Source organism: Eschrichtius robustus, chromosome 3, assembly GCF_028021215.1.
Source record: "Eschrichtius robustus isolate mEscRob2 chromosome 3, mEscRob2.pri, whole genome shotgun sequence".
Taxonomy (NCBI): domain Eukaryota; kingdom Metazoa; phylum Chordata; class Mammalia; order Artiodactyla; family Eschrichtiidae; genus Eschrichtius; species Eschrichtius robustus.
In genome coordinates, this window is record NC_090826.1 from 73,917,024 (window position 1) to 74,179,641 (window position 262,618).

At 36.7% G+C, this 262,618-nt stretch overlaps 1 protein-coding gene and 1 pseudogene across 4 annotated transcripts; both read left to right on the top strand.

Annotated features, from left to right (window-relative positions):
* The first annotated feature begins 48,083 nt into the window (after window positions 1-48,083).
* PRKACB (protein kinase cAMP-activated catalytic subunit beta) lies at window positions 48,084-196,048 on the top strand. 4 transcript variants are annotated; one of them, XM_068540186.1, is made up of 11 exons: window positions 48,084-48,380; window positions 111,526-111,676; window positions 141,680-141,741; window positions 143,804-143,932; window positions 155,294-155,392; window positions 156,420-156,502; window positions 159,223-159,349; window positions 160,267-160,362; window positions 163,341-163,463; window positions 186,847-187,011; window positions 192,809-196,048. In XM_068540186.1, coding segments are annotated over exons 2-11 (1,011 nt in total). In that variant the 5' UTR covers window positions 48,084-48,380; window positions 111,526-111,675; the 3' UTR covers window positions 192,935-196,048. The 4 variants fall into 4 exon arrangements, with proteins under 4 accessions (XP_068396287.1, XP_068396285.1, XP_068396284.1 ...); XM_068540184.1 differs by lacking the exon at window positions 111,526-111,676; XM_068540183.1 differs by lacking the exon at window positions 48,084-48,380 and having other exon boundaries at window positions 111,493-111,676.
* Window positions 196,049-240,709: 44,661 nt separating this feature from the next.
* LOC137761135 (large ribosomal subunit protein uL6 pseudogene) lies at window positions 240,710-241,283 on the top strand (annotated as a pseudogene).
* Window positions 241,284-262,618: the final 21,335 nt, after the last annotated feature.

Here is a 262,618-nt window from a genome sequence, read left to right on the forward strand (position 1 = left end):
GAGATGGAGATCTCTGAGAGATTTTTGCCGTTTGGTATTACGTGGAGCTGGGAGGTCTCTTGTGGACCAGTGTCCTGAAGTTGGCTCTCCCACCTCAGAGGCACGGCCCTGATGCCTGGCTGGAGCACGAAGAGCCTTTCGTCCACACGGCTCAGAGTAAAAGGGAGAAAAAATAGAAAGAAAGAAAGAAAGAGGCTATAATATAGTGAAGTAAAATAAAGCTATTGTAAAGCAAAGCTATACAGACAAAATCTCACCCAGAAGCATATACATATACACTCACAAAAAAAAAAGGGAAAGGGGAAAAATTAATATATCCTGCTCCCAAAGTCCACCTCCTGAATTTGGGATGATTCGTTGTCTATTCTGGTATTCAACAGATGCAGGCACATCTAGTTGTTTGTGGAGTTTTAATCCGCTGCTTCTGAGGCTGCTGGGAGAGATTTCCCCTTCTCTTCCCTGTTCGCACAGCTCCTGGGGTTCAGCTTTGGATTTGGACCCGCCTCTGCGTGTAGGTCGCCTGAGGGCGTCTATTCCCCGCCCAGACAGAACGGGGTTAAAGGAGCAGCTGCTTCGGGGGCGCTGGCTCACTCAGGCCGCGGGGAGGGAGGGGCACAGAGGAGGCGGGGCGAGCCTACGGCTTCAGAGGCCGGCGTGACGTTGCACCAGCCTGAGGCGCGCAGTGCGTTCTCCCGGGGAATTTGTCCCTGGATCATGGGACCCTGGCAGTGGCGGGCTGCACCGGCTCCCGGGAGGGGCGGTGTGGAGAGTGACCTGTGCTCACACACAGGCTTTTTGGAGGCGGCAGCAGCAGCCCCAGCGTCTCACGCCCGTCTCTGGGGTCCGCGCTGATCGCCGCGGCTCGCGCCCTTCTCTGGAGTTCGTTTAGGCGGTGCTCTGAATCCCCTCTCCTTGCGCGCAGCGAAACAAAGAGGCAAGAAAAAGTCTCTTGCTTCTTCGGCAGCTGCAGACCTTTTCCCGGTCTCCCTCCCAGCCAGCTGTGGTGCGCTAACCCCTTCAGGCTGTGTTCACGCCGCCAACCCCAGTCCTCTCCCTGCGATCCGACCAAAGCCGGAGCCTCAGCTCCCAGCCCCGCCTGCCCCGGCGGGGGAGCAGACAAGCCTCTCGGGCTGGTGAGCGCTGCTCGGCGCCGAGCCTCTGTGCGGGAGTCTCTCCGCTTTTTCCTCTGCGCCCCTGTTGCTGTGGGATCCGCGCTGTTAGCTGCGGCTCGCGCCCGTCTCTGAAGTTCGTTTAGGCGGCGCTCTGAATCCCCTCTCCTCGCGCACCAGGAAACAAAGAGGGAAGAAAAAGTCTCTTGCCTCTTTGGCAGCTGCAGACTTTTTCCCGGGCTCCCTCCCGGCTAGCTGTGGTGCACTAACCCCTTCAGGCTGTGTTCACGCCACCAACCCCAGTCCTCTCCCTGCGATCCGACCAAAGCCGGAGCCTCAGCTCCCAGCCCCGCCCGCCCTGGCGGGGGAGCAGAGAAGCCTCTCGGGCTGGAGAGTGCTGGTCGGCACCGCTCCTCCGTGCGGGAACCTCTCCGCTTTGCCCTCCGCACCCCTGTGGCTGCGCTCTCCTCCGTGGCTCCGAAGCTTCCCCCCTCTGCCACCCGCAGTCTCTGCCCGCGAAGGGGCTTCCTAGTGCGTGGACATCTTTCCTCCTTCACAGCTCCCTCCCACTGGTGCAGGTGCCGTCCCTATTCTTTTGTCTCTGTTGTTTCTTTTTTCTTTTGCCCTACCCAAGTACGGGGGGAGTTTCTTGCCTTTTTGGAGGTCGGACGTTTTCTGCCAGCGTTCAGTGGGTGTTCTGTAGGAGCAGTTCCACGTGTAGATGTATTTCTACTGTATCTGTGGGAAGGAAGGTGATCTCCGCGTCTTACTCTTCCGCCATCTTCTCTCCAAAACATAAATCTTTAATTAAAATAATATTTTATTCGAGACTAAATTTCCACATCTATAATATTTACCACAAAGGATTGTTGACAGCTTATTTCTTCTTCTTCTGGTATGCGCATAAGTGTGTGTAGGCAGCACAGGTAGAGGGTAGGGAACGGTGGGGTTGGGAGAGAAAGGAGTATGGTCAGGTAAATTAAAATAAGCAGGACTGGGCTTCCCTGGTGGCGCAGTGGTTGAGAATCTGCCTGCCAATGCAGGGGACACGGGTTCGAGCCCTGGTCTGGGAAGATCCTACATGCCGCGGAGCAGCTGGGCCCCTGAGCCACAATTACTGAGCCCGCGCGTCTGGAGCCTGTGCTCCGCAACAAGAAAGGCCACGATAATGAGAGGCCCGCGCACCGCGATGAAGAGTGGCCCCCACTTGCCGCAACTAGAGAAAGCCCTCGCACAGAAACGAAGACCCAACACAGCCATAAATAAATAAATAAATAAATAATTTTAAAAAATAATAATAAGCAGGACTACTAGTGACTTCCTTATTATTCAGTTTTCTGAGGCAGGTAAGAAGACTAGGCACGTCCCCACCTCCTCTCCCCCGATAATCTAGTGTTAATAACTTTGAAAAAAATTGGTGTTTTAAGAATCTATGCTAGTGAATTAAAGTTCTATTTTACGCCTTTCCACTGAAATATGCCATGCTCTGATAGTGGTTGACAAAATATCAAATGAAATTAAAAGGAATAACTTACCAGCATTTATAACAATTTTGGTTAAAAGCTTTTAAATAAACTGAGGAATAATGAAAAAATGGAGAGGAATACTTTGCTTGATTTGAATGGCTAGCTTAGAAAAGAAATGGTCATAACCAAGCAAATATAGGGACTTCCCAGGGCAAAGGAAGTAATCCAGGTGAAACTGGAGCAACAGGCAGGGATGTGGACTATCATGGACTAAATATCCACGTGTCCCTCAAAATTCATATACTGATGCCATAACTCCCGGTCCCCCAGTGTGTCTGTGGGGCCTCTAAGGAAGTAATTAAGGTAAAATGAGGTTGTAAGGGTAGGGCCCTGATCCAATAGAATTAGTGTCTTTATAAGAAAAGATAGAAGAGCTCGCTCTCATGCACTCTCTCCCTCTGCCTCTCCCTCTCTCTCTCTCTCTCTCTCTCTGCACCAAGGAAAAGCCATGTGAAGACATAGTGAGAAGTTGGCTATCTGCCAGCGAGGAAGAGGGCCTTTTTACCAGACACCAAATTGGCATTAACCTTGATTTTGGACTTCTAGCCTCCAGAACTGTGAGAAAATATATTTTTGTTGTTTAAGTCACCCAGACTCTTGAATTTTGTTATGGCAGCCCAAGCAGACTAATACACCAGGTAGTAGGCAAGTGGTAGCAGCAAGGGCCAAAAGTATACATTATAAGGCAAGCAACCAATATCAGAAAACTACAGCACCACTTTAAAAATTCAGTGCCAGGAGTGACCATTGGGATAAAGCAGACACCTGGAATTTTGGTATAAGACTCCTGGGTAGAGAACCATGAAAATCTGCATGGTGGGAGGGATATTGTTTTTATTGTATTATTAAGTATTCTATAAATTTACAACAAAAACAATTGTAAATATTTATAGAACGCTTACTATGTGCCAGAGGTTTATATGTGTAGCAGTGTCATACGTGTACAAATGAGCAGCAGTGTAACCACTTTTATTCCTTTGTAACTGAGATTAACTCACTCATGTCTCCCCTGCAACTCCCGCTTATGTCAGTCCAGAGGAAAACACTCAATCTTGCCACTAAGTATCATAACACATTGGTTCCCTGACTTGTAGAGTGAGAGACATTATGGTAGGAAATGCCAAGTAGCAGCTACTAGAACTGCCTCTACCTAGGAAAATAGTAAACCAAAAGCAATAATATATTCTTGGAGTAATTGCAGAGATTAGTGCCGCCATCGAGGACTTGAAGGATGCAGGGGTGGTGATTCCCACCACGTCTGTATTCAACTTGCCTATTTGGCCTGTGAGGGGACAGACAGATCTCAGAGAATGAGAGTGGATTATTGCAAGCTTAACCAGGTAGTGACTCCAATGGCAGCTGCTGTACCAGATGTGGTTTTATTGCTTGAGCAAACTAACACACCCCCTGGTAACTGATATGCGGTTATTGATCTGGCAAATGCTTTTTCTCCACCCCTGTCAATAAGGCCCACCAGAAACAGTTTGCTTTCGCTTGTCAAGGCCAGCAATACACCTTCATTGTCCTACCTCAGAGGTATATCAACTCTCTGGCAGTATGTCATCCTTTAGTTCACTGGGATCTTGATAGCTTTTCCCTTCCAAATGATATCACATGGGTCCACGACATTGATGACATTATGCTGATCAAACCTAGCAAGCAAGAAGTAGCAATTACTCTAGAATTATTGGTAAGACATTAGTATGCCAGAGGGTAGGAAACAAATTTGATAAAAATTCAGGAGTCTCCGATCTCACTGAAATTTCTAAGGGTTCAGTGGCGTAGGGCATGTGAAGACATTCTCTTCTAAGAGGAAGAAAAACTTGTTACATCTGGTTCTTCCCACAACCAAAAAAGAGTCACAATGCCTAGTGGGCCTCTGGTTTTTGGAAGCAATATATTCCTCATTTGAATGTGTTACTCTGGCCCATTTACTGTGCGACCCAAAAAGCTGCTGGATTAGAGTTCTCTGAATGGGAAAAATATGGGGAGGTATTTGTGTATTTGTGTCCCATGTGAATGCTCGCTATAGGATGACTTCAGCAGAGGAGGATTTTAGTAATCAGGTGAATAGGATGACTCATTCTGTGGCTATCAGTCAGCCTGTTTCCCCAGCCACCCCTGCATCATCCAACGGGCTTATGAACAAGGTGGCCATGATGGCAGGGATAAAGGTTATGCATGGGATCAGCAACATGGACTTCCACTCACTAAGGCTCACCTGGCTACATCCATTGCTGACTGCTCAATCTACCAGCAGCAGAGTCTAACACTGAGCCCTCAATATGGCACCATTCCCCAGGGTGATCAGTCAGCTCCCTGGTGGCAGGTTGATTACGTTGGACTGCATCCATCATTTTGTTTTTATTGGCATAGACACTTACTCTGGATACAGATCTGCCTTCCCTGCACATAACACGTCTGCCAAAACTACCATCCATAGACTTACAGAATGCCTTACCCACACAGCATTGCTTCTACTCAAGGAACTTACTTCATAGCAAAAGAAGAGTGGCAATGGGCCCATTCTCATGGAATTCACTGGTTTTATCATGATCCCCACCATCCTGAAGCAGCTAGTTTGATGGAACAGTGGAAAGGCCTTTTGAAAAATCAGTTATGGCACAAGCTAGGTGGCAATACCTTCCAAGGTTGGGGCAAGGTTCTCCAGAAGACTGTGTATGCTCTGAATCAGCATCCAATATATGGTACCGTTTCTCCCATAGCTAGGAGTTATAGATCCAGGAATCAAGGGACAGAAGTGGGAGTAATAATGGCACCACTCATTATTACCCCTAGTGACCCACTAGACAAAATTTGTGCCTCCTGTTCCCAGGACCTTATGTTTTGCTGGCCTAGAGGTCTTAATTCCAAAGAAAGGAATGTTTTCACCAAGAGACACACAATAATTCCATTGAACTGAAAGCTAAGACTGCTGCCCAACATCTTTGGACTCCTCATGCTGCTGAATCAACAAGCAAAGAAGGGAGTTACTGTGCTGGCTGGTGTAACTGATCCTGACTACCAAGGGGAAATTCGACTGTAACTCCACAGTATAGGCAAGGAAGAGTATGTCTGGAATACAAGGGATCTCTTAACATGTCTTTTAGTATTACCATGTCCTGTGATTAAGGTCAATGGATAACTACAACAATCCAATCCAGGTAAGACTACTAACGGTCCAGACCCTTCAGGAAGGAAAGTTTAGGTCACTCCACTGGGTAAAGAACCATGAAATGCTGAGGTGCTTTCTGAAGACAACGGGAATACAGAATAGATAGTAGAAGAAAGTAGACATAACTACCAACTATGACCATGTGACCAGTTAAAGAAATGAGGACTGTAATTATTACAAGTATTCCTCCTTATTTTGTTATAAATATGTTTGTGCAAGTATGTATTTATCTATATATATACATATATATAAAGTAACTATCTGTTTTTTTCCCTCTCTTATTCCCTTATCATGTAACATAAGATGCACTGACTTATTATCACAGTGTTTAAGTATTATTAACCTTACATCATAGTATTTAAGTTATGGGATATCAAGGATGAAAGTAAATATCACTTAAAGACATTAGCTCCTTTTCTGAGAAAGGGTTAGTGCATTTTCAATTGTATGCAGAATAGTTGTGTCATGTTAGGCGAAATTATGACCTTGAATTGTCTTTACTTGGAGATTAAGTATAATTTAAGGAGGTGTGTATGGATGCCAAGTTGACAAAGGATGGACCTGTGATGCTTAATTTTATGTGTCAACTTGACTGGGCTAAGGATTCTCAGGTAGTTGTTAAAACGTGATTTCTGGGGCTTCCCTGGTGGCACAGTGGTTAAGAATCTGCCTGCCAATGCAGGGGACACGGGTTCGATCCCTGGTCTGGGAAGATCCCACATGCCACAGAGCAACTAAGCCAGTGCGTCACAACTACTGAGCCTGTGCTGTAGAGCCCGTGTGCCAAAACTACGGAAGCCCGTGTGCCTAGAGCCCGTGCTCCGAAACAAGAGAAGCCACCACAATGAGAAGCCTGTGCACCTCATCAAAAAGTAGCCCCCTCTCGCCACAACTAGAGAAAGCCCGCGTCCAGCAACGAAAACCCAACAGAGACAAAAATAAATACAATTTTTTTTAAAAAAGTGATTTCTGGGTATGTATGTGAAGGTGTTTCTAGATGAGATTAACAATTAAATTGGTAGACAGTAAGGAGATTGCCTTCCCATACGTGGGTGGGCCTCATCCAATCTGTTGGAGGCCTGAATACAACAAAGGCAGGGTATGGGAAAATTTGCTCTCTGTACCTAACTGTATGAACTAGGACATCGGTCTTCCCCTGCTTTTGAACTGGGACCTATACCATGGCTGTCCAGGTATCAGGCCTTTGAACTCAGAATGGAATGATAACACCAGCTTTCCTGTGTTTCCAGCTTGTAGACAGCAGATTGAGGGACTTCTCAGCCTCCATAATTATGTGAGCCAATATCTTATAGTAAATCTTTTTATTGAAAAATGTATATATGTGTGTGTGTTATGCGCATGCTCAGTTTCTCTGGAGAATCTTGAATATCTGGGGCAATTTACTTCAGGATGTAAATTGAGTTTTCTTTTTTTCTTTTTAACATCTTTATTGGAGTATAATTGCTTGACAGTGTTAAGTTAGTTTCTGCTGTATAACAAAGTAAATCAGCTATTTGCATACATATATCCCCATATCCCCTCCCTCTCGCTTCTCCCTCCCACCCTCTTTATCCCACCCCTCTAGGTGGTCACAAAGCACAGAGCTGATCTCCCTGTGTCATGCAGCTGCTTCCCACTAGCTATCTATTTTACATTTGGTAGTGTATATATGTCAATGCTACTCTCTCACTTCGTCACAGTTTACCCATCCCCCTTCCCGTGTCCTCAAGTCCATCCTCTACGTCTGTGTCTTTTTTTTTTTTCTTTTTAAATTTATTTATTTATTTTCAGCTGTGTTGGGTCTTCGTTTCTCTGTGAGGGCTTTCTCTAGTTGCAGCAAGCAGGGGCCACTCTTCATCGCGGTGCGCGGGCCTCTCACTGTCTTGGCCTCTCCCGTTGCGGAGCACAGGCTCCAGACGCGCAGGCTCAGTAGTTGTGGCTCACGGGCCTAGCCGCTCCATGGCATGTGGGATCTTCCCAGACCAGGGCTCGAACCCGTGTCCCCTGCATTGGCAGGCAGATTCTTAACCACTGTACCACCAGGGAAGCCCTACGACTGTGTCTTTATTCCTGTCCTGCCCTTAGGTTCGTCAGAACCGTTTTTTGGTTTTTTTTTTTAGATTCCATATATATGTGTTAGCATATGGTATTTATTTTTCTCTTTCTGACTTACTTCACTCAGTATGACAGACTCTAGGTCCATCCACTTCACTACAAATAACTCAATTTCGTTTCTTTTCATGGCTGAGTAATATTCCATTGTATATATGTGCCACATTTTCTTTATCTTCTTTATCCATTCATCTGTCAATGGACACTTAGGTTGCCTCCATGTCCTGGCTATTGTAAATAGTGCTGCAATGAACATTGTGGTATATGACTCTTTTTGAATTATGGTTTTATCAGGGTATATGCCCAGTAGTGGGCTTGCTGTGTCATATGGTAGTTCTATTTTTAGTTTATTAAAGACACTCCATACTGTTCTCCATAGTGGCTGTATCAATTTACATTCCCACAAACAGTGCAAGAGGGTTCCCTTTTCCCCACACCCTCTCCAGCATTTATTGTTTGTAGATTTTTTGATGATGGCTATTCTGACCGGTGTGAGGTGATACCTCACTGTGGTTTTATTTGCATATCTCTAATGATTAGTGATGTTGAGCCTCCTTTCATGTGTTTGTTGGCAATCTGTATATCTTCTTTGGAGAAATGTCTATTTATGTCTTCTGCCCATTTTTGGATTGGGTTGTTAGATTCTTTGATATTGAGCTGCATGAGCTGCTTGTATATTTTGGAGATTAATCCTTTGTCAGCTGCTTCATTTGCAAATATTTTCTCCCATTCTGAGGGTTGTCTTTTCGCCTTTTGTGTCATTTTCTTTGCTAAGCAAAAGCTCTTAAGTTTCATTAGGTCCCATTTGTTTATTTGTGTTTTTATTTCCATTTCTCTAGGAGCTGGGTCAAAAAGGATCTTGCTGTGATTTATGTCATAGACTGTTCTGCCTGCGTCTTCCTCTAAGAGTTTTATAGTGTCTGGCCTTATATTTAGGTCTTTAATCCATTTTGAGTTTTTTTTGTGTATGGTGTTAGGGAGTGTTCTAATTTCATACTTTTACATGTACCTGTCCAGTTTTCCCAGCACCACTTATTTAAGAGTCTTTCTTTTTTTCCAGTGTATATTCTTGCCTCCATTATCAAAGATAAGGTGACCATAGGTGCGTGGGTTTATCTCTGGCCTTTCTATCCCATTCCATTGATCTATATTTCTGTTTTTGTGCCAGTATCATACTGTCTTGATTACTGTAGCTTTGTAGTATAGTCTGAAGTCAGGGAGCCTGATTCCTCCAGCTCCGTTTTTCTTTCTCAAGATTGCTTTGGCTATTCGGTGCTTTTATGTTTCCATACAAATTGTGAAATTTTTTGTTCTAGTTCTGTGAAAAATGCCACTGGTAGTTTGATAGGGATTGCATTGAATCTGTAGATCGCTTTGGGTAGTATAGTCATTTTCACAATGTTGATTCTTCCAATCCAAGAACATGGTATATCTCTCCATCTATTTGTATCATCTTTAATTTCTTTCATCAGTGTCTTATAATTTTCTGCATACAGGTCTTTTGTCTCCTTAGGCAGGTTTATTCCTAGATATTTTATTTTTTTTGTTGCAATGGTAAATGGGAGTGTTTTCTTAATTTCACTTTCAGATTTTCCGTCATTAGTGTATAGAAATGCAAGAGATTTCTGTGCATTAATTTTGTATCCTGCTATATTACCAAATTCATTGATTAGCTCTAGTAGTTTTCTGGTAGCATCTTTAGGGTTCTCTATGTATAGTATCATGTCATCTGCAAACAGTGACAGCGTTACTTCTTCTTTTCCGATGTGGATTCCTTTTACTTCCTTTTCTTCTGATTGCTGTGGCTAACACTTCCAAAACTATGTTGAATAATAGTGGTGAGAGTTGGCAACCTTGTCTTGCTCCTGATCTTAGTGGAAATGGTTTCAATTTTTCACCATTAAGGACGACTTTGGCTGTGGGTTTGTCATATGTGGCCTTTATTATGTTGAGGGAAGTTCCTTCTATGCCTACTTTCTGGAGGGTTTTTATCATAAATGGGTGTTGAATTTTGTCAAAAGCTTTCTCTGCATCTATTGAGATGATCATATGGTTTTTATCCTTCACATTGTTAATATGGTGTATCACATTGATTGATTTGTGTATATTGAAGAATCCTTGAATTCCTGGGATAAACCCCACTTGATCATGGTGTATGATCCTTTTAATGTGCTGTTGGATTCTGTTTGCTAGTATTTTGTTGAGGATTTTTGCATCTATGTTTATCAGTGATATTGATCTTTGTGACATCTTTGTCTGGTTTTGGTATCAGGGTGATGGTGGCCTCATAGAATGAGTTTGGGATGGTTCCTCCGTGTGCTATATTTTGGAAGAGTTTGAGAAGGATAGGTATTAGCTCTTCTCCAAATGTTTGATAGAATTTACCTGTGAAGCCATCTGGTCCTGGGCTTTTGTTTGTCGGAAGATTTTTTTTTTTAACATCTTTATTGAAGTATAATTGCTTTACAATGGTGTGTTAGTTTCTGCTTTAAAACAAAGTGAATCAGTTATACACATACATATGTTCCCATATCTCTTCCCTCTTGCATCTCCCTCCCTCCCTCCCTCCCTATCCCACCCCTCTAGGTGGTCACAAAGCACCGAGCTGATCCCCCTGTGCTATGCGGCTGCTTCCCACTAGCTATCTATTTTACATTTGGTAGTGTGTATATGTCCATGACACTCTCTCACCCTGTCACATCTCACCCCTCCCCCTCCCCATATCCTCAAGTCCATTCTTTAGTAGGTCTGTGTCTTTATTCCCATCTTGCCACTAGGTTCTTCATGTCCTTTTTTTTTTTTTTCCTTAGATTCCATATATATGTGTTAGCATACTGTATTTGTTTTTCTCTTTCTGACTTACTTCACTCTGTATGACAGACTCTAACTCCATCCACCTCATTACAAATACCTCCATTTCATTTCTTTTTATGGCTGAGTAATATTCCATTGTATATATGTGCCACATCTTCTTTATCCATTCATCCGATGATGGACACTTTGGTTGCTTCCATGTCCTGGCTATTGTAAATAGAGCTGCAATGAACATTTTGGTACATGACTCTTTTTGAATTATGGTTTTCTCAGGGTATATGCCCAGTAGTGGGATTGCTGGGTCGTATGGTAGTTCTATTTTTAGTTTTTTAAGGAACCTCCATACTGTTCTCCATAGTGGCTGTATCAATTTACATTCCCACCAACAGTGCAAGAGGGTTCCCTTTTCTCCACACCCTCTCCAGCATTTATTGTTTGTAGATTTTTTGATGATGGCCATTCTGACCGGTGTGAGATGATACCTCATTGTACTTTTGATTTGCATTTCTCTAATGATTAATGATGTTGATCATTCTTTCATGTGTCTGTTGCCAATCTGTATATCTTCTTTGGAGAAATGTCTATTTAGGTCTTCTGCCCATTTTTGGATTGGGTTGTTTGTTTTTTTGTTATTGAGCTGCATGAGCTGCTTGTAAATCTTGGAGATTAATCCTTTGTCAGTTGCTTCATTTGCAAATATTTTCTCCCATTCTGAGGGTTGGCTTTTCGTCATGTTTATGGTTTCCTTTGCTGTGCAAAAGCTTTTAAGTTTCATTAGGTCCCATTTGTTTATTTGTGTTTTTATTTCCATTTCTCTAGGAGCTGGGTCAAAAAGGATCTTGCTGCGATTTATGTCATAGAGTGTTCTGCCTATGTTTTCCTCTAAGAGTTTGATAGTGTCTGGCTTAACATTTAGGTGTTTAATCCATTTTGAGTTTATTTTTGTGTATGGTGTTACGGAGTGTTCTAGTTTCATACTTTTACATGTACCTGTCCAATTTTCCCAGCACCACTTATTGAAGAGACTGTCTTTTCTCCACTGTATATGCTTGCCTCCTTTATCAAAGATAAGGTGACCATATGTGCGTGGGTTTATCTCTGGGCTTTCTATCCTGTTCCATTGATCTATATTTCTGTTTTTGTGCCAGTACCAAACTGTCTTGATTACTGTAGCTTTGTAATATAGTCTGAAGTCAGGGAGCCTGATTCCTCCAGCTCCATTTTTCATTCTCAAGATTGCTTTGGCTATTCGGGGTCTTTTGTGTCTCCATACAAATTGTGAAATTTTTTGTTCTAGTTCTGTGAAAAATGCCTGTGGTAGTTTGATAGGGATTGCATTGAATCTGTAGATTGCTTTGGGTAATAGAGTCATTTTCACAATGTTGATTCTTCCAATCCAAGAACATGGTATATCTCTCCATCTATTTGTATCATCTTTAATTTCTTTCATCAGTGTCCTATAATTTTCTGCATACAGGTCTTTTGTCTCCTTAGGTAGGTTTATTCCTAGATATTTTATTCTTTTTGTTGCAATGGTAAACGGGAGTGTTTTCGTAATTTCACTTTCAGATTTTTCATCATTAGTATATAGGAATGCAAGAGATTTCTGTGCATTAATTTTGTATCCTGCTACTTTACCAAATTCATGGATTAGCTCTAGTAGTTTTCTAGTGGCAGTTTTAGGATTCTCTATGTATAGTATCATGTCATCTGCAAATAGTGACAGCTTTACTTCTTCTTTTCCGATTTGGATTCCTTTTATTTCTTTTTCTTCTCTGATTGCTGTGGCTAACACTTCCAAAACTATGTTGAATAATAGTGGTGAGAGTGGGCAACCTTGTCTTGTTCCTGATCTTAGTGGAAATGGTTTCAGTTTTTCACCATTGAGGACAATGTTGGCTGTGGGTTGTTGGAAGATTTTTAATCACAGCTTCAATTTCAGTGCTTGTGATTGGTCTGTTCATATTTTCCATTTCTGCCTAGTTCAGTCTCTGAAGGTTGTGCAATTCTAAGAATTTTTCCATTTCTTCCAGGTTGTCCATTTTATTGGCATAGAGTTGCTTGTAGTAATCTCTCATGATCCTTTGTATTTCTGCAGTGTCAGTTGTTACTTCTCCTTTTTCACTTCCAATTCTATTGATTTGAGTCATCTCCCTTTTTTTCTTGATGAGTCTGGCTAATGGTTTATCAATTTTGTTTATCTTCTCAAAGAACCAGCTTTTAGTTTTAAGAACTTTGCTATCATTTCCTTCATTTTTTTCCATTTATTTCTGCTCTGATCTTTATGATTTCTTTCCTTCTGCTAACTTTGGGTTTTATTATTCATCTTTCTCTAATTGCTTTAGGTGTAAGTTTAGGTTGTTTATTTGAGATCCTTCTTGTTTCTTAAGGAAGGATTGTATTGCTATAAACTTCCCTCTTAGAACTCCTTTTGCTGCATCCCATAGGTTTTGGGTCGTTGTGTTTTCATTGTCATTTGTTTCTAGGTATTTTTTTATTTCCTCTTTGATTTATTCACTGATCTCTTGGTTATTAAGTAGTGTATGGTTTAGCCTCCATGTGTTTGTATTTTTTACAGATTTTTTCCTGTAATTGATAGCTAGTCTCATAGTGCTGTGGTTGGAAAAGATATTTGACATGATTTCAGTTTTCTTAAATTTACCGAGGCTTGATTTGGGACCCAAGATATGATCTATCCTGGAGAATGTTCCATGAGCACTTGAGAAGAAGGTGTATTCTGTTGTTTTTGGATGGAATGTCCTATAAATTTCAATTAAGTCCATCTTGTTTAATGTATCATTTAAAGCTGTGTTTCCTTATTTATTTTCATTTTGGATGATCTGTCCATTGGTGAAAGTGGGGTGTTAAAGTCCCCTACTATGATTGTGTTACTGTCGATTTCCCCTTTTATAGCTGTTAGTATTTGCCTTATGTATTGAGGTGCTCCTATGTTGGTTGAATAAATATTTACAATTTTTATATCTTCTTCTTGGATCGATCCCTTGATCATTATGTAGTGTCCTTCTTTGTCTCTTGTAACAGTCTTTATTTTAAAGTTTATTTTGTCTGATATGAGAATTGCTACTCCAGCTTTCTTTTGATATCCATTTGCAGGGAATATCTTTTTCCATCCCCTCACTTTCAGTCTGTATGTGTCCATAGGTCTGAAGTGGGTCTCTTGTAGACAGCATATATATGGGTCTTGTTTTTGTATCCATTTAGCCAGTCTATGTCTTTTGGTTGGAGCATTTAATCCATTTACATTCAAGGTAATTATTGATATGTATGTACCTATTACCATTTTCTTAAATGTTTTGGGTTTGTTATTGTAGGTCTTTTCCTTCTCTGGTGTTTCCTGCCTAGGGAAGTTCCTTTAGCATTTGTTGTAAAGCTGTTTTGGTGGTGCTGAATTCTCTTAACTTTTGCTTGTCTGTAAAGGTTTTAATTTCTCCATCGAATCTGAATGAGATCCTTGCTGGGTATAGAAATGTTGGTTGTAGGTTTTTCCCTTTCATCACTTTAAATATGTCCTGCCACCCCCTTCTGGCTTGCAGAGTTTCTGCTGAAAGATCAGCTGTTAACATTATGGGGATTTCCTTGTGTGTTATTTGTTGTTTTTCCCTTGTTGCTTTTTATATTTTTTCTTTGTATTTAATTTTTGATAGTTTGATTAATATGTGTCTTGGCGTGTTTCTCCTTGGATTTATCCTGTATGGGACTCTCTGTGCTTCCTGGACTTGATTAACTATTTCATTTCCCATATTAGGGAAGTTTTCAAGTATAATCTCTTCAAATATTTTCTCAGTACCTTTCTTTTTCTCTTCTTCTTCTGGGACCTCTATAATTCAAATGTTAGTGTGTTTAATGTTGTCCCAGAGGTCTCTGAGACTGTCCTCAATTCTTTTCATTCTTTTTTCTTTATTCTGCTCTGCAGTAGTTATTTACACTATTTTATCTTCCAGGTCACTTATCCGTTCTTCTGCCTCAGTTATTCTGCTATTGATCCCTTCTAGAGAATTTTTAATTTCATTTATTGTGTTGTTCATCATTGTTTGTTTGCTCTTTAGTTCTTCTAGGTCCTTGTTAAACGTTTCTTGTATTTTCTCTATTCTCTTTCCAAGATTTTCGATCATCTTTACTATCATTATTCTGAATTCTTTTTCAGGTAGACTGCCTATTTCCTCTTCATTTGTTAGGTGGGATGTGTTTTTGCCTTGCTCCTTCATCTGCTGTGTGTTTTTCTGTCTTCTCATTTTGCTTAACGTACTGTGTTTGGGGTCTCCTTTTCGCAGGCCACCGGTTCGTAGTTCCCATTGTTTTTGGTGTCTGTCCCCAGTGGCTAAGGTTGGTTCAGTGGGTTGTGTAGGCTTCCTGGTGGAGGGGACTAGTGCCTGTGTTCTGGTAGATGAGGCTGGATCTTGTCTTTCTGGTGGGCAGGTCCACGTCTGGTGGTGTGTTTTGGGGTGTCTGTGGCCTTATTATGATTTTAGGCAGCCTTTCTGCTAATGGATGGGGTTGTGTTCCTGTCTTGCTAGTTGTTTGGCATACGGTGTCCAGCACTGGAGCTTACTAGTCGTTGAGTGAAGCTGGGTCTTGGCGTTGAGATGGAGATCTCTGTGAGATTTTCATCATTTGATATTACGTGGAGCTGGGAGGTCTTTTGTGGACCAGTGTCCTGAACTTGGGTCTCCCACCACAGAGGCACAGCCCTGACACCTGGCTGGAGCACCAAGAGCCTTTCATCCAGATGGCTCAGAATAAAAGGGAGAAAAGAAAGAAAGAAAGATGATAAAATAAAATAAAATAAAGTAGAGTAAAGTAAAATAAAATAAAATAAAGTTATTAAAATAAAAAATAATTACTTAGTAAAAAATTTTTTAAAGTAATAAAAAAAATTTTTTAAAAATGGACAGACAGAACCCTAGAACAAGTGGTAAAATCAAAGCTATACAGACAAAATCACACACAGAAGCATACACATACACACTCACAAAAAGAGAAAAAGGGAAAAATATATATATATCTTTGCTCCCAAAGTCCACCTCCTCAGTTTGGAATGATTCCTTGTCTATTCAGGTGTTCCACAGAGGCAGGGTACATCAAGTTGATTGTGGAGATTTAATCCACTGCTCCTGAGGCTGCTGGGAGAAATTTCCCTTTCTCTTCTTTTTTCACACAGCTCCCAGGGTTCAGCTTTGGATTTGGACCCGCCTCTGGGTGTAGGTCGCCTGAGGGCGTCTGTTCTTTGCTCAGACAGGACAGGGTTAAAGGAGCAGCTGATTCGGGAGCTCTGGCTCAGTCAGGTGGGGGGGGGGGGGGCGGGGAGGGAGGGGCGAGCCTGCGGCGGCAGAGGCCGGCATGACCTTGCACCAGCCTGAGGCGCGCTGTGTGTTCTCCCGGGGAAGTTGTCCGTGGATCACGGGACCCAGGCAGTGGCGGGCTGTACAAGCTCCTGGGAGGGGCAGTGTGGATAGTGACCTGTGCTTGCACACAGGCTTCTTGGTGGTGGCAGCAGCAGCCTTAGCGTCCCATGCCCGTCTCTGGGGTCCGCGCTGATAGCCACGGCTCGCGCCTGTCTCTGGAGCTCCTTTAAGCAGCGCTGTTAATCTCCTCCCCTCGCCCACCAGGAAGCAAAGAGGCAAGAAAAAGTCTCTTGCGTCTTCGGCAGCTCCAGACCTTTTCCCGGGCTCCCTCCCGGCTAGCTGTGGTGCACTAGCCCCTTCAGGCTGTGTTCACGCCGCCAACCCCAGTCCTCTCCTTGCGATCCGACCGAAGCCTGAGCCTCAGCTCCCAGCCCCGCCCGCCCCGGCGGGGGAGCAGACAAGCCTCTCCTCTCGGGCTGGTGAGTGCTGCTCGGCGCTGAGCCTCTGTGCAGGAATCTCTCCGCTTTGCTCTCTGCACCCCTGTGGCTGTGCTCTCCTCCATGGCTCCGAAGCTTCCCCCCTCTGCCACCCGCAGTCTCTGCCCGCGAAGGGGCTTCCTAACGTGTGGAAACCTTTCCTCCTTCACAGCTCCCTCCCACTGGTGCAGGTCCCGTCCCTATTCTTTTGTCTCTGTTTTTTCTTTTTTCTTTTGCCCTACCCAGGTACGTGGGGAGTTTCTTGCCTTTTGGGAGGTCTGAGGTCTTCTGCCAGTGTTCAGTAGGTGTTCTGTAGGAGCTGTTCCACCTGTAGATGTATTTCTGATGTATTTGGGGAGAGGAAGGTCATCTCCGTGTCTTTTGAAGCTCCTCCCCCCTAGTTTGCCATCTTGACTCTGCCCCCCAAATCATTTTCAAATTCAAACTCCCATCTTGCTTTTCATTCCTCTAAAGGATTTTCTCCTTATTTCTCCCTTTAGTAGGGTCTGGATACATAGGGATTTAAACCCTGAATCTACCAAATTCTAGCCATATGACCATAAATTTTCTGCATTTTATTGCCTCATCTTTAAAATAGAGATAATAACACCACCAATCTCATAGGTTGTTACTAGAATTAAATTAAATAGGCATGTGAATGCTAAAAACAGGTTCTAACACATAGTAAATTCTCAGTAAATATTATCCATTATCACTGTAGTGGAAGAGGGGCTTCTGGTTCTCTTGATGCCCTCTGGTCCTTACTCGTCTCCCCCACTAATAAAGTAGCTTGTTGTTTGATGTCTGGGATTGAGTAGGACTGGATGATTACCCCAGGCATCACTCTGGCTCTCACAGGCTTGCTGATTCTTTGAGACTCAGCTGAATCCTCCCTCTGGACCCCTTTTGGGGTGGTCTACCTGTAGCTTCTGCTACAGGGTTCCCTTACCTCCTGCTGTAGTGACTCCCTTTAGCTATACTGACTTTTTGATTGTCATTTATTTTCTGTGCTTCCTCTAAGGGGCTAATATTGTACTCTGTATTTTGCCCTACTCAACATTTATCTTTTATAATATCTGTGCTCTAGTCCTGCAGGCTCTAGCTTTGATGATCCAAGCCAAATCTTTTTAGAAATCAAAACAAACAACTTTCCTCTGAAGTCCCAGCCCTTGCAAATCAAAAGCTCTTTGGTTTCAGACTGTGTGCCTGCTGAGTGTTTAAAAAATTCCACTTAACATCTCTACAAACGTCTTTGTTGTAGAAATTTATCTGCTTTACCCTGAGGCAATGAATATTAGTCGAGTGGGTGGAGAATTTAGGAACAAAGAAAATAATTTCAAGGAAAGAAGAAAAACTCCCAAATAATAGAAATATGGTAAATATGATGAACTGATCCGACATGGAACATACACCATGTACATGTTTTAAACACATAGAAACAGTGCAAAAAATATATTTTTAAATTTTTTAGTGAACTCAAAATTAAGAAAAGGAAAACCCAAAGTGCCAGAAATAAGCAGGAAATCAAAGTTAGCATGGTGAGTAATAGCTTATAAGCTTATCAGAACTGAATATAGTCCTTAAAGGCAGAGAGCTGGAATTTTAATGTTTGTGTGAGGAAGCAAATCCAGGTCATGGGTGTCATGCATGGGTGACAACAGAGTTGAGGGAGCTACATAAAGCTGGGGGAAACTATATACTGTCTTCTCTAAGGACTTCCCAGTGGTTTAGGGTAAAACAAAACAAGCATTCATATGGAACAGACATATGGAACCAAGTGAAAAACTCAGAAACAGATGCATGAATATATGGAACCGTGGTAAGTGACAAGGGGGGAATAAGAAATCATTGGTGAAATGATGGATGTTTAAATAAATGTTGCTGAAAAAAATTGCTACTCACATGAAAAAATTCTATATTTACTTACTCCATATATTCAAAATAGAGTAAATTCACTAAGGGAGAAAAACCCTTAAAATACTTGAAAGAAAACATGAAAATAACACGAGGTGTTTCTTAGGCTGAACACCAAAGGCTGAGGCTGAAGATTTTCGATTTTGTCCTGTAGGCTGAGGGAGACATTGGAGTGTTTCAAGCAAAGGAATGACATGACGCATACAGAAGATTGATGGACCTCGGAGAATGACAGTGGATTATTGTGAACTTAATCAGATGTTAGCTTCAACGGCAGCTCCTATTCCATACGAAGTTTGTTGCTGGTGCAAATCGACATATCCCTGATGCCTTGCATGCAAGCTGTTCATCCAGCTTATGTTTTTATTCTCTAAACCTACTAGGAAAATTATCAGAAATAGTTTCTTTTTAACTACTAGGGCCAACAATTCTCCTACCTCAAGGTTATAGTAATTCTTCAACCCATGCCAAGATCTGGTCCTCAAGGACCTTGACTGCCCCTGCATTCCATAGGATGTTACTATGGTCAATTTCGTTGATGATATCATGATGATTGGCCTGGTATGCAGGAAGTAGAAATTCTTCTAGACATTTTGGTAAGATGCATGAATGTCTGGTGGTAAGAAATAAAGTCACAAGGGACTTCCCTGGTGGCGCAGTGGTTAAGAATCAGCCTGCCAATGCAGGGGACATGGGTTTGAGCCCTGGTCCGGGAAGATCCCACGTGCCATGGAGCAGTTAAGCCCGTGCACCAGAACTACTGAGCCTGCGCTCTAGAGCCCACAAGCCACAACTACTGAGCCTGCAAGCCACAACTACTGAAGCCCACACGCCTGGAGCCTGTGCTCTGCAACAAGAGAAGCCACCACAATGAAAGCCCATGCATCGCAACGAAGAGTAGCCCCCGCTTTCTGCAACTAAAGAAAGCCTGAGCAGCAACGAAGACCCAATGCGGCCAAAAATAAATAAAATAAATAAATTTATAAAAAGAAAAAAAGAAATAAAGTCACAAAAACTCAGAGGCCTGATACCTCAGTAAATTTCTAGGGTTCCAATGTTCAAGGCACATTAAGCTACCCCTTCCAAAGGGGTAAAGGACAAATTGCTGTATCTGGCCCCTTTACTACTAAGAAAGAAGCATAACAATTAGTGGGTCTCTTTGGATTTTGGAGGTAATACATATATTCATTTGGGTATACTATTCTGAAGTATTTACTGTGTAATTGGAAAAGTTGCCAGTTTTGATGAAGTGTAGAAGAAATAAAGGCTCTGACATGGGCCAGGCTGCCATGCAAGCTGCTCTGCCACTTGGTTCATATGACCCAGCAGACGTGATACTTAAAGTGTATGTGGCAGACAGGGATGCTGCATGGAGCCTTTGACAGGTGTCTATAAATGAGTTACAGGGCAGACATTTAAGATTTTTGAGCAAAGCTATGCCACTCTCAGCACATAACTATACTTCTTCTAAGAAAGAACATCCAGTTTGTTACTGAGCCCTAGTAAAGACAGAATACTGACTTACCCTGGACCATAAAGTAACATGCAACCTGAGCTGCCCATCATGAACTGAGTGTTGTCTAATCCACTAAATCATAATATTGGGTGTGCACAGTTTTGCTCTATTGTAAAATAGAAGTGGTGTATATGAAGCTGGACTTGAGAAGGTCCTGTAGGTACAAATAAGTTGCGTGAGCAAGTAGCCCAGGTTTCCAAGGCCCCTCTTGTTGCTACAGTTCCTCCTTCTTATGGAGTGTTTTCCATTGCCAGTTAACTTAGGGAAAAAAGAGTTTAATTTTACATTCGGTTCTGCGTGATATCTGACACCGCAAAAGTGAACTGTGGATGACTTAGCACTACAGTCCCACTCTGGAATGGTCTTGAAGGGAAATCCTTCCAGTGGGCAGGACTTCAACCAATCTATCTGTTTTTTTTATTTTTCCTGGAATACCAAAGGTAGAAATCTACTCTAAGTCATGGACAAAAGCTAATAATTTGGCTGGATTGTCAGAGAATTGGTAGGAACACAGCTGGAAAACTGGTGACAAAGAGATCTGGAGAAAGGGTCCATGGATAGTTGTTTCTGGAAGCAAAGATATTTGTGTCCCAGACAGATGCTTACCAAAGAACAAGCTCAACAGAAAGAGCTATTAATTATCAAGTGAACAAGATGACCAATTCTACAGACATCAGTCAACCTCTTTCCCTAGCTACCTCATCCTTGCCCAATGCAATCATGACAAACTGTCCAAATGGAGGTTATGTATTTGCTTAGCAATACAGACTTCTAATCACTAAGGCTGAGCTGGCTACGTAATCTACTAAACATATGGGACCATTCCGCAGGGAAATCAGAGAACCTCCTGACTAATTACATTGCCTATTTCTGTCATGGAAGATAGATCACTTTGTTCTTATTGTGGTAGACACTTACTCTGGCTGTGGATTTGCTTTCCCTGCTTACAGTGCATCTGCCAAAACCATCACCTGTGAACTTAGAAAACGTCTTATTCACCATCATTATATTCCACACAACATTGCTTCTCACCGAGGAGTTCACTTTATAGCAAATGAAATGTGTCAGTGGGCCACATCAAATCACCCTGAAGTAGCAAGCCTGATAGAATGGTGGGATAGCTTTTGAAGACTCAGTTAAAATGACAACACCTTGCGAGGCTGGGGTAATGATCTGTAGGATGCAGTGTATATTCTAAATCAGTGACCAGTATATGATGCTCCTCCTCCCATTTCCAAGAATTTATACATCTGGGAATAACTGGTTGAAATGGGAATGCTTCTTCTCAGTATTGCCTCTAATCAGGGCCAGAATTAAGATGAGATGAGTGAAGCACTCACTGATGGTGCAAAATTTAACTAGGTGCCAAAAATGTAGTAATCAGGGTCAACAATATTTTAATGTAATATTTTAAAATGAAAATTAATACAAAAATCATGATAAATGATAACACAAAAAATTTTTAAATAACATCTTTGTTTGCCTTGTGACTGTTATTATGCAAAGGGAGCAGTCATTTCCCATCAGATCAGAGTTCCTAGTCCATATGGTCATCACACCCCTACCAGGCAGATTTACAAGGTTGAGAAGGGCATCCAAACAGATTAGACAAGCTGGGGCTATGTATATAGTCATGTTTTTAAATTATTTTAATTGTTGCATATTTTTCTTTTGTACACAGGCACTTCCCTTTGTGATACTCTATGAAAAGTTTTGCTTCCTGTGTCCATGACTTTGGGCTCTGCTGGTCTAGCGTTCCTAGTTCTTAAGGATGGCATATTTCCATCCAGACACAGCAATAGTTCCATTAAAGTAGAAGCTGAGATTGCTACCTGCCTGCTTGGGGTTTATTAAACCTGTGAATCAACAAAGAAGAGAGTTAAATGTATTACTGGAGTGATTGATCCTGACTATCAAGGGGACACTGATACTATACAATGAGGTAAGGAAGAGCATGTCTGGAATGCAGGAGATCACTGTGAGCAACTCAAAAAACTTTCATGTACTGTGATATAAGTCAAAGGAAAAAAATACTGATATATACTACAATATGGATGATCCTCAAAAATATTATGCTACTTAAAAGAAGCCAAATGCAAAAGATCACATACTGTACAATTTCATTTATATGAAATGTCCAGAAAAGGCAAATCTACAGAGTCAGAAAGTAGATTAGTTGTTTCCTGGCTCTGAGGGTGGGAATGGGGATTACTTTCCAAGGAACACAAGGGATCTCTTTGGGATTATGGAAATGTTCTAAAACTGAAGAGTGATGATGATTAAACAAATCTGAAAATTTACTAAAAATCACTGAACTGTGTTAAATGAGTGAAAATTATAGACATGTAAATTAAACTTCAACAAAGCTTTTTAAAAATAAGTCAGTGGAAAACTACAACAACCCAATATAGGCAGGGCTCCTAATGACTCACACCCCTCAGGAATGAAAATTTGAGTCACCCACAAAAGAAGTAACCATGAGCTTCCAAACTACTTGCTGAGGGCAAATAGGTAGCAAAAGGAGATGCTACACAGCTACAACTACATGACTAGTTGTAGAAAGAAACAGTATAACAATTATAAGTATCTGGTCCTTGAGTTTGATATGAATATGTTTGTGTATACAGTAACCAATCTTTCCCCCTCATCCATTTCTCTCTTATCTAATATAGGATGTGTTAATAATAGTCTATCTTAGAATTTAAGTTATCGACTATCAAAAGTATATGTGATTCAGCTAGAAGAGAAATGTACATGATCTATCAAAATATATATGGGGAATTTGTATCCTCTTTGGAGAGAGGGTTTGCATGATTTTGGTTATGTAAGAGATAGTTGCATCATGTTAGATGGATGCTTGATTTTGCTGTCATCTGTACTTGACCATTAAGTAGAGTTCAAGTAGAGTTTTAAAGAAGTGTGTACAAATACCAAGTTGACAGGAGGTGAACTGTGATGGCTTTTTACTGTTTCAGCTTGGTCAAGCTGGGTTGTTTCCCGTAATTCCCTTTCCTGTGTAGTCCCATGTTAGGGTTGGTCACAAAGAAATTTGCTCAAAATTTATATGGCAGAAACATTTTAAAGCTGCCATTTTTGTGTTCTAAAATTTGGTGTAGGGTGCCAGGCCGTATGGCAGCTCACACTTGTTGCTGATTTTCTAGTTAACCTTGTTGTGTGGGATACCACCGGGGCTCACAGCTTCTCCAGCTCCCCCCAAATTTCTTCTTAGTGTCCGGGGCTAGGTATATATGAAACTTCATGGTAAAGAATACCAGCTTCTCCAGTAGGTCCCTCACACCACTGAGGTTCCAGGTATCCTAATGGAATCCAGTTTGTTATCATGGGTTCCCTTCATCATTGCAAGATGTAGCTTGTCCTTGCTCCCCTCTTCCCCCTACCGCACCCCCAACATTCTCATCCAGCTCTCTCAACTGCCAGCCCACCTAACCTATAGTGAGCTTAGCCCCAACACCAGGTAAAAAGGCCACCTAATCTGGCATAGATTTCTTGACTAGCTTCTGCATTTGTGTAAGGTCCATATGATCCACATAATAAATTCCTTATTCTATGTAACTCATAGTGGCTTTTCTTCTCTGAATGAACCTGGCTGATACAGAAACTATAGCAACAATGCTGGCAAAATGTAACCAACATTTTTATTTAGCATTTACTTTGCATCATATGCTATGCTAAGTACTTTGCATGGTTTATCCTATTTAAATCTTTTCAGCAATATCATAAAATAGGCACTAATTTCTCCCATTTTATGATGAGGGAAATGAGGGTTAGACAGTTGATGGAATAGAAATGCAGAGCATCTGATCCAGCACAAAGACTGGCCTTGAAAGCAGTGTCTGTGTCTTTGTCTCCAGAGTTCCAGCTCTAAACCTATGCTCCACTCATCTGCACGTTTCTCTCGTCATTTTCTCCTTTTTAGTAAACTTGAATTACTTCTGAAATTTCCAGAACTAGACATAGCCTATGATTGTGTGCCTTTAAAGACTTATTTTGAAGAATACTTTACCTAGCCTTCCAGATATTATCAAGCTTCTTTAGGTCCTGGCCCACGGGCTACCCCATGGTCATCCCATCTGCTACCCCAGAAATGTAGTTGTTCCAAAATACCATCTTAAAAGGATGCATGAACTAAAAATTCATGAACCTGACCTCATTCTCTTTATTTCATAAAATGTTTTTATACAGTTACTGAGTCTGTATGGAGAAAATTACACATAATGCCCTTTCTAAAGACAGAATGCTTTTCTCTAATTGAATTATAATGTTCCAGATATGTTGGTATATTCACATTTTTCCTTGCCTTGGTATTTCTAGAGAAACAGATTTATTCAGATCCTCTTATTTAAAGTCTAGAAAATGTTATTTTTCTATTTTTCCCAATTATTTCGGCCACTTTCATTCTCTAAAGATAAAAATGGAAACTTTTGGTAGTTTTAGAAGAACAAGAAAAACTATACAAGGTACTTACATGCTCTGCCAACTTATTTCTCTAAAACTAGAAAAAAATGAACTTAGAATTCAGAAATTAGACCTAGAGAGTCCAAGAAATCACAAAACTCCCACTGTGGATCATCTTTCTTATAAATATTATGTGTCTTTAATTGAAGAGAACTCTTGAGCTTGTTAAGCCCAAAGAATATATAAATTTTATTTCATTCAGAAACTATTTTTCATCATTAAAGCAAAGCCTTTGAGAGTATTATGAAAATGCATGTTGTTATAAATTAGCTAATGTGATACTGCAATGGGAACTTCAAATGTATTTTGTCCTAGTTAACTTTAACCAGTATCTACATTAACTAAAGCCAAAACCCAAAACTTTCTTGCCCTTGTAACTGTCCTCAAAACCTAGTATCACACATACACGCGCACATACACACACACATTCCGTGGAGGATGACTAAATCAATCTTCATTCTTAGTTTTAAGCTTCGGAGAAAATGTTATTTAAAAAGTACCCCAGGGCATAAGTCCAGGAAAGACATTATATTGATTGTTCACTATCATATTCTGTGTGTTCCCTCACTGAGACTATATACGAGGCTTCTCAGTTCATCAGAACTGCAGTACTAATCAAAAGAAATAGATATATGGGATTAAACCAACTACAAATGTTTCTTGGTGTTTCTGATTTACTTTACTAAATTGGAAGCCTCAGAAAGATAGTACAGTCTCTGGACCAACCTAACCTGCAAATTATAGTATGAATCATATTCCTAAAGGAGTAGTTTTATCATTGTATTCCCCTTTTCAGATGCCATAAAAAGCTCTCCGAATACCAGTTCAAGTCAATTAAAATACCTAATAAAAGCCTTATAGGCCCTCTAGAATTGAATCCCACACAACTTACTTTCTTCTGTATTCTAGCCTATGTTTTGCACTCCAGTCCCAGATAGGTTTGCTTATCAACTGTTCAGGCTGTTCCCACCGCTGAAAGTTCTCCCCTAACCTCGCCCACTTATATAACCATGTCCCCAGTCATTTCAAAAACATTACTCTTGAATCTTCTTCTCTGTGGTGCACCAAACACTAATATTCCTGTGCAGGCTGAAATGAGGCTATGGAGTTTGAAGTTGTTTTTATAATCAGTGAGAAAAATAGTAGAGGTAATTAAGCAAGGGAGTAACATAATATGCTTATAAATTTCTGTCTTTACTGTAGTGGCGTGACAAGTAAAAGGAGACATTTTTGAGAAAAGTGATTTAAATTCTGAGCTAAAGTAAATAAATAAGAATTTGGTCTAGATAATGATTTAGACCATAAGAAAAGGTCGTTTAAGCAATCTTATTGGGAATGTAAGGCAAACTCTGTATTTAACTATATTACCAATTTTCTTATTATGACTGGTTATTTCTTAATATAATATCTACTAACATTCTAGCAGTATTTATCAAAGTAAAGTTTTGACTGAATCACAATGAAAGTATTGAAAGAGGAATCAGTGGAATAGTATTGGCATGAGAATTTAATCTTAGTAATTTCCCTGGACAAGTAATATATATCAAGGTTAGATGTAGGTCTTTGGAAGGTTTATATTCTTCTAAAAAATTTACTATTTGCCTTTTCTTGTCCCTATTCTACTTGGTAGGTGTCATGCTGGTTCTGATCCAGCCTCTTTTGCGGAAGTATTGTTCAACGAAAAAGACATTACTCCATTGTTAGGGTCAGTACTTGCCTCCTCTTGAGGAATCAGGAAGCAGGACGCAAACCTTCTTTTTATTTCCTAGGGAGTACATCAGATGGTGAAGGAAAAAAAAGAGGAGAGAGGAAAGAGAGAGATAGAAGGAGGGAGAAATTTTGGTCTGTTGACAGAATTTGAGGGTGAGATATTAATTTTGGGTGCAGCATGGACTGAGATATCTCCCGAACTATCTTCTAGACAAGTGTTTCAGGGAACTCGTGCCAGGTTCTTAGGTGTAATGATAAAGTCCTGTAAGAGACCTGTACATTAGGGACAATTATAGCTCTAACCTTTCACCTGAGCTCCAGACTCCCATACCCAGTTGTCTCCTTGACAACTTGACATAGGGTGTTTAATGGTCATTTCTAAACTTAATGTGTCCAAAACCAAACTCTTGATTTCCGCTCTCCTCAATGCCCTCCAGCACTTCCCCCTCCCCCTCACTTCCCTTGCCTTAACACATTTCAAATTTTATTCTTTTGAGTAGCACTGTCTAAAAAAGCTATGTGTCTTCCTTGGTTCCATCCTTCCTCTCACATCATACAACCAATTCGTCAGCAAATCCTATCATTGATTTCTTGTTTCATACTATCGTGATCGGAAGAGATACTTGGTATAAATTGACTCTGCTTAAATTTGTTAAGACTTGTTTTGTGATCAACTATATGATCTGTCCTGGAGACTGTTCCATGCGTACTTGAGAAGAATGTGCATCTGCTGCTGTTGGATGGAATGTTCTGTTTTGTCTGTCAGGACCATTTGGTCTTACATACGGTTCAATTTCACCATTTCATTGTTGATTTTCTGTCTGGATGAGCTATCCATTGTTTAAAGTGGCGTATTAAAGTCCCTTATAATTAGTGTATTGTTGTCTATTTCTCCCTTCAAATCTGTTAGTATTTGCTTAATATATTTAAGTATTCCTATGTTGGGTGCATATATGTTTACAATTGTTTTATCTTTTTGATAAATTGACCCTGTTATCATTATGTAATGACCTTTTTTGTCTCTAGTTACTGTTTTTGGCTTAAAGTCTGTTTTGTCTGATAAAATTATAGCTTCCCCTGCTTTCTTTTGGTTTTACTTCCATGGAATACCTTATTCTATCCCTTCACTTTCTTAAATTAATTAATTAATTTATTTATTTTTGGCTGTGTTGGGTCTTCGTTTCTGTGCGAGGGCTTTCTCTAGTTGCGGCAAGTGGGGGCCACTCTTCATCGCGGTGCGTAGGCCTCTCACTGTTGCGGCCTCTCGTTGCGGAGCACAGGCTCCAGACGTGCAGGATCAGTAGTTGTGGCTCACAGGCCTAGTTGCTCCGCGGCATGTGGGATCTTCCCAGACCAGGGCTCGAACCTGTGTACCCTGTATTGGCAGGCAGATTCTCAGCCACTGCACCACCAGGGAAGCCCTATCCCTTCACTTTTAACCTATGTGTGTCCTTAAAGCTGAAGTGAGTCTCTTGTAGGCAGCATATAGTTGGGTCTTGGTTTTTTTAATCCATCCATCCACTCTATGCCTTCTGATTGGAGAATTCAATCCACTTACATTTAGAGTAATTATTGGTAGGTAGAACTTCTTAATGCCATCTTATTAATTATTTTTTGGCTGTTTTCTAGTTTCCTTGTTCCTTTTTTTCCTCTCTTGCTGCCTTTGTGAATTGATGATTGTCCATAGTGGTATGCTCTGGTTCTCTTCTCTTTAACTTTTGTGAATTTACTGTAAGTTTTTTGCTTTGTGGTTACCACGAAGCTTACATAAAACATCTTATATATATAACAGCTTATTTTACACTGATAACAACTTAATTTCAATCACATACAAAAGCTGGACCTTTTTACCCCCTCCTTTTCTGTTTTTGATGTCACAATTAACCACATTTTATATTGTATATTGATTAACAAATTGTGTAGCTATAGTTATTTTTAATCCTCTTGTCTTTAACCTTACACTAGAGTTGACACACCACCATATTACATTACATTATTCTGAATTTGACTATATACTTACCTTTATGAGTGTGTTGCATACTTTCAAATGTTTTATGTTATTAATAAGCAACCTTTCATTTCAGCTTGAAAAACTCCTTTCACCATTTTTTACCTCTTCCTTCTCAGTTGCCAGCTTTATTTGTCTTTCTTTTTTTAATTTTTAAAAATTGAACTATAGTTGATTCACAATATTTTATTAGTTTCAGGTGTACAGCATAGTGATTCAGTATTTTTATAGATTATGCTCCATTTAAAGTTATTGTATAATATTGGCTATATTCCCTGTGCTGTATATTATATCCTTGTAGTTTATTTATTTTATACATAGTGGTTTGTGTCTGTTAACCCCTCACCCTTATCTTGTCCCTCCTCCCTACCTTCTCCCTACTGGTATCCACTAGTTTGTTCTCTATATCTGTCAGTCTATTTCTGCTTTGATATATCCATTCATCTGTTTGTATTTTAGATTCCCCACATAAGTGATAACACAGTATTTGTCTTTTTCTGTCTGACTTATTTCACTTAGCATTATACCCTCCAGGTCTATCCACGTTGTTGCAAATGGCAAAAATTTATTCTTTTTTACAGCTGAGTAATATTCCATAATATATATATATATATATATGTATATAAAATTGAATATATATATGTATATACACACACCACATCTTCTTTATCCATTCGTCTGTTGATGGACACCTAGTTTGCTTCAGTATCTTGGCAATTGTAAATAATGTTTCTATGAACATTGAGGTGCATGTATGTATTTGGGTGACTGTGTAAGGTACTGGCACAAAAACAGACACATACATCAATGGATCAGAATAGAGAGGCCAGAAATAAATCTATAGACTTATGGTAAAGTAATCTATGACAAAGGAAGCAAGAATCTATGACAAAGGAAGCAAAGGTCAGACAGAAAAAGACAAATGCTGTATGTTATCACTTATGCGTGGGATCTAAAAAATAAACAGATGAATGGATATAACAAAACAGAAAGACACTGACAGATATAGAGAACAAATCAGTGGATACCAGTGTGGACAGGATAGCGGTAGAGGCAGAATAGGGATGAGGGGTTAAAAAGCACAAACTACTATGTATAAAATAAATAAGCAACAGGATATACTGTACAGCACAGGGAATATAGTCAATATTTTATAATAGATTTAAATGGAGTATAATCTATTGAAATATTGAACCACTATGCTCTACATCTGAAACTAATGTAATATTGTAAATCAACTATACTTCAATTTTTAACAATTAAAAATTAAAAAATAAATAAACTTTCTGCCCCTTTTTTCTCTTCTCCCTCTGGAAGTCCAATGATTTGAAAATTGGCCATTTTGATGGTATACTATAGATTACACAGACTTTCATTATTTTTTTTTTCCCCTCTTACTAAACAATTTAAAAAATCTTATCTTCAATTTCAATGATTCTTTCTTCTGCTTGATCAAGTCTGTTGTTGATGCTGTCTATTGCATTTTTTATTTCATTCACTGAATTTTTCAGCTCCAGAATTTCTGTTTGGTTCCCTTTTTATGACTTACATCTCTTTGTTAAATTTCTCATTTTGTTGATGTACTGTTTTCGTGATTTTGTTGAGTTGTCTTTCTGTGTTTTCTTGTAGCTCATTGAGTTTCCCTCAGACTATTTTGAATTTTTTATTGGGTAAATCATAGATCTACGTGTCTTTGGGTTCAGTTACTGGAAGACTACTGTGATCCTTTTGTGGTTATGTTTTCTTGATTTTTCATGTTCCTTAGAATTTTGTGTTGCTGTCTTTGCATATGGATAGCAGTCACCTCTTCCAGTCTTTACTAACTGCTTTTGGGTGAGAATTACCTTCCATCAGCCCTGCTAGAAATTTTGAGGCTTTCTCAGACCTTCTATGGTTACACCTGCTCCCTCTTGTGGCAGAATTCTTAACCTGTATGCCTTCTCTCAACCCTGCAGTGCACCAGGTGGAGTGCCTGACAGCCTCTCTTTTGTTTTTCCAAAGCTGGTGCTACAGCTTAAGTTTGTGGTCTCTTCCTGACCCAAAGATTCGGGCCTGCTTTCTGTGCATGCTCACTAGCCATCCTCTAAAGCTTGTTTTTGCTCACCACCTTTGGGATCATGTATAGTGTGCTGGCTGCATAGTGGAGAGGGTGTGTGGGTAAAGCACAGGATGTGCTGGGGTTGCCCGTGGCCCAGTCAGGGGTATCCACAAGTGGGGCTTCCTCAGTATTTTGTGGGCAGGCTTCTTGATGGAGTCTATATTTAGTTAATAGGATCAGTGTCAGTTTAATGCTCTCCAAACATTCTATGTGTAACTTTCCCAGACTCTTCCTGTCCCCCAGCCATGGAGCTCTTCATTTAGTTTTGTAGACGGGGTGAGGGAGAAGTGAGCCTCTTTGGAAGAATCCACACAGCTGGGGAAGCTGGGTTCTCACTCACATGCTCTCCTTTTCCCCCATGGGAGAAACCATGGACCAAGGAAGAATTCTCTTAATCCTAAATTGTGCCTCCCTTGGGGGAGGAGTGACTTGGGTAAAATCAAACTGTTCCTCTTACCCACACCAATGCATCCAAACTCAAAACTCATATTTTTTTCTCCAGTGGCATGTTGGATCTTCTCCTCTGGAAACCTGGACTTCAGCAAAGTCTCTCTCATCCATGGGTAATTGCCTAAGTCAGTGTTCCCCTGGGGCTTCCAGACTGCTTGAGAGGGGCTAGAGCTAGTATGTGGGTCACATCAGTGTCCACAGCTGGAACCAAGGTCCCTCTGCCTATATTACCTGATGCATGGGTGGGTGAGATTCCTCCTGTGTGCGTTGGTCCAGGACTGTGGTGCTGGACCCCCAGCTCCCACAAAGTCACTTTTATTCAACAAATTCAAAGAATATTTGTTGTTGGTCGGGGGGTGGGCACGTTGAACTCTCAGCCAACTGCTCTATACCTTATGCCTGAATGAAGCTTATCTAATACACATTTTCTCAGTAAAGCCCATCACACCTTTCTTGCACTTAGGAACACTTTTTTCCCCCTAAGAGCTGAAGAGAATTCTCCCCACCCTACTTTTTAACAGCATTATGGGTGGGGAGGGGAAGCAGGCTCTCAGGAGATTTTCCTATCCTGAGTGAATCACCTACCCCCAGGGTCAAGCATGACTCAGCTTATCCTGACTAAGACACTATCACCAGTACTGAAGTCTGAAACAATAACAACTTCAAATTTTGTACCAATTCCATTCTCCAATCCAACACTCTTCCCATTGAAGGGACTGGAGGGTGGAATATCAGGAAACCTCATTAAGAGAGATGGATAAAGAAGAAAATGACTTTAAATGGTACCAATATTTTTTAAGCTCAAATCATACCACTGCCCCCAAACTGGGACAAATTAAATAACCCAAAAAAGTGGTCATGGTGCAGGTCAAAGGGAACTGATGCTGTCCCCTTTGTTGTTTGTGTGTGGGGGGGGAAGAAATGACCACGGTGGTCTTATGCTGTCATGATGCTGACATAACTCTGCCTTGGCTTTAAAATATATTTTAACATCTGATAAAGAAAGCTAGTTCTCTCTCAGTTACTTTTCATTTTTAGAATTTTTCTGGTTATTCTCTCTTATCTGTGGTGGATTGTGATTGGGAAAGGGTGGAAATGAAAGACAGCATTGGGTTATAGGATAGACATGACATTTGAAAATTATGGGACCAGCGATAATTATAAGGATTGTGGAGTTGCTGCAGGCTTTCGTTAACTCTTTTAAAAGCTTGAAGAAGAAAAAGACAAGCTCAGGTCATCCAATTCTTAATCCACATATTTATAACTTAATAGTAGTGTTTAAGGTAATCCTTATTTTCTGCAGGCTATATAAGAATTAGACTCAAGATCTGTTTGTAAGAGTGTCAGTGCTATGATTAAGATGGAATGCCCAGCCTTTCCAGGTCTCCAGCATCAAAGACAGGGACCTGATAGTAAAAGGATGGAATCTTAAGACCCATAGGCAAGCCTGAGACTAATACCACCAGAATATGCTGAACAGCAGAACAGACTCCTGCCTCTTATTAGAAAGAAGCAGTCTCCCCTTAGGTAAAAATCTTGCAAGAACCTCAATTGAGACATGTTCCTCAAAGACAATGCTTGTCATCTTCAGGATCTACTTTCTCCACTCCTCATTGCCTTGAACAGGGAGACGTAATCCCTGCTCGAGGGGAAAATACAGTTGATCCTGATTATTCATGAACTCCATATTTGTGAATTTGTCTACTTGTTAAAATTTATTTGTTACCCTAAAATCAATATTCACAGCACTTTTGTGGTCATATACAGAGCTCAAAAGATTTGAGCCACTTGTTGCATGCATACTCACTTGAGGTCCAACAAAGCCACACTCAGCTCTCACGTGATAAACAAGTGCTCTTTTTCCAGTCTATTTAGTGCCATATTTTTCACAGCTTTGTGGGGGGTTTTTTGGGCAATTTTGCTATTTAAAATGGCCCCCAAGGGTAGTTCTGAAATTCTGTCTAGTGTTCTTAAGTTCAGGAAAGCTGTAATGTGCCTTATGGAGAAAATATATATGTTAAATATGCATCATTCAGGCATGAGTTATAGTGCTGTTGGCTGTGAGTTCAATGTTAATTAATCAATGATATATATTAAATAAGGTGTCTTTAAACAGAACCACACATAAAACAAGGTTGTGTATTGATCAGTTGAGGAAAATGTTGTGACCCAAGGCTAGCAGAAACCTAACCCTGCATTTACCCTAGGAGTAAGGGTTCAGTGTCTTTATAGAACATAACTACCTCAAAGTTGACTGCACTTTACACACAAAAGGAATTTCAGATCCTGGCTAAGAAGTACTTGAAGGAACTAGGAGTACACCTGTGGGAGTAGATTGGTGGAAGTGAAGGTGGAGAAATATAAGACTGGATAAGGGAAATTTTATTGGCATGGGGAACATCCTCCCATTACCTTGTGATTCAACATTCTGGCGAGGACTACTGGAGCCAGTCTTAATATGGTTTGAGGCGGCATTTTTGAAGCATGGACCTGATGATGCCTACATAAAGGAAGCAAGGATACTAGAAATGTTTTGGAATAGTATTAAAGAAAGGCTCAGACGGCTCCAGATGTGAGAATTTTGAATAGATATTTAATGTGAGACTAGAGAACCCACCACCTGACTCTTTTTCCTGGGAGAGCCTAGAGAATATTCTCTTCATTAAGGCAAATGAAGAATCTACAAATGAGTGATCTCAATAGCTCAGGGATGACAGGAGGAAATACTGCTGTGGAACTGATTTTCCTACTAATTAGTGGAAAAGCTCTTTTCATGCGGACTTTTAACATGTACAACATTTGACCACGTAACTGTCCATAAAGCCCCTCTAAACAAATTCATAGAGTGAAATAATGCAGAGAATGTACTCTGACAACAATGCAACAATCTAGAAATCAATAAAATTTAACTAAAGAATCTCTTATAGTTTTAGGTTTTACACTTGTATATATGATATATTTTGAGTTATTTTTTCTATATAGTGTGACATATGTATCAAAATTCTTTTTTAATATGGATGTCTAATTGCTGAGGAACCATTTTGTTTAAAGACTATCTTTATCCACTGAATATGCAACTTATCTTTTTTGTCTTTGTTAAGAATCAATTGAAAAAAAAATATATATATATATACACACACACATAGGTCTCTTTCTGGATTCTCTATTCTGTTCCATTAACCTACTTGTCTATCTTTATACCAATAGAACATTCTGTTGATTACTGTATATGATGGTTAATTTCATGTTTCAGGTTTACTGGACTAAGGGATGCCCAAATAGCTGGTGAAACATTATTTCTGAATGTGTCTGTGAGAGCGTTTCCAAAAGACATTAGCAACTGAATCAATAGACTGAGTAGAGAATATCCACCCTCACCCATGCAGGTAGGCATCAGCCAATCTGTTAAAGGCCCGAGTAGCAGAGCTCTTGGTTCTCAGGCCTTGGGTCTCTGTACTTAACACCAGCTGCACTCCCCACCTCCCCAGGCCTTCATACTGAGACTTACACCATTGACTCCCCTGGTCCTCATGCCTTCAGACTCAGACTGAGTTATACCACCAGCTTTTCTTCTCCTGCTTGCAGATGCCCATTGTAGGACTTCTTGCCTTCAGCCTGTATGAGCCATTTCTTATAACAAATTTCCATATATTTATATATATCTATATGTCTCCTGTTAGTTCTGTTTCTCTGGAGAACCCTAGTATACCATAGTTTTATCATCTTTAAGCCAGGTAGGGTAAGCCTCCCAAATTAGTTCTTCTTTTTCAAAGTTGTTTTAGCTATTACAAGTCCCTATGAATTTTAGAATCAGCTGGTTAATTTTATAAAAGACTTACAGTAATTTTGCTTGGGAGTCTATTGACTCTGTAGATGAATTTGGGGGAGAACTGACATCTTAACAAAACTGAGTCTTCTGCTCCATGTACATGCAATATCTCTCCGTTTATTTAGTTCTTTAACTTATGCAGCAATTTAATAGGTTTCAGTTTGTTGGTCTTGTACATTTTTGGTCAGATTTATTCCTAAGTATTTAACATACTTGATGCTACCGTAAATTGTAATTTTAAAATTTCATTTTCTAAAATCTAAAAATACAGTTGATTTAAAAATTGTGACCTATTATTATGCAACCTTGTTAAATTCATTTAGTAGTTCTAAAAGTTTATATACATATGTATATAAGTTCTGTTGTATTTTCTGCATAGACAATCTTCTGCAAATAAACAAAATATTACTTCTTCCTTTCCAGTCTGGATGGCTTTTTATTTTCTTAATTGTATAAAGTGTTGAAAAGAAGTGGTGAGATCAGCCATCTTTGCCAAATTTCTGACCTTAAGGAAAAAGCATTTGATTTTTCACCATTGAGTGTGATGTTAGCTGTAGGATTTTTGTAGATGGCATTTTATCTGGTTGAAGGAATGCCCTTGTCCTAGATTGCTGAGAGGGTTTTTGTTTTTTTCCCAATCAGAAATGGAAGTTGGATTTTGGCAAGTGATTTTCTGCATCTACTGAGATGATTGTATGTATTTTTAATTTTTTACTCTGTTAATATGGTGAATTACATTGATTGATTTTCAAATGGTAAGACAAACTTGCATTTCTGGGATAAGCCCCACTTGGCCATGATGTATTATCCCTTTTATATATCATTGGATTTGATTTTTTAAATTTTCATTTAGAATTTTTGTGTATATGTTTACTATTGATATTGGTCTGTAGTTTTTTTTTTTTCCTTATAATGTCTTTGCCTGTTTTTGGTATCAGAGTAATGCTGGCCACATAGAGTGAGTTGGAAAGTGTTTTCTCCTCTTCAATTTTTGGAAAAATTTTGTGTAGAATTGGCATTATTCTTTTTTTCTTGTATGTTCTGTAGAATTCAGGAAAAACTGGAAACAATTTAAATGTGGATCAATAGGTGTAAACATAACCATATTTTAAAATACTATTAAACAATTAAATTAACTGTTAATACATGAAACAACATGGATTAATCTAAAAACTATTATTCTAAGTGAAAAAAGTCAGACAAAAAGAGTACATACTGCATGAGAACATTGCATAAAATACTATGAAATGCAAACTAATCTATGGTGACAGAAATAACATAAGTCATGACTGGGAATGGGCAAGGAGGGGCAGGAGATAAGGATTACAAAGGGGCATGCCAAAACTTTTGAAGGTGATATCTATGTTCATTATAATGATTGTGATGATTTTTTCTTGAGTGTGTGTTTATGTATTATATTTTTAAAATTTTATTGTACATTAAATATGTGCAGTTTATTATATGTCAATTATTCTTCAATAGATCTAAAAATTAAATACATAAAAATACTGTAAAGAAAGTAAAAAGTAAAACTATAAGTGGAGAGAAGATAATTGCCACATATTCAGATTACAGAGGATTAGGATTCAGTAAATATGAAAAGCCCCTAAAAATCAATAAGAAAAAGGTTAACAATGCAATATAAAAGTGGGTTAAAGTAATGAATGGAAATTTCATGTAAGAGGATGAATAAGTGGCTTTCAAACATATGAAATTATTCAATTTATTTGGTATGAAAATTAAAAGCATTTTCCAGATTGATTAAAATTGAAAAGTTAGATGAAATAAGTATATATAAGGATGTGGAACAATAGGAATTGGATATAAATCGGTACAACCACTTTTGAAAACAGTTTTCTGTTACCCAGGAAAATTTAACATGCTTAAATTCTACAAGCCCCGCAGTTCCACTATGAGCTATATACCTAAATAAATTGTCAAATGTGTGTTTATAAGCAAGAATAAGAAACATTGTTCAAAAAATTATAGAAGCAGTTGAAATATCCATTAACTGCATAATGGGTATATAATTTATGGTATATTCACACAACAGTATGAACAGACCCTTGAACAACACAGGTTTGAACTGCATGGGTACACTTATATGTGGATTTTTTTCAACAGTATATACTGCAGTACTACATTGTCTGAAGTTGGTTGAATCTGTGGATGCAAAACCACAGATACTGAGGAAGTGCTTTATGGAGAGCTGACTATAAGTAATACACAGATTTTCCACTATATGGATGGTTTGTGCCCCTAAGCCATATGTTGTTCAAGGGTTAACAGTGTTCCTAAGATATTACAAACATGTAAAATGAATGAATTATAGTACATACATCAACATGATTATATCTCAAAAAAATGTTGAGTGAAAGAAGCAAGTTACAGAAGAATTCTTATGAATTCTTAAGGCAGGCAAAACTAAAAACTGTATTTTAAGAGCTATATACTTAGGTAGCAAAATAAGAACAAGAACAGAAAGCCCCACAATAACTATAAAGGGAAGCAAGAGAATCATTAATTCAGGGTACTGCTTATCTTTGGATGGGGAAAATGAATGAGAGGGTCTCAGGATGCATCTGAGGTGGTAATATTCTGTTTCTGGTCTGGATATGGATACATGGATTTTGGTTTATTATTATTACTATTATTATTGAATTTGCACTTTGTATTTTACACACTATTTGTTAGATATGATCTCTTTAACAGTTGAAGAATATTTAATAGAAGAGATGGGAGAAAGAGGGGAGACAGGGTTAAGAGACTGGTTATAATAGCAACCAGGGTTCTTGGCCTTCCCCAATCAATAGAAATTGACTAGAGGACAGACAAGAAATTCAGGCAAATCTTTACTGGGGTCTCTGCTGCAGCAGGGGGTAGTGAGAACAAGTAATAGGTTGCCTTGCTTGCTTGCTCGCTCCCTGAGGGGGGGCAAGCTTGTTCCTTATATGTGGTGAGGGTAGGGGTGGGTCCAGGGGTCAGGCTGGAGGGGTGGCTTAGGTGATTGGCCCACCCCTTTGTGGTGTTGAGTGCAGGGGGCATGTGCAATACCCCGGTTTTGCTCCCCCCACCCAGTTTTTGCTCCCAGCTCTTCAGAAGTGACAGCTGGGCCTTTTTGGTCTTTTTGTATCTTTTGTCCAGAATTTGCCCTAACTGCGCATGCACGTAGTTATTTTTAGTCCCTTATAGTTTCTTTGTATTTTGTTGTTCAAGGAGAGGTTTGTCCGCGTGTAAGCATTGCAGCACTGCAGCAAAGGGTCCCAGGTCCCAACCTGCCTCAATTATAAGACTAATGAAGTTATTTACACAAAAGAAATCTGAAGACCTGATGTTCTGTATTATCTGGAAGTTGGGGTGGTAGGTAGCTTGGATAATTATTTGGCATTAAATGAGTTTATGTAAGTGTTTTGCACAGTATAGGGCCCAAAGTAAGACTCAATAATTGTTAGTTTTCTATCTTCAACCCTTTTCTCACTGATTCCCCATACTGTGTACATGTATAAATAGATAGCAAAGAATGAGTACACTAGATAAATTTTCAGTACCAATACTAGAAGTTCAGTACTATCCTAAGTATTCTCAAGGGTGTTGAACAACCTGTGTTAGGACTGTTAATCTAGGGCAGTTAAGACTTTGAATGCAACACAGTAGGGTAGGGTAGTGGTTCTCAAACCTAAGTATGCATAAGTCTCACACTTAAACACATCAGGATTACACATACACACACACACACACACACACACACACACAAGGATTACACTTTGTTAAGAAGTAGACTAATTAGAACCCACACAAATGATTCATATTTAATAGGCTTGGATTGGGTCCAGAAATCTGCATTTTTAAAACAAGCACTCCCCAATCATAGTAATGCAGATGGTCTGGACCAGACTTTTAGAAATGCTGAGTTTACTGGTTAAAGTTCTGGGATGAGACCAATCTGGATTCAAATGAAGTACATCTAGTTCTTCATTTCCTAGGTGTAAAATCTTGGGCCAGTTACTTTATCTCTCTATGTCTTGTGTTCATCTCGTGAAATGGGAATATAATAGTTTCTACTTCATGGGATTGCTATGTGAATTACATGACGTAATGTATTTTCAGGGTTTAGTGCAGAGCCTGGTACATAGAGAACCTTCTATACTTTTTAGTTACAATTACAAATGTCATCGTTGTTGTTGGTGGTGGTGGTGATGGTGGTTGTGTAGCCCATCCAGCTACTTAATTCTCTACCAAACATTGATTCAAATCCATTACATGGATTCTAGTATCCAAAGCCCTCCTTATAATATTGTACAGACTTCACATTGGCTTATGTTTTCACGGACCTGTCTGGCTTCGATTTCCTGCCTCTGAGGAATTTTTGTTCTTTGCTCTACAATAGCTTATGGCTATTCACTTTTCCACCATAATTTAAAGTCAAAGACAAAATTTTCCTTTGTACTTTATCATTTCCTTCAGAGCAACCACAAATACAAAGCTATTTCATGTAGCAGAAATTTAGTTTAAGATCTGGGGACTACCTTAAGTGCTACATAGGAAACAACTTAGAGTCACGTTAGAGCTTTTAGCTGCCATTGTCTGCACCATTCCATATAAAAACCCCAGTCTCCTGACATCTTGCTAATTCTTCCTTTCCTATCTCTCCTCTTCACTCCCTTCCTCCTGGATTACTCTGGAATTTTGAATTCTCCCTTAATTAGACTGAGCAATTCACTTTCCCTAGCCACTCATAAACTTGCATAATTATTCTTAAAAAAAAAATAGCACCCTTTATTTAGCAAGAGTCAACATTTCTTAGAGATTAATTGTGGTTATAAGTAGTACACAGTATAAGCTAAAACATTTGGAAGTGAATATTGAGAAGGGTGGTTGCCAGATTTAAAGTAATAAATAAATAGATAAATAAATAAAAATCACCTTAATTTCCAACCATGGTTCTGCCACATTTCACAGATGTTATTTAAATAACCCCTTAAACTTCCAGATCAGAGAAACTAAGTTTTATTTAAACTTCATTCTCTTTAATTAGACACTCAATAGTTATTTAACAGAATAATTTAGAAGGCAATTAAACTTCCTTTTCCTTCTTTATCCTGTTTCCAGGAAATCAGTGTTTCCAAATAATGACTTTCAGTGGTAAGAATTTCTAACACCTCTGTGTGAAGTGCAATGAACACTGGCTAGAATCTAGAGCCTGGGTTTCAGTCTTGACCATTTAGCAAATTATTTAACCTAACTCTCTGTCTACTCTATTTTTAAAATGGTGTGGGGTGTCTTAATTTTCTATTGCTGCTGTAACAAATTACCATAAACTTAGTGGCTTAAAACAACACAAAATTATTATCTCACAGTTCAATAAGTCAGAAATCTGACCCAGGTCTCACTGGGCTCAAGATGTCAGCAGGGCTGGATTCCTTTCTGGAGATTCCAGGAGAGAATCTGTTTCCTTGCTCTTTCTAACTTCTATTGGCTGCCCACATGCCTTGACTTTTGGCCCCCTTCCTCCGTCTTCAAAGTCAGCAATGGCACTGAGTCCTTATAACATCATTCTGACTTCTTCTTCCCTCTTCCACTTTTTACCTTTGTGACCACATTGGGCCCACAGGGATAGTCCAAGATAATGAGTTTTAGTGGAAGAATTTTTTCCAGCTAATTAGCAACCTTAATTCCATCTGCAACCTTAATTTCCCTTTGTCATTCGAGGTGACATATTCAGATTCTGGGAATTAGGACATGGACATTTCTGGGAAGGGCATTATTCTGCCTACCATATCAGGAAACAAAATATTTCTGGTATATTTAAACAAAAAAAAATCTACGATTTTATGATAAAGTCCAGCACATTTTTTGGAGGAGAGAAAGGGTAGTCCATTATAACTCCATTGAGGGGAAATATTTGTCTTTACGAACACTTTAATAAATCCTCTGCAGGGGACACTGTTGTCTTATTGAGTGCTCAGCTTCTATTCCGTCTTGTTTTGGTTCTGGGAAATTTCTGCTTCCCCACTGATGAGTTCCATGGGACTGCTAATCAGTTGCCTTGTTCTGAGGAAGAAGCAGAAACTTAACCCAAGGTAGCAACGGAATTCGCTCCTTAGAAACTAAATTGTGGGAAAGGAACAAGACTGAAAACAGTATATTTTTTGTTGTTGTTCCGTTGGCTATTTCAGGGGAAAATGTCAAGCAGCAACTGCTATTTGATTCTGTGGGGCTGCCTGTTTCTTGAGTGTGCCAAGCCTGGTTCTTTAGCTTTCTTTTCCTTCCTACAAGCAACTGCATATTCTTTCAATAAATTTGTTTGCTTACATTAGTTAGATTTCTAGTATGCAGAAAGTCGATTTCTAGTATGCAGTCAATCAAATTGATAGCCCACTTTCTTTCTTCACTTGTGTGACTGCATTTCCTGGTTCTCTTTCAGCTTGTCTGTCCACTCCAGGCTCCTACCACACCAGGATTCTTTTAGCATTCCTCTTTCTTCTTTTTCTATAACTGTCCATTCCTAGCTGCCTTTTTCTCCCCTTTATATTTTCCCTCTATGAGATTTCATTCAGAGCTGTGGCTTTGACTCTCATTTTTACACTGAATTTACGACTCCTGCATTGATCTAACGCTACATTTGCCCGCTATTCGTTATCCCCATATAGATGTTACACGACCAACTCAGACTCAGTATGACCCGAATCACACATCTCTCATTAATTTAAAAACTAGTTTCCTCTCCTTCATTCCTGATGTCTGTTATCCAGTCACCCAGGATGGAAGATTGACTGAGAGTTTTAACTCTTTCTTCTTTTCACTGTATTGAGCATCTGTTGTTTTTGTCTACTCTATATGACAATTTCTTCTAGAAAATTGCACTTCTCTCATTCTATGTCAATCATGGTACCCTTCCTCCTTTCTTCACAGGAATGGTCATGTGATCTATACAGAACAAATATGTATAATATATTTATAATAGATCAATATTGGGAAAGAGAAGGCATTGTTCTTTAAGCTGCTAAGCTGGGAGAATGTAAACCTGTCATGTGGAGACAGCCTATTTAGCAGAATACACTCAATATATAAATAGAATAGGATGAATAAGTGGAGTACATAGCCTTGAACCTAAGCCTAAAACTATGTCCAATCTAGACTTTCCAGTTCTTTGACCCAATAAATTTTGCTGACTTTTTCTTAAGGTAGTTTGAATTGGGCTTCTATCATTTCTATTATGCTAAAGAGCCCTAATATTGGGTTGGCCAAAAAGTGTCTTTGGTTTTTAAATAAAAATAAAAGGAACATTTTTCCTTTTCACCAAGAACTTTATGGAACAACGTATTCACACTTTTGTTCCACTACCTTTTGCCATTTTTCAGGCAACTTCAAAATTTCATCTTCCCAAAACTTTTTATCTTTTTGAGAAAAGAACTCTTCCAGGTGCCTTTTACAGTCTTGCAGGTAATTGAAATTTTTTTGCGTTAAGAGAATTTTGTAAAGATCTAAATAAATGGAAATCCGAAGGTGCAAAATCTGGTGAATATGGCAGATGAATCAGAACTTCCTAGCCAAACTGTAACAGTTTTTGCCTGGTCAACAAAGAAACGTGTGGTCTTGCAGTATCCTGATGGAAGATTATGCGTTTTCTGTTGACTAATTCCGGATGCTTTTCATCAAGTGAGGCTTTCAGTTGATCTAATCGGAAGCAATACTTGGTGGAATTAATCGTTTGGTTTTCCGAAAGGAGCTCATCATAGAGGACTCCCTTCCAATCCCACCATATACATAACATCACCTTCTTTGGATGAAGACCAGCCTGTGGTGTCGTTGGTGGTGGTTCATTTCGCTTGTCCCACAATCTCTTCCGTTCCACATTATTGTACAGTATCCACTTTTCATGGCCCGTCACAATTTGTTTTTGAAACGGAACATTTTCATTACGTTTAAGTAGAGAATCATATGTGGAAATATGGTCAAGAAGGGTTTTTTTGCTTAACTTACGTGGAACCTAAACATCAAAGTTATTCACATAACCAAGCTGGTGCAAATGATTTTCAGCGCTTGATTTGGATATTTTGAGTATGTCGGCTATCTCCCACGTGGTATAACGTAGATTGTTCTCAGTTAATGTCTTGATTCGATCACTATCAACTTCAACTGGTCTACCCAGTTGAGCATCGTCCAGAGAGAGATCTCCAGCACGAAACTTCGCAAACCACTTTTGACATGTTCGATTAGTCACAGCACCTCCTCCATACACTGCACAAGTCTTTTTTTTGCATCTCAGTTGCATTTTTACCTTTTTTGAAATAATAAAGCAGAATGTGCTGAAAATCTTGCTTTTTTTCTTCCATCTTCAATATTAAAATGGCTATACAAAAATTCACCAGTTTTGTTGAGTCTTTTTTTAAATGCATGCTGATATGACAGCTGTCACATACAATCTAACAAAATTATTTTGAATGAAGTTAAAGACAACTAAGTGCTACTAGAGCCATCTTATGGAAAAAAACGAACGAAGCTTTTGGCCAACCCAATAGTTTTTTAATCCTGTTACTCTTACATTCAAATGTCTCACATGCATCCTTTCTTTTCTCTTCCACTGCTGCTACACCACTCAATGATTTCATGTCATTCTTCTATTACAACTGCTACAACTCTGCTTGCTGACAGTCTATTGATCATCTAATATATCCAACACACTGCTATCAAAGTTAGCTTACTAATAAATGTGGATTATATCACTCCTTTCTTTAAATATCTTCAGAGTTTATTGCATAGTGAACGAAGTCCACATTTCTTAAAAGGCATGTAAGGTTTCCTCAAATGAGCATGACCTTAGTCTGAAACTACAATTCATTCACTTATGAATAAGCACCTACTTTTTTTTCAGACATCACTCTGGATACAGTAGATATAGTGATGACAAAGTAGCTTATATTCCAGTGGGAAGGTTGCAACTCTTACAACTCCTTCCATAGCACGTGATTTTGATCTAAGGACAGTCATACAAGCCCCTGCTCTGAGTTTGCTGTTCTTAGTTTTCAATGATTTCCCCCACTTGTTTAAGAACAAAATCCAATGCTAAATTCTCTATGTGGTTGACCATTTAACAACACTTTTCTTATGTTTCCTCAGTGATTTATTTACATTATAGTACAAAGTTAATGAGTCTTGCTTTACATAATTGCTTACTTGCATAAGCAGTTGCTTAACTGCTTAATGTGTCTTTCTTGCCTTAAACAAAAACTTCTTGAGGGCAGGGCACAGATTTTATTCACCTTTGTAGCCCATCATGCTTTGCATATAGTAAGGACTCATTAAATTTGTTGTAATCATATTTGTTGAATGATTGTTATTGAAACATAAATGCAAGAAAACATAGAATGTTATTGGATTATTGTACCTATTATACAACAAGTTATCCTAGGTGCTTTTCATAGGTGATTTAATTTAATCCATATAACTTCACACTTTAGGAAACTAAGGCAAAGGGGAATAAAGTAATTTATGTGAGGGTCTCAGATAGCGGCTGTACCAAAAGATGTACTCGGATTTTTCTGACTACAAAGCTCAAACCCTTTCTACTTTACTACATGCCACTCTGGTTTGTCGCTATCAATAATATGAATATAGTTTTAATTTAGTGGGCCAGATTCACCTTGGTCACAGATGGGCTTCAGTTGTAAAAGCTGAGATTTCATGAAAGTTCATGCCCCATCTGTTTGGTGATTTCATAAAGAAGAAAAAGTTTTGTAAATTTGAGTGTTATTTTTTGATTGAGTTACTCTCTAAAAATGCATAGTGCCGAACTGAAAGAGCAGAAATTTAGTCATAGTTTTGACAAAACACACTGGTAAAATCAGAATATCCCAAACATATACTTTTCTGAGTGTATTACATATTAAGAAAGGAAAAAAAGTTGTTGGTTTTGTTCTCCCCTCCAGGTTTTCTCTTTTTTCCTTAACGTTTTCAGTTTGTATTCTAGTCCCTATCCAAGAAATAAGCTATAACTCCACTCTGGTACAAGTTCATTTTTGTTGACTTTGAGCAGGTTACTTAACCACAGTCAACTATTTTAGTCACCTCATCTGTAAGGGAATACCCAGAAAGGTGAATATCAAACTTCAGATAATAAATTTGTTTATGAACAAAGGGATTAGGATTATGCTCAACTGGAAAACTTTGCACTGTACTAGAATGATTTGAACAATTATCATATTTGTAATTTATTAACTATAAAATTACTTCCTCACTTTGGAAGTACTATTCTGCCCTTTGATACTTAATGTGGTATCATTAGGTTCAGGACATATAATACTGTATAATAATGAAATATTAGACTGTGTGGATTACTAGTTATCATTCAAAATAATCATTATTTTATGATGGTTAAATAAATTCTCATTTGCACTTACTTGATGTAAAATACAATATAAAAACAAAATGACCTGGTTATATTTTCCAACGATTATCAATTTCAGTTTACCTGTCCTGGTGATTGTAAAGGAAAAACAAGTATTTTTGACATACATTGGTTTTGAGGGTGTTTACTTTTTAAAAGGACTTGGAAATCTAGTTGATAGTATAAGTAAAAACTACAAAATAAATAGGAATAACAATTTACTAATTTTTCCCCACTTTCTCACTCCTTTCTGAAAAGGTGACTCTAGGAAGAATACAGGGCCTAGACTCTTTGTTCCTAAGGCTCAGTTTTCTCATCTGCAAAATGTGGATAATAAAACCTAATCTTAATGAGATTGAGATTACACTTGTTTCACACATTAATGGTATATAACCTAGTGCTCTGTCACTTACCATTTGAGTGAACTTGGCCCAGTTACTTCACTTCTTTGAACTTTTTTCTCATTTGTAAATTGTGGCTAATATAATCCGTCTTGCTCATGTAGGTTTGTTGTGGGATCAGATAAAAAATGGCATGTGAAAGTGTTTTCATAAAGTACTAGAAAATGTAAGGATAATTATTTCCAAAGCAACTACCACTGGTCCAATTTTCCCTGCTACATAGTGCTGTATGTTCTTAGATAAAATATTATACAGAAGGGAACTCAAAGTCTTTTCTCCGTATCACTTCCTTTTTTCTGCATCTGCTTTCCTAGGGAAACAAGATTTAGTTCTACCTTTGTGCTTGTCCAGGTTATAGAAAAGGCATTAGTGGCAAAGGATAGCAGTTGCCCCATTCTAGCTCCAGTTATTCAAGAATAACTGTACAGTTAATGAAATTTCTGCCCTTTCTAGGTGTAAATAAACAATTCTTGAAACATAGTCTTTTAGATGCTATATAAACAATGGATTCCTAAAGAGAACTCTTCTCTAATAATGAAAAAGCAACTTGTATATAATTACAACTAGATGATTGTGAATGTTTACTAATTGAAGACGATTCATGAAACTATACTCTTGAAGTATAGTCTTCCTTGAATCAGAGCAGCAGTGTAAGTTAATATAAAAAACCAGAAATAATAGTATACGGAAAAAAACCCAAGATATTTCCAATTGTTGATGATCTTTTTCTTTCTTAACAATTAATTTAATTTCTTAAACAATGAATGATAAAGTTAAATTGAGAGAGAAAGGGAGAAATTTGTAAAGCTGAATTTTTTGTTTATTAACTTTCTAGGATGTAGTTATAATGTATCTTAACTCTGTAATCCCTGTCAGCTGTCTCTTCTGCAAATTAATCATTTACAAAACAGATGGCTACCCTCTTGTTAGAGAGCTAGAATTCAAAATTATGTTAAGGATAGGGACAAATTATGCATATAACCACTCTTTTATTAAAGCTGGTCTCTAAAAAGGAATACATTTTAAAACTTACCCCAATGAGGGCAGTATGAGTCTTCCAGGATTCTAGAAAGATTCTATCCAGAATAAAGTATATAAAAAAGTTGTTTTTAACTTGGTATCTGGCTTAATGCTATTTATTGAACTTCCTATGTATGTAGGGCAAAATATCGCATCCACCACACAAAACTAAATGTGATTGGAAGGATGTGACATTGTTGCAACATTGTTGCATGCTGACACAATACCTCACAACTACTTTAAATCCTTCCTTCTCTACAATTTTTATATTACTTGGATTTAATGGAAACCCAGAAAACAATAATGAACTTCCCCAAGAAATAAACTCATTATGCATCCATCTTTTCAAGTCAAGGTAATTTTAAATGGAGAGAAAGCTATTTACCATAACATCTACATAACATTATGGACAAAAAGTCAGACTTTAGAGCCCAACTACCTAGGTTCAAATCCTGCTTCAAAGAGATAATAGCTGTGTAATCTAGGGTAAATTGCTTAACTTCTCTGTGCCTCAGTTTGTTCATAAGTGAAATAATGATAGTAAAACTCCATATCTCGTAGGGTTCTTGAGGATCAAATGAGTTGCTACCTGCATGGTAGTACTTGGAATACAGTATACATGATATAAACCTTTGTTAAATTAATTTAACAGAAATAGTAATAAGAAACAGCAGGAAGAACTTACTGAGAAACGTCTACAGTTACCACTCTGTTTTTGTCAGTAATGAAAGCTATTTCAAAAAAAAATTCTGAGAGATTTCCTCTGCTTACTTTCAAGTCATCAAGTATCCATTAAATACCTGCTGTGCCTGGTGTCCTGGGGACACAAAATAAATTTAGTAGTCTCTGCCCCTCGGGAAGTTACAGTCTTTCTACACTAAATTTAGAATAAATGCTCACGGCGCAAAATTCAAAGAAACATGCAACAAAAAATACTAGAGTGCCGCAAAAAATTAACCTGGTAAGTAAAACTATTCACAAATTCAAGATGTATATTAAGAAAAACGCAGTTACCAATTGGGAATGCATTTATTTTGACATCTACACAGAGAGCTGCTAACTACAATGATTCACATCAACAGACATTATGTAGAAAGAGTAATACTTTCCTTTCTCTCTGGGGTATTTGACAAAACCTGAGAGCGATCCCGCAAAACCACAGCGAATGAAAACTGCACTGGGAACATTAAAGGGCTTGTGACTGGTGCCTAAGAACCAGGAGGACAACGTGGTGGGCTCGGTGAACACCCGGATCTGTGAGGCAAAGACAGGCTCGGAACCACGATCAGGATTAGGGACGAGTTTGTTCCCGCGGCTGATACCGACCAGTCCGCAAAGCCCAGTGGCGCGAACCAGGGGGCTCCCTTCGCGTGCGATCTCCAGGGCGTGGGGGACGCCAGGCTGAGAGACGACGGGTTCCTCAAAGCTAACGGTCCCCACGCCGCCTCCCAGATCTCGAGGATGGACATCCGAGAGCAAGTCCGGGCCACCACGTCCCGGCTCGGTGGGCCGCTGAGGTGCCAGCCGGGGTTACCCGAGTCCGCTGCCCTCGGCTCGGCCCCCCTCAGCCCGCCGCCCTTGTACCCGGCCGGCACGTCACTTCCGGCGCGCGCGCCCGCTGGTGAAGAGGGACAGGGTCGGGGCCCCGGCGCGCGGCTGCCGGGGGGCGCGCAGGGGGGGCGGGGCGGGGGAAGGGGGAGTGTCTGCCCGCCGCAGCCGCCGCCACTGTTGCTGCCGCTGCTATCGCTGCTGCCGCCGGGGCTGAGGAGTTTGCTGAAGCCTTGGCCTCAGAACCGGCCCAGTCTTCCCGCCCGCACTCCGGGCGCCAGCGCCGAGAGCACTGACCGCTCTGACCGGTGCAGAAGCAGGAGTTGCCTCAGCCTGTGGAGCGGCGGGGACGGCCCCGGCTCCCCTTCCCCTCCCTGACCCCTTCCTTTCATCGTCTCAGTCATGGGGAACGCGGCGACCGCCAAGAAAGGCAGCGAGGTGGAGAGCGGTGAGTCAAGGGCTGGGTCTGGGGGCCCGCCGGGCGGGCCGGAACGGGGCACCGAGCGCCCCTCCGGGTCGGAGCCCGGAGGCCGCTGACACGGTCCAGGCCTCGCAGCGGCCGCCGGGAGCCACTCGAGGGGACCCTGGGGACCCGCTGCCTTCCTCTTCCACCCCCTCCCCCCAGCTCCGGCGAGGGGGCTGAGCGCCGAGGGCCGGATGGAGAGGGCAAGGGAGGAGAGCGGTCCCCGCAATTCCGTCTTTCACTAGAGCGCGGGGCGGGGGGGGGGGGTCTCCTATGCTTAGATACTTCCCCAAATATGGTCCGGATAAAGAAGTCTCTTGGACCATCCCAGCCCTCGCTCCCCACCCCCCCAAAACGCGGGCCCCCTCTTTGGGAGCCACAGGTAGTGTTGTGAGCAGAGTTGGCTCTTTTCCCTCCATCACTTGGGTCCATCCCAATCTTATCATCAGGTGAGGGGCTGCGGGTCTGGTCCTCCGCAGGTGAGGTTAATCCTAAGTGGGCAACTACGTTTTAGAGAGCCTCCATCTCTTCAGATTAGGAGTGGAAAATATAATAAGAGTAAACAAAAACTTTTCCCACTAGAGAAAAAAAGCAAGGCAGGTTTGCCTTTTCTTGAGACATGAAAGAATTTGCTACAATGTCTGTAAAACTTAAAGGTCACTCTGAATTGAAGTGCTTCCAGAATATGGTGGATTTCTTCTGAGAGCTGAAAGTGCAGGCACTCTACACTTTACACCAAACAGTAAAGAGTCATGAATTTCTGTATGGCTATATGGTTTTATTTATTTATTTATCTATCAATCAATCCGTCAGTCAATCTGGATGGTTTTTGCCTTTGCCAGGTTCAACTCAGATTTGATAATTCAGGATGAACAGAAAACAAATAGTATTCATTGTGTGACCGGGAGTAAATGACATCTCAGCACTTGAGGGAATGCCTGATGAATTTATTCCGGTTTGTGTAAATAGTATCTTTTAATGCTTCTATGTTTTTACTATGTTTTAGGTTAATTTCATAATTTAGCATGAAGGAAATAGCTTTTTTCGGTATCAGTAAAGCAGAATCGATTGGGAAAGATCTAGTCATTCATTTTGTTTAATGTGAATAGTTAGATCAGATTATGTGGTTTGTGTTTCACCAGTAAAGTTGTGGTGTTAATTTTCAGGAACTCCAGAAAAGTTTAATGTCTTTAATATGTGATACGGAGATTTTAAAAAGCCAATATAGAGGTAGAATTTGTGTTTTTCTTTTTTTTTCTTTAATTGCACAAATGTAGTAACTAACTGTACAAAAAGTATTAAAAATGCGGAAAGTAAAGAATTACTTGTGCCTTTCATCATTTTCCTTTTTAATTTAAAGCTAAAGGTAAAACATGTGCTAATTGTATTACAAAGAGTGTGCTTGGTAATGGAATCATATCAGTGATTTTTATTAACAAGTGCTGGCCTGTACAGTGTTTATATTTTTAACAGTGATAGTAGACTCTTTTGTGATCTATATATTTCCATTTTTAAGTTACCAAACTAATTCTCCCCTAGACATATTAATTTGAAGCTTGTAGCTATGGGATAATCTTGGAATGTTTACAGGAAACGAAAGGAAACTTTAGATGTTTATCAAAATATCTTGAAATGATTCCTGTGAATAAATTCTTTCCTAAGCTTTAACTGTTAGTGATAGCCTAGTTCTTAAGTATGTTAGCCAGCTTTTTATATAAGTTTATTTATGGAAATTGAAGGTCATTATAGTAGTTTGAATAAATGTTGTGAAGTGATAAAAGAAAATAGCAAGCTATGTCTCATTGGGACAATCATTGCAAGTGTCACATGTTGATCAGTTTGTAATTTCATTTGGAGCAATGTTATCAGGTGCATGTTGCTGCTGTTCTATTGTGGTGAACAAAGAAATCTTATCAATATATATTAAAACTTAATGAAAGAACAACTTTTACCATTATATACCTAACTGTTCTGTATAGTTTTTAAAAATTACTTTTGAAAATATATGCCTTTCAAAATTTGAATGTAGTTATTTAAACTTCAGCTGATACATAAAAGCATAAACTTATAGAAATATAAGTGATTCTAGAGATCAGCCTGTGTAATCATTGCATTTCAAAGCCAAAGTGCCTGAAAACTACCAATAGGAAAATGTTTGATTTGAAATGATGATATAAAAATATCAGGCCAGTTAGGATTTGAGGTTTGGCCCATGCCTCATACAGGTGACTCTGGAGCTTAGTTCTAAAAATATTCCAGAAGAATGAAGCTGGGCATAAAAATATTTGAGAACGGTCTTAGTTAGCTTTGACCATCTGGTGCTTATGTTGTACTCTATTGAAATCTATCCCCCTACACTTAGAATAAAACATTTTCTGGGGTAAGACTTGAAAGCCGGGGAGATTTCATTTTCATCTCCACAGTTTCTGGAGATCACATTAAGTTGGGTACCTATTATTCTACTGTAGTGAACTAGGAAATTGTATTGATATGTCTTAAAACTTAATGAAAGAGCAACTGTTACTTTTACATACCTGTTCTGTGTATTTTTAAAAAATTACTCTAGTAAAAAATATGTGTCTCAAAATCTGACTGTAGTTATATAAACTTCAGCTAATATGCAGAAGTATAAATTTTAGAAAAATAAGTGAGCATACAATTCTCTGAGAAATTTTAAACTTGTCATTCAAAATTGTTTTACTTATCCTGTCTCCCACTTTTTACTTTACTCACAGTCCCCAACATAAAAACAGATGCCACCTATTTTAGCCTAGGAGGGGTTTTTTTGTTTGTTTATTTCATTAAAAAACAAACAAACAAACATTAGATTTCCTCTACCCCCCACCACATGTTGCTTGGGGGCTTTATGTTACACTTTTAGCGCCAAGGTGTTGAGACCTATGGGTAAAGTGTTGGTAGAGATTTGGATGCAGATTCTCCCATGACTGCAAGTGGTAGAGCCACCTGTAAGCCAGTGTTCATATAATGATTTTTGAATGTCTTCCAGAGTCTCTCTGTCTTAAGAAATTTTGAAGGTGAATGGAAGTTAAAGAAAGTCACCAGTAGACTAGTTTCAACCAAAATGCAAGTTTCATAAAAACTAGCATTTTTTTAAAGGCTTACTATGTGCCAGGTTCTCTAAGTACTTTGCATGCATAATTTCACTTAATCTTTTCAACTGTATGATATAGTTTAGTTATTTCTCCATTTTATAGATGAGAAAAAGGAGGCTCAGAGAGCTTAAATGACTTGTCTAAGGTTGCACAGTTAGTAAGTCAAGGAGTAATGTTTGAACTTAGGCAGGTTAACCCCGGAACCTGAAATCCTAACCACTGTGCAAACAGCCTCTGCATCCAATGGAAAATCTGATTCTAAGATACACAGAATAGCTTTTACTTCATTTTAATCAGTTTATTATTATAGACAATTTTGGTGGTTTTCAATAGTGTCTTTATTTGGATATAGTAGATATCTTAAATGAAAGAGTTTATTTTTCCTTGTACTGTCTTCTAGATTCAATTTCTGTAAATTGAGGATGAAGGATTAAATTACCTTGAAAGTCTTTTCAGATTCAATATGGTATAATTTCAAATTAAGCCATAGAAAATTAATTTTGTATACTTAAAGCCTTCATTAATATTTGTGTTTAATTCTTTTTTTTCTCATTTGTAAATGTATACTTTCCCTTTCTGTGAAATAGCCAATTGAAAAGTTACTTTTGAACTTATATTGCCATTTTAAAAGTATTTGGAAATTTGCATTTTACCATGGTTTACAATAGCACTACCCAATCAAACTTGCTGCTGTGATGGAAATGTTTCTATCTATATTGTCTCATGTGGTAGCCACTAGCTACATGCAGCTATTGAGCACTTGAAATGTAACCTGGGCAACTGAGAAACTGAATTTTTAACCTACATGTGGCAGTTAGTGTTTGGTATATTGGACACCACACGTTTAGAGCATAGCTGTCTTTACATGTAATAAAAACGCCAACCCATCTTTCCATCATCTTGGTAATTTGTGGATCCTCACAAGTTTGTATAGATGAACAAAATGCTGTATTTGTCTTTTCTCATATTAGAAATTAACTTATTTCTTCAGTATTTCCTCTGAATAAGCATTTATAAACCTAGTGAACAGGTTATTATAGCTTAGTAATTTGTGTATAATCTGTAAAGTTAGGTACAAAGTTAATTTCCTTATTGGACTCTACTACAATTAGAATTTATTAGTTTTTAATACTGAATCCCAGTGAATACATTTTTATTGAAAATTTTTATAGATTTAAATGTTGATTAGGAACAAGTTAAGTGATCTCATATCTTTAAACTTTTCAATTATATTTTTTTAAAAGAAAATCAGCAACAGATATTTATTCTATTTTAATAGACTGACAGAAGAATTTTGGAGTAGTCTTCCTTAGGTTAAAAAATAAAGAAAAAAAAGTCAAAATAAACAGCCACACTATTTGGATGATAAATACATATTATCTCATACAGTTCCATGATTCTGTGATTCATTTTGTGCAGATCATCTACTGTGTAAAATTACCCTCCTGTTCAGGAACCATTTTTCCCATTCTCCTGGTCAGTGTCCTCTACTTAGGATATAAACAGATTGTTGCTTTTTATTGCCAGCAGCAGGATAATTAGAGGCATGAAAGCCAGTTTAGAAAAGTAAGCCATGGCTGAGTGGCAGAAGCAGCAGATGAAAAGATACTAGGTAAGCCAGCATAGCTATTAAGATTCTTTCAGATAGTAAGGAGTTGACCATAAGTCATTTTGATATTCCATTAAATTAATAAAATAAATAATTAGTTTAATTTATAAAATTGTCTATATATCTATGTGATAATAAATGTTAGTAGACATATGTGTCCACATTTCCTCAAGGGAATAAATCTTAGGTTTTTAACAGAAAAAACTATGTTAAATAGGAAAATGTGGAACTTATAGGAGGTAAATATACCTAGGTCAGTACCATATTATTTTGAGTATTTTATCTTAATTTAAAAAATATTCCTCAAGAGTCCCTGTATTGTTCTTTTCTTTGTTCATTTGTTCATTCATTCATTCTACATATTGAGTTCCTAATATGTGACAGACTTTATGCAAGTCTATGGGAATAAAGGTTGAATAGGATACAGTATCTGCTCCAGAGTACCTGTGTTTCAGAAGGGGGGGACAGACATGTCAACAACTTAATGAAAAACAACAACAACAAAAAACTGTTACAAATGCTTTTGTAAAAGTTCACTGGGGGAACCAATAGAAAGTATGGTCATTTCCACAGAGGTGGGGGGAGGTGAAGTTCAAAAAAGACTGCAAAGAGGAGGTGAGCCCTGAGTTGAACATTGAAAATCGTAAATGTTCAACAGCAGGATCACAGGAGGAAGTATGTTCTGAGTAGAGAGAGCACACAGAGTGAGTAAAGATACAGAGGGGTGAAACAGCATGACATATTCAGGGAAGAAAGTAAGTTGTCCATTATGACTAAATGATAGAGGATGGGGTTCGTGGTAGGGAAGAGGGGAGATTGTACAATGAAAGATGAGACTGAAGAAATGGACAGAGACCATGAAAAGAGTTTGAATTTTATCCCATGGACATTAGGGAGCTACTGTGAAATAAGAGAAAGATATGATAAAATTTGGGTTTTAGAGAGATTACTTTGGTGGTAATGTGAAGATGTCACCATGGAACAAGTGAAGTGTTTGGAGGCAGGAAGATCAATTAGAAGACTCCCTCTCTCAAGTGAGGGACTTTGAGGATCTGAATCAAGGTGGTAGAGGTAGGGATACAGGAATGATCTGAAATGTGAGAAATTTGGAAACTAAAAATAAGCAGACTGTACTGTACTGATTGCATGTTGGGAATGAAGAAAAGGAGGAATTGGGAATAACTCCCAAGTGTTTAGCTTCTCTGTCTTGGTGGCTGGGTTGTTATGCCAGTAATGGAGTTAGGAAATGGATATAAGGGGAGGAACAGATTTGGGGGTGCATATTGAACTCAGGGTGCTTATGGCATTTCTGAAAAATGATTTCTGATTGGTTGTTTTATGTGTGGATTGTCTATAATTCTCCCAGCTGTGGGGGAAAGAATGACCTTGGATGGTCAAAGGATCTTTTCCAAATTTCACCCTCATTTTGCTCCCCTTTTAAAGCCAGCTGTTTAGAAGTTATAAAACTATATATGACATCTGACATGACTTCTATAAATTAAGAACTATAGCCACTAAAAGTTTAGCTTCTTTGTTTTGAAAAAAGTAAAAGCCAAAGCACTGATGAGAACAGCATAACTTTTAAAGAAACAAAATAATTTAAAGTCAGATAAAATGTTACTTTTATGATTAAAGTAAGCATCCTATAAGCTGTTGAGTTTTGTAGAGTCATGTGGAATAGTGGAAAAAACATGTAAAATATAGTACCAACATATATTGTACTAAGTAAATATCAATATTCTTCCCTTAGCGTTCTTTAAAATTGATATTAAAAAGTTAAAGTGTGACTTAATAGTAAGAATATGAACTTAGAATAAGAAAAATCTAAATTCTGTTTTCTAATTCTTTCCATTAGTTTGCTTTAGACAAGTGTTTTAATACCTCCAAGCTGTACTATAAAATTGAGAAGGATGAATTTGATAAAGAGGCTGTGGCCTTTTCCAGCTTTATAATTCAATGATTCTCATATATTTATTAAAAGAAAGAAGGTATATTTAAAAAGTAGCAAGACGGGAATAAATTATAGAAGAGTCTTACAGAATTATGTGTGTAGAGAAATGGCAAATGATCCTCAGTGTGAGCAAATACAAGGTAATTTATTTAGGGGAACTTTTTGATCTGTACTTAAAGAACGATAGCCTCTGAGTTTTGGCCTAAGAAACAAATTTTGGAATCACTGTATTGATCTTTGAAGATATTTTCATGTTCTGCTGTAGGTAAAGGGACCATTTAAATGTTGGTCATCAAGGGAGTGTATTAGAAACAAAACATAAAACAGTCTACTCTTAGTGTAAAATCCTTAACATATTATGTGTAGTTATGATGTTTTGTTTATAGCAGAACTGGAGAAAGTTAAGATCAGGGCAGCTAATAGGAGTAAGAGAATTGAAGGTCTATTGTATGAGGATAAACTTAAAACAAAAAAACAAAACCCAGAACTCTTCATTCTAGAAAGATTAGGGCTACACGATTGAAGTGTATAAACCAAATAGTATAGACAGAGAAAATCTGGGATTGTTCACCTAAATTTAAAACACTACAACTCATGGGCTATTCCTCAAAACTTATAAAAGCTAGTTGTAGAGCAAATAAAAGGAAGTACAGTGAAACCTTCGTAAACTTGGCTTAGAGAATAAATATATTTAACTGATTAGTTTAAAGGTAAAAACATTTGTGCTTACAAATTCAGCTAGTATTTTTATCAACTTAAAAACTGCTGGAAAGTGTTGATGCTTTTTTACTCTTTTTATAGGTTTTGTAACCCTTTCAGCCCCTTACAGCTTCAAAAAGACTCATCAGTATTAGTAGACCTCTTTCTTGCTAATATTGAGGTTTACTACCATAATGCAAATACCAAATTATTTCCCCTGATATGGAGGTATAGCTTAAAAGTTGCTTAAATAGATATAGAGGTATAACTTAACTTGCTTAAATAAAGATGGAGGTATAGCTTAAATTTTTATATTTCAATCCATTATAATTCATCTATTCATTTTTTTTAATTTCTGGGGGGGGCGTGTAGGAGATACAGAGTTGTCTTCATGTAGCTCATAGTCTAGTGGAAGCTTTAGATAAGTAAATGCATAATCATGAGAATTTTGTAGGAAGTATATTATAGACTATTTCCTGTAGTAACAATTTGGTTTTTCACTTTTTGGTTATAATATAAGTTAGATTCAGTAATGTTCTGTATCTATATGGATAATTTTCTGAATCAAATTTGGGACTACTTGGGACTTCCCCGGTGGTCCAGTGGTTAAGACTCTGTGCTTCCACTGCAGGGAGCACGGGTTTGATCCCTGGTCAGGGAACTAAGATCCCACATACTGCGTGGCATGGCCAGAAAAAAAAAAAGGGACTCGTTTAAAGAGAGAAATGAACTAATTGACAGTTCACAATGAAGGATAATTCAGTAGCACATTTGACATTAGGGCTGCCTTATAAAATCCAAAGTAAATGCCATATCTTTAGCTGATTTGCTGTTACAGGTATAAAGTCCCAGGCTTTATGGCTGTGGTTTAAGGTTGTATTCCCTGTTGCCTACTATTCATATAATGTTAACTTTTCAATGACTTCTGAAATTTTTGTTTTCTAGTAAAACAACTGTTGAATCTAAACCTATGAGTCCTTGGCAAATCTGTATTCTCCATCTGGACTTTGACTCAGAAAATTAAAGATACTGTCTTGAGATCTCATTATTTTAAGGTTCTACTTAATGAGTATTCAATTTCCACTTATTCAAGTAGAAGACCATATAGCATCAGCACACCGTTGTGGTATGTGAGCCACAAAATTGAAAGAAAGTGTTTATACAGATATTACTTAGCTTCTTTTCTAAGAGCCGGTTCTGCTAATTTAGCTCCTCCAATCCTAGCTCAGCTAGGATCCTGTCCTAGCTCAGCTCCCTAGATGTATAGAAGCCATGAAAGGTTAAACTGGGGAAGAATATGAATCCCTCTTTAGGCTGTAGTCTTGAGGTTACTAAATAAGCTATAGTTCAACTGATAGAATGACGCAGAGACAGAATAGTCATTTGTTTGTCATTCATTCAATCCTTTAGTTATTCTCAATCAGTACTTAGTAAGTGCCTACCTTGTACCAGGCATTGTGCTAGTCCATAAATGCAAATATGAGAATAAATGTAAGACTTAGTTCCTATCCTTAAGCTGGGAGACAGATACATTCAGATATTTATGATAAAAATGTACAATGATACACAGGTGCCTGAGATTGATACTAGGGTGAAAATACAACATAGGAGTTTATATGGGAATAAGTGTAGAATTTCTGAGATCATCTTGGGAAATAGACTGTAACTGACTGAAATAGAAATTGGTTTTGAGTCCATTTTGGAGATGTTACATCTGTAACTCTAGCACTTATACTAACATTGATTTCTCAGCTGTTTCTCCTACTACACATTGTGATATGTAAGGGCAGAGACAATATCTACCTTGTTTAGGTAGATATCCCCCAAACACAGTTCCCAGCTCATCGTGGAAGCTGAAACTATGGATAATTAAATGGATAAAAAAACTCAAGCTTCTTTTAGAAATGTTTACCCTCCCCCCTCCCCAGTTAGCAGGTACTTTCTCTGTAATATATTGACTGTTTGGGCCTAGTAGTTGATTTATTTGATAAGAGGGTACCTCTTTCCCTCTCTTCTTATTAGCACATAGTAGTTTATTCGACATTTGTATGTCAAAATTATATCACTTTTAATTGGTAGGGAGAGATTGGTCTCAGGCTTCAGTTAGGAAGACATTAGGTTAGGAAAAACTGTTATGCTCCCAACCTCTTAAAAAAAACCCTCCTCATTTGAGGCCTGAATGTTTGTGTATCCCCCAGATTCATATGTTCAATCCTGACTCCCAAGTTGATGATATTTGAAGGTGGGATCTTTGGGAGGTGGTTATGTCATGAGGGCAGAGCCTCATGAATGGGATTATAAAAAAGGCTGAGAGAGCTCCCTTGCCCGCTCCGCTGTGAGGTTAACAGTGAGAATACGGCTGCCAATGAGGAAGTGGGCTGGTACCAGACACCAAATCTGCCGGCACCAGATCTTGAATTTCCAGCCTTCAAAACTATGAGAAATAAATTTCTTTTATTTATAGGCCACCCAGTCTATGGTATTTTGTTATAGCAGCCCAAACAGACCAAGACAAGACCTATACCATTCAGCTGTATCACCATGTTCCTCGTCTATGTTGCTGTCATTTACCAATCGCTGGCTCACTTACTTTCATTCATCAAAAACTTTGGGTCACAAAGTTTCTCTATACTGTAAGCCCTGTATTCATCCTTGATGGCTTTAACTTCTACGTGATGACTCATCCATTACCATTGCATCTCAATTCCCTGACCACATTATCCTTATCCCCTTCTCTTCACTTCAGTTCAGATAGCCAGTCTCACCAGCAACCTTGTCATACTCATTAACTGCACAAGAATCACTATTGTAGGCATGTCATTCTCTGATTACAATGTCCTCTCCTTATTGTTTGCTTTTTAAATATTCCCATTATGATCATTCTTCATTAGAACCTCTTGCTTCTTCATTTTTTCTTAACCAGTTTAGATTACGTGGTCCCTGAAATCCTTTGCACTTTTCTCTTTTTATCACATTCTTCCTTACAGAAGTCCAGTTGATAAACTTAACTTCCGCTTTCTTAGTGCTTTCAGCCAGGAGCTAAGCACTGCTGGAGAAAGCCACATGGAAGGGGCACTATAAATTCAACCTCAAATGGGCTGTCAACATGACTTGACAGTTGTACCGCATTTCTCTGATTAACTCTGTTTCCCATTCATTACGATTTCTATTTCATTCTCTTCTTTACACTTATGAAATCCCCATTATGTCTCTCATTCTAAGCAATGATCTTGCCTCGTATTTCACAAAGAAAATAAAAGGTATCAGACAAGAACCCCTTCAACTTCTTATATCAAACATCCAGATAGCCTATATTTTAACTTTATCTTGTTATTCTGTTATAATAGAGGAGTTGTCTATTCCATTTATCTATTGTTAAATCACATCTCTCATTTAGTGGCTTAAAGCAATGACAACATTTATTTTGCTTAGGAAAGTGCACTTTGGGCGGAGTTCTACAAGGACATCTCATCTCTGTTTGACAACAACTAGCTCAGCTCAAAGGTTGGGGCCTAGAAACGCTTAAAGACTTGCTCATTCACATGTCTCCTTGTTGTGCTGGCTGTAGGTGGTTGGAACCTTAGCTGGGATTTTCAGCTGGAATATCTACAGGTGGCCTTTAAATGTGGCTTGGGCTTTCTTGTAACATGGTGGTTGAGTTCCAAGGGAGAGGGAGAAGAGCCAGGTGGAAGCTGTATCCCCTTTTATGACCTAGCCTTAGAAGTCAAGCAATGTCACTTCTTCTGCATTCTGTTCATTAGAAGTGAGTCACTGAGATGAGTCCATATTTGAAGAAGGTGTATTAGATTCCACCCTTTGATGGAAGGATTTCAAAGAATTTTTGACATATTTTAAAAACCCACCACATCACACATCTTTCTCTGCAAGGCCAATCCCTCTACCATTACTCTGGATCCCATCCTCTCTTGCTTTCCCAGGAACCTTATGCAATTGTGTATTCTTTTTTTATATTCAACCTGTCTTCTCATTTGTTTTAACAATGTGCACCCCTTTTTCTTTAACTGTCTGTTTTGCTTTTTGACTACATTTTCTTCCCTTTTTCATCTCTCACCTACTAAAGTAAACTAGCCTATGACTTACTGTACACGTGGCCATTTCAGTTGCCTTCGGTGGCTAAGCAGGTAATTAAAATCTGTGTTGGATAAAACCTGAAGCCAGGATTAAAAAAAAAAAAGAAAGTGTTCTTTTTTTCCTCTTCTTGCTGTATTATAGCTACTTACAGTCATGACGCAGAGAATGTAACCTACACTTAATGCAGTTCAGCTTTTAGAATACAACACGTTTGAAAACTTGGTCTGCCTGTAAGTAAATCAGTATGTAACAACATAAAAACAAAAAAGTCTTAAAATGAGAGAGGGGCAAATGGCTAAAAGTGTGTGCAAGGAGGTGATCATAATGCTTGGCCTTGGGATTTATGCTTTTAAGGAGGAAAAAGGATATAAAGATATGAAGTAGAGTGAAATGAATTGGAGACCTTGATAAAGTCTGAAGATTGTTGGAGTTGAGATATTAAAGTGAGTGAGCTAAAAAGATAGATAGATGGTTGTCAGAGAGAGGATAGAATGAAATGGGTCTAGGGTATAATCTTTCAAGTAATTGTCTAAGATAAGGTAGGGTGGAAATGTATATATTAAGTGAATATAGTTACTAAACTAGAAAGGTTGGAGTATATACATACTAAATAAACATGTATATTAAATGAACTACAATAGCCTAGTTTTATTTGTAGTGTTAAATATAAGAAATATACTCATATGTACAATGCCTGTTTAAAAATTCTATTAAAAATCTTAGCAGGGGCTTCCCTGGTGGCACAGTGGTTAAGAATCCGCCTACCAATGCAGGGGACATGGGTTCGAGCCCTGGTCTGGGAAGATCCCACATGCCGCGGAGCAACTAAGTCTGTGTGCCACAACTACTCAGCCTGCGCCCTAGAGCTTGCGTGCCACAACTACTGAGCCCATGTGCCACAACTACTGAAGCATGTAGGCCTAGAGCCTGTACTCCACAACAAGAGAAGCCACTGAAATGAGAAGCCCGCGCACTGCAACAAAGAGTAGCCCTCGCTCGCCGCAACCAGAGAAAGCCCACACACAGCAACGAAGACCCAATGCAGCCAAAAATAAATAAATAAGTAAATAAATAAATAAATAAATAAATAAATAAAAAATATTAAAAAAAATAAAAATCTTAGAAAAGTACTTAAAAATTAGATTTTAACAATATAATTTTCAGATAAAAAGACAATATATTAAATGTATTTTAGTGGCATGAGTTTTCAATTAATAGTGTATAGCCAAAGACCAAGTGGGATCATGTTGGTTTATATATTCTGTAGATTAAAATATACTTCAGTTTAAATATGTATCTCTTCTTGAATTTAAAAATATTCATACTTGCATAGTTAAATGGGAATGTATTCTTATTCTCTGTGGAACTATAGCTTTTATTAACAGCTGATTTAAATTTATCTAATTGAGAAAGGAATTGAATTATTCCCCTCCCCCTTTTTAAAAATCAATTAACTGAAAAGCCTTTGAGAATTTAGAAGCTAGCTACTTAGGTGATCAGAGGTTACTTGCCTGGGCACTTAATATCATTAACCTGGTGTCTGGATCACACTGAGATCTAGAAAGTAATAAAAGTGTTCTCAAAGAAATAATAATAGATGTTACAGCATATTTATATTAGTTCACACAGGTACTTTCAAAATCTTTCCTAATCTGCAAATGGAGATAGTGCTGAGTTGTGAGATTTAGAAATTGTATATGATGTATACATTTCTCTTCGCACCTAGAAGATGGTCAATAAATAGCGGCTATAGTTTTTAAGGGAGATCCTTAATCACTGTGTGTATAGATTGGGCACATTTTTTAACAAGTTGTCTGAATTGCAAGTTAATGGACAACTAGAAACAGCAAATTAATCTACTGGAGTAATGTTAGATTATAAGGAGCTGACATATTCATAACCTCAGGATCATCAAGAATAAAAAGACATAAAAATTCAGTGGGAAATTTTAGCGTTATCCACCAAAACTTTAAAAATTGCATAAAGCAGCTTATATCATTTATTTCTCACCATAACCCTATTAGTAAATACTATTATTATCATCACTTTTTTTTAGTAAGAAAATTAAGGCTTAGAGAAGTTTAACAAGGTCACACAGTTAAATGGCAGAGCCGTGTGCAATGCAAACTTAGTCAGTTTGTTCTAGGCCTTCTACTCATAATCACTAGTTATTCTGCTCTCCTAACATGGTAATGATAATTTTCTTTTAAAAATTGTACATTTGAAACTCTCCTAGAATCCAAAGAGCCCTTAGAAGATCTGTCTACCTACCATATCACCTTTTTAGACTATTACTTAGCTTTTCCTATGTGCCAGGTACTGTTGTTGGTGCTATATGTATAATAACCCACTTAATCTTCACAACCCTTTGACATAGGAACTATGATTGCTCTTATTTTATACAAGAGGAAATTTAGGCACAAAGAGGCTAAGTAATTTGTCCAAAGCCACATGGTTAGTAAGTAGTCAGGCTGGGATTTGAACCCAGGCAGTGTGACTCTAGAGTCTGTGTTCTTAACCACCATGCCATATTGGCTGCTTTTCTAAAAATCTGTAAATGTTTTACTTTATTTACTTATCTCTTGCATAATAATCTTACCAGTGGTAGAAAACTCAGTACTCTATCAGCCAGGGTTACACCAGACAAACAGAATCGATAGGCTATATATTAAGAGATATATTGCAAGGAATTGACTTATTGATTATGGGGGCTGGGTAGGTAAGTCCAAAATCCATGGGGCAGGCTGTTAGGAAGGGCATGCTGGAACTCTCAGGCACAGGCTGAAGCTGAAGTCCACAGGCTGACTTCAGGGAAGCTTCAGTTCTGCTCTTCAAGGCCTTTCAGTTGATCGAATCAGACCCACCCAGATTATCCAGGATAATCTTTACTTGAAATGACCTGATTATGGACTTTTCATCACATCTACCAAATACCTTCACAGCAACACCTAGATTAGTGTTTGATTGAATAACTGGAGACTATACCCTAGCCAAGTTTACACATAAAACTGATCATCACAGACATTGTTTTTTTTCTTTTTTAACCCTGGGGTGGAGGGTGGGGGGAGCTTTTCATTTTCCTAAGCCAGAAATGGAACTTTCTATTTTCTCTTCAACCTTCATTTATTTATTAATCACTCTGGTACCTCCTCAACACCATCCACCCCCCCCCACCGCCATTACCACAGCCAAAAAAGATTTCAAATGTTTTGCGATAGAAGGCATATACATAAATCATATTATCTTTAAAGTAAAATTTTAAAAATAAACAGGAGCCTCAAAATAAAGTAGATTAAGATTGAACCAGAAAACTGATGGTGAGACTAGTTATTATATTTGAGCATAAAATTTAGCACTTTCTACATGGCAAGGGAGTTATACAGTACAGAACCTCTTCCAAATTCACTGAAATTCTAACAAATTTAGCATTGAATTCTAACAGGAATTTAATCTATCTCAATATAAGGAGCATTGGCCTACATAATTCACAAGATAACTGTTGTTTAATAAAAGAGAGAACTCTCTTTAGATTCCTAGGTGCAAGAAGGAGGGTTTCAGAAAGCTGCCTGCAGTTATTATTTTTTGGCAATTTTTATTTGTATCTTGGCCATTTTATCTTCTTTTGGTAAATACAATTTAAAATGCCGTAAGATCCTTTACTAAGAAGAGGATTTAAAGTGCTGCATCATAGACTTTCTAAAAAGGCTTATAAGAATCTTAAGTATGTGTCTTACAGACCCTTTCAATTAGACAGTTGGGGTTTCTAGAAATGAGGACTTTGTCCTGTAACACAGCAGTCCCCAACCTTTTTTGGCACCAGGGACCGGTTTCATGGAAGACAGTTTTTCCACAGACGGAGCAGTGGGGGGAGGTTGGGGGGGGATGGTTCAGGTGGTAATGTGAGCGATGGGGAGCAGTAGATGAAGCTTCGCTTGCTCGCCCGCTGCTTGCCTCCTGCTGTGCATCCCGGTTCCTAATAGGCCTTGGATTGGTACTGGTCTGCAGCCCGGGGGTTGGGAACCCCTGCTACAGCAGCCTTACATGAGGCCCAAAGTAGACAATGGCCTTTCAGAGAGAAATGTGAACGTGGCTTTTGTCTATTGGAGTTGATTATAATATGATAACATGAAACCCAGGGTTTTAAAAGGAACTGTATCACTTAGATTGAAAGGGGCAGAGAGAATTCATAATGAAAAGAAGCCTCTGGGCCCTCAACCTCCTGTGGAGAGGAAGCAGGCTGAGAAGCTACTCAGCTCTAAACATAGGCCATTTGTTATGGAAAATGAAGGATGACTCAGAGGATGCAGCCAAGAAGCCAGAGAGTAGAGCTAAGAGACATGGAGAACCACTCCCAGGACTAGTCAAGGAACTGGTGACTTGTGCCCAACTGGATTTCAGACTTGCTATTGACTAATGACTGTTATGTACCTCTTGTTTTCCCCCTTTTTGAATGGTAGTGTCCATTGCAATTTTCCTGTTCCTTGCCTCACCATTGTATATTGGGTTTGTATTGGGCAGATAACTTGCATCTTCACAGATCGTCAAATTAGAGGAATCATACCTGAGGAGCTGCAGACAAGAAACTGGATTTGAGGAGCCTCCTCTCCATCTGCACCTGATTTAGACTAGGTCCTGGACTCTGAGCTGATGTTGTAATGGGACTTTGGGGGGACCTTGGGAGGGGTTAAGTGTATTTTGAAAATGGAGAAGTGTAAATAATTTGTGGCCAGAGGATACTGTGACAGGGTAACGATGGCTGCAAATTTTTAACCACCCTTTCCACCCAGAGGCATAGTTGATTTCTTCACTCCCTTTAATCTGGGCTAGACATAATGATTGTTTAAGCAATAAAATATGGTGGATGTGATGCTGGGTCAATTCCAGGCTTATGCCTTTGAGAAGTCTAATAGCCTGTGCTCTGATAGAAACCAGCTACTATGTAAGAAGTCTGACTATTTTGAGACCGGCATGCCCAACTAGCCACTTGGAAAGAGAAAGAAAAGTGACAGTGAGAGAGAGAAAGAGAGAGAGAGGGGGAGACAGAAACAGAGGGACAGAGGGAGTTAGAGATAGGCCATATGGAGTAGCACCTAGGCACTAGACAAGTGAGTGACGCTTTCTTAGCCCTTTCAGTCAGCCCAGCCTTCAACTGAAGCCAGATGAGTGAGTGACTCAGCCAGTAGTGAGAAGTGAGACGGCAGATGTGTGACTTCAGCTGGGCTGTTCCAGCTATCCTCCAGCTGTTTGAGTCACCCAGCTCAGACCCCAGACCTTGTGGAACAGAGATAAGCAGTTCCTACTGTACCTTGACCAAATTCTTGAACCACAGAATTGTGAGAAAAATATGCTCACAATTAACACTAAGTTTTGGTGTTTGTTACATAGTGATAGACAACTGAAACACATACGAAGGAACTGAAATACAGAAAAGTTCTATCACCTGCCCAAGTTCAATCACATTTTAAACTGCCTATGTCCCTGTTCTTTCCAGAGGATCCTCTGGAACCTCTTTTCCATTATTAGCAAACCTGTCCTCACCTACAGGTTTTCCACGTAATGCACATTTTTTCCCCTACTACCTCGCATTAATAGTTGGACAGTTATGGTTAGCATACCTCCTTGATTTAATTCTAGAGTAATGATAGAATCTGAGATACAGCTGGGTACTATTCCTTAGTTTAAAATATCTCAAGTGGGATCTTCTCCTCTGAGTGTTTCATAAAAGAAATCCCTCATGCAAAAGCATTTAGTTATTAGCAAAGTACAATTGACTGAAAATTTCTTAAAGGAAATTCAGGATCATTTATGTAATATACCAAAAGGTAAACAATTTAGTACTCATGAGACATTAAAGTTTTTCTCAAATGTCCTTCTGATTGTACTCTTGATTAGAGGTCTTCTTTCTTGACCATTCACTAGAACAGAATGCTACCCTGGTCACTTCTCCCTTCTGGATATTTTTCTCTGGAACATCTAATTCTTTCCCACCACCTCAGTATTCAGAGAAACTTCTCGCTTTCACAGAAAACCCAGGCACTGACACTTGCTTCTTTTTAAACCTGGAGTGAGTTTATTCAACCATTTCTTTCAACAAATGAATTTTCATAATAACAGTTAGGGGAAATTTTCTACTCACCATTACTTATATATAATAAAAAGAAAAGAAAAATCTCAACCAGAATCCCACCATTCACAGATAACCAGTTAGCATTTTTTTCTTCAATATATCCTTTTTAAAAATATATGGGTCAGTTTTAACAAAAATGGGATTCTAATGGGTTGGCCAAAACATTCGTTTGGTTTTTCCATAAGATGGCTCTAGTAGCATTTATTTGTCTTTAACTTCATTCAAAACAATTTTGTTAGATTGTATCGTGACAGCTGTCGTATCAGTGTGTGTTTAAAAAATAAACATCAAAATTGGTGAATTTTTGTGTAGCCATTTTAATACTGAAGATGGAAGAAAGAAGCAACATTTTCGGCATATTATGCTTTATTTTTCAAGAAAGGTAAAAACGCAACTGAAATGCAAAAAAAGATTTGTGCCGCATATGGAGAAGTTGCTGTGACTGATCAAACATCTCAAAAGTAGTTTGCGTGCTGGAGATTTCTCGCTGGACGATGCTCCACGGTTGGGTAGACCAGTTGAAGTTGATAGTGATCAAATCGAGACATTTATTGAGAACAATCAATGTCATACCACGTGGGAGATAGCCGACATACTCAAAATATCCAAATCAAGCGCTGAAAATCATTTGCACCAGCTTGGTTATGTTAATCGCTTTGATGTTTGGGTTCCACATAAGTTAAGTGAAAAAAACCTTCTTGACCGTATTTCCACATGCAATTCTCTACTTAAACATAATGAAAATGTTCTGTTTTAAAAACAAATTGTGATGGGCCATGAAAAGTGGATACTGTACAATAATGTGGAACGGAAGAGATCGTGGGGCAAGCGAAATGAACCACTACCAACCACACCAAAGGCTGGTCTTCACCCAAAGAAGGTGATGTTATGTATATGATGGGATTGGAAGGGAGTCCTCTATCATGAGCTCTTTCTGGAAAACCAAACAATTAATTACAACAAGTACTGTTCCCAATTAGACCAACTGAAAGCAGCACTCGATGAAAAGCGTCTGGAATTAGTTAACAGAGAACACATAATCTTCCATCAGGATACTGCAAGGCCACGTGTTTCTTTGATGACTAGACAAAAACTATTACAGCTTGGCTGGGAAGCTCTGATTCATCCGCTGTATTCACCAGACATTGCACCTTCGGATTTCCATTTATTTCGGTCTTTACAAAATTCTCTTAATGGAGAAAATTTTAGTTCCCTGGAAGACTGTAAAAGGCAGCTGGAACAGTTCTTTGGTCAAAAAGATTAAAAGTTTTGGGAAGATGGAATTATGAAGTTGCCTGAAAAATGGCAGAAGGTAGTGGAACAAAAGGGTGAATACGTTGTTCAATAAAGTTCTTGGTAAAAATGAAAAATGTGTCTCTTATTTTTACTTAAAGCTGAAGGAACTTTTTGGCCAGCCCAAGAATAGTATGGTACTTACCACATGCCAGTCACTATTATAAGTGCTTTAACCTGGTTTATTTTATTTGATCCACCTCACAACCCAGTGCGGTCTGTACTTTTTTTAACACCATTTACAGGTGAAGAAACTGAAGCAGTTAAATAATTTGCCCAACAGCACATAACTGGGATTCAAATTTAGGTAGGCTTGACTTTAGAGCCTGCAATTTTAACCATTACCCTAATCTGCCATCTAAGTATACATTCTTATACTTTGTTTTGTTTTTTTTCATTTTTACATCACGAATTTTTCCATGCAGTCAGATGTTATTCTGTAGGGAATTTTTTTTAACATTGTTAAATTTATTGAAATAATAACATGTATAGAACTAATTTTTTTAACTCTCCACTTCAATGGTAACCATTCTTCCTACTTCCAATAGTGTTAGTTTTGCTTGTTTTATAAATGTTATCATACAGTAGGTACTCTTTTTGTGTCTGATTCATCCCTATGGTTGAGTATAGTTAGAAATTGTCCATTCTCTTGGCTGTGTTGTATTCCATTGTTTGAGTATATCATAATTTATCCATTCTGTTGTTGGTATATGTTAAGTTTCCATTTGGGGGCTATTATAAATGGTGCTGCTATAAACATTCTGGTACATGTGTTCTGGTGAAAATATGTATGAATTTCTATTGAGTATATACCTAGTTGTGGACATTCAGCTTTAATAGATACAGTCGATAGTTTTCTGAAGTTGTACCAATTTGCGTTACTATCAGCATCGTATGAGAGTTCTCATTGTTCTACAATCCCAACAACTTTTGGTTTTTCCTTCCTTGTTTGCTTTAGGAAAATACTAGTGTTCCATTGTATGATTATGTACTGTCTTTAAAAAGGCAGCTCCTGTTGTTGGGCATTTAGGTTGTTTTCATTCTTTTTTTGAAAAGTGTTGAGACTAGTATTCTTGTAGATTTATTTTTTTAGACTTCTGGTGCATGTTTTCCATGCACATAATTGTACAAATAACATGAGTGTTTGTTTCACTGAAACATTATAAGAAGGAGTTATTGTAAGTTTTACAGCTTTAATCAGCATGAAATAGCATCTCATATTTTTAATTAATTTTATTTCTAGCAAAAGTTGAACATTATGTTTATTGGTAATTTTTATATTTTTAATAAGTAACCTGTTCTCATCCTGTGCTCATATTTCACTTGAAATATTTGTGAGTGTCTTTATTATCATTATTAACCCTTCTCTGGCTATATGTTATAAACTTTTACTATTTATCTTTCAATTTTGCAAAAATTTAAGTTTTTATGTAATCAAATGTGTATTTTACAGTTTTTGTCTTTGGTATCATGCTTTAAAAGATCTAGTCATATTTTCAACTATTCCATTCCACTCTCTTCTTCCCCTTTGTGTGTATATATGTGTATGTGTACGTATATGCATATATTTGTACTGTATACATACATATAAATATTCAAGTTTTACCATTTGAAAAATAATATGAGAGTGTAAACTTTCTCCCTCTATGTCATGTCATCTTTTTCTCAAATCTCTTTTAAAACTAAACTTCTTAATTAATAGGCTAATTTCACAGCTTCTACTTTCTTTCTGTTTATACCTCAAATCCTAAGGTTGATCTCTGTTCCTACCTGCTTTGGTAAGTGTTATCAATAATCCTGTTTGTGACCTTTTTTCTTTAGTTTCTCTCCTCTGTAATGTTTCCCCAAGTGAGTCATCCACTCAGTTACTTCAGATACTGCCACTTCCTATTACTTCTTTGTGACCAATACATATCTCTCTTCAGTTCTCCAGGCATATTTAATTTTTACTGGGTGTGTTACCTGGAAAGTCAAATTGAGGAAATTGTCTTTTCCCTAAGTCTGTATCCCCTATTTAGGTGAAAATGGAGAACTTTCTTAGTCATGTAAGCTAGAAATCTGGGAGTCATTCTAGATTCTTTCATTTTCCTTATCCCCTATCTCTCATTGGTGACTGCATCTTATCAGTGATTTGTCCCCTCATTTCTACTTCTACTGCTTCTGTCTTAGTCAGTTCTTTATCATCCCTTTCCAGGATATCTAAAATATTTGCTTAACCAATCTCCTTACCTATGTTTTCTTAGCCATCTCCCAAAACTGATCTGGTTCCTCCCTGCTTAAAATCATTTTTTTGTCCTCCATTGAATGTCGTATAGAATCTGTTCTTAGCATGGCATGTAAGGCCTGTCATGATTTGGCCCCTGTAACTTGTTTGATTTCCTTCCTATCACTCCTTATAGTGCGTTTTAAGACACAATAAGACACTGTTATTAACTATGATTGCTTTGGCATTTGTTAATGACTTTAACACCCAAAGCTGTAGTATTCAGAAGTATGCCCCAAACACAAAATGAATCTTTCTGTATTGCTAGCTAATGTTTATTAAGATATTACAAATAAATTTTTTAATTAGTTTGAGCAAAACAAATCAATCTACTATGGGAAAAATGTATTGGATTAATTCAAAACTAAATCAAAATAATTTTGTCTGCTGTTTCTTGCTTGAGATTATCTATATTAATATCTCCCATTAGTATGGATTATTGAAGATTTACTGTGCCTGATCTCTTCTTCCATTATTTGATTTTATATAAACTTCTCAAAGGAATTAACCAAGGATATAAATAGTACCTGTACATAATTACCAAGTTCTTGATAATTAAAAAAATTGGTAAGTATGCCTTTTTTTGAGCGATAATTTCTGAAATTCACCCTGCTACTTTTCTTTTGTAAGGCCTTTACCCATACTCTTTCCTGTCTGGAAATCTTTTTATCTCTTTTCCTTTCACCTAATTAACCCTTTATCACATCCCTCATATTTCATTTCAATTATTATGCTTTTAGGAAGGTGTTCTCTGATCTTCCCACATTAGATTAAGGTCTCCTGTTATATATTTTCATAGAATCATGCGGCTTTTTTATAGTACAGTCTTTCTCACTGAATTATAATATCTGTTTTTGCTATTAACTGAAGTCTAGCACACAGTACTGTGCTTGGCACATAGTAGGGACTCAGGAAATACTTGGTGAATAGATAAGTACAGTTTCTTGATAGGCAAAGAGGATAGATTGGAAATATTTTTTCTGAGAGATGCTTGTTTTAAATATAGACATAGCAACCTTGGTATATCTAAAATACTGTAAGAAGAAAAAATCTAATCCTATAGAATGATGTGCCAACTGGTGCTTTTAATTTTTATTTTGTATTTATTCCTAATATAAGATTGGGAAGATAGCCGTAAAAATACTTCTGCTAGGTAGCAAAGAAGACTAATTATGTTCCTGGAAATAACTACAACTATATACTTTCAACTTCAGGCCTGGTTTACTTGTTATATTAGAAGCAATGTCTTAACAAGAAACTAATATTGCAAGTGGTCTTGTGAACTTGACTCAGAAACAGAAGATCAAATGGAGATTTCTTTTGGAGAATTGAGAATATAGTGGTGTAGCAATGAATATCCATTGGTGGCATTGCCGTGGAGGTGAGTGTCCATTTCACAACAGACAGTGTCTTATGTGCATTGCTTCTCAACTGTGGCTTACCTCCTTTGGTTCCTGCCTTAACCTGGTTTTCAAGTCTTCCTAACCATTCTATATTATACCCATTTCATGAATTCCTTTTCTTCTTAAAATAACTAATATCCGTTTTGTTGTTGTTGTTGTTTGTTTTTTTAACAACAACCTGACTAGTACATGTCCTAAAGGGGAATCTGATTCACATGTCCTCCCAGGAAAGGCAGCTAGAGGTCTTATTTGTATGTATATTTCATAGGGCTCCCAGGGAAACAATGAAAAGTACTCTTAAGATGGATAGTTAAGCTCTAAGGCACAGGAATCAAGGATCATAGAACTCTAATTGATAGTTGGGAGTAATGTTTTTGCATAGAAGAATTCTGAAAGACGGTGCTCCAAATTTCTTAAAAGATTGACAGGAAATATTTTCAGTGCAGAAAACTGACAGGATTAATATCCAGATTAAAAAACACTTTAAAAGTCAACAAAAAGACAAAAAATGAGAATGGAGAGAAAAATACAGTAAAGGATGTGAATAGGTAAATTACTGAAGATGAGATTCAGATGATCAGTTGACATATGAAGAGATATTTGACTTCATTAGTAATCAGTGAAATTTAAAATAAGATGTCTTTTTTCATTTACCAGATTAGCAGAGATGAACAAACCACACATGTCTGTATTATGTATTGCAAGCATGTTGAGTGTAAATTGGGATAGCTCCTCCTGAGATGATTTGGTTGTATCTATTAAAAATGAAAATGGGTATAAAGAGTAACTCAGGAATTCCTCTTTTAGGTATCTTCTGAATAGAAACACACATGTGCAAAAACAAGTGTGTATTTTTTAAAAAAAGACAACTATTGGCAAGGGTGTGAAAAAATTGGACCCTCATACATTGCTGGTGGAAATGTAAAATGGTGCAGACACTTTGGAAACTGTCACTTTCTCAAAACGTTAAGCACCAAATTACCGTACGTAGCAGTTTTTACTCTTAGAAATCTGTCCAATAGACTTAAAAACATATGTCTACATAACTTGTACACAAATACTCATAGCAGCATTGTTTATAATAGCCATAAAGTGGAAACAACTGGTGAAACAGAATGTGGTGTATCTGTACAATGGAATATTATTCAGCAATAAAAATTAGCAAAGTATTGATACATGCTACAACATAAGATAAACTTCAAAAACATTAAGCCAAGTGGAAGAAGTGAGACAGGAAAGACCACATATTGTATAATTTCATTTATGTGAAAATGACAAAATCTGTAGAAACAGTAAGTAGAATAGTGGTTGCTCAGGGCATAGTGGGAATGGAGAATGACTGCAAATGGGCATGAGGTTCCTTTTGGGGTGATGCATACTCTAAAATTAAGTAGTGGAGATGATTGTGCAACTGTAAATTCACTTTAAAAATGCCACCGAGGACAGAGTCAAAATGGCAGACTAGGAGGAGCGGAATTCATGTGTCCGCACAACTAGGGCCCCTACCAGGCACTGGTGGGGGACATGGACACCTAAGGGGATAGAGGAACCCCCAGCGACTGGTTTGCGGGATCTTGGTTCCCAGGTCAGAGGTCAGGCCTGAGCTCCTGTGGTGGGAGCTCTGAGTCCAAACTACTGGACTAACAGAGAACCTCAGACCCCAGGGAATATTCATCAGAATGAGGCCTCCCGGAGATCCTAATCTCAGCATCAAGACATGGCTCTCTCCAACTGCCTGCAAACTCCAGTGATTGACACCTCAGGCCAAACAACCAGTAAGAGGGGAATACAGGCCCACCCATCAAAAAAAAACAACAACAAGAAACGACAAAAAAATATGTTACAGACGAACGAGCAAGGTAGAAACCTACAAGACCAAATAAATGAAGATGAAATAGGCAACCTACCTGAAAAAGAATTCAGAGTAATGATTGTAAAGATGATCCAAAATCTCGGAAACAGAATGGAGAAAATACAACAAACATTTAACAAGGATCTAGAAGAACTGAAGAGCAAACAAATAGTGATGAACAACACAAAAACTGAAATTAAAAATACCCTAAAAGGAATCAATAGCAGAATAACTGAGACAGAAGAATGGATAAGTGAGCTCAGAGATAAAATGGCAGAAATAACTGCCAGGGGGCAGAATAAGGAAAAAAGAATGAAAAGAATTGAGGACAATCTCAGAGACCTGTGGGACAATATTAAACACATTAACATTCGAATTATAGGGGCCCCACAAGAAGAAGAGAAAAAGAAAGGGTCTGAGAAAATATTTGAAGAGATTATAGTCGAAAACTTCTCTAACATGGGAAAGGAAATAGTCAATCAAGTCCAGGAAGTGCAGAGAGTCACATACAGGGTAAACCCAAAGAGAAACACGCCGAGACACATATTAATCAAACTATCAAAAATTAAATACAAAGAAAAAATATTAAAAGCAGCAAGGGAAAAACAACAAATAACGTACAAGGGAATCCCCATAAGGTTAACAGCTGATCTTTCAGCAGAAACTCTGCAAGCAAGAATGGAGTGGCGGGACATATTTAAAGTGATGAAAGGGAAAGACCTAAACCAACATTACTCTACCCAGCAAGGATCTCTTTCAGATTTGACGGAGAAATTAAAACCTTTACAGACAAGCAAAAGTTAAGAGAATTCAGCACCACCAAGATAGCTCTACAACAAATGCTAAAGGAACTTCTTTAGGCAGGAAACACAAGAGAAGGAAAAGACCTATAAAAACAAACCCAAAAGAAATAAGAAAATGGTAATAGGAACATACATATCGACAATTACCTTAAATGTAAATGGATTAAATGCTCCTACAAAAAGACATAGACTGGCGGAATGGATACAAAAACAAGACCTGTACGTATGCTGTCTATAAGAGACCCACTTCAGACCTAGGGACACATACAGACTGAAAGTGAGGGGATGGAAAAAGATATTCCATGCAAATGGAAATCAAAAGAAAGCTGGAGTAGCAATTCTCATATCAGACAAAATAGACTTTAAAATAAAGACTATTGCAAGAGACAAAGAAGGACCCTACATAATGATCAAGGGATCCATCCAAGAAGAAGATATAACAATTGTAAATATTTATGCACCCAACATAGGAGCACCTCAATACATAAGGCAAATGCTAACAGCCATAAAAGGGGAAAACGACAGTAACAATAATAGTAGGGGACTTTAACAGCCCACTTTCACCAATGGACAGATCATCCAAAATGAAAGTAAAAAAGGAAACACAAGCTTGAAATGATACATTAAACAAGATGGACTTAATTGATATTTATTGGACATTCCATCCAAAAACAACAGAATACACTTTCAAGTGTTCATGGAACATTCTCCAGTATAGATCATATCTTGGGTCACAAATGAAGCCTTGGTAAATTTAAGAAAATTGAAATTGTATCAAGTATCTTTTCCGACCACAATGCTATGAGACTAAGTACCAATTACAGGAAAAACACTGTAAAAAATGCAGACACATGGAGGCTAAACAATATGCTACTAAATAATCAAGAGATCACTGAAGAAATCAAAGAGGAAATCAGAAAATACCTAGAAACAAATGACAATGAAAACTCGATGACCCAAAACCTATGGGTTGCAGCAAAAGCAGTTCTAAGAAGGAAGTTTATAGCAATACAGTCCTACTTCGAGAAACAAGAAACATCTCAAATAAACAACCTAACCTTACACCTAAAGCAATTAGAGAAAGAAGAACAAAAAAACCCCCAAAGTGAGCAGAAGGAAAGAAATCATAAAGATCAGATCAGAAATAAATGAAAAAGAAACGAAGGAAACAATAGCAAAAATCAATAAAACTAAAAGCTGGTTCTTTGAGAAGATAAACAAAATTGATAAACTATTAGCCAGACTCATCAAGAAAAAAAGCGAGAAGACTCAAATCAACAGAATTAGAAATGAAAAAGGAGAAGTAACAACTAACACTACAGAAATACAAAGGCTCATGAGAGGTTACTACAAGCAACTATATGCCAATAAAATGGACAACCTGGAAGAAATGGATAAATTCTTAGAAAAGCACAACCTTCCGAGACTGAACCAGGAAGAAATAGAAAATATGAACAGACCAATCACAAGCACTGAAATTGAAACTGTGATTAAAAACCTTCCAACAAACAAAAGCCCAGGACCAGATGGCTTCACAGGTGAATCCTATCAAACATTTAGAGAAGAGCTAACACCTATTCTTTTCAAACCCTTCCAAAATATAGCAGAGGGAGGAACACTCCCAAACACATTCTACGAGGCCACCATAACCCTGATACCAAAACCAGACAAAGATGTCACAAAAAAAGAAAACTACAGGCCAATATCACTGTTGAATATAGATGCAAAAATCCTCAACAAAATACTTGCAAACAGAATCCAGCAGCCCACTAAAGGGATGATACATCATGATCAAGTGGGGTTATCCCAGGAGTGCAAGGATTCTTCGATATATATAAATCAATCAATGTGATACACCATATTAACAAAGTGAAGGATAAAAACCATATGATCATCTCAATAGATGCAGAAAAAGCTTTTGGCAAAATTCAACACCCATTTATGATAAAAACTCTCCAGAAATTGGGCACAGAGGGAACCTACCTCAACATAATAATGGCCATATATGACAGACCCACAGCCAACATTGTTCTCAATGGTGAAAAACTGAAACCATTTCCTCTAAAATCAGGAACAAGACAAGGTTGCCCATTCTCACCACTATTATTCAACATAGTTTTTAAAGTTTTAGCCACAGGAATCAGAGAAGAAAAAGAAATGGCATCCAAATCGGCAAAGAAGAAGTAAAACTGTCACTTTTGCAGATGACCTGATACTATACATAGAGAATCCTAAAGATGCTACCAGAAAACTACTAGAGCTAATCAATGAATTTGGTAGAGTAGCAGATTACAAAATTAATGTACAGAAATCTCTTTCATTCCTATACACTAATGATGAAAAATCTGAAAGAGAAATTAAGGAAACACTCCCATTTGCCATTGCATCAAAAAGAATAAATTACCTAGGAATTTATTACCTACCTAAGGAGAGAAAAGACCTGTATACAGAAAGCTATAAGACACTGCTGAAAGAAATTAAATATGGTACAAACTGATGGAGAGATATAACATGTTCTTGGCTTGGAAGAATCGACATTGTGAGAATGACTATAATACCCAAAGCAATCTACAGATTCAGTACAATCCCTATTAAACTACCAATGGCATCTATCACAGAACTAGAACAAAAATTTTCACAAGTTGTATGGAAACACAAAAGAACCTGAATAGCCAAAGCAATCTTGAGAAAGAAAAACGGAGCTGGAGGAATCAGGCTTCCAGACTTCAGGCTATGCTACAAAGCTACAGTAATCAAGACAGTATGGTACTGGCACAAAAACAGAAATATAGATCAATGGAACAGGATAGAAATCCCAGAGATAAACCCACGCACACATGGTCACCTTATCTTTGATAAAGGAGGCAAAAATATACAATGGAGAAAAGGCAGCCTCTTCAATAAGTGGTGCTGGGAAAACTGGACAGCTACATGTAAAAGAATGAAATTAGAACACTTCCTAACTCCATACACAAAAATAAACTCAAAATGGATTAAAGATCTAAATGTAAGGCTAGACACTATAAAACTCTTAGAGGAAAACATAGGGAGAACACTCTATGACATAAATCACAGCAAGATCCTTTTTGACCGACCTCCTGGAGATATGGAAATAAAAACAAAAATAAAGAAATGGGACCTAATGAAACTTAAAGCTTTTGCACAGCAAACGAAACCATAAACATGATGAAAAGACAACCCTCAGAATGGGAGAAAATATTTGCAAACCAAGCAACTGACAAAGGATTAATCTCCAAAGTATACAAGCAGCTCATGCAGCTCAATATCAAAAAAACAAAGAACCCAATCCAAAAATGGGCAGAAGACCTAAACAGACATTTCTGCAAAGAAGATATACAGATTGCCAAGAAACACATGAAAGGATGCTCAACATCCCTAATCATTAGAGAAATGCAAATCAAAACTACAATGAGGTATCACCTCACACCGGTCAGAATGGCCATTATCAAAAAATCTACAAACAATAAATGCTGGAGAGGGGTGGAGAAAAGGGAACCCTCTTGCACTGTTGGTGGGAATGTAAATTGATACAGCCACTATGGAGAGCAGTATGGGGGTTCCTTAAGAAACTAAAAATAGAACTACCATATGACCCAGCATTCTCACTACTCATCATATACCCAGAGAAAACCATAATTCAAAAGAGTCATGTACCACAATATTCACTGCAGCACTCTTTACAGTAACCAAGACATGGAAGCAACGTTAAGTGTCCATCAACAAATGAATGGATAAAGAAGATATGGGACATATATACAATGGAATATTACTCAGCTGTAAGAAGAAACGAAATTGAGTTATTTGTAGTGAGGGGGATGGACCTAGAGTCTGTCATACAGCGTGAAGTAAGTCTTAAATTGAAAAAAATACCGTATGCTAACATATATACGGAATCAAAAAAAAAATGGTTCTGATGAACCTAGGGGCAAGACAGGAATAAAGATGCAGACGTAGAGAATGAAGTTGAAGCCATGGGGTGGGGGAAGGATAATCTGGAACGAAGTGAGAGAGTAGCACTGATATATACACACTACCAAATGTAAAATAGATAGCTAGTGGGAAGCCGCTGCATAGCACAGGGAGATCAGCTCTATGCTTTGTGATGCCCTGGAGTGGTGGGATAGGGAGGGTGGCAGGGAGATGCAAGAGGGAGGGGATATGGGGACATACTTATGCATGTAGCTGATTCACTTTGTTATACAGCAGAAACTAACACAACATTGTAAAGCAGTTATACTCCAATAAAGATGTTAAAAAAAATGCCACTGAATTGTACACTTAAAAGTGGTTAATTCATGGTATGTAAGTTATATCTCAGTAAAACTGTTAAACGTGATTAATAGCTGGGTACTTTATAAACATTGTAACCTAAGATGGTGGGCCAACACTTGCATGAAGGATTGCTGGAGGAAATTAAGACCAGAGGTATTTTATTAGGAGAAATAAAGAAAATGGAAAACAGAGGGGGCGAGGATGGAGGGGAGAGAGGAAGAGAGAGAGAGGAGGGGAGAGGGGAGAGGGAGGAAGATCACGATGTTCATTATCACATTCTTTGTAATAATGGAAACTGAAATAGCATAAGGGCCCATCAGTAGAGAAATAGCTAAGTAAAATATGGTACATATGAAATAAGTAACTTGCAAACAGGTATTCAGAGCATGATACCATTCAGGTATATTAAAAATTTAGTATATATGATACCTGTGGAAATATATGTAAAAGTATAAAAAAAGAAAATTTAAGGCTACAAGTAAATTTGGAATAGTGGTTGCTTCTAGGGAGCAGAGCAGGGGAATCAGGATGAGGATAGAAATCAGGAGGGCCTTCAGTATCGTATATAATCTAATTTCTCAGTAGATACTACATTCAAAATTATATAATTTTTGAAAGTATAAACAGGGGGCTTCCCTGGTGGCGCAGTGGTTAAGAATCCACCTGCCAATGCAGGGGACACGGGTTCCAGCCCTAGTCCAGGAAGATCCAACATGCCGCAGAGCAACTAAGCCCGTGCACCGCTACTGAGCCTGTGCTCTAGACCCCGTGAGCCACAACTACTGAGCCTGCGTGCCACAACTACTGAAGCCCGTGTGTCTAGAGCCTGTGCTCCACAACAGGAGAAGCCACTGCAATGAGAAGCCCGCGCACCGCACTGAAGAGTGGCGCCCCCTCGCCGCAACTAGGAAAGCCTGCACACAGCAACGAAGACCCGAGGCAGCCAAAAAATAAATAAATAAATTTATTTATTTTAAAAAAAAGTATAAACAGAAAAATGGACTTGAAGCAAGTATTCCAAAATATAAATAGTGGTATTTCTGGATGGTGGGAGTAAAGATGAGGAAAAAAACCAAATTTAAGAAACAAATATAAAAAAGCATCCTTTTCTTTGATTAGCTAATGTAAAGCTGTAAAAAAAAAAAAAAAAAAGAAAATGTAAAAGTGAAAAAAAAGTCTGAAAGGTGGCAGTGATAACCCTGCAAGCCCAAAGCAGACCTGAGGAGCAGCAAGAGCAGAACAACAGCTCACCATCAAGGTCACTGACCTTTGGAACAGAGCATCAGTGACCACAGTAGGAAAACCTAGGATTCTGCCTGGAAACAGAGGGAACTTAGGGATCATGGTATTTTATTGATGGGGGCCAAAATAATCAAGATTATAATACTTTAAGCATCTTATATTCACATGTGACACACTTGCCATCATTTTTTGGTTCTTATTCAACAATAATCTTGCTTATAAAATTTGACAGTGTTTTTCAAACCACTTATAATGTTATTCAGTTTTTCAGTTGAGGAAGTTGGGAATTCACTTCTCATTATCTACCTGCTCTTAAAGGGTCCTGTTTCTATCTTCCAAATATCATAAAAGGACATCTAATGGGGAGAACTTTATTTGCATCCCCAACGTTAGGAATAGGAAGTCCAGGAAGTATATTTTATAGCTTTCTAGCTTCTACTATTATAGTTGGAAAAGATGGAAAAAAGCAAATACATTTTAAAGTTTTTAGCCTTGCCTGTTATTATAGAATGGAAAGGATGTTGCATGAGCCAATTAGCAACATCCAATACAGTCTACTCCTTTGACTGTTCATCACCTACATATACCCTTCTACTGACATTTCCGTACATAATGGTAATCACAGTATGCTACATCTGGATTTAATGCTACTATCCTTCATATAAATGAAAACACACTCAACTTCTATCTGGAAGGAGAGACTCAAAATTCCGTCAGTCCCTGTATCAATCTCTGGATGATACTCATTTAGTCATAATATCAGTGTAATTTTCTGCTACCCTGTGCTAAATTATGAAGTCCACAACCACTAACATACCTTATATAAAATTACTGAGGAACGGGGAGAAGGATATTGATGTGTTAGATATATACATACATACATATGTGTACACATACCAGAACAAGGTGGTATTTATGAGTAGCTGCAGTAGTCCTTGTCGTTCTGTCTAGAAGTTGCGATGGGGGTGAGTATGTGTGTGTATGCGTATGTAACATCTCCACAGCTCCTTCATTGTTGTTCCCTCTGTCAGTATATAAATTAGACGGGGTTCTATTCCAGGATAGTTGCTCAGAATTGTAGTTCAGACCATCATTCTTGAATTATTGAGACCTTGATAGTGTTTTCTATGTTGGATTGCTGAAGTAACCTATCCTTTTCACCACTCAATGGAAATTATAAGAATATATCCCCACAAAATCTCCTAGGTTCCAGTCCTGTTCTTCTCTGCACACATTTTATAGCAAGAACCTATGTTTCACTGATAACCAAGATTAAATACCCAAACATAAATAATAACTCCCCTATTTTGCCTTTTCTCTTAAAGAAAAATAAAAATTATAACAAAGCATTATCTTGTAGTTTAATTGCACTTCCTTTTTTCTTTCTTAGTGGTACATAAATGATGATGATTCTTACAATTGGTAGTCTTAGATTCAATGAAATAGGGTAGTGAGGTCTACCACTCTCAGCTCTATTCCAGTGGTTCCCACATGTGTGTCTTCTGTGGTTGAAGAAACACCACCATACACTGGTGGCTGATAGATTTCTTTCGTATATGAACTGTAAGGTTTCAGGACATTTCTGGTTTTCTTGGCAATAATTAATCTTAATTTTTGAACTAACAATGTTCATTAATCATTTTTTCTTCAGTGTCCTCATTGTACTGGCTATTATGAATTTTAGGTATCTCTATCAATGTTAGAATTTTGTGTCCAATCAGCAAGAAACTTAAAAATATTTTATTCTCTTCATTAATTTGATTATGAAACAAAGTACCTATTCATTATTTTTATTTAGAATTTTTTTTCTTTTTAATAATTTAGTGCTTTGTGGGGGTGGTGGTGGTGGGATGTACTGGGAGATTGGGATTGACATATATACACTATATGTATAAAGTAGATAAGTAATAGGAACCTGCTGTATAAAAAAATAAACTAACAAACAAAAATAATAATTTAGTGCTTTTGTTTGATCCAGAAAAATTTTTGTTGTGATTCACCTTTCTAAATAAGAATAATTTTGTTGATTTCATGGCTCTTTTTCATCTTTGTTTTTATATTCCATTATGTTTTTATCTAAGTTTTATCTTATTTTTTTAAATACATACATTTAAAGATGAAAAACGAGGTATTCTTCAAATACGTTCAAATCATGAGTCCGTAATTTCTTTTTTATTGAAAAATTCTAAAACTTCTTCCCAATTGCAGCTAGAATGGCATACTCCTATCTCAATTTCCCCTTAGCAAAGTCTCTAAAATGCTTGCAGCCATTCTTTTAGCACCTGACATAATAGGAATGTGAAGGAGGGGAAGTTGGAATGAAAAGAACAGTTTTAATGGATTGTAGTTAAAGTATCTTTTGCAAATCTTACAAAAGCATATAGCCTGTGAACAGAATGCTAAGAGTCTCTCCCAGGGTGTTAGAATCCCTCTCCCTGACCCCGACTCGTTTTCTGAATTTTAAGCTTCTTTAGCTTCACAGTAAATCTGCAGTGGATCTTGGGTTTTCGTTCTCTTTATGAGGGAAGGCGTCTCCTCTGGCTGGCCACTTATGACTCCTTTGCTCATGTTCCTTTTTCTGAGATCCAAAGGACAGAGATGCATTTTCCCTGCCATTGCAAATGGAGCTCTAACAAGTCTTTACTCTGCCACTGGGCCTAGGTGGCTTCATGCACCATTAAGTATCTACATTTGGTACATTTGGTGAGTCCCCCATAGCAGCCCCTAACTGCTGTGGACTCTAGAGAATGTCAAATCTCTGAGTGGTTCCCTAGAAGCACCTCATTTGATTTGAGGTGAGGGTGAAACACCTCTTCTCCAAAATGGTGTTGCCTGTCTCACAACTTGATTCACTACAGTTCTCTCCAGGACTCTTCAACCTCTACTTCTGATGTAAATTGGCTAATGTTGGCATATCTGGTTTGATGATCTGTTAGTTTGTCTCTGTAGGTAGCCTGCTCCTTAACTGAGGGCAATTAGCACCTATTGTTTTGTGTTCAGTTTGAAGGGGCTGGCCACCTGATGGAAAAATAAAGAGAACCATTTTAGTACAGATTGATGTCTTAGGTATCTGCTTAATTGCTTTTATCCCTCTGTTTTCTCCTTGAAATCCTGCTTATGTGTTCTAGGTCCTATGATAGGTACAGGAATGCAAAAGTAAACATCTATTGTAAACAGTCAAATGCAATACAAAGAATAATGTGGTTTACCTTCCATATATTAAACCATAGTGCTTAAACCCCATTTAAAAAACCCAGTATAAAGACAACTGTTTTCTTTAAAGTTATATGATGCCACTATGTAGTAACTATGATTGAACTTATGAAATTAAATATATTACATGATAAAACATTTAGTAGTAATTCTTCATTAAAGAATTCAGATGTGATATTGGAATGATATGGGGGACTTTGGAGGACTTCATTTTTCATAGCGTTGTGGAAATAGGGAAGATTTATCAAAAGGGAGAATGGGGATTCGTTTCTACTATGGTAGTCTATGTGGGAAATTTATAGTTTGATTTGTATACATGAAATAATGCTCTTGCATATCTCTAGTACATAAAATTCTTACTTGTATAAGTATCTAAAATTGTGATTTTTGTGTACTGCTAAAACCTAAGGTAATGATAACAAAAAGATTTTTCTGGATTTGTATGTGGATCCTAAGTGGCCTCATTCTGCCACCTTCTGGCTGACTCCATATCTTATAGTGCTCTGAATTAAGTGTCATCTAACTGTTCCTGCTATTGTTGGCACCAGATCATTTATTTTGGGGCCTGGGAGGTTACAACTGGAGTCAAGTTAAGCTATAATGTAGTTCTAGTGCCTTAGGCTCACGATTATTTCTTAATTCTAAATGTGTCAGAGTTTATTGGAATAGCTTACCCCATGATGATGTGTCGGGTTGTTTCCTTTAACAGTATGTACTTACAACTACTACTGCTTTTCCGTTGATATTAAAACTATATCAAGTTTGTTAGCTATTTATCATAGTCACAAATAAGAAAATTATTTGGAGAATGATAGAGAAATCAAAGTTTTTGAAATCGCTCCTAAGTTCTTATAGAGAAAGTAGTGTTGGGTTCAGTAATCACTTATCAAAGCTCTAAAATAAAAGCAGAAACCATGTGACTGCTAATGAAATCTTAGTATTTTATACGCTTGGTTTTATGACTCTTCAGTCTGTTTTCATTTATTCAAAAAAGATTTTGGTAAAGGCTTAAAACTTTTGAAAATGTAAACTCATTTTTAAAAAATATGATATACTTCTTGGGGGAAGGTAGGGAGAAGGAATTAATATAGAATATTGCAATTTTGTCACCTTTTATAACATACTTTACCTCTCTGTACCTCTGGAAAATTCGATAATAATACTCATCTTAAACGTGGGTTATTGTGAGGAATAAATATGTTATTTCATATAAAATGCTTAGAACAATGCCTAAGAAGTTAACATTATCATCAATCTGACAAAATTCAGAATATATTACATATTTTTATATAATTTATAACTAAGCAGATTCCAAAATATGCTAGACAATGTTTTATATTTTCTTACAGTTTTATATCCAGTATTTTAAAAAATAGAAAAATTGAAGATAGTGGAAATATTCTTCTAAAGTAGTGTAGAAATATATGTGCTATACCGGCGCCTAATAAAGGCCCTCTGTTTCCGTGTGAGACTCATCTTTGACTTGAGAAACCTAAAATTATCTCAAAAAAGAGCTATGGTGCTCTAAAAATTTAATCAATTCTAAAACATTTATTGAATGTTTACTATGTGATTACCATTGTGTTAGATTCTAGAGGTAGAAAACTATGGGAGAAGCTCAAAGAGAGTTAGAAGTATAAGCATATAGTTATTGTACAGTGCAGTCAGTACAATAATGTGGGTATTAATATATTTTAGGAGCTAGAATAGAGGAAATAATATTAGACTTTAAGTAACAAGTAGGAATTGGCCAGGAGAAAGTCATCTTACATAAATGGAAATTTAATGTTGATGTTTTTGGACTACTGGTTTATCTGTACATTCTAACATTTCATATTAGTACTGCTATACTGCCTTTCATATCCAGAATGCTTTGTCATACATTCCCTGAAAAATGAGATTTTCAAGCATTTGTACTTTAGTAGGGAAGACCAGGTTTCCATCATGGTAATTCTAGGTAAAGGTAAACTGTATTTTTCTGGGTGGATATTTGCAGTGCTGCTCTCTGAGCCTATAGCTCACTACATTCACCTCCCTATTCTGTGGAGCCAGATCTACCCTGGTGGAAGTCAGATACCTGAGGCCTGGAGCTTGCCCTTGTCTACACTGATGAGGACTCTAATTTGAGTGAAAAGAGTGACTCCATTTGTATAGTGGTAGTGGGAGTTGAGGCGATAATTTTCATCTTCTTTATTTCTGTTCCAGGTATTTAGAAAGTCCTTACATGGAAATTTAGATACTGCGCTGCCTGGATATAGTCTTGGCTAATGAGTCAGTAGTGAGTCCATGGGAAGGTTCTAATCACCATAAAGAACTAAAGGGCTAGAGGGAGAGAGTGCCTGCATCAACCATGATTAGAAGTTTTATATTTTCATAGTTCTTATATTTTAGTACTCTGGAAATAGAACCCCACTTTTCCCACCCCTGTCACCTTATTACATTTAAGTCTGGTATTAGCTTTCTATTGCTGCTATAACAAATAACCATAAGTTTAGCAGTTAAAAACAATACCTATTTATTATCTCACAATTCTGTAAGTCAGCATTCTTACAGGCTCTTATCTGCAGTTTCTGGGGAAGAATCTACTTCCAAGCTCATTCATATTTTGGCAGAATACAGTTTCTTTTGATTCTAGGATTGAGTTCTCTGTTTCCTTGCCATCTGTCATTTTGGGGCTGCCCTTATCTCCTAGAGGCCTCTCTCTAGTCCTTGCATATAGAACCTGATATTTCAGAGCGAGCAGCGGTGCAATGAATCATTTTCATGCTTGCAATCTGACAGTTTTTTGCCTTGGCTCTCTTCTGCTTCAAGCTGGAGAAAGTTCTCCGCTTTTAAGAGCTAATGTGATTAGATTGGGCCCACCTAGATAATCCACCAGAATCTATTTTCAGGTCATTAATTAGTAACCTTAATTATATCTGCAAAATTCCTTTAGCCATGTATTGTAACATATTTGCAGGTTCCAAGGAATAGATGGAACAAATTGGGGGAGGGAAGGAGGATTCTGCCTATCACAAATCTGTTAGCTTTCAAGTATGGTTTTTGAACCAAAGTGGGAGATTGTGTATGCAAAGACATAAAGTTAGGAAAGGGCATTTTGTTCTGAAGAAATGGCAGTTAATTTAGTAGTATTATTGTTGAGATATAAATTGGTGAAATGGAGCTAAATGGAGGCCTGTTGAAAATTGGCAAAGGTCCTTGATTACTATGGTAGGGGTTTGGATTTTGTGGGCCATGGGAAATCACTTGAGTTTGTTTTTCTTGGGAATGACCTGGAATCGCGTTTTGGTAGTATGACAAATATGATGAGAGTCAGAATGAAGATGTCGGGAGTTTGGAGAGAAGAGGCAGTACAGACAGACTGACCTTTGGAATGCATATCAGACTCACAGTCACCATTGAGAGGAGGATTTATTTAATAGTTAAATTAAGCCATTCTTTCTTTCCCTGGACAACCAGAAATATAAAACAGTTGATAACAAATATGCATATAATTAAAATAAAATTTAAAACACAGTAATGTGTTCTAGACTCATATCCAGCTCTTTTTGGAATCTCCAATTTGATGTCTAATACATGTCTAAGGAAATCTTTCATTATTAGAACATCCTTCCAACCTCTTCCTTCTTCGCCCTTCCTCCTCTTAGTAATTGGTATCACAATTTACCCAGATGCTCAAGCCAAAAACATAGGTAATGTTTTTTGATAACTTCCTTTTATTCATTCTCTAGATTCAAACTATCAGCAAATCTCCCTATTTCTCCAAAATATATATAAAATTTGTCCATTTCTCTCTCTCCCACCACTATCTCAGTTCAAGTGGCTACCATCTCTTGCCTGGACTGTTAACAGTAGTCTCAATGGTTTTCTCTGCTTCTACTCTTACGCTAAACTTAGACCATTTCCCAATCCATTCTCTGCCCAGTAGTTATACTGTTTCTCCTCATTTTTCTTTCAGAGTCTTTAATTCATTGTTCCTTCTGCCTGGTGTACTCTTCTTCCATCTTCCCTCAACTTGCTTCTTTTATTAATACTTCAGGTCATACAACTCAAAAAAAAGTCATGTTCCTCAGACATTTTTGACCTCTCCATACAAAGTAGCCCTCTCCCTGCAATTAATTTCTATCATATCTTCTCTTATATTCTTTGTTTCTTAACGTGAAAAGGAGAGTAAATGGGAGGAATAGAGCATGTCATATTTATTCTTACCTTTAAGCCTTTATTCATATAGTTTTATCTTCTTGAATTAGCCTTACTACTTTTTCTGGCCTATCTAAATTCTACCTGTCCTCCAAGACTCTTTTCAAATTTCACATATTCCATTCCATTTTCCTCAATACCTAGTATACACTGAACTCACCTTTCTACTCTTTATGGTGCTTTAAAGTTTCCTTAGTCCTTTAAATTCCCTTAAGCTGAACATACTAATAGTCAGGAATGTTAGGGTTCTAAAATGGTCAAACTTTATATTTGCTGTGGTGTCTTCCATATAGATCAAGTGGCTGGAGTTCCTTGGTATGTGAAAGTATTTCACAAATGCGTTTGGGTTAGTGTATCACTAGGGTTACTTTGTTAAAAATTCTTCGAGAACAATCATTTACCATAAATATTTAATTATTCCTAGTATATTACTGAACTAGTTTACTGTGTCTGACTATGATATAAATGAAAATTTTGTGGTTTTCTTCTTTTGTTTGTTCTTATATTTGATAGCTGTACACAGCAAATTTAGTTCTTATTCCCTGTTGGACTCTGACTTTTGAAAAGTTATTTTAATAACACATTGAATTGTCTGTATTGACTCTTTTCCTATCTGGAGATTTATTAGTTTGTTTTAAAAGTACTTTCAGTGAAATCATTTCATGTTTTGAATAAAATTTAACATTTCCTATTTTTATACCATAAAATTATATTAAAGATACATATATGTTCAATGGGAGTTTTTTATTTAAAGAAAACCGATTTGCAAAATTTTTCATTATGCAAACAAAAGGCTTTGCCCAGGACTGTTTAGAACCTAATCTATTTTTCATTAAAATTATTTTCATAATATAGGTACCTTACCTTCTAAAAAGCATAATTTTAAAAAGAATGTCTTGTATACAAGATATATTAGGCAGTATGGGACACAATGAACTGACACCTTTCATTATTTTAAGAGCAATATTGCCTTGATGTCACTGGAATGTCCAGTCACATCTACAGTGTTCTGTCCAAACTGCATAAATTGACTGTTATGGCACACCCACTGCTTTCTCATAGAGACACTGCAATGTTATAACACAAGAGTTTCAAAAAATCTTATTTGTATATTTTGGTGTTTGAATGCTTCCAGTGTTTAGACATTAAAAAATGATGCTGAAGTACACTTTGACCTTCCTTAATTTAAGTAAATAATAGCAGTGTGTTATTAATCAAATGTGTTAATGTAATACCAGTCTGTATTTTTATAATATTTACAATCTACAAAGCTGTTTCACTTACATCATCTTATTTGAGTCACACATAAAACCAGTGATATAGTCAGGGAAAGTAGTAATAATCTTGTTTTGCAGAAGAGAAAACCAAGGATTATTGAGATAACTGACTAGTTTAAAAGTGTCATAAACTCATCTATCAGCAAGTATAACAGATCGTAGTTTCTTTAAAATACTCGGCATGAAGGAAGACAGTTAATTTATAGAAATAACTAACTTGAATCGCAGTCTCCACAGTTCTTCCCATCTCCAATATTCTCTTCAAATCTTCTATTCAGAACTGTTTTACGAAAAGTAGTATCTATCAGCAGTTTTGTTTAGTATTATCAGTATACCTATCATTATTCAGTGGTTAAGTGGATAATCAGCTAAGATAATAGAACTCTTACCATCTTTTTTCCTATATCTTTTGATCCTGGGTATTTAATCAAACAAGTTTTGTCATTACTTTTTCTTTCTTTTTCTTGTTCAAACGGTCCCCTGACTTACGATGATTTGACTTACAATTTTTCAACTTTATGATGGTGCAAAAGCAATATGTGTTCAATAGAAACTGTACTTCAAGTTTTGAATTTCCATTTTTTTCCAGCCTAGCAGTATGCGGGTACAGTATTCTGTTGTAATGCTGGGCAGCGGCAGCAAGCCACAGCTCACAGTTGGCCACACCATCATGAGGGAAAACAACTGATACACTTACATCCATTCTGTGCCTATACAACCATTCTGTTTTTCGCTTTCAATATGGTATTCAAGAAATTACATGAGATTTTCAATACTTCATTATACAGTAGGCTTTGTGTTAGATGATTTTGCCCAACTGTAGACTGATGTAAATGTTCTGAGCACGTTTAAGGTAGGCTATGATGTTTGGTAGGTTAACTGTATTAAATACATTTTCAACTTACAATGGGTTTATTGGAGTGTAACTCTATAGTTAGTTGAGGAAGATCTATTATTTTAAAATTTAAGTCATTTTGTATCTCCTCAGTAAGCCTTGAATCAAATCAAATATATGGCTTGATGAAATCATGGTTCAAATAAATAATGACATACGTAACTCCTAAAAATACTTCCAACTGGGAAATTTAAAATAAGAAGTTCATATTTAAAAAAATAATAATGTAAAATTCTTTTCACCATAAGCATAAACTAATAAGGGCTAACACAGTTCTGGCCTATAGATATCTCAGGAACTGTGCTTGCATAAAATTTTGGATGCTCCTGTTGCCCAGTTCTGTCTAATAGAACTTTCTGTGATGATGGAAATGTTCTATATCTACACTATTTAAAAGGTAACCACTAGCCACATGTGGCTATTGAGCACTTGATATATAACTAGTGTAATTGAAAAACGGAGTTCAATTTTGTTGAATTTTAATGAATTTTAATTTAAACAGCCACATGTTGCTAGTGACTACCATATTGGACAGTGTATTCCAGACTCAAATATCTGAATAAAGCAGTTTAAAATCTTGAAAAAGAAATTACAGAATGTTTCTCTTTCAATGTAGAACATATGTTTTGAGCAATTATATATTCTTACATTAATATTTTAAGATTCAAATAAGCTTCAACTTCTCTTTTGATGTGGATTAGTAAAATAAATACTATCTTTGTATCTTGTATTAATTGATCTTATTACTTACTATTTAGCAAGATTATAAACTTTTTTAGATTGTTATACATTGAGATTTATGTGTTCTATTAGGTGTTATGGATAGCCTAAGAATGAAAAATATGGAGTAGGATCACGTAATTTTGTTTATATATTTGAAAATATATCAGTTTGCCAAGTGTGTAAGTTAATTCCATATTAATGATGGCACCATCTTTGTTATTAATAGTAATTATTAAATTTTATATAAAAATCATATTTTTCAAAGAAATATGTGCATTTAACTTTTTTGTCACATGAAGTACAGTAACAAAATACTACGGCATTACTGTGGGTTTATTTAGAGGACATGTTTGTTAATTTTATACTGAGATCAAGGTGGAGCATATTGAAAATCTAGCTGTATCCTTTAAATTTTTTGTTTATAAATTGATTATTAAATTGTTAAAATGAAAAGTGGTGAAATTGGTTTCTAGTTCCAATTAAGATGGAATAAGCACACATCACCCTATCTGTCCTACTGATTACACGTAAAATCGTTGAACAGAACACATGCTGTAGTTATGGGAAGACTTTGAAAAGTAAATAATAGCAAGCAGACTGGGGATGGAAATCCAAACTTGGGAGAAAGATACAGTAGTGAATTTCCTTGTTTTTCTGTTTCCTCCCACATCTCCCAGTTTAGATTCAAGGCAGTCTGAATCCCAGAACTGAAGCTTCTTCAGGAAGGAACAAGTGAGGGAAATTCTGTTTGTTTTTCCTGGTCCTGTCTCTGAGTAAGACACACTCCTAAAACTGCACTCCTGTGGCAGTGGTGGGAGCAACAGTGACTGTACCGCTGCCTAAAGCTCTGAGAGAGAATAAGATGACAGAGGAAAGAGTGAATTAGTATAGAAGGTTAGAAGAAATTTTCTAATGTAAAAAACAAAAAACAATAATTTAAAAAGAACAGAGCTTTAGGGACCTGTGGAACAATAGAAAAACTTCTAATAAACACATCATTTGTTGACTGAAAAAAACGCACAACCTAAAAGTTGAGAATTAAGTTTTATTTGGCACACAAAACAGGACTTAAGCCTGGGTCGCAGCCTCTCAGACCTCTTTGAAGAGGTGAGGGAGGAGCCAGGATATATAGGAGTTTTTGCAACAAAAACCAGGCAGTAGGAACATCAAAAGTTCACTGTTAATTAAAGAAAACCAGACACCTCAAGTTAATGAATTTAGCATTTTTCTATGTATGGGAAGATGCAAAAGTCAGGGCTCATTGAAGTCATTCCTTTGATATGTACCTCAGCTACCTGGGGCTAGTATCCTGTGCTGTCTCATCCTGAGTCTTCTCAGGGTGCACCACTGGGAGATGGCTGCAGTGGCTGATGGCTTGATGGGAGGCAACCTGTTTCTATCCTGAGTTCCCTCAGGGCTCACTGTCAGGGCAGCTGTAATGTGATGGCTTCATGGCTGCAACATCCTTTGTTTAGTGATATGGCAGGCAACATTTTTTCATTGACACATTAAAATTATAGTAGGGGAGGAAAGAGATTAATGCAGAATAAAATGAAGACATATGGCTGAAAACTTCCCAAGTTTGGTGAAACACATACATTTACAAATTCAAGAAGCTCAGTAAGCACCAAGAAAACCACACCCAAATACATCATAATTAAATTACTAAAACCAAAGATAATTCTTCACCAGAAGTCCTGTTTTAAAGAAATGGTAAAGGAAGTTATTCAGGCAGAAGAGAAATGATACCGGAGAGAAATTTGGAACTTCATGAAAGGAAGAAGAGCAACAGAAATGGTAAATATCTGTATAGATATAACAGACAGTTTTTCTCTTGGGTTCATTAAAATATGATGGTTGAAATAAAAAATTGTAATATCTTTTGGGGTTTCCAATATATGTTGATGTATATACATGACAACTACAATATAAAGGAAGAGTTTAAAGGGAACCAAATGTTTATAAGCTTTATAAATTTCACTTGAAGTAAAATTTTAATTCTAAGTAGACTATGAAAAGTGGAGTATGTATTGTAATCTGTAGAACAACACCAAAAAACCCCACAACTATACAAATATGCAATATTCAAGTAATCCAAAAGAATTCAGGAATAAGGAAACAGGAATAAAAGAGGAAGGTAAGAGACTTCTAGTTTCAGCTCTGACATATAACAAAGCTAGAAGTCATCACTCCTGTTTCTTTTTTTAAATATTTTTAAGAGCTTTTATTTACTTATTTATTTGGCTGTGCCACACAGAATGCAGGATCTTAGTTCCCTGACTATTGAATCCGTGCCCCACTGCAGTGGAAGCACAGAGTCTTAACCACTGGACTGCCAGAGAAATCCCATCACTCTTGTTCTTATAGGAGCAACCACCAACCTGAAATCTGGAGTGAGGCAAATCTAGAGAGTTGCAGCAGAGATCAGCTTACCAAGAGAGCAGGAGCCACTTGAGCCATAAATTGTTAGGAACATTTAAATGATAATTTTGATAAGTTGCTGGAGGCTGAGTATGGACTTGCATGAGGGTGTGAAACTCATGGGAGCAACAGTCTAATGAGGCCCTCATACTCCCATGGGTTTTACCTCCAGGAACACCATCAGGTTCTCAAGATGAAGATCCTGGAAAAGGTCCCCTTGTGGCTTTTGAAGGAGGGATGGGTAATCATTGTGAAATATGCCCAGAGCATATCTGGGGGAAAAGATATTACCAGAGCCATATCCCAGTTTGAGGTGGACATCCCTCCTACTCCAGCCCCCTCAGCCTTCCTAATTCATCTTAAGGGGGCTATACTGCTGGAGAAACACCTATGAAGTTCACATCCCAGAGAAATAAGCCAAGTAAAATATTGAGATTTAATCCTAAAATTGTAGAATGCTTTTCCTCCCCCACACTTTACCCTCATACCAACACCAAAAAAGATAAAAACAAAATATGCAGATGTATAACAGGGCTCCAGTATAAGAACAATGGATTACAACTGAATAGCTACAAGGCATGGACTCTCTGAGGAGTACTGAGGGAAGCCCAGAGTCAAAGCAAGGATACTAAGGGAATTTGAAGCTTCTGACACCTATAGCAAACATTAAACACAGTTCACCTCCTTGGACAAATTAACAGATCCACCCAGTAAATGCCTGTTTACCTCTGTTCTTATTACCCAATGCTACATGGTAAACTTTCAACAAAAAGTTAGAAGACATGCCTAAATGCAAGAAAAAATAGTCTGAAGAGGCAAAGCAAGCATCAGAACCAGACTCAAATATTGTAGATGTTGGAATTATCAGATAGGGAATTTAAAATGACTATGATTAATATGTAGAGTCTAATAGAAAAAGTAGGCAATATGCAAGAACACGTGAGTAATGTGAGCAGAGAGAAATTCTAAGAAAGAAACAAAAGGAAATGCTAAAAGTAAAAAAACACTGTAATAGAAATAAATGTTTTGATGGGCTCATCAACAGATTGGACACAACAGAGGAAAGTATCAATGAGGCTGAAGATAGATCAATAGGGACTGGCTAAACTGAAATGCAATGAGAAAAAAGAATGGAAAAAAAACCCCAGAACAGAACATCTAAGAATTATGGGACAATTTTGAAAAGTGTAACATATGCATAATTGGAATACCAGAAGGAGAAGGAAAAGGAGCAAAAGAAGTATTTGAAGTAATAATAGCAGAGAAAGTATTATAAAATTAATGACAGACATCAAAATACAGGCCTGGGAAGCTTAGTTTAAAAGTACCAAGCAAAATAAATACCAAAATAACTGCACCTGGGCACATCATATTTATACTGCAGAAAACCAAAGACTAAGAAAATCTTGAAAGAAGTCAAAGGGGGGATGGAAGAAAACCTTACTTGAAGAAGAACAGAATAAGAATTATGGCAGACTTCTCATCACCATGCAGGCAAGAAGAGAGTGGAGTAAAATATTTAAGAGTTGAAAGAAAAAACCCACTAACCTATAATTAATTCTATATCCAGGAAATTATCCTTCAAAAGTGAAGGACAAAGACTCTCTCAGACAAACAAAAATGGAGGCTCGGGACTTCCTTGGTGGCGCAGTGGTTAAGAATCTGCCTGCCAATGCAGGGGACACAGGTTTGAGCCCTGGTCCGGGAAGATCCCACATGCCGCAGAGCAACTAAGCCTGTGCACCACAACTACTGAGTCTGTGCTCTAAAGCCTGCGAATCACAACTACTGAGTCCACACGCCACAACTACTGAAGCCCGCATGCCTAGAGCCCGTGTTTCACAACAAGAGAAGCCACCACAATGAGAAGCTCACACACTGCAACGAAGAGTAGCCCCTGCTCACCGCAACTAGAGAAATCCTGCACACAGCAACGAAGACACAACACAGTGAAAAATAAATAAATAAAATTTTAAAAAATATATAAACAAACAAAAACGAAGGTTATTCATTTCCAGCAGATCTGTCCTGCAAAAATCATAAAAGAAGTTCTTCAGTGAGAACGAAAATTACATAGGTTAGAAATTTGGATGTACATAAAGAAAGGAAAAGCATCGGATAAGAAAAAATGAAGGTAAAATAAAATCTTTTTATTCATCATTGATCTAAAAGATAACTTTAATAATAGTAACAATGTACAGGGTGATTATAGAATATGGGTAAGTGAGATGAATGACAGCAGTGTCATAAGGGATAAGAGAAAGGATTTAGAAATACACTATTATAAGGTAGCTACACTACAAGTGAAGCATTATAGTGTTATTTAAAGATGGACTTAATTCAGTTAAAAATGTATATTGCAGACACTAGGACAACCACTAAAAAACTAAAAAGAAGTATAATATCTTAAGAGAGGAGATGAAATAGAATCATATAAAATGTCAGTTAAAATCAGAAGAGACAGAAAAATAGGGGAAAAAAGAAAAGTGCTGCAACAAGTAGGAAACAGTTACAAACAATAGTGGATATTAATCTATGTTAATAGTCACTTTAAATATGAATCGTGTAAATACATCAATTAAAAGAGATTGTCAGAGTGGATTAAAAAACAAGATCCTTATATACAAAAAAAGACCCAGCTATGGGTTGTCTGTTAGAAACTCACTTTAAATATAAAGAACCAGGTAAAAAGGAAATGGAGAAAGATATACTATGCTATCATTAACCAAAAGGAAGCTGGAGTACCTATATTAATTTCAGACAAAAGAGATTTTAGAACAATGAAAATTATGAGGGATGCAAAGAGATATAACGTAATGATTTGGTGGTCAGTTCTCCAAGATTTAACAATTCTAAACATTAGCTTTTAACAACAGAGTGTCAAAACACGAGGCAAAAGCTGATAGAATTGGAAGGACATATAGACAAATCCACTACAACAGTTCGAGACGTCAACATCCCTGTTTTGATAATTGATAGATCAAGCAGGCAGAAAATCAGTAAGTATGTAGATGACCTGAACAACAGTATCAATCAGTCAACTTGATCTAATTAACAGAATATGCCATTTAACAACAGAATCTACATTCTTCTCCAGCTTGCCTGGAATATTCACCAAGATAGAGCACATTCTGGGCCATATACCACACCTTAACAAGTTTAAAACATAGTACTCATACAAAGTATATTTGCAGACCACAATGGAATTAAATTAGAAATTGAAAACAGGGACTTCCCTGGTGGTGCAGTGGTCAAGAATCCACCTGCCAATGCAGGGGACACGGGTTTGAGCCCTGGTCTGGAAGGATCCCACATGCCACAGAGCAACTAGGCCCGTGCGCCACAACTACTGAGCCTGCACTCTAGGGCCCACGAGCCACAACTACTGAGCCCACATGCCACAACTACTGAAGCCCATGTGCCTAGAGCCTGTGCTCCACAACAAGAGAAGCCACCGCAATGAGAAGCCTATGCACCACAACGAAGAGTAGCACCTGCTCACTACAACTAGAGAAAGCCCGCACGCAGCAATGAAGACCCAACGCAGCCAAAAGAAGAGGTCTCAAGAAATTTTAAAATATTTTGAACCAATTTTTAATTATCAAAATACAGCTTCTCAAGATTTGGGGGATTTAGGAAAAGCAGTGCTTAGAGGGCAATTTATAAACTTAAATGCATGTACTGGAAAAGAAAAAATATCTACATTCACTAAAGATACTGATGGCAAATAAGCATATGAAAAGATGCTTAATATTATTTGTCACTAAGGAATATTAAAACAACAATGAGATACCACTATACATCTTTTAGAATGATTAAATACACACACACACACACACACACACACACACACACACACAACTGACAATTGCTGACAAGGATACAGAGCGATAGGAACTCTTTTTATTGCTGGTAGTAATGAAAAATAGTACAGCCATTTTAGCAATTTCTTGCAAAGCTAAGCATAGTCTTACCATACAATCCAGCAGTCACACTCCTAGGAATTTATTATACTGATTTAAAAACTATGTCCACATAAAAACCTGCACATGAAAGATTATAGCAGCTTTACTCATAATTGCCAAAAACTAGAAGCAACCAAAACATTCTTCAGTAGGTGAATGGTTAAACAAGCTGTGGTACATCCATACAATGGAAAATTATTCAGTGATTATTAAAAAATGAACTATGAAGCCACAAAAAGATATGCATGAATTTTAAATGCATAACACTAAGTGATAGCAGTCTGAAAAGGCTGCATGGAATACGATTTGAGTTAAATGACATTCTGGAAAAGGCAAAACTCTGGCAATGGTAAAAAGGTCAGTAGGTGCCAAGGATGAGGGAAGCACGGGATTTACTAACGTGGTAGACTATTCTGTATGATACATAATTGTGGATACATGACAGTAGGTGTTTGTCTAAACCCATATCACTTAAAGTACAAAGAGTAAACTTTAATGTATGCAAAATTTTAAAAAAATCATTTAGAAGGTTGGGGAATCCAAGAATGAATGCAGAGTGTGACAAAACAATCTAACTGTATTACAAATGTATGAAACAGCTTCACTGAAGATGACACAATAGGTTCTGACCTAAGTAAATTTGGAAATAAGTGAAGACTCTAATAGTAGAGGCAAAAGAAACTACATAGTAGTGTACTCTAGTTGATAAAGTTATTTCCCACGAGAATAAAGTTTTTACCTGTATCAAGTTCACAATGCTGGTATTGCCATCTGTGTATACCAAAATTGAACAAGTAAGTAAATAGATGGTGGATGGTGGAAGCTAGGTTTCTCACTGTTGGAGTGGGAGTTTTCAGATAAGAAAGGGGAGGAAGCTAAAATGAATTGTACAGTAATGAATTAGAGTTGGTGATACCAGGAAGATCTTATGTTTACCTTACTATAGACATAGGTGGTTACATATAGAAATACTTATAGACATGGGTATACATACATGTTAGTATTCACATATATTTCTCTGTTCTGAAAGCTGAGAGGGCCTAGAAGCAACACCCCAGTAGCAGCAAGCATACCTAGTTCCAAAGTATTGGTTTCTAATACCATTCTCCAGTAAAAGGAACTAGGGCTCTTTGCAGAAATGGCTGATTCTGGGACTGGGGCAGGAAGTATAGAAAATGAGCATGGGCCATTTTATAGTGGTAGAAAGTAAGTGCTCAAACACATGCATGCACGTGTGCGTGCACGCACACACAATTATATGTCAAAGGGACATAGAGACAATTGAAAGAGTTTCCGATGACCAAAGCTTGAATAATTTGAGCAACAGAATAATGTAGTATTGGATTAGAGCCCAAAGTATAAAATAAATATCCATGAGCCCGTATTGCTGTTAATGATGAATAAATAAATAAATGGGGGAAAAGAGACACATTGCCCAGGTAGAGGAATTCCACTCTTCCTTCAAGGAGGTAGAGTAAAACTCCATATTCTTTAAGTGTGCACTGGGCATAGTGACTTTATTCCAAAGAGTACAGTGTGGAAAGGGAGGAAAAAATGTAATTATACAGTGAAGACACCTGACAAACACTACCTCAACCAGGTGATGAAGGTCAGCATCCACAGTGATAAGCCATGTTGATAGTGTGTAACTTTGATACAATATGATATAAATGGCACTTTACTTCTGTTGTCGTCTTCTCAATAACCCATAACCCCAGCTAATCATGAAAAAAACACCACACAAATACCAACAGAGGGATACTCTACAACATACCTGACCAGTACTCCTCAAAGTTGTCAAGGTCATCAAAACAAGGAAAGTTTGAGGAAACCATCACAGCCAAGAAGAGGCTAAGGAGACATAAATACTAAATGTAATGTGGTATCCTGGATGAGATCCTGGAATAGAAAAAGGACATTAGGTAAAAACTAAGGAAATCTGAATAAACTTCGGACTTCAGTTAACAATAAGGTATCAATATTAATTTATTAGTTGTACAAATCTACCATACTAATGTAAGATGTTAATGATAATGGAAACTGGGTGTTGGGTATATGGCACCTCTCTATACTGCTATCTTTGCAATTTTTCTGTAAATCTAAAACTTTTCAAAAAGTTCATTTTAACATAAAGTCCCATTTTATATAAAAGTCTTGAAAAATGTAAATTATCTATATTATAAAAATTATCAGTTGCCTGGGGATTTGGAATGTCAGGAGAGAGAGATCATGAAGAATTCTGAGAAAAGTTTTGGAGGTGATGGATATATTCATTTTCTTGATTGTGGTGATAGTTTCACAATTGTATTTATATAGCAAAACATCAAATTCTACACTTCGAATATTTGCAGTTCATTGTATGTCAGTTATATTTATTAAAGGTTTTTCTTTTTAAGCATAGGGGACAAATAGAAAATAACAGAACAATAGACCTAAATCCAATTATACCAACTATTACATTAAATGTAAATTGTCTAAACAAGACCCAGCTATGTGCTGCGTAGAAGAAGTCTACTTTAAATATACTGATAATTGGGGGTGGGGGGAGAAATATGCCATCCAAACACTATCAAATGAAAGCTTGTGGTGGCAAGATTATCCAGGATTAAAGAGGGACGTTTATAATGCTAAAAGTGTCAATTCAATAAAAAGACAGAACAATCCTAAATGTAAATTAATCTAATAACAGAGCTTCAATATATGTGAAACAAAAACTAATATAGCTGAAAAGAGAGAAATAGCAAAATCTACAAAGTTGAAGACTTCTATAATCATCTCTCAGTAATCTATAGACCAATTAAACAAAATCCAGAAGGATATAGAAGACCTGAACAATACCATCAGCCCAATTGACTTAACTGACATTTGTAGTGTATTCTACTTAATAACAATAGAAGACACTCTTCAAATGTACATGGAACATTCACCATCAGAGACCATATCCTAGGTCATAAGACAAACCTTAACAATTAAAAAAAATTAAAAATCATGCAGAATATGTTCTCTGACCATAATGGGACTAACTAGAAATCAATAACAGAAAGATATCAAGAAAATTCTCATATATTTGTTAATGTAAACAACACACTTCTGAATAATCCATGGTCAAAGATAAAGTCTTAAGGGAAATTAGAATACTCCCTAACACCATACACAAAAATAAACTCAACATGGATTCGAGACCTAAATATAAGACCAGACACTATAAAACTCTTAGAGGAAAACATAGGAAGAACACTCTTTAACATAAATCACAGCAAGATCTTTTTTGACCCACCTCCTAGAGTAATGGAAATAAAAACAAAAATAAACAAATGGGACCTAATGAAACTTAAAAGCTTTTGCTCAGCAAAGGAAACCATAAACAAGACGAAAAGCCAGCCCTCAGAATGGGAGAAAATATTTGCAAATGAAGCGACTGACAAAGGATTAATCTCCAAAATTTACAAGCAGCTCATGCAGCTCAATATCAAAAAAACAAACAACCCAATCCAAAAATGGGCAGAAGACATAAATAGACATTTCTCTGAAGCAGACATACAGATGACCAAGAAGCACATGAAAGAATGCTCAACATCATTAATCATTAGAGCAATGCAAATCAAAACTACAATGAGGTATCACCTCACACCAGTTAGAATGGGCATCATCAGAAAATCTACAAACAACAAATGCTGGAGAGGGTGTGGAGAAAAGGGAACCCTCTTGCACTGTTGGTGGGAATGTATATTGATACAGCCACTATGGAGAACAATATGGAGGTTACTTAGAAAACTAAAAATAGAATTACCATATGATCCAGCAATCCCACTACTGGGCATATACCCAGAGAAAACCGTAATTCAAAAAGACACATGCACCCCAATGTTCATTGCAACACTATTTACAATAGCCAGGTCATGGAAGCAACCTAAATGCCCATCGACAGACGAATGGATCAAGAAGAAGTGGTACATCTATACAATGGAATATTACTCAGCCATAAAAAGGAATGAAATTGAGTCATTTGTTGAGACGTGGATGGATCTAGCGGCTGTCATACAGAGTGAAGTAAGTCAGAAAGAGAAAAACAAATATCGTCTATTAATGCATGTATGTGGAACCTAGAAAAATGGTACAGATGAACCAGTTTGCAGGGCAGAAGTTGAGACACAGATGTAGAGAACGAACGTATGGACACCAAGGGGGGGAAACCGCAGTGGGATGGGGATGGTTATGTGCTGAATTGGGCGATTGGGATTGACATGTATACACTGATGTGTATAAAATTGATGACTGATTAAAAAAATATATATATTTTTGTACTGAATGAAAGTGAAAATGCAGGAGATTGATTCATGATGGTGGGAGATTGGTTAAAAATGGTGGAGTAGAGGGACATGTTCTCACTCCCTCTTTCGAAAACACCGAAATCACAGCTAAATGCTGAACAATCATCAACAGGAAGACACTGGAACTCACCAAAAAAGATACCCCACATGCAAAGACAAAGGAGAAGCCGCAATGAGACAGTAGGAGGGGTGCTATCACAATAAAATCAAATCCCATAAATGCTGAGTGGGTGACTCACAAACTGGAGAACACTTATACCACAGAAGTCCATCCACCGGAGTGAAGGTTCTGAGCCACATGTCAGGCTTCCCAACCTGGGGGTCTGACAACGGGAGGAGGAATTCCTAAAGAATCAGACTTGGAAGGCTAGTGGGATTTGATTGCAGGACTTCGGCAGGACGGGGGAAAACAGAGACTCCACTCTTGGAGGGCACACACAAAGTAGTGTGCACATCGGGACCCAGGGGAAGGAGCAAGGACCACATAGGAGACTGAACCAAGCCTACCTGCTAGTGTTGGAGGGTCTCCTGCGGAGGCAGGGGGTAGCTGTGGCTCACCAAGGGACAAGGACACTGGCAGCAGAAGTTCTGGGAAGGACTCCTTGGTGTGAGCCCTCCCAGAATCCGCCATTAGCCCAACCAAAGAGGACTAGGTAGGCTCCAGTGTTGGGTCTCCTCAGGCCAAACAACCAACAGGGAGGGAACCCAGCCCCACCCATCAGCAGACAAGCGGATTAAAGTTTTACTGAGCTCTGCCCATCAGAGCAACAGCCAGCTCTACCCATCATCAGTCCCTCCCATCAGGAAGCTTGCACAAGCCTCTTAGATAGCCTCATCCACCAGAGGGCAGACAGCAGAAGCAAGAATTACAGTCCTGCAGCCTGTGGAACAAAAACCACATTCACAGAAAGATAGACAAGATGAAAAGGCAGAAGGCTATGTCCCAGATGAAGGAACAAGATAAAACCCCAGAAAAACAACTAAATGAAGTGGAGATAGGCAATGTTCCAGAAAAAGAATTCAGAATAATGATAGTGAAGATGATCCAGGACCTCAGAAAAAGAATGGAGACAAAGATCGAGAAGATGCAAGAAATGTTTAACAAAGATCTAGAAGAATTAAAGAACAAACAAACAGAACTGAACAATACAATAACTGAAATGAAAAATGCACTAGAAGGAATCAATAGCAGAATAACTGAGGCAGAAGAACGGATAAGTGACCTGGAAAACAGAATGGTGGAATTCACTGCAGCAGAACAGAATAAAGAGAAAAGAATGAAAAGAAATGAAGACAGCCTAAGAGACCTCTGGGACAACATTAAATGCAACATTCACATTACAGGGGTCCCAGAAGGAGAAGAGAGAGAGAAAGGACCCGAGAAAACATTTAAAGAGATTATAATTGCAAACTTCCCTAACATGGGAAAGGAAATAGCTACCCAAGTCCAGGAAGTGCAGAGAGTCCCAGGCAGGATAAACCCAAGGAGAAACACGCTGAAATACATAATAATCAAATTGGCCAAAATTAAAGACAAAGACAAATTATTGAAAGCAGCAAGGGAAAAACGACAAATAACATACAAGGGAATCCCCATAATGTTAACAGCTGACCTTTCAGCAGAAACTCTACAAGCCAGAAAGGAGTGGCATGATATACTTAAAGTGATGGAAGAACCTACAACCAAGATTACTCTACCTAGCAAGGATCTCATTCAGATTCGATGGGGAAATCAAAAGATTTACAGACAAGCAAAAGCTAAGAGAATTCAACACTGCCAAACCAGGTCTACAACAAATGCTAAAGGAACTTCTGTAAGTGAAAAACACAAGAGAAGAAAAGGACCTACGAAAACAAACCCAAAGCAATTAAGAAAATGGTCATAGGAACATACATATCGATAATTACGTTAAACATGAGTGGATTAAATGCTCCAACCAAAAGACACAAGCTCGCTGAATGGATACAAAGACAAGACCCATGTATATGCTGTCTACGAGAGACCCACTTGAGACCTAGGGACACGTACAGACTGAAAGTGAGGGGATAGAAAAAGATATTCCATGCAAATGGAAATCAAAAGAAAGCTGGAATAGTAATACTCATATCAGATAAAATAGACTTTAAAATAAAGAATGTTACAAGAGACAAGGAAGGACACTACATAATGATCAAGGGATCAATCCAAGAAGAAGATATAACAATTATAAATATGTATGCACCCAACATAGGAGCACCTCTATACATAAGGCAACTGCTAACAGCTATAAGAGAGGAAATCGACAGTAACACAATAATAGTGGGGGACTTTAACACCTCACTTACACGAAAGGACAGGTCAACCAAACAAAATTAATAAGGAAACACAAGCTTTAAATGACACAATAGACCAGATAGATTTAATTGATATTTATAGGACATTCCATCCAAAAAGAGCAGATTACACTTTCTTCTCAAGTGCGCACGGAACATTCTCCAGGATAGATCACATCTTGGGTCACAAATCAAGCCTCGGTAATTTTATGAAAATTGAAATCATATCAAGCATCTTTTCTGACCACAACGCTATGAAATTAGAAATCAATTACAGGGAAAAAAACGTAAAAAAACACAAACACATGGAGGCTAAACAATACGTTACTAAATAACCAAGAGATCACTGAAGAAATCAAAGAGGAAATCAAAAAATACCTAGAGACAAATGACAATGAAAACACGACGATCAAAAACCTATGGGATGCAGCAAAAGGAGTTCTAAGAGGGAAGTTTATAGCTATACAAGCCTACCTCAAGAAACAAGAAAAATCTCAAATAAACAGTCTAACGTTACACCTTAAGGAAGTAGAGAAAGAAGAACAAACAAAATCCAAAGTTAGCAGCAGGAAAGAAATCATAAAGATCAGACCAGAAATAGATGAAATAGAAAGAAAGAAAACAATAGCAAAGATCAATAGAACTAAAAGCTGGTTCTTTGAGAAGATAAACAAAATTGATAAACCATCAGCCAGACTCATTTTGAAAAAGAGGGAGAGGACTCAAATCAATAAAATTAGAAATGAAAAAGGAGATGTTACAACAGACATGGCACAAATGCAAAGCATCCTAAGAGACTAGTACAAGCAACTCTATGCCAATAAAGTGAACAACCTGGAAGAAATGGACAAATTCTTAGAAAGGTATAACCTTCCAAGACTGAACCAGGAAGAAACAAATTGTGAACAGACCAATCACATGTAGTGAAATTCAGCCTGTGATTAAAAATATTCCAACAAACAAAAGTCCAGGACTAGATGGCTTCACAAGTGAATTCTATCGAACATTTAGAGAAGAGCTAACACCCATCCTTCTCAAACTCTTCAAAAAAATTGCAGAGGAAGGAAAACTCCCAAACTCATTCTGCGAGGCCACCATCACCCTGATACCAAAACCAGACAAAGATACTACAAAAAAGAAAATTACAGACCAATATCACTAATGAATATAGATGCAAAAATCCTCAACAAAATACTAGCAAACAGTATCCAGCAACACATTAAAAGGATCATACACCATGATCAAGTGGGATGTATCCCAGATATGCAAGGATTCTTCAATATATGCAAATCAATCAATTTGATACACCATATTAACAAATTGAAGAAGAAAAACCATATGATCATCTCAATAGATGCAGAAAAAGCTTTTGACAAAATTCAACACCCATTTATGATAAAAATTCTCCAGAAAGTGGGCATAGATGGAACCTACTTCAACATAAAAGGCTATATATGACAAACCCACAGCAAACATCATTCTCAATGGTGAAAAACTGAAAGCATTTCTTCTAAGATCAGGAACTAGACAAGGATGTACACTCCTACCCCTATTATTCAACATAGTTTTGGAAGTCGTAGACACAGCAATCAGAGAAGAAAAAGAAATAAAGGAATACAAATTCGAAAAGAAGACATAAAACTGTCACTGATTGCAGATGACATGATACTATACATAGAGAATCCTAAAGATGCCACCAGAAAACTATTAGAGCTGATCAATGAATTTGCTAAAGTTGCAGGATACACAATTAATGCACAGAAATCTCTTGCATTCCTATACACTAATGATGAAAAATCTGAAAGAGAACTTAAGGAAACACTCCCCTCTACCATTGCAACAAAAAGAATAAAATACCTAGGAATAAACCTACCTAGGGAGACAAAAGACCTGTATGCAGAAAACTATAAGACACTGATGAAAGAAATGAAAGATGATACCAACAGATGGAGAGATATACTATGTTCTTGGATTCGAAGAATCAATATTGTGAAAATGACTGTACTACCCAAAGCATTCTACAGATTCAATGCAATCCCTATCAAGTTACCAATGCCATTTTTCACAGAACTAGAACAAAAAATCTTAAAATTTGTATGGAGACACAAAAGACCCTGAATAGCCAAAGCAGTCTTGAGGGAAAAAAACGGAGCTGGAGGAATCAGACTCCCTGGCTTCAGGCTATACTACAAAGTTACAGGAATCAAGACAATATGGTATTGGCACAAAAACAGAAATAGATCAATGGAACAAGATAGAAAGCCCAGAGATAAAACCATGAACCTATGGTTAACTAATCTATGATGAAGGAGGCAAGGATACACAATGGAGAAAAGACAGTCTCTTCAATAAGTGGTGTTGGGAAAATTGGACAGCTGCATGGAAAAGAGTGAAATTAGAACACTCCCTATCACCATACACAAAAATAAACTCAAAATGGATTAGAGACCTAAATTTAAGACCGGGCACTATAAAACTCTTAGAGGAAAACATAGGAAGAACACTCTTTGACATAAATCACAGCAAGATATTTTTTGATCCACCTCCTAGAGTAATGGAAATAAAACCAAAAATAAACAATGAAACTTAATACCTTTTTCACAGCAAAGGAAACCATAAACAAGACGAAAAGACAACCCTTAGAATGGGAGAAAATATTTGCAAATGAATCATCGGACAAAGGATTACTCTCCAAAATATATAAAGAGCTCATGCAGTTCAATGTTAAAAAAAACAAACGACCTAATCCAAAAATGGGCAGAAGACCTAAATAGACATTTCTCCAAAGAAGACATACCGATGACCAAGAAGCACATGAAAAGCTGCTCAACATCACTAATTATTAGAGAAATGCAAAGCCAAACTACAGTGAGGTATCACCTCACACCAGTTACATTGGGCATCATCAGAAAATCTACAAGCAACTAATGCTGGAGAGGGTGTGGAGAAAAGGGAACCGTCTTGCACTGTTGGTGGGAATGTAGATTGATACAGCCACTATGGAGAACCGTATGGAGGTTCCTTAAAGAACTAAAAATAGAATTACCATATGACCTAGGAATCCCACTACTGGGCATATACCCAGAGAAAATCATAATTCAAAAAGACAGATGCACCGCAGTGTTCATTGGAACACTATTTACAATAGCCAGGTCTTGGAAACAACCTAAATGCCCATTTACTGACGAATGGATAAAGAATATGTGGTACATATATGCAATGGAATATTACTCAGCCATAAAAAGGAATGAAAGTGGGTCATTTGTAGAGGCGTGGATGCATCTGGAGACTGTCATACAGAGTGAAGTAAGTCAGAAAGAGAAAAACAAATATCGTATATTAACACATATAAGTGGAATCTAGAAAATGGTACAGATGAACCAGTTTGCAGGGCAGAAATTGAGACACAGAAGTAGAGGAAAAACATATGGACACCAAGGGGGGAAAGCGGCAGGGGGTGGGGGTTGTGGTGTGATGAATTGGGAGATTGGGATTGACATGTATACACTGATGTGTATAAAATGGATGACTAATAAGAAAATAAATAAATAAATAAACATTTAAAAAAAGGCAATGTTTCAGAATTTGTTAGATGTACTAAAATCATTGTTCAGAGGGAAATGATCTAAAGTTCCACATTATGAAACTAGAGAAAGAGCAAAATAAAGCCAAAGAAAGTAGAGGGAAGGGGAAAAGATAAGAACAGGAATTTATGAAACTGAAAATGGAAAAAATGATAGAGAAAATCAAGAAAAACAAAAGGTGGTTCTTTGAAAAAGATAAAAAATTAGAATCCTTTCACCAGACTGACCAAAAAAGAGAAGGCAAATACCAATATCAGGAATGAAGGAGGGGTTATAACTACAGATGCCACAGACATTTAAAGGCTAATAAGGGGATTTTAGAAACAACTTTATGCACGTGAATTTGACAACTTAGTTGAAATAGATCATTTCTTGAAAGACAAAAATTACCAATATTCATTGAAGATGATATAGATAACTGAAAAGTATGATATCTGTTGAAGAAATTGAATAGTATTTGTGGCCTTCCAAAAACGAACTACTGGCCCAAATAGTTTTCCTGACAAATACTACCAAAAATTTCAGGGAGAGGTGATACCAGTTCCCTACAGTCTCTTCCAGAAAATAAAAGACAGAATACTTCCCAACTTATTTTATGCAGTCATTTTTAACCTGATATCAAAATCGTGCAAAGACAGTACATAAAAATAAAACTTCACAACAGTATATCTTGTAAACTTATATAAATCTTCAATAAAATATTTGTAAATTGAATCCAGCAACATATAAAAAGATTAGTACACCAAGAACAAGAGGTGTTTATCCTGGGAATTCAAGGCTGGTTTAATGTTTGAGAATTAATTGGTCAGTGCAATACACCATATTAGCAGACTAAAGAAGTAAAACCATATGATCATATCAATAGATACTGAAAAAGTATTGGATAAAATTCAACATCCCTGTAATATATAAAAACACTGAACTAACTAGGAATACAAGGAAACTTCTTTATCTCAATAAGGGGCATCTACAAAGAATTTCTACAGCTGACATAATGATGAGAAGTGAACCATTTCTTCCTAAGATTGGGAATAAGGCAAGAATCTTCACTTTCACCACTTGTTTAATGTACTACTGGAAGTCCTAGCTAGTGCAGTATGGCAAGAAAAGTAAATAAACAACACAGGGATTAAAGAGGAAAAACTAAGGAAACTATCTGTTTGAAGATGGCATGATTTTCTGCATAGAATATCCTAAGAAATCTACAAAAAGAAAAAGATTCCTAAATATAATAAGTGAGTTTAGCAAGGTTGCAGTATACAAGGTTAGCATATAAAAATGTCATATTTCTATATACTAGCAATGAATAATTGTAAACATCTTTTAAAGCATCATTTACAATAGCTCCAATTTAAAAATAATAAATGCTTAAGTATAAGTCTAGCAAAATATGTATGGGATCTGTATGCTGAAAACGAAAACACCGATGAAAGAAATCAAAGATGACTGAAAATGAATCAAAAAGTGAAATATATAATATGATCATGGATTGAAAGACTCAGTATAGTTATCATTTCTCTCAATAAACATAATCTCAATAAGTCCTAGCAAGATTATTTTTGTAGAAATAGACAAACTTTTAAAATTTATATGGAAAAGCTAAGAAACTATAATAGCCAAAACAATTTAGAAAAAAAATGTTGAAAGATTTATACAATCAGATTTAAGACTTACTAAAAAGCCACAGTAACCAACACAGTACACTATTGATGAAAAAGAATTGACACATAGGTAGATCAGTGGAACAACATTGAAAATCCAGAGTAGACCCACATAGATATGGTTAACTGATTTTTGACAAAGGTGCAAAGGCAATTCAATTGTAAATGGATATATAAATTGTGGTAAATCCATACAGTGGAATACTATTCAATAAAAAATTAGTAAGCTCTTAAAACACACAACATGGATGAACCTCAGTTAGTTATGCTGTGCTAAATGAAAGAAGCCAGTCTTAAATAGGTGAATCCATTTAAAAAATGTATGAATCCATTTTGGGAAAGGCAAAACTATTACTGTAAAAGCTTTATTTGAATAGCAGGGGTCATGGTCATATCATTTGCCCTCCACATGGAACAAATACATTATTTACATATAAAATATGCTTCCATGTTTTTCTTTTCTTTAACCTTCAAACTCTAAAGTACATAGTTCTACTTGGCCCCAAGATGATTGTAAACATAAATGTGGACAATGAAATTGCATGGCTATAAGGTGACCATGTGAATGAAAACATTCTCATAGCAGAATCTCAGACTCCGGACAGTGTGTCCAAGAACCATTTCCACCTCCTACCATCCTTTTATCCCTACTTCCCCACCCTTTGAAAAAATCTTTACTTGTGGTAATCATTATTGTCAGTACAAAGGAGCCTTGATTTAGGAGGCAGAAGACATAGGTGACTTTGCACAAGTCACTTAATAACTTAATATTTATGTTTGTTTTCTCATCTTGAAATAAGGATAATAATACCTGTCCTGCTTACTTCATTTGTAAAGATCTGATGAATCAATGGAAACCATTTTATGTGTTATAAAATGCTTTGTAAATGTAAGGTATCATTACTATTATTAAACATAAGAAATAAACCAATATTTTGTGATATGGCAATCAAAGGAGGTTCAACTCTGAAAATTATTATAATTTCTAAAATTAATGCAGAATGAAAAATAAGGACTTGATAACTTCAAAGTTGATTACTCTCTAGTTTTATTACCATACACTATTTAAACTATTAATAGGATATAAGATATGTTATTACAGCAAATTTTTGGGTACATGGCTAGATATCTTAGTACAAATTCAAGTTCTGAAAATACCATCAGGAAGGATAGCAAGCAATATACTTCTTAACATTAATTTGAATTATGAAAGAATTCAGTTTTAGTTAAAGCTGTAGTTGTTTCTTTCTAGCAGTAGATGCCAGTAGAGTTCTTTTTAATAAAAATCAAATTGCCTAAGTACTTCGATAGCAACAGTTTCCTGGTCACAATACCGTATATAGAAATATTGCTCTAAGGACTAAAGATTCTACTTTCTCTAAGGACTTTGTAACAGATAAAAAACAGTTTTATTGAAGAAAAATGCATAAATTTTAAATGTAGTGTTTTCTAGTTCTTCATCTAGTGAAGATTACTTTCTTCTTCTTGATACAGTAATTTTGTTATAAAGCTTATACATTGCTTTAAATAAATTAATCTTCGTGTTCTAATTAGAAATCTGGAATATCTATATGAAACTCAAGCAACATTGGATATAAGTCTGGCTAGACCTGTGTTAAAAACGAATATTGTGGGGCTGAAATGTTAGAATTAGCTTGTACTTTTGGCAAGGGAATGCCATGAGTGTAGTATTTTGGGGAGGTTAATATGTCAGAGAAGAGTGATTGAAAGGAGTGACTGGAAGCAGAGAAAACAAGTTATTTTAGAAATCCACATTTTCACTAATAAAAATGAAACTCAAAGAATGAGTAAAATTTAGTAACTGACTGAACGTAGAGAAAAAGAAGTTAAGTGACATTACTTCTATTGCTGTTGTCTCTATATATGAACAACTAGGTGGTCGTTGGATAATTTACAAATATGATCCTATCATAAATAAAATTAAAATATTTTCAAGGGTTTGATTCTACTTAGACCTTTAATTTATTAAAACTGAATACTTCAACATATATTTATTGAGTATATAACTAGCACATGCATTTCATTTATGAATTCAAGTAATTCACAATTTGAGACATAAATTTATAAATAGCAAATTTTAACATAAAATTATAAGATCATTGGAAACAGCGGAGAGAGCAGTGTATTTTTCTAGGAAGTATGTGGGAAACTTCAGTGAAGATGTGACATTTTTGGTGAGCCTTGAGGATGAATAGAATTTATCCCAAGAGAGCAAGTCAAAGAATTCAGGAATTTTATGCACTTATACCCATACAGAGACAGTTCATCCTCTGTAGATGTTTATTGAAGACTGCAGACACCTGTTCAGGGTCTGTTTTGTATAAAGTCGGATGTTAATAAAGAAATTATTATTATATACACACATATTTATCAGAAAGCTACAATTTAAGAAGTTTGGTGTTGTAGATACTGTTGCCTGTTTGTTTAGATTGATCTAATTTTATTACACAAAATAAAATGTACACAAATGAGCTGTTATTTGGCAAAATTCATTAGTCAGTGTTTCCTCTGTGTGTGTTGTGTCCTAATTTGATTACATTATTATTCCTATTTATTCTATTTGTCATTATTGTTTCTATTTATTCTGTTTGTTAAGCAGTAGGCACGAAATCTTAAGACTTTTTTTAGATAGATTTTTAAAAATATCCTTCCTTCCTTCTTTCCCTCCTTCCTTCTTCCCTCCCTCCCTTCCTTCCTTCTTCCCTTTATTTAAAGCTTCCAAAGAGAAAAACCACACAAATTTCTCATCCTTTAATAAGTGTTAGAAGGCAAGTACTCAGAATCATTGTTAAATGTCACAGGTTACTTTTTTCATGCAAATGGACAGTTTACTTTTAACTAAAGGAGCTGTTTCCAAGTGAGACCCCTAAATCAGGGATCAGGTAAGCAGTAGTCCTCAGTGTTAAGTTTAAAAATTAACATGTCTCAGTCAACTAGAAGGATTTTTTTTCCTCTCAATTGAAATTTCTTGCTATGGCTGATTTTATATAATTTTAAATCTTATATATTTTTTTCAAATTTTAGAATGTTTGAACATGTACTGCTGATATGCACTTGTCAGCAGATTATGTTTGGTAAGCAATACTGACACTCTAAGTTTTTATAGTTTTTGTATATATTAGACTTAAGTCAGTGAGTTAGCAACATTGAGTTTTTTTAAGTGCTAGTTCAGATTTTTTTCGTTAAAATTTATGTGTTAAAATTTGTTTTGCAAGTGTTTTGTGATATCTAGTCCATACCAGCTTTCAGTGAAAAGTTAACAATTTATAAGGATTCATAAAATCTATACTAATCTGTATTAGCTGATTTCCTGGATAAAACACAACCTTTTTAACATATTATATTTGGAGAGTGGTTTGGTCTTCAGTTGTTTGTACAGGGCTGTAATACACGTTTAACTAGTTTTCCTTTAAAAAAATTTTTTTTTCAGCCTACTATCCATATGTAAAGCTTTATATTTAATGTTCTCATTAACCTGTATATTAATATTAAAACACTCTTAAACATAGCCTTTTAGGATGATATTGCAAGTCTTTAAAATCTTCATCTCTAGTTGAGATGAACAGTTCTGCTAAGAAAGGCTCAGTAATGTGCTGTTTTATATTAACAGGAAACAGAACAGCAGTAGTGGTTTGAATACCCTGCAAACAGGAAGTTTGATACATGCATAGCTCTTGGCTTCTGTGTAAGAAGTTGTTGAGCTCCTTCTGGAAATATTTTCAGTTACTTTAAATTAAGTGTAAATACACATGAATGGCAGCTTACAGAGAACTACCCTGTAATCAGTATACAGGTACAACTGCTCTTCAGAAATTGGAAGGTTTTGCTAGCCGATTATTTCATAGACACTCCAAAGGTACTGCACATGATCAGAAAACAACTCTGGAAAATGACAGCCTTCATTTCTCTGAACATACTGCCTTATGGGACAGATCAAGTAAGTTTTTTTTTTTTTTTTTTTTTATGATACATTGTAACTAGAAACTAAAATGCTAATTGGAGTTTTAGAATCAAGCACAGAACTGTGGAGGGGGGTGCCTTTTTATGATTTGCCCAAGGATATTTTGCAAGGTGAAGTTGAAAAAAAATTACAAAAACTTGATTATAAGTTGAGCTGAATCACATAGCTCATGGTTTTGTTTTAAATGCGATTAGTTAAGTTGAATATCAGTGGGAAAATTTTCTACAAAATTCTTACATCATTTCTTGTGTATTTAAAAAAATTTTTTTGTTGTTGTTCTTAAGTGAAATGCCTACATTTAAGGAAAATAATCATTTTATTTTAAAAAATATCTTGGATTTATAAGCCTTAAAATTCAAAAGGGGCAAAAGACTCTTGCATTTATAATTAAATTTTTGTTATTTTTGCCATATTTTATTTTTAAATGCATGTGTGAAGTTACTTGAGTTTAACAAGCAGGATTTATAATATGAAAGCATAGTATGATTATTCTATGTGAAATCTTATATTTATAACATTATAAATATCAGAAGCTTTCATATGAGGTGGGGGGGGGGAACTTGTTTATGCATGCATCACATTCTTTCCAGGCATGTTAAAATGTTTGGACTTACTGCTTTGCTGAAATGGTGATACGTAATGATTTTTTGTGACATGCACTTTTTAAAGGCTACATTTCACATATAAACAATACCAGTGCCTTCATTCCACATCTCACCTTGGACCCTCCCCACGTTATTTTTGTTATTCTGATTAAAGGAACAATAGAATTACTCTTGGTACTTTTTAGTGTGTTTGATCACCAAATAGCACTGTTTTGCCTCTTTCTGTTTACATACTCCATAGCAGTTAAGGAAGAAAACTCAGCTAAAAGAAAAGCAACAAAAAACCAAGAATGGCTTACAAAATTGACTCTTTTATTTATATAGTACCTTCATAGTTCCGCAGAAGTTTATTTGAATTTTTTTTTTATTGCATCAGAATTTTTTACCTTCCTCAAGCTATTTTAGGGAGAAAGTAAAGAACATATATTTATACAAATTATTTTTCACTTTATAGGTTTTGATTATTTATAATTAATCCTTACTATATAGCAAGTTGATATGAGGAATCTCAAATATCTTCAAGGTAATGAACTGTTGAGTATTGAAATAATAGTACATTATTAAAGTTTACCATGCAACAAAAGTTTGTTATTCATTTTACTTGCCCTATTCTGTTAAATTGCAGTCTCCTAAGGCCTTTTGGAAATCATTTTTATGCATTTCAAGGACCTTTTAATTAAACATTCAATGAGGATCCAGGACAGTACTGAATTAGTACACTAATCCCTGTTTCTACAAATAGTGGGTGTTTAGTAAATGTATCTCGAATGAATATCATGGGCTTTTAATATTTAAAAGTTATGTTTGAATTATACTCTCACCATTTTTAAATGCGTGTGGCTTGTAACATTTTCTGAGACATTTTAAAATCTAGCAGTTGAAGATAATATCATGAGCTATGATTTCTTTTGGAAAAAACAGACTGATAAAATGCTGTTAACATTTTTCTTTATGGTGATGTCACAAAATAAAATAAATAGAATCATAGTGCACAGTGAAATTAGGTGCAAACCTTGTAGCTGTTCGAATAATAGGTATGATATAAGAAATGCTTAAAGAGTAACTGAATGTTCATTAATCAAGCATTCTTTCACTTTCTCTTTCATATCCTCAAATATAGAAATAGACACAATAATTTTATATATGTAGTGATGAGAATGGTAAGCATGGAGTTCTAGTTTCTTATTATGGAATGTGTTGATATAGAGGAGAAAATATGGATACAACAGAAACAGAGGAATCCTTTTGTTTCAAAATTCCAAGGTTTATTTTCATGATGAAAACACAGATTTTTATTCATTTATAGTGTGAGTTATGGAAAGAGTTTTGACAGTATGAAGTTTTCGTACAAACCACATTCTTCAAAGCTAATTAAAGCAGTTTACTTGCATGACTTGTTTGACAAGGAAAAGGAATGTAATATCTCCTGATGATAAGCTCTCTGAGTATGCTTGTTCCAAAAGTGTGATTTAAGAAATCAGCTAAGCACAGAAACTACATGTAATTTTATAAAAATTAGGTTTGTGAACTATTGAGTAAAGATTAATTACCAATCTAGGCATGTATGAAATGTAAGAATTTTAATCCAAGTTTCTTTATTCTCCAGTTAAATATAGGAAGAAATACAAAATAAAGTCCACTCAGTGGTTTCCAGGTGCCTTAAATGTTTTATCTTTTACTACTAAATTAAGTAACAGGAATTCCTGTTTGATAACATAAATATTTAACAGCTGATTCCATGCACATATAAGTACTTGAAGTTCACAACAAAAACATGAAGGAATTCTTTTTATTCTGGCTCAGAATGAAAGGGAGTATTGACATTCATTGAGTTCTCTTTCTAGCAAATTTATTTAGGTTAGCTTTTAAATCTTTCTTTGATCATAAATGGTGTGTTAAGTTATATAATGCTGAACTTAATGGAAGTTTTGCACATTTTAAATCTTGGACTTTATACATTTAATGTCTAATTACAATATTTTAAGGACTGAATAGACAAATACCATCAAATGCTTTACCTGTTCTCCTTTCCCATGAATTGACAGGCTATTTCTGTGGCAGATACAAATCCATATTAGTGAAGCTTAGATTGAAATACTATATTGAACAAATGAACAATTTTGAATATGGATTTTTTTAGGTAGAATCAGAGCTAAAGTGGTTGTAATAAACCACTTTATCTAGTTAGTTTTACCTTTCCAAAGCTCATACAGTCTTTAAGCCAGTACACTCCCATGCTTATTTCTTAGTCCACTAAACCTGTATCATTGTAACTTCTAAGCTAAAAGACTGCCTACATTATCTTTTTTTAAAAAAAATTTATTGGCGTATAGTTGATTTACAATGTTGTGTTAGTTTCAGGTGTACAGCAAAGTGAATGAGTTATACATATACATATATCCACTCTAAGAATCAATATTGTGAAAATGACTATACTACCCAAAGCAATCTGCAGATTCAATGCAATCCTTATCAAATTACCAATGGCATTTTTCACAGAATTAGAACAAAAAATTTTGCAATTTGAATGGAAACACAAAAGACCACGAATAGCCAAAGCAATCTTAAGAAAGAAAAACAGAGCTGGAGGAATCAGCCTCCCTGACTTCAGACTATACTACAAAGTTACAGTCATCAAAACAGTATGGTACTGGCACAAAAACAGAAATATAGATCAGTGGAACAAGATAGAAAGTGCAGAGATAAACCCACGCACCTATGGTCACCTAATCTATGACAAAGGAGTCAAAAGTATACAATGGAGAGCCTAAAGAATTTTAACTAGCATAATACAGGAAAAGTTAACTTGCTTATTCTACAGGGAAATGTATTTAGCTACTATACATCTTCTGTTGGAGCTGGACACTTAGTTAGAATTAGCACTTTTCTTCAGGACCTTTTTTTTAATTGAAGGGTAGTTGATTTACAATATTTTTGTGTTAATTTCAGGTGTACAGCATAGTGATTCAGTATTTTTGCAGATTCTATTCCATTATAAGCTTATTTCAAGATAATGGATATAATTCCCTGTGCTATACTTTAAATCCTTGTTGCTTATCTACTTTATATATAGTAGTCTGTATTGGGTTGGCCAAAAAGTTCGTTTGGGTTTTTCCATAAGCTCTTACAGAAAAACCAGAACGAACTTTTTGGCCAACCCAATATATGTTAATCCCATATTCCTGATTTGTCCCCCACCCCTTCCCTCTACCCTTTGGTAACCACCAGTTTGTTTTCTATGTCTATGAGTCTGTTTCCATTTCTGTCTGAGTCAGATTTGTCTTTCTCTAAGCATAATATTCTCTAGGTCCGTCCATGTTGCTGCAAATCGCAGTATTTCATCCTTTTTTATGGCTGAGTATTATTTTATTGTATATATATATATATACCACATCTTCTTAACCCAGTTGTCTGCTGATGGACATTTGGGTTGCTTCCATGTCTTGGTTATTGTAAATAGTGCTGCTATGAATGTTGGGGTGCATGTATCTTTTCGAATTATTGTTTTCATTTTTTCTGGATATATACCCAGGAGTGGAATTGCTGGATCATATGGTAGTTCTATTTTTAGTTTTTAGAGGAACTTCTATACTGTTCTCCATAGTGGCTGCACCAAATTACATTCCCATCAACAGTTTATGAGACTTCCCTTTTCTCCACATCCTCTCCAACATTTGTTATTTGTAGATTTTTTGATGATAGCCATTCTGTCTGGTATGAGTTGATATCTCATTGTGGTTTTGATTTGCATTTCTCTTAATAATTAGTGATGAGAGCTAATACTTTTGGTCACTGTGTGAACATGGCAATGAATAGTCAGACAATGGAATCCCTTTATAACAACAGTGGTTATTTATGATGTTTCTTCTACCTGGAATTTCCCGTTCCTACTACTGCCAATGGTGAGATTTGCTCATACTTTAAGACTCTGCTCACATATTATCTTTGTAACAAAATCACCAAAGCATTCTTCTGTTCCTCTGTTCTTTATCCTTTTTAGAATTCATGATCTCTTCCTGTGTTCTCATATCATACTCACTTCTATTACGTTTTATTTTATAGTATTAAAATTATATTACATTAGTACTCAAGTTACCTCTCTCCCCTGTTTGACTTTGAACTCCTTGAAGGCATAGAATTTGTCAATTTATTTTGGTATTGCCAGCATAGTTCTCAATACATGTTGAGTTGTTTGTTAGATTAACATTAAATATCACTACAGTCTTACACTAACAAGCTTTCTCTCAATTTGTTCTATTATGATCTTTGCAATTTACTTTAAAGGCCTGTGGCCATTAACCAAAAACAGTGAAATGCTGATCTGACCCTGGTAAATAAATATCACATTTCAGAGGCACTGAACTTTTCAGTGTTACCTGTACATTTTTATCATGATTGTTTATAAGAATCTGAGTAATCAGCAGCCTTTATAGTAAAACTAAGAAACCGGGATATTAAATGATTTGAAATTAGAAAATGTTTCCATGGAGTGTTTAACAATGCCAAGTACTATATCAAGTGTAATAATGAGAAACTTGTGCTTGCTTGTGTTTTACAAGAATAGCCATACTACATGGTTAGAGAAGGAAGATTGAGTATATACTCTTGATAGTGTCTTGATCAATTGTGGTCCCAGTCTAGTAGCATTAGCATCATCTGGGAGCCTGTTAAAAAGGAAGACTTTCAGGCTCCATCTAGACCTACTGAGTCAGAATCTGCATTTTAACAAGATTACCCAGCTGATTCATATGCACATTAAAGTTTGAGAAGCCCTTTTTCCCTAATATTTTAATCTGATTACCAAATACTATGTCTTCATTGGAGAAAATTTGCAAACCATAGAAAAGAACAAACAAAAAAGTAAAAATCACACATAATCCCACCAAAAGATAATCACTATTAACCTTGTTCTATATATAGTCTATTTTGTGCATAGATAATGCAAATTTCCACTGGCCCTTTACTTTGGATCTCTCCGTACAGTGTTTCATAACTTTTTTCCTTATTGTAAAGATTTGTTCTACAGTATCTTTTAAGATGGCTGTTTTGTATTAAGGATGCACCACATCTTAAGGATGCACCACAATTTATTTAAACAGTCACTAGCCATCTAGACTGTTCTTAATTTTTTGCTATCGTATAAAAAAACCACTGTGATAAACATTGTTGTAGCTAAATCTTTGTGCATATCATTATTTTTATATTTTATAGGACAAATGTAGAGAACTGTTATAACCATTTTAAGCTTTTGTATTAAATAAATTGCATCCCAGATATACATGTAATATATTCTCTTGGAGTTAAATTGGTTTCAGTATTCAGAGAAGACATGTTTAAATTCCCTAGTATAATTTTCTGGCACAAAAAGCATGCTTTACTTTCTTCTTATTAGTGTTTATCAAAAATTTTCCACTTTTCAAAATTGGTCAATTATTAGTAGCAAATGGTCTGAGAGACATGTTTTAGTTGTTGAATAGAGCATTATCTTTGGTAATCAACATACCATAATCTGCTTGGGTTGGAGATTCAGTCATATTATAAAGTATATCCTCTAAATCTGATTCTGCAATATAGCGGTGACTCATACCACTTCACTCCCACGTTTCCTGGGTGGAATATTGTCATATACACTATCACATGAAACACTTATTTACTATCTGTCAGGCATTGTTCTAAGCACATTGCATATATTAGTTTATGTAATCCTTTAAAAAACCCAATAAGATGGATACTATTATTATTCACATCTTTCAGATAAAGAGACTAAAACACATTGATGTAAAGTAATTTCCTCAAGGTAACATAACTAATAGATAAAATTTGAACCCAGGCAGTCTGGCTCCAAAGCCAACACTCTTAATCACCATTCTGTGAAATCTTTCTATATGTTTGTAAGAAAAACCAGTCTTTGGGTCCTATAGCAATGATTTCTGTCTGAGGTCTTCTGTTAGTTTCAGAGACCTAGTTCATATTATGAGGACCCAGAAGACTAACAGGCTGGTCAGAGAACTTTGAAAATAAAATGTCATCCAAAAAGAGCTAGTAATTTGAAACTGGAAGGATGATGCATTTTCTGAGGGAGTGAGTATTACTTGCAACTCCTAAAACAATGGCTGCTTTTAGCTCTGGGGTCTGGTTATGGTTGTATAACAAGTGTAGCCCACTTGGGATACATATTAGGTCTCGTCTTTGAAATATTCGAATTAATCACTGTACTCATCTGCTCAAATTAGCAGGACTTCTAAATGGCAATTTTCTTGGGATCTTCTTCCAGTCCCCTTCAAGTATTGCTAAACTTCTGGGAGTTTACTCATTCCAGAGAAGCTAATCTTCTTTCCAAACGTTGGATGAAGAAAGAGATGGGTATTTTGATTAGTATAGAGGCTAGTAATCTCATTTTCAGCTGCTATTGATTTTGCCAGTGCTACATAGTTTCACGGTTTAAACTGGTCCCAAAGAATTTGACGTATCCTTGCTCTTGATGCGATGCCGCTGATACTTGTGGAGACCGGATTCTTAATGGGAGGATGTCTCCTTGTGGAGACACTGATTCTTTTCTTCTTTTTTTTTTTTTTTTTTTTTGAGACACTGATTCTTTTTTTGTCATATTTTATTTAAATTTTATTATTTATTATTTTACAACAATCATTAAGAAATCCTTGTTACCCCTTCATTAAAAAAATTTTTTTTAATTTTTTTTTTAACATCTTTATTGGAGTATAATTGCTTTACAATGTTGTGTTAGTTTCTGCTTTATAACAAAGTGAATCATCTATACATATACATATATGTATAAATATGTATTAATTTTTATTGGAGTATAGTTGATGAGACACTGATTCTTAATGGGAGGATGATCCACCCTTTCCAGTGTTATACTCATTCAAAGCTTATATCACAGATTTAGTTTCCTTAATTTATACTTATATGCTTAGTCATCGTGGCTTCATGCCAGGTTGAATGTGAGAAGGTGCTTTTGACTCATCCCCACACTGTACCAAAATTGGCCTTCCTTTCTTGAACATCTTTCCAGGGATAGCAAACTGGTTGTCTGTGACCCAGATGTAAATCACAGATATGTTTTATTTAGTCCTCATGATATTTTAAAATAATTGAATGTGATACCATTATTTTATATGTAAATAAAAAATATTGATTTTAAAACAAGATCTTTCATATTAATATCTGGACTTTCATATTCTTTTTTTATAATTTTAATATTCTTAATTTTTATTTTTTTGGTTTTGTTGGGTCTGCATTGCTGTGCACAAGCTTTCTCTAGTTGCGGCGAGCAGGGGCTACTCTTCAGTGTGGTGCATGGGCTTCTCACTGCAGTGGCTTCTCTTGTGGAGCACGGGCTCTAGGCGTGCAGGCTTCAGTAGTTGCAGCATGCGGGCTTCAGTAGTTGCGGCACGGGCTCTAGGGCATGTGGGCTCAGTAGTTGTGGTGCACAGGCTTAGCTGCTCCATGGCATCTGTGATCTTCCCAGAGCAGGGATCGAACCCATGTCCCCTGCATTGGCAGGCGGATTCTTAACCACTGCACCACCAGGGAAGTCCCTGGACTTTCATATTCTTGAACCATTTGAAAAACTGATTTCAGTGGCCTCTTATTCCCATATGAGAACAAATGGGAATTTGCACTGAATAACTATTCTCTTTAGTCAGGATTTATACTGTCTCATTTGCTCTAGCCTTCACACTTCACTACTTCTGTTGTTTTACCTGCCTGTCCTCGGTAGGTACTTGAATTTGACCTACAGAGCCCCTAATATGAGCCTAAATCACCAGATTCTCCTTTATTCTTTGATAAAGCTTATTTAGTGTGCCTTCTTACTCATGGGCCACAGATACTATCACTAAAATCGATAAGAAGTTCTCGTAATTCTGAACCTTACAAAGAATGGGGTCTAGGTTTTGATCCCTCCTTTTCAAATTCCTGTTTTATTTTTAATGCAGATCTACTTACCTCCGTCCCGTTTGTTAGCTCTCTTTACCATAGGGTATTGAGAGGAACAACCTTTACCAAGCTCCAAAGGGTTTTGTTAGATCATTCCCCCAAGGTAATAGATGCCTATCAGCCTTAAATTTACATAATTAAGTTGTCCGCTGAAGTGATTCTTCCCACAGCAAAGAAGATCTGCCTCAGATTGACTCTACTTATGTAGAGAAGCACTTGACAACTTTTTTAAAAAGAGAAATATAATTTACATGCCATAAGACTCACTCATAAGTGTACAATTCAGTGTTTATTAATAAACATATAGAGTTGTGCAGCCATCACTACAATTCAGTTTTAGAACATTTTCATCACCCCCAACAGTTCTTTTGTTCTCTTTTGCAATCAGTCCCCACCTCAGACAAACTCAGATCTGTTTTCTATCCCTACAGGTTTCCTTTTCTGGATATTTGATAAAAATGGAATCATACAATATATATAATCTATTGTTGCTGGCTTCTTGAACTTACAATAATGTTTTTGAGGTTCATCCATGTTATAGAACATATCAATAGTTGGCTCTATTTTATTGCTGAATTGTACTGTATTGTGTGGATGTAACATTTTTGTTTATCCATTCAGCAACTGATGAACATTAGGATTGTTTCCAGTTTTTGGTTTATTTGGATAATGTTGCTCTATCTATCTGCATGCAAGACTGGGTGGACATATGCTTTCATTTCTCTTGAGTTGATGTCTAGGGGTAGAATAACTGGGTCATATGGTAAGTTTATGTTTATCTTTTTAAGAAATTTCCAAATTGTTTCCTAAGTAGCTTAATATTTTATATTCCCATCAACAATGTAGGAGGGTTACAGTTTCTTCACATTCTTGTTAGTACTTGGTATCATCAGTCTTTTTGATTTTAGCCATTCTTGTGTGTGTGAATTGGTATTTAATTGTGGTTTCAGTTTGTATTTCCCTAATGATTCATGATGTTGAGCATATTTTCATGTTCTTATAAACCATTCATGTATCTACCCTGGAAAAATGTATTTTCAAATCTGTTGCCCACTTTCAAAACTGAGAGTTTTTTTCTTATTATTGTCAAGTCTTAAAAGTTCTTTATATATTTTGAACACAAGTTCTTTACCAAATAAATAATTTGCAAATATTTTCTCCCCATTGGTGGCTTGTATTATCTTCTTAAATGATATCCTTGAAGAGCAAAAGTTTGTAATTTTAATGAAGTCCAGTTTATCATTTTTTCCCTTGATGGATTGTATTTTTGGTGCCAAATCTTAAGAAATCTTTATCAAACCCAAGGTAATGGAGATTTTTATTCTATGCTTTTATATAGAAATTAATTTTTTGTGTTGTTTTGTGTGAGCTATGGAGTGGAGTTCTTTTTTTTAACTCATATAAATATCCAATTTTTACTGCACCGTTTGTTGAAAAGACCTTTCTTTCTCCATTAATCATCTTGGCACCTTTTGTCAAAAATCAATTGACCATAATTGTAGGAGTTCACTTCTGAATTCTCAGTTTTGTCCCAGTGATCAATGTATGTCTATCCTATGCCAATACCACATTGTCTTGGTTATTGTAACTTTTTAAAAAGTTTTGAAATCAAGTAGTGTAGGTCCTCAAACTTTGTTCTTTCCAAAATTGTTTTGGCTATTCTGGGTCCTTTACATTTCCATATAAATTTTAATCAGCCTGTCAGTTTCTAAAGAAAAGCCCACTGGGATTTTCATAGAGATTTCGTTGAATCTATAGATTAATTTGTGGAGACTCTTCTCTTAACAATATTGAGTCTTGAAGTCCATGAAAATGAAATAGCTTTCCATTTATTTCGATGTTCTTTAATTTCTCTGCAATGTTTCCTGTTTTTTTTTTTTTTTATAGTGAGCAAGTCTTGTTAAAATGGATTCCTAAGTATTTTTTTTTTCTGTTAATACCATTGTGAATGGAGCTGTTCTTTTAATTTCATTTTTGGATTGCTTGTTCCTAGTATTTAAAATGTTATTGATTTATATATATATTATATCCTATGATGTTGATAAACTTACTTATTAGTTCTCATGGTTTCTTTATAGATTCCTTAGAATTTTATACGTATAGAATCATGTCATCTGCAAAAAAGACAGGTTTATTTCTTATCAATTTATATGCCTTTAATATCTTTTTAAATATCTTTTTTCTTACCTCATTGCACTGGCTAGAACCTTTCATACAAAGTTGTGAAGAAGTGGTGAGTGTAGATATCCTTGCCTTATTCTCATTCTTAGGAAAAGCATTCCATCTTTCACCATTATATATAATGTAAGCTATAGGGTCCCCCTCTCCACCTCACCCCCAAACTCACCCTTTATCAGCTTGAGGAAGTTCCCTTCCAGTCCCAGTTTGTTGAGAGGTTTTATCACAGGTATTGGATTTTGTAGAATGCTTCTGCTACATATATTGAGATGTTTATGTAGTTTTGTCTTTTATTCTATTAATATGGTGTATTCCATTAATTAATTTTCAATGTTGAACCAACCTTGCCTTCCTGGGATAAATCCTACATGGTCCTGGTGTATAATCCTTTTAATATACTGCTGAATTAGGTTTGCTAATATTTTGATAAAGATTTTTGCATTGGAATGGATATTGATCTGTAATTTTCTTTTGATCTTTGTCAGTTTTGTCATCAGGGCTCATAGAATAAGTTGGGAAGTATTACATCCTTCTTTATATTCTAGAAAAGTTTGTGTCAGATTGGTATTATATCTTTTAATGTTTCATAGAGTTCCCCAGTGAAGCCATGTGGACCTGAGCTTCTCTTTGTGGGAAAAATTTTAATTACTGACTTAATATTTTTGTTTGTTTATAAGTCTTTTCAGATTTTTTATTTCTTCTTGAGTTAGTTTTGGTAATTTGTGTCTTTCTATGAACTTGTCCATTTCATTTAAGTTATATCATTTATGTAAAGTTGTTCATAGTATTCTCTTTTAATCCTTTTAATTTCTCTAGCATCAGTGGTTATGCCATCTTTTCATTCCTAATTTTGGTAATTAGTGTCTTCTCTGTTTTATTTTGTCTTGTTTTGTTTTGTCTTAATTTTGGTCAGTCTAGCTAAAGGTTTATCAGTAAGACTTTTGGTCTCTTCATTTTCTCTATTGTTTTTATGTTCCATTTCATTGAATTCTGCTGTGATCTTTTTGGCTTTGGTTTAATTTGCTCTTCTTTCTAAGTTTCTTAAGGTGGAAACTTAAATTATTGATTTGAGACCTTTCTTTTTTTCTAATACATGTGTTTAAAGTTGTGAATTTCCCTCTAAGCTATGCTTTATCTATATCCCATAAATGTTGTTTTCTTGTGGGGGTTTTTCCATTCAGTTCAAAATATTTTCTGATTTCCTTTGGGATTTCTTTGTGATCTAAATCCAGATATTGGGATTTCCAAAATTTCTTTCTGTTGTCGATTCCTAGTTTAATTCTCCTACGATAAGAGATCATTTTTTGAATGAATTTTCTATCCTTTCAAATTAATTTGAGATTTGTTATATTGCTTAGCATATGATTAGTATGGAGAATTTCAATGTGTACTTGAAAAGAATGTGTATTCTGCTGACGTTATGATGCTGTGTTTTATAAATGTCATTTTAATGATATTATATTCAAGTTTTCTGTAACCTATTGATTTTCTTTTTTCCATGAATTATTGAGAAGAATATTGAAATTTTCAACTATAATTTTTGAATTATTTAGTTCTTTTTTTAAAATTTTTAATTAATTTATTTATTTTTGGCTGCGTTGGGTCTTCGTTGCTGCGTGTGGGCTTTCTCTAGTTGTGGCAAGTGGGGGCTACTCTTCGTTGCAGTGTGTGGGCTTCTCATTGCAGTGGCTTCTCTTGTTGCAGAGTACGGGCTCTAGGTGCTCTAGGGCTTCGGTAGTTGTGGCATGCAGGCTCTAGAGCACAGGCTCAGTAGTTGTGGCACACGGGCTTAGTTACTCCACGGCATGTGGGATCTTCCCAGACCAGGTATCGAACCATGTCCCCTGCATTGGCAGGTGGATTCTTAACCACTGCGCCACCAGGGAAGTCCCTAGTTCTTCCTTCAATTCTGTCATTTTTGTTTTAGCATTTTGGAGGCTATTTTGTTCATTGCATATACATTTGTAATTGTTAAATCTCCCAGAAGTATTGGCCCTTTTATCATTATGAAATTTCCTTTTTTTGACTTCAGTAATATTTTTTGTCTTAAAGTCTATTTAATAGTCTGATATTGATATAGGTATTCCACCTGTATTATGGTTACTGTTATATGGTATAACTTTTTCTCTCCTTTCCCTTCAACCTATTTTTATCTTAAAATCTAAAGTGTGGCCCTTGTAGACAGCATATAGTTGGACCTTTTTTAATCCAGTCTGATAATTTCTGCCTTGTGATCTGTTTATTCACATTTAATGTAATTATTGATATGGTTGGCTTTACATCTTCAATTGTGCTGTTTGTTTTCTATATATCTTAAGAGTTTTTGTATTGTTTTTCCTCTGTTCCTTCTTTTGTGTTAAACAGATATTTGTAGGATGCCATTTTAATTCCTCTTTGATTTTTAAACTACATTTTAAAAAGACATTTTCTTAATAGTTGATTTAGGGGTTAAAATATGCATTTTATCTTATCACAATCTACTTTTCTAGTAAAATATAGCTACTTTGATGCAATATAGCTCCATTTCTTCTCTAATTTTGTGTCATTTTCACATTTTACCTTTATATTTTTATAAACCTAGAAATGCAGTGTTAAGAATGATTGCTTCATACAATTTTAAGGTCTTTAAAGAAACTAAGAAAAGAAAGATAAATGTGTTTATATAGTCTTTTACTTATATATTTATCATTTCTAGTACTCTTTATTTCTTCCTGTCAGTTTGAGTATTGTCCAGTGTCTTTTCATCTGGAACAACTTCCTTCAGTATTTCTGCTTGAAGCACATATCCTCTGTTGTTTATCTGAGAATGTTTTTATTTTACCTTTGTTTTTAGAGGATAGTGTTCCCGGATAGAGAATTGTGAAAAGGTTTGTTTCTTTTTTCTTTTAGCACTTTGAATACATTATTCCACTGCCTTCCGGCCTCTCTTATTTTCGTGAAGAAGTCATCATTAATCATATTGCTTTTCCCCTGTACATGATTAGTCATTTTCTCTTGCTTCTCTCAAGATTTTTTTCTTTGTCTTTGGCTTTTAACAACTTGAATATGAGGTGTCTAGGTATGAATCTCTTTGTACTTATCATACTTGGCATTGGTTGAACTTAGATTGCAGGTTAACATTTTTCATCAGATTGGACATTTTCAACCATTATTTCTTCAAATAGTTTTTCTTTGCCCTTAGTCTCTCTCCTTTCCTTCTAGGATTCCTATTACATGTATGGTGATACCCTTGATATCCTACAGGCTTCTGAGGGTCTGTTCATTTTTTTCCTATCTTTTGTTCTCTGTATTCTTCAGACTGGATGATTTCTATTGATCTATCTTCAAGTTCACTGAGTCTTTTGCCCTCCTCAAATCTGCTATTGGGCTTGTGTAGTGAGTTTTAAAGTTTGGGTTATTGTACTTTCCAAGTCTATAATTTTTATATCTTGAATAGTTTCTCTTTCTATCATTATATTGAAATTCTCTTTGTTGTATCATTGCCATCATATTTTCCTTGAATTCTTTAAATACAGTTTCCCTTTATTGTTTTGATATATTTCCAATAGCTGTTTTGAAGTCTTGTCTGCTAAATCCTATATCTGGGACCATTCAGAGACATTTTCTATCTTTTTTCCTCATTATGGATTAAATAATGTTTTTGTCAGAAATTTGACTTTTTAAAATAATATTTTGTAGCAGCTCTGCATTCTGATTATTTTTTCTTCCCTCAGGATTGTTTTTATTTATATTGTTTTGTTTTAATAACTTCCATGGCTTTAATCTATGGGCTGTATCCACCATGTTGTCTGGCTACTGATTTCTCTGTTAGGGATTACCCTGTGCCTGCATAGCTTAGTTATTATTCAGTGATTAATCAGAGTTTGTGCTCAAACATTCTGAGCCAGTCTATGCTGATGGAGCTGTTTGTGGGTTGGAAAGCATATTCAATGTTCAGGCAGTTTTCAAGCCTGTACCAGCTTTAACTTTCCTTTGGGTCCTCTTGGATCTCTCCTATGGAATAGCTTCCTTGTCAAGCTGGGATATGTGGAGAGCTTATTTAGGCCCTCTCTGCCTCTCTCATTTCCATTTTCTATACTAATTTTTTTGCTAGACCATCAGTCTACTGTTCACCCCTACTAAGGCCACAACTTCAGGTTAGCAAAGCTGGATACTTTCCCTGTTTATTTGCTACAGTTTGCTTTTTTTTCTTAATAGACGGTATCACTTGTATGGGGTTTTTTGGCTTCCTCTCCAAATCATGTCAGCCCTCTCTGGCAGTAAAGCTCCTGGTTGTCATGGAGCCCCACCCTGACAGAAGTACTGCACTGACTGAGCTGTGGGGGAACAGGAGCAGCACCAAGCAAGAATACCACAGACTCCCACTGTTCTCATGCAAAGTGTAGCAATTTTTCATGAATAAATGCTTCTCAGTTTGTTGTTTGTGATTACTAGATGTCCAGAACCATGAAGTCATTGTTTTTGATAATTTTGTCAAACTTCATAATTGTTTCTTGGAGAGAAGATTTGCTGACTTACTCATTCTCTCATCACCGGAAGTCCTGTCTCACCTGGCAACTTATAAAATGGCATGTTCACTTGGTGACATTCCACTTAACAAGGAACCATTCTATAGATCCCTTGTATCATTTTGGTACAAATTTTGGGTCTCTGGGAATCAGAACAGTTGTTCACCATACCATCTACCTTGCTATACAATCTGTCATCTTAATCCTGTTTAATGTAAGGGATTTTACACTTCAACAATAATTGTCAGTAACTTTTTTCTGTACTCCCCTCTTTTGAAAATCACATAAGTGGCATCTGACACTGAATATAATGGAAGTTTATAAATAAGTTGTTTTACAATTCTCCTTTATAAATGAAGATATATAGTATTATATTTTGTTTCTTCCATAATAACAGAATGTTTAAATGGTTAACATTTGTGCTGCAGTATAGCTTTCTGGCTCATGAAAAATGAAAGCTATCAGCGATCTGGGCAATAAGATTCATCGCCAATAGTCACTAGCAACAGCACACAGCATTTTAATATCAGTGAGGTCCACAGCTAGCAGTAAGAGCTGGTGTAATTGAAAGACGTTTAGGTGCAATCATTCTGCTGTTTGTTCCTTGCCAGGTTCAACATGGGATTGTGTGAGTATTTGAAGAAAACAGCAATTTTTAAAATATCTTTGAAAGATGTAAAAATGGTAGATAAGTGCTTAAATTTAAGAAACATGGTAATTTTTAAATCATGTAGCTCTAAAATAAAAAGGCATTTTATTTGTCTTGGTTGATTAAAGCTTTAGAAAAGCTACTCCTTGGTTACAAGTGAACCGATAATTCTGGTCTAATGTTGCCGTGGTAACAACTCATGCTGATATAATTGAGAACATCTTATACATCCTGGTTCGAACATTTTCTCCCTGCCATTTTGAGTTGTTCTAGTGGTATATGAAGAAGCCTAGGATAACTAGCTTGAAAGAAATTAAATCTAGTTATGCACATCTTTGGCATTAATCTGATGTTTACTAGTGATATCTCACACTGAGCAGTTATGCTTTGCTTCTAGGGGCTTCTCTTTTTAAAACAAAAGAAAGCTCTTTTCATTTTCTGTCTGCTGCATGCTCTAATGTATGTGTTTACACCATCGGTTCTTATACCTCTAGAGATTAGCATAACTCCCTTTGCTGTTGGATTGTTGTTTTGAGCAGTATGTTTTGGAAAGGTTGATTTTCATCATGAGTGGTAAGTATGCTCTCTGAGACTCTGTAGGTTTGTATTTTTTAAAAATATTTAACTATAAAAGCAAAAAAATGTTTTTTAGAGGGGCAGTTGTAAAGCCAGAACTACAGTGGATTACATTTTCTCTTGATGCTTTTGCATTTAGGGATTATAGTAATTTGCTTTTTAAATCCATTAAGAACTGTGAACAATTAATACCACTATTAATAGTCAATACCAGTAATCAGTTTCTAATCTATTTTATGGTGTGATTTATTGTATCCATTATATTCATTAATACATTGTTATTAATTGTGTTATAAATTAGTGAGTAAAAGACCCACTGTGGTAAAAGAGGAATTTTTTTAGTATCTGATCCTGAAGATAATTTAAACTTTCCTTTTATTGGCTTTGTCTTTCTAATATTAATTTTTGTTAGCTTCTTTTTGGTTATATAAAAAATACTCAATTTTGAATAAGATGTTGCCAAAATTTTATTGATTTATTTGTTGCTTTTAACTATAATTCATTGAGAAATAGGAATTTAATGATGAAATAAATATATGCATTTTGGTTTTGGAGCCTTTGTTAAAATTTTTAGAAATAATATTTTGGGAAATAATTTGTTAGAACAAGTACTTTTGTGATAGTTTCCTTTTTGTTTTTGCAAATATGATTTATATTTTTCTAAACATTTCTAAAAATGTTTTTTGAGAAAATATACTACAGTATATACTGCAGTTTATCATAGGGTAAAAGCTGTTCACTTTAAGCCAAACCTGCAGCTAAAAATAGATATCCTGTTGTTAGAGGGAGAAATATTTGCTTAGAGCATAATTCATTAGCATCTTTTTGCTTAACTAAAAAAGGGGATGTTTATTAAGTTAACCTTTGAATCAGATACATGTTTAGGAGAAGTGTTATATGGTTTTTCTCTTATAATAGTCTATAGTTTATACTTAAAAGATTTGGAATTGGAATTCAGAACCTGAGAGAGTTGGATTTTTGCTGTATAGTGGTAGAATTCCAAATAGATGAACATTTTCTTCCATAATTGGAGACCATCTCATTATTGCCAATAAACATTTTTTATCCTGCTGCTGTATAATATAAACCTCTTCAACACTGTTAGGTATTTATTTATAGAATGATATTAGATGTTAAAAGAACAATTTTGCATGTAATATATTAAAAATGAATTGTTATTGTTATTATCCTGTTATTCTTCTGTTAGATAGATCTTTCTGTTCGAGTGTTTTAAATTTGGGCTAATATTACAAAAGCAACATGTTAACATTTCTTAGGATTTCTTGGATATCAAAACTGAATATACCTGGTTATCATACTTAAAATACTGTATTTCTTTGAATCCAGGCAGTGTGTTTTTTCTCCTTGAAAGTGTTCTAGAGGTTTTACAATTGGATATGTTGGTTTTAGCTGAAGAAAATTGTTACTGCTTCTCTATTGCTTTTTCTTTCAAGAAAGCTATGGATTATTCAGATAGTAATTGATATACTTGATCATATTGGTCTGCCTTTATAGCCTTTTTTACCATAGGAATTATAGTAATGACAACTAAACATTCTGACTTTTTCAGGATTGTCCAATTTCAACTAATGTTACTCATAAGTGGTTAAATGCCTCAGCCATTTCAAAATGTGGAAAATTTCAAATGAAGTGTGGTTTTATTTGTAAAAATGAGCAAATGCCAGACCTTTTTATCTAAGTCTTTAGCTATACATGTGATATTTAAGTGTATATGGTACTTTTCTAGTTAAAGAGCTATTTCTTTTCTCCTTTCTTGCCTATTAAATATCAGCTTTTTGGGGGAATAGTTTTCTCTGGAATCTATCTTTAGCCCTCTTTTAATGCTGCATTCTCTCTGAATGATCTCATCCAGTCCCACATCTTCAGTTGTTACCTGAATGTTCAGTGCAAAAGTGAATTTTCTCTTTCCATCCCAAATCTGCTCCTTTTTCATTCATCCTGATTTTTGTTAATGATCCCACTCGCCATGCAGGAACTTAAAACAGAAACCTTGTAATCACTCTGAACTTGTTTCTAACTCCCCAGACATGCACTCAGCCATAAATTTCTATTGATTCTACATTAGAAATGTCTCAAAATCACTCAATTTTCTCCATTATCACTGACACTGAGAATGCTTTTAGATCAGGAATTCTGTATCTTTTCAATCCTATTGCAGTAACAGCTTCACTGGTCTCAACTTCCAGTTTTATATACCTCCAGACCATTTTCCATGCTGCCATTTTAAAACTGCAGATACACCCATTTCTTAACCCAACATGAAAACTTTCAGTTACTCCTAGTGCCTCTCAAAGGCTAAACTCCTTAGTGGGGCATATGAGAGCAGTGGCCTGCCTTTCTAGCTTTATTTGCACCACTCTCATAAAATTCTGATCTAGTCATATTATACTACATATTATTCCTTGCTCCCTTTCCATATTTATATCTTTTATCATAAAAATTCTGAAAACCAGCTATGCTTTTCAGTGCCTCCATTATTGACTCTGTAGAGTCAGATGATTCCTCTATACTCCCAAAGCAAACTTATAAACTATAACAATTATTTGTATTATACTGAAATTATATATTTGCATATCAGTTTCCAATCACCATCCTTTGAACTCCTTAAGTCAAGGATAGTGCAGTGTTCATCTCTGTGTTTCCAGTGGTTAGCCTAGTGCCCCAAACATAGTAATGAACTCATAAATTCTTGTGAAATAAATGAATGATTAAAACTTATCCATTTTTTACATAGTACAACACTTTTATTACATTATTGAAGAATATCAGTCATGTATTTTGATTTTTTTGGTTCATGTGCTTATCAGAACATAACTAGCATCATTATATCAAAATCTCAAATGAAAACTCTGATTGGTCTTGCGGTAGTTGAGGGAAAATCTCTGAAAAAGATTTGCTTTGCTTTGAATTACAGGAAAGTTACAGACTTGAGCAAAAGCATTTGAGTAATTCCCCTTTTTAGATCAATATTTTCTAAATTGAAAATTTAAGAACACAAAACTGGTAAAACAGTATATCAGTGGAATTAAGGAAGGGTACTTGCCTAGAAATGTACAGTATCAGATTGAAGATCAGATGCCAAAGTTTAACAGTTTTATTTTGAGTAGCTTGCCTTCATGGAAAAGAAATAAAAATAATTTCACCCTTACTAACTTGGATGGATGAAGCTTTTAAGAAAGACTGTGGGAGAGATGAGTGGAAAATCCAACACTGCTGATTTCTTTCATTCTAAAACAATTGGGACAAGTGGGACAACCAGAAATTTGTTAGTCTAATCAAGCTGAGAAAGTGGCTTTTCTTCTTCCAGATATAACAGGGCTCTTCCCTGATGTGACGGGCATCACAACTAGTAAGGAACCCTATAGTCCTGGCTCCATTCCCATTTTGGATTATTTAAATGATAATATAAATATGTATATGTATCAACTAAAAGATCTGAGAAGTTGATTCTAACATACCCAAATAGGAGGTGGGAGGATCCACCTTATTTAGGGGGAGCATTTGTAAAGTTTTGAAAGGCTTCTCATTGTTCATGAATGAATAAACAAGAAAAGTACCAATGTGGAGCCTATAAAAGAGATCATGCTCAAGGATAAGTCCACAGCCTTCAAGAGGAAGAGAATGAACTTATGTTTAGAAAATATTTATGAGGGAGGGTTTAAAATAGGAAATTATAGATAGCATCTATATGGAATTCTTAAAAATTTCAAGTGAACATGGACTCTATAAAATAAGACGTTAAAGATAAAAAGATGAAACAAGAGACTAGGATGAGAGGAGAGCTGGACGAGAGGCAGGAATAGAAAAGAAGCAATAATGATATGATAAGAGAAGGTTTATAAGAAAATGAACCTGGCATTTGTAGAGTATAAAGCTGCATTAGAAGCAGTAAAGAGCAAAATAATCACTGCAGGAAGGTACATTGAACATGTAAAGAACTAACTTGATAAAAGCTACCAGAATGTAGGGAAAATGGACAGGATAAGAATTATGAGGTGAAAAGTATGTTAGATAAAAGTAGGAACTCTACAAATTGAATGAATAGCATTCCTTCAGAACAGATAATGACTAATAGAACAGAAACAATCATAAAAAATTATGATTCAGGAAAACTTAGTTGAAGAAAAACCTAAAAGTATACACTGAAAGAGCTCATTGTGTATTGACAAAAATTAACAAAAATACCAGCACCTAAATATATCCTGACGGAAGTTTGAATTACGAGGATAAAAAGTGAATTCCACAAACATCCAGGTCTCCTTGCATCTTACAACTTAACACACATTTTTTCTTCTACAGAAAAAAATCCATAAATTGGAGACTGGATAATTTGAAAACCCTTCTAGACCAAAAATTAACGAAGCTACAACAGCACATAGAAATACTGAATAAAATATAACAAGCATCCCTTTAAATGAATACTTGAATTTACAAGAATATAATAGAAATCCCCAGTGTGCAAAAAGTCAAATAGTAAGTGAAAAACCAGAGCTGTAAGGGGGAGCATACTTTGACTACCTTGAGGAAATTTTCATACCTTGGTGACAAAATGGCTTTTGTTTTAAATGGCCTCACAGAGACAGAAAAGTTCTTTGATCCATGCAACTTGGGATTTCTTAGACTCGTATATAAAGCCAGGATCCCCAAAGGATCATAACCTCAGTGAAAGCATAGACTAAAAAATAAAACGTCTCCACTGACACAGGGAGAAAATAAGGAAGCTTACATTTCTTGGCTTGGGTTCCTGGGGAGGGGGGAGGGCTGTGTGTGCATGTATATGGGATGCTTTTCCTGAGAGTTTGTAATCAACTGCTTCTTCTCCAGTAGCTGTCACGTTTTAATCTGTATTGTGTGGTTTAATAATTTTAAATAAAATACCTTATAGTAACAGTTCCAGGCTGGTAACATCTATCGGATGCCAGGCAGAAGCTAATACAAAACATATCCTCATATCAAACCCTGTGGTTTTCTCACAGATAAAGCCCCACTGAGCTTTGAGTTCAGAGTCCAAAATCAAAATAGATACATAACACACACACACAATCTACAACAAAAGATATTTAGCAAATACAACAGCATTAGACCCTACCAAGAATGTCAGAGTAGAATTGTCACATACAGACTACCATTTAAATTAATAATCACATAAAAAAGAAATATAAGAGAAAAAAATTGTATGCACTTCCCACAGAGCCTCAAAATATATAAAACAAAATCGACCCGTTTAGAAGGAAAAATTATAACTATGTAAGATTTATAGATATATATAAAGAATTCTCACCCAGTAATTGGAGAATACACAGAAATATACAGAACACTTACAAAATTGATTATTTGACTACACATATTTGATATACTTTAAAGAATTGATACATAGGCTGTGGTCTCTGACCACAAAGCAATTAAGTTTAATCAATAATAAAAGACTAATTAAACAAGTAAACACAAATGTTATATTTGGAAATTTAAAAAAATTCAAATAACACACAGGTCAAGAAATAACTCATAAATTTAAAATTCAATTATGTATCAGAACTTGTGCAGCTAAAGGATTTAGAGACAAAATCTTAAATGTGTATGTTAGGAAAAGAGAAGGACATTTGTGATGTAAGGATGCAAGTAAACAAGTTAGAGAAAGCGCAGCATGGTTAATCAAAAGAAGGAAAAAAACTAATAGAGACATGAGCAAAAATCAGTGGAATAGAAAATATTCATCAGAGCCAAAGCTTAGTTCATGGAGAAGACTTTTAAGAGAACTGATTAGAACTGTACCTATTTAAGATTTAATCATAGTTAAAATGTTTATTCAAAACTTAACAAAATTAGGACTGGACAGTTTTATAGTCAAGTTCAAAAAACAAAAATTTTACTCTTGTACAAAATTTTTCAAAGAATTAAAAAGGAGATATTCTTAATTTCTTAAATATATGTATTCTAGTAATAGCTTTACAAGTAAAGTATGGGAAAGAAAAGCAGTTAGAAACATGTTCTTTGAAGTTAGGAACAGGAGTAGGATGCTCATTGTCTCTATCTGTACAGTATAACACTGTGAGTCATAACCTACACGGTAGGACAAGAAAAAGTTGGAGTAAAAAAAATTATCATTATTCACAGATATGTGATTATCTACATAGAAAATTCAAGAGAATCTACCAGTGTTATTTTAGAATTAATGAGAGTCTGCCAGTCTGCCATATAATAAGATCAGTATATAAACATCAACTATGTGCTATACATCAGCAACAAACAAATGGTAATTTTTTAAAAAGTCTCCCTTTTACAATAGCAACCAAAGCTCTAAAGAACCTAGGAATGAATCTAATAAAAGAATAAGACCTTTAAGAGAAAAAAGTTATAAAATTCTACTGAGATATTTAATGTTTAACAAGCAGATATCATTTCATACCCATTAGATTATCAAAAATTCGAAAGTAAAAATTAAACTAACACATTTTGTTGAGGATATGGATCATCAAGGATAGAGTGGTAGTATAAACTGGCACAACCATTTATTGAGCCACTTATTATTTAGTTAAGTTGAAAACGTGCATACCCTATCATCTAGGGATCCACTCCTAGCTCTACTGTCCGGCAACAAGACAGAACATTTGAATTCAGGACCAAATGGAAAATCTTTAGCATATGGTTCTGGTAGATATAATATCCTCTGAGAAAAAGCTTCAGTGAACAATTAAGGAAGGAAAGTACATTTCAAAGAGCGTTTCAAAAATTGCCTGGGTCATTAGTTTTATGACTATAAATTTACTTTAAGTGTTATCACAAAATCCTTTAGGGAACATCTTCAGTCAAACATGGCTTGGATGGCCTAGAATATCCACAGCATCCCTAGACAGAGAGCAAGTTTGGAGAGAAAGCACGTACATGTGATTTGTAGTGAATGAGTACACTATGTGAATTCATAGTGTATCCATCTGTCCATATAGATACTAGTCAAATAAGTTAATGTGTTTCTTTCTATAATTTGATCATTTAAATATATATGTCTCACAAAAAGTTTAAAATTTTTTTAACAGTGTAGTGAAAGAGTGGGTCAATTATAATGTTCACTTGTAACCAAGACGATAAAGAATTAACTAATAAAAAATTGTAAGGAGAGGACAGAAGAGTAAATGTAAGTAGTATTGCAATAAGAATAGCCTTTATTGCCTATTAAATTTTCAACCACTCATTCATGTGTGACTTTGTGCAAGACTAATTAATATCTTAGAAAACAAAAGTAGGCCCATTTGTGCCGTTAAGTGGTCCCATCCACTGAACTACACAAATAACAGTTATAGTAATTAAAGTTGTTTTTTATACCCACTGTCATTTTAAGGTTACATTGAATTTGCTTTGAACAAACATGTTTGAATATGGTGAAGCAAAGTGTCTCTTCAGCAAAGTGAACACAATTGCTCTTCAGATTAAAGGGGTAGAAATACGATATTTCATTAATACATTTCCAGAGTAGGGTTTTGACTGGTTAAAAAAATATATGTATCCAAAGAATTAATTGTAATCATTGTATAAAACACTTTTGAATATGTGTTTTTCATTCTATTCCTATGTGTGAATATCTAATGAACATGTATGGGTTGGTAACTTCTTGTGTGTATGTTATTTTATGTGTTATTTAATCTGTTTAATTTATTCTTTTTGATCAAGCACGCAAATCATCAGAAGCATCTGGTAGGAAACCACTTTTTACAGAATAATTTGTTTGCTTTGTTGCTATAAGTTGGATTTTATGAGGCATTTTGTAGCAACTAGAATATTTTATTTTAGTTTACTGAAAATATTTGTACTACAGCATGTATGTGTGTGGGGGGGTATACTTAGAAATAACAAGTATAGAGTTCTAAAGAGGTGAGTGTTTGAAGTAGGGGTGGCAGAAGACAGTATTACAGTCCACTAGATTTACACTTCCTAGAGGTTTTGGAAGAGATTGTACTGTTATTTGTTGATAGAACTTGGTATTTTCATAACTAATTTACCTCCATTCCCATCCTGTTTTGTGCTTTCTAACATACACTAAATAACCTAAATAGAATAATGCTTTTATTTAGGTAAAGAATGAAGATGAAAATAATTTAATTACAAAGAGATTAGGGGGCCCATGAATTATAATCTGCTCAGTAAAAAAATATTTTAACTTATTACAAAAAAAGATACTATTAAGAAACAACTGCTTATAGTACCTAATACTTGCTCTTTCCCTAATAGAAAATTTTAGAGGAACAGCTCCTTCTCTTATTCCCTAAATGGATAGCCATCAAGATTTAAAATATTCAGACCTGTAACCCCCACTGTTCTTCCTCCTTACTCTATCTGGCTCCCCTCTTTCTTTAGCAAGTGATCTTGCCTCCTATTTCCCAGAAGAAATGGAGTACAGCAACTGTGAATAACTCAGTTTACTCCTGTGCCTTTCCACATACTGAAAAGCGTCGCTGTGGCAAGCAGCTACCTCCCTGCTTGGGCACTTTCTTGCCCATACACTTCACCTCCCACTGCTGCTGTACACTTTTACCCTATGCTGCAGCTATTTCAGGTCTGTTGACATTTCCTGAGTAAACCATGCTCTTTCCTTTATGCATTTGATTCAAGATCATCCCAGCCTATCTTTGTCTTCAACTTCATCTGCCAGAGGAACTGTTTATCCTTCAAGATTCAGCACAAATGCTGCATCATCTTTTATGCCTTACCTTACTACCCAAGAATTTCCTCTTTTGAGCTCAATAGCACCTGTAGATTTCTTAGTTGTAATCCTTGTCACATTCTATTACAGTGGTTCATCTATTTCCCCTTTAGCTTCAGAGTGTCTTTCCTACAGTAGAGTTTTGAAAAAGAACAGAAGTCCAGAGATGGCATTGCAGTAGTTATAGGATGTGTATTTCAGTATATGCTACTTAATATTATTAGCGCTATTGCTATGAGGAGTTAAATTTTTTGTTAGCTGTTTTAAGGAAAATTAGAATGGTATTGATTTTGGCGCTGAACAGTAATTATTGATTTTATTTCCTAACCATTTAATTTTAGAATATTCTATTTGAATATGTTCAGTCAAATAATCATTTCTACATTAATGTTTTAGTCTGTACATAATATTCCGTAAAAATGTGTATAAGTGATTTCATGCTAATATGCTGTTTTTATGAGTGTCATTTAATCATTGTTTAATTTATTTTTCGGATACAAGCTTGCTCCTCTTCAGAAGTATCTGGTAGGCAATTACTTTTAATAAAACAAATGTTACCTTTTAAAACTTTTTATTTGGTTGTTTGCAAGTTGTTATGCTCCTCTTAAAGTTATATTTTTATAAAATATTCTGAGTTAATAAAATATTTTAGTTGATGGGAGAAATGGTTTATTTAGTTTTATGTTGAGTTTTATCCACAAAAATTATTTATATCGCAGTTTCTTGTGTGATATTTTAGAAACAACAAATATAGCACTGTGAAATAGTGGGAGCTGTACAGGGTAGCATAAGACAGATTAATACACACCACTTAAATTAGATAACCCAGGTTAATGAAAGGTTTTTGAAAGAAAAATATAGTTGTAAATTTTGAGTAAAACAGCTAATATTTTAATTGGGTATTTACCCTAGGAAGTTTATATTCTATTTCGTTCTGTTTTCTATTTGTTTCCCTTCTATTTTCTGACATCCATTAAAAGAAGTTAAATAAAATTGTGCTTTTATTGTAAAAGAGGTGTCAAAGAAAGAGGTGACATTTATCACATTACAAAGAAAACTGGAGAATTCAACATCTGGCGTAGTTATAATCTGTACAGTAATAGATTTCTAAACCCTTCTTATAAAACATGAATGATAACCTCCTTTAAGCTTCGCATAATGGCACACTGTAATGAACAACATGCCCTTTTTATAATCAGTAGCAATCTAGAATCTAGCAGCAACACAGAACCAAAAATTGCCCAGTAAATAAATTTACTAACTATAATTAGTGAAACATTGCAGAATTATCTGAATAACATGGAGTAAAGATATGCCATACTTGACTTTTTAATAAATTTTCCTAATGTTTAAAATGAACTCTCTAATTTTTAACAATGTCGTGTGTATAAATATACTCAAAGATATTTTGAGGGTGGTAAGATTTAAGTTTTTTTTAATGTACTTGTAGATATGCATAAAAATTATCACTTTGTTTCTTCTTTCTTCATCTCATGAATGTGGGTAAATATTTCTACAAACCAACCCTGGGTGAACATATAGATTCCTTTGGTATTTCTTAAACTGAAGAGAAAATAAATTTATGTGGAAAATAAATGTAATTGAAGTATATACTTCTGGGAAGAAATTGAGGTAATTTTTGGTGTGTCCTCATTTTTTTAGTATGTAGTTTGCTCCATTATTGACCAGTACAGAACAAAATATATTTGCAGAAAAATCCTTTGTTGAGATATTTTTTCCTAAGGAGTGTTACTAATCACTGTGTCTTTAGATAGGTACTGATGATTACTAAGAAGCATTAGAACCAATATTATAACTCGTATGTGTTGAGCTCCAAAACCTGTGGTTGTTGCAGGATATCACAAGGGTTTAAATTGAGTGTAAGTGTAGATATGGCTTATATACGAACACAACAAGAAAACAATTGAGAACTTCAAGTATATGCTTTATAGGGAACTCCAGATTAAATGTGCTGCAGTGTTTGAATTTGGCTCTCTCCCACCACTCGTTTTATTAATTAGTTGCCAACACCTTATGTCAGTGGATATAAACTTTAAAAATAACTAGAGAAAAGCATTTAGAAAGTTAAATTCACCACTGTGTAAAAATAATAAAATCCAAAGCAAATACATGTGGTTCTAGATTGCCTATTGTTTTAGAGTTATTCGTAATCTAGCATGTTATAAAATATTTTATTTTTTGTGTTTATATTTATAAGGTATATATTTTGGTTAACCAATATTTTTACAAAGAGTTAACTGTGTTCATCTTTGCATCTAAATAGTACACATATAAACCAGACATTTCATGTGTATATGTATACTTATGTGACAAAAAGTGTTGCAGGAACAGAGTTTTCTTTGTGGAATTATTTAATGACATTATAATTAATGCTTATCCTTACTCTAAAAGGGAATCTATTTGTTGAAATAATTTGCAAAATTTAACATCTTTAATTCATACCATTTCTGATAATTTTCATATAAGACCTTTATGAGAACTGTTATTTACTTTCTACAGTGTTACTTGACAGTAAACTCAGAATACTGATGAGTACAGAGAGTATTTCAAAGATTTTCCTGAATATCCTATTAGTGCATGAAATTCAGTAGTACTTAAAATTTTTCCTTTAGTTTATTCACCAAGCAGGAAAAAAGGAAATTTTCCTTCAACTTACCATCTTTGGCAAATACTGCCAGTCCTTCCTTTGACCAGTTACTTTTTTCTTAACTCAAGATCCAATTAGCAAGAAGTGACAGGAGAAGCTGAAACAGGATGTTAGGGATTTTTTCCTTTTCCTGATTTTCTTCCATGTCTTCAAATTATCTGTACTCATGCAGGCATCTGGAGAGTTTATGCTGCAACTTGATGTGCAAGTTCTATAGATAGAAAATAACTAAAAATATTTTTCAAAAGAAATCAGAGGTATATTTTGGGAATCACAAGTTGTTTCTTAAAAGCCACAGTTGCATTTAGCAATAAATTATGTTTTTAATTTATTTTATAGCTGTCATTTCCAAGTCAATGGCATGTGCAGATGTCTGTTTCATGCAAAAAAAAAAAAAAAAAAAAAGATCATATAAAACCACTCTTCTTCAGTTGTAACTAGTATATTAACTTTTTAGAAGTAGGATGACTTGAACCTTCCTAAACTCAAAGAAAATGTAATAATTTTCCACCCCCAAATCCACCCCCAGGAAGAATTAGATCATATTTGCATAATTAGTTGCAATTATTTGATTCATTGTTTTGGTGAATGAGATTTTCATACAATGGAAAGATTCTAATTTTAAAAATTATTTTTCTCAAATTTTCTAAAATAGGTATTTTGAGAGTATTTTGCAAAATACAAGTGACAGTTTATATAAAGTAGTAAAATAATATCTTCAGAAATGCACACTAGTGTTACATAAAAACTAATGTCTGCTGTTGGTACCTGTTAACACCATTTTGAAATCTCAAAGCACTTAAAATGCCAACAGCTTTCTTGTTTAACAGTATTTTGCCAAAGGTACTTCAGTGGGGGTAAAGGAGGAAATTATAATATATCTTACATGCCTCAGTTTAATACTACTGCATCATTAGAAGATCTTATTAAAGTATTTGTGAACCCCTCATTGAACTTTTGTCTTTTTATCATCATTATCATCATTCTTATTATTACTTCTGAAATAAATGCCACTGTGCCATTTGTTTAGCCTTTTACTATTTCAACACTATTTAAATCCTATTTTCATCTTTATTTATAGATTCAGATATGAGAGGAATATTGGGAACTCCCCACCCCCCAAAAAAAAGAAAGGCTAAAATAATTACTTCTTGTGTAGTTAGGTTTTGCTCTCTCAAACCTAACTATGGGAAAAATAATACATTTTGTTAATGCCATTTCATCTCTCTGGAATTGTTTTCCTATTTGTTTATAAACCCTGAAGTTATTTTGTAAACAGAAGTCATTGTTAATAGCTTTGTGGGAAGACAATGAAAAAGAGGAATCCTTTTAAATGATTCATCATTTATCAAATCTAAAACTTCAAACCACAGCTCTATAAAATAATGTGGCTATTATTGATCACTATATAAACATCTGATTTTGAATTGCTTTACTTTAGTTTATATTATAAATTAGGCATTCAGGCATTTCGTTTGCTCCAAATTTAGAATGAGAGTTTTAAGCTGTTTGGGTTTTTTGGTTGTGGTTTGTTCTGTTTTATTTTTAAGTCTTTGTGGCTATTCTTTGTGTTAGTCTGTAGTTTTTCCCTTTCTCTTTACCTTTAGTAGAGAGGATACAAATCTAATAATATAAATCCTTATACCTGAAAACAGCCCTTTATCAAAGTCAGTTATTTTTGAAACTCCACAAATCAACAAATTGACATTCTCCAGATTTTTTACTTCTTATTTTAAAGGCTCTGTTAATATCTGCTGGCTTATTTATTTACACTAAGTATTTTGTCCTATATTGATTTCTAACTTTTTTCATTACTTTCAGGTATGTTTTCAGGAACAGTATTTTTATTATTAAATTTGAAATTATCAAAGTGACCTCCATAGAGAACAGTATTAGATATTCTTAGAAACTGGAGAAACTGTTTGCTTCTTCTTTAGAGTAACTAAATAGCTCTCTAGTATATCATGGTTGTGAATACATGTTTCACGGCAACCATAGTTGACTTAAGTCTGTGTTTTTTAAGCAAGTATATTTATGTGTAATGTATTTATGTATGTAGTATAAATATTCTTAGAAGTCAAAATTTGTTTTTGTTTTTTTTTTTTTTAATATATTTTCAGTGAAAGAGTTTCTAGCCAAAGCCAAAGAAGACTTTTTAAAAAAATGGGAAAATCCTGCTCCGGTAAGGAACATTTAAAATTTTCTATGATTTAAAAATCTTGCTTTAAGTAAAATCATGATTCTCACCTAAACAATTTAGTACTTCAGAAAGTTTAATTTTCAAGTAGCGTTAATGAATATAAGCTGAACGTGAGAATTTTGCCATAACATTATGTTTTGATTTATTAATAATTTTATGTATACCTAAATTGGAGAAGGAACTAATTTCTGATGTAATACCTGATTATACATTTTGATACTAATTCCAAGTTGCTACAAACTCTTGATATTTTCTAATATTCTAGTAATTTTGATTTATGCCTTTGATAGCATATTTATTATTTTTATTAATTATGACAATTAGGGATCATATTGTGCAGTTTCAAATTCTGAATCACAAATACTTGGCTACTGACAACATACTAAGTACTCTAGGATCCGTTCATAAATGTTTTGATGGGTTAAGTTCTATATAATTTAAGTACTTTAGATCTTAACTAAGATCTAAAAATTGTATATAAAAAGAGCCATCTACACTTGCCAAAAACTCTTTTTGAATTTATTTTTATAAATAATTAATGACCTTTAATAGTAGGTGAAATTTTGAAAACTTTTTTCCTAGCATAAAAATCCTTTTGAAGTATTTTTTTCACTAAAAAATATTTAATTCTAAATAAAATGTTATGTTTTATGAAGATGCCATCATTACCAAGATTTAGAGTATGAGCTATATAATTTATGAGGAAGATGGCATATTTGTATGAAAAGCAGTGACTAGCAGAAAGAGATGTTTTGTTGTCTATTAATGATGTTTATTTTCATTATTTAGTTGGGAACTTTATTAAACATTTCAATCCATTGTTGTTGATAAAACCAAAAATTAAATATTAATCCATAAAATTAAATAATTAATTCAGTCAGAAATATAAGGACTTTTTCTTTCTGTATTCATACAGAATCTCATGGCAATTTAAAATTATTAGAAATAAGAATGAAAACAAGTTTTATAAATAAAAACTTAGAGTTGCTTGCTTTCACCTTAATGATTCAGTAAGAAGCTATGATGTGTCTCCAAAGGCAAGGTTGATTTGCAAAAGATCAAGTCCAACTACAGTGAATTCCAGTAGCAATCCAAATTCCTCACTTACAAAAGAACCATATTGCATCACATTTTTCTCAAGCTTAATGCTATACAGAATGGCCCTTGGAAATATTTTTTCCAAGAATTTCATGAAGATGTTTATAATGAAAACCTATTAAACAAATGGGTTAGCAATTACTATTTGGTGCCACTTAGCACATAATTTGTTCCTAGTAATTTTCATTTTGTTGTGGCAGCAACAAATTCAATAGATTGATGCCTCCAATTCTTTGCTTCTATGCTATAGTCAAAGCCAAACAAAGATGTTTGCTTGTAACAAAGCATCTTTCAAGGATAAAGAGAGTGATTATTCTTCTGGGACTCCGACTTTTGGTTATCTTTGTGGGAGTGAGGAACTCTTTTTACCTTATTGTTACTTTCTTAGGTAATACTGGGTTATTATCACATCAGAGAGAGAAAACCATTAGTATCTCTCATGCTGTTATTATCTAGTTCATATAAGGATAGAAATGAAGTAAGACAGTGTTTCTTCAGAGGTAACTCGAGTGAAAGGACTCTGATCCTCAGCTTATCTATTCATTATAATTATTTGTAAGTGCACTAAGACTGTGTGGCTTCCATGATTGCATACTTCTGGTCAGTTTGTAATTATTAAAATATGGAGCTAATTTATTAGAAGTCCAATACTATGAATTCATATTAGAATATGACCTTTCATATTTAAACTGAGGATCTTACTTCCTCACATTACTATTATACTTTGTTTTACGATGTAAGTCTCTTCTCAAATATTAGATCCTTTCTTGTTCAAAGGGAAAAATAGAACCAATAATCTGCAATTTCAGTAGTCTCTTTGTATTGTTTTTAAATGGATAGTTATAAATTACCTGTTCTGATAGCATATCATTAAATCTATTATAGTTTTCATAGTCTTCTTATAAAAATTTCTAATTTTAAAGTTTATTTTTTCATGTATATGTAGAATAATGCCGGGCTGGAAGATTTTGAAAGGAAAAAAACCCTTGGAACAGGTTCATTTGGAAGAGTCATGTTGGTGAAACATAAAGCCACTGAACACTATTATGCAATGAAGATCTTAGATAAGCAGAAGGTTAGTGTATTCATTGGTTTGGGTTTTTTTTTTTTTTGGAATTTAAAAAAAAATTTTACATTTTAAATTGAAATATAGTTGATTTACAATGTTGTGTTAGCTTCAGGTATACAGCAAAGTGATTCAGTTATATACATACATATTCTTTATTAGATTCTTTTCCATTATAGGTTATTACAAGATATTGAGTATAGTTCTTTGTGCTATACAGGTTCTTGTTGGTTATCTATTGTATATATAGTGGTGTGTATATTTTAATCCCAAACTCCCAATTTATCCCTCCTCCTCAGCCTTTCCTTTTGGTAACTATAAGTTTGCTTTCTATGTCTGTGAGTCTATTTCTGTTTTGTAAATAAATTCATTTGTATCATTTGTTTAGATTCCACATATAAGTGATATCATATGATATTTGTCTTTCTCTGTCTTGCCTACTTCACTTATTATGATAATCTCTAAGCAGAATACTCTTTAACATAAATTGCAGCAATATTTTTTGGCCCCATCTCCTAGAGTAATGGAAATAAAAACAAAAATAAACAAATGGGATCTAATTAAACTTAAAAGCTTTTGCACAGCAAAGGAAACCATAAACAAAATGAAAAGACAACCTACTACAGAGTGGTAGAAAATATTTGCAAATGATACGACTGACAAGGGATTAATTTCCAAAATATACAAACAGTTTATTACAGCTCAATATCAAGAAAACAAACAGCCTAATCAAAAAATGGGTGGAAGATGTAAATAGACATTCCTCCAAAGAAGACATACCAATGGCCAACAGGCACATGAAAAGATGCTCAATACTGCTAATTATTAGAGAAATGCAAATCAAAACTACAATGAGGTATCACCTCACACTGTTCAGAATGACCATCATCAAAAAGTCTACAAGTAATAAATGCTGGAGAGGGTGTAGAGAAAAAGGAACCCTCCTACACTGCTGGTAAGAATGTAAATTGGTACAGCCAATATGGAGAACAGTATGGAGGTTCCTTAAAAAACCAAAAATAGAGCTACCACAGGATCCTGCAATCCCCCTCCTGGGCGTATATCCAGAGAAAACCATAATTCGAAAAGGTACATGCACCCTAATAGTTATAACAGCACAATTTACAGTAGCCAAGACATGGAAGAAACCTAAATGTCCATCAACAGATAAATGGATAAAGAAGATGTGTATATATACACAATGGAATATTACTCAGCCATAAAAAAGAATGAAATAATGCCTTTTGTAGCAACATGGATGGACCTAGGGATTATCATGCTAAGTAAAGCAGTCAGACAGAGAAAGACAAATACCACATAATATTGCTTATATGTGAAATCTAAAAAAATGATACTAGTGTATTCATTGTTATTTACCTGAAGAGTAAATTTTATCTGCTAGATTATTAAACACATGCAATAGAATAACTTACCATTGACACCTTCAGATAATTTTATTGTTGCGTTTAATTTGCATTCCTCTTTATTGTGACTATATGACACACACAATTAATAGTTTGAGTGCAGGGGGGTACATTACTATTTCAATAATTATTTATACATAATAGGTATATATATGTTTGCTAACAAAATATTGAATTCTATATGTAAAGAACAGGCATCTCTATTACATTCTGCCTTGTGGAAAAATGCAGGGACCAATTACTTGATCCTTAGATTGAGGTAACAGAAATATAGTGATTTATTTTATGACTTATTTTAATTGATAGTTGAAGCCCTGTTGTTTAACATGATTGAGTTGTTTAATTTAAAATGTAAGTTAAAGCAGGGGAAAATTTGAAACCTGCATACTGTAACAAATATCAAATCATTATATTATACACCTCAAACTAATAATGTTACATGTCAGTTATAGCTAAAAGAAATTAATTAATTAAAAAATGAATTTTAAGCATTTATCATATATTAGTGTTATCTAATGAATCAAGGTGTCTGAATTATTCACGCTTTAAATATTAAGCTTCTGTTTTCCTAGTAATCACGATTAAGGGAAAGTAAAAGAAAAATGGCAAATCTTGATTTGTTATCTTACAGATATTATGTACTCAAGAATGACATTTTTGCTTGCTGGGATACAGATAGGAAAATGTGGAGGAAACAGTACTGAATGAGTAATCAGGGTTACAGATGGTGGGTAAACTAGTGCTATCCAATAGAAATATAATGTGAGGCACATATGTCATCTTGAGTTTTTTAGTAGCTACATTTTTTAAAAAGTAAAAAGAAATAGTTAAAATTATTCTTAATTAACAGATCTTCATTTAGCCCAAGGTATCTAAAATACTATCACTGCCACATGTAATTAATATAAAGATTACTGAGATGTTTCATACTCTTTTTTTCATACCAAGTTTTCAAAATCTGATGTTTATTTTACACTTACAGTATATCTCCATTCAAATTAGCCACATTTCGAGTGTTAAATAACCACATGTGGCTAGTGGCTACCATATTGGACAGCACAGCATTAGACTGGTCTGAGGTTTTAGTCCAACCTCTATTTTAAAACAAAAAACAAAACTAACCTCTAACATGAAAAGTAGTAATGGATTAAGTCTCTCTAAAATTAAATACACCCATACACACATTTGTGCATCTTTGTCTACTGCCGTCTTTCACTTTATCGTTTCTAACCATGCTTCTTGAAAAAATAGTTTAATCACTATCCGCTAACTCACTTCCTTTTAATTCTTCAACCCACAACAATTTAGCTGCCTCCTTGTTTATCTCCTGCTTCTTGCTACTCTACTGAAATGGCACTACCATGGGTCACCAATCCAGTGACTTAATCACCAAGTCCAGTGGACTCTTTTTGCTCATCTTATGTGACTTTTTTAGAGCCTATGACTGTAGTGATGCTCCCTTGAAACTGTCTTGTCCCTGGACTTCTGGAACCCCATGCTCCTAATTATAGTATTTCCTCTCTGGGCTCTTCTTTTTCATGTGCCTTTTCCTGTTTTGTTCTATTTTTTCCTTCTGTCTGCTCTTTAAAGATTGCTAATCTCAATCTCTGGACTATCCACTCTTCCTGTTTTCTTGTTCTATACCCTCTCCCTGTGTACTCTAATCCAAGCTTCAGCTCATCCTTGAACTCTACACTTCTGATTTGCACAGTCTGAGCATGGAGCTCTTAGATATCAACTAGTCCTTACCTTAATTATCTAGATGAGGTAATTGGATCTTAGAGAGGGTAAGTGACCAGCATACTTGTATTGCTAGCACAACAACAAAATGTCTCAAATTTGCTTGCTTGCTTGTTTGTTTGAAGCATAATAGACTTACAATATTATATTAGTTACAGGTGTACAACATAATGATTTGATATTTCTATACATTACAAAATGATCACCATGACAAGTCTAGTTACTATCTGTCACTATACAAAGTTATCATAATATTATTGACTATATTTCCTATGCTGTATTTTATACCTGTGGTTCATTTATTTTGTAACTCTTAATTTATCCTGTAAACTCTTAAAGTTCGTATCTCTTAATCTCCCTTACCTATATCACTCATCACCCCACACCTCCTCCCCTCTGAGTTCTCTGTATCTATGAGTCTGTTTCTGTTTTGTTATGTTTGTTCACTTGTTTTTTAGATTCTACATATAAGAGAAATCATATGGTGTTTTCCTTTGTCTGACTTATTTTACTCAGCATAATACCCTCATACCCTCTAAGTCCATCTATGTTGTCACAAATGGCAAGATTTCCTTCTTTTTTTATGGCTGACTATATTCCATTTTATATTCCATCTTCTTATCAATCCATCTGTTAATGGACACTTAGGTTGCTTCCATATCTTGGCTATCGTAAATAACACTGCAGTGAACATAGGGGTGCATATATCTTTTTGAATTGGTGTTTTTATGTTCTTTGGAAAAATACCCAGAAGTGGAATTGCTGGATTATATGGTAGTTCTACTTTTAATTATTTGAGGAACCTCCATACTGTTTTCCATAGTGACTGTACCAGTTTACATTCCTACCAACAGTGCATGAGGGTTCCATTTTCTCCACGTCCTTGCCAACACTTGTCATTTGTGTCTTTTTGATAGTAGCCATTCAAACAGGTGTAGGGTTGTATCTCATTGTAGTTTTGATTTGCATTTCCCTGATAATAAGTGATGTTGAGCATTTTTTCATGTGCCTGTTGACCATCTGTATGTCATCTTTAGAAAAATGTCTATTCAGGTCCTCTGCCCATTTTTCAATAGGGTTGTTTTTTGATGTTGAGTTGTACGAGTTTTTTGTATATCTTGGATATTAACCCTTTATCAGATACATTGTTTGCAGTTATTTTCTCCCATTCAGTTGGATGCCTTTTTGTTTTGTTCATAGTTTCCTTCACTGTGCAGAAGTATTTTAGTTTAAGGCAGTCCCGTTTGTTTACTTTTGTTTTTGTTTCCCTTGCTTGAGGAGACATATCCAAAAAAACATTGTTAAGACAAGTGTCAAAGAGCATACTGCCTATGTTTTCTTCTAGGAATTTTATAGTTTCAGATCTTACATTTAAGTCTTTAATCCATTTTGAGTTTATGTTTGTATATGGTGTGAGAAAATAACCCAGTTTGATTCTTTTGCATATAGCTGTTCAGTTTTTCCAGCACCATTTATCAAAGAGACTATCTTTTCTCCATTGTATATTCTTGCCTTGTTTGTTGTAGATTAATTGACCATATAAGCATGGGTTTCTTTCTGGGCTTTCTAGTCTGTTTCATTGGTCTATGTGTCTGTTTTTATACTAGTTTCATACTGTTTTGATGACTAGGTTTGTAGTATACTTTGAAATCAGCAGGCATGATACCTGCAGCTTTGTTCTTCTTTCTCAAGATTGTTTTGGCTAATCAGGATCGTGTTTACATATATATTCTAGAATTATTTGTTCTAGTTCTGTGAAAAATGCCATTGGTATTTTGATAGAGATTGCATTGAATCTGCAGATTGCCGTGGGTAGTATGGCCATTTTAAGAATATTAAGTCTTCCAATCCATGAGCTCAGTGTATCTTTCCATTTGTTTGTTTCATTTTTAATTTATTTCATCAATGTGTTTTAGTTTTCCGAGTACAGGTTTTTACCTCCTTGGTTAGATTTATTTCTAAGTGTTTTATTCTTTTTGATGCAGTTGTAAGTGGGATTGTTTAAATTTCTCTGATAGTTTGTTGTTAGTGTATTAAAACACAAAAGATTTCTATACATTAATTTTGTGTCCTGAAACCTTACTGAAATCATTTATTAGTTATAATAGGCTTTTTTGTGGCATCTAAAAACATTAAATGTTTAGCAGGAGGGAAGTAAGAATGCAGAGTCATTAGAATGCATTCAAACTTAAGAGATTATCAACTTAAATAACCACATATATGTATAGGTTGTTATATATAAACCTCCTGGTAGCCACAAACCAAAAATCTATAATAGATACACACACAAAAAAGAGAAAGGAATCCAAACATAACACTAAAGATAGACATCAGATCACAAGGGAAGAGAGCAAAAGAAAAAGAAACAAACAAACAAAAAAACTACCAAAAAAAACCACCTGAAAACAGTTACCAAAATGACAATAAGTACGTATCTACCAATAATTACTTTAAATGTAAATGGACTAAATGCTGTAGTCAAAAGATAGAGTGGCTGAGTGAATAAAAAAACAAGACCCATATATATGTTGCCTACAAGAGACTCACTTCACATCTAAAGACACACACAGACTGAAAGTGAGGGTATGGAAAAAGGTATTCCATGCAAATGAAAATGAAAAGAAAGCTGTGGTAGCAATACTTATATCAGACAAAATAGACTTTAAAACAAAGACCATAACAAGAGACAAAGAAGAACATTACATAATGATAAAGGGGTCAATGCCAGAAGAAGTAATAATAATTATAAATATATATGCACCCACCATAGGAGCAGCGAAATACATATAGCAAATATTAACAAACATAAAGGGAGAAATTGATAGTAACATATTAATAGTAGGGGACTTTAATATTCCACTTACATCAATGGACAGATCGAGATAGAAAATCAATAAAGAAACACTGCCCTTAAGTGACACATTATATTAGATGGGTTTAATAGCTATATATAGAAAATTCCATCCCAAAGCATCAGAATACACATTCTTTTTCAAGCACACATGGAAATTCTCCAGGGTAGATCAATGCTAGGCTACAAAACAAGTCTTAATAAATTTAAGAATACTGAAATCATATCAAGCATCTTTTCCAACTACAATTATGTGAGACTAGAAATCAACAACAACAACAAAGTACAAAAAACACAAACACATGGAAGCTAAACATAGTGCTACTGAGCAACCATTGGGTCACTGAAGAAATTAAAGTGGAAATCAGAAGATACCTGGAGACAAATGAAAATGAAATGCAATGATCCAAAATCTGTGGGACACAGTAGAAGCATCTCTAAGAGGGAAGTTTGTAGTGATACAAGCCTCCCTCAGGAAACAAAAAAAGTCTCAAATAAACAACCTAATCTTACACCTAAAAGAACTAGAAAAAGAAGAATAAACAAAACCCAAAGTTAGTAGAAGAAAAGAAACCATAAAGATCAGAGCAGAAATAAATGAAAGAGAGACTGAAAAAAACAATAGAAAACATCAATGAAACTAAGAGCTGGTTCTTTAAAAGATAAGAACCTTTAACCAGACTCATCAAATAAAAAGGAGAAAGGGCCCAAATAAATAAAATCAGAAATGAAAAAGAAGAAGTTACAACTGACACCACAGAAATACAAAGGATCATAGGAGATTACTACGAACAATTACGTGCCAACTAATTGGACAAACTAGAAGAAATGGATAAATTCCTAGAAGAGTACACTCTCTCAAGACTGAATCAGGAAGAAATAGAAAATATGAACAGACCAACTACCAGTAATGAAATTGAATCAGTAATTTAAAAAAAAAACCTCCCAACAACAAAAGTTCAGGACCAAATGACTTCATGGGTGAATTCTACCAAACATTTAAAGAAGAGTTTACATCTGTCCTTCTCAAAGTATTCCAAAAAATTTCAGAGAAAGGAATGCTTGTGACCTCATTGAATGAGGCCAGCATCACCCTGATATCAAAACCGAAAAAAGACACCATAAAAAAAGAAAACTATAGGCCAATATCACTGATGAACACAGATGCAAAAATCCTCAACAAAATATTAGAAAACCAAATTCAATATATTAAAAAGATCATACACCACAATCAAGTGGAATTTATCCCTTCGATGCAAGGATGGTTCAGAATCCGCAAATCAATGAGTGTGATACACCACATGAACAGATTGAAGAATAAAAATCATATGATCATCTCAATAGATGTAGAAAAAGCTTTTGACAAAAAAGCTTTTGACATGAACATCAATTTATGACAAAAACTTTCAACAAAGTAGGTATAGAGGGAACAATACCTTAACATAATAAAGGCCAAAAATGACAAGCCTATAGCTAACACTCATACTCCCTGGTAAACTGAAAGCATTTCCTCTAAGATCAGGAATGAGATAAAGATACCCACTCTGTCCACTATTATGCAACATAGTATTGGAAGTCCCAGCCACAGCAAACGGACAAGAAAAAGAAATAAAAAGAATCCAAATTGGAAAGGAAAAAGTACAACTGTCACTGTTGGCAGATGACACAATACTATATCATATTTATATGTTTTTTTATTAAACCTATTATTAAAATGTTATTATCTGTATAGTCCCTAATATTTTTTGTTTCTTAAGATGTTAACAGAATGTACTCTAGTCATAAAATATTAAAAGGATTACAAAAAGATACCATTATTATGCTTTAAAGTATTTAGGGAAGTTTCAAGTTCCTTTTTTGATAAGATAGTGACTTGTCTAAGTTGCTGAGAAGATTAACTCATTGATTAAATCTTGGTGAAAGAGCATTTCTCAGAAGAATAGCTGCCATTTTAAGTCATTTCTACTGTGGCAATGTTCTGGATCTATTCATAATTAGGACAAAGTGTTTATGTTCTGAATTTTTTTCAAGTTTATTTACTGTAATTTGCTAAAGATAAGTAATAAAATAACACTCCATAATAACCTTTTTGCCATGAATCTTTCAATTAACTCTTTTTGGCTTCTGTCTTATAGTGTATGGAGCATGGGGAAGAAAATCAGTGCAGAAATCAAGGAAATCACATTTCTTTATTCCTTACTATATGTCTAGCATTGCTAGGTACTTTATATTATTGTATCAGTGAATCTTCCCAACAACTTTGTGTGACATTAATTTCTTTTAAGCCCATAACCTATTTAAGTAATTTTTCCAAAGTCAGACAGCTAGTAAGATGAACTAGGAATTTGCACAAGCTTTGTCTGATTTCTATGCCTCCACTCCTTGTTTAATTTTTCCTTTGAAATGTATTTGTTATCCCTAAGATTCTTTCTACCACCACACAGTTTGGTCTCTCACTAATGTTCACTGGGCTTTCACAATAGCATCTTAATTAATTTTCACAACCCCACACTTTTCCCCCTGTACTAATTCACCCTCCTCGTTGCCAGTGAAGTTTTCTTACCATATCATATCATTTCACTTAGTCAAAAAGCTTCCTGATGTTTATTAAATGAAGCCAGAACTCTGCAGCCTACTTTCAAACACTTTATAATTTTCTTCCAGACTCCACTATAGGCTTATTTGACACTGTTTTCCTACATGTCCTCTATTCTCTACTTCTCTGATTGAAACTTGACTCACAGGAGTATTTGGTGCTCTGCTGGGTGGTGCAGGGTAATATGCGATGATACATGGCCTATCTTCTATATTAATATCTTCTCAAGTGTTTGGCTAAAAAAAAGTCAGCTGATAAATAATTATTTAGAAGTGCTTTTAAATATATGTATTTAAATTAACATAAATATTAAGAAGTAAATATAAATTTTATTTGAATTTTGAAAATAAAACATGGACGATATTCCCAGGGGTACTTGTTAATTTTCTCTGCCATTCTGGCATACTTCATTACCAAAGACTGTACTACTCCTCTGTGTTTTTCTGACCTTTGATATCTATCCATCTTTAAGACCCAGCTGAACTCTCACCTTTTTTAATAGATTATAATAACAATTGACATTTATTGAGCTTTTACTTTGTGTCAAGCACTGTGTTAATCACTTGACATGTATTGTGCTACACAGTCACTTTCAAAGTAGGTATTATAATTATCATCAGCATTTTATAGATAAAGAATCTTGGACTCAGAAAGATTATGTACTAGGCCTAATGTAAACATTTTCTCCTCTGAACAATTATAACATCATAACTCTTATTTGGCAGTTATTCATAAATTGCTATTCTCATATTTATGCATCATACTTTCAAGTAAATTTTATGGAGCATGAAGGGAGATACTCTCTTGTCCTTATCTCTATTGCACTTGTTGTGCCTTACATGTAGTAGATATGCATATTTAAAAGTAAATTAAAATTTAATTAGTTAATTTTAAAAATTAATTTAAAAATTAACCAACATTATTTGCTTTGCCAGCTCATATGTCTTAGATTCATTTTAATTGTCATGCCCCCCAACATACACACACATTTGGCTTAAGGCTATAATGCAGAAAGCCTCTCTGTTACAGTTTTCATTACTTATTTCACAAGGTAACATATTGTCTATGCCTAACTAAAAACCCAGTATATCGTAATACATAAAAGTAAACACTGTGGTATATCCAAACAACGGAATGTTATTCAATGCTAAAAAAAGAAAAAAGAGCTATCAAGCCATGAAAAGACATGGAGGAAACTTGAATACATAAACTAAGTGAAAGAAGCCAATCTGAAAAGGCTAAATAAATACTATATGATTCCACCTATGGGACATTCTGGAAAAAGCAAAACAATGGAGACAGTAAAAATATTAGCGGTTGCCTGGTTTTGATGGGGAGGGAGGGATGAATAAGTGGGGCACAGAGGATTTTTAGGGCAGTGAAACTACTCTGTATATTATAATGGTGGGTGCATGTCATTACACATTTGTCCAAACCCATAGAATGTACAACACCAAGAGTGAACCCTAGTGAAATTAATGGGTGATAATCATGGGTCAATGTAGGTTCATTGATTGTAACAAATGTGCACTCTGGTGAAGAATGTTGATAATGGAGGAGACTATGCATGTGTGGAGGCAGGGGGTATATGGGAAATCTCTGTACTTTGTGTTCAGTTCTGCTGTGAACCTGAAACTGCTTAAAAAAAAACAGTCTATTAATAAAAAGTAAACACAAAGCAACAATAATTTTCCAGCTAATGTTATATAATTTATTGTGATAAGTATGGACTAATTGGTTCTGTAACCAGTTAGAATGTGGACAATAGTGATTCATTCACTTCATGTTTTCAGGTGAAAAAAAACAGCTGAGGTCTAACGAGTTGAAATAACATCTCCAGTGTCACAAACTGGTTGAATAGAAGGTCTAGAGAACACAGGTCTTCTGACTCTTAGTCAATTATTCTTTACTCAGCATTATTTTTATACTATAATTTTATATCCTAATAATGGATGGTATCTTTGATAACCTTTCTTATTCATGTTCAACTTCTTGAGTTCTGTGACTACCCCACACTGACAATAAGCCTCTGTCAAGAAAAAATGCCACTTCCTAATGATTTACACATATACAAAACCCTGTTTTTCTTAAATTCAGAATAGAATCACATGTGGAATAGAATCACAGTCTTCATGAAGTCAAGATAAGTTTCTTTCCCTACTATGTACCTGATTGATTAGACAATCCAGTGGAAGCTTGATTAATCCTATATGACCTTATTTGTTATATAGACATAGTCATTTTTGTCAATATTTTGTGGCTGTGCAAATGTTCTTGATTTATTCAGGTATTATGAAATTAACAGATTGTTCATTTTTACCTCCTGTTTTTTAGTTATTGACTTTTCCTCAATCTTTAATTTTCTTGCTTATCTTCTCAAGATTTAAAATCAATACCTACTTATTACAGTAATTTGTGCCAGCTCTTTTAGTGGACTATAAGTCATTAGGACCTAAGTATTTTCACATATTAATTTTTTAAGTAATTTATTATGAGTCCCTTTTTTCTTAGCTCTTGCTTCTTTACTGAAAATTATAGTTAACCTTCCGAAGACCAAGTTTTAAACCTCTGTTAGGTTTTTCATTTGAATCTGATAAGCCTACTTGGTAGTTATTATTATTATCCTTATCTAAGCTAGAAATTTTGTTTATCCAAGTTCATTATTATATGGAAAACTATTTTTTCCTTTAAAAATTATAACAACTTTTAAATTTTGTTCAAATACATTAAATATATAATCTTTTTTTGGTCAATTACAGGTTGTTAAACTGAAGCAAATAGAGCATACTTTGAATGAGAAAAGAATATTACAGGCGGTGAATTTTCCTTTTCTTGTTCGACTGGAGTATTCTTTTAAGGTAAATTTTACTTCTATCTAAATGAGATATTTTCAACTTCATATTTTTTAAATTACAAAGCTATAATAGGATTCTGATCTATATGATAAACCTGGAGAAAATGAATAAACAAAAAAGTAATATATTTAGATTTTATGTAATTAAGTCCTGTTGTGCTTAAAAACTTAGGTGACATTTGAAAAGGTTTTGATTCTTATTGAGGAAATTGTTAAAGTTAATGTGTAATTAACTTTGTTAATGTGTAATTTTTCATGACATGGTATTATAAAATCAAGTATTTTGATTTATCAAAATTCATAGTGACATCTTATTATGCAAATCTTACACTCATACTAACAAATACACCCACATACCTTCTTCTCTTGAACCTTTGCTGCTGCAATCTCACTGTCATCTTTTACTTAGTAATTTGTGCTCTAGCCTTTTCATTTATTTGAAGCAGAACAATCTTTGGCCCTCTGCTCAAGTGCCTCATAAAGTTGCACAAGGTTTATTCTTTAAGTTGGCAGCTTTTCAGCTTTTTGGAATGATACTTGGCATCTCTCTACCAATTGATTAACATGGAACATTTTAGCCTTTTTCCTTTTTCCTCCTTTATTCTTTAAATCAAATGAAGATCTGTGTATTTAGGATGATGTTAAAAATCGTTAATCTCTCTGACCTAATTTAGTACATAAAATGTAAATATTTTAACTTTTTCAAATTGTTTTTTAACTTTTGCTTACACTATAGCATTACGTCATTGCCACAGTGTTTAATTGTTCAAGAGTTAAGTGTTCCCTGCAAGAGCAGGAACAGCAAAAATCCCAGACTAATCTGTGGCAAGAGTACCAGGGGGGAAAAGATAAGTGCCCCAGTGTAGAAAAGTTAGGGCCTTTTCCATTTATTCTCTATTTCCCAATGTTAGTAATGTATCAGATTTTTAAATTTGTCTTTTTCTAATTAAACATGGTGTTATCTTAAAATATTTTCATGCAAAATAATGTTTCATAATTTTGATTTATTTATCATTTTTATTTGTTCATAGGATAATTCTAATTTATACATGGTTATGGAATATGTCCCTGGTGGTGAAATGTTTTCACATCTAAGAAGAATTGGAAGGTTCAGGTAACTAACACTTTACACTCCTCAAATCTTTATATGCTGTGTGTTTGTTTTAAACCAAACTTTTAAGTTATTGTCAATGTTAAAAATTTATTTCATTTAATTTAGTAATATTTTAGCTATATGAAGAGTTACAGGGAAACATTAATAAGAGGCCACATCATACTGAGTTTTAAAAATTAAATAAAAGCACCATGATAGCAGTATAAATATTCTAGCGTTGGTAGGTATCATGAGGGTCCATTATTTGAAGAATATCCAGATATTGCAAAAATTAATTGAATTTAAACCAGTATTTACTGAATAAATATTAATAATACATCTCTGGGGAGGAGGTTTGTGTAAGGATGAAGATAAGAAAGAAATATATAGAAAAGATAATCATTGGTATCATAGTGATAAAATTATGAAAGTTTGTTTTGCACAAATTTATTCTCCTTAACGTTGTTGCCATGTTGAGTTTTAAACATATATATGTAATTTAAAAGGAGTTTGTACCTTATCATTAGGTTATTACTAATAAGGTCATACAGTTATTAAAAGTTTATAGATTCTGTTAACTTTACCTGTGTGTAATAGTTCGTAAGCTACTACTATTCATTAAAAATCACTATTAGAATGAAGCTGAAACCAAGAGCAGGTCCAGCTTTGTTCAGTATACTGTATATTGACATAATTAAAACATCAGTATGAATTCAAACAAGACTGAAGATGGTAATTCAATTCATGAAAACATGATGGTAGACTTGGATTACCATGAGATCATATTCAGTAATGGGCCAGAATGAGAGTTATTTTAGTTACCTGAGACCTAAACCAAAATTCATTTATTGACCTAATATGTATAGGACACCTAATATATGTCAGGCACTGTGCTGATGCAGAGTAACTTCTGTTTAATGATTTTTTTTTAACTTCCTGTTGTCCTCTCCTACACTCCTTGTCCAGGCAGGTCCAGAATTCTCATATTGCCCTATGATAATTTACAGTTTTACACTGAATTACCACACCTTAACCCGTCTTCAAAAAATATTTTATCCATTTTCTGTGATTATTTCTTTTCTTTGCAACTCCCCACACTCTTATTTCTTTAATACTTAACTGGATACTAAGAGGAAAGCAAGTTGATTGACATAATTCACACAGAGACATTGCCTTTTCTAACCTTTCACACGTACTATTTATATACTTGAAATGTTGCTAACTCCCACCTTAGAAACTTTGAGGCAACAGGAAGACTTGAGTTATTGTTGAGCATGGTTCTAATCAGAATCAATGGAGTCATTACGATTCTCTACTTAAATAGTAACTGTCTAGACTTAAAGCTGCTATAGCATTAAATGTTCCTTATAGAATATTTTGCTCTGACCTTTCAACAATTTGATTAAAGATCTATGTAATGTTTGTGTACCTCCAATCAAACACCAGTGTGGAGATAAACATAAAATGCTGAGTGCGTCTTATGTTTATGATGATACGATGATAAATGCATCTCATATTAACGGGTGTATGAAGAAAATGAGAGGGAACTTCCCAGGTCAAACGTTTCCAAAATTAGGGATAAATGTTTCAATGACCAGGATGATTCTTCTAATCTCCCTTTACAGTATTCTAATTCCTTGTCATAGGACATATGGTATAGCTTGTTATAGTGTCATGATAGGGCTGGAACTGGCAGGATGTTATAAAATATTGCCACAAAAAAGTTTTTCTTCACATATTCATTCATTTAACAAATATTTGCTGAGCACTTGGTGTGTATCAGGCTAGGACCTTGGAAATATAGTGAGTGACAAGCAAGAGGAGTAGCATTATACAATCTCTTTTTAGAATTCCTACTTTTGGTGCTACCAGATCAAACTCATGCCAACCATCGTGAGGGAAATTCTATTCATAGTTAAGGTTGTTCATTGAGGACACAAATCTGAAAGTCATTGCAATATATCAGGAAGATTAGCAGAATTCAGTGTATACACTACAAGATGAAATAGAAACTCAAACTAGAAAACAGTACATCCTTTTGGAGTAATACTCAGAATGTGGCATCAAAATTACCATAATCCATCAGTTAATCTAATCTATGTATCCAGAACTGTGTGTACTTACCTAAATATACAGATTATACCTATGTTCAGGTATCTGTATAAATATGCATAGTAGAGGGTTTGGAAATTCAGACACCAGGATTGAATCTGGTTTCTGAATGGGATTATTGGTATCTTTATTCTTCATTAATATTGTATGGCTCTTTTTCTATAATGAGCATATGTCACTTTTGTAGTAGTAACAGCCTGGGTAAAATGGCATAAATCTGCAGATTAATGCAGAAATTCTTTAAGTACTTGAAATTTATGAGAAAGGTAGATGAGATGAAGCCTATCAGCAATAGCAATTGCCCTGACAGATAATCGAACTGGTGCTTTTCAGTCATTCTCAATGTCTTCTAACATGGCCAATAATAATTTAAATTACAATGACAATCTGAGAGTTAAGTTTTCTTCAACATATGCTGCCCACTAAGTATATCAAAGCATTATTTGAAGATGATTTATAGATTTAATAAATATTTGGAAACTAACATGTTTCTTTACATATGTTTAAAAGAAAAAAAAAATTTTTTTGCTCCCAAAATGCCTCTACCTCATGTTATTTTTTTTGTATAATCTACTAATTACTATATGTTAACCCATTTTACCGAAAATCAATGTTTTGTTTCTTTGTAGTGAACCCCATGCACGGTTCTATGCAGCTCAGATAGTGCTAACATTCGAGTACCTCCATTCACTAGACCTCATCTACAGAGATCTAAAACCTGAAAATCTCTTAATTGACCACCAAGGTTATATCCAGGTATGACTTGAACACATTATATATAATGTATTTGAGTAATACTAGGTAAGAAGTTATATGTATTTAACCACAACTACCAATATTGGATTCTTTTTTTTCTTTGAGGGAGACAATTCTTCCTAATAGTTTAAACTGAGCTCACAGTTCTGTTGCTATTACAAAGAACCAAAAGTTCCATCAAAGATGGAACCCGTTTCTATCTCCCTTAGTCTATAGTTGTGAACTGATTTCAGGCTCCTGCGTAAAGAAATAATAGCTAAATTTGTGAGTACTCACTTAGTGCCAGGCATTATTCTAAGTGTTTTACATGTATCACCTCTTTTATTTCTGATAACACTATGAAATGTAAATACTATTGTTATCCTCATTTTAAGGTTAATGAAACTAAGGAACAGCAAGGTCACACACGTAGAGTCATAATTTGAACCCCGTCAGCCTGTCCCAAGAGTCCATGCTTTTTAACAGTACAGTGCAGCTACCAAAGGAGGCCCAGCTACCAATAATGGACTGGTGGTAGTGTTTTCTTTCCATTTGTACTATCGATAGAATGAGAGCATTCCTTTTTATGCAGTTATTAAGATTCTCCCAGTGATGCTTTTGCACTTCTGAGGATGTAATTAAGGGCAGAGGACAATGCTGGACTTAAGGAACACTCCTAGCACTGCTTCATTTTTATTAAAACTATTTTTTTTTTTTGGTTCATTTGTTTCTTTGTTTGAGTCAGGGAAAGGTTCTCCAGCATGGGTTGCTTTAACCTTTATTCACTAAACAGTGCGTTCTTGGATTAGTCTCAATTACATTGACTTAATTTTTTTCATGGTATTAATTTTAACTCTGATTTTTAACTTTCAACTTAGGTACAGTAGTACATTTATTATGAAATAATAAATGTTTACAAGCTTTTTTGTCTTTTATAGGTCACAGACTTTGGGTTTGCCAAAAGAGTTAAAGGCAGAACTTGGACATTATGTGGCACTCCAGAATATTTGGCTCCAGAAATAATTCTCAGCAAGGTATATTTATAATGTAGTTATGTAAGAAGTAGAAATATAAGGCATGCATCACTGTGGACTTTTATAAAAAAAAAGTTTATTGATCGATTTTACATGTTTATTTAATCTAAATATGAATTTAAATCTATTTGTTCATAATTACTAAAAAGTAATTATTTAGAGTCTACCACTAATCCCATAAACTGGTGATTTTAACTCTGAATCTGAGAGAATTAGTATGAATAAATCTGACCTCTAGATCCATGTTTTGAAGCCAAAAGCATAGCCTTTTCATAATTATTCCCAATACAGGAGGGCAAGGAGGCTCTTGCTCTGCGTTACACCAAGAGGCAGACTAAAGATGACATGTACTAGTTGTCAATTCTTCCTTTGTTTCAACTTTACCACTTAAATGGAAAAAAATGTATGTGAATTATTTTTTTAAATTTTACTTTAAAAATAGGAAATTATAGCAATTGAATAGTTATAGTCTTATTGAATACAGTTCTGCTTTTCTGAACAGTGCAAAATGTGGTGAGAGAAATTTTTAATCATATCACAAAGGATGATTTAACTTTTGTTTTCCTTTCTACTGCCATCCCTTGGTGGAGAAAGCCAGAAAGGAGAGACTGATAATAACTGGGCACAGGAGCCAGGAAAGAGAAAGGGATAACACAGATGCTTTGATATTTACACATTGAATAACTAACCCCTGAATAATTGAAATTTGGCTAACCTACAGAAGTATTAGAATAAAATAAAAGAATTCTTTCAGCTGTCCTCTCATTATCTTACATAATTTATATCATCTATAACTTTTAGTCTTTTATAATCTAAATATCATTAACATATTTCTTCTTTAAGTACATTTAACAAATAATGATAACATAGTAGGCACCAAAACTTTAAAAACTGTATGTGTGTATATATATGTGGTAAAAGAAATAGATATTCATTGTATGAAATTTGGAAAATATAGAAAAATATAAAGAAAGAATCAAAAAACCTATAATCTCACCATCCAGAGGTAGCCTTTTTAAAAAAACATTTTAATATATTTTTCTATGCATGTTATAGTGAATGTACAGTTTTGTATTCAGCTTTTTCACTTGAATGATAATAAGCATGCAAATATAATTCTAATGGCTTATTTGAAAATGTACCATATTGTATTTTGCCATTCTTCTATTGTTGAGTATTCAGGTTATTTCGTTTTTTTCTATTATAAATCACTGTGATAAACATCTTTGTACATAAAGCTTTTTCTATATTTTAAATTATTTTTTTAGGATAGATTCCTAGAAGTGGAATTACAGGGTCAGAGAGTATGAACATTTTTAAGGCTTTCAATACATGTTGCCAAAGCACTGTCCAAAAAGATTGTAACAATTCTGCACTTCTCAGCAGTGTTTGAGAGTACCTGTTTCACCACACTTGCTCCAGCATTGGGTATTCTTGTTTTAAAAACCATTACTAATTTGATAGACAGTAAATGATATCTAATTATTTTAAGTCTCATGTCTGATTATTAGATTTTTTTAATGCTTAATAGTCATTTAGTATTTCTTTGTGTGTATGAATTATTAGTTCATGTCCTTTGCCCATTTTTCTATTATAATTTAGTATTTCTTACTGATTTGTTTTAGTTTTCCATACCTAGGGTATTGAAAGCATCTGGAATACTTATTATGAACATTAATACACAATCCAAAACATAGAAATCAAAGTTTGGTAAAAGGATCTGTTTCAACGTTACATGCTTTCATTATAGCAAAAAAACATGGTAATTACCTTATTAATGAGTTGAATTTAAAGAATTAAAGCAAAGTTGATGCTATTTTTATTAGCAAAACAAAGTGCTATTCCTATTTTACTAGTCTCTCTCTTTTTAAAAACATACAGAAGCAGGAAATAAAAAGGAAAAATCTCTACATTATTATATTTTAGCCAGTAATTTGAAAATTAAATAGTTTATAAGCTAAAATTTTGAAAAAAGGTTGGACTGCGGGGACTGGCAAAGGTAATTAAAGGCTGTATCTGATGGCAGACTAAAAGATCTGGCAAGAACTCAGCTCATTTCTCTCCATGATCAAGTTGTTTTGTTTTTTTTCATAATCTTTTGTGCCAGTTGACACTGATTATGGCTGATAACAAACTTTATATAAACATGTTAATATTTTATTCTTATTTATTTTCTTATCAATACTTCTAAATCTTAATTTTAGTAGGCTTAACATGAAAAAAAAAACCCAAATAAGAAACCTTAGAATTGTACATTTGGTTTGCAACACACTCTTTATACACATCATTTCCTTTCATTTGATGTAGTCCCCACAAAATCCCATGAATTAGTTATCTTTCTTGTATACCTTTTAGAGATGACAAACAAAACACTAGATGAATAAAGTATACTTAAATATTTACATTTATTATGTTCCACATTAAACTTTTAGCTTTCATAAGATCCTGTGAAGTGGATGGGATTATCCCGAGTATATTCACCCGCTTAACTCCAACAATATAGAATATTTTGAAGTCAACTCCACTGTTTATTATGAAGTACAATATCTACTCTTTCATTTCAAAACTTTTGACCTTTCTAAGTATTCTCTAGAAAACCTGATTCATAATATTATGGAACTAGATTGGGCTTTAAGGGGTAATTTGGTCCAATTCCCTTCCTATTGTTCAGCAACAACTAAATTATCCCAATTAAACAGGGCATTTTTTATTGTCTTTAATATTCTTAATTATTTTAGGAAGAAGATTTAATAATATTTCCTAATATCCAATTTCAGTATCTGGAAATTCTCCCCTTTGTTTAATTCAAATCTGACCTGATACATTTTGTTTATTTTTTATTTTATCCTGAATTACTGCTCAGCAGCTGCTTTTTAAAAATTTTCATATGCTTGAAGATCACTTTGAAATAATTTATGACTTCATTCTCCTCTGAGTGAATTAAGTAATAATTGACATTTGGTGTTGGTTTATCTTAGGGCTACAATAAGGCAGTGGATTGGTGGGCATTAGGAGTGTTAATCTATGAAATGGCAGCTGGCTACCCCCCATTCTTTGCAGACCAACCAATTCAGATTTATGAAAAGATTGTTTCCGGAAAGGTAAGTAATACAATTTATTATTCCTTTATTCAGTATTTCTATAAACAAATGTTAAGCTTTGTAGATTGAAACCATTTGATGTCACCAGAATATTACCCTAAACTGGGAAAAAGACAGAAATATCTATAGTTGCTGCCCTTATATTTAGCAGCTTAAATGAGCAGCACTCCTTTAAGATAGCGTAAATACTGAATAATTGAAGTCTTTTAAGTAAAAAAGGGCAATTTTACAAACATATTAGCAAAATAATAAAGCAGTTTCCACTATTAGCATTTTTATCGCTTGTAAAACACAGGATCATAGCCCTAATTCTTCCATATTCCTTCAAATAAATAAAAATTGTTAGTTATTTCATGTGGGTATCTGCTTGGAGAGAAGTTTTAGGGGCTGTTTTTATATGCCGTTGCTTTTTTAGGAGAGACTTGTTTGAATTATGTCAAACATGACAAAATTGGACGTAGACATAGAATAGATAAGCCTTTTTAAGATGGGAATTCATATAAATGATGTAAACAGTTTTTCATGTTAACGTGATTATAATTGCCATTGATCTTTAGCAAATATGAAATTAACATTAATTCTTCTTGGATATAAGTAGATGTACTATAAGTCAGAGTATTTTACATTTTGTAATTACTCCACAAACCTTTCTTCTTTTGCATTTATAATCCCTAATTTTGTTTCCAAGCTTATTTTGTTTAAAGGCAATCATTCACTCTTGCCGTAACTCATGCATTAGATCCTTTTTAAAAATACTGCAGTCAGTTTTAATAGAGATGAGCCTGATTCAGTAGGCTTTCAAAAATTCCCGGAAGGCCTTCTATGCATTTATGACAGAGTTCATGGGAAGGGATAGTTTCCTTATATTTCCTTATTTTTCCTTTTCCTACATGTGGTACGCTCTATTAGTTTGTTTTTGTTTATGTGTTTGTTTTTGATGATATAACATCAGTCTTGACATGACATTCCCTGAGATGTGATATAGTTGACTTTTTTGTATTTTGTGACCTTCTAAGGCAGAGATAAGCCTAATCAACCTAAAGAATCTGGAAGGAGATAGAAGAAAATCTGTTTCTTTATATCTCAGCCAGATTCATGTTCTATATTTCATATGAAAGCTGACCCTTAGCATTCATGAACTTAAAATTTATAATGTCAGCTATTCAGAAGCTACCTTGAATGTCCATAATATAATAATTTATCTTTTTTACTAAGACCCAAATTTAAATATCTGGATGGAACAAGACACCAATAGAATGAGTCTCTCCGGCCACCTAGAACCCACATCTCAACACAGTGTTGTTCCATACGTCATAGTGCATATGCAGTCTACAGGGATCACAAGATTTTCAGTTATATTTTACTGTATTTTATGGGGGGAAGTTTTATATTATGGCAGGTTCACAAACTAGGGGACTAACTAAAGAACACATACTTCAACTATGTCAAAGGTAAAAAATAAATACCTCTTACAGCTAACTAAGGTAGGTTTTTGAAAGATTCACACTAAAGTAATATAGAAAGGCAGAACGAAGTATTGATATTTAGGTAATTAAGTATTAACTGCTGTCCCTGCTACATTTGTAGATCTCTAAGCTTCAGGTTTCTTACATTTGTAATCGTTTTCACCCAGCAGAATATTAAAGTCAAAGTAAGAGAACTTTTGAGATGAACAAAACAAAAAATCCAGAAAAATTAATAGACAAGGCAGTGATTTATTTTTTAAGAATTTGAGAAGTGATTATGTAAAATCTCAAGAGAAAATAAGGCCAAAGGTCATATGAAGAATAATGAGAGGACTAAAATACTTTTAAATAACTTAATGGGAGAAGCATATTTTACTAGTACAAAGACTAAGAATGCAGAAATTATAGTAATAGTTCCAAATAATTACAGTTAATTACAGAGTTCCTGAATCTTTACTACATTGCTTTTATTTATACTTAATTTCATAGGAGGAATCAAATTTTCTGACAAGGATGCTGTCATAACTAAATTTTATTTACTTAGAAAAATTGTTTTAGCTAAAACAAATGTATCTTCATCTGTATGAATTGGCCTCTGTTTGCCAATCATTGTACATTGTGTAAATTTTTTTGGCTGCTTATGAATGTGTTTTTATTTCATATCAAACTTTAACATTTAGAATCCAGTGGTAGCACACGGTTTAAATTTAAATCTGCATAAATTCTAAAATTGTAACAGTTTAAATCCTGGTCACCTTAGAAGAGAAGAGTAGCAACATAAAATTTTCTCATATCACAATATCTGATTTTTTTCCTTTATTTATTAGGAATACGATAGGGTGTTTGGTGTACTATTGTTTTTAACTAAAGGTGCCAGATTATCTCTCCCCATATTGGATGTAAAGTTTTCATTCCTTGTTCCCTTTATGCATTTAAAGTAGAACTCATGAAAACAAAATAATTGTTATTAAGTGATCTCTAGGATCTGTATTATTTGAATGTAAAATCATATTCACATTTCCCAATAAAACCATCTGTTTCAGCACTCAAATCCAAACTAGAAGTTATCTCTATCCACATTACAAAGTATTATTGTCTCTCTAGTTAGTAGCTAAAAGTCAAATTGGAGACGAACTTGTTTTCAAATTTTTTAATTGTTCAAGTCATTGAAAATCCAGTTTTGGTCTTACAGATCCTGTATTTGTATTTAAATTTTTTAATGGTTTTAATGATATCAAATAACATTTAAAAATATACTTTTCATTCACAATTTTTTTCTTTTTTTAAAAAGCATGGTATTTTATGCAACAATATTTTATGTTGATTATATTTTTGGAAACCATGTTATAAAGATTATAGGTATCATTGACTTATCAAAGTTAAATGAAATGTGTTTAATGAAGTGATTAATTCACTAAAGTACATATATTTGAACATTAGATTTTTATGTTCTTTCTCTATTTACAATATTTTAATTCAAATTGGTATTTATAAATGCACAGAAAGATGATCAATCAGCTTGTTAGATCCTCTCCTACACATATTTTGCCTTTAAAAAAAACAGAGGAGGTGGTATTTATTTATTTTTATTGGGGTATAGTTGTTTTACAATGTTGTGTTAGTTTCTACTGTACAGCGAAGTGGATTTCCCTGTGCTATACAGCAAGTTCTTATTATTTAACTATTTTACACATATTAGTGTATATATGTCAATCTCAATCTCCCAATTCATCCCACCACCCCTGCCCCCTGCTTCCCCCGCTTGGTGTCCATACATTTGTTCTCTACATCTGTGTCTCTTTTTCTGCCTAGCAAACTGGTTCATCTGTACCATTTTTCTAGATTCCACATATATGCGTTAATATATGATATTTGTTTTTCTCTTTCTGACTTAACTTCACTCTGTATGACACTCTCTAGGTCCCTCCATGTCTCTACAAATAACCCAATTTTGTTCCTTTTTATGGCTGAGTAATATTCCGTTGTATATATGTACCACATCTTCTTTATATATTTGTCTGTTGATGGACATTTAGCTTCTTTCCATGACCTGGCTATTGTAAATAATGCTGCAGTGAATATTGGGGTGCATGTGTCTTTTTGAATTATGGTTTTCTCTGGGTATATGTCCATTAGTGCGATTGCTGGGTCATATGGTAAGTATATTTTTAGTTTTTTAAGGAACCTCCATACTGTTCTCCATAGTGGCTGCATCAATTTACATTCCCACCAACAGTGCAAGAGGGTTGCCTTTTCTCCACACCCTCTCCGCACTTATTGTTTGTAGACTTTCTGATGATGCCCATCCTAATCGGTGTGAGGTAATACCTCATTGTAGTTTTGATTTGTATTTCTCTAATAATTAATGATGTTGAGCAGCTTTTCCTGTGCCTCTTGGCCATCTGTATGTCTTCTTTGGAGAAGTGTCTATTTAGGTCTTCGGCCCATTTTTTGATTGGGTTCTTTGTGTTTTTGATACTGATCTGCATGAACTGTTTATATATTTTGGAGATTAATCCTTTGCCTGTTGATTCGTTTGCAAATATTTTCTCCCATTCTGGAGGTTGTCTTTTTGTCTTATTTATGGTTTTCTTTGCTGTGCAAGAGCTTTTGTTTCATTAGGTCCCATTTGTTTATTTTTGTTTTTATTTCCATTACTCTAGGAGGTGGGTCAAAAAAGATCTTGCTGTGATCTATGTCATAGAGTGTTCTTCCTATGCTTTCCTCTAAGGGTTTTATAGTGTCCGGTCTTACATTTAGGTCTTTAATCCATTTTGAGTTTATTTTTGCATATGGTGTTAGGGAGTGTTCTAATTTCATTCTTTTACATGTAGCTGTCCAGTTTTCCCAGCACCACTTACTGAAGAGACTGTCTGTTCTCCATTGTATATCCTTGCCTCCTTTGTCATAGATTAGTTGACCATAGGTGCGTGGGTTTATCTCAGCTTTCTATCCTGTTCCATTGATCTATATTTCTGTTTTTGTGCCAATACCATATTGTCTCGATTACTGTAGCTTTTTCTGCATCTATTGAGATGATTATATGGTTTTTATCCTTCAATCTGTTAATATGGTGTGTCACATTGATTGACTTGTGTATATTGAAGAATCCTTGCATCCCTGGGATAAATGCCACTTGATCGTGGTGTATGATCCTTTTAATGTGTTGCTGGATTCTGTTTGCTAGTATTTTGTTGAAGATATTTGTATCTGTATTCATCAGTGATATTGGTCTGTAATTTCCTTTTTTTGTAGTATCTTTGTCTGGTTTTGGTATCAGGGTGATTATGGCCTCGTAGAATGAGTTTGGGAATGTTCCTTACACTGTAATTTTTTGGAAGAGTTTGAGGAGGATGGGTGTTAGCTCTTCTCTAAATGTTTGATAGAATTCACCTGTGAAGCCATCTGGTCCTGGACTTTTGTTTATTGGAAATTTTTTTTTTTTTAAACATCTTTATTGGAGTATAATTGCTTTACAATGGTGTGTTAGTTTCTGCTTTTAACAAAGTGAATCAGTTATACATGTACATATGTTCCCATATCTCTTCCCTCTTGAATCTCCCTCCCTCCCACCCTCCCTATCCCACCCCTCTAGGTGGTCACAAAGCACCGAGCTGATCTCCCTGTGCTATGTGGCTGCTTCCCACTAGCTATCTATTTTACGTTTGGTAGTGTATATATGTCTATGCCACTCTCTCACCCTGTCACATCTTACTCCTCCCCCTCCCCATATCCTCAAGTCCATTCTCTAGTAGGTCTGTGTCTTTATTCCCATCTTGCCACTAGGTTCTTCATGACCTTTATTTTCCCTTAGATTCCATATATATGTGTTAGCATACTGTATTTGTTTTTGTCTTTCTGACTTACTTCACTCTGTATGACAGACTCTAACTCCGTCCACCTCACTACAAATACCTCCATTTCATTTCTTTTTATGGGTGAGTAATATTCCATTGTATATATGTGCCACATCTTCTTTATCCATTCATCCGATGATGGACACTTAGGTTGCTTCCATGTCCTGGCTATTGTAAATAGAGCTGCAATGAACATTTTGGTACATGACTCTTTTTGAATTATGGTTTTCTCAGGGTATATGCCCAGTAGTGGGATTGCTGGGTCGTATGGTAGTTCTATTTTTAGTTTTTTAAGGAACCTCCATACTGTTCTCCATAGTGGCTGTATCAATTTACATTCCCACCAACAGTGCAAGAGTGTTCCCTTTTCTCCACACCCTCTCCAGCATTTATTGTTTCTAGATGTTTTGATGATGGCCATTCTGACCGGTGTGAGATGATATCTCATTGTAGTTTTGATTTGCATTTCTCTAATGATTAATGATGTTGAGCATTCTTTCATGTGTCTGTTGCCAATCTGTATATCTTCTTTGGAGAAATGTCTATTTAGGTCTTCTGCCCATTTTTGGATTGGGTTGTTTGTTTTTTTGTTATTGAGCTGCATGAGCTGCTTGTAAATCTTGGAGATTAATCCTTTGTCAGTTGCTTCATTTGCAAATATTTTCTCCCATTATTCTGAGGGTTGTCTTTTGCTCTTGTTTATGGTTTCCTTTGCTGTGCAAAAGCTTTTAAGTTTCATTAGGTCCCATTTGTTTATTTGTGTTTTTATTTCCATTTCTCTAGGAGCTGGGTCAAAAAGGATCTTGCTGTGATTTATGTCATAGAGTGTTCTGCCTGTGTTTTCCTCTAAGAGTTTTATAGTGTCTGGCCTTACACTTAGGTCTTTAATCCATTTTGAGTTTATTTTTGTGTACGGTGTCAGGGAGTGTTCTAATTTCATACCTTTACATGTACCTGTCCAGTTTTCCTAGTACCACTTATTGAAGAGGCTGTCTTTTCTCCACTGTATATGCTTGCCTCCTTTATCAAAGATAAGGTGACCATATGTGCGTGGGTTTATCTCTGGGCTTTCTATGCTGTTCCATTGATCTATATTTCTGTTTTTGTGCCAGTACCAAACTGTCTTGATTACTGTAGCTTTGTAATATAGTCTGAAGTCAGGGAGCCTGATTCCTCCAGCTCCATTTTTCGTTCTCAAGATTGCTTTGGCTATTCGGGGTCTTTTGTGTTTCCATACAAATTGTGAAATTTTTTGTTCTAGTTCTGTGAAAAATGCCAGTGGTAGTTTGATAGGGATTGCATTGAATCTTTAGATCGCTTTGGGTAGTAGAGTCATTTTCACAATGTTGATTCTTCCAATCCAAGAACATGGTATATCTCTCCATCTATTTGTATCATCTTTAATTTCTTTCGTCAGTGTCTTATAATTTTCTGCATACAGGTCTTTTGTCTCCTTAGGTAGGTTTATTCCTAGATATTTTATTCTTTTTGTTGCAATGGTAAATGGGAGTGTTTTCTTAATTTCACTTTCAGATTTTTCATCATTAGTGTATAGGAATGCAAGAGATTTCTGTGCATTAATTTTGTATCCTGCTACTTTACCAAATTCATTGATTATCTCTAGTAGTTTTCTGGTAGCATCTTTAGGATTCTCTATGTATAGTATCATGTCATCTGCAAACAGTGACAGCGTTACTTCTTCTTTTCCGATTTGGATTCCTTTTATTTCTTTTTCTACTCTGGTTGCTGTGGCTAACACTTCCAAAACTATGTTGAATAATAGTGGTGAGAGTGGGCAACCTTGTCTTGTTCCTGATCTTAGTGGAAATGGTTTCAGTTTTTCACCATTGAGGACAATGTTGGCTGTGGGTTTGTCATATATGGCCTTTATTATGTTGAGGAAAGTTCCCTCTATGCCTACTTTCTGCAGGGCTTTTATCATAAATGGGTGTTGAATTTTGTCGAAAGCTTTCTCTGCATCTATTGAGATGATCATATGGTTTTTCTCCTTCAATTTGTTAATATGATGTATCACGTTGATTGATTTGCGTATATTGAAGAATTCTTGCTTTCCTGGAATAAACCCCACTTGATCATGGTGTATAATCCTTTTAATGTGCTGTTGGATTCTGTTTGCTAGTATTTTGTTGAGGATTTTTGCATCTATGTTCATCAGTGATATTGGCCTGTAGTTTTCTTTCTTTGTGACATCTTTGTCTGGTTTTGGTATCAGGGTGATGGTGGCCTCGTAGAATGAATTTGGGAGTGTTCCTCCCTCTGCAATATTTTGGAAGAGTTTGAGAAGGATAGGTGTTAGCTCTTCTCTGAATGTTTGATAGAATTCGCCTGTGAAGCCATCTGGTCCTGGGCTTTTGTTTGTTGGAAGATTTTTAATCACAGTTTCAATTTCAGTGCTTGTGATTGGTCTGTTCATATTTTCTATTTCTTCTTGGTTCTGTCTCGGCAGGTTGTGCATTTCTAGGAATTTGTCCATTTCTTTCAGGTTGTCCATTTTATTGGCATATAGTTGCTTGTAGTAATCTCTCATGATCCTTTGCATTTCTGCAGTGTCAGTTGTTACTTCTTTTTTATTTCTAATTCTGTTGATTTGAGTCTTCTCCCTTTTTTTCTTGGTGAGTCTGGCTAGTGGTTTATCAATTTTGTGTATCTTCTCAAAGAATCAGCTTTTAGTTTTATTGATCTTTGCTATTGTTTCTTTCATTTGTTTTTCATTTATTTCTGATCCGATCTTTATGATTTCTTTCCTTCTGCTAGCTTTGGGGTTTTTTTGTTCTTCTTTCTCTAATTGCTTTAGGTGCAAGGTTAGGTTGTTTATTCGAGATGTTTCCTGTTTCTTGAGGTAGGCTTGTATTGCTATAAACTTCCCTCTTAGCACTGCTTTTGCTGCATCCCATAGATTTTGGGTCATCGTGTCTCCATTGTCATTTGTTTCTAGGTATTTTTTGATTTCCCCTTTGATTTCTTCAGTGATCACTTCGTTATTAAGTAGTGTATTGTGTAGCCTCCATGTGTTTGTATTTTTTACAGATCTTTTCCTGTAATTGATATCTAGTCTCATAGCATTGTGGTCGGAAAAGATACTTGATACGATTTCAATTTTCTTAAATTTACCAAGGCTTGATTTGTGACCCAAGATATGATCTATCCTGGAGAATGTTCCATGAGTGCTTGAGAAGAATGTGTATTCTGTTGTTTTTGGGTGGAATGTCCTATAAATATCAATTAAGTCCATCTTGTTTAATGTATCATTTAAAGTTTGTATTTCCTTATTTATTTTCATTTTGGATGATCTGTCCATTGGTGAAAGTGGGGTGTTAAAGTCCCCTACTATGATTGTGTTGCTGTCAATTTCCCCTTTTATGGCTGTTAGTATTTGCCTTATGTATTGAGGTGCTCCTATGTTGGGTGCATAAATATTTACAATTGTTATACCTTCCTCTTGGATCGATCCCTTGATCATTATATAGTGTCCTTCTTTGTCTCTTGTAATAGTCTTTATTTTAAAGTCTACTTTGTCTGATATGAGAATTGCTACTCCAGCTTTCTTTTGATTTCATTTGCATGGAATATCTTTTTCCATCCCCTCACTTTCAGTCTGTATGTGTCTCTAGGTCTGAAGTGGGTCTCTTGTAGACAGCATATATATGGGTCTTGTTTTTGTATCCATTCAGCCAGTCTGTGTCTTTTGGTGGGAGCATTTAATCCATTTACATTTAAGGTAATTATCGACATGTATGTTCCTATTCCCCTTTTCTTAAATGTTTTGGGTTTCTTATTGTAGGTGTTTTCCTTCTCTTGTGTTTCTTGCCTAGAGAAGTTCCTTTAGCATTTGTTTTAAAGCTGGTTTGGTGGTGCTGAACTCTCTCAGCTTTTGCTTGTCTGTAAAGGTTTTAATTTCTCCATCAAATCTGAATGAGATCCTTGCTGGGTAGAGTAATCTTGGTTGTAGGTTTTTCTCCTTCATCACTTTAAGTATATCCTGCCACTCCCTTCTGGCTTGCAGAGTTTCTGCTGAAAGATCAGCTGTTAACCTTATGGGGATTCCCTTGTGTGTTATTTGTTGTTTTTCCCTCGCTGCTTTTAATATGTTTTCTTTATATTTAAGTTTTGGTAGTTTGATTAATATGTGTCTTGGCATGTTTCTCCTTGGATTTATCCTGTATGGGACTCTCTGTGCTTCCTGGACTTGATTAACTATTTCCTTTCCCATATTAGGGAAGTTTTCAACTATAATCTCTTCAAATATTTTCTCAGTCCGTTTCTTTTTCTCTTCTTCTTTTGGGACCCCTATAATTCGAATGTTGGTGCATTTAATGTTGTCCCAGAGGTCTCTGAGACTGTCGTCATTTCTTTTCATTCTTTTTTCTTTATTCTGCTCTGCAGTAGTTATTTCCACCATTTTATCTTCCAGGTCACTTATCCTTTCTTCTGCCTCAGTTATTCTGCTATTGTTCCCGTCTAGAGTATTTTTAATTTCATTTATTGTGTTTTTCATCGTTGCTTGGTTCCTCTTTAGTTCTTCTACGTGCTTGTTAAATGTTTCTTGCATTTTGTCTATTCTTTTTCCAAGATTTTGGATCATCCTTACTATCATTATTCTGAATTCTTTTTCAGGTAGACTACCTATTTCCTCTTCATTTGTTAGGTCTGGTGTGTTTTGACCCTGCTCCTTCATCTGCTGTGTTTTTTTCTGTCTTCTCATTTTGCTTATCTTACTGTGTTTGGGGTCTCCTTTTCACAGGCTGCAGGTTCGTAGTTCCTGTTGTTTTTGGTATCTGTCCCCAGTGGCTAAGGTTGGTTCAGTGGGTTGCGTAGGCTTCCTGGTGGAGGGGACTAGTGCCTGTGTTCTGGTGGATGAGGCTGGATCTTGTCTTTCTGGTGGGCAGGTCCACGTCTGGTGGTGTGTTTTGGGGTGTCTGTGGCCTTATTATGATTTTAGGCAGCCTCTCTGCTAATGGATGGGGCTGTGTTCCTGTCTTGCTAGTTGTTTGGCATAGGGTGTCCAGCACTGTAGCTTGCTGGTCGTTGAGTGAAGCTGGGTCTTGATGTTGAGATGGAGATCTCAGAGAGATTTTCGCCGTTTGGTATTACGTGGAGCTGGGAGGTCTCTTGTGGACCAGTGTCCTGAAGTTGGCTCTCCCACCTCAGAGGCACAGCCCTGATGCCTGGCTGGAGCACCAAGAGCCTTTCATCCACATGGCTCAGAGAAAAAGGGAGAAAAAATAGAAGGAAAGAAAAAAAGAGGATAAAATAAAATAAAATAAAGCTATTATAAAGCAAAGCTATACAGACAAAATCTCACCCAGAAGCATACACATATACACTCACAAAAAAAGGAAAAGGGGAAAAATTAATATATCCTGCTCCCAAAGTCCACCTCCTGAATTTGGGATGATTCGTTGTCTATTCAGGTATTCAACAGATGCAGGCACTTCAAGTTGTTTGTGGAGTTTTAATCCGCTAATTCTGAGGCTGCTGGGAGAGATTTCCCTTTCTCTTCTTTGTTCGCACAGCTCCCGGGGTTCAGCTTTGGATTTGGACCCGCCTCTGCGTGTAGGTCGCCTGAGGGCGTCTGTTCCCCGTCCGGACAGAACGGGGTTAAAGGAGCAGCTGCTTCGGGGGCTCTGGCTCACTCGGGCGGGGAGAAGGGAAGGATACGGATGCGGGGCGAGCCTGCGATGGCAGAGGCCGGCATGACGTTGCACCAGCCCGAGGCACGCCGTGCGTTCTCCCGGGGAAGTTGTCCGCGGATCACGGGAGCCGGGCCATGGCGGGCTGCACCGGCTCCCGGGAGGGGCGGTGTGGAGAGTGACCTGTGCTCGCTCACAGGCTGTTTGGTGGCGGCGGCAGCAGCCTTAGCGTCTCATGCCCATCTCTGGGGTCCGCGCTGATAGCCGTGGCTTGCGCCTGTCTCTGGAGCTCCTTTAAGCGGCGCTGGTAATCTCCTCCCCTTGCCCACCCGGAAACAAAGAGGCAAGAAAAAGTCTCTTGCCTCTTCGGCAGCTGCAGACTTTTTCCCGGACTCCCTCCCGGCTAGCTGTGGTGCACTAACCCCTTCAGGCTGTGTTCATGCCGCCAACCCCAGTCCTCTCCCTGTGATCCGACCGAAGCCCGAGCCTCAGCTCCCAGCCCCCGCCCGCCCTGGCGGGTGAGCAGACAAGCCTCTCGGGCTGGTGAGTGCTTCTCGGCACCGATCCTCTGTGCGGGAATCTCTCCGCTTTGCCTTCCGCACCCCTGTGGCTGCGCTCTCCTCCATGGCTCCGAAGCTTCCCCCTCTGCCACCCGCAGTCTCCGCCCGCGAAGGGGCTTCCTAGCGTGTAGAAACCTTTCCTCCTTCATGGCTCCCTCCCACTGGTGCAGGTCCTGTCCCTATTCTTTTATCTCTGTTTTTTCTTTTTTTCTTTTGCCCTACCCAAGTACGTGGGGAGTTTCTTGCCTTTTGGGAGGTCTGAGGTCTTCTGCCAGTGTTCAGTGGGTGTTCTGTAGGAGCAGTTCCACGTGTAGATGTATTTCTAATGTATCTATGGGAAGGAAGGTGATCTCCGCGTCTTACTCTTCCGCCATCTTCTCTTACTCTTCCACCATCTTCTATTGGAAGATTTTTAATCACAGTTTCAATTTCATTACTTGTGATTGGTCTGTTTATAATTTCTCTTTCTTCCTGGTTCAGTCTCTCAAGGTTGTACTTTTCTAAGAATTTGTCCATTTCTTCCAGGTTGTCCATTTTATTGGCATATCGTTGCTTGTAGTAGTCTCTTAGGATGCTTTGTATTTCTGCACTGTCCGTTGTAACTTCTCCTTTTTCATTTCTAATTTTATTGATTTGAGTCCTCTCCCTCTTTTTCTTGATGAGTCTGGCTAAAGGTTTATCAATTTTGCTTATCTTCTCAATGAACCAGCTTTTACTTTCATTGATCTTTGCTATTGTTTTCTTCATTTCTATTTGATTTATTTCTGATCTGATTTTTATGATTTCTTTCCTTCTACTAACTTTGGGTTTTGTTTGTTCTCCTTTCTCTAGTTCCTTTAGGTGTAAGGTTAGATTGTTTATTTGAGATTTTTCTGGTTTCTTGAGGTAGGATTGTATTCCTATAGTCTTCCCTCTTCGAACTGCTTTTGCTGCATCCCATAGGTTTTGGGTCATTATGTTTTCGTTGTCATTTGTCTCTAGGTATTTTTTGATTTCCTCTTTGATTTCTTCAGTGATCTCTTGGTTATTTAGTAACGTATTTTTTAGCCTCCGTGTGTTTGTGTTTTTTACATTTTTTGTTTTTCCTATAATTTATTTCTAATCTCATAGCATTGTGGTTGGAAAAGATGCTTGATATGATTTCAGTTTTCGTAAATTTACCAATGCTTGATTTGTGACCCAAGGTGTGATCTATTCTGGAGAATGTTCCATGAGCACTTGAGAAGAAAGTGTAATCTTCTGTTTTGGGGGGGGATGTCCTATAAATATCAATTAAACCTATCTGGTCTATTGTGTCATTTAAAGCTTGTGTTTCCTTATTTATTTTCATTTTGGATGATCTGTCCATTGGTGAAAGTGGGCTGTTAAAGTCCCATACTATGATTGTGTTACTGTTGATTTCCCCTTTTACGGCTGTTAGCATTTGCCTTATGTATTGAGGTGCTCCTATATTGGGTGCATAAATATTTACAATTGTTATATCTTCTTCTTGGATTGATCCCATGATTATTATGTTGTGTCCTTCTTTGTCTCTTGTAATAGTCTTTATTTTAAAGTCTATTTTGTCTTATATGAGAATTGCTACTCCAGCTTTCTTTTGATTTCCATTTGCATGGAATATCTTTTTCCATCCCCTCACTTTCAGTCTGTATGTGTCCCTAGGTTTCAAGTGGGTCTCTTGTAGACAGCATATATACGGGTCTTGTTTTTGTATCCATTCAGCCAGTCTGTCTTTTGGTTGGCGTGTGTAATCCATTCACATTTAAGGTAATTACCGATATGTATGTTCCTATTACCATTTTCTTAATTGTTTTGGGTTTGTTTTTGTAGGTCCTTTTCTTCTCTTGTGTTTCCCACTTAGAGAAGATTCTGTAGCATTTGTTGTAGAGCTGGTTTGGTGGTGCTGAATTCTCTTAGCTTTTGCTTGTCTGTAAAGCTTTTGATTTCTCTGTCGAATCTGAATGAGATTCTTGCTGGGTAGAGTATTCTTGGTTTTAGGTTGTTCCCTTTCATCACTTTAAATATATCATACCACTCCCTTCTGGCTTGCAGAATTCTCCTGATAAATCAGCTGTTAAATGTATGGCGTTACCTTGCATGCTATTTGTCATTTTTCCCTTGTTTATTTTAACATTTTTCTTTGTCTTTAATTTTTTTCAGTTTGATTACTATGTGTCTCGGCTTGTTTCTCCTTGGGTTTATCCTGCCTGGGACTCTCTGTGCTTCCTGGACTTGGGTGGCTATTTCCTTTCCCATGTTAGGGAAGTTTTCTACTATAATCTCGTTAGGTAAGCTTTCTACTATAATCTCTTCAAATATTTTCTTGCGTCCTTTCTCTCTCTTTTCCTTCCGGGACCCCTATAATGTGAATGTTGGCGCATTTAATGTTGTCCCAGAGTCTCTTAGGCGGTCTTCATTTCTTTTCATTCTTTTTTCTTTATTCTGTTCTGCGGCAGTGATTTCCACCATTGTGTCTTCCAGGTCACTTATCCATTCTTCTGCCTCAGTTATTCTGCTGTTGATTCCTTCTAGTGTATTTTTCATTTTAGTTATTGTATTGTTCATCTCTGTTTGTTCTTTAATTCTTCTAGGTCTTTGTTAAACATTTCTTGCATCTTCTTGATCCTTGCCTCCATTCTTTTTCCAAGGGCCTCTATCATCTTCACTATCATTATTCTGAATTTTCTGAAAAGTTCCTATCTCCACTTCATTTAGTTGTTTTTCTCAGGTTTTATCTTGTTCCTTCATCTGGGACATAGTCCTGTGCCTTTTCATTTTGTCTGTCTTTCTGTGATTGTGGTTTTCGTTCTGCAGGCTACAGGATTATAGTTCTTCTTGCTTCTGCTGTCTGCCCTCTGGTGGATGAGGCTATCTAAGAGGCTTGTGCAGGCTTCCTGATGGGAGGGACTGGTAGTGGGTAGAGCTGGGCATCCCTCTGGTGGGCAGAGCTCAGTAAAACTTTAATCCGCTTCTCTGCTGATGGGTGGGGCTGGGTTCCCTCCCCCTGTTGGCTGTTTGGCCTGAGGCGACCCAGCAGTGGTGCCTACAGGCTCTTTGGTGGGGCTAATGGCGGACTCCAGGAGGGCTGACTCCAATTAGTACTTCCCAGAACTTCTGCTGCCAGTGTCCTTGTCCCTGCAGTGAGCCACAGCCACTCCACCCCGCCCCCCACAGGAGACCCTCCAACACTAGCAGGTAGGTCTGGTTCTGTCTCCTGTGGGGTCACTCCTCCTTCCCCCTGGGTCCTGGTGCACACACTACTTTGTGTCTGCCCTCCAAGAATGGAGTCTCTGTTTCCCCCAGTCCTGTCGAAGTCCTGCAATCAAACCCCATTGGCCTTCAAGTCTGATTCTCTGAGGATTCCTCCTCCCATTGCCAGACCCCCAGGTTCAGAAGGCTGACCTGGGGCTCAGAACCTTCACTCCAGTGCGTGGACTTCTGTGGTACAATTGTTCTCCAGTTGAGAGTCGCCCACCCAGCAGTTTTGGGATTTGATTTTATTGTGATTGTGCCCCTCCTACCATCTCATTGCAGCTTCTCCTTTGTCTTGGATGTGGGGTATCTTTCTTGGTGAGTTCCAGTGTCTTTCTGTCAATGATTGTTCAGTAGTTAGTTGTGATTCCAGTGCTCTCGCAAGAGGGAGTTGGAGGTGGTATTTAAATGTCAAATTATTCATGCAATATTAAGGTTCAGGTTTAGAAATGCATAGTTAACAGAAAAGTCTTATAATTCCCACATTAACTGTGCCTCATCCTAGCAATACATATGCTAAGTTTCTGTATATAGTCTTTAAATTTAATACTTCAGTGCCATATACTCTATACAAGAATCAGTTATGGTTTCCACAGCAACTCTATCTGGCTGCATTACTCTTGTTAATACAAAAGTTAACGTTGTGTTCAAAAATGACATTTGCAAATAAGGTGGCAGGCAAGTAACAGCTGTGTGGAAACCTTAAAGTTAGAGTTTTTGACTTATGTAATTAAAAAAATTCTTAGTTCCATTATGTATGAAGTAAATATTATTCCATTTTTAATGAGCACCAAAAATGTACAAGGAGACACTATAAAAAATATAAAGTTGTAAACATATGTATACACAGAATGATCCAAGAGTCAGTTAATTTTTTCCTGAAGAGCAATCCACATTCACATGAAGTGTAGTTGATTAGCAGCCAGATGGCTTTTCCCTTCTATGTCCAAGGTCCCCAAGATCATTCCCAGGTTAGGTGATGCACTAGGAAGACTCACAAAATTCAGCATATAGTAATACTCAAGGAATGAATACCTTTCATTGTAACAAGTACCTTACAAGAAAGTTTATAAACTAAAATCAGCAAAGGCAAAAGTCACATGGGGTAATGTCCAGAGGAAACCAGCACAAGCTTTCAAGAGTCCTCTCCCAAAGGAGTCAAAAAGGACACTTCATTCCTCCAGCAACAAATCTGGCAACATGGATGAAATGTTATCTATCAGAGAAGCACAGTAAAGACTCAGTGCCCAAGGGTTTTATTGGGATCACATATACACCCTCTACCTAACACATAGCAAAATCCCAGACTCCCAGAGCAAAAACAGATGTTCAGCATAAACCATATTGTTTGTACCAACAGTCTAGGTACAGTGAGCCACTCATGTCATTTAAGGAAGTTTCTTTTCAATGTCTGGAACTTTGAATCACCATTCCAATTCCCAGATACCTGCCAAGTGCCAAACTTGCAGGCAGGCCTTCCTGAAGGGTAGCAGTCTCAGGCCTGCTATATTTTCTCTTTTTTGTGTATTCCTAAGTCATATACACATATACAGATATACCACTACACTTTTTCTAAGGTACCATTGTTAATGCTTTTGGAGAAATTAAAATGCCATTTTCTATTTGCCATGACTACAGTTAAAGAGACTTAACAGTACGCAGGAGTTATTTTCATGAAGTACAAAAACAGTTATACCATTTACATAAAATCCAGGGCCGTGTTTTAACACTTTGCTGTGGACATTTAAAATTCTTCTTAATACCTGCTTTGAGACAGTCCTTACCTTAGGGGTCCTATGGGCAAATGATTGCAACTTGTTTTGCAGGGGATAGAATGAGGATGGGGTGGGTAATAACCTTTTGCAACCATCTGAATTCATTATGTCTATGCACTGTTTCTGCATAGGTAAGAACAGATCAGAGAGCCCACAATCATGGTACTAATATTTATTTATAAGTATTTTGTTAATGTCCTAGATGTTTCTTTTTATATATAGGATCCAGGTTGATTAAACTTTCCCTGGGTCCTATGAGGCAGTGTGGAACTTTGCACCATATCTATTAGAAAGCCTAATGTATGAAAAGTTGTTATGTGTTTTGAAAAATTAACTAATGTATATGCTCAGTTTTTCTAGATAATTTTTTTACTGGGATGGTAGATTTCTTGAACTGTACTAATTTAGAGAGAGGATTTCTCAAAATTTATTCCAGTATGCATGTGGACAGAAGTTAACAGATTATTTACTGTATGCAAACTCTTTTGAGTCATTTAAGCCCAGTAAATTTTACCCTGATGCATAAAAGATAATGTTACTGGTTGAACAATCTTTTCCTCTATAAATTGCAGAAGAATAGCAGTAAAATTTTTCTATTCTTCAATCAAAGATCAACTTCGTAATTTCTGTGATTAAGCTGAGTATAGACAAACTTGATTTTGGTTTTATTTTATTTCTAAAGTTAAAAAAGAGTCAGTGAATTTAAATCACCCAGTATGGGTACTGTAACAACATGCACTGATTTGCTTTTTGGATGTAACTTCTTAAATTTTTAGAAAGTAATAGTTACTCCTAAAACTAAAATGTACAAGACTTTATAATCAGTGCTGAAAGCAGAACAATATTCTGTTTGCTCAATTCAGAGTGAATTTCACAGTTGTTTTAACATATTATGTAATATAATTTGACAAAGTTGTTTAAGGTATCAGCTATATTCACAATTCTGTCCTTATAAAACGGTTATGGCTGTCCATTTTCTCCCTGCCTCTATCAAATTTAAGAACCTTAGGAAAAGAAGAGAGTGTTTGTTGTACAAATTTAACAGGTGGAGCATGAGACAAGAAGAAAAGAGGAACTTCTTACACTCTCCAATGACTTTTCTAGCACAAGTGCCCTTGGGTAGTCTGGAAACATAATGATAGATATTGCTGACTTCCAGGTTCCTTCTTTGATTCAGAAATTCAACTTCAGTTCATTAAAATATCATCCTAATGAAAAGATTTAAAAAATGAAACATGTATTGAATTAGTGCCTGCAAGATGCAAGGCAGTTTCACAGGGAGTTCCCTGGCAGTCCAGTGGTTAGGACTTGGTGCTTTCACTGCGTGGGCCTAGGTTCAATCCCTGGTTGGGGAACTAAGATTAAGATCTCAAAAGCTGCATGGCACAGCCAAAAAAAAAAAGAAAGGCCGTTTCATAAAAGTTAACTAATTTCTTTTCATACCTGCCAGATGAAATATACTCTTATCATTTTATAGATGAGGTAAGTGAGACTCAGAAAGGTAAAAGAGTTTGCCCTAAAGCATAGAGAATGTATGTAACTGGAGTTGGGATTGGAACCCAGATATTCTTTCTACTAAAGAAATAGCTTAGTAGAATTTTTAAGATGACAAGAATGTTCCATTTTACTTGATTTAACTCCCTTATCCTATGTGTAGGTAAATCAAGGCTCAGAATTGCCCAAAGATAAAAGCTAGTTTGTGGCAAAAAAAGAAACAGAATCTAGTTCAGTGGTTCATTCATTACTCCTTCACTTGGCTTCAGTGACTCTTCATAATTCTTAGTTTTATTCCTGAATTACTCATCTTTCCTTCTAAATCTCTTTGGCTTGATCCTCTTCTTTTTCTGCATTTCTTCCATTGGTGGTCTCATTCTCGTTATGACTTTTAATGCTAGCTGACAGCTCCCAAATTCATTTTTTCCGTCCATACGTGACTTATTGAGTTGCAGACTTTTGTATCCAACTTCCTACCTGAAATCTCCACTCAGCGGTCTAATAAATATCTCAAATTCAACCTAAAACTGACAGATTTTTGTTTTCCGTAGCTAATCTGTTCCTCCCACCATCTTTCCCATCTCAGTTGATGGCAACATTATCCTTTCAGCTACTTTCAGTTACTCAAGACAAAACACCCTGGAGTCCTCACTCCATATTTGATGCACAGGAAAACCATTTTGGCTCTATCTTTAAAATATACGCAGAATTCAACTACTTCTTACCACCTTCACTGATACTGCTCTCTAACATTAAGTCAGATCCTGTTACTCCTTTCAGAACTTTGCAATGATTCCCCATTTTCTTCAGAGTAAAAAATTAAAGACCTTACAAAGCAAGGTTTTGTCAGGATAACAACATTTTTAAAGGGTCACTCTTGTTGCTAAGTTTCTTTCTCACTAGAATATAAACACTGTGGAGGCAGGAATCTTTGTCTCCCTTTGGTTTACTACTATATCCCAAGCACATCAGTGCCTAGCACATAGACGGTATTGAATCAGTGTTTGTTGAATTTAAGTTCATGCATTCATTAAATATTTATTAAGCTCATGGTATATGACAGACTAGTGCTGGATACAGAAAATCAGCTGTGGTCTCTGCCTTCATGAAGCTTTCATGAAATAGATGCCCATTCTCAGAGATACTGATTCTGTTGGTCTTCTGTGTATTCCAAACATCTGTATTTTTTAAATTATTACAGATGATTTTAATACACATGATGTGTTAAAAGCTTGTTGTGTGTGTCTGTACCTCACTGTAGAAACAGATTTATTCTCAAGAATATATCATTAGGAAACTCAGAAGTAACTTGGTCTCTAAGGGTTGCAAAACATTCCTAAACAGGAATTATTAGGGGAAAGAAGACCCAGTAAATACTCTAGGGAGTACATATTGCACAAACACCTCTTTCATGTTAAATAATGCCAGTTTCCAATAACCTTATCACTCACATCTACTGGTTGAATGGGGTTAGACTGTCTCTTTTCCACATCTAGCTCTTTACAGCTGTTTTCACATTATTTGCCCTATCATATATTTTGTGCTATCATGGACTGCAGAAACATGTAGGAGTCAAAAGAATTAAGTTATTTTCCCAACAATGAAATTAACTGAGTTGGTAGTCTCACTGGAGCTAGGGTTCCTTATCTTTCTTTAAAAAAAAAAAAAAAAAAGAAGAAGGTTCCTCATCTTTTTTTTTTTTTTTTTTTTTTTTTTTTTTGGTTCCTCATCTTTAAAATGAAGGTTTAGACTAAATTAAGCTCCCTCTAGCTGCAGTATTCTAGAATTCTGATTTTACTTTTGACATCTACAGCAGTTATAATTGATAACAGTGATAGAAACAATACAGTATCAAAATTTGATACAGTTTTGAATCATCCCATTATAGAAGTCTTTGGTGTTTCCAGGTTAACATACTATAAATAAAGGTCTTGCATTTAAAACATAATTTCATTTATTTTCTAGTTTTTGCTAATTTCAGTTGATGAATCAACGTGGCTCTTTGGGAAGTTCAGTCAACAAAGAAACTCCATTTCTGATTACATTTCAGAACAATCATGGAAAAAATACTTTCACAATGATTCTCATTATTTCCCCTCCAGTAGACTTTAAGGGTATGACAGATTCCCATCATTAACATGGCTTACTATGGGAGTGTGGGCTACCTATCATAATCTCTGGGGAAGAAGAGGGTGTGATGTGGAGGTGAGGAGGACATGTCTAGAATTTGAAAAGATTCCCAAATGATTCTGATATCTACCATCACAACCCTCTACCACCATTCCCCATTTGAGAATCACTGTTCTGGGGATTAACCAAATAAATGTGCTTATTAACTAATTCAAGACCATCACTGTATCTGCATTCCACATAAAAAACTGCTTTATTCAGGTGTATATATTCTTCATCCATTGCATTGCATATTACCTGAATTCAGAAGATAGTTTATATGTAGTACATCACTGTCTACCATTCTGAACATCATGAAGTGGAGAATAACTGACATATTATATTGAACAGTTCATGCAAACTCTATTCTAAATGAAGATAAGTATACTTCAAATAAGTTATTTCTTTGGAATCTAAACAAAATTAGAATATAACCATTGTATAAATAATCGTGATATTTTTCAAGTGGACAGTGTGTCTTTGAATACCCAATATTCTCTAGTTTTTATTCCAAGTAGGATAAATGAGGAAATGTGCAGCAAATATTTTTAAGATGAAAATTTCAGTCTTTTATAAGGTTCCTAACAACAACCTGAAGCTAGGGTGTATATCCTGGAGTTGGAGTGCCTGGTTTGCAATTGTAGCTCTACCACTTATTATCTCTGCAATCCTGGGCAAATTACTTAATCTCTGTAGGTCTTAATTGCATCACCTATAAAGTGGGGATAATAATCGTATTTACCTCGGTGTTATGTTCTGGATTTTATGAGCCAGTGCATATAAACTGTTTGGCACAGTGCCTAACTTCTAATAAGCCATTGTGTCAAAAGCAAAAACTAGAGAGGGTGGTAGTTCACGTCTTTTTTTTTTTTTTTTTAGAACATAAAACATCTAATAATCTGTAATAATATAGGCTTTGCAAAAATGAGGTTTTTTTAGTTGCTAATATGAGTTGACCCCAAACCTTCAACCTTCAAATAGTCTTTGTTTGCTTGACACAATACTACTTTTACTCTGGTATGATGGTGACTTAGTTTATTACTTACACTAAAATTGTTTTTTGATCTGTCACTAGCAGAAAAAATAAAACTTCTGCATAAATAGTAAATAGTGTTGCAAATAGTGCTTCTCAAGCTTTCATGTACAGATGAATTACTTGGAGATAGAAGCTCAGATTTTCAGGCCCAATACCATTAACATCTGAAGTAAGCCCCAGGAATCTGCATTATCATCCTCTACTTCCCAGTTGATTTAGATGAAAGTGGTCCCTAGGACCACACTTGAGAAATATTTATTCACAGAATAGCAGGAGAGTGGCAGTCAGAAGGCTATGGTTATGAATCTAGCACTGCCATAGATTTCTAGCTTTGCATCCTAATGATTTAACTTCTGCTTTGAGAACATGAGAATGTATGTCAAGTATGTTGAACTTTTTAAAGTCAGAATGTAAATTAAGAAGTTCTATATGTTTGAAGACAATGTAATAAAGAGCAAAATTCATGAGGCTGGGAATTGTAAGACGAGATTTCTCGTCCCAGCTCTGCTACTTTATAGTGTAATGATTGGGTAAGGTATATAATGTCTCTGAAATCTTAGTTTCTCCATCTTTAGAACAGAGTTAATACCATATTCACCAAGTATGTTATATCCAACTAGGATGTAAGTACCAAGAAATCAGACTTTGTTTTTACTCACTGTTGTATATTCAACACCTAGAACAGTGCCTGGTACATAGTAGGTACTCAATAGGTAATTGTGGAATGGATGAAGTATATTATTTGAAGTGATCTAATAAATCCTGGGAATAGAAACACAAAAATAGCATAGTACCTTCCCTCCAGAAGCTCACAGTCTGGGTGAGACAGACATGCACAAATACTACAGCATAGTTAAATGAATGAGTGCATTGTGAAGATCACCTGAGGTAATGTAATGATGCACATTGCAAGTTATAAGGTGATGGTGGCACTTGTAGAGAACAAAAGAAAGAATGCAAGTTCAGAAATGGATCTGTTAACCCTTTAAAGCATTTCTTCAGAGATTTATGGTCAGTTTGAAGTTAAGGCCATGATAATCCAGAGAATAATGTTTGTATTTAGTGAAGGTGGGAACATGAAATGGGACCTACAAGTGCACGATAGGAAAATGGGATTAAAATGAAAGTGCACGTGCTCACAGACATGTAGATATACGCACATACATACCTGTGTGTGTGATGGGGACAAGGGCAGTGGAAATGATTGAACACAGTTGAAAAGGATAATGGAGAGGTGGTAGTAATGAAGGAAGAGTAAGGAGACATAGATGCAGCTGTTTCTTCTAATATCATCCTTTAGTAGTACTCATTTTAATTTAATTTTTCAGTACCCATATTAATAATAGGGAGAGAACTGGGAGTTAGGTTGGAGTAGAGAGTTAGAGGAGATGAATGTGTTTAAACAAAACAAAAAGTAGACCTAGGTCTCCGATGACTGGTACTTTATTTTATTGATTACTTGATATATAACATCTTCAGTTATTTGGGGTTTTTTTGTTTGTTTTTAAGGCTGGGGGCCAGTCAACTAATTGTAAAGTCTTCACAGTTTAGAAAGTGGAAAATGCTTTTAAACCAATCTAAATCATTTTTTGCACTATTGCATAATAGCAGAATTATTTTTAAAAGTCACTCATAAGTAAAAGAAGAGTAGTTTCCTATGCTATGAAAGGCAGTGTGGATTTTTATAGTCATTTTTAGACTTCCTTTTTGATCATCTCTTTCAAAAATGTGCATACTGATATCTTTCATATGGTGTTTTTTCTATTTAAATTTCAAGTTTAAATTTGTATGTTGCTAAGACACAAGATTTATCATGTGGGATCCAAGGGGTCTCTCTTGAAGATGGGTAAACCTTCTGACATTGCTGGAAAAGTTCTGTAGTTATGCACATTTTTCTGGAGAGGGGTCCATGTTCTTAAAGAGAGTCCATGGCCAAAACAAGGCCCTAAGAGAACAGTTTTAATTTACTGACTCAATTCTCTTTTTTAAAGACTACTATGGAGACTGAAGTGTGTAGTTAAAAGTATCTGAAGGTCATCACTACATATTTTTGTTTATATAATGATCTATCACCTCAAAAAAAATTTTGGAATGTGTGTTTTACCACATGGTCTGTTTTGCAGGTTCGATTCCCTTCTCACTTCAGTTCAGATCTCAAGGACCTTCTAAGGAACCTGCTGCAGGTGGACCTGACGAAGCGGTTTGGAAATCTAAAGAATGGTGTGAGTGATATAAAAACTCACAAGTGGTTTGCCACAACTGATTGGATTGCTATTTACCAGAGGAAGGTGAGGCTTTTCTTTCTTTAATTTAAAAGCTTTTTAAAAGTTGCTGTTTAAATTATATGTAGTAGAGGGAAAGTGTATATTCTATTTCGACCACCAATTGAAATGTTTTCCTGGTTAAATTTTTCCTACCCATGCCTCTTTTCATAATGCCATGGCAATTATATATTAGACAATGTCGTAATGGTTTGCACTTCAAAACTGATGTGAAGCCACATTAGTAGGACGATATGTAAACAAATATATTCTCTTACCCAGAATTGGCATACAGCCAGATATAATAACGTTTAAGTGCTGGATTCATCAGATATTTTTCAGTCATTATTACTTTACCTTTGTAATAAATTGAGACGTTTAAGAAAAGATTTTGCGGTGCTGAATTACTTTTCTCTCTCCTTTTGCTTCTCAAATGCCCAGTTAAAGGTAGTTTGTATGAATAAAGTGTTTTCATCTTGAATATGTTAATTTTTTCTTTTTTTTCATAAAACAAAAACTTCTAATGTTTCAGAAATTTGCCATATTTAATAATGCCATGCATCCACATGAGTGAATTTCCTTAGGAAAAAAGTGTAAATGCTCAAATTATTAATAGCACAGTTCTAATTTATATTTTTTATAAAAGATTTTTTTAAAAACATTAAAAGAATTTTAGAATGCAGCAAATAGAAAATATAGCAAGACCAAAACAATGTGAGTGCAGTACAGCCTTTGCATCTCAAAGGGGTTCAAAAACTCTCTAACCATTAAATTCATGAAACATAGCCGTTAGCATCATTATCTCAACTGGTTGTGTTATGTAGTCAAGAACAAGGTCCAAAGCAATTTAAAATAGATTTTAGATCTAATAAATAAATATTTTATATTTTCATGTTTTTTCTAAATTTCCTAGCACCAATGCAGTACTTTCAAATTAATGAAAGCAACTCTGTAACTTCTCATTTTAATCTTTGAAGTAATCCTATGGGATAGGTGGTACCATTTTCCCCATCTTACTGATAAGAGAATCGGCTCAGAAAAGCTAACTGCTTTAAACATAATCATACAGCTGCTAAATAATGCCTATGTTTGATTCCAAGTTCTTCAGATTCCCAATTCCAAGATCACATTACCCCTTTAAAGACCTTTTAACGTGGTTATTAAAACAAAGTCCCAAACCACTGAACAGTACATTGTTTCATAAGATATTCATAGATTTTACATATTATGTGCTTAACTTTCATGCTTTGAGCAATTTTGGAGTAGGAAGACTCTGCCTCAGAAGGCAGAAAAGAGCGAGCATGAACTCTGGGGTTAGGTAGGTAGACATTGATCTGAATCCCAGATCAGACAACCATTAGGAGTGAGATCTCAAGCAAATTACTGAACCACTTTAAAGCATCAGATTTCTCATCCTTACAATTTGTATTAAGGTAGAGGATGCAAAAGGAAGAGTAATTTGGAGAGAAAGATTAAATAGATTGGTCCAGGCTCTATTTTTCTTTCTGGTTGAGGTATGTTTCATATAGTTATCATCAAGTAATCTGTTAAGTAAATAGATTTGAAATCATCATCATCCCATCATCCAGACAGCACCTCTATTAACGGTTGGCATATTTGTTCCTTTTTTCTGTGCTTTTCCTCACCACAGTCTATTCCCATGACTTCAGTGACCACCTTCAGTAGTAGATCTACTTCTTCCCACCCTGCATTTTCCCCTTAGCTTCAGACCATTACATCACAATTACTACCTACTACAAGATTCTATTTGGGTGACTTATTTAATCTACATTTTCTTTTAGTGCTTTTTGATCTAACTTCTTTTTGTTATTGTTGTTTAATAATTAACCAATTATCCTCTTAGCATTTGTTGAATAATAATTATCTGACTCCTTATTTGAAACTCCACCTTTCCTAATACTAAATTATTATATACTTCAGTCTGTTTCTGAACTTCATTTTTTATGAGCTCTTTTTGTCTCTTCTTGTACTGTACCCCACACCACCACACCATTTTATGTAGCTTTATAATGTTTATTTCAATTTTCAAAATACTTATATATTTAATATGTGGAATTCTTATAAATATTTATGAAAAATACATAATTCAGTTTTCTCCAGTTTTATTGTAGTAAAGTACACATAACGTAAAATTTAATATCTTAACCATATGTAAGTGTACAGTTCAGTGGCATTAAGTACATTAATATTGTTGTGCCACCATCACCACCATCCATCTCCAGAACTTTTTCTTCTTGCAAAACTGAAACTCTGTACCCATTAAACAATAACTCCTCTGTTTTATTGGTCTTTCCAAATATTTATGTTGTATTGGGGGATCTTAATTGGGATTACAGTATATTAATTAGAAGAGAACCAAAATCTTTAGGATTCTTTTTAATGAGCATGTTATATTTCTGCAGTTATCCAGATATTTTCTGTCCTTTGAGAAAGTTTTAGAAACCCCTTCCCTCATACAGGTCCAATTTCTCTCTCAAAGTTATTCCTTAAATTTATATTTTGGTTGCTACTGTGAATGTGTTTCTCTCCCATTACAAGAGCACACGGGAGAAAACATTTCTATGTTTCTTACAATTGGCTACCTTACTAAATAAATTCTGTTACTGATTTCCTTGGATTTTATTGACAGATAATCACAGTGGGCGGAGGGGTCATTTGCCTCTTCTTTTTCAATATTTATATCTTTTATTTCCATTTTGTTTTATTATATATGCTAGAATGTCTAGAATAATATTTTAAAACAGTGGGCCTGTTGAGCTGTCTTATCTTGTTCTTCTTTTGAATGGGAATGCCTTTTATGCTTTACCACCAAATATGAAATTAGCTATTTGTCTAGGATACGTATTCTTGATCAGGTTAAGGAAATATCCTTGATTGCTAGTACACTGTATTTTATCTTCTTTGACATATTAGTATATGGAGTTACATCAGTGAGATATCCTAACATTCCTGAAGTGAACATCATTTAATCCTAGGGTATTATTATTTTAATATCTGCCTAAAAATCAATTTGCTGAAGTTTTATTTAGGATTTTTACTTCCATAGTCATAAGTTTTATTGATCTATAGTTTTTGTTTTTCTGGAGTTGAGATTATACGGATTCATAAAATGAGTCTGGAAATTTTCCATGTTTCTCATTCTTTGGGAAATTTAAGGAACATAGGAATTATATTTATACCTTGGAAATTTTAAGAAATTAATTCTCCTGTGGATATTGGCCTCTTCAAATTTTTGCCTCTCATAAAGTCAATTATAGAAATTTATATTTTCCTATAAAATCATGTATATCCCTTTGTAATTATCACTATTTATATTGTCTTTATTATATTATTGTTAATTAATGCTATATTTAGATGATTTGATTAGACTTTGTTGAAGTTTGTACTTTTTATTAGTATCAGTATCTTAAAGATTTATGATGTATTTTGAATATTTTCAAATTTACATTTAGAAATAAACATTTCCGTTACTTAGCCAACATTTACTAATCTTTACATATCATGTATTTTAAACAATTATTCTTAAAATGGGTAGAACTCCTACTGCTCATTTAGCATTCATGTGCTTTCCAAAGGGCTGGATTTATCTCAGGTAGTAAACAGCTTATCTGCCAAGAAGTAGCACACTATAACAAACAGGTTATTTTTCTGGGCAAATTGATCAATAGCAAATCCTGATGATTAACAAAAATGGACTTGGGCCTCTCTGGATAATTTACAAACAGAAATAATTCAGTACTTTAACATAGCCATTTGTTTTACCATCACCTCAATTCTAAGTATGTAGAGAAGTACGAAAATAATAGTAAATTTGAATAGTTTTCATAGTCCTTTTTTATTCTCTGACCAAGTGCTCATGAACAACGAAATAGACAAAGGCATCTGGCAGAAAGACAAAAAATGGGAGAAAATGGCCTGGACAGCTCAAACTGTACAGTCATTTTCCAGAGATTGTCTCAGTAGGTGTGATCCTAAACTGCTGCCTTGCTAGTACACATGAGGCAACTGTCTGCTTAGCCCATTCTTCTGTGCAGTGCAGAACTGCAGGCCCCAATGCTGGGCACACAGGCAACCATCTGGCAAACAATAAGATATTAGACTCCCCATTCCTACTTATTTTTTACCTTATTCTTTTTAGATGTCTTCTTTGTGTGTATCTTATAATAGTTTATCCATGTGTGTAAATAATTTATAAATAAATAACTATACATTTATTGGTGATATATACTCAAAAATGTTTTACTAAAGGGCATATAAATCAAAAAACTTTGGAAACCACTGGTATAAATATTAGAAACAGCTCTGGACTGGAAGTGGAGACCTAATGAATTTGAAACCTGCTTTAGCCACTTATTAGTCACATGAATTTGGTCAACTTTCTGTTTTATAATCTGTAAAATGGGAATAAGGCTACCTTCCCTGCCTCCCTCACAGTGTTACGCTGAGGAAGACATGAAGCAGCCTGCGTATAATTGTTTGTAAACATTATAGATGCTGTGTAAATTGTGGTGTTATTGTTTCAGCTTCTCAAATCTTTTCCTCGAACATATTCAGTACACCACAATATCTTTATACAGACCATATTTTAAGTAATGGAAAGACATTTTATTTTTAGGATCCAAAGAGAAAAATGTTCAGAATTTAACAATTTTGTAATTCTAAAAGAGATTTTTTTTTCAAATTTCTCAGAAATTTTTGATAGCCAGATATTTTAAACAAAATAGTCTTGGGAATTTTTTAAAAAATGATTTAAAATAAATCTGAATTATCTGTAACCTCAGGAGGAAGGAATTAAGGAAAAGGGGATAGAAAATGGACTTCAGAAATAAGGAACTGATAAAGGAAAAACTGGAGTTCTGTAACCTTAAGTGCCAGCATTTTGATGCCAGCAGTTAATTATCCTAGAAATCTCATTGTTGTTGGCCTGTACCATTCCTTGAATGAAAATATTGAGATCAATAGCAAACCTATAGTTTGCTTCTTCTTTTAATGTTGTGATCATTTAGGGACTTAAAGGCATTTAAAGATTGCTACTGTGTAGTAATAGTCGGAATTTATTTTTCTTAGTGTTTGTTTGGAAATTCTCTGGCATTTGTTTTTCCTCCTTTTCCATATCACCAAGCAGTTAACACCTCTGACACTATCTATTTGGAGATACCAATTGCCAGTCCAGTTTTTGCTTCTAACGGGCTATAGGTCAAGATTCCCACAAACACCTGGGGGTTGATTAATTTTCTAGAGTGGCTCACAGAACTGAGAAACTACTTACTGGGTGACCAGCTTATTATAAAGGGGTGTAACTCAGGAATAGCCAGATGGAAGAGAGGCACAGAGCAAGGTGTGTGAGAAGGGGCTCAGAGCTTCCTGCTCTCTCCAAGCATGCCACTCTCCGCAAATCCCCACTTGTTCACCAACCCAGAAGCTCTTCGAAACCCAAACCCCTTCCTTTTGGGGTTTTATGGAGGCCTCATTACACAGGCATGATTGATTCATTCATTGTCCATTGGTAACTGAACTCAGTCTCCAGTCCCTCTCCCCTCCCAGAAGGTCAGGGAGTGGGACTGAAAGTTCCAACCTTCCAATCACAGGGTTGGGTCCCCTGGGAACCAGCCTCCATCCTTAGGTTACTTAGGGGCTTTCCCAAAGACACCACATTAATATAACAAAAGACACCTTTGCCAGTCTCAACTCAGGAAATCCAAGGGTTTTAGGAGCTTTGTGCCAGTAACTGGCACAAAGACCAAATATATATTTATTATAAATCACAATATCACTCTTGTTTCTCTCTCTGTCTCAATTATAGGTTGAAGCTCCATTCATACCAAAGTTCAGAGGCTCTGGAGATACCAGCAATTTTGATGACTATGAAGAAGAAGATATCCGTGTCTCTATAACAGAAAAATGTGGAAAAGAATTTTGTGAATTTTAGAGATGAGCAACAAGATGACATCAGAGCTCACACTCAGTCTTTGCACTCTGTTAAGAGATAAGGTAGAGCTGAGACCGTCCTTGTCGAAGCAGTTACCTAGTTCCTTCATTCCAGCGACTGAGTGAGGTCTTTATTGCCGTCATCCGTCTGTGCACTCTACATCCACCTATGTAACAAGGCACCGCTAAGCAAGCATTGTCTGTGCCATAACACAGAACTAGACACTTTCCTGCTTCTCTTTGGTTCGTCTTTCTCCTCTTCTCCTAAATCCATTTCTTCCCGTTCATTTTCATTAATTTTTCTGCAAATAGTGCTTCATTTTATTTTGTTGGTGTTTCAGATGGGCAGTGTTACGGCTATGTGACATTGGAAGGGAAGGATAAATGTTGCTTTTAGTAGTTCTTACCAATATTTTTGTTGGTCAGTTGCTTGAGGATATACTTTCTAATAATCATTTTTACTTTGAGTAGCTCATATTCGGTTTTGCCAAAACGCTGGACAATTTTTGAAGATAGAATGTCTTTACACCAAGGATATTTATACAAATAAAACAATAACTTTCCTAGAACTAATACAGAGTAGCTAGACCCAGCAATTTGGATTCCTACAGATCAGAAGCTCTATTTCACTTCACCGCCTTTTCTGTCATCCTCCCCTTGAGTAAATAAGTGACCAGCCTGTGCAGTATGACGAGCGTGTCTCATTTGCAGGAAAAGCTAATGATATGGATCATCATTGCCCAGGTTCTCTCACTTGATACCAGCATTTATGTAGGTATCAGAGAAGAGTTCTAAGATTTCTAAACTTTAACTTTCCATGAGGGTTTTAGCCAGTATTTTAATAGAACACGACTAATGAAAGTGACACATTTTTAAGTTTCTCAAATAGTCCCCACCGTAAACTTTTGAAAGGAAGAGAAATGAACTAAAAAGAACATTAATGTGAACAAATACTTAGCTAAGTCAAACAAATGGCTTGATTCTTGTAAACAATATAGAGGCACTTCTGTTTAAATATCGAGGTTTTTTTGTTTATTTTGCTTTGCTTTGCTTTGTTTTGTCACAGTAAGAACAAAAGTTGTTGCCAGGTGATTATGCTGGTGTACTGTATTTGTTAGCCTGAGGTAGAGGCCCTGTTGCAACTTTGGCTTTCATCCTATGCCTCAGCAGTGAGGAAAGGGGACAAAATTTATAAAACTACCACAGCTGTGTTTTAATTTTGAGGTGTGGTATTTTTAGCTATGTTGTAATTCCTTGCCTCTTCTTTCAGTAAACGGAATTATGATCATGCAGATACAATTTTAGTATTTGAGTTTAGTTTTTTTAATATACTTTTTTGCCAATTGACTTAACATTGCTGTCATGTGGAAATTTCAAGCACTTTTGCACATTTTGTTCACTGTTTGTTGAGACTCCACTTAACTCAGTTTTTTAAATATGTTTTTTCTTTGCTTTTAAATTTCCTGTCTGGTTTTATTTCTGTGTGTCAGTGACCTATCTTAAAACAACACACCAAAATAGTTGAAAATAAACTGTGTTCATTTTTTATGATCAATTTACATGCATATAAGATGAGTTGTGTTTAATCAAACTGATCTTAATGTATATAAGCACTCTATTTGCTTCATTATCGGTGCAGGTAGGTCACTGATTCTACTTCTTTTCATCTGTACCACACCCTTGTAAAACCTTTGAAGACACTGAAAAAATCTGTCTGAGATATTCTCCGTATCAGTCTGTACATCTTTTGGTTGTCAAGTGTTTCTGCATGGTCATGTCACTTAAAAGCTGATACTGATTTGTTGGTCCACCTATATTTAAAATGTGCAAGAAAAATATGAAATACTTTGCTGTAGCAAGTTTTATGTAACAAAAATATATCATGTTAATAAATCTAAAAAATTTTAATTACTTTTTTTGTATTTCATTTACACCCAAGAACATGCTGATCATGTATTCTATATGTATGCTATAAATGCTGTGGTACCTTTGTTGTATATTATTGTAAAATTATTACAAAATAATTTTAGTAAATCTTGGGGGTGACATTTTGATTATTACATTTTTTAGTTTTCAGTAATTTAAAAGATTTCTATGAATTCTAAAAAAAAAAAAATTATGAAATTACTACTGCCTGGCAGATTTGCTATAGAATCTACCTAGGTCGATGACCCTAGGCATACATTGGTTTTGAGGGCTATTTAGCCGTTCCATTTTAACTTTCCATTTAAAGGACACCAGCAAGCTTTCAAATATATCCAGGGAGTCTATTTTTGACCACTCAAGTACACTGAATTAGAATATCTTAGAATTATATAAAACTCCCAGTTTCAGCCACAATTGAGCCAAAAATAAGATAAAAGTTTGATTAATAAATAAGTGGAATGAATCAGTATTTAATATCAGATTACGTTATTTGAAACAGAAGAAATAATGAGATGGCATTGTCGAGGAAGGAGCCCTAGACTGAAAGTCAAGGCATCTGAGTATCAAGCCTGGCCTGTCACTATCAGCAATGACCTTGGCCTCAGTTCTCTTATCTATGAAATGGAAGAGTTCCATTAGGCAGTTTCTAAGGTCCCTTCTAACTTTCACATGTTGTGACAAGACTCTTCTTTTTATTTGACCTTTTGAAGGGATAACATGCTTAGAAGCAAGTCTCGGTAAGGCTATATTTTAGGGCATCTTTCTTCTCCTTACTCTACAGTGTTCTTACAATTCTTTGAATATCATGAGAACCTCGTGTGTGTTCTGATTCCTTCCTCCTTCACTGATGCTAAATATCCAATTGATATCAAACTGTCAACCTACCAAAAAGATATTGTGGCTTGTGGGCACTGCTGTCTTGTTCTGATATGTTCTTGTAGTGACTGCCCATTGGCCTGAAAATACTCATTGTAAGCCTAAAAAAATCATTTTTCTTTCCCACTGTTTTTTCTGCTTGTTGAAGAATCAAATGAAATAATAATGTATGTGAAAGCACCTTGTAAACTGTAACCTATCAATGTAAAATGTTAAGGTGTGTTGTTATTTCATTAATTACTTCTTTGTTTAGAATGGAATTTCCTATGCACTACTGTAGCTAGGAAATGCTGAAAACAACTGTGTTTTTTAATTAATCAATAACTGCAAAATTAAACTATCTTGAAAGGATAAAACAATTTATTGAGTCTTGGATTCTATTTAGTGCCCTTATTTCCTGATTTATTTTCTGCATATGCCACAGATGCTTATGGATTCCTAGTTTTTATGTATTTGGGTGAGAACAGAGCAATAGAGGGTCAAAGGTCCACTAGTCTATTCCAACTGTGTGTTTACTGAGAAACTACTAGATTTATTCCATAGTATCTAAAAGTGTTTCTTCTTTTTCCTCATGCTATTAGTCTAAATTATTCTTAAAATAATGTTGAAAATATTCATATTTAAAAGATTGACACTACAAGAGCCCTCATACTATTGTAATAATGAACTATGAATTTATACTTTTTTCTTTAGAGGTGCTTTTGTGCTTCGCCATTACCTCTTCCGGTTTTAGCCAAGTTGATTAATATGTGTTTCTATAGTTGTCCTTTACCTCAAGAAATACATTTTTATTTAATTATTTTAATAGCTTACCATTTTTATTGCTTTGTTACTACATTTATAAATATTGATGCATTTTATAACATGATACTACTTTTATGATTGCTTCATTTTATCATTGTTAGGGCTTAATATAAATTCTGGTTTCCTCACTTCCTTATGTAACTAATTATAAAAATCTGGGCATACCTTCATTCCAGAACTACCATCATTTGAAATTCACTTAACTTTTTCTCTTACACACAAATATTGGATGTGAAGTTAAATACTTTAGATTTTAGCTTTCCTGAACATTTTCTATATGCCTTATTTAATAGACTTCATGCCCTCTGATAAGGGCTGAATTTTGCCCCACCAAAATTCCTGTGTTGAAGTCCTAACCCCCAGTATCTCAGAATATGATTGTATTTGAAGGTAGGGCCTTTAAAGAGATAATTAAGGTAAAATTAGGTCATATGTTGGGCCATGATCCAATAAGACTGGTGTCTTTATAAGAGGAGATTAGGACAGAGAGAACACGCAAACTGAGGGGAGACCATGTGAGAACATAAGAGGAAGATGACCGTCTATAAGCCAAGGACAAAGGCCTCAAAAGAAGCCAACCCTGCTTACACCTTGATCTTGGACTTCTAGCCTCCAGGAATGTGAGATAATAAATTTCTGTTGTTTAAACCACCCAGTCTGTGGTACTTCGTAATGGCAGTCCTAGCAAACTAGTACACCCACTGAGTGTACTCCCATGGTGAACGGCTTGCATTCATCATCTCCCTTCAAATGCTTTATACTTGGCTAATACTTAACCATAAGCCAAAAAGAAAAAAAAAGTGTAGTCACAGACCTCACTGCGCCTCCTGCTTGTTGCTATTCTTTCCTGGAACATTAGCAGGAAACAGGAAACAGTAGCTAATGAGAGTGGGGGAAAGCACGGGTAACTGAAACCACGACTAACACCTGGTCAGACTTACCCTTGGCATCAAGCTATCCTTTTGAAAATACAACATAAAATTGAACACACAAGAGTGGTTGACTTTAGAATCTTCGCTCATCTCTTAATGGTGATGTTAATGAAATGGCCAAAAGGAAAGTGGGAATGGGGATAAAGGTCTAGTGAGGGGGAACCCCAGTTGGTTCATTGTCATTATTGAGGGGGTAGTAATGCTCACAGCAAATGATTACCTTAATATGTCAGTTTTCTATGGCTACTGTAACAAATTACCACAAAATTAGTGGTTTAAAACAACACAAATTTATTATCTTACAGTTCTGGAAGTCTAACATCTGAAGTGAGTCTCACTGGGTTAAAAATCAAAGCATCATGGTATATCTCTCCATCTGTATGATCTTTAATTTCTTTCATCAGTGTCTTATAGTTTTCTGCATACAGGTCTTTTATCTCCTTCGGTAGGTTTATTCCTAGGTATTTTATTCTCTTTGTTGCAGTGGTAAATGGGAGTGTTTCCTTAATTTCTCTTTCAGATTTTTCATCATTAGTGTATAGGAATGCAAGAGATTTCTGTGCATTAATTTTGTATCCTGCTACTTTACCAAATTCATTGATTAGCTCTAGTAGTTTTCTGGTAGCGTCTTTAGGATTCTCTATGTATAGTATCATGTCATCTGCAAACAGTGACAGCTTTACTTCTTGTTTTCTGATTTGGATTCCTTTTATTTCTTTTTCTTCTCTGATTGCCGTGGCTAAAACTTCCAAAACTATGTTGAATAATAGTGGTGAGAGTGGGCAACCTTGTCTTGTTCCTGATCTTAGAGGAAATGGTTTCAGTTTTTCACCATTGAGAACGATGTTGGCTGTGGGTTTGTCATATATGGCCTTTATTATGTTGAGGTAAATTCCCTCTATGCCTACTTTCTGGAGGGTTTCTATCATAAATGGGTGTTGAATTTTGTCAAATGCTTTTTCTGCATCTATTGAGATGATCATATGGTTTTTCTCCTTCAATTACTTAATATGGTTTATCACATTGATTGATTTGTGTATATTGAAGAATCCTTGCATCCCTGGGATAAACCCCACTTGATCATGGTGTATGATCCTTTCAATGTGCTGTTGGATTCTGTTTGCTAGCATTTTGTTGAGGATCTTTGCATCTATGTTCATCAGTGATATTGGCCTGTAGTTTTCTTTCTTTGTGACATCTTTGTCTGGTTTTGGTATCAGGGTGATGGTGGCCTCATGGAATGAGTTTGGGAGTGTTTCCATTGCTATATTTTGGAAGAGTTTGAGAAGGATAGGTGTTAGCTCTTCTCTAAAAGTTTGACAGAATTCACCTGTGAAGCCATCTGGTCCTGGGCTTCTGTTTGTTGGAAGATTTTTAATCACAGTCTCAATTTCAGTGCTTGCAATTGGTCTGTTTATATTTTCTATTTCTTCCTGGTTCAGTCTGGGAAGGTTGTGCTTTTCTAAGAATTTGTCCATTTCTTCCAGGTTGTCCATTTTATTGGCATAGTGTTGCTTGCAGTAATCTCTCATGATCGTTTGTATTTCTGCAGTGTCAGTTGTTACTTCTCCTTTTTTATTTCGAATTCTACTGATTTGAGTCTTCTCCCTTTTATTCTTGACGAGTCTGGTTAATAGTTTATCAAGTTTGTTTATCTTCTCAAAGAACCAGATTTTACTTTTATTGATTCTTGTTATTGTTTTCTTCATTACTTTTTCATTTACTTCTGATCTGATCTTTATGATTTCTTTCCTTCTGCTAACTTTGGGGATTTTTTGTTCTTCTTTCTCTAATTGCTTTAGGTGTAAGGTTAGGTTGCTTATTTGAGATGTTTCTTGTTTCTTGAGGTAGGATTGTGTTGCTACAAACTTCCCCCTTAGAACTGCTTTTGCTGCATCCCATAGGTCTTGGGTCGTCGTGTTTTCATTGTATTTGTTTCTAGGTTCTTGGATTGGAAGAATCAATGTTGTGAAAATGACTATACTACCCAGAGCAATCTACAGATTCAATGCAATCCCTATCAAACTGCCAGTGGCATTTTTCACAGAACTAGAACAAAAAATTTCACAATTTGTATGGAAACACAAAAGACCCCGAATAGCCAAAGCAATCTTGAGAAAGAAAAACGGAGCTGGAGGAATCAGGCTCCCAGACTTCAGACTATACTACAAAGCTACAGTAATCAAGACAGTATGGTACTGGAACAAAAACAGAAATATAGATCAATGGAACAGCATAGAAAGCTCAGAGATAAACCCATGTACATATGGTCACCTTATCTTTGATAAAGGAGGCAAGAGTATATAATGGAGAAAAGACAGCCTCTTCAATAAGTGGTTAGGAAAATGGACAGCTACATGTAAAAGAATGAAATTAGAACATTCCCTAACGCCATACACAAAAATAAACTCAAAATGGGTTAAAGACCTAATGTAAGGTCAGACACTATCAAACTCTTAGAGGAAAACATAGGCAGAACACTCTATGACATAAATCACAGCAAGATCCTTTTTGACCCACCTCCTAGAGAAATGGAAATAAAAACAAAAATAAACAAATGGGACCTAATGAAACTTCAAAACTTTTGCATAGCAAAGGAAACCATGAAAAAGATGAAAAGACAGCCCTCAGAATGGGAGAAAATATTTGCAAATGAAGCAACTGACAAAGGATTAATCTCCAAAATATACAAGCAGCTCAATATCAAAAAAACAAACAACCCAATCCAAAAATGGGCAGAAGACCTAAACAGACATTTCTCCAAAGAAGATATACAGATTGCCAACAAACACATGAAAGAATGCTCAACATCTCTAATCATGAGAGAAATGCAAATCAAAACTACAATGAGGTATCACCTCACACCAGTCAGAATGGCCATCATCAAAAAATCTAGAAACAATAAATGCTGGAGAGGGTGTGGGGAAAAGGGAACACTCTTGCACTGTTGGTGGGAATGTAAATTGATACAGCCACTATGGAGGTTCCTTAAAAAACTAAAAATAGAACTACCATACGACCTAGCAATCCCACTACTGGGCATATACCCTGAGAAAACCATAATTCAAAGAGTCATGTACCACAGTGTTCATTGCAGCTCTATTTACAATAGCCAGGACATGGAAGCAACCTAAGTGTCCATCGACAGATGAATGGATAAAGAAGATGTGGCACATATATACAATGGAATAGTACTCAGCCATAAAAAGAAACGAAATTTAGTTATTTGTAGTGAGGTGGATGGACCTAGAGTCTGTCATACAGAGTGAAGTAATTCAGAAAGAGAAAAACAAATACTGTATGCTAACACACATATATGGAATCTAAAAAAAATAAAATAGTTCTGAAGAACCTAGGGGCAGGACAGGAATAAAGACACAGACATTGAGAATGGACTTGAGGACACGGGGAGGGGGAAGGGTAAGCTGGGATGAAGTGAGAGAGTGGCATGGACTTATATATACTACCAAATGTATAATAGATAGCTAGTGGGAAGCAGCCGCATAGCACAGGGAGATCAGCTCGGTGCTTTGTGGCCAACTAGAGGGGTAGGATAGGGAAGGTGGAAGGGAGAGGCAAGAGGGAGGAGATATGGGGATATATGTATATATATAGCTGATTCACTTTGTTATAAAGCAGAAATTGACACACCATTGTCAAGCAATTATACTCCAATAAAGATGTTAAAAAAAAAAAAAAGCATCAGCAGGCCTGCATTCCTTTCTAGATCTCTAGGGGAGAATCTGTTTCCTTGCCTTTTCCAGCCTCTAGAGGTTGCTCACTTTCCTGGACTTGTGACTTTATTCCTCCATCTTCAAAGTCAGCAAAATTGGGCTGAGTCCTTATACTGCATCTCTCTGATATCCTCTTCTGCCTCCCTCTTTCACTTTTAAAGACCCCTGTGATGATATTGAGCCCTGGGTTATATAACCTGGGTAATCCAGGCTACTCTCCTCATTTTAAGATCAGCTGATAAGCAACCTTAATTTCCCTTTGCCATATAACCTAACATATTCACAGGTTTTGAGGACTTAGGCATGGGCAACTTCGGGGCACAGGGAGTGTGGGGCAGACATTATTTTGCCTACCAGACTTAATGTAATTTTAGGTGGAAAATATGACTATCTGAGAGATGGGGGTAGAGACAATCTTCACAGTTCAAATAGAACAAAGGCTTAAACTGAGCTTTTCCTGAAGCATAGAGCTTAACATGCAGTGAATATTCAAGTACATTGTCATAGAGCCTAATTGAGTAGCAATATCAGTTCTGCATACCTTAAAAGGTACTCAACATCACTATTCATCAGCAAATTGAAAATTAAAACCACAAGTAGATATCACTACACACCAACAGAATGCCTAAATACACTGAGAATACCAAGTGTTGGTGAGGATGTAGAGCAATGGAAACTGTCTGCATTGCTAGTGGGAACAGAAAATGGCACAACCACTTTGGAAAACAGTTTGGCAGTTTACTATAAAGTTAATCATTTTCTTCCCACACAACTAGCCCTTCTACCTCTATGTATTTACCCAAGAAAATGAAAACATATGTCCACACAAAGACGTGAATGTTCACGGCAACTTTATAACAGTCCTGAACAAATGGATCAACAGATGGTGGTGTATCCATGCAATGGAAGACTACTCGCCAATAAAAAGGAGCAAGCTACTGATACCAGCAACAACATGAATGCATCTAAAAAGCATTTTGTTTGTATACATTTGTCAAAACTCATTGAACTATATACTTTAAAATGAGTACATTATACCTTAGTAAAGATGATTTTAAGAATTATGAAAAGAAAATAAATTTTAGAATAGATATGATTATAATAGAAGGTTAGTGATCTGGAAGATATAGTCTAGGAAATCCCTTGTTAATATTCAAAGATAAAGACAGAAAAACATGAGAGAAAACTTAAGAAATATGGGAAGTTAGCTTCAAGAGTGATGAAAATTGTTTAAAAGTTCTAAAAGGAAGAGACAGAAAAATGAGAAAGTAATGTCTTCGAAGTTCTGAATGATTGCTTTACTTAGAATTATATATCGATACCTCAGCAAACTATTGCTTGATTGTAAAGCGGAGACTCTAGTTCCCAGGTACCCTAGCCCTCTGGCACCTAGACAGACCTGGCCAGTGGGAAGTGATGGGAAAAGACTGGAGGATGGCCAAAAGATATAATCAGAGTGTTTCTCTTCCTATCTCTCCCTGCAGTTGGTACCATTTCCTGAGTCTTCATTGTTCCATCTCTTGGTCACTGTCATGGTTCCATGTTCCACTGGGCGGCCCAAGCTTCTGAGTTCTGTGAGCCCTGACTCCTTTTTTCTTCCAGTCCAGGGCTGATAGAGCTCCCTGTTGTTGCTCATCTTTGGTTAACTTCACCATCCTAATATTTGTCTTTATTTTTGGTTTTTTATAAACTTTTTAGTAATAATATGACTGGTACTTTTTTGTAGTTATATGAAGTACAACTGTTTGACTCTCTATTCTTCCATCACCTGTGTAACCAATTTCTTCTATTAAATCTCCTCTGTTGAAATACCTAGAATGGATCCTCTTCTCCTGACTGATGTTCCCATTATCACCACTTTTGTTATACATTGTACTGAAGGATCCTAGCCATCACATAAGAGAAAAAAGAACAAAGGTGATCCTGGCCATCACTGTAAGAGAAGAAACAACACTGGCAAAATAAAGATCATCCCAAATAAAATAAATTGTGAAAATTTTCTATCAACAGATACTCCCTAAGGAAGGAAATTCTAAAACTATATTTTAAGAAGAAGGAAAATGGTCCCAGAAAGAAGAAATAGCTCCTGGGAAGTTTAAAGGAAAGAAAAATAGGAGGAAAAAAATAAACATCATTAGGAATAAGAAATGAGATGGACACAGAAGAGCTTTTAAAATTAGAATTTTCATCAGGCTGGAACTTAAAAGACACACAAACCCGCCATTTCTCCTGCCACCCTCTCTCCCCAAACACATATAAATGATAGAATATATTTTCAAATATCTTTAATGACATAGATTTCACTCAAAACAAGATAACCATCTCCACAGACTAGAAAGGATGAAAATACACAGTGGTAAGTGGGGGCTGAAGCCACAGACTTACTAATCTACAGAAAAGATTTTTATTACAGTGAGATTACAGTAAATGCAAAAGAAAAAGATGTTAAAGAAAATTCAGAGGTTGTGGGCTTCCCTGGTGGCGCAGTGGTTGAGAATCTACCTGCCAATGCAGGGGACACGGGTTCGAGCCCTGGTCTGGGAAGATCCCACATGCCACGGAGCAACTGGGCCCGTGAGCCACAATTACTGAGCCTGCGTGTCTGGAGCCTGTGCTCCGCAACAAGAGAGGCCGCGATGGTGAGAGGCCCGCGCACCGCGATGAAGAGTGGTCCCCACTTGCCGCAACTAGAGAAAGCCCTCGCACAGAAACGAAGACTCAACACAGTCATAAATAAATAAATAAATAAATAAAAGAACGTGAATTTCTAAAAAAAAAAAAAAAAAATTCAGAGGTTGTAATGGATACTGAGAACAAAGATAATCCACTATTGACATCCCTGAATTAAGAAACTATGGATGAAATAGAAAAAGTAATCAAATATACAGACTTTTCACTAAAATGAAGGAAAAAAACAAATTTATATGTTTAAATAACACATTATTTTTCAGGAAAAATTGACAAACAGCTTTCAACACCAAACCATATTCTAGTGAAAGTTTTGAACTTCAAGGATTAAAATTTTATGCATAAAGTTAAGTCACCCCCAAGGTGATGGCAGAATCTGGCTGGCCTCAGATATTTCCACAATATTACTTGGTGCCAAAAGACACTTAAGCAATGGTATAAAGTTCTAAGGGAAAGACAATGTGAGCCAAAAGTATTATACCCAGCCAAGTTGCATTTAATTTAAAGGCACAAGTCTCTTTGAATAATCAAAAGAAAGAAAACCTATGGCCTCTTCACATCCAACTGGATCTATGAAAATAAAGAACTCAGTAATGAGGAAGCAGAGATAACAAAACCCATGGTGAACACTGAATTTGTCTAAATGTCATACTAACCACAAACAATGATGTCAATTGCAATTACAGAACCAAATGTAAATGTTTAGACCTTGGCAAAATTAGAATACGATAACTAAAAAAAATTGGAAGGTAGGAAAAGGAAGTAAGATGTCATTTCCTTATCTTTTATGGTAGGAAGTCAACTAATAAAATCTAAAATTAGTACATGAGGTTAAATAAGATAATGACTCTAACTTTGCAATGATTTTTTTATAATTTTATAATTATTTTGTGGGGAAGGAACATTTATCAGCAGTTTTCATTTTCACTTCAACTTCTTTTTCTTGTGTTGAATCCAATTACATTTATTTTCATTTCAGTTTCTTCTACTAAATTGGATTTTATAATATAAGTAAAATTAAATTGGAGACTTTCTATTAAAATGTATGATATAATTTTTATCAAATGAGTGCTATCTAGTTAGTACCTCTCTGTATTTCTAGTCTTCTGTTTCTGTTTGGCATAGAGGGAAGCCTAGCGTGGTACTGATGGAATGGGATTTGGGGTGATTTTATAACTTCTCCTTTGTACTTTGCTGAATTGCTTGCATTCTTTATAATGATAGAGTAATTAATCAAAAATAAATATGCTCCATAACAGAATATTAATATCTTTATCCATTTAAAAAATCATCAAATATTATGAGACTTACTCTTAGCAATTAAGCCATTTTCACCAGAGTTCAGTTTTAAGAAATCCTGATTCCTTCCTTTCAAGATTAAAAACGATAATACTTTTTGAGCAAGCCACCTGATGTCAATGAAATGGCTCACTAGCAGTATCATTGCCATGAAGAAATGTTTTCATCTCATTCCTCATTTCCCAAGCTCATTAGCACCCTTCCTTTTAACAGCCAACACCATTGTCATGTGGAGAAAAGGCTCTTGTCTTGGCTGCCCATTTCTTCACACGGTATGCTAAAAACTCACACTCAGTAACCACAACCAACTTGTTATTAAATTGTTCACTATTTTCTGTAATACTAAATCAAAGTCAGGAAGCACATAGCTGAGTTAAGTGCAGACTGTTCTCTGTGAATACATATTATGGTTACTGGCATCCAGAATAAAGCTTCTTTCATTCAAGTAGCAATGTCCTTCTTTGTCACTTACTGATCTGAAGATAACCTCATTCCTATCTATACTGTGGCTCAGAAAATAAGCACTAACCAAACAAAAGTTTTCTTCTCTGTGATAAACAAATAAAAAAAGGTGCTGAGCCCTTCTCCTTCACATATAATTCAACACTTAAAACCCAATGTAATAGAATCTACTCATCAGTGGTTTTACCTACATTGTTCTAGATAGTATGCCACCATTTTTTTTTCTCTCATTTTGCTTTCCCACCACTCACACTTGTCATTTATTTGGGGCTGGTTTTGCACAATTCTTAATTTAGTATGCTTAGTACAGTTTTTGCTCTAAGGAGGAAGACTTTGAATCTTGATTTTGTGCTTTTGGAACTGATATTAGTCGAGGCTCTCTCAGACCACACAATGCAAAGCAGCTTTAGCAAAAAAAGGGAAGCAGTGAACTCACATAACCAGGAAGTCCAAGGGTGGACTTTTGTCACAATAAGGCCTAAAAGATCAAACTATATCATCAGAACTCTGCCTCTCATTCCACCTCTTAACCCTGCTTTCCTCAGAAGTGACTTCAGCCTCAGTAGGTGCTCTCCATGGGGCAGAAAATAAAACCAGCAGCCACTCTAGGCTTGCACTTTCCAAAGAGTTCACTGTCCTCAATGAAGCAGAAGGTCTCTCGTGCACTATGTCAGTCCCTGAAAGGGACTCTGATGGCCCAGCCCGGGTCAGAACCTACTTCTGTGCCCAGGTAAAGGGATATACATGATGACAGTCTCACCAGAATTACATGGATTGGGGGAGGTGTAGTTCTCCAAAGAAAGATGTGTGGGTCAGAAAGGAAAAAAAGCTGATGTTCACTAAGATCTCTTCTACATCTTCACCATCAAAAACCAAAAATTTTGTATGGAAAAGAATTATTTTGTGTGTTGTGGAAAAACTTTATAGGTTTACCAGAATGACAGGTGTAAAAACTTCACTTGTACCATACCACTTATTAAGAAATTATCCTAATAAACAACATCATGGGCTACGGGCAAGTGACTGACCAATCCTACAAAATTCTATTTTCAAAGATATCTGGTTCTTCCCTCTTCCCATTTTTATTTTTCTTTTGCTTGTGGGAAATCATCAAACTCAAAGATTTATTTGTTCTGATACATGGATTCACAATTAATATTCTCACTGGAACCTACTTCGCTATTTAAGATATTAAAATTATTATGAGGTAAATTATTTTTTTGTTATTTTCATTGCTACTTTTATCCTTCAATAAACTCTTTGGAGACATTAATACCTTTCTAGAAAAAAACATGAAATTTAACAATAACACGTAAAGTGTTATTCAAAACAAACTACGCCCTGTTAACTGAATGTCATTTTAGAGAAAAAGACCAAACAGCACTTGTGGGGCATGACGGCTGTTCTAAACATGGTCACAAATTCTTTGACATTCTTCCCATTGGGAAGTGAGGTCTATGTCCATTCCCAGTTAAGATGCTTTCAGATGGTACCAGCCCCCTCCGTGGAGTCACTCCCAGCTGTGTAATTTTCCCAGCTGAGACCCCAGACATCTTTGTGGTGAGACAAGCCATTTCTGCTCCTACTTGTTTGAATTTGTGATCCATGAAACATCTGAACTTAACAAATTGGTTGTTTTAAGAGGCTAAATTTTAGGGTAATTTGTTATTCACCAAGAAATAACTGGAGCAGGCATACCTTCATAAAGTGTTAAGAATGTAATGGCTAAAACCACAGTAGACTCTATCGCAAGCACATCAGCTGGGCAAAAACTAGAAAGCTTAAAATATAATTGTGGTAAAGATGTGGAGCAATCAAAACTCTCATACGCTGCCATTGGAAATGTGAACTGGTCAACCATTTTGGAAAGCAAACCAGGCAAAATCTAATAAAATTGCTCATGCATGTGGTCTGTGAACATCAGCTTCACTCATACAGCCTAGAGAAACTCATTTGTCCAGTAGGAGATATGTATAAAAAATATTCATTGAAAAATTACTTGTAATAGCAAAAATTTTGAAGTGATCTAAGCATCCATCAAAATGAGAATGAATAAATAAATAGAGGTAAATTCACATGGTTGAGTTCTATACAGGAGATAAAATGAATGAATTAGAGCTACAAATATCAACATGGTTGAACCTTAGAAGCATAAAACTATGGACAATTTCTAAAGAAAATAAAGGAAACACCAAAGTACTAGAAATAAAGAGGGAGCTCAAAGCCTGGTGTGAGCAGGAGCTGATGTCAGGGTGGCTCATGGGAATATTGGACTAGCTTGAGGCCCTAGGGACTGGCTGATGTAGTTTTATTGCCCACTAGGGTCAGGAGAGAAGATGTGGTCTTAGGCACATACAAGGAGAGTAGCAGATACTTCTGCATTAAATATAGAACTTAAAGACTGAACATCTATGAAATGGGTACTAGAATTAATCCAACCTCTGTCCCTGGCCAATGGGAGGAATGAAGATTATCATTTTGGGGGACATGTAGAAAAAAAAAATACCTTGAGCTATCAATCTCCAAGTCTGAAACTCATACAAATGTGAGGTCACAATGTATTGGTGTGGGATATCAAGCAGAGGAATTAACAGAGAAACTTGTTCAGGATTAGTTAAACTCCTTTGTCAAACACAAATGCAAAACCATATGACAGTGAAACTTCCACAACCCAACATTCTCCCTGGGAAAAATCCAAAAATGTAAAAAAAATCAGAAACCACATAAGGAAGTCAACTGCCATGAGGAGGAGTGGCAAATACAACAAAATGGGAAAGTAGTGCTCTAACAGTTGGAGGCACTAAAACAAAAAATAATCTGCTCTCAAAAATTAATTTTAAGATCATAAGATTGAGAGAAGAATCAAATGGAAAGTCTAGAAACAAAATATATAGCCACTGGAGATCAGCCAAGATGGCAGAGTAGACCCTGAGCTCAGCTCCTCTCACAGGCACATAAAAATCACAACTATCTGCAGAAAAACCGTTGATTAAAAAAAGACTGGAACTTACCCAAACAGATCTTCTACAACTAAAGATATAAAGAAGGAACCACAGTGAAATGGGTAGGAGAGGTGGACTCATGATATAGTCAAGTTCCATACCCCAGGGTGAGTGATCCACAAACCAGAGGATAATTACAATTGCAGAGGTTTTCCCAGAGGAGAGAGAAGTCTGAGCCCAAATTAATCTCCCCAGCCCAGGGGTCCTGCACTGGGAAGATGAGCTCCCAGAGCATTTGGCTTTGAAGGCCAGCAGGACTTACTTTTGGGAGTCCCAGAGGACTGGGGGAAATAGAGTCCTATAATTTCATAGGAGTCTGGGTCAGACCTACCTCCTGATCTTGAAGAGTCTCCCAGAGAGGCAGGAGGCAACTGCAGCTTACCCTGGGGACAAAGACACTGGCAGCAGCCAGTTTGGGGTGCTCCTTCCACCAGGTGGACACTGGTGCTGGCAAGTGCCATTGGGGAATCCTCCATCTAGCCTAATAGCCCCAGGGTCCAGCCCCACCCTGGCTCAGAAGCCTCTAGGTGCCAGTGCTGGGATACCTCAGGCCAAGCAACTAACTGGGCAGGGACACAGCCCCATGCATCAGCAGACAGGCTGCCTTAAGACCCCCTGAGCCCACAGCTGCCTCTGGACATGGCCCTGACCACCATAGAGCCCAGGACCAGCTCCACTCACCAGTGGGCAAGCACTAGCCCCAGAATCCCCTGGGTACTAGCCATGCCCTCCAGGGAGTCTTCTCTAGCCTCTGGATCAGCCTCACCCACTGGGGGCAAAGACCAGATGCAAGAAAACCACAATCCTGGGGCTTCCCTGGCAGCACAGTGGTTAAGAGTCCACCTGCTGATGCAGGGGACATGGGTTTGATCCCTGGTCCAGGAAGATCCCACATGCCGCAGAGCAACTAAGCCTGTGTGCCACAACTACTGAGCCTGTGCTCTAGAGCCCGAGAGCCACAACTACTGAGCCTGCATGCCACAACTACTGAAGCCTGCACGCCTAGAGCCTGTGCTCCACAACAAGAGAAGCCACTGCAATGAGAAGCCCACGTACTGCAGCAAAGAGTAGCCCCCTGTTCGCCGCAACTAGAGAAAGCCCACACACAGCAATGAAGACCCAACACAGGAAGGAAGGAAGGAAGGAAGGAAGGAAGGAAGGAAGGAAGGAAGGAAGGAAGGAAGGAAGGAAGGAAGAGAAAGAAAGAAAGAAAGAAAGAAAGAAAACCACAATCACACAGCCTGTGGACCCAGCATGCACACTAGCAGGCCAAACGCTGCCATGGGACCAACTGGGTCCCAGCCTTGCTGAGTACCAGGACAACATAAGCAACAAGACACCCCAGACCCCATACCCAACTGTTTCAGGAACCAACCCCTGACACCAGTGATCCAAAACCAGCTCTGGGACTCCTGAGACCTGCAACCAGACTCCAGGACCTGGCTCTGCCCACCAGTAGGCTGGCACCAGTGGGCAGGAAACAGCCCAGGAGTCTTCTGGACCCTGACTCTGTACACCAGTGAGCCAGCACTAGCCCTGGGGCTCCCTAGGCTTCCACAGTCAGCTGCCTCATGACCTAGTTCCCCCAACCAGTGGCCAGCAGCCTCCACACAAGGCAGGACCTGGCAAATAACTGGACTGGGAGCCAACAAAGCCTACCAGGCTGCCCACATAGTCAGCCTGTCAAAACAGAAGGACCTACGCAGCCCTCATAGAGGGAACCACTAGAACGTATAGCTTGGTGACAAGAGGGGAGTGCACTGCTGGGATGCAGAGGATGTCTCCTACAAAAGGCCACTCCTCCAAGGTTGAGAAATGTAACCAACCTACCAGATACATAAAAATAAAAACAGCAACTTAGGCAAAAATGAGACAACAGAGGAATATGTTCCAGACAAAGGAACAAGATAAAACCCCAGAGGAAGAACTAAGTGAAGTGGAGATAGGCAATGTACCCAGGAAAGAGTTCAGGGTAGTGACAGTAAAGATGATCAAAGAACTTGGGAGAATAATAGATGCACAGAAGTTAGAAGTTTTAAACAAAGAATTAGAAAATATAAAGAACTGATCAGAAATGAAGAATACAATAACTGAAATGAAAAATACACAAGAAGGGATCAGCAGTAGATTAAATGAAACAAAGAAATGAATCACGAGCTGGAAGACAGAGCAGTGGAAATCACTGATGCTGAACAGAAAAAAGAATGACAAGAAATGAGGGCAGTTTAAGTGACCTCTGGAACAATATCAAGCATACTAATATTTACATTATAGGGGTCTCAGAAGGAGAAGAGAGAGAGAAAGGGGCTGAGAACATATTTAAAGACATAATAGCTGAAAACTTCCCTAACAGGGGAAAGGAAACGGATATCCAAGTCCAGAAAGCACAGAGAGTCCCATACAGGATTTACCCAAAGAGAAACACATCAAGACACATTGTAATTAAAACGGAAATATTAAAGGGACTTCCCTGGTGGCACAGTGGATGAGACTTCACACTCCCAGTGCAGGGGGCCTGGGTTCGATCCCTGGTCAGGGAACTAGATCCCACATGCATGCTGCAACTAAGAGTTCGCATGCCACAACTAAGGATCCCACCTGCCGCAACTAAGGAGCCTGTGAGCCAAAACTAAGGAGCCCGCCTGCCACAACTAAGACCTGGTGCAACCAAATAAATAAATGGAACTATTAAAGATAAAAAGAGAATATTAAAAGCAGCCAAAGAAAACAACAAATAACATACAAGGGAACTCCCATAAGATTATCAGTTGACTTTTCAGCAGAAACTCTGCAGGCCAAAATGGAGGAGCATGATATATTTTAAAGTGAGGACTGGAAAAACTAAACCAAGAATGTACTACACAGCAAGGGTCTCATTCAGATTTGATAGAGAGATCAAAAGCTTTCCAGACAAGTAAAAGCTAAAAGAGTTCAACACCACCAAACCAGCTTTGAAAGAAATGTCAAATGAACTTCTCTAAGTGAAAAAGAAGAGGCCACAACTAGAAACACAAAAATTATGAAATAAAAAAAACTCCTTGGTAAAGGCAAACATACAGTAAAAGTAGGAAATCATCCATGCATGAAGCTAGTAGGAATGTTAAAAAACCAAAGTAGTAAAATCATCTATATCGACAATAAGCAGTTAAGGGGTACACAAAACAATCAGATGTAAAATATGATATCAAAAACAATAATTGTTACTGAATATTTCATAATAACCTATAAGGGAAAAAATATGAAAATATATATATATATCTCACTCATTTTGCTGTACACCTGAAACTAACACAACATTGTAAATCAACTATACTTCAATTAAAAAAAAAAAAGACAGTAATTGTGAGGGGAGGAGAGTACAAATGCAAGGTTGTTAAATTCATTTGAAATTAAGAGATCAGCAACTCAAAACAGCCATGTATGTATACATAGATTGCTCATGTTAATCACAAACCAAAAATCTGTAATAGATACACACACAAAAAAAGAAAAAGGAATCCAAACATGACACTAAAGATAGTCATCAAATCACAAAAGAAGAGAACAAAAGAAGAAAAAAAGAAAAAAAAACCCACAAAAACAAACTCAAAACAATTTTAAAAATGGCAAAATGAATATACCACTATCCAAAAATTACTTTAAATGTAAATGGACTAAATGCTACAATCAAAGACATAGAGTGACTGAATAGGAACAAAAACGAAACTCGTATATATGCTGCCTACAAGAGACTCTGTTCAGATCTAAAGATACACGCAGACTGAAAGTGAGGGAATGGAAAAAGATATTTCATGCAAATCGAAACGACAAGAAAGAGGGGGTAGCAATATTCATATCAGACAAAATAGACTTATATAAAAGGCTATTAAAAAAACAAAGGAGAGCATTAAAGTGATCATTACAAGAAGAAGATATTACACTCATTAACATATATGCACCCAATATAAGAGCATCTAAATATATAAAACAAATACCAAAAGATATAAACGGAGCAATTGACAATAATATAATAACAGTAGGAGAATTTAACACCCCACTGACATCAATAGACAGCTCACCCAGTCAAAAAATCAATAAGGCAACTTCAGTCCTAAATGACAACAGACCAGTTGGACTTAATTGATATCTACAGGACACTACAACTAAAATTAACAAAAAACAAAAACAGAATACAAGTTCTTTTCAAGAGCACATGGGACATTCTCTAGGACAGACCATATAGTAGGTCTTAAAACAAACCTCAAGAAATTTAAGAGGATAGAAATTATTTCAAGTATATTTTCTGACCACAAGGGTATGAAACAAGGAATCAACCACAGAAAGAAAAATGGGAAAACAACCAATGCATGAAGGCTAAACAACATGCTACTAAAAAAACCAGCAGGTGAACAATGAAATCAAAGAAGAAATCAGAAAATACCAAGACAAATGAAAATGAGGACACAACCTTACAAAATCTGTGGGATGCAGCAAAAGCAGGTCTAAGAGGGAAGTTCATAGTGATACAGGTCTTTCTCAAGAAACAAGAAAAATCTCAAATAAACAACGTAACCTACACCTAAAAGAATTAGAAAAACAAGAAGAAACAAAACCCAAAGTCAGCAGAAGGAAGGAAATAATAAAGATCAGAGAGAAAATAAATGAAATAGAGATCAAAGAAACAATAGAAAAGATCAATAAAACCAAGAGCTGTTTTTTTAAATAAACAAAGTAGAGAAACCTTTAGCTAAACTCACCAAGAAGAAAAGAGAGAGGACCCAAATAAACAAAATAAGAAATGAAAGAGGAGAAACAACAACTGATACCACAAAAATACAAAAAAAATCACAAGAAAATACTATAAACAGCTATATGACAACAAATGGACAACCTAGAAGAAATGGACAAGTTTCTAGAAACATACAGCATGCCAAAACTGAGTGAAGAAGAAACAGATAATTTGAACAGACTGATCACTAGAAGTGAAATAGAATCTGTAATAAAAACAAGAAAAAACAAAACAAAACAAAAACTACCTGCAAGCTAAAGTTCAGGATCAACGGCTTTACTGCAGGATTCTACCAAATATACAAGGAAGAACTTATACCTATCCTCAAACTATTCTAAAAAATTGAAGAGGAGAGAACTCTCCCAAATTCATTCTATGAGGCCACCATCACCTTGATACCAAAACCAGACAAAGACACCCCAAAAAAAGAAAATTACAGGCCAACATCTTTGATGAATATAGATGTAGAACTCCTCGACAATATATTAGCAAACCAAATCCAACAATACATAAAAAGGATCATACACCATGATCACGTTGGGTTCATTCCAGTATTGCAAGAATGGTTCAATATATGAAAATCAATCAATGTGATACACCACATTAACAAAAAGAAAGACAAAAACCACATGATCACCTTAATAGATGCAGAAAAAGCATTTGAGAAAATTTAACATACATTTATGATAAAAACTCTCACCGGTGGGTACAGAGGGAACATACCTCAATATAATGAAAGCCTTTTTTGACAAACCCCAGCCAATACAGTACTCAGTGGTGAAAAGCTGAAAGCCTTCTTGCTAAATTCAGGAACAAGACAAGGATGCTCACTCTCACCACTTCTATTCAACATAGTATTGGAAGTTCTAGTCACAGCAATCAGACAAGAAAAAGAAATAAAGGTATCCAAATTGGAAGGGAAGAAGTAAAACTGTTACTATTTGCAGATGTCATGATATTCTATACAGAGAACTCTAAAGTCTCCACACGACTACTATTAGAACTAATAAATGAATTAGCAGCAGGATGTAAGATTAATATATAGAAATCTGTTGCATTTCTTTACACTGATAATGAAATGTCAGAAAGAGAAACTAAAAAAGAAATCCCATTTAAAATCACATCAAAAAAATTAAATACCTAGGAATAAACTTAACCAAGGAAGTGAAAGACCTAAACACTGAAAACTATTAAACACTGATAGAGGAAACTGAAGATGATTCAAAGAAATGGAAAGTTATCCCAGGCTCTTGAATTGGAAGAATTAATATTGTTAAAATGGCCATAATACCTACAGCAATCTATAGATTTAATGCAATACCTAGCAAAATACCCATGACATTTTTCACAGAACTAGAAAAAATAATCTTAAAATTTATGTGGAACCACAAAAACCCAGAATTGCCAAAGAAATCCCAAGGAAAAAGAGCAAAGCTGGAGGTATAACCCTGTCAGGCTTCAGACTGTACTACAAAGCTACAGTAATCAAAACAATGTGGTATTGGCACAAAAACAGACATATAGATCAATGAAACAGATTAGAGAATCCAGAAATAAACCCACGCACCTACAGTCAATTAATCTACGACGAAGGAGGCAAGAATGTACAATGGAGAAAAGACAGTCTCTTAAACAAGTGGTGTACACTCCTTCAGACCATATAGAAAAATAAAATCAAGATGGTTTAAAGACCTCAACATAAGACATGATACCATAAAACTCCTAGAAGAGAACATAGGCAAAACATTCTCTTGTGTAAATCGTAGCAATATTTTCTTAGATCTGTTTTCCAAGGCAAAAGAAATAAAAGCAAAAATAACCAAATGGGACCTAATGAAACTTAAAAGCTTTTGCACAGCAGAGGAAACCATCAACAAAACAAGACAACATACAGAATGGAAGAAAATATTTGCAAATGATGCAATTAACAAGGGGTTAATATCCAAAATATACAAACAGCTTATACAACTCAATATCACAAAAACAAACAACCCAATCAAAAATTCGGCAGAATGCCTTTTTCCAAAGAAGGCATACAGATGGGCAACAGGCACATGAAAAGATGCTCAATATCACTAATTACTAGAGAAATGCAAATCAGAACCACAGTGAAGTATCACCTCAAACCAGTCAGAATGGCTATCCTCAAAAAGTCTACAAATAATAAATGCTGGAGAGAGTGTGGAGAAAAGGGAACCCTTGTATACTGTTGCTGGGAGTGTAAATTGGTACAGCCACTATGGAAAAGAGTATGGACATCCCTTTAAAAAACTAAAAGTAAAGCTGCCATATAATCCAGCAATCCTACTCCTGGGTATATATCCAGAAAAAAAGGAAAACTCTAATTCAAAAAGATACATGCTTCCCAATGTTCACAGAAGCACTCTTCACAACAGCCAAGATATGGAAGCAACCTAAGTATCCATCAACAGATGAATGGATAAAGAAGACATGTTATGCCTACACAATGGAATACTACTCAGCCATAAAGAATGAAAATTTGCCATTTGTAACAACATGGATAAACTTGGAGGGTACTATGCTAAATGAAATCAGTCAGAGAAAGACAAATACTGTATGATATCACTTATATGTGGAATCTAAAAATTAAAACAAAGTAGTGAATATAACAAAAAAGAAACAGACTCACAGTTATAGAGAAGAAACTAGTGGTTACCAGTGGGGAGAGGGAAGGGGAAAGGGTAGGGGATTAAGAGGTACAAACTATTATGTATAAAATAAACAAGCCTCAAGGATATATTTTACAACACATTTTATATATATTTTACATATTTTATAACGACAAATGGAGTATAACCTTTAAAAATTGTGAATCACTATGTTGGACACCTCTAATTTATATAATATTGTACATCAACTATACCTCAATAAAGGAAAAGTTTCATTAAAATATATGTATATAGCCATTGAGGAGAGGAACAGAAGATCATGGCATAGTAATCTATACACTGCTGAAGAAAGAATTTGAAAACTGGAAAGGAAAACTGAAGGTATAACTCAGAATATGGCACAGAGAGTTAAAAATGTGTAAAAGTTTAAAAGAATTGTAGGATAAAATGAGAAGATCCAAAATACATCAAAAGGAGAGTAGCAGATATTCAATTTTCATAGCAACAATGACTGAGAATTTTCTGTAATGGAAGAAACATGAGTTTTTAGATTGATAAGTACATCAAGAAAGGTAAATAAAAGCAAATCCACACTATACAGAGCAGAGAAAACTATAGAGCATCAAAGAATAGGAGAAAATCTTCAGAGAAAACAGAAAGAAGAAAATTACCTACAAGGATAGCAATTAGACAGACTTTTTTTTGTTTTTAAATTAACAAGTATACATGCTGGAAGATCACAGAGTAATATCTTCAAGAGCTGAGAATAAATATCTGTCAACCTCGACTCCTATTTCTAGCTAAGCTGTCCTTCAAGAGAAGAAGGGCAGGGAAGACATTTTCAAAGTCAGAATTAACCACTCAGGCCCTCCCTGACAGAAATATTTTTAAAATGTGCTCTGGTAAGAAAGAAAGTAAGCCCAGGAGAAGGAGTGGATACAAGAAGCAATAATGAGAAAAGAAATTAGCAAATACCTTAATAAGCATAAATAGACAAAAGGAAAATTTGTGAAATGAATATGAATGAGATTATTTCATATCGATCTTCCCTTTGAAGCCACAAGCCATTTCTAACTACACTTTGAAAAACACTCAAATAGGTTTTTCTCCAATAATTCAAAGGAGGTTCAACCTTAGTAGATCAATTATTCTATTATAATTTACTACAGTAGCATCCACTCCTAATTTTAAAATTAAAAAATATCTTAGTAAATTATGAACAGAAGGAAGCTTTAGTAACGTGATAATATTAACTACAAGAAACCTATCACAAAACATTTAGTTCACAGTGAAATAGTAGAAGCACTCACATTTAAGTGAAGAATAAGACACCATTATTATTCAAACTTTTCTTGAGACCTTAACACAATAATATCAGAAAAATAAACAGAGGTTTAAATATTGGCACTAAAGGGGAAAAACATGTCTACATTTAAAATCTAAGACAATGAATTGAAAAATGACTGAACTTAGTAAGACAGAAGAGTAAGATGGCTAAACACAGAATCAACCTACAAAAATCAAGTTTTCCCATATGACTCAAATTAAAAAACTGGAAATGTAATTTTTAAAGCCTCACTCACAATATCAACAAAAACTATATCATACTAAAGAATAAATGTAACAAAAAAGGAGTAAGTTCTGATTAAAGAAAACTGTGAATCTTTTTAGAAGTATATAGTATATAATTTGAATAATATAGAGAATGATTATGTTTCTGGCTGGAAAGAAGGACAAAAACTCCCTCTTTCACCAAACTGTAGACAGGCTCCTCTGAGCCCTCTTTTTCACCCAGCCTCATCCTTGGGACCTGTCTTCGGCCTGCTTAGCCCAGTTTTAGAAGAATCTTGCAAAGTCAGTTTGGTGAGAATCCTCCCATATTTGATATCTTATCACTATTGCCTTCCTTCAGCAAGAATCCTGTTAAGTTGGTTTACAAGAACCCCCTTCCCCTTTATGTCTCTTCTTAATAATTTTTCATCCACTGACATCCCTCACTCTGCTTATTGGCTATAAATCTCCACTTGTCTTTGTTGTATTCGGAGTTGAACCTGATCTCTCTCCCCCATGGTGATAGTCTTGACACCTATTGCAATAGTCCTGAAGAAAGTCTTCATCACCATTTTAACAAGTGTCAAAATAATTTTTTCTTTAACAAGAGTCAATATTGTAAAGTCTCTTCAAGTTAATCTATAAATTCAATGCTATCCAATCAAAATCCTAGAGAATTTTTATGGAGTTTATCAACCTTATTCTCAAGATTTCATATACATATATAAAATTCTATAAGATGATTCAGTAAGATAACAAGGAGAGGTAAGTTGTCCTGGATATCTTAAGACTTTGTAAAACTTTTATAATTAAAACAACAAAGTACTGCTGAAGGGCCAGACAAATAGATCAATACAAAACAATAGTTCAGAATTAGTCCCAAGAATATAAAAGTTTATAATCTAATGCAGATTGTATTTCAAACAGTGGGGGAAAAGCTAGAATAAATATCTAAATGGTGTTGATTTGTTTGAAAATTTTAACAAATTATAACAAACACAGAATCAAATTACAGATGGATTAAAAATAAAATATAAACAATAGAAGTACACATTTATTAGAAAAAATCAGAATAACATTTGTATAACTTGGAATATGTAAGTCTTCCTAAACAAAACCCAAACCCTGAAGCCATGAAGGAAAAGACTGAACACTATAAATTTAAACCATAACTTTAAAATATATGAAACAAAAAGCTCCATAAAAATTTTTAATAAACATTATTCTGGAAGAAAATTTTGCAATATGTATTACAAAGGATTAATCTTCACTATATATAAATATAGTTCTAGCAGAAGATAATCCAACTAAAATTTTGAAAAAAGAAAATGAATAATTCACAGAAAAAATACACATGACAATTTTTTTTAGAAAGCCAAATCATATTTGGAATCAGAATCAAAGTAATAGAAATGAATACAAGACAACAAAGCAATGCAGAAGACTGGGAGAGGTCATTTTTCACACGTAAGAACTCAGAGAGGTTATCTTCCATGCATTGTTTCATGAGAAGTTGCTTGGGGACTGGAGGAAAAACAACAAATATGAAGATGTAGAATATATGAAATGGTGGGCTCATACCAAGAGTTCAAGGACAAGAAACCCAAAGCAAAGACAGAACAGTGGACCTAGAGAACAACGGCTCTCAACTAGAACAAGAATTGGGTGAGCTCCAGAAACACTGGTTTAAAAAAAAAAAAGAAGACTCAACTTTACCTCAATTTAAAGAAAAAAAAAAAAAGAGAAGAAGAATTAGGTGATATTAATAATGCATAGGTTGGAAGAGAAAAGCAGGTAGGTATTAAGGATTTGGTGAAGAGAAAATACACTTCTTTTAAGAAAGAAAGAAAAACAAAGGCTCTACTAAAAACAATAAAAAACCTAAATAAGAAAATTGTAGTCTAAAAATGAAGCACATTAATGTGTGGTGTGGATTTTGAGCAACTGATGGAGCATGAGAAGTAGAATCCATTTTTTCTCAACACCAGGAACATTTCATTTTTGTGTGGTAGGTAGAATGACTCCTCAACAATGTCCATGCCCTAATCCTTGGAACCTGTGCACATGTTACCTTACATAGCAAAAGGGACTTTGCAATGTGATTAAGATTATGGAATCTGAGATGGGCAGATTATCCTGGATTATCCAGGTAGGCCCAATCAGATCATATGAGTCCTTAATAACAGACAACTTTTATGGGCTATGGTCAGAAAGAAATGTGATGAGGGAAGAAGGACCAGAGAAATGCAATGTTACCTGCTTTGAAAATGGAGGAAGGCGCCACGAGCCAGGGAATGTAGGTGACCTTTAGTAGCTGGAAAAGGCAGGGAAACAGATTTTCTCCCCTAGAGCCTCCAGAAGAAACCAGCCTTGCTGATACCTTGATTTTAACCCAGTGAGACTCCTGGAGGACTTCTGACTCCCAAAACTATAGATGTGTGTTGTTTTAGTATGCCATTAAGCAACTGTGTTGTGTTGTGCTCAGCTTAGAGAAATTTGTTACAACAGCAGCTCTGCTCCTGGAGGTGCCGGCATCATGGTATTGACATGTGGCCCTGCAGGGAAAAGTATTTCATGCTCAAAGGAACAACTTTATTTTTGATTCTCAACCATTTCGAATCAACCTACATAAAATGTAAAATAAGACTCGAGTATAGTTACAGAAGATAAACATTAATTATCCAAATGACAGAAATTAGAAGGCGAAAGGTGTAATGGATAGAAAAGTGCCCTTATCTTACATGATGGGAATTTGGGGACATCCCTGAAAGTTCATGGGACAAGAAAGGGAGATTTAAGTATATAATTTGAAGTTATACAAAGGTACCAGTAGAAGAGCTAAAGACAGTGTTGTTAACTATCAAAAATTAAGATGAAAAGGGAGAAAACACCATGGAGTGGCATAAGAGAATATCTAAAGTTGAAAAACCAGCAAGTAGCAATATAAATGTGATAAAGTCACAAAATTTATTTCACACTCCACTTAGGGTCGCCCCTTTATTTTATCCCTTCTTAATCTGATCTCCCGCCACCCCACCCCACTTCTAGCCCCTACTCTCTGGCTAAGGCAGGAAACAGTTTTCATGTTATTTAATTTAAAACATAATCCAGTCTGATAAATCATGCAGTTCCTTCAGGAAATTCAGTCTGCCTGATTCTCTACCTGAGATACTGTAGCTGCAGGGAGGGAGCGGGAGGGCTTACCTTTGTGTCTTCATTGCATTGGAGGAAGGCAGTCCTGCCTCGTGCTGGACCTGGTGACTGGCCAGCATCTGTAGGTCTTTGGCATTGTGTGCCCTGAGTTTTTCAGTTCAGTTCATTCATGAATCTCCTCCACATGCCAGGCACAATGCTAGGCTTGAGTCTACATCATCTGCTCATTCCTGGAAGACACCCCAGTCTGCTCCGGCCCCATCAAGGTCCCCCTCCTCTCAGCTCACAGCATGTTTTGTCCACAGGAGATATTCAGCTGCCCCCCTGCAGTGATTCTCAGGCACATTAGAATCACATGGATGTACTGTCACCTACTGTAAGATGGCAACTGATATTTAGTTATTAACAATTTAAATACCAAAGATCCTTTTTGATTCAAGTAATCTCTTTGACAACGTCCTCTCAATTACTTGCAGTCTAACACACTTTAAGTGGGCAAAAGAGGAGACGTGACAGCTATGACCCCACAAACACCCAGGGGAGTGTGTCACACATGAGATCATCACCATCATGGGTGTCACGGTAGACATGTCCAGAGTTGCTGACATGCTTACTTGTTACAGCTCCTATGCTATCACAGTACTCTTGTGTTACTCCTCACTTTCTTCATCTTGCCAGACAGCCTGTAAGTCCTGGCCGGTCAGGGCCAAGTCTTGCGTCTCTTTGGATCAATCTGGTAGCCCCTTCACAGAATGTATGTTGATTGATTGCCTGAATGTTGGCCTGAGAATACTCTGGACACATTAGCCCAATAAGACTATAAACTGGATGAGCTAACATAAGCTGTCAATTTTGGTACACAAGCACAAAAATTAGATTTTACAACTATTTTCCTATATCAGCAGCATCATAAGTGGAACAAGCATGGGCTTTAAAATAACATCTACCTGCAATAATATCTCAGCCCTACCGTTTCCTGGTTGTGTAGAATCGAGCAAGTTACTTGGCCTCACTGGTCCTGTCTCCTCACTTATAAAATGGAGATTTAAGAATGCAAATGAAATTAAAATATTAGAAAAGGAAAGCCTCTAAAGCATCTAACGCATTTCCTGGTTCACATTAGGTGTACAGTGGACGTACACTCTTTTCCCCCTTGTCCCTTTCCCTCAAGGAGCAGGGGGAGCTGATATACCAGGGACAAAGGAGAAGAGAAAAACCTCGGACATCAAAAAGGTGATTGCTGTCTGGTAACTAACTGAAAAGCAGTGTGGGTCCAGGGACTGGATTTTCTTTTTTGCCCCTGGCATCTGCCCTACTACACTTGGGCCAATTGTAAGTGACTGTGAGACTGTGAGATCAGCTCTTCCAGTCGGTCTACAAGCTTTGCTGGCCAGGCTCCCCGAGAAGACAAGTGCCGCTTTGTGCCTGTTCCTCCCATTTTTAGAAAGATGACTAATCTGCTCTCTGTCTGAGAGAGAAACTCCTTGTAAATTGTCATCCTTCCCCAGATCTATGACTGTGTTGCAGGAGCCTGCAAGGTTCACAGGGTCCTGGCACTTCCTGTGGTGGCATTACCATGGGATTAAACTCCTGACCTGGAGTGGCTTTCTCCTGTGCATCTAGACAGAAGAGAGTCTTCACACCTGGAAGGAACACCTAGGGAATACTGGGGAAATGAGAAAAGCTAAAATCCACTCTGGTTAACCCTCCTTTCCCCTGAAAAATCCCCTTTATATGAAACATTAGTCAAAGGTTGTTGTTTAGTCTGGGTCATGGGGAAAATCACGTTATTCTAGAAAGGAAAGGAAGTGGCATTTCTTGGCAGCCAATTTTGAATTCTGCATTTCAAATCATTCAAAGAGCTTCTGCAGCTGGTGGAAGATAGAAACTTATTTGAAGGGAGGAATGAGAAACTCATCAAAGAATTACAACTCCTTGGGGTAATTTTGATTATAAATAGGACAGATGCTATCTGTCTAGCATGGTTCCTTCATTCATTTATTTGTTCATTCAGAAATATTATTAGGCGTGTCTGTTGTGAGGCCCTGTGTTAGGTACTCATGACACAAAGATGATAAGACACAAAGATGGGAGACATATATGTGAACAAATACTTAAAATCACGTGAGACAGGTTCAATAAAAAATGCATAAGTAAAGCAGTGAGACCTGGGAGGCAGCACTGTGGAAAGGCAGAGGGGAAGGAGTCAGGGAACGTCTCACAGAGTAAGACCTGAGCTTTGCTTTAAGGATGAGTAGGTCTCCTGGGATATCAGAGGGGAAGGGCATTCCAGGCAAAGGGAAGAGCAAGTGTTAAACCACATCATGTACACAGGGCGCTGCAATTACTGTTCTGTAATACTGGCATTCCAGACAGCAATGGGAAAGTGATGGGACTTTCCTGGTGGCGCAGTGGTTAAGAACCCGCCTGCCAATGCAGGGGACATGGGTTTGATCCCTGGTCCAGGAGGATCCCACATGCCACGGAGCAACTAAGCCCGTGTGCCACAACTACTGAGCCTGCATGCCACAACTACTGAATCCCAAGCACCTAGAGCCCGTGCTCCGCAACAAGAGAAGCCACCGCAATGAGAAGCCCATGCACCTCAACAAAGAGCAGCCCCCGCTCGCCACAACTAGAGAAAGCCCGCACGCAGCAATGAAGACCCAATGCAGCCAATAAAATAAATAAATTTATCTTAAAAAAGTGGGAAAGTGCTAAGAAACGAGGTTGGAGAGGTAATGCAGGCTGCCATCATGAGAGGCATGGAAGGCCATATTGAGAACTTTGGACCTTATCCTGTGGGTTCCTGAAAACCACTGAAGGATGTTAAGTAGAAGAGAAAGATGATGTGCCCTATGATGCATTTTAGAGCTTAGGCTGGAATCAGGTAAGGATGAAGAATAGATCCTAAGGGATGAGTATAAAGAGTGTTACAATAATCCAGTAAAGGGGGCAATCAAGGTCCCCCATAAAGTGCAAAGGAGGGGATGAATTGTGGCACTTGGTGACCATTGGATCAGAAAGTAAAGGACCCCCATGTTTCAGGCTTGAGAAGCAGATTTGTGCAGGGAGGTCACAAGTGGGTGTGGCCATGGGGAATGTAATCAGAGATGTTCTCAGCTCATCAGAGAGGTCTAGATGGACTCATAGGTTTGGGAGTCATCCAGCACAGCTTGGGGGTGGTTGAATCCTTAGGCATAATGTGATTGTTTCAGGGGTAATGTGCAGGGCAGAAGTTACAGATGGATAGCTCAAGGCCAAGTATACCAGTAGATGTTTTTGGTTTGGCTTGTGTAATACTTTTAAATAGATAAATTTATTAGCAACATTTAAACGTTGGGGGATATAACAAAGAAAGGAAATCTAAAATTCCGGCTTTTTTTAAAAATCAGAAGATCTGGCAACACTGGGACCACATTCTCACGTAGCAAAAAATGGCCATAGTGGATCAGCCGCTGCCCATTTAAAAGGGGCATCCAGTTCACCACTGTCTCTCTGTCCTGATTCACTTACTTATATGGCCTGTTGGGCCCCAAGAAAGCCTGAGTTTGCAAAGAGAGGGCTAGACAACAGCAACAACAAAGGGCCCTGCAGCAGCAGAATGATGCCCTCCCCCAAAGACATCCACATCCAAATCCCCGGAAGGTTGCGCACAAGCAGACCTTAAAATAGGGAGAGTATTACTGACTACTCAAGTGGGCCTAATATAATCACAAAAGTCTTTAAAGGTGGAAGCAGGAGACAGAAGAGGTCAGAGTGATGCAATGTGAGAAGGACCCAGCCTCATGCCGCTGGCTTTGAAGATGCAGGAAGGGAAGAGCCCCTAAAAGTGGAAGAGGAAGGAAGGAGGAGAGTCAGAGAAAGAGATGTGACTACAGACGCATGGTCAGAGCAATGAAATGTGAGAAAGACTCCACCAGCCATTACTGGCTTCGAAGACAGAGAAGGGCCATGAGCCGCTAGAAGCTGGAAAAGGCAAGGAAATGGATCCTTCCCTAGAGTCTCCAGAAAGAAATGCAGCCCTGCTGAAACCCACATTGGACTTCTAACCTACAGAACTGTAAAATAATAAATTTGTGTCATTTCAAGACACTAAGTTTGAGGTTTTGACAGCCATAGAAAACTAAGAAGTGGCTGATAGAAAAGAAGTAGCAGGCAAAGAGGCTGAGAAAAAGGGATAGGAGAGAACCAGAGGAAGTGCAGTTAGAGAATCAAGAAATGACCCATTTTCAAGAAGGAGATACCATCAAATGACACCGAGATGTCAAGTCCAGTTCTAGAGGCAAAGGGTAAAATAGACCCATGATGTCCAAACTTAGGGGCACATCAGAATCACTCAGGGGCATTGTTAGAAATCCTAGTTCCTAGGGTCCACCCCAGGCCACTGGTCTAGACTCTGATGTGAGGCCAAGTTTAGTCATCACGGAATGAGATGAGCTGGTGCTTTACCAGATTAAATGAGTATTTCATACTTGTTGACTTAATTCTTACTCTTAAGGCTCCATGTGGCCTTTAACAGAAGGAAACCTGTTTGAAATTTAATGGTACATTTTATTAAAGCTATTTATCGGCATGATTTTTGTCCCTATGTGGATAATAAACTCCTTGCAGGCGGTAGATGATTGCCAAGTGTTTGCTGAATGGATAAATGAAAGAGATGGAGCCACTGGAAGACTCTGTTGTCTTTCAAAGCTAGCAGGATGAACAGAGAGCATTTACCTCTAAAGCCTCTATAAATTATTCATTTGTGCACGTTCACTTGTTATATGGATGAAGTCATAATTTTTGACTTAGATGCCTAGAATCCTCCACTATTGTTAGGTCATCAGAACAAGCCAGGATTAACCTTCAGAGGGGTTCCTGGATCAGTGTGACAAGGCACTTTCTTTCATTGTCTCTTTCCTGAAATGGCCTTTGGTAATAGTACAATAACCCAAATAAAAAGAAATCTATCCCTAACCTAATCCTAGAGGTGGCACAAATATTCCCAGTTCAACACCTAAAGGGCTGACCTAGAAGACTGGCCTCTGAAAATGATTGGGCCGAGAGTGCCAGCCATGGGGGATGGCTGAGCCACAATGACCAGCCTCCACTTGGTGTAAGTCCAAAGGTCAAAATGTGACATCAGTGTAGGCCCCGGACACCCTGGATGACAGAGGCCTGACCTACTTTGACACCTGGGGCAAAATACAAAGGCCAAGGAGAAAGAGCTTGTGCTGCAGCAGTTCCAATGCAAGAACAGAATTCCAGATGCTCTGCTAAAGGAAGGCTAGAATTCAAGCATAACTTTCAGGCAAAGGGAAGAGCCGTGAGCTGAGATTCAGTGGGTGGGGGCTGGGATTCTGAGGGACATCCTGCCTCCTAGGAAGAAGGGGGATCAGTCAGCTGTGCAGACAGTAATGAGTTGCTGGTGGAGAGTCTGACTATGTGCTTTCATGTCACTGATGAGTGTGACATCGTTGAAATAGTTGGGACAGAAGCCAGGTTGCAGTGAGCTAAGAATATGTTTTTGAAAAGCTCAGATGAGATGGAAAAGTAGGTCAGGGTGCTAGAAAGAAATGCCATAAGGAAGGAAGATTTTTGTTCTGTTGTTATGTGCTTGGCTCTATTTTTAGGATTAAGGGGACTTGAACATATACAATGTCTGAGGAAGGGAGACGCTTAAAACACAGGAAGGAAAATGATAAAGGAACAAAGATGGATGTGAGGTAAAGAAATGGGACCATCAACACTAGTTACAGGTAGTGTTAATAGATATTTATTGAGCACTTACTATGTGCCAGGCACTGTCGTAAGTGCTAGAGTGAACACAGACACAGATATAGTCCTTTCCTAGTGACATTAGGGTTTAGAAGAAAGGGTGTTTTCTTTCAGGCCTCTTTAGTTGGAAGTGCCAGTAACCCAACCTGCTTAAGAGAAAAAGAGAACTGACTAATTTATGTAACTGAAAAAAATCCAGGCATGGCTGCCTCCAAAGACTCAACAAAATGTTGCCGAGCATCTCTCTCCCTCTCCCTCTCTCTCCCTCCCAGTTCCAATTTTCTCAAGCAGTCTGGACCCATGTAGTAGCAAATATGGTGCCCTCATCTCCATCATTACGTGGCTCATGAGGCCAGTGGTTTCAGTAAAATAAACTACATCTCAATGGCTCTGCCAAGAGTCTCTGGACTGACTCTGAGGGGCTCAGGTTTCAGTTACGTGCTCATTCTGACCTATTTCTGTGGCCAGAAAGTTGGTGTGTTTTGATTGGCCCAAAACTGGTCACATGTCCTCTCTGGAGCAGGAGTTGGGGTAGGGTCAACGCCAACTCAACCACATGGATTAAGAAAGGAAAAGGATCATTCCAAAAAGGCAATTGGGCTTCTTAGACAGAAGAAGGGACGTGGTTGAGGCAAAAAGAACAAGAGTTCACTACAGAAGGAGTGCCCTTAAATAGAAGAAAAGGCCTCCCATCTCTTCAGGCTGGAGGGGAAGAGGGAAGGATTGCTGCCAGGTGGACAACTTTGAAGATACAGGGTGAGAATGGGAAGGTCGGTACCTAGCACACTGGTTTTCCTGGAAAAGTGGAGGCCAGTGCATGTTCAGAGAGGGTGGGGGTAGAGGTAAGTTAGGAGACTTGTAGACAAGGGTTAAGGTTTGGAAGAGCAGCTGAGGGAAACAGGAGAAGGAGCTGGCCCGTGACAAAAGGATCGCTAATGGTTAGCAGATTTGAAAACCATGAATTTGTCATGGCCCTAATCTGCACAGTTACACGATTTTCTCCACAGGCTCAGCCCTGAGTAATGATAGCCGTGGTCATCTGTGGAGAAATGCACAGCGAGGAGCCCAATCTTCCTACCCATTCTGGGACAATTTGGCCATCAGGCAGACACCCAGGAGCTGTATTCATACCAGGGTTCCTAAGCCCCCCGGGAGAAGTGGTGAAGAAGGACAGAGGATGGGCCTGTAGGACACTGACTCTTGGTGCTACAACCTTCCCACACCTCAGGAAACCAGCCACCAAGGACAGGGAACTCACTAGGTGGCATGAGAATACCCAGTACTTAGACCCTGGCTCCTTGGAGATGAAGAATGTGCAGGCTGCTCCTCTGGCTGGTACCTGGCAAACACTTCCCAGCCCCACCCCTGGTACTCTTCTCTACCGCTAAGCTGTTGAAGAATTAACTTTTTAAGCTCCCCCCGAATACCAGGCACTTTTAGTTTGATAGCCCATTTAGCCCTCTCATCACACTGATAAGATAGATATTATCACTCTAATTTTACAGAAGAGTATATTGAAGCTCAAGATGCTGATAAACTTGCCCAAGGTGAAACAACTGGCAGCTCTCTCCTAGCACAGCCAGGAGAGGGTCTGGGGTGTGGAAAGGCCATGTCTTTTTCAGTCACATGACTTCCTGTTTTCCATCACTGGGTATCCAAGAACACTGCTTCCTCCACTGGGACCCAAAGATTCCTAGAGGTCCTCAAATGTATTCTCAGGATCTGTGAGAATGTTTTCTGTCTTTAAAGAGCCTGTACTTTGCTTGAGTTTCAGAGACTTTGGCCTGGAGAACTGTGCTCGCTTGTGGGGAGGTACTTCTGAGTCCTGAGCGGGTTGGGCAGGAGCTTGAGGGGCAAGTACTAAGCTTGTCCTGGTGTGGGTTGCAAAACACCGGGGCCACCCTGGCTGACCACAGCAGTGTCTTTGCCAGGGATGTGTTAGAGAGGATGGCTGTGGCTTCCCAGCAAGTCAGGTGGAGGCATGCAAGCTGCCAAATGGAAAATGTCAAGGACAATAATGCTTACAGCAGAAAAATACTTGACTGACCTTCAGGGGGCAAGGTGCTCAGTTTTAACACTCAAGGAGGCCCAGACTGTACTCAGGGCAAGTGTCACCCACTCCCATGCTTGTTCCCAGGACTAGGGGGACTTGGAAAAAGGACAGTTCAAAGGTTAGCACTGCATAGAACATTACATCTAAAAAGCACTTCCACTTAAAAAAAAAATCTTTTACTCCTTCCAAAAGCCCCTCCAAGGAGGTGCTATTAAGCCCATCTTATAGGGGAAGAAAGAGAAATCAGTACGGCAGGTCACACAGCAAGATAGTAGTGGGGCAGAAATCAGTCCCAGGACCTTCCAAATCCAGGTCGGTTCCACTGAGCCCACTTGAAGCACCTTTCCCGGCAGTGCCGGAAGAGATCAGCATGGAGGTCAGTTGCTGTCTCGAGTTATCTAGTTAATATACTTTCATATCAATGTGCCATTTTCTCTTCCTGTAAACAGTCAGTGAATCAACAGATGTTTTACAAAGGAATATTCTTTGGTGGAAAGTTGTAAAATGGGACAAAGGTCTTTAATACTTCACGTTCAGTTGATGAGAAGTTTTCTCTGACTACCCACCAAATGAGGTCCTCCCTTAAATAAAGTCAAATATGTCATTTGCTTTCATTGCCATGGTGAGCACAGGTAAGGCATATGGATTTTGGCTTTGGTAATACAAAGGAAGAAATGGAACTTTGGAAAGCACTATGTGTTAAACAGTGAATGCCCTTCATTTGGTCCTTCTCACCATGCTTTGTTTTCTGGACTACGCCCCTCAGAACCGTCCATACCTGTCTAAAGCAGAGGCGGTGAACTGGCAGTACTCAGGCCAGAGCCACCTGGCTGATGGAATTTGACCTCCATAGTTTTTTCACAGTATTTTAAAAAATGTTTATCTGGTAACTACTATTTAACATTTGGTGAAGACCATTAAAAAAAATCAGATTTCTGACCCAACTCAAAAACCAACAAGCTGATTAGAAAATGGACAAAAGACCTGAATAGACATTTCTCCAAAGATATACAAATGGTCAATAAGCACATGAAAAGATGAACAATATAACTAATCATGAGGGAAATGCAAATCAAAACCACAGTGAGATACCACTTTACAACCATTAGGATGGCTATTACCATTAAGAAAGAAAAGAAGAAGGAAGGAAGAAAGGGAGAGAGGGAGGTAGGGAGGGAGGAAGGAAGGAAGATAACAAGTATTTGTAGGATGTGAAGAAATTGAACCCTTGTGCATTGCTGGGGGGAATGTAAAATGGGATAGCCATTGAGGAAAATAGCATAGCAATTCCTCAAAAAAAAAATTAAAATAAAATTACCATACAATCCAGCAATTCCAATTCTGGGTATACACTGAAGAAAACTGAAAACAAAGACTTGAACAGATATTTGTACACCCATGTTCATAGAGTTTTATTTACAACAGTTAAAAGGCAGATGCAACCCAAATGTCCAATGAGGGATGAATGGTTTAACGAAATATGGTATATTTATGCTATGATAGTATTCAGCCTTTAAAAGGAAGGAAATTCTGACACATGCTACAACATGGATGAAACTTGAAGACATTATATTAAGAGAAATAAGCCAGTCACAAAATGACAAATATGTTATGACTCCACCCATATGAGTTATCTATAGCAGTGAATTCACAGAGGCAGAAAGTAGAATGGTGGTTGCCAGGGTCTGGGAGTGGGAGGAATGAGGAGTTAGTGTTTAATGGGTATGGAGTTTCCATTTGGGAAGATGAAAAATTTCTAAAGATGTACGGTGGTGACGATTGCACAATAATGTGAATGTACTTAATGCCACTGAACTTAAATGGTTACAGTGGTACCTACCTTTTATGTTATACATACTTTACCACAATAATAACATTTTTTCCTGAAAAAAAATAGAATAAGAATAGGCAGTGATATTGGGCCCACATCCTCTCGGTCAGCATATTCGTGACAATAAAGGAAGCATCTGAACAGGGGCTCATGTGAGCCCACATCCAAACAGTAGATTACTATGCCAGCCAAGAAACCTACAGTGAAATTTCAAAAGGATTAATATTAAAAGGACCGATGCAGTCAAAGAGGATATAAATGACAAACCTTGGGGACTCCAGGTGTTATTTCTGGGAATGTGAGTTTCTTTCTCAAGGCTCACAGGATTGGTGACTGCCCAGGTAAGCATTCATTGTCTGGATCACATTGTACTGTCAGATCTCTGTATCCACAGGTTCCACATCCACAAATTCAACCATGGAAACAATACGTATTTTTTTAATTCCAGAAAGTTTCAGAAGGTGAAACTTGAATTTGCAACACTCTAGCAACTATTTACATAGCATTTACAGAGGCGTTGGTGGTATCGTGGTTAGCGTAACTGCCTTCCATAGCATTTATATTGTATTTACAACTACTTACACAGCATTTGCATTGTATTAGGTATTATAAGTAATTTAGAGTTGATTTAAAGTATACAAGAGGATTGTGTAGGCTATATGCAAATACTATGCTATTTTATATAAGGGATTTGAGTATCCTCAGATTTTGGCATCTGCAGGGGGTCTTAGAACCAATCCCTCACAGATACCAGGGACCACTGTATATATATAGGTCTCATCTCAGGCAGGACCCCATCATATTTTCTGAGCAGGGAAGACTCTTCTGCATGTGAGTGTTTTTCCTGGGCCTGGTTGGTCAGGTGGAAGACCACTTATAGCACACAGTATGTCTCAGCTGGGACCCAGGTAGCTTGGAGATTTACAAATCCCTCCAGCCAGGGCAAAAAACCCAGGAACACCGTTTTCAGTTCCACATGTAAGAATCTTGGAAATCACCACGCAGTGCTAACAAGTAAAAAGCTGAACAGACTGAAAAACAGGCATTGCTTCTTGGATTCATAAGAGAGCTCCCTTTACACAGGGCAAACCACTGCCCCTAATATTGGAGAGACAGACAGGCAAATGCAGGAAGTCACAGCTTACCTGAGCAGAGATTCTTGAGCAGAAACTACTGTGGGAACCAGTGCCAGCGTAGGAAAACCTGAACTGTAATTAATCAATTAAAGAAGGCTCAATGTGGACAAGTCTAAGAGTTAAAAACTACAGGGGACCCAGTCTTAGGGAGAGTCCCAAACTTTTGTGAGTTTTACCTCCAAGAACTTGACCAGTTTCTCACAGCAAATGTCTAAGAAAAATCCCCTCAGGCTTCCAGCAGGGGAGGGGGAAAAGGAACCATTTTGAAATAGGTCAGAGCATCAACACACAGCTGTTCTTAATAAGGCCTGCCCCCAGGGGAAACTAGTTAACCAGAGGTAATCTGCTGAGGTATTATCAGAGCCTAACTGGCCTGGAAGGGAAATACCCAACTCCATCCCATCCTGTCCCACCTAAGCGGGGAGAAAAATACATGTGAATTTCAAAGTCCAGAGGCATAGGCTCACCAAGAGACTGAGTCCTAAAAACAGGACTATAGAACTCTCCATCTCTTCCCACACCTCACTGCCACATTACTAAAGGCCTATATACAGAAGTTTCTTTTACCAGGTACATCATGTCCAGTTACCAAGAAAAAATTACAAGGTAAACTACATAGAAGAAAAAAAAACCCCTCACGTTTTTTAAGAGACAGATCACACATCAGAACCAGACATGTGTCCCAGAAGTTGAATAATGTCTTAGGGCTCCCCAAAATACTGAGCTGCTTTATTTACCTAACAAATGTCAAAAGAAATTAGGATGGAACCTGTTTTCCTGCTAACATTGCTGGTGTTGGAATTATCACACCAGGAATTTAAAACAACTATGATTAATATGCTAAGGGATCTAGTGGATAAAGTAGACAGCATGCAAGAACAAATGGGCAATGTAAACAGAGATGGAAATCCTTAGAAAAAAACCAAAAAGAAAAGCTTGAGGTCAAAAACAGTAAAACAGAAATGGAGAATGCCTTTGATGGGCTTGTTAGTAGATTGGATACAGCTGAATAAAGAATCTCTGTGCTTGATACGGCAATAGAAACTTCCAAAAGTTAAAAAGAACAAATAAAAAAAAAACAGAAGTGAATATCCAAGGACTGTGGGACAACTACAGATGGGGTAACATATGTGCAATAGTAATACCAGAAGAAGAAACTAAGAAAGAAACAGAAGAACTAATTGAAACAATAATTACTAAGAATTTCCCAAGTTAATGTCAGACACCAAACCACATATCCAGGAAACTCAGAGAACACCAAGCAGGATAAATGAAAACAAAAACAAAAACTAAAATAAAAACAAACAAAAAAACCCCTCCACCTAGGCATATCATTTTCAAACAACAGAAAATCAAAGAAATAATCCTGAAAGAAGCTGGGGGTGGGGAGGGGTGGGGGGAAAAACTTACTTATAGAGAAACAAAGATTAGAATTATATTCAACTTCTCAGAAATCATGAAAGAAAGAAGAGAGTGGAGAAACCTGGAGTAATCACATTCATCTCAGACAAAGCTACTTCAGAATGAGCAAAACGATTAGGGAGAAAAAAGATCATCACATAATGATAAAGGTTTTGATTCTCCATGAAGACATTCTGATCCTTAACTTACACGCATTTAGCAACAGAACATCAAAATATGTGAGGCAAAAATGTGATAGCACTGCAAGAAGCAGCAAACCAATCCACTAGAGTTGAACATTTCAGAACTCCTCCATCAGTAATTGAGAGATCAAGTAGGCAGAAAATTAGGAAGGATATAGTTAAATTGAACAGCAACACCAATCAAAGGAATCTAACTGACATTTATACAATACTTTATAGGGACTTCCCTGGTGGCACAGTGATTAAGAATCCACCTGCCAATGCAGGGACATGGGTTCGATCTCTGCTCCAGGAGGATCCCACATGCCGCAGAGCAACTAAGTCCATGCACCACAACTACTGAGCCTGTGCTCTAGAGCCTGCAAGCCACAGCTACCGAGCCTGTGTGTCACAACTACTGAAGCCCGCACACCTAGAGCCCATGATCCGCAACAAGAGAAGCCACCACAATGAGAAGCCCGCACACCGTAACAAAGAGTAGCCCCCACTCACCGCAACTAGAGAAAGGCCATGCACAGGAATGAAGACCCAATGCAGCCAAAAATAAATAAATAAATAAATAAATGAATAATTAAAAATAAAATAAAATACTTCATAAAATAACAGCAGAATACACATTCTTCTCAAGCTCACGTCGAACATCCACAGTGACAAAACAAATACTGGGCTGTAAAACATACCTCAACAAATTTAATAGAATAGAAATTCTATAAAGTATGTTCTCAGATCATAATGGAATTAGACTAGAAAGATAGCTGGAGAATAAAAAAAAAAAAAAAAAAAAAGAAGAGAGTGGGATGAAATAGTGAAGATGTTGAAAGAAAAAACCTACCACATTAGAATTCTGTACCCTGCAAAATTGTCCTTCAAAACTGAAGCAGGAATAAAGATTTTCTCAGGCAAACAAAAATTGAAGGAATGTGTTGCTAGTAGACCTGCCTTGCAAGAAATGATAAAAAAAAGTTCTTTAGAGAGAAGAAAAATGATATGGGTCAGGAACTCGGATCTACATAAAGAAAGGAAGTGCATCAAAGAAGGAATAGTGAAGGTAAAATTTGTTTTGGTTTTTCTTAATTCTTTTGACAGATGTTTGTTCAAAATAACAAAAGCAACGATGTATGTGATTAGGTATGCTTATGTATATATCTTTAATATGTGCGTGTGTGTATATATATGCTTATGTATGTTTATATATAAGTAAAATGAACAACAGAAATGACACAAGAAAAGGGAGGGAGAAATCAGGATTATTTTGTTATTATAAGGTACTTGCACAACCCAGGAATTAATATAGACCCAGACTTTACACCGTTTGTGAGAATTAACTAAAAATACATCATAGACTTAAATGTAAAACGCAAAGCTATAAAACTCCTAGAAGATATCACAGAAGAAAATCTAGATGACCTTGGGTAAAGTGATGACTTTTAGATACAAATCAAAAGCATCATCCATGAAAGAAATAATTAGTAAGCTGGACTTCATTAAAATTAAAAACTTTGTTCTGCAAAAGACAATGTCAAGAGGGGGCGGAGTCAACATGGCGTACTAGGAGGACATGGAATTTGCGTCTCCTCACAACTAGGGTACCTACCATGCACCTGTGGGGGCCACGGACACCTAAGGGGACGGGAGGAACCCCCAGCAACCGGCTTGCGGGATCTTGGTTCCCAGGCTAGAGGTCAGGCCCGAGCTCCTGCGGTGGGAGCTCTGAGTCCAAACCGCTGGACTAACAGAGAACCTCAGACCCCAGGGAATATCAATCAGAGTGAGGCCTCCTGGAGGTTCTCATCTCAGCACCAAGACCCACCTCTATCCAACGGCCTGCAACTCCAGTGATGGACGTCTCAGGCCAAACAACAAGTAAGACAGGAATACAACACCACCCAGCAAAAAAAAAAAAAAAAAAAAAGAAACGACAAAAAAATTTGTTACAGACAAAGGAGCAATGTCAAAACCTACAAGACCAAATAAATGAAGAATGAAACAAGCAACCTACCTGAAAAAGAATTCAGAGTAATGATACTAAAGATGATCCAAAATCTCGGGAACAGAATGGAGAAAACACGAGAAACTTTAACAAGGATCTAGAAGAACTAAAGAGCAAACAAACAGTGATGAATAACACAATTACTGAAATTAAAAATATTCTAAAAGGAATAAATAACAGAATAACTGAGGAAGAAGAACGGATAGGTGAGCTGGAAGATAAAATGGTGGAAATAACTACCAGAAAGCAGAATAAAGAACAAAGAATGAAAAGAATTGAGGACAGTCTCAGAGACCTCTGGGACAACATTAAATGCACCAACATTCAAATTATAGAGGTCCCAGAAAAGGAAGAGAAAGAGAAAGGGTCTGACAAAATATTTGAAGAGATTATAGTCAAAAACTTCCCTAATATGGGAAAGGAAATAGTCAGTCAAGACCAGGAAGCACAAAGAGTCCCATACAGGATAAACCCAAAGAGAAACATGCCGAGACGCATATTAGTCAAACTATCAACAATTAAATACAAAGAAAAAATATTAAAAGCAGCAAAGGAAGAGCAACACTTAACATACAAGGGAATCCCCATAAGGTTAACAGTTGATCTTTCAGCAGAAACTCTGCAAGCCAGAAGGGAGTGGCAGGACATATTTAAAGTGATGAAAGGGAAAAACCTAGAACCAAGATTACTCTAACCAGCAAGAATGTCATTCAGATTTGACAGAGAAATTAAAACCTTTATAGATAAGCAAAAGTTAAGAGAATTCAGCACCACCAAACCAGCTTACAACAAATGCTAAAGGAACTTCTCTAGGCAGGAAACACAAGAGAAGGAAAAGACCTGCATAACAAACCCAAAATGATTAAGAAAATGGTAATACGAACATACATATGGATAATTACCTTAAATGTAAATGGATTAAATGCTCCAACCAAAAGACATAGACTGGCTGAATGGGTACAAAAACAAGACCCATATATGTGCTGTCTATAAGAGACCCACTTCAGACCTAGGGACACATACAAACTGAAAGTGAGGGGATGGGAAAAGATATTCCATGCAAATGGAAATCAAAAGAAAGCTGGAGTAGCAATTCTCATATCAGACAAAATAGACTTTAACACAAAGACTATTACAAGAGACAAACAAGGACACTACATAAGGATCGAGTGATCAATCCAAGAGGAAGATATAACAATTATAAATATTTATGCACCCAACATAGGAGCACCTCAATACATAAGGCAAATGCTAACAGCCAAAAAAGGGGAAATCGACAGTAACACAATAATAGTAGGGCACTTTAACACCTCACTTTCACCAATGGACAGATCATCCAAAATGAAAATAAATAAGGAAACACAAGCTTTAAATGACACATTAAACAAGATGAACTTAATTAATATTTATAGGACATTCCATCCAAAAACAACAGAATACACTTTCTTCTCAAGTGCTCATGGAACATTCTCCAGGATAGATCATATCTTGGATCACAAATCAAGCTTTGGTAAATTTAAGAAAATAGAAATTATATCAAGTATCCTTTCTGAACACAACACTATGAGACTAGATATCAATTACAGGGAAAAAAATGTAAAGAATACGAACACATGGAGGCTAAACAATATGCTACTAAATAACCAAGAGATCACTGAAGAAATCAAAAAATACCTAGAAACAAATGACAAAGAAAAACACGATGACCCAAAACCTATGGGATTAAGCAAAAGCAGTTTGAAGAGGGAAGTTTATAGCAATACAATCCTACCTCAAGAAGCAAGAAACATCTCAAATAAACAACCTAAACTTACACTTAAAGCAATTAGAGAAAGAAGAACAAAAAAACACCAAAGTTAGCAGAAGGAAAGAAATCATAAAGATCAGATCAGAAATAAATGAAAAACAAATGAAAGAAACAATAGCAAAGATCAATAAAACTAAAAGCTGATTCTTTGAGAAGATACACAAAATTGATAAACCACTAGCCAGACTAACCAAGAAAAAAAGGGAGAAGACTCAAATCAACAGAATTAGAAATAAAAAAGAAGTAACAACTGACACTGCAGAAATACAAAGGATCATGAGAGATTACTACAAGCAACTATATGCCAATAAAATGGACAACCTGGAAGAAATGGACAAATTCTTAGAAAAGCACAACCTTCCAAGACTGAACCAGGAAGAAATAGAAAATACGAACTGACCAATCACAAGCACTGAAATGAAACTGTGATTAAAACTCTTCCAACAAACAAAAGCCCAGGACCAGATGTCTTCACAGGGGAATTCTATCAAACATTTAGAGAAGAGCTAACACCTATCCTTCTCAAACTCTTCCAAAATATTGCAGAGGGAGGAACACTCCCAAATTCATTCTACGAGCCACCATCACCCTGATACCAAAACCAGACAAAGATGTCACAAAAAAGAAAACTACAGGCCAATATCACTGATGAACATAGATGCAAAAATCCTCAATAAAATACCAGCAAACAGAATCAAACAGCACATTAAAAGGATCATATACCATGACCAAATGGGGTTCATCCCAGGAATTCAAGGATTCTTCAATACATGCAAATCAAACAATGTGATACACCATATTAACAAACTGAAGGATTAAAACCATACGATCATCTCAATAGATGCAGAAAAAGCTTTTGACAAAATTCAACACCTATTTATGATTAAAAACTCTCCAGAAAGTGGGCATAGAGGGAACCAACCTCAACATAATAAAGGCCATATATGAAAAACCTACAGCCAATATCCTTCTCAATAGTGAAAAACTGAAACCATTTCCTCTAAGATCAGGAACAAGACAAGGTTGCCCACTCTCACCACTACTATTCAACATAGTTTTGGAAGTTTTAGCCATGGCAATCAGAGAAGAAAAAGAAATAAAAGGAATCCAAATCGGAAAAGAAGAAGTAAAACTGTCACTGTTTGCAGAAGATATGATACTGTACATAGAGAATCCTAAAGATGCTACCAGTAAACTACTAGAGCTAATCAATGAATTTGGTAGAGTAGGAGGATACAAAATTAATGCACAGAAATCTCTTGCATTCCTATACACTAATGATGAAAAATCTGAAAGAGAAATTAAGGAAACAATCCCACTTACCACTGCAACAAAAAAGAATAAAATACCTAGGAATAAACCTACCTAAGGAGACAAAAGACCTGTATGCAGAAAACTATAAGACACTGATGAAAGAAATTAAAGATGATACAAACAGATGGAGAGATATACTATGTTCTTGGATGGGAAGAATCAATATTGTGAAAATGACTGTACTACCCAAAGCAATCTACTGATTCAATGCAATCCCTAACAAACTACCAATGGCATTTTTCACAGAACTAGAACAAAAAAATTTCACAATTTGTATGGAAACACAAAAGACCCCAAATAGCCAAAGCAATCTTGAGAAAGAAAAACGGAGCTGGAGGAATCAGGCTCCCTGACTTCAGACTATACTACAAAGCTACAGTAATGAAGACAGTACGGTACTGGCACAAAAACAGAAATATAGATCAATGGAACAGGATAGAAAGCTCAGAGATAAACCCATGTACATATGGTCACCTTATCTTTGATAAAGGAGGCAAGAGTATATAATGGAGAAAAGACAGCCTCATCAATAAGTGGTACTAGGAAAACTGGACAGCTACATGTAAAAGAATGCAATTAGAACACTCCCTAACACCATACACAAAAATAAACTCAAAATGGATTAAAGACCTAATAAGGCCAGACACTATCAAACTCTTAGAGGAAAACATAGGCAGAACACTCTATGACATAAATCACAGCAAGATCTTTTTTGACCCACCTCCTAGAGAGATGGAAATAAAAACAAAAATAAACAAATGGGACCTAATGAAACCTAAATCCTTTTGCACAGCAAAGGAAACCATAAAAAAGATGAAAAGACAACCCTCAGAATGGGAGAAAATATTTCCAAATGAAGCAACTGACAAAGGATTAATCTCCAAGATTTACAAGCAGCTCATGCAGCTCAATATCAAAAAAACAAACAACCCAATCCAAAAATGGGCAGAAGACCTAAATGACATTTCTCCAAAGAAGATACACAGATTGCCAACAAACACATGAAAGGATGCTCAACATCACTAATCATTAGAGAAATGCAAATCAAAACTACAATGAGGTATCACCTCACACCAGTCAGAATGGCCATCATCAAAAAATCTACAAACAATAAATGCTGGAGAGGGTGTGGAGAAAAAGGAACCCTCTTGCACTGTTGGTGGGAATGTAAATTGGTATAGCCACTATGGAGAACAGTATGGAGGTTCCTTAAAAAACTAAAAATAGAACTACCATAAGACCCAGCAATCCCACTACTGGGCAGATACTCTGAGAAAACCATAATTCAAAAAGATTCATGGGGCTTCCCTGGTGGCGCAGTGGTTGAGAGTCTGCCTGCCGGTGCAGGGGACACGGGTTCGAGCCCTGGTCTGGGAGGATTCCACATGCCGCGGAGCAACTGGGCTCGTGAGCCACAATTACTGAGCCTGCGCGTCTGGAGCCTGTGCTCCGCAACGGGAGCGGCCGCGATGGTGAGAGGCCCGCGCACCACGATGAAGAGTGGCCCCCGCTTGCCACAACTAGAGAGGGCCCTCGCGCAGAAACGAAGACCCAACACAGCCATAAGTAAATAAATTAAAAAAAAAAAAGATTCATGCACCACAATGTTCGTTGCAGCTCTATTTACAATAGCCAGGACATGGAAGCAACCTAAGTGTCCATCGATGGTTGAATGGATAAAGATGTGGCACATATATACAATGGAATATTACTCAGCCATAAAAAGAAATGAAATTGAGTTATTTGTAGTGAGGTGGATGGACCTAGAGTCTGTCATACAGAGTGAAGTAAGTCAGAAAGAGAAAAACAAATACTGTATGCTAACACATATATATGGAATCTAAAAAAAAAAAAAATGGTTCTGGTGAACCTAGGGGCAGGACAGGAAATAAAGACATAGACGAAGAGAATGGACTTGAGGACACGGGGAGGGGGAATGGTAAGCTGGGACGAAGTGGAAGAGTAGCATTGACATATGTACACTACCAAATGTAAAATAGGTAGCTAGTGGGAAGCAGCTACATAGCAGAGGGAGATCAGCTCAGTGCTTTGCGACCACCTAGAGGGGTGGGATAGGGAGGGTGGGAGGGAGACGCAAGAGGGAGGGGATATGGGGATATACGTATGCATATAGCTGATTCACTTTGTTATACAGCAGAAAATAACTCAATACTGTGAAGCAATTATACTCCAATAAAGATGTTTAAAAACAAAACAACAAAAAAAGACAATGTCAAGAGAATGAGAACACAACCCAGAGACTGGGAGCATGTCTTGCAAAAGACACATCTGATAAAGGATGTTATCCAAAATATACAAAGAACTCTTAAAACCCAACAATAAGGAAATGAACAAACCAATAAAAAATGGGCCAAAGACCTAACGAGACTCACCAAATAAGATATACAGATGGCAAATAAACATATGAAGTCTTTGTCACGTCTACTGCAAGAATGAAGACCATTCTCAGCAATCAGGCTGTCCACATTCTAGAAAATATTGACATTACTCTGAAAGAACACACAGTTATTATGAAGGGCCCCAGAGGAATCCTGCAGAAGGATTTCAGTCACCTCAAAGTAGAACTGTTTCCTTGGAAAGAAAAGAAGAGGCTCCAGGCTGACAAATGTTGGGGAAATAGAAAGGGACTGGTACCTCTAGCACTATCTGTAGTCACGTACAGTGCATGACCAAGAGTGTCACCCTGGGCTTTCATCACAAGATGAGGCTGTGTATGCTCACTTCCCCGTCAATGCCGTTATTCAGGAGAATGAGTCTCTTGTTGAAATCCAAAATATCTTGGGTGAAAAATAGATCCACAAAGTTTGGATGAGGCCAGGAGTTGCTTGCTCCGTATCTCAAGCCCAGAAAGATGCGTTAATTCTTGAAGGAAACAGCAGTGAACTTAAATCAAATTTAGCTGCTTTGTTTCAGCAAGCCACAACAGTTAAAAACAAGGGTATCAGAAAATTTCTGGGTAGTATCTATGTCTCTGAAAAAGGAACAGCTCAGCAGGCTGCTGAATAAGTTTTAAGATGTCCAGCAATTGTGCACCCTGGTATTTACCCAAAGAAACTGAAAACTTATGTCCACACAAAAACCTGCATATGGCTGTTTACGGCAGCTTTTCTCATAACTGTCCAAACTTGGAAACAACCAAGATGTTGTTTCAGTAGGTGAATGGATAAATAAACTGAAGTACATCCAGACAATGGAATATTATTCAGCACTGAAAAGAAATGAGCTATCAAGCCATGAAAAGACACAGAGGAAACTTAAATGCATATCACTAAGTAAAAGACGCCAATCTGAGAAGGATACATACTCTATGATTCCAACTATATGACATTCTGGAATAGAAAAACTATGGATGTGGTACTTGCCAGGGGTTAGTGAAAAGAGAGGGATTAATAGGTGGATCACAGATGATCTTTAGGGCAGTGAAAACACTGTATGATACATGCCATTATACATTTGTCTGAACCTGTAGACCGTACAACACCAAGAGGGAACCCTAATGGAAACTATGGACCTTGAGTGATTATGATGTGTCAATGCAGATTTACCAATTTCAACAAATGTAGCCCTCTGGTGGGAGATGTTGATGATGCAGGGAGGCTATGCATGTGTGGGGGAAGGAAGGTATATGGAAAATCTCTGTACCTCCCTCTCAATTTTGCTATGAACCCAAAACTACTCTAAAAAAAATAGTCTTTAAAGAAACCCAGGAGCTGGCTGAGGTCTCCCTGATACACTGAGGTGGGCCTCACAGCGGCGGGGCCAGCAGCCCACTGCAGCAGCGCCCCCTGGGGCCATACTGTGGGAGTGACCCTGGACTGAGTAGGAGAGGTACCAAGATGGTGTTTGAAACAAGCACCAGATCAAAGAACAGATCTGAGAAAACAGACAGAGGATATGGAAGAAGGAAGAAGAAGGAAGCCCATCAGTTGGAATAGAACCACTAAATTGGAAGAACTAACAAGATGACAAATTGGGGGGAAAAGATAAGAGTTAAATTAGAGTCAGAGTGAGGTGCCGGGGCTTCTATGGCTGGTTCCATTTGTACCTCAGAAGCACAGAGCCCCAGCCTGAGTACTCCTGTCACATATGGGTATGGGGTACTTGCTCTCCCTAGAGACAGCTACATGTGTCCCTGAGAAGGGGGAGAATACCAAACATATCGGATGCCACCAGAAATACATTTATGGAATTTCAGTTCTCTGGAAACCTCTCAGACAATGTCCATTTCAGTAGTATGATAAAATGACTTCTTCAACAGGCACAGTTTATAAGAGTAGAATTAGAAAGACAATTATAGAAAACTCTGACAGTTGTGCAAACAGAAAATTGTTACTAAGGGCTTACACAGTCAGCATTTGCTAATGTCCTGATCTCATGTCCAGTAGGCACTGGATTGTCAGGTTTCTGTGATCATGGCAGATGGAAGAGTTTCAAACTAAAGGCTTAATTTGTCCATGGACTGACATCCTCCTGGCCTTGAACCGATTTCCCATGACTGACTTAGTAATATAATTTGTGGTAATAATGTGTTAACGTGTCATATAAATCTTCATATATTCAGCACTGACTTTATTATTGTGGGCCTCCTGGGGTGTGGATTCATTTCCTGTTAGGCAGCCTTACATAGTTTTTGCTTTCCTTAGCCCATTTGTGCGAAGCTGTGCCTTTTTACTATGTTCGTACAAAGAAGTGTATGGATAGGCACCTAAGCGCCATATTAATTGTTAACCCAGACCGGAGAAGTTACATAATTTTATTTCTTTTATTTAATATACATTTCATTGTACAGAAAATAAAAGTTAGAAGGAAAAAGCATTATGTGTTAAATTAGTTAGAAAGAAAACTCAGTTAAGTTTTAAGTTTTAATTAAATTAATTTTACTTAAGTGCTAATATTTTGAAACCCAAAACTAGAACCAGAAATTCTGTTAAGGCGTATGGGCTATACACAATGGGGAGAGTTGTGTCCCAGAAGTTGAATAATGACTTAGGGATCCCCCAAATACTGAGCTGCTTTATTTACCTAACTAACAAATATCAAAAGAAAATAGGATGGAACCTGTTTTCCTGCTAACATTGATGATTGCTAGATAAATACAGAAAGGTCTGACATACGGTCAGGTATCAATAAAGGCAAGGGCATGAGTCCTAATTGAACAGCTATTGTGTGCTAGGATTTCACCAGGTTCTGGGGGTACTGGGGTGAGGAAGGGGTCAGGTTAGGGAGACGGGAAAAGCAGTTCTCTTATGTCCAAAGTTGCCTGGGCACTTCCATGGCTGAGTTCTCTGAATTCATCACGCACTACCCCACTTCCCTAGTTTCAATAAGCTTGTTGCTTGGGAACTCACATAAAATGTGAAGTGGGAGCATTGCAAAGCAACCTGTCATAACCCACCATGCCCTGTTTTATTACCTTTATGGTATTTCAAGGTGAAAGCCTATATTCAGCCTTGTCTTTTGCTTTCTCGGGGAAATTCCAGACGGTTGCAGAGAAGCTATGAAGCTTCTCTTGCCAGTTGGTGGGACCTTGTGCTCTCACACTCTGATCTGCAGGAAGCAGGTCCAGAGGTCGGCTCTTCTCTACGACAGGGATTAGTCTAGGAGCCATTTACGAAGCTGGGCATGACCGCCAGTCCCTTTATCTCCTCTTAAGTTCCACAGTACAACCTTAGATATGGAAGCTTTTTTTCTTTCTTTTTTTTTTTTTTTAAATTTGAGTTTTACATAAAGAAATAGCTTGGAAGCTATTTCCAGACCAATTTATTTGCTGTTATGGGAACCCTCTTTAAGGAAAAGACATAATCTGTCTGACATCCTTCATCCACCCACTCCCCTTTCTCTTTCCTAATGAAAAATGTGCTGTGGTGAAACTCCCTCTGCATCAATCTTAGGCTCCAAAGGCCATCTGGCTAACGCAGGACACTGTACTTTCTTGTGACAAGAAAATGAACATTTTTTTTTAAGTGAACGAAAGTAATTCCTCACATTTTTTCAGATATAGCAAGAAACTGGAAGCGAATCCTAGGAAAGAGTTAGCAAACATTGCCAATAGGCCAAAGTCTCTTCATATTTAACAGGAAGAGGGTGTTTGACCTTTTCTCCACACCACTGCGTATGTGAATTTCTGACCTTGCCCCTACATTTCTTACTTGCTGTCTCTTGTATGGCAGGTGGTAAATCATCACTCCGCCGAACCCCAGCTCTGCTGGAAAGTGTCTCTGACTCTAGAAAGCACACTGTAGGTGACTGTTCAATTAAAGGCACAGGGTCTGCAGTCAAAAGATCTGCATTTGGGACCTGTGTCCATCACGTACTCACTATGTAACTTCGAGTGATGTTATTTACACTAGCGAAGCCTGATTCCTCATCTGAAAAACGGGATAATAGAAGTACTTACTTCAGTTTCCTCATCTATCAAAAGGAAATAATAACATTGCGTATCTCCCCGGGTTAGTGTGAAGATGAAATAGAGGACACAAGGTGCATAGCACGGAGTGTGGTATACAGCAGGCTTTCAAAAAATGGTAGTTACAAGGATGATGACAGTGAGAGGATGGCACTGAGAAAATGACCTGCAGTTTAGGTCAGGACATACCAACACCGAGTGAGAAGAGCTCTCCTCCGGCCAGAGTGCAGTTTCTCTTGAAAAACGCCTGAAAGGCCTTGCTGTAGTTAGGCTAAACTAAGTTTATTCCGCTCTAACTACCCATCAGTTGTCTTTATACCTGTATGTCCCACAGGCAGCTCAGATTCAATGTATTTAAATTTAGGCATCTTAACTCTTTTTGACTCTCATGTCAACCATGTCCTTCTTTCTGTAGTATTTTAATGTTACCCATGCATCCTGCAAACCAGCAGCCTGAGAGTCACCCTGAGACCTTCCCCAACCTTCCGCCTCCCTAATCTTTCACCTCCTGAATATGCCCTGAATCCATCATTCTCGGACCTTCCATATCATCACTGCCTATTCAAAGCCTCTCCTCTCCTCTCCCCTCTCTCCTGTACTACTGCAATAACCTCTTAGCCGCTCCTACTCTCTAATCTCTTTGCTCTCTGTTCCACCCTCCATACATCCTTACCACACACGTGATCATTCTAAAAAGCAATTTGATCGGTGTCACTTCTCTGACTAAGCCCCTGCAATAGCTCCCTACCAATCAAAGGATTATCTCCAAACTCCTGGCCAAGTGTACAGGTCCTCCATGCTCTAACCCTCCCTTCCCATGCCAACCTCATCCCTGCCAATCTTTCATGATTGTCGAACATTCCAACAGTGAGAAACTCTTATAATCTCAAGAATATTGTAGGATCCAGACTCCGAGATAGTCCCCAATGATCCCCACCTCCTGGTGTTCACGACCTTGTGTAGTCTTCTCCCACTTTGTACCAGAGTTGGTCTGGGTGACCAACAGAATGGCAGAATGATAATAACCTAATCACTCCTGAGATTAGGTTATAATGACAAAGGCTTCTATCTTGGACTGTCTTTCTCTTGGATTACTTGCCCTATGGAAAGCCAGTTGCCATGTCATGTGAGTAACACTATAGAGAGGCCATGGTGAGGAACTGAAACCTCCTGCTGAGTCACGTGAGTGAGCTTGGAGACTGCTTCTCCAGCCCCTTCAGATGACCGCAGTCCCAGCCAACACTTGAGAGCAACCTCATGACACACCATAAGGCAGGACCATCCAGTTAAGACTCTCCCAGATTCATGACCCTCAGAAACTATGTGAGATCTCAGATACTTACTATTGTAAGCTGCTAAGTTTCAGAGTAATTTGTTATTCAGCAATAGATAATTAATACAAAAATCATCTTCATTTAAACCTCCTTTCTCTTGTACATTCCTTTATACATGATATATACCATCCATCCATTGCCACCATGCAAGGCTCAGCTAAAAAGTCGCTCACTCTATAAAGCTGTCCCACTCCTCCTCCACACCCTGTCTGCACTGTCATTTGTGTTTACACAGCATCTGGTACTTAACTCCACTGTGACCCTTGTCACATTGTCCTCTGTGATGGACTGAATAATAGTCCCCCCATGATGTCAATGTCTTAATCTCCAGCACCTATAAATGTTACCTTATATGGCAAGAGGGACTTTGCACATGTGATTAAGTTAAGGATCTTGAGATGGGGAGTTTTCCTGGATTATCTGGATTTCCTGGGTTACCTGGATATCATCATAGAGACCCATATAAGAGGGACCCAAGAGGGGTCAGAGTGAGGGGAAAAGGTGATGTGACCATGGAAGCAGACACTGATGTGCTCTGAAGATGGCGGAAGGGGCCACAAGCCAGGAAGACAGGCAGCCACTAAAACCTAGAAAAGGCAAGAAGGCAGATACTTCTCTAGAGCTTCCAGAAGGATGTGGCCTCCTGGCACCTGAGTTTAGCCAAATAAGATCCATTTTGGATTTCTGATCTCCAGAACAGTAACAGAAGAAATGCGTATTATTTTAAGCCACTAAATTTGTGGTCATTTGTTACAGCAGCTATAGAAAACTAACACATCCTGTATTTCTTTATTTATCCTGCCCTCCGCCCCCCTGCCCCATACACAGTAGACTGTTAACTGCTTGAAGATCGTGTCACATTTATCTGTCCCCAGGACCTAAAATAATGTCTGGCACATATCAATAAATATGTGTTGGCTAGTCAAATAAATGAACTAGTCTAAACTCTTCAGGTTACAACTTGAATATTTCACTATACAGTCGCCCCTCAGTATCTGCGGGGGATTGGTTGCAGGACCCTCACAGATACCAAAATCCTCAGATCCTCAAGTCCCTTATATAAAATGGTGCAGTATAGTCGCCTTCTGTATCCACGGGTTCCTCATCTGCAGATACAGAGGACCAACTATATAATCAAAGGTAATGACTTCCTTCAAGAGATTTTTTTTTTTCCTGGAAAAATGTCACTGGTTTTCATAGATCCAGATAGAAATATAATTCCTGTCTAGAAAAAAAAAATCTCAAAACTCTCTTATTCTTTTGGAGCAAAAGAATGTCAGAGGTCATCTCCTGGGTGTAATGACTGAGATAGAATATATTTCTGGAGTAGATCCTTTTCTTCTTAAGTGCGAGTCCTAAAAGAGGCATGAAATTGTGGGCAGAGTCCAATGGAGTAACACAAACGTAAGTAAAGGGCTGAGATCTGGGTGGTGGCATCTGCATTTCTGGTCATTAGCATTTGATATACAGAGAGTGCCTCTACTCTGCCCTAAACTCTCCGTGAGACCCTGAAAAAGCCACTTATTCTCAGTTTCTTCACCTGTATAATTAAGTGGTTGATTAAAACTCATTCAGTATTTCATTTAACAAATATTTGTTGAGCACCTACTATGTTCCAAGCGTAGTTCTCGATGCTAGGAGCACAGCTTTAAACAAGATTCCCCGCCCTCATGGATTCTATGGAAGAAAATAAATTAGGGAAGGGGCTCCGTGAATACAGGAGTGGAGGTGGATGAGGAATTTAATTTCAGTAGGGTGGTCAGAGAAAGCTTCATTGGAAAGGTGAAGTTTGAATAAAGTCCAGAGAAAGTTAAAGAACAAATCATCCAAATAATTGGAGGGAAAGCTTTCTAGGAGTAAAAACAGCAAGTACAAAGGCCCTGAGGCAGGAGGGTGCATGGTATGTTTCTATGTTCGAAGACTAGCAAGGAAGCCAGTGTGGCTGGATTGCAGTGAGCGAGAACTGGAGTGAGCAGGAGACAAGATGAGGAAAGGTTTTAGGGAGGGACCAGATAATGTGGACTAGTGCTGACTGATATAAATCATAAATATAATTCAAGCCAGAAATGTGAGCTACATATGTCATTTTAAGTTTTCTCTTAGCCACACGAAAAAAGTAAAAAGAAAGTTGTGAAATTATTTTTAATAATATATTTTATATATCAAATATATTCAAAATATTATAATTTCAATATATAATGCTTGCACCCCAATGTTCATAGCAGCATTATTACAATAGCAAAGATATGGAAGCAAGCTATCAACAGATGAATGGATAAAGAAGATGTGTGACATATATAGAATGTGACAATGGAATATTACTCAGCCATATAAAAGAATGAAATTCTGCCATTTGCAACAAATTGTTGCCATTTGCAACAACATGGATGGACCTACAGGGTATTATGTTAGTGAAATAAGTCAGAAAGAGAAAGACAAATACTCTATGTTATCACTCATATGTGGAATCTAAAAAAAGAAACAAACAAATGAATATAACAAAATAGAAACAGATTCACAGATATAGAGAACCAACTGGTGGTTACCAGTGGAGAGAGGGAAGTGGGGAGGGGCAAGACAGGGGTAGGGATTAAATGGTACAAACTACTATGTATAAAATAAATAAGCTATAAGGATACATTGTACAGCAGAGGGAATATAGCCAATATTTTATAATAACTTTAAATGGAGTATAATCTATAAAAATATTGAATCACTAAGTTGTACACCTGAAACTAATATAATATTGTAAATCAACTATACTTCAATTAAAAAAAAAATGAGACTGTTGGGAAAACATTATGGATGTTTTCATGGGTTTTAATCACTTGGTCAAAGCATTGAGCTTTTCTGAGCCCCTGTGTCTTCCCTGTAACATGGAGACACCATTTCAGAAAGAGGACCCCCAATGCAGAGGGGGTCCAAAGGCAATAGCGAGCCTGGTCTGCTCCGAGGTGACCAATGTAGTTGAAGAGGAGAAGCAAGGAGGAAAGTAGTAGGAGATGTGGTCAGAAGGTAATGGGAGGTGGGTGGTCAGGAACCATGCTGCTCTTTCTCCAACTTCAGGGAATATAGGGAATAATAAGTAAACTCACCAACCAAGCCTAGGTCGCTATGTTGTGGTTAAATACTCAGCTCCAGACTCTTCTAGGCCAAAATGATCTATTTCTGTGGAGTTTTTTTTTTTTCCCCTTTTCATTTCCATAAATACAGGTCATCTAATACATATGGAAGGTGTAGACAATTTGAGCAACAGTGTTCTTTTGATTTGCTCCAGAAGGAGAAAGCAGTTCAGAGGCAGAACTGCTATGTAGGTGATGAAGTTTAAGCTTTTGGGTTTTTCACGTGCATAGGTCTCTTCCAAGGCTCTGTCTTTAATTTTGTATTCATACTTTGATCTTCCTTTCCTTAAAGAAGGATTCTCCAAATTGTATAATCTTCGGGACCAACAAAACCTAGATCTCCCCCTACTTAGGAAGAACATTCCATCATAGACCTCTCTTAGGAATAAAAATAACTGACTTGGGTAAAAGTCGGGGAGGGACTTGGACACACTTGTCTGTTAAGCATAGCTGGGGAGGGCTGGTCATTTATGCTGCAGGAAAGGAGCCGACACCCACCCAGCTGCCACCCTTTGGAAAAGTAAAGTTAAACAACGAAAATTATGCAGGAAGAGTTATATGTTTGTCCTTCCCAAATCTGTTTGATTGTAAAATCAGGTGTGTTGCTTTAAAATGTATAGATTCCTGGGCCTTTCCCCAGATCTACTGATTCAGTCTCAGTGGTAGGGCCCAGGAATCTTTAAGAAAACTCCACCTGTGGGCACCAGTGTGTTAGGGTTTCTGAAGCATAATTTTGAAATAATGATGCATAACTCTGAGAATTTCTGGAAGGAAGAGCAGCCTCAGTCCCAGAAATGGGGTGGGAGAGTTCCTGAGCTGCTCGTTGTTGAGAGAGACACTTGATCAATGATTTATAGTCTGGGTAGCTCTTTCCCTACCCTCAAAAGTGCATCCAATTAAATGAAAGCTCAGCATCGGCTCCCTAAGACCAGGCCCAGGTAAAAGAAGATGGACTCCAAGATGCTGCCTTCAGGTGGCCTCCAAGGATGTGGTCGTGTTCATCGCCCAGGAGGAGTACCGCCCTCTGCATCTGCAGGGACCTGCATCAGAGCAGTGGGAATCATTGCTTCCTGGACTTCCATCTTCCACACCGAGCATGAGTCTGGGGGCCACAGGGAGAGGCTGAGGAGAGCAAGCCCAAGGGCATCCATGTACAGGACAGAGCTGCAGTTTAGAAAGGCAAAGTAATGGGCTCAGGGTTACCCAACCAGTAGATGGTAGATGTGGGATGATGTAAGACTGAAAGTGTCAGGGAGAAATAGACAGACTTAGTTACATACAGCTAAGAGAGTTTGCATCATAGGGAATTTAATGGGCAGAGTCTAACCAGTTGATGAAAATACAAAAAGAGCTGAAAGCAGTCATCCCTGCTTCAGTCTCACAGTTTTTTGGGGAGGAAGGTGGAGGGGGGGATAGGGAAGCGGAATCCTACCCGGGGCTTCTCTGTAGACGTACAGAATGGAGAGGGGGGCCCACTGGCTAGATCACAGAGGGAGCCTGTGCAGGTGGTGAGAACTTGAGCATTACCACTTCCAGTCACATGGGGAAGACATTAAAGGAGACAGGGTGGAGAGGAGCCTTGGAGAGGGAGTTAAGAGGGGGTCAGCAAGTCACAGCAAGTTAAGAAGGCTAATCCAGAGGCAGAACCTCACTCCCCACTAACGGAGGTGGGATAGACCCCAAGAGAGTGGCTTTAAAAAAAACTCTGTTACCTTATTCAAAGGACTCAGCATAAAGGAGGCCCCATGACCTTGTATATTATTAGAGAGGTAACATAAAAAAGATATATATTTCCTCTGATTCACAAGACACCAGCTTCCAGGAATTAATAAAAGAAAGTGAAAAATCTCTCAATACTAACTCGCAAATTTTGCAAACCTGGCATGTAGCAAGGAATCAGAGATGGGTCAATACTTTTAGGAAAATGTACGAGAAAGAGCACGAGGTGAAAGGGACTGAGTCAGAGGCAGTATCAGCTTCTATTTTCAGAAAACAGCAGCCTTGGACACAAACCAAAAGGCAGGCAGTATGCAGGCACCGGCCCTGAGAACAAGCCCACATCAAGCTCTGGTCACAGCTGTGCACAGAGATAGCAAATCGCTCTTTCCCATCTGAGGAACTAAGATAAAGACTGCATGACAATATAGTTCTTCCACAAAGAAAACTTGCACCAGTGGGCACTCTGCCTCTGGGTTAAGACTCTTTCTGCCCTCCCCATTGATCTGCAGCCTCTAGTGCTAAGTTCTTTCCCAGCCAGAGAACGCTTGCTTGCCATACTGGACGTGCTCAGCATTCGGGAACTCTCCTATCTTAGCAGCTAGGTAGAGGCAGAGGCAGAACCCAAGCAAGAGCCTTCACACTCTGACTTCAAATTTGGCTTTGTTTGTCTTTCTTGTAAACCTGGATCTGTGGAAACCCAGGCCAACCATCCATCCACATTCATCTAACCGGGAAGGTGTCAGCACTAATGCCAGGTACTGGGGATAAAGAGTCAAAGACATTGTGGGACCAGATGTGAGCATGGTACTGCCATTATAATGGTCTGACCATGAACTTGCTACCTCACTCTCTAAGCCTCAATGTCCTCAACCTTAAAATGCAGCTGAAGATAGAGTTGGATGGGGAATTAGAAATAATATGTAAATTGCCTACAACTGCTCCATAAGTGGCATTTATTACTATTATTACAGACTGTTAAAGGAGGAGACACCTGAGTACACTGAAGTTTACAATGTAGTGCTATTTTGCACCATGATATATTTATATGATATTTCAGAGAGCAGAGGGGAGGCTTCTAAATCAATACTGGGCAAAGCTGTAATGTGAAGTTTCAGAATTTTGATGGATGGGTAGGAGTTAGCTAGGTAAAGAGTTAGGCAGAGTGTTTCTGGGCAGGGAAAGCAGCATGTACTAAGACACGGAGGCGTGAAATGCCATTATGCACAGTTTTGGAAGAAGGTCCATGGAAGTAAAGAAAGGGTTAAGGGGGTGGCTGTGACCCAAAGAGGATGGTCAGGGGTCAAAGCACAAAGGGCCGTGTGCTAAGCTAAGAGGGTTGAACTTGACTCTTGATGCTGGAGAGAGACATGGAAGAGTTTTAAGTATAGAAGTATGATCGTATTTGTGGAAGGGGTAAATTGGACAGAAGTCAAACTAGTGGCAAATGCTTAAGTGCCAGCTGACAATGTAAAATCCAGGGCTCATTTAGAGACACCTGTTTCAGAGCTACAATGTCATAAGAACTGGCATTTTAATTTACTGCCTCAGTGTAAATCTTATCGACAATAAATTTGGGGAACAATTGAGATGCAGTATCGAGTGATGGATAAGAGTATAGGCTCTGGACTCAAATTGTGTTTGAAACAAGTCTCTGCCACTTCCTAGTTGTGTGATCTTGAGCAAGGTATTTGTGGATCTCGTTTTGCCCATCTGTAAAACAGGAATAATAATAGTACCTGCCTCAAACAGCAGCTGTGAGGATTGTATGTAGTTAGAACAGTGCTGGACAGAGCAAGCACTCGTTAGTGTTGACCAGTAGTTAGGGGTGGAGGTGGTGCAAGGCAGGCTCTTTGGCCTCCAAGTCACTCTCCATGAGACGGTCACCTTCATTGATTTCTTGGCTCTGACCCTATGGACACGGATTAGCTGTCAGTTAAGCCACATGCGTGACAGTAACTCCCAGTTACTCATTTTATGTAAAAATAGCATTTTTAATACTCACTCGAGCATTAAGTAAATTATAATGCTTCAAACAGCTCAATTATTTCAAGCACCACAGGACAAATCTACACTGTCATACTTGGGTTTTTTTTTTTTTTCTTTCTACTCCCATCTATTTCTTAATATATGAAATATTCAGTGCTTACAAAATAATATATGTAATATGTATGTTACAAAGCATCATGACAAACCCAGTAAAATCACTGTTCTGGAGCATTGCACTGAGTATCCCTATGTGCCTGCTATGGTCCCCCAAATTTGTATGTCCTAACCCCCAAAGTAATGCTATTTCGGAGGTAGGACCTTTGGGAGATGATTAGGTCATGAGGGTGGAACCCTCTTGAAAGGGATTAGGGTACTTATAAGGAGGTTGCAGAGAGGGCCTGTCCCTCTGCCATGTGAGGACATAATGAAAAGAACCAGGAATGAGCCCTTACCAGACACCAACTCTGCCAGCATATTGATCCTGGACTTCCAGTCTCCAGAACTGTGAGAAATAAATAAATGTACATTGTTTATAAGCTACCCAATTTATGGTAGTTTGTTATAGCAGCCTGAACGACTAAGCTAGTCTTGTATTAGTTTCCTATTGCTGTTGTAACAAATTACCTCAAATGTAGATGTTCAGTGGCTTAGAACAAACGAAATTTGTTACCTTAATGATCTGGAGGTCAGAAATCTGAAATGGGTCTCACTAGGATAAAATCGAGGTGGCGGCAGAGCTGCATTCCTTTCTGGAAGCTCTAGACTTTTCTAGCCTCTAGAGACTGCCCACATTCCTTGGCTTGTAGCCCCTTCAATCTTCAAAGCCAAGAGTGGCTGGTCAAGTCTTTCTTAGGTGTCATCTCTCTAGTTTTGACTCTCCTGTCTCCATCTTCCACTGTTAAGGTTCCTTGTGATTATTGGGCCCACCTGGATAATCTAGGATAATCTCCTTATTTTAAGATTAACTGATTTGGCAACCTTAATTGTATCTGCAAACTTAATTCTCCTTTGCCACGTAACCTAACATATTCACAGGTTCTGGGGATTAGGATGTGGACAGATATCCTGGGGTAGAGGGTGCTATTCTGTCTACCACAGTATAAACCTAGGTGTGGAATTGCTGAGTAATAGAGTATATGGATCTTCAACTTTACATGATAATGTCAAATTATCTTCCAAAATAATCACACTAATTTACACTCCAGAAAAATAAGCGTTCTGATTGTCCCACACCTCACAACACATCTCCTCAAACTATTAAAATTTTGCCAATCTGTTGGGTGTAAAACTGCATCTCAGGATTTGAATTTCTGTTTTCCTAATTTTGAGATTGAATATCAATATTTTTTTGGCCATATGGGTTTCCTCTTCTGTGAAATGCCTGTTTATCCATTTGGTTGTGAGCTTTTTTTCTTGCAATTTTTGTAGATTCTTTCTTCTTCTGGATATTAGTATTTTGTCAGTTAAATGTGCTACAAGTATTTGTGGTATGTTCTGATGTACCAAAGTTTCTAATTTTATTGTGCTCAAATCTCTTCAATATTTTTCTCTATAAATTACATTTTTGCGTCTTTTTTAAGAAAATTCTTTCTTATCCTGTTGGCATAAAGTCTCCCATATTTTTGGTCAAATTTTTTAAGGTTTTTCCTTTCATATTGATGTCTTTAATCTGCCTGAAGTAGATGTTTTTTGATATGATGTAAGGCAAAGATCCAAGTGTATTATATTTTCCGCCCACGTGGGTAACCAATTGTCACAATGCCAATTACACTTATCTGCAATGCCATTTCCATATTAAACACACTCTTTACTTTTACATTTATCCATGCATTTAAACGATGATATATTTTATCACTCATGTTAAGTGCTTCAGAGTAAGAGAAGTCCTCTATATATTTTAACTTAATATTTGTATTATTTCTAATTGCTTATGCCTTAGGATATAACGAACTTACATTACCACTGGATCCTTCCCTGCCCCTAGATGTCTGGTTCTGGGTTCAGTTATCACTATGGGCCCAGCTCTCACTATACAACATCCATTATTGTAGGTAAACCAGTATCATCCTATGTCTGCCGTTCAGGTCTTTCTCCTGTTGCTGAGTCTGTCTCCAGTTAGCCCTAGTTCTATTGCAAACTTCATGATTTTAATTCAGGGATCTATGACTATTTCTCTCAGAGACCTACCTCCTCCTTTTCATATCTCTAGACAACTGCTGTGTTTTGGAGAAAGTCCAAAAGTTTGACCTTTGGTTAAGGAGATGAGATTGTACAAACTTTTGTTTCTTAATACCATCTGCCTGGGAATAAACATCTCTGGATGGGAAGAAATAAAGAGAGGAAGGAAGGAGGACGATTTTTGGAAAATCTGTATATATGTCCTTCCCACTATAGAGAATGTGAGGGCAAGTATCCTGTATTCCAATGATGAGTTTCCATGATTGTGGGTAGTTTCAACAGACAGCAGAACTGCTATCTACTCATTGTTATAAATCCTGGCTTATCAACTATACTAAAATTAACCTGCATTTTCTAACTGATTTATGGTTTGTTATCATGTGTCAGTCCAATTCTTGCAGTCAGGGACAGGTATCACCGCTTTTGTAAACTTTCTAGACTAAATAATATCAGCAATGTTCATTCATTTCATGTGGCAAAACAGATCTCACACTGTTAAAAACAAAAACAAAAATCCTGGACTTGTTCTCAAGTATACTCTTGGCACTCCCTACAGGTGTGATGGCCAGCAATACAGGTGTGAATCTTAGGTATGGCAATGTTCACAAGGAATGTTTAGCTTACTAGTATTTACAGGTTTTTCATGGAAAGTATATGGATCCATCCTCAGTATCAGCACATAAAAGCTACATTAGTCCCTTATCAAACCTTCTACTGTCCAACTGTTGCGCTGCACCCCGCAGGCCTGCAAGTCCTGTACTTGCCCAGCCTCAAGACCAAAGAAAGAGCCTGGAGTCAGAGACATCAGTGGTTTTATGGATAGGGGATCATACATGTCTAAAGTGGCAGGGGGAGGGAAGTTACCAGTTATAGGGGGAACTGACGTCAGGTTGGCTCACTGGTTACCAGGGAAACCAGCAGAGGAACACGCCCCTCAGCACCCCTTTGATAGACTATCAAAGTGGAGATAGTTCTGATCTAAAGATTAGAACAATTGCCAGCTGGGGCCGGGAACAAGTACACAGGTATTTACTGATTAGGCCCTATGATTGAGAGGGAAGGTCAGTCTTGGGAGTAGGGTGTAGGTGAAGCAGGAACCGGTTGAGCAGGGGATGTACAGAGAGCAAGAGAACAGCCATCTCGGGTTGCCTGACCATGCAACATCACATATCAAATCTTGATTGAGAGAACAAATAGTTATAAAACATTGTTGAATGAACTTATCTATGAAACAGAAACAGATTCACAGATATAAAGAACAGATTTGTGGTTGCCAAGGGTGGGAGTGTGGGGAGGGGTGGATTGGGAGTTGGGATTAGCAGATACAAACTATTACATATAGGATGGATAAACAACAAGGTCCTACTGTATAGCACAGGGAACTATATTCAATATCCTATAATAAACCATAATGGAAAGGAATATGAAAAAAAGTATATATATGTATAACTGAATCACTTTGCTGTACAGCAGAAATTAACACAACACTGTAAGTCAACTATACTTCAATAAAATAAATAAATTTTAAAAATTGTTGAAAGAAATGCAGTTTATCTGTATTAGTTTCTTAAGGCTGACATAATAAAGTACCACAAACTTTATTAAAACAAGAGAAATGTATTCTCTCATATATCAAGTGTTGGCAGAGTCAAGTACCCTCTGGTGGAGGTTCCTTTCTTGCCTCTTCCAGCTTCTTGTAGCCCCAGATGTTCCTTGGCTTGAGGCAGCACAACTCCCATCTTCACCTCCCTCTTCCCTCTGTGTGTCTCTGTGTCTTCACATAGCCTCTCCCTCTCTATGTCTTACTTCTTCTTACTAGGACACCAATCTTATAGGACTAGGGCCCTCCTCCTACTCCAGGAGGACCTCATCTTAACTAATTACACCTGCAATTACTTTATTTCCAAATAAGTCACATTCTAAGGTGCTGGAGGTTAGGACTTCAACATACCTTTTGCAGGGACACAATTCAGCCTGATAACAGTATTTATTCCTCCAAAGAAAACATTTTACCTTCCAAAGAGGCTTGAATCACACTGTCTTAGAACCACAGGAATTTGCTTTCTCTGGACTATTTTGGATGCCAGGTTTTCACTTTTCATTAAGCAGTGCTATAAGAAATAGCTTAAAAGAGTGCCACAATTGTACTTACTAATCAAATTCATTAAGAACCCTGCCCCATTTGATTTTTTTTTTTTCAGAACTCAGTGTTACAAAAATTTTCCCTTTGACTAACTTGCAGGTTTTCTTTTAGAGTCAGTGGGAATCATATATCTAATTATGTGGATTTTTTTCTTGCTTTGGTTACCAGGAAGCTTGAAACTTCAGCCATAACTTAATATTACTAACTTCAGGAAGCTTAAAACTTCAGCCATAACTTAATATTAATAACTTTGAGGATGCTGCAGCTACATATGTGTATTTTTATTTCTCCTCTGGTGTCGATATTTTATTTTCATTTGGATGTTAAATAATTTTTTTAAATTGCTTCTTGTATTGATATTATTACAAGTCACTTGAATACTTTGTTAAAAAGTGTACGTAATAGGTAGAAAAGAAAAGAAGTAAATCTCCCTTTCTCTCCCTCTGCCTCTCTTTCTTTCTCTCTCCTTGTCATTCACAGCAGATTTTCCTATCGTTCCAGCTGATCCATCACTGAATGACTGATCGAAGATTATGAGCCATCTATAACTGGAACATTCTATATTCCAGTTTACATTTTAAGTGGATGATTCAAACAGTACACAGGTAAACAGGGAGAGGGAGGCAAGAAAATGACTCACTTTATTCTTGAGCAATAAATTTGATCTCACTGACTTCCTTCAAAGATTAAAAAAAAAAAAAGCCCAAATAAAAATAGCACAGGACCCATGCAACAGTGAAAGGTAAAAGAAATCTGAAAAAGCAGAGGAAATAAACAAGGAAAAGAAAATAAATCATTGAAAAATCACACTAAAAGCACCAAGGAGTAGAACTTAAACTGAAGAAAATTGAACATGGAGGGCAAGCTATTGAAAAAAATCACATAGAATTTAGCAGAACATGAATATAGGTGAATAGAATACAGGTGATCACAGAGAAGATGAAAGATATGAACAACAGACAATGGAGAACTGACATATGAACGACTGTTGTCTTTGAAGATGTGAATGAGTAAATGGAACTGTAAAAATTTACATAATAGAAGAATTTTCTGAAATAAAGTGGATCTTAAAATTACACTTTGAAAGGGCTCATCACAATCCAAGAAAATTTAATAAAAGCTTTTTTCTAGAACTTCAAGGATTGGAAAAAAAAATCCTACAGTCATCTAGGCAGAGGGAGAAAGGTCATCTTCAAAAACAAAGAAATTAGACATAGTCCAAGCAATGTTTGATGCTAGAAGAAAATGGAACAGTGGTTAATGAATATTGAAGCAGAAAAAATTCTATACCTGGTCTAACCACCTTCCATGTATAATGGTAAGAGAAAGAAATTCTCAAATATACAAGAACTCAAGAAACATAACATTTATGCACTTCTGAAAAATTTATCAGGAAAAAAGTTCAAGACAATGAATAGATGAGTAACAATAATGAATTCATGAATGAGAAAGTCATGGGGTACAAACGGTTTGGCGATGAGCTTTGAATCTATTTATACATAAATTATATTTAAATAACCCAGTATTCTATGTCATAAAAATGAAATATAATTGTTATAATGCCTAAAAGAAAAATTACATAATGTAAAGAATAATATTTCGATAATAGACTGAAACAAGAATCATATTTGTTCTCCAAACTAATAGAAAATGGGGAGAGAAGAAGACAGTCTAAGTAGATTAGTTTCATTGTCTTTCATCATTTCATTTCTAAGGTAAATTGAGAAATACAAATGTAAGCATACTATTTAATACACTTTACAACTTCCAAATTGCCAGTCTGGTAGGTGACCTTCTAAAGGGGCTCCCAGTGGTCCCCACCTCCTGGTATCCATGCCCTTATGTGTAGGCTGAACATAATGACGTGCCTGTAACAAAGAAAATGTGGCAAAATGATGAATTCATTCAGAAGTGATTCTGAAATTAGGCTATTAAAGACTGTGACTTCTGTCTTGCTTACAATCTTTCTCTGACTATTCTCGCATGCTTCTTTCATAAAGCCAGCTACCATCTTGTGAATTGCCCTATGGAGAAGTCCCAGGGGCAGGAAACTGAGGCTCTCAGGAGCCCATGAGGAACTAAATCCTGACAACAACCACAGGGGTGAGCTTGAAAGCAGATCCAGCCCAAGTCAAGCCTTCAGCTGAGAATGAAGCCCAGTTCAACATCTGTGAAAACTGGAGAAGTGAAAACCCTGAAGCAGGGGACTCAGCTAAAGCCATGCCAAGATTCTTGACCCACAGAAAGTATGAGCTAAAAGATATGTGTTGGGGCTTCCCTGGTGGCGCAGTGGTTGAGAATCTGCCTGCCAATGCAGGGGACACAGGTTCGAGCCCTGGTCTGGGAAGATCCCACATGCCATGGAGCAACTGGGCCCGTGAGCCACAACTACTGAGCCTGCGCGTCTGGAGCCTGTGCCCCGCAACAAGAGAGGCCGCGACAGTGAAAGGCCCGCGCACCGCAATGAAGAGTGGCCCCCGCTTGCCACAACTAGAGAAAGCCCTCGCACAGAAACGAAGACCCAACACAGCCAAAAAAAAAAAAAAAAGTGTTGTCTTAAGCTGCTAAGTTTTGGGGTAGTTTGTTACACAGCAATAGATAACTAATACACAGAGGAAGATAAAAATAAAACCAAAACAAAACAAAAACAAAGAAAATACAGTTCATAAAGCAAAAGAGAAAACAAAGGAACAATAAAGATTCAAAATGGAACCAAACATAAGATTAAACATGCCTAACTAAAATAATTTCAAGTAGAATAAAATAAACTATTCCAAAAAATGATTAAATGGGACAAAGAGAGTCATTTTAAAATGGCAAAGGATACAGCTCACAATAGTTACTGCTAGTATGAATCTTCATGTACCAAATACTATAACCTTAAATACATAAAGCAAAACTTCAAGAAATAAGAGAAAAAATAAAATGTTAGGTGATTTCAGCGAATTTTTTAAAACTATTGAAAAATCAAGAAAAAAATATGTACAGATATTGAGGATGTGAATAACATGATCAAAAAGATTGATGGTAATATATGCTACATAACAGATGCTCAATAAATACTTAATTTATATTTTATGTAAGTATTTATTGAGCATCTGTTACATAGCACATATTACTGTCAATAGCAGGAAAGAAAAAAGTACAAATATTTTAGATACCCATGTAACATTTACAAAGCGAAATCATATGCACAGAAGAAAAAATGTAGACAATATATACCAAATATTTAATAGGAATTATTCTAGGAATGGATTTATTGGGAATTTTCACTTTATATTATTAATTTCTGATTGTTTTAATTTTTACCACATAGTTTGCTTTCATAATAAATAAATAAAATTTTAAAATGTTCCTTCTCCTCTTTAGAATACTCCTGAATAATTCCATTGTCTTTCTTTCCTTTCTTATGGGAAGAACTGTCTCACCTCCCTTCCAAGGATAAACATCTCATAGTTCCATCTTCTCTGGAATGTCAGTCCATCAATTATCCCCTCTGCTCTGAACTTCCATGTTTCTGCCTCTAATGGCTTCTTCACTTCATCCTACAAACAGCTGTCTCCTGTCCCCAAGTCTACAGCATCCCTTCACATTAAGAGCCCAGATTCCTCCTGGCCATCTTTGCCGAAATTCTCTACTGCATCCTCCATTTCTGCAATTACAAATCCACCTCTTCTAGACATTCAATTTCTACTGAATCAATATTGTTTACGAGGCTCTGTGCTTAGAGTAATTACCAACTTGCCCCCAAATCCTCAACTCCATCAAAAGGGTTAACTCCATCAAAAAGATCAAGGGAAGAGGGGGAGGAGACTATGCCCTATGAATATAATAAGTCAGTGTCTCTCCTGGCAGGAGCCAGGAATGAGCACTCCACCAGGGCTGAGTCCTCCCCTCCACAGGCCTTCAACATTCCACCAAAATGGATCAAGAATCCACCTGATTCTCAGACCTTTTCCCCTCCATCCACAGAGTCAGGGAGCCCAAACACTCATTCCTACTCCCTATACTCACAGCCTTCCCACCATTTTATTTTTTGACTCCTCTGGGACTGATTACAATATCCCTTTATCCCTGTCTATGTCAATCACCACAAGAAGTCCCAGACTCCCAGGTTCCACCTGAAGTCTCATTACCACAAGGCTCCAAACATCCCCTAATCTGTCTCCATCTTCCAGCTTCCCCAATCCCTGAAACTCTCCCACAGTGCCCTCTGGAATTCATGAGTCCTCTCCCACATCACTTTTCATCACTACCCCTCTGGTTCAACCCACTATTATTTCTTGCCTCTATTACTGCAATAGCTTCTGGACTATTTGGCTTCCACCATTGCTATCTGTGATTTATCCCAGAGAGATCAGCCAGAATAATCCTTCAAAAATATGACTGAATGTTATTGCTCTTCTCAAAACTCTCCAGTAGCTTCCCATTTAATTCATCATGAAAGGCAAAGTTGTTGTAATGTCCTCCAAGCCCTACATCCCCTGTTCCAACCCAGCGGTCATCCTCAGTCATCCTGCTTCTCACCCCCAACTCTCTCTAAACCAGCCACACTGGCATCCTTGCTGTTCCCTGAAAACTCCAAGCACATACTCACCTTGTGGCCTATGCCTAACTCTTCTCTCTCCCTAGAATGTTCTTCCCTCAGAAATCCACAAGGCCACTCTTTTACCAACTCCGGTTCTTTTCCTTGAATGTCACCTTCTCAATAAAATTTACTATATTTAGCACTCTCTCCTGCATTCATAATCTCTTTTATCTGCTTTATTTTTTCATAACATTTGCCACTTTCTAATATATAGAATTTACTTATTTAGTTTATATTTACTATTTATTTTCTGCCTCTCCCACACTCACATTAGAATGCAAGCTCCACAAGTGCAGTAAACTTTTTCTGTTTTATTTATTGATGTATCTCAAGTATCTAGAACGGTGCCTAGTACGTAGTAGGCACTCAGAAGATGTTTGTTGACTGAATAAATGGTCCGCAGCCTTGTCAAACCTAATGCCCCTTTGAACAACAAATATGAGTCAATTACCTCTTTACCTTTGTGAAGGGAAAGTCATAAGCTACCTACACATGTAATTTTTTTAAAATTCAAAGCAATGCCTTCACTGTAATACAAAGGAAAAAGTAAACATATGATTCAACATGGAACTGCTCAGGCACCCCTAAACTAAAAGACACAATGAAGTAGTCAGACGCTTGCATCCAATCTGTAGAATCACCATGAAATGGGCAGCACAAAATGGACTGTATTGGTGACTCAAATTCCAGGAACGGCATTGCTATTTCACTGTGTGAAAAAGTTTATGTTTATATATAAAATAGATTCTAGGCTCAGGTAAATATAAACAGGTTTTTCATCCACGTGAATGAGCAGTGGGACAGTCAAGTCACACAGGATGTGGGACAATTCTTTGCTGGGCAGGACTGCCCTGGGCATTGCAAG

Coding starts and splice junctions, on each gene's coding strand:
- PRKACB (XM_068540183.1), top strand. CDS start 111,493: ATGGCAGCTTACAGAGAACTACCCTGTAATCAGTATACAGGTACAACT. Junction 111,677..141,679: donor TGCCTTATGGGACAGATCAA/GTAAGTTTTTTT, acceptor ATATATTTTCAG/TGAAAGAGTTTCTAGCCAAA. Junction 159,350..160,266: donor ACCACCAAGGTTATATCCAG/GTATGACTTGAA, acceptor TGTCTTTTATAG/GTCACAGACTTTGGGTTTGC.